This window comes from Xiphophorus couchianus, chromosome 16, assembly GCF_001444195.1.
Source record: "Xiphophorus couchianus chromosome 16, X_couchianus-1.0, whole genome shotgun sequence".
Classification (NCBI taxonomy): Eukaryota; Metazoa; Chordata; class Actinopteri; order Cyprinodontiformes; family Poeciliidae; genus Xiphophorus; species Xiphophorus couchianus.
This window is the reverse complement of record NC_040243.1, coordinates 20,268,286-20,512,240: the sequence shown is the minus strand read 5'-3', so window position 1 is coordinate 20,512,240 and position 243,955 is coordinate 20,268,286. Positions and strand designations below refer to the sequence as shown.

Below are 243,955 nucleotides of genomic sequence, written 5' to 3'. Positions count from 1 at the left end.
ATCCCCTTTGATCATTAATCTTGTGAAATATTGAAGTTTGTGAGAACAGAATTATTTTATTTTATTTTTTTTGCTGAACGCCATGATGAGCAAGATGAACAGAAATGAACGCTTAAAATACTGAACTTTATAAGTAGAGAACTCACTTATTGAATCAAATTACTATTATTATTATTAAACGTTTTGATGATATTCAGATGTTTTCCGAACTGCATACTGGTCAGTTTGGGACTCATCCGAACTTCCAGAACTTGACAAGTATGCATTGTATTTCTCTTATATGACACCTGTTAGCATGTTGGCTACTATTGAGTTGGAAGCTAACTGAGCACCTTTTTATTACAGCATGACTGATATAAGTATTGGAGCAGCATGTCAAGTTGTCGGTACCTGGCAGTAAGCTACTTTCGCCGCTGTACGGTTAATATTTGACCGGCTAAACTTATCGGAATCACACACAGACCGTAAGGCTGAACTTCCTCTAACTGTCCGTTTCTCCCTTGCTCGTGCTTTTCTTTCACGTTTTCTTTGTAAGTATAATCGCTACACGGCGGCTCCAAAAAATGCCGAGCAGAAACCCTTCATTACGAGGGAGCTCTGTGAATGCGGTCGGGGCCCGTGTAAGGGGGGAACCATCGCAGAGGCCAAACCGGGGACGTTTCAGTGATCCCACACTAAACCAAAAACCAAAAGTATTGTTATTCCCTCTTCACTTTAAAGATCTTTAAAGAAAAAAAATTTAAAAAAATAAAGAGATGAAGAAACCACCAGGAGGCCCTCTGAGTGGATTTAGAATAAATTTTAAGGTTTGTATGTATCAAAGATGTTGAGATAAAAAAAAAGGATTGATTAATATGATTATCATTCATAATCATTCTTTATGTTTCCTAGGAAATTTGAGAGCACAGACAACCAGCCTAACAGGTCCGCCATCCGGATCGTTGATATCCTCCTCATTAATGCAGCAACAGAATTGCTCAACATTTTGCTGGCTGTCTTGTTTTTATTGGCTGACACATGCCCAACCTCTGGAAGCTATTAAACCAGCTCAGCCGGGCTCCCACACACCCGCCCACACAGTGTGTGCGCGTGTGTGTGCGCGCGTGTACACACGGTTACACACGTATCAAAACACCCCACGTTTCACAGGGTGAGAGGCTGAGTTGCAGAAATGCTTCTTCGCAGAATTCACATTTCAGAAACTTCAACTTCACTTTAATCCTTCGACTTAAATCACACGTCTTAAAAACCTTCAGCCCTGCGCTCCAAAATAGACGACCTGGCTTCTCACACAAGACTTCTGAACTTTGCCAAAAAGCACACGGGTTCACGCGGCTTGTGCAGATGATTTATTGTAAACAAGCGATAGAAATGTATCGGTTTTGTCCTTAGACATCGCTGTACTTCTATTGGCGATTAAACCATCCTAACATGGTAATCCAGAGTCTCCTTTTTGCATTCGCGTCGTTTAAGGTCAGGCATCCGTACAGATCTTATCAGATGATTCACATCATTTTCACACCCAACAAAGCAAAATTATAAAGACAATTGTTGCGTAAATCAAAGTTTCTACGAGGTGTATTTTCTCCATTTTAGAGGGTTCTGGTGTGAGATCAGCATGATATGATAATCTTCAGTTTTGCGGTTCTCTGGAAGTTTGTTCCAGATTTGTGGTGCATAGAAGCTGAATGCTGCTTCTCCATGTTTGTTTCTGGTTCAGGATATGGTCTGGAAGGTTGATACAACATGTTTTCAATGTATTGTGGTGCTAAGCTGTTCAGTGATTTATAAACTAAGAGAAGTACTTTAAAGTTTATCCTATAGGCCCCAGGGAGCCAGTGTAAGGACTTTAGAACTGGGTGATGTGCTCTATCTTCCTGGTTTTAGTGAGAACACCAGCAGCAGCGTTCTGGATCAGCTGCAGCTGTCTGATTTTTTTAGGCAGACATGTGAAGACGCTGTTGCAATAATCAATGTGACTAAAGATAAATGAATGGATGAGTTTCTCTAGATCTTGCTGAGACGTAAGTCCTCAAATCCTGGAAATGTTCTTCAGGTGATAGAAGGCCGACTTTGTGATTGTCTTCATGCGGCTTTGAAGGTTCAGGTCAGAGTCCATCACTACACCTAAATTTTGAGCCCGATTTCAAGTTGCTAGCTGTAATAACTGAAGATGTGCATTGACTCTATTTCGTTCCTCTTTAGGTCCAAAGACAATAACCTAAGTTTTGCTTTTGTTTATCTTTCGGCACCTCCACGCACTGATTTGTTCAGTGCTTGTATGGGTTCGAAGTCACTTGATATCCTAATGTAGAGTGATGTATCATCTGCGTAGCTATGGTAACTAATCTTTTCACTTGTTTTTTTTTTTTTTTAACAATTATTTCTATTTCTATTAACTGCTTCTAAAATAACCTTAATGATGAGAAATAAAAATATTTGTTTACTCCCATTGGGTTTTATTAAAGACTAAATAGACCCATGTAATTTCGAGGTAATTTTCTTGTAAACATCCTTTCGGTACTTTTCATGAATCACAGGCTTGAGTCAAGTTAGCTGGAAAAAATGTTTATTTTAAATGCTCTGTGGGACTCAACTCCCACTTTCTGAGGGAGAAACATTATTTTAGCTCTTTAGGAAACCTGAAGAACCAAAAGCCAAACTCATCAGCAATGCACAGTGTAGCGTGGGCATGCACATATAATGCCCTCCAAAAACAAAGTGACATAATTCCATCACTGCAGGGCTTAAGCGTCCAGATTTTCCCTTTGATTCGCCATGCAGCTGTATAAATAACCGTACAAGTGGTTTTTGTGTGACTTTAAGTGGCTTCACTGTAGGAGATGGATGTTAGTAGCTGAACACATAAAAAAGGAGAAATGCTTTCCTGGACTTTTGCTAGGAATAAGATGTCACATCCATTTTCACTTAAAGTAAGATATCCTATCAAACAGTGCTGCTTGTCAGACTTCTGGCCTGCCACTCTGGGTTAAGCCAATGACTGAAACACTTGTTAGTATCCTGTTGCTCTCGGTGATGTTTGCTCTGTGAGTCTGGGCAGCGTAACGCTGACAGGGCTCTCCACATGGCAACCAGGAGACCCACAGGACCCATCAGGTTATTGTGACAAGAAAGATACGAACTGCATTACAGACCAGGACGCAAGGAGGTCCTCAAGTGGGACACTTGGGGCAAAGGAATGTCACTGACTTAAAAAAATACAAATAGTCCTTTAACTTGTTCATGTTTTATAATATACAGCAATAAACTACAAAGTATTTTAGGGCGCATTCATTCACACCAGCCCTGTTTAGTCCGCTTTAATTGAACTCTTATTTTGTTTGCCGAGAAAGTCCGGTTCATTTGGGTAGGTATGAATGCGCAATCACATAAAAAAAGAAATCTATCTGGTCTGCCTAAAAACCCTAGGTCTCAGTTGAGCTGAAGCGCAGTTCGAATCCTCAAAAAGCAGGAAGTGGACAAAAGCGCAGGGCATTTTAGGTAAATACAACCAAAAACTAACACACGAGTCTAGCGGGAGAAGCGGCTCGTGGTCTTTTACCGACAACAAAAGAGAAATCCTATAACAACTAAAATCTGACACTACTCCTTTTTTGTTTACATTTTGCATAGAAGAAAGTTGTGCTTATGTCTTGTGAGGTTCTCATGTCATTTCCTTCAGTGGTTCTTGGTGCAGCGCCACCACATGCGAGGAGGGGAACAGTTTTCTCAATTAGTTTGGATCGTTTGACGCAGTGCAGTATGAAAGCGAACCACGGCAGCTGAAAATGTAATAAATGCTGCAATTTTGATTCCCGATCGAATCAAGTCTACCGGACTATAAGGGGCTTAAACACCCTTAAAGATTAGAACGCTCATTTTTCCAGTAGTCTTTGTTTCCCAGAGATGTGAAAATATCCAAAAATTACGTCATGTAAACCTTCTGTCCTTGAGGAGCCATAGCCCTAACTATCTGGTGATGCATATTTCTCTTCATATCCTGTGGAGAACTGATTAGTCTCCATGTGCTCTTTATTATGATGAGTTGTCATACATGAACGGAGAACTGTGTCAGTGTTGGCGAAGGTTTTTATTTGAACATGTGGTTTCTGTTACAGTTATCATGCTAGGCCTTTGACATTCAGCAGGCTTGAAACAGATCCCTGGGATCGGCTCCAGCATCTTCGTTTTGTCTCAATTCGGGACGATCACCTCTCACTCTCATTCCCATCCACGCACAAATGTCTTTCAGGCAGATCCCCATAAACAGATCCTCACTGAGTCCATGCTGAATGACTCTCATATGGGATGATTTGCAAGATCCTACTGGAGAAACCTCAGTGGGAGATGAGCGAGCGCAGCAGGAAGGACTGGAAACTGTTTGGATATCAGCGGTTTTAAGCCTCCAGGCTGCTCAGTCAGTGTGTATTGAAAGTTTGTATTTTTTTTCCTCCTCCGGACGAGAGAGAGAGAAAAAATTAGCGACGTCTGGACTGCAGATGTCTTTTTTTTTTTTTTTTTTACTGCAGAGAACCAGCCGGCCTGTATTGAGGCCTGACAGGAAATCGGAATATGCAGGTCATTTGTCAGGATTCTCCCAGGACTCTATCCCACACACACTTTGTGCCCCGGCCAGCTATTAAACTTTTTATCCACTCACTTTACTCGCTTCACAGACTCTATATCCTTCGCTCATTCTTGGTATGTGTGGTAGGAAATGAGCGGTTTTGTAATTAATGTAGCACTCTGTGGTCTGCCAAAGAAGTCATTTAATCCATAAATCAGTGTGACAGGAAGACAGAGGACACCGCACTTCGGACATTTTTAATGTTCTTTTACCACCGACCCTTTGGATAAGTCCAGTCTCAATATATTAGCTGATAATACCTGGGCTTGTCCAGAAAAAAATGTGTCTAAAATAGTTTTTGGTTAATAGACTTTTGTAATGCTATACATCCTGCATTGCTTCTGGTTTAAGGAGAAATAATTCATCTTCAAACCCACTACCTAATTCTGCTAAAAGCAGAAACACATGAGAAGTAAACAGGCTACCTTAACATATATAGCAAAAACAAGCTAGCTAGCGTAGCAAGAAAAACTAGATATTGTTGTTAAACGTAGACGTTAACGCTAACAGCTTGTTAAACAACTAGCTAAACAACTAGTTGGCAAGTTTAGATAATTTGTTCTTAGTCTAGTTAGCTTAACTAGCTTGTTGACTGCCCAGTTAATAAGCTAGTTCTTGTTAACTTGGTTAACTTAGTCTTGTTAAGCTTGCTAGCTTGACAACTAACTTGCTTAACAAGAATAATACAGCATAAAAATTATACATTACAGTTAGTAAATAGCATAATTAGATTAAAAGAGGTGCAACTGAGTATGGTCATTTAAAACAATGTATGGGCCTGTATATTTGTGCATAAACAGAATATTTACAAGAATAGAAAACTGCAAATAACACTGGTACAGTGACACAGTTGAAGGTTATAAAGCCTAACAGTTGCTGAAAGGAAGGATCTGCGATAATGCTTCTTTGTGCACCTCTGATGCAGCAGTCTATCACTGAATGAGCTCTCCAGTTCTGTCCCAGCTTCATGTATGGAGTGGGAGACTTGCCAGAGTTTTTCCTGTCTTCTGAATGCTAGGAACACTTAAAAAGAAGGGCAACAAATGGAAAAATCTGTTCTGCTTAAAAGAAGTAATGAAATGCTTACGGGATGCTGCTTACCTAAAACAAACAATTAGAAAACAGACATAAATCTACGGAATCGTTTAGATGCCAGAGCTAGGAAATAAACACAGGAGAAGGACCTCGTTAAACCTTTCTTGTTATAACGAGATATAAATAAAACAAGTTTTACGTCTCAGTAAAACCAAAAATATGTTCTTGTTTAATGAGATTAATCATAGCAGTAAAACGGCAACACCTTCCTGGGTGTTTGAGTGTTGTCTAGAAGAAGCAGTGAGAAGACGGAGAGTCAGGCTGATCCCCTTTATGTCTTTTTAACAAGTCGCAATCTGTCAAAACTATTAATTTTTATATGGTGGTAAAGCGAGAAACTTTCTTGTTTTAACGAGATACTACTCCCGCAATTACTTCCTGACTCTGGCAGTTAAACGTTTGGTATTAATCAGACCAAAAACTCACTAAGTGTTGTTGTTGTTGTTGTTGTTATCAGACAGACTACTTCCTGGAGTTTCAGAGAGGATATTGAAACCAGATAAACCAGATCACAATGTCCATCCTAAATCCGTGAGTGTTTTTTCTAGTTGGCTTTTCCATATTCTATATTTTTTCATCAGGTTACGCAGACATTTTGAATGTTTGATTACAAAATGCTGAAGCTCCTTCTGATTTAGTAGCGTTATGAATTGCTTAGTTACACATTTGTGGCAGCAGAATAAACTTGGATGTGTAGATGTTAGAAAAACGCTAAACTTAACAAAAATGCAGAAAACAAAAATGCTTTAAACAAAGCGGAAATAAAGCAGAAAATTGTCACAAATTGCCAGTTGCAAAAACCTTGAAACCCCAATCAAAATCAAAAAAGAAATTAAGCATAAATCAGAAGAATAAGTCTTTTGGTTGCGGTTTCACTTTAGGTTATCAGACTGACTACTTCCTGGAGTCTAATGTTGCAGAGAGATTACTGGCACCAACCACACTCTAATCAGATCATACACCATAAATCCGGGAGTTATTTCTGTACAGCTGCTTTTTTCTTTTTCTATATGTTAATCTACCAAACCAAAGTGGGAACCAGATATTTACAGCAAAAAAAAAAAACCCAGACATGACCGTTTTTATTTTTAAACAGTGTGTTTTAAATTACTTAGGATTGCATAAATAATATGTGTGAAGCACCAGAATAGCACGAAATAAATGTTAGTCTATTTATAGATAGCTAGCAGATTGCGGCTTGATAGCTAGCTAGCTCACTAGCTATATAGCTAGTCTATATTTTGCTAGATAGCTAAAAGAAGCTAATTGGCTGAATTTACCTAAAGAAAACAACTTGTCATCCCAAGAAGATATTGTATTGTCAACAGAAAAAAATAAAACATAAATCAAACTGCCACTGTGATGTTTCTCCTTAGGTAATCTGACAAACTACTTCCTGTTGTCTATTGTCACAGAGAGGTCGCTGACACCAGCTGAACGTGATTAGAACGTGAAAATGGAGATTCCTCCATTTTCATGAGTTGTTTGTATAGAACCTGTTCTATTCTCTTTAAGTTTATATGAACGACCTTCAAATTCAGAAAAGATCAATAATTTTGCTCATAGTGGAAATGTAGGAAAATTGCGTCCAGCATTAGCTTGTAGCATACTGGAAGTCCAATGTAGCCTATTACCGAAGGATTTAGTCAGGAAATGAATAAAGCCGCATCAAATTATTTTCCAGCTAACATCACAGAAAACAACCTAATTTGCTGAGCTATCAGGATTTTTGAAAATCCATGTAGACCAAAATCATGTCATATTTCCAATAACTGCCTCTGCTGAAGAACTCCCCCACAGCTCTCCTGACTCCCACTCTTCCTCCTCCTCAACTTTCAAACTCTTGCCAAGGACCAAATGTTGCGTGGAGACAGTAAATTAGCCGTCTGATACCAGACATGCTAACATGTTGGGAGGTTGTTTTTTTTTAGGGTATCTGTGGCACAAAGAGCGTCTGGGGGTGGCAAGTGGCACTTATTTGTGGTTTGTCAGCGTGTGTAGTTCTGTAAATGTAATTTAACGCAGTAAAATCAATCCCTCACTGCAGGTTTCTGACACGGCTTTTAAGCTAGAAGAATTACATGTTTTGGAACTTGTTTTTATGGGGTTTTTCACCCTTTCATCCTTTAAACCATCGAGTGAATCATCTTAGACTTTAAGGTGCTTTCAAAAAAATTGCAGCTTGAGCATTTTTATCATAGTCACAAAATTCGACCTGTTTTACTTGGATTTTATGCAACAGACTGACGCAAAGTAATCCAGAATCTTAAAGTGAGAGAAAAATGGAACCTAGTCTTCTCTTCTTGTTTTTTAACCAATAAAAGTCAGTATAGATTTGCAAGTCAATACTTTATAGAACCACACTGACTGCAGTTGCAGCTGCAAGTTCTTTTGGCTGTCTCAGACATTTTTTATTAGATTTACTTTACATCTGATAATTTCCCCATTCTTATGTGCATGTGTGAATATCAACGTTCAAGACTTTATTTAGGCCTGAACTTTGACTGGGCCATGCCAACCCATGTCTCTGCTTTGATCCAAGGCTTTTCATTGTAGCTCTGTGCTGAACGGTGAATTTCTCATTCTCAAACCATTTCCAGATTCAGGTCTGTATCCAGCTTCCTTGCGCCTCGCTGAAGAAAATGATAAATACCGGGCAGAGTGCGTTGTCACCTGTTAACGGGTTAGTCATGAAGAGAGCAATCTGAACCAGGCCATCGGCAGAAAACAAAGGCAAGGACTTTAATCTAATCTCTGCTGTAGTTCAAAAGAGAAAAACACTCTCTGGTGAAACATTTCCATTGAAAGCAGCTGCGGCTGCAACATGAAGACCAGACAGATGTAACTTCTGCTGTACCCCGACCTTCTATTATCGCCTCATCTTTTTGAGATGTAGGACACCTAGTTGTCGCAGCTGTTGTGCTGTTAGATAAATCTAATGTTTCACTTTCACACGCTTGGACCGGCAGCCACACAGCAGACAAACGGGTAGAGAACTTGGGGCTGAGCAACAGGCCAGACGAGTTCTGGGCCGATGAGTCAAAGCCATCGAACACATCAAGAAGTGGTTCTGCAAACCGTAATGTTTTTCGACTCAGCAGTGGTGATGTAGCTTGACAGAATCCTCCAAAGGGTTTCTGGGTGGAGCAGGTGTTTGGTTTTACGAAATATATAGCATCACACTTGGAGCCTGATTCATGTTCTCACTTGTGCTTTGCTAAAAAAAAAAAAAAAGTGTGAAAACATTTTGCCTCAAGCTATTAAATACTCTACAAGGTGATGCTGGGTTACAGTTTCCAGTTCTAGTTGTCCAAATTCTTATGTACTATTTTATTATATTAATGTTAATCATGATATATTTAGAAAAATTAGACATTCCGACTGGCCAAAATAGACTAAAATAGTCTCTTTTCAGCTTAAAGCTTCCTCTGTTTTCTTTTGTTTTTTTTTACTTGTCCAGTTTCCTCATATGTTTAAGGAACAAACAGTTTGTTGAGAATCTGACTGATAATAAGAATAGCTCATTATCAATCAATCAGTCAAGTCTATTTCTGTAGCACATATCAGCAAGAAGGCAGTTCAAAGTGCTTTACATCCGAAAAACACAAAAATAAAAAGTCTTAAAAACAACTTACCGTCACCAATTGAGAAACAAAAAACAAACATTACATTTTGTCGATTTGTGGTGCACAGAAGCTGAATGCTGCTTCTCCATGTTTGGTCTCCACATGAAAAGTCTTGCTCATAAGTATAGCAACCCAGTAGCACGTGGACATGAAGGCTCAACTAGTCCAAAGTAGGTGCTTCTATCTTCTAATTGTGTCTTCATGCTGCCTCATGTTCACCACTTTGATTGGACCAGATCATATGAAACCCCCAGCCTCCCACTCCTGCAGTCTCCATAACCTCAATGACGGAAAACCCCCAAATCCCGGGATTTTTCGATTTCTCATTGCCGGTCAATGATGAGCTAAACAACAACAGAACTGTTTTTCTGTTGTTTGTTTTTTTTTGGTGGGGGGAGGGGGAGTTCAAATGTAAACAACAGATTGTTGACAGAGTAAATCCCAAATCAGCTCAGTTATTAAAACCATGGACAGTCTGAATAAACTGTACGCAATTTTATGTTTTTTTTGTCAGTCTGTCACAACAAAACTATTTAAAGCCGTTGCACAGTCCAGGCCGTCTTTGGCCAACTCCACCACAACATTCCTCGCTTATACTTTCTTTCTTTTCTTTCAGCTGTTCCCTGAAAAATGTGTGCCTTAGGCCTCCTGCTTAACTGAAAATAAGCAGATGTAAGCTTCTTTCTTTAAATGCTGGAATGTAAGTGAAACACCAGTTTGCACCTTGAAAGCCTTCTCAACCCCAAAGTGTCTTTTCGGTGACAGGAAGACTTGTGGAGGCGCTGCGGGAGCTTTTCCTGCCTCGGCTCGCCTTCCTCCCAAAGAACTGAAGATGTCGATAGAGTCGGCTTGGCAGTGGGTGTTTCTTTATTCTTTTTTTGTTTTTTTTTCGCTTTCCCATTACATCACTGGTTGTTTTTAGTATTGTTCTGTTTCAACCCTATTACATCACAAAAGGAAATGTTACCCATTCTCCTACTCTACATGTTGCCTGATCCAAATGCAAGTTTGCGTCTAGAATAATGGATGTTTAACATAGAGAGGCACATTGTGTGACTACATGCGGCCTGTTTGGTGCAGTTTCGTTTGTTGCTATAGTTTTGACTGCCACCCCTCCCCCCACACACTTATTCTTGTAACCGAAAAACCTCTCTAACTTACTTTGGTTTGCTTATATGTGAAATTATTTGCATACATAAACCCAAACACTTGCAGCTGCTGGTGTTTAAGTACTTGATCCGGTCATATCAGCGATCGCGCTGTATCTAGAATATTACAGTAAAACACTGATCTGCTCCCGCCCATTTGGAGCCAGTCTCCAAAAGACCACATTCAGGGTCTTTGAACGTCATCCCCAGAGGGCTTATCAAACCCTGATAAAAGATTGGAGGGGTAACTGGAAGGAAGTGACACATTTTGTGGTGCGTTTCTACAGGAAGTGGTTACTTACTAGGTTCTTGCTGCCCATAAGAGGCTGGGATGATGTGGATGTCGCATGACCTGGTAGATTTTGCTGCTGATACATTAAATCCTAAAAGTCCCCTCTTACTAACCCCCCCTCACCCTTCACCTAGTGGATTATTCTCGTTTAAAGTAAGGATGCACTGATCCACTTTTTTCACTTCCGATACTGATACCGATATCTGAGGTTTGATATCGGCCGATACCAGAATGACAATCAATGTAGTTTTTTCTTTAGGCCTTTAGAACATACTTTAGTTAGTTTGGATCCAAAATCTGAAATACATTTTTTAATTTTGAATTGTTAAGATTACTTTGGTAACTTTTAGACCCTCTGATTAATTTAAGAGATTAAGAATACACCGGGAGGGCGTGATGCAGATGTCTTTTGTTTGTGAAATGTCGGGCGTGACGACCAGAGTTTTTTTCTAATAATGTTTAGACTTAAATGTCACGTCCTCCTAAGATCCAAAATCAAAATGATACCAATTAAGGCAAACCACCTGTTGCCACCTACAATTGTTTGGAACTTGTAAGGTCAGATCAAGTTAACTTTCGTTTTCATCTGAGTTGTAACAAATTTTTTTTCTTTAGCTATTGTTCTGTCTATGTTTTTGCTAGCAATAAACTACAAATATTATTTTTTAAACAGTCAAGTCGGAAGTGCGTTCAAGAAACGAGCCACCTGTTGCCACCCACGGCCCGCATTGGAATAATTTTGGTTTTGGATCTTAGAAGGCTGCAATATTACAGCCAATGTAAAAGAAATAATAGAACAGAAACTGACAAAAACAAACTACCTTGGTCAAACATGTAAAAAAAGAAACTGCAACAAATCTTTCAAATGGTTCAGAAAATGCAACTTGGAATTCTTAATATAATGTTAAATAAATAATAAAGCATGATCTCCATCAGAGTACAAAGCATACAATTAGACTGACTAGACCTGCCCTTATAGTTTGTCACCGATACCCGATCTAGAATTCTTTTCAATATCGGCACAGACATCAACATCAACATCAGATCGGTGCGTCTCTAGTTTAAAGGTTTTTCTTAGATGACCGCAGGTAGACGTCAGGCAGAACACATCTAGCCAACTCCTCTTACAACAGTGTAAAAATTCCACCCCAGAGTTGAAGGTTTATCACTTCAACAGCAAATAACGCTGCATTGTTTCAAGGGACACCTCCGAGGTACCTGGCGTGTCTAGACGGTGAGATACAGCTATCTAAATGACTGGCTGATTTGTCGTCCAGGAGAGAGAGGAGGATTCCCCAGGCTATTGTTCAGGGGACAGTCCAAGGTCTTTATGCGGGCTACGGGAGCAGACAAAACGCCTCCAGGAGGATGTGCGTTCGCTCATTATTGAAAGCGGTTCAGGAAACACATGGACTCTTTGAGCGCTGATGAGGAGTCCACGTTTCCTCCCATCCCCGCAGGAAACCGGGCCAGGTACATACCGTAACACACGTCCAAAACTCATCACATCCAGTCAGCGCCTCGTCTCACGAGGCCTGGGCGCACACGAAGGAGCCGCATGGCGTAAACAGTTTGGATCCAGGTCAGAGAAACCACCGTGTTATGCTTTGTTTTTAGACTGTGCAACTGGAAATGGCTGAGAGGGAAACCGTTAGATGGGCTTGATCATCGTCAAGCTTATCGAGGCTTAAACCGATTTGAAAATGAAAGAAAAGGCAACACAATGCGAAACTCAGCAACACTTTGGGAAAGTATTCAGACATCTTTTTGTGACGTTGCCATCATGACCTCCAGTGTAGGTTATTGGGGTTTTTGTGAGAGACGAACAAAAAGCAGAGCATAATCATGAAGTGGATGGAAAAGCGTACTTTTTTTGTAGGAAAAACAAAATCAGAGGCCTAGATTTGGATTAATCTCCCTTTTCTCACATAATTAGTACATTTTATAACGCTAACTCCAAATCCAGATGTTTTGTGGAGATCTCAGAGGTTTGGTAGAGAACATAAGTGAATAAACAGGATCACAAAGACAAATGAACATGTCTCTGGGCAAAATGGTGAAGCTGTTGCATGATTGGAGCTCAAAAGAACTGCATGTTTCTTCCAAATGTTTCTTAAAGGGTAGTAAGCAGAAAGACTTTTAGTTTTGTGCATATTTTGTTGTAATGCATTTTTTTTTACCTCCTTTAATTTTTTAAAATCAATTTTGGTCATTGCCTTCTCCACCTGATTAAAAACATGTCTCTCGTTTAAACACAGCCGACAGTTCAGGGAGAAACGTAAAGAAATTAATTAGGTTGTAAAATAATATTTGAGTTTTGAACGTTTCACAGAGCTCTGTTTAATTCCCTATATGAAAAAGAAGAGTATGGTACAACTGCAAGTCTACTGACATGACAACCCACCTAAACTGCCAAACTCATTGTGACGAACAAAAGGCCAAGACACACTGGATCCGTTTTGGCATCCGGTTCAACAGAAAGTCAGATTAAACATTGTACGCAACAATTAGAACACGTTAAAGTTAACAGGGCCTACAGCAGACCACAAGTGACTCCATGCGTCTACGTCTGACTGTGTGACCAAGATATGCCCGGGGTCTATTTTGTTCTAAACCATGTAGCAATTTGACGGTATTGTCATGAGTAAGACAGCTATGCACCACTTTCTGTTCATCTTTCAGGTGAAATCTCACCAAAATGCGTTGGAAGTTTGTGGTTTTGAAGTGACAAAAGAAAAGATTCATGATGTACAAATGCTTCTGCGAAGGACTTTCGGTGCTTTTACTTTAGGCCTAGCTCAAGAGAAAAGGTAGAGGGCTCTCAGCTGTATCATCGCTCTATCACCTGATAGATGTGCAGAAGGAAGGAATATCCTTCACACTTTCACACAAGACATGTGGCTGCACTCCCCAGAAAAACAGGGGGGAAGACGAAAAAGAGCGACTGCCCTTGTACTGGTTCCCTCTTCACTTCCCACAGTCGCGTACACACATTCAGCCCCTTATCATTGCTTGTCATCAAACACTCATATCCTCGCATTGTCCCAAAGGAAAGCTGACCTCCCAGCTGCAGATATAAACTCAATGCAACCCTCGTGGTCCCCTCCTCCCTCTAATGAAGCGGGGCCAATGGGGGGCAAACATTGCTGCTCTCCGAGTCGAAAAGAGTCACGCTTTGGCCACTGGACTTTCTGAATACCCAAAAGGGGAGTTGGGTTTCCCACCTCAAACACCCTTTTCCTCAAGATTTGAGTTGCAGCTGTGACTTTATGTGATGTCTTGGAGTTCAGAGGAGAGGGTTACAGGGTCAGGGACAGCGACAGGGAGGGAGTGTTTGAATAGACACAGACCCAACTTTGATAAGACCCTCTTCAGCACCAGGAAGATAAAATAGAAACTTAACTTCTGTGTTGTCGTTGCTTGGTTTCTTTCTCTCCTGTTTCTTCCAAAAGTGCCCCCAAAACATGTTTTAGTCATCTGTAATCACTGCTACCACTGGTGGTCCAGATTCTTCACCCAGCATGGCGCACACGTACCCCTTAGTTTTGTGGTTTACCCTTCCTGTGTCTATATACAAGAGTAGAGATGCGCTCGCAGACCGTGCCCTGCAAACTGTGATCAGGCCTGTGGTAAGCTACTGAGGTCAACGCAGCTGAAATCAGAACCACTTTCTGCTTAAAGCTCCACTGAGCCATTTCGTGTAAACAGCTGATATATCTGTCACAGATGTGCCACGCGTCAAAGAAAGAAAAAACAAACATGAAAGTCTCATCAGCACTTCTCATTAACCCGACTCTCGCTCAGAATTGGCTGACACTGCTTGCAAATGTGTGTTCTGTGGATACACAACCACCATGCCGTGTTAAGACTTGATTCCGATGAAATGCGTCGCTTTTTATTTTCAGAGAGCAGTATATGTTTTTCAAAGAAGAGAATTGCACACAGTTGACAAATAAGCTTTGCATCCTCTGTCCTAAATTACACCATTAGGATTACCACCATTTTTTGTTTTCAACTTTCTTCAGCGTCAGAAGTTCACATCCATTTCCATAACATTTACTACAGCTGCCTTCAAATTGTATGATTTGGGTCAAATGTTTCGTTTATAATCCACAAAGCCCTCACAATAGTTAGCTGAAATTTTGCCCCGCTTGTCCTGACAAAGGAACTGAATCAGGTTTGTAGGCTGCCTTGCACGCACAAGACTTTTCAACTAGCCACAAAGTTTTCTGCACTTCCAAAGCATCAAATTGTGTTGTCTTTAAACAACTCTTTAACTAATTTCATATATACTAGATGATCCATTTGTGCCCTAGCTTTAACTTCCTGGTTGATGTCTTTTGATGCTGCTTTAATGTTTCTGCATTAAAATATTTCCTCTTGATGCCATTTAGTTTGTGAACTGCACCAGTTTATTGTGTAGCAAAGCAACCCCATAACATGATGGTGCCATTGCTGTGCGTCACTATGAGACCTGCAAGCCTCTCCAATTTTCCTCCAATTGTCCCTCAGTGTATTTGCAAACCATAATCTGGCTTTTAATTTGTTTTTTAAGGTTTGACTTATTTGTCCCTGAGGGGCCTTTGAGTCTATCTTGACACAGGGCATCTTTCACTGTGGATGAAACTCCCTAACCATCATCAGCCAGCATCTTCCTATGACATTTCAGTTTTGTTCTGGGGTTGCTACACAGTTTTTACAACTGCCTGCCCCCTTCCAGAATGATGTAAAGGTTGAACTTTACCATGGTGAATATTTGACTATATTTTTGACTAGTTATCTGCCTGACCTCCTGTGCTAATTTTCTTCAATTTCTCCATTATCTGACATAAAGAAGCAGATTGTTTGCAGTGTTGCATTAAAATCCTTCCACATGACTCCATTTAGCTAAAATGTTTTCTAGTAACCTATCAGAAGCCTGATAGGTTTCTGATACATGATTTTCTAGATTTTCATCTACAAAATCATGAAATGATTATGTGGGATTTCCCAAACTGTTCCCACGGTCTTAAGAGACAGGGTCATTAAAACCCCATAAGCTTTTTACTCTGTGCGCTGTCCAGCGGTGTCACACTGAACCCATGTGAGCTTTTGTTTTCTTTTTTGGTGTGGTTTTGGGAACTGACGGTCTGACCGACCGTGACATCTGCTGCCGTCCTCCTGAGCATTGCACCAATTCCGGATTACGAACAATTTTGGTAATTCTAACTGACCTAAATAGGAAAAGCTTAGACTGATTTAATGTCAGACCAAGGGGAAAAAATTATTTCTGTATTTTTACACAGGATATGTAGATAACTCATATCAAGTGTGCGTAGAGCTTTTCAATTGATTACATTTGTTGAAAAGAGAAAAAAAAAATCCTCCCTAAAAAAATAAAGGCTTTTGATGATGACAATGTAAAAATTGGTTTAAGTACCAAAAGATGCAGGGTTGAATTGTCCTGAGGTATCAAAACTGCCAGGCAAACATAATAAAATACAATTAAATTAAAAATTCAAATTCTTTCACACTTATTTTTAAACAAAAAAGTGATTTTTGTAGGGCAAGAAATCAGAAAGAAAGAATAAAAATAACAAAACTGAAAGCAACACAATCAACATGTTAACATCTATTTTAGAGTGGTGAATATGGCAACAGGTTATCACACTGGGATCACATTTCATTGATCACATTTCAGAGGTTGAGCCTCTTTAAAGTTTAATACTGCAGATACCTGCAGATTCTTCACAGAGCTCGTGATTTCTGATAAGATAAGCCGGGCGACTGCAAACACGTCCCGTTTCTCTGCAAACGCGGCCAAAGGCTCTCCACTATCACTTCTTCTGTTTTCTGTCACAGTCACCCGAGGCTCGTGTGACACAACGGGGGTTCTCGGCTTGCTAAGTGTGATTACACTGTTAAGGAAGCTGCCCTTGATTAATTCTCTGTCAAATCTGAGGAGACTATTCATTTCTCCGTCCAGTGGGAAAACAGACATCAGCAGGAAGAGAAGAAGCAGGCCGCAACGTCGAATAAAGAAAAAATATTGTATAACGCCACACCGAACCCTGATTGGATTCCTGCCATCACACTCCACACACGTTTTCTCATAAACAACTTCTTTTTTTTTTTTCCTTTCTTTCTTATGTTATTGCAGCCGACTATGGGAAACCTGGCAGTGTAAGTGTAATACCATTAGAAACCCAGAGTTTACTAATAGCTGGCGTTGGCGAGGTGACGCACCGGGCCTCGGTTGTGCTGTGTCCTCATGAGAACCACTCAAATGTCAGGCTGCTTGGTGAAACTGAGAGGAAAAACAACTGAGCCGGCTTGCAGAAAAGTGTGGGGGCACGAGCAGATCTGTGGGGTCTGACCCAGATTTCTGCTTCAGTCAGACACTGACTTTCAGCCACAATTCTCACTGACAGAATACAGACGGCGTGCCACTTGTGCGTCTGTGGTTTGCAACTGAAGGTGTTAAGAATATTGCCCAATGATTTTTTTTGTTGTTGTTGTTTCATATGTTTTTTTTTTCCCCTCTCTCTGAAGTGCCAACCTTCTCGGGTTGTTTTTTTCCCCTCTCTTTGAGCTGTCTGGTAGTTAACGTGTGAGAGTTAAAAACAGCACGGCTTTACGGTCAGAATTTCCGCAAGACGAACACGCCTAAGAATGAACATAGAGGCTAAATTGCTGAAAAAGTAGTGTGGATCCCTTAATGAACGACCCATTCTCACCCCGCTCTGTCATTGTGTTTGCTTAACGGCTTTCTCAGACACTTTGTTGGTGTTCCTCAGAGGGTTTTTATTGTTTCCTAATCTGTTTTATATCTCTGCAGATATTATTTCACTGTGCTAGGATTGTCGGAGCTCCACGTGACTTGAAGTAACGGCAGTATTTACGTTTTTTGCACCTAAAAGGAGGCAATTGACAATAAAATTACCACCAAGAGGCTGTCAATGGGCTTCATCTCCCTCAGCTTAAGTATTAATATTTTAACCTTGTTTTAAGGTATTTATGAGGTGTTTTTCTGTGCCTGAAGATGCTTTCAAGCATTACCTGGCAAGATATTGTTTTTCAGAACTATTAGCACTGTTTTTTTGGAGGGGAGGGTTTAGCATCAGAAGAACTGAAGACATTTCTAAACATTTTTGAAGGCTTGTGCAGTTGTTTTATTTTGGGTCATAGTGAGAATTTCTACTGGTGTTTTGGTTGTGCCCTAATTTGCATTTGTGATTTGTATTTTCCCTTCCACTAATAAGGTTGTGCTCTGTATGTCCTCTGGTAGGACGCATGGAATAATAATAATAATCGTTATTATAACATCGCTCAAAAGTACATGGTACAAGTAAAGACAAGATGTATGTAGTGGCAACATTATCTGTAAAACACCTGAATCTTAAACCTGTGAATACGTGTGAGCACGCTTGTGTGTGCCAACGTGCCATAGTGACCAAAGATGAATCCATATCCTGAATATTCAGGAAGATATGTTGAATATCTTCGCTATTTCAGGATCATAGACTGTGTTCTTAGTAAGTCTTTAACAGCAAATTTAATTGCTTTTATTTTTTTATTTTAGCTGGTTAGCTACAAAGCTATTTGATTTATTACTATGCCCAGCCTTTTCTATTCAAAATCTACTAAGAATTGGGTTTTTTCTTAATTACTTAATTTAATTCTAGTTGTGCTTTACGTGTTTTGCCCAGCATGTCATCTTCTTTTTTTGGAAATTTTTCCAACTTTTGATCCCAGACACAAAGAGTGTTGGGTGATTCCTTCAGCTGTCCCTCCCCCACACGTTTCTACGCAATACCAGAATTGAGGCTGTTTCAAAAAAAATCTTTCTAAATTTATTTGTTTAAACAATTTCCAAGCAATTTATTTTAGTAGATAAGGCTTCTCAGTAAAAAATCTGTAAACAGAAAAAGATATTGGAATATATAATTTTTTTTAAGTACTTAGGCAACTTAATTATTGACATTTTTAAGTAGTTAAAAAGTTGTTCTATGCTTAAGACATAAAATAATAAACTTTTTAACTATTCTGACAAAATAGCATGCAGCTAAACCTTTTCCTTGACATCTACTGCTGCCTCAGTGCTAAGAAGCTAAGCTTACTAGCACATTTGATGTTAGCATTGGCTAATTTAAGCTGGAAACAAATTTAAATTCTGCTCTAAAACAGAAATTTTCAAAAACACAAGTTTTATAGCATTCTGTACCTTTAAGTAAATGGCATATTTTAAAAACCTATAAGAAACTTCATAAACATATCAGTCATATAATATTCTGCTGGACACCAAACTGTAAAAGCTAATTATGACCAGCACATAGTTAGCTCCTTGCACATAGCTAGAAGCTAACTCCATAGATAGCTATGGAATTAGCTAGGAGCTAACTCCATTAACTAGGAGCACATAGTTAGCTTCTAACTATATGCTAGGAGCTAACTATGTGCTGGACATAGTTAGCTGTTACCATCTGGTGTCCCACAGAAAATTATATGACTGATGACTGAACTGATCTGTTAAGCAAGAAGATCAGATGTCCTGACTAATTATCAACTATCAGCTTTTAAGATTTCAGGTATTAGCCTAGTGTTTAAAAAACTAAATTGGACAACAAGCTCTTGAAAACTAGCACTAAATTTAGACATTATTTGTTATTTGCTTGTTGAATTAAAATCAAAATAGCAATAAAAAATTAACTAGATAAAATTATGTACTTTTCTTAACAGAGGTAGGAACAGTTACTTAAACACTTAAAATAAAAGCAATTCGATTAGGTTTTTGATTCACCTTATAATAAACTGAAAATAGTTCACAGTGAAAGTTTTACAATGAAAGTAGCACATCAGCCCATGCATTGTGTAGTATATTACTAGTGAGGAGAGCACAACCCTCCTCTTCAGTGAGTTTATGAACTTACACCTACAGTACCGAATATGAAACCATCCATTAGTAAAAGCAGGTTTTTACAGTGTAGATGTAAATCTACCTAGCTTTGGTTGAGCTTTCCAAGAAGTAAAAACAGGCTGAACCAAATTAATTATATCAGGGGAAAAAACTTTCAAATATTCAATATGTTCTTTTTTGCTGTGTTTGATGTAAAATCTCACACGACAGCACTGAAAAATGACATTTTGTCTTCTGTCTATCTGTTATCTGTTTTCACACAACTTTCAGTGGCCTTGCAAATGCACACTTTGCAATGACTGAGCGTGAAATGCGAGACGAGGGGGGAAATGAAGTTCGGTTCCGCTTAAGGATGGGTGATGCACACTACAGGAAATAACAGATAACACTGTCACCTCCAAAAAATTTCATATTCTAAATGGCATAGAATAGATTTCAACAGGCCGGAAGGTCTTTAAGACCCAAGTGTGATTATATTCAGGATCATTTCTTTCTTCTTCTTCAGTTTGTTTGGTGGCTTGCTGGTGTAACTTTAATTCTCAGCAATGTTTCTGATGCAAACCATACATTCACCCTCAACAGTTTGTGCTTTTTCACCTACTGCCGCGGTTAGGGCTTTAAAGCTGGTAAATCAACAGCTGAGTTCGCAATGGTCTTTTTTTTGTTTTTTTTCTTCTGGCTGGCACAGAGTCGACGAGCTGGGTTAAAACTGTCGTGTCCTGCGAAATGAAAAACAGACCCTGTAGAGGCCTGAGTGTGGCTCCAATTTGGTAATTAGTCATTTTCTGCAGCTGAACACAGTCAGTAATTATGTGTTTTGCACAACAACAGAACGCTGCTTTTTAAAGAAAAACTTGATACGCATATCCAGATGGTCTCCGTTAAGAGTTTAGACATGTAGGCTTGTGGTGATGCCAACCGGCCTGAAGGTGAAAACCCTTGTATTTTTGATGGTAATGTAATCTGGCTGCAGGGGCTGAATCACTAGCTCTGAGCTAAACAGAAACCCACCGACCCTGGTGCGCATTTGATGTGTAGGCTGGTTCTCACGGTTGGAAACAGTGCTTCACATGAAGCACCATATGTCCTTTAAAGTGAGCATTTAATCTAGTCACTGATAAGGACATGCATCAGCCCCTGGCTTTTGTTAAACTGTCTTTAAAACAGCAATAAAGTCTCTTTAATTTACCTGTAATTGACCAGCTAGTCTTGACGTGTCTCAGGTATTACTTTGATCCTCCTGGAGTCATTTAGAGAAACTGCCTTTGAAAGTATTTATCCCTGTTGAACCTTTTCATGTTTGTCAAGTTATTAGCACAGCGCTAACTTATTAGACCGGGATTTGGAATACAAACAAGCGAAAGTCTTGATACAAATTCTCGACTGGATTTAGGTCTAGATCATCCTAACGCATTGCTTTATATTTAAGGTTGTGGTCCTTATGTCCTGCTAATAACGTAAGGCAGAGCAGTAATATATTCATAGCACGTTTTCAGCAACAAGGCAATTCAACATGCTCTGTATAATAATAAGAAAGATAAATAAGACAACAAACAAGCAAAAAAAAAAAAAAGCTACATTGCAATGGCAAAGTGAAAGATGTTTCAGTTGTTATTAGCCAACTCGGTATTTCAGCATTTTAGTGGAGCTTAGAGCAACTACATGCTGCTTCTCCATGTTTGGTTCTGACTGGCGATGCAGAGCAGGCCAGAACCAGGAGACCTGAGAGGCCTGGAAGGTTGACAGCAGATCTTTAATGTACTTTGGTGCTAAGCAGTTCAGTGATTTTTTTGATTTGAGTTTGTGATTTAATGCGAGGGTGAAAGACTGGATCTGTAGTAACTCAAGCTGTGTGTTGACTCTAAATTGGACAACTTTAGGCCCAAATTAATTACTTCAGTTTTCTTCCAGGACTGTCTAGTATTTATTGCCTGTCCGTCTATTGATTTCCTGCTCCTTTTTTTTGCCTCATTCATGAACAATAACCTGAGATACTCCAGGACCTCATTCCCGACCCAGAGAAGGTACTCTACCCTTTTCAGCTCAAGGCCATGGTGTTGGATTTGGACGGCCTGGCTGCTTCACACTTGGCTACAAACTGTTCCAGTGCAAGCAGGAGATCAGGGTCCACAGAACCACAGCATCTACAAAAACAAAACAAACAGAGAACATATCCTAAAGGAACCAAACTGGAGTCTCAACATTTTGGCTGCTCTGATAAATTCTGTCCTTAAAGATTCGGAACAAAATCGATGTCAAAGGGCAACCATGGCGGAGTCCAACTCTCACCAGAAATGGGTCTGGCTTACCACTGGCAATGTGGACCAAGCTCTGGCACGGGTCAAGTTTGGTTTATTCTCCAAATTTCAACCTGACAAAATTATTTATGTGTCACTTCATAGTTGCTTTTAAAGTTGTTTCTCTATTCACTCCTGTAAAGAATTGTCTGCCTTCACAGGGCGTCCCAACCCAGAGGCCACAATCAGTCTGTTTTCACTGAATACAGACGGGTGGGAAACAAGCAGGGGGAGTTTTAGGAGGATAAGAGTCAGAGGAAGAGGGGGGGAAAGTTTTGAAAAAGTGGGAGTAGGAAAACATAAATTCCAAAGAAAGTTTGTACGACATGTTGTTCGTATCACCAGTTGTGCTCAGTTTGTTTTTTGGGCTGTCAGCTCAGAAAGTTACAACGAGCTACACTTTCATCCTCGAAAAGCTTACGTCGAAACCTTCTCTGCCCGGCTTATCGCTTACGATGCCTCACGTGATTCCAGATGGAAAACAGTGACAAGATCAGTGTGTTCTGTCACTGTGAGGAGAGCCAGCCCAGGCGCTCCCGTCAGCTCTGTCGTCTCTACTTCAGGAGAAATGCAGGCCTTCTGTCGGGGGTTGCAGAGACTCCAGCGCCGTGCGCTCGAGAACATCTCTAACTGGACCTGAAGGCAGCTGGGTGGGTGGGTGGGTTGTGAGTAACTGGCGCCTCCTTCACTCGTGGTTGCGCTTGGGAAGGAGGTCACAGACCCACCCACCCTGTGGGGAGCCCAGCCTGACACGGACGAGGGGGAAATAACAGGGTGAGCCAGTCTGAGGGAGTCCTATACCGCCAGCCTCTAATCAAAGTTACCTCACACACATATGGGCAAAATAGGAGGGTACTGTAAAAGATTCATACAATGAAGACGTAGTGCGTTTTCAAACCTGGCAGCCAGTTTTTCTGTGACATTTTAACCCCCATGTATTCATACTTTGTCTACAATCATAAATTTCAATGTATTTCACTGGGATTTTATACTTTGATGCCCCGAAAGCAGTAAACTTTCCAGGCGATCTGTGAAGTGCCTCAGAGGACATTAGAGAACAAACAGCATCATGGAGACTAAAGGCCCCCACATAGTTCATCCAAAGTGTCAAAATCGCTTCTCATTGCCGTAGACGTGTGGTAAAAATTGCGTCGTTTTGTCCGCAGCGTGATTCTGCCTGTCGAACTCGATTCCAGACTCGGGTTGAGCTTTCTGTGAAGTGTTGTGTGATTGGTCAGAAGTTTGTGGCTGTGTTCTATGCAGAAATCTGCTCAAACATCAGTGTTGATATTTCTCTTTAACTATCAGGTTTTGTATCTGCAGAAGACGTGGAAACTTTTGCTATTTTGGGAGATTATCGGCGAACGCCCGATTATTACATGTGAAGCCGACCTTGTCGATAAAGGTCTAAAAATCAGCCTCTGTCCTCTTTCGCTGTGTCATGAGAGAGGTTTGACTGACAGACCGGCCCACCAGGTCATGTCTGGATGTTTGCAGTTAACAATATTCACCTCACTGTTACCATCTCAGCAACTTTCTTTCTAGGTTTAGCAACATTTCAGTCAAAATAATTGTGTTTGGTCAAAATCTGAATTGACAGGTTGGGTTTTTTTAAAGATCGGTAATTGCCAGATTGGCAGAAAACTGCAATCAGTGCACCCCTACTTCTGAGGAGTGTTTATGTGATGCGGTAAGAAATTATGTGCATTTGTACGGTTCTTCACTAAATAACTACTACAATCATAAGACTGGAAAATGGTTAAGAGCTCCTGGATGGAAATTGTAGCATCGTCGTTCATGGAGAAGTGTGGCGTAGCTCCGTGACCGTTTCCTAAAAACAAAATGGAGGACGCAGGGAGGGAGAGCGACCTCACGTAGGCAGTGGCGTGACGTACACTGAAGCAGAAGTGGCGTCCCACAGGTGGTCTGTGCCGCTGTGTGACAGCTGTGTGCGAATACGAACGGTTTTCAACCATGTGACTGCGCCTCAGCTTAAGGCGCACATCAGACGGTCAGGGAGAAAGTTCACGAAATGTTTAAACCAGAGTTAGGTTAAAGTAATAACACAAGCTTTGAATGTCGCACGTAGATCTTTTCAAAATGAAGAGAGTTTGACACGACTGCCAAGTTGCCCAGACGTGGCAACAATTAGCCGTATTCGCCTGAGATCTTGCCTTCATGGAATTTCTTGACAAAAACAATTTCTGTTCACTGATATTTTTTACTGTTTTATTGAGCTTAAGCTATGTTGTCATGACAAAATTAAAAGCAACATAGCCTGAAATACCTAGTCGACGCATTGTCAAACGCTGCTGACAATTGTAATTGTCCACAATTACAATTGTCAGCAGCGTTTGACAATGCGTCGACTTTAGGAGGTGGATCTAAAAATGTCACTTTTTTTTTTTTCTTTGAAATACCACAAAGGTTTCTTTCCACTTGACATTTCTGCGCTACTCTCTGGTGGTCTGTCACCTAATGTCACAATTAAATGTAGTAAGGTTTGTGGCTGGAACTTGAGAAAATCTGAAAATGTTCAAGGGATGTGAGTATTTTCTTTGCAAGGGTGTGTACACAAACGCAGACACAGGATAATGTTAAAATACTACATGTTCATCTACACCTTAGGTTATAGAAAACCATGCAAAGTTTCAGAGGACAGAATATAAGAAGTAGTTCATCAAAGGAAACAAATTGAGTAAGAAAACGTAGCATAGAAAGTCCCTGTGACCGATTCAAAGTGGATTTGATCAACTGAAATAATCGTCAATAATTTAGCAACGTTAACAAGAAAGTATTTCCTGAATTTATTTCTTTTTTTCTTTTTTTTCCTGTGCTTTAGCATGGCTTGATGCTTAACACGAATGTAAACACACAATGTTGGAAACCTCCTGAACTAAATCTGGATTATTTCACCTTGCTCAGAGAAAATGTTTTACTGTTTCACTGATGACAAGTGTGATTTATGGCCACTCAGACATCAAGTACATTTGTTTTATTTGAACTTAGAGTCTGTTTTACGTCCGATACATGTGACTCCTTTCATCAAGTCACGCAGTGAGAAAGATGGAGGGTAAAGACAAAAAAACACAAAAGAAAGAATTCAGTTGAAAGGATGTCGATCTCACAAAGCTGGTGCAACATGTGAGGGATTTTGGCGTCGTGTGATTGAGGCTTTGCTGCCAAGCGCAGAAAAAGGGCAGGAGGCTGAACGCTCACATTGTGCCGACCCTTTGTGTGAGTGCTGCTGCGGTGCGCACGTTTTAAAAAAAGAAAGTCTTAGCGCTGTCAAGTTAGCTTTGTTTGAGCCACAGCGGCGTAAACCTGGTTTCCACATGGCCCGGCTTAGAACTGCGTGGCTTTAAAAATAAACAAAAAACATCACCATTCTCTTACATGCAGAGTTACAGCAGCTCAGGTTCTGTCTGGCAACTTTATGGTCACCATTTGGTCTGATGTCGGCAATAAAAACACAGCCACATTAGGATGATGACAGCTTTTAAGCCTGATATGATCAGAGCACAGCAGAGCGAGGCCCCAGACTGGCAGCATGAATTCTCCAATAAATCAAAGGAAATATTTATGGGTGACAGGGATCCAGATCTGTCCACTTAATGTCTTCATTGTCCAGAAGTATGCGGGGCAGTACCCAGTCCTCTTTTTAAAGCTGATGAAGGGTCAACCAAGGAGCAAAAATATCACATAAAACTGCTGGTCATGCTAAAGTACACTCATACTTATAAAAGCTTCTTGTTGGAGCATTAATTTGTTGTTGTTTGAATCCATGTAATTCCTGCTGGTGCCGCTGCAGGACTGCAGCTTCTGGTAGGATAGTAGAAGCTTCAGTGAAGTGGTTTATTTTGACGAGTAACTGCGTGTAGCTGAGCTCAGTTAAGCTGTACTTTACAACCAAGTGGTTAGCAGTTTAACTAAATTCCTTTCTTTTTGAAAATCTTTTTCCGTAATTTCATACACCATCACTGCATTTGGTCTTTAAATGGCCAAGATGCCTGTCGATGCATATTTGATACATACCAGGAATATCAATGTAAGCACTTTGCTGCTTTCTTGAGGTGACAGTGTTAATGATATGCAGTTGTGACTCTCACAGTTACAGTAGATACTGTAATGATTGCCCTGAATGGCTTGCACAGAAGGTAATGTTGTAAATCAATATCAAAGTCTTGCTGAGCATGACACATTCTACACATCTGACATTGAAGAATATATCTAGTTTAGGCAGTTTTGCCTAAATGTATCCAATTTAGGCAGTTATGTGACAAATTTGTGACTTTAGGCAAATTTGTGCCTAAAGTCATTTGCATCATACCTAAACTTATTTCTATGTATCTATCCATCCATGTGTTGTGTACTACGGAGCCCTCTAGGGGACATGGGGAATTTTTTTTCTTTTGCGTTCCCTCGCAAAACCTTTTGCGTTCCCTCGCAAAAGTTTTGCGTTCCCTCGCAATACTGTACTGGTCAGTTATGTAGCATAATTGAACACTGCAAGCATTTCCTACGGTGGGCGCCGTACTTTATGCTTTAATATAAGGTTATGTGAGGTTTTTCCATGAATGTTAGTATCTTTTTGTGAAATATCTGAAGTTTTATATCTTTCTTTAGGATAGAAAGGCACCACAAACCTACGATATAAACAGAAACCTTCCGTAAGTAGGAAAGAAATAAAAATACGTCCTAATTTGGACTATTTCTGAGTTATTATCGCGGGTAATAAATCATCTGACAGTTTTGATTGTGTCTCTGTTGTGTTCGTAGTCTGAATGGTTTAAAGAGCTGCTTTCAGTGCCGCTCCATCTTCGCCTTAACAGACATAAACATGCAGTAATAAATCGATTTTCAATCAGTGTTTTGCACCAAACAGTTTTTACTGTTAACAAGTTTTTATTATTAAAAACACGACAAACTAATGATGGTAAAGGGCTGCACTGGGTTAACTCGGGGAATCTCATCTGTCCGTTTATCAATCAAGTCCAGATCATTTCTTTGTTCTGTCACAATTATCGATTTATTCCATTTTGATGATCAGGTTCCAAACTTTGCAAGGACTGACCGCCCCGCTCATCTGCTTCCTAATACACACAAAGCCAGTATCCTTCCCATTCATACCTGGTGACGTCACGCCCACATCGACACACCTAAGTATCAAAGCCGCTGCTCCTGTCATATCAATAATTACTTATTTCATTCATATGGCTCTTACAGAGCCTCAGTGAAAACTTGTTTATTATTATTAACTGTTTGGTGCAAAACACTGATTGAAAATCGATTTATTACTGCATGTTTATGTCTGTTAAGGCGAAGATGGAGCGGCACTGAAAGCAGCTCTTTAAACCATTCAGACTAGAACACAACAGAGACACAATCAAAACTGTCAGATGATTTATTACCCGCGATAATAACTCAGAAATAGTCAAAATTATAATGTATTTTTATTTCTTTCCTACTTACGGAAAGTTTCTGTTTATATCGTAGGTTTGTGGTGCCTTTCTATCCTAAAGAAAGATATAAAACTTCAGATATTTCACAAAAAGATACTAACATTCATGGAAAAACCTCACATAACCTTATATTAAAGCAGAAAGTACGGCGCCCACCGTAAGAAAGGCTTGCAGTGTTCAATTATGCTGCATAACTGACCAGTACAGTATTGCGAGGGAACGCAAAAGTTTTGCGAGGTAACGCAAAAGGTTTTGCGAGGGAACGCAAAAGTTTTGCGAGGGAACGCAAAAGTATTGCGAGGGAACGCAAAAGTTTTGCGAGGGAACGCAAAAGAAAAAAAATTCCCCATGTCCCCTAGAGGGCTCCGTAGTATTCAGACCAACAAGCATTACTTGATTTTTTTAATATATACATTCCTGTAGTAGGGGTCGACTTTGATGGCTCCACAGGTGTGTGTTGAACATGCACCCAAAGTGAAAAAGGATTATTGTGACCCAGTTTATATCGGCCCCTAAAGCCATTTGACTACTTTGCCTGCTGCAGGACAAAACGTATGTGATGCATTTGAAATGTGGCTTGAATGAGCTGCTCAATCAAAGTCTGGAGACTCTTGATCAGCTCTAGAGTGTCCCAAAGAATCATCATCATGCAGAATAAAATCCTTACCATATGTGGTGGTTGAAGAAACTAGAATCCAAGAGAGACAGAGAAAGTTCTCCGTCTGTGATGTCTGCGACATAAAGAAGTTGCTTTTGTCCAACAAGAAAGTTAAATCATTCCAGGATGCTTTATTCTGGAATGATAAAGCATTCCAGGATAAAGGAATGCTTTATCCAGGAATGCTATTCCAAGCTATTCCAAGAGAATAGTTTGGAATGCGAGGTGTACATCGCTTTTTAGAGATTAGTTTTATAGTTTGAGACATATTTTTGCTGAAGAGTTTACTTGGGCTAACTAATCAAATTGAGCAACTGGACAGGAAATCAGAGAAACTATGGAGGTAAAATGTCCACCTCTAATTTTCAGTTGATGTGGTTCTGAATTTCTGTCAGCCTGTGCTGCAAGTGTTTCACAATGAACATGGCACGACTCTATTGGGCAAATGGCAAAGAGCAAACAGTTGTTGAAAGAAAGGTGTAGGTGTAGCTAAAGTTCACAAAAGGTCTTAAAACATGACATGCAATCGCTGTGGGAAAAAAAAACACCCAAAGATTTCCGAGACTGTTCAAAGCCAACAAAATAAAAGTCACAAGTATACAACATCTTTACTTCAGTCAAGCCAATCCCAGCAACAACCTTATCGCAAAAGCAACAAATTCCTTTCACTTCATCACAACTTAAGAAACAAAAGTGTAAAAAAAACTCAGGGGACAAACGTTTTCCCCTTCCAGTCCTGTTTTTCTTGGCCCTCAGCTCGCTGGAGAAGCTTGGAAACCGAAGATGCTCAGTGATCCCCTCTCCATAACTGGCATATCTTTGAGCCTTATGAGAGCCCTGTTCACCATTTTCCCACACACACACACACGCACACACACAGAAAACGAAACGCATTCCATTTGTGACACATCCAGCCGCTTAGTCATAAATTATTTACTGTTGTAAACATGAATGAGTCAACGTGTCCACTTGCCTGGGCCTGTTCGGTTTTTGTCTGAATTGTCTTTTTGCGGTCGCTGTGAGCTATGATGATGTTGAGCCCCAACCACCTGAAATACTAAGTGCATATTGTTTTTTTTTTGTTTGTTCTTTTGTTTTATAGGTGTGACTGTGGCTCAGTGGGAAGAGTCCTCATCTTATGGCAGGGGTTAGAACGCATTATGTAAGGGCTTGCGCACGTGGAGGTGGTGAACATGGATCTAGAGTTAAAGTACTTGGACGGATCAGTTTGATTGAAAAAGCTCTTTATACATGCAGTTCACTGCCAGTCAGGTTGTGATTGCGCTTTGCGTTAATGCTTACAGGCTTGCAAACTCATTTGCATCCCTTTAAACTTTTTTGGATTTTGCTACGTTGCATCCACAAAGTTCAATGTAGTCAGGCCAAATTTCACGTAATAGACAAGTGGAAAGGAAATGAAATTTTTCACTTGATCCTTGTTGTACGTTCTTGTCTGCTTGTGCAGCACCTTATGACTGTTTTCATAGTGAAATGAACTAAATAAAAGCGATATTAGGCGACCAACTGTGTTTTACGACATCCGTCATGGCGGAGTGGACCGCTTTCTGAATTGCGTGATGCCACATGCGAGTCAATATAAATAAACCAAATTGAATTGGTTCGTTCGGGCAGCTGTTCCAAACACACACAACGTCCAAAGAAGAATTTGTAAAATGTTCTTTTCCAATTATGCGCTACTTTGTGTTGGTCCCTCACATGAAATCCCAGCGTATAAAAAAAAAAAATCTAGTTTGTGTTTGCAAAGTGTCAAAAGGTGAAAAAAAATGTTGACCTGGTCTTTCTGTCACCGGTCGGTCGTGGCAAGGAAGCAGCTGTCAACGTACTGTACTTGTCCTCGACTGATGATCTGCTGTAACATACACACAAAAAAAACACGCACACACACTTCAAGTGATTTATTAGCGGAAACCGCCAGGGAGGGCTGAGGTGTAAGTTCACATTTTACAGGCGATCACAGTCTCCCACTGAATCAGCAGAATCTGTCGTGGCGGTGCATGTTTACAGGCATTGCATAAACTGATCTACATGTTGTGATTTCTTGAAACTTTAGCGAGCTTGACCACGTGGTGAAGATTCTTCCACGAAAGACACTTCGTTGGTGTGCGTAACTTTGGGAAATTATTCAAACCCACCATGGAGATGCATGAAACACATCAACCAATGACAATCTGTTGTTATTTTACCTTCTGTGTTTCCACTGATTCCACCAGAATCGTGTGTGTTTGGGACGCTGGCAGAGAAAAAAAAAAGAAAACCCACACAAGAGAAGTCCAAACTATTACATGTTTCATTCCAACCCATCCACACCTGTGCTCCTGCTGTCCAGGGATGTCAGAAAGGTCACAGGCGTGGAAAACATGTGAAGGCTAAAAAAAAATAAAAAAGAGGAACAGCAGGTGGGTTTGCAGTAAAGGAATGCAAGCGTCAGCACCGAACCTGCCGGGTGGGAATCAGTCCTGGAATGTCCCGGCTTTACAACTATAGCTGATTAGCTCAAGTTTGTTTTTGGTTGATGTTTTTTTTTTTTTTAGCTATTATTACAACTAAAGGCTTGTCAGCGTCCAAACAAACAAACAAGGAAATTCAGTCAGTTAGAAACTGTGTCATTTGTTTTTGGAATGACGGGAAGAAATTCTGGTTCATTTAAACGATAGCGCAATGTTTTGAAAGGAAATTAAAAGCTAGAACACTATTATTTTCTGTCCCAAATAAAATATTTCACATTAATAATATACATGATTAAATCAGGTGATGACAAAATTTTTCTCTGAGATTTGTTGAGAGCGTAAACTATGAAAACTAATCATTTCTATTAAATTAAATAAAATTGAATAAAATTAAATAAAATTAAATGAAATTAAATTCATGTACAAGTGTACACACCCCGTGTCTCTTTGTTGGAGGGATCGTGGCCCCGATCCTGAAGCACACCGGGACATTAAATGTAGCATTCTAACCTCTAAATACACACCTCAGCCCTCCCAGGGGGCCTGACCCCGGGGCGTTTGAGTACCAGTTGCTTTGTAGGGCCCCTCTTCTTCTAAAGACCAGCAGGATAAGTGCTTCTGATCCAACCACTTGCTTCAGATGTCAGGGAGTAATTTACTGCGGTCCTTTAATGCCACACCAGCAGCTCTGACAAATGTTAAACTTCTCTATTTAAAGGGGGAATCACACATACATTCCTCGCTTAAAGGGGCGGCTCCAGATGTATGAAATGAGGCTCCTTTGAAAGGTTAAAAGCAGTTAATATGGAGCTCTGTTGGTGTCTCTATTTAGGCACTGTGCTGGACAATTTTAAGATGGTTTCTTTTACCCTCTATTTTTGATTAGAATAAACAAAAACTGTCCATCTTCACCGATTCCAATTAAAAACTCAGTAATACAAAAGTCTATGCTCCGCTGTTGAACCCTTGAACCTTCATCATGTTTGCATTTGAAGGTTACTTACTTACACAGGAGCCGGTGATTATTTACGCAGGAAACGGAGGTTGGAGGTTGTGCACCACCAGTGATCTTCCTGTGTCAAACATGTGCTGAGAGCTAAAAAAGGGAAGCTAGAGAAATTCATAGAAAACTAAAGCGCAAAAGAATATTTTATAGATTTTTACACTGATAGTTTTCTCTTCAAAACATTTCACTTAGAATGTTATGACTGATGGTAAAATCACAGACTCGTGTTTTTCTGCGACTTTTTGTTGACTCGAAAGTGGACCATGATTTTCAAATAGCTAAAACTCAAGACTTACAAAAATGACATAAAAAAAATAAAACAAATTATTCAAAAGATAAATAAATAAAACAAAAAAGTAGCCACCGGAGTCTTCTGGGGGGTCACAGTAGTAAGGATATGATAAATTTTTATATTTGTAAAAAAAAAAAACGGACAAAGAAAACTTATTTTGTAGTTCCAAACATTTTAAGATGTTTTTGTTCATAGTTTTTGACTCTCCCGTGACATCCTCTCAATACAATCATATTCACTTTCAACTGATCCAAAGTGCTGCACCAAATGTCCCATTCAAATATATATATATATATATATCCTATTTCAGGTTCCCTTCATTGCCTCCTTATTAAGGCCTTAATAATCAGGCTCCATCATGCATCAGAAATCTGATTGGTTCATATGTTGCTTTGCTCTCAGACTGCAGGTTTACTGCTGGTTCCTAGATTTACTTTAAGCTCCCAGTTTTAGTCCGAAGCCAGACACCCCGTCTACTTTTAAGTCTGGGCTTAGAACGTTCTTGTTTGATCAAGCTTATAGTAGATTATCTCTGTAGTAATCCTGTTTTTAGGCTTAGACTGCTGGAATCAGCTACTTTCTCCTACTACTCTCCATTATCCATTTGTACAATTTACTCCTCTGCTCTGTTTCTCTTTTTTTTGTCTTCATAGATGTTAGATCTGAGCCCGTGTTTTCTTCCACTGAACATCAGCTGCCTTCTGTAGATTATCACTTAAAGACGCAGTATGTAACTTTTATCAAAAAATATATATTTTACATATCTGTTGAAACTGTCATTATGTTGTGACAGTATGGAATAAGACGGATAATCTGGGAAAAGATTGAGGTCATTTGACTCCTTCCATGCTATTTAGAAACAACCAATCAGAGCCAGGAGGCGGAGCTTACCTCTGTCAATCATGCCCATTTGCATGGCGTGTCGGGAATGCTAAGGCTAGTTAGCTTGACCACCGATGGTGCAGATGAATAACTTTCCTGTAACGGTGAGTTGTTTCTCCATCAGTAACATGTTTAGCAGCACGTTAATGAGTTTGATTGACAGCGCTAAGACCCTCTTCCAGGCTCTGATTGGTTGATTTTGGTTGTTTCTTCAGATGGCAATAGCATCACTGAGAGGAGGTAAAGGGGGTTAAATTTTTCACAGATTATCTATCTCATAACATACTGTCACGACATGGTTATAGTTTTTACAAATATGTAAGAAAAGTGTTCTTTTCTTCTTTTTAAGAAAAATTACATATCGCAGTTTTACCTCTTGATTGCTGTTTCATTTTGTCTCTCTCCTAAACAAAGCAAAACAACCCTAATGAATTTAGAAAATCTTTGATTTTGAAACTAACTCAAATCTTATTTGTTTAGTTGTGTTTCTCTTCTAGATGAAACCACTAAGGGAGCTACTGCTGTCTTTAATAGCTGCTGAACCTTTTTCCAACATTTTCCCGACATTTTCTCAGTACGAGGAATTGCTGCAAAGTTAATAAATGAAATCTGATGGGTTTCCTTTTACGTAAAACTTTCTTAACAATTTGTACAACAAACCGAACTTGGTTGAATTGTTCAGTAGCTCGGGTCAAACTGGAACATATGCACCATTCAGTGTGAGTGAATGTTATCTCAAGGCACTTTGGGTGATGACATGATTTAGGAATTTCTAGTGACTGTCTCCTCCTCATATCTTCATCACCTGTGTAAGTAAATAACCATCCAACGCAAATATTGATAATTGGTTTACAGGAGAGAGTAAAACAGCATTCCCACAAATCAGTCAGAGGTTTTTGAGACTGGAGTCATTGAAAGATGGGAGAAGTCGAGAGCTGTCTGACAGTTTATTAAATTTTAAGCGCACTGAACCTTAAAAAAAAATCTTGAACTATCTCCTTAATGTGTGCCTTTTAGAAAATCGCCCACATTGGCGAACTGCACAAGCTCAACCTCTCCAATTTATTATTATCTACGTAAATCATGATGCGGTTTCTGGAGTTACCAAAACTGCATGACCCGGCTCGGGTGACCTCTAAGACCTCTCTCACTTCTAGACTTTGGAAGGCCTTGCAAAAATATAACCAGGAGTGTAACATGTCAACACACTCTTCTGCAGGTAAAGAAAGCCTTTGAGATTTTTCTGTGACATGCTTTCTGACACAAGCTGCAACCTGCCATCAAAGCAATCTCAGTCGCAACGATAACGGTATAGATTACCAAGACGATGGGGGGAGAGAGAAAACAGGAAGTGAAAAACGTTTGACTGCAGCTTTTATGTGTCAATGTGCGCGTGTTTATTGTTTTTCCATCTTCCTAAAGGGGTCGTGCAGCCGTGCTCGAAGCAGCGGGGGTTTGGGGGGGGGGGGGGCAAACACGCAAATTTACCCCTGTGAGATTCTGCTCTGCGTTACCTCCGTCCTCAGGTCGTCTATCACAACACTGCAGGAACTAACCGCTGCTGTCAGGGCCAATCAGAAAAAAATAAATAAAAAATTGGAAATATTGGCGCTGTTGCTCCACAGGCATTTGGCTCCAAGTGGGGACTTTTGGAGTCAATGCATAAAAATGTTAACTGAGGTCAGAGTGCGGCTGGTGAAGTCTGGAGCTATGAACGTAATTTAATAATGTGTTTTTGTGTTTTAGTTAAAAAGCACTGTGATGGAATGGAAAGAGGTGTGTAAGTGATTAATTTGTGTAATAGTTGATCTGGAGTCTGTGTGAAACTGTTGCAGAGCGTTTGGAAGTGCATGGAAAAGCCAAAAGGGGCTCTGCAGAGAAAATATATATTTTTTTTTGTTCAATACTGCCCTCTGCTGTACAACGAGAAGATGTTCATTGATTCATTTTTAGGAAATCAGACCAGTGTTTCTCAACAACACTGTTTCTACCTTTTTTTCTACACGGTAGAAAGAAAAAAGTAAACAAAACACAACGTGGTATAAAAAAAAGAAACTTATCTGTGCCTCTTTGAACTTTAAATCTTTGCTAATAATCGTTTTACATCTGTTAAAATCCATCATACGCCCAGACAAACAGGCACACACTCACACTTAAGAAGAATTCAGAGATAAATCAACCCGACAGGCATGTTTTTGGACTATGGGAGGAAGTCAGAGTACCTGGAGAGAACCTACTCATGCACAGGGAGAATCAAACCCCAGACCTTCTTGCTGTAGGCAATAGTGCTACAACTGTGCAGCCGTGGCTAGCCGTAGCTATCAAAAGAATCTCACAATTAGTGACCAGCTTCTTTTTTTTTTACGCCTCCACTGGCATTTTGATAAATGATCTTTCATAATGAGCTCCAAGTCTTTGAGATTGACACGCCCCCTTTCCATCACCCTAATCTCTGTCAGATTCCAGTTGCCATACTATTTTAAATCTGCTAAGAGGATGAATAGATCTAGCCTTAGCGTTGCTGTACTTAACTTTTTTTTTTTTATAAAGATTTTTTCTTTTACTTATTTGTCAAAATCATCAATCATTATCAATAATCAATCTCCTCTGCCTGAACCCCAGTGCTCGCATGCAAGGGGGAGAGGTAAACACACAACCTTGCCCCGGTGAGATTCTGCTCTGCGTTACGTCCGTCCTCAGGTCGTCTATCACAACACTGCAGCAACTAACTGCTGCTGTCAGGGCCAATCAGAAAAATAAAATGTTGGACTTTTTTTCCCCCAACAAATATTTCCAACTGAGACAGGACACCCAAGAAGTCAATTTGTGACTGAATTATGAACTACTCAGTCAGAAACAAACAATCATAGCCAAGCAGGGGGATTTAGGTCTGCCAATCACTCGTGTACACCCAGGGTACACCTTGGACAGGTCTACAGAAGAACATATTTTTTTGTAAAGCATATGTTTTGTCCATATTTGTTAAAACGGTCACCATGTCGTGACAGCATGGTATGAGACTAGCCTGGTAAAAACCAGCCCCTTGTCGACGCAATTTGCTTCCTCCAGATGGTCTCGGCTCCTGGCTAGTGAGAAACGATTACTTCCTGGAGGCGTGGACTCTGTTGAGGTTTTAAATTGCACCCAGTCGCTAACGTTTGGTCATGATGTACGCAATGCAATAGTTCGACTTTATGAGGCTTACCGGAAGTTGCCTGCATTGTAAACAGCCGTCCTCCACTGCTTAGAGAGAAGTGCAGAGCCGAATGAGGTGACTGTGAATGTTAATTCAATAGTTGGAATCGAGACCAACACAAGTGAAGGGCTTTGTTCACTTCCTCCTGACATTGCTAAAACAAACAGAGCAGAATATCAACGTCATTGTTCACAACTCCTCCTTCTGTTCTCTGATTGGCCCAGTTGAAATTCCACCGGAGGAATCAAAGTAAACAGAGAAATCTCGGACTGTCTGTGAAGGAGTTTTGAATCAAGCGGTATTGAAAAAAGACAATGTCCATTCTAGTATTAGACATATAATCTGTGAATAAACAAAATCAAGCTCCTCCTCCTCCCTGATCTACTACTGCCGTCTGAAGAAATGCACCGCTTCCAGTCAAAAAAATAAAAAACTTAGCTAGCTTACATGGCCATGCTAACTAGCTAGGAGCTAAGCTTTAAGAAGATGCTCATTTCGTTTTCCAGCAGGACTTAGTACGTGCTCACTCTACCAAAAAAACTGATTTCATGACCATGATATATCCGTGCTTGAGCGACCTAAATCTGCTACAACAGCAACAAACTGATCACCTCCATGCCACTCTGTATTGATGAAGCAATTCATGCAAAAGTAGCTCTATAGAATTCATTTTACAGCGCAGGATATCCCTCTTTTCATATTCTAAAACTGAGTCCTAATCACAGAAATAATAGGTGTACCTTTTGATCTGAAATGCCTAAAAAAGAACTTCTATTCGGACTGTAGACGCACATTTACGCCACCAGATGGCGCCACATATAAGTAAATAAAAGCACCACTGGCCCATGATTGATTACGCGTCAGTTTTTCCTCCTCCCTGTTTGGTTTGTGTGTTTTGTTTTTTTTAACTGACCCACACAACAACAAGACGAGCGAAGAAACCCCGTTGTTTCTGGGCTTTTACGGCGGCGTCGAGATGTAGAGGAGACGGGCAGCACCGCTTTGTTTGTCAGCCTATAAAGACACCGTGTTAACAAGAACCCTCGGCTCGTGAAATTCACACGTGTCCTTCCCCTCCAAACTCCGTGTTTGTTGCAGACGTGGGTTTGGCTCAGCTCCGTTCCGTGCAGCTGTGATTCACGGCGCCACAAATTGGGTTTAATTTTTAATTTTTTTTAAAAAATTCTGCCAATGTTTCAACTAGAAATTTTCAAAAGAACACCGACGTTGACGGAGCGGGCATCTTCATCCATCTGATAATGGATGATAATAATCATATTATCTCTCTCTATATTTTTGGTTCTATCTTTCAATCGGTGTGATGTGGCTTCAGGTTTTCATTGAGACAGGAACACATTTCACTGGAGTAGCCCGCAAAAGCTCAATCCGGAGTGATCTGAGATCCCCGAGGCCGGATCCATTCCAGCCAAACGATATTATATATTTTTTTATTACCACAGAAAACAAAACAAACAAGAAAAACCCTCCTGTGACTGATGACTCTCCATGCGACTCAGAGCAATAATCTCTAATAATACTCGCTTTTGTAATTTAGGTCATTTGTTTTAGTACAAAACCATGCGCGCGAGCTTGTTTGGGTGTGTGTGTGTGTGTGTGTGTGTGTGTGTGTGTGTGTGTGTGTGTGTGTGTGTGTGTGCGGCCCCGCGTTGGTTGGTTTGAGCGTTTCCATATTTTGGCCGATTCATAAAAAGAGAAGAAAAGAACTATAGACCTCGTTCCAAACTGTAATGTTGCGTATCTTTTATGGCTTACAGGAATAACTTAATTTAAGAAAAAAGAAGAAAAGAAAAAAAAAACTGGAGGCCGTTTTTCTTCAGTGTGTCACATCGGGAAACACTCAGCAACCAACTTGGATGCGCAAGACGGGTCGGTTCGTCTGGGAGGGAACGTCTTGTCCCCAGAACCTCGGGATCATCATACCTTTTTTTTTTTTTTTAAGTGTGGGTACTTGACGCTCCTTATTGAATCCATCCAGCGCACGCGGGCCTGTTTCCAATCTCAGGACATGCGTGATGAATTTGGGAAATCATCTGCAGCTCTGCCGGTACCGCACAGCCCACCCAGTCCGGACCCAAGAGCCCTCCGGAGCTTCCCCGCCCCTCCTCCGGCGTATCAATACGATTATAGAGGCAAGAAATGTGGGGATCCCCAACAAAATCAGCTCCGTCACGAAACACAAACATAAAGAGGGCCTCGTAAAAAAAAGAAAAAATCTTATTTATCCTAATATCACGATCCGGCTTCCAATCAGCCGCTTATTTATAGAGGTAATCTGTCGGGGTTTGCGCAAAAATTGAGAACAAAGGCTGTTTCTGCCGCAAAATAAAGAGAAAAGATCAAATATGATCTGTTCCTCTTTTCATACACTCATAAAACAAACTGTTGTAATGTAATTTAAAACACTTTGTTTTATTGGGATACATTTTGATTATTTGCGGAACTTTTAGCTTAACAGCTAAATAAAAACTTAAATTAAATTTCAACCAGCTTGAACAATGTGCACACCCAATCGATCTAATTAAGATCCCAGTTTTGATCGGCACTGAGCACATAATCCTAAAAAGTTATCGTAGCTTTTTTTTTTTTTTTTTTTAGTGCATTGCATTGTGATTTACTAGATATTAGGAAAGTTTCAAAGCTAACAAATGGGCTACGTTTCAACAGATTTTTAAATGAATTTATTCAGCTAAAGTAGATGGACAAGATCATTTTACTGATCAGCTTTTAAAAGCAAACAACAAACAAACATTAATCAAGCTTATCACAGTTTAGTAATGAAATGTAACACACTGATGTACTTCTTTAGAAATAAAAATCTTAAATGTCATGTCGTTACCAGGTAACTGGCAGGTGAGCATGGCAGTAATAGTTTAACAACTGGTTATATTTTGTACTAAACTACAACATTTTGTACACCGGGGAATTTTCCTACAGGAAAATAACTATTAGCTAATTACAGGTAATTAGATGATATTATCACATTACCACAATCAATTGTCAAAAAATAAATAAATAAATAAAAATACAGCATCCCTCTTATATTTTACATCTCCGTACTAAATGGCAATAATCTTGGCAACTACGGGATAGAAAATATAACATTTTAATTGAAATCTTACTACTGAGCTGCATTAGAAATTGCTACCAGAATTGGGTTGGTATTAACTGATGTAATATGAATGAAATAGACATAAAACTCTCAAATCTCCATGGCAACCATCATTCGTTGGCCTCAAGTGGCTCAGAGTTAAGAAACGCCACAGCAACCTTCTCAACCTGCATTTGAACTTTTACTGAGACGACGCATTTATTCATAATACATATCAGCTTCAACTGATGTTTTTTTTAATTTATTTTTATTATTATTATTATACGACATAAAGGAAGTTTTGAGGAATCCCACCTCAACAGCAGGTTTATCTGCTGTTTGAATGACACATGAGGGAAGTCTTTGTTTAAGACAAAACCACAATAGTAAACGAAACGCTCCGCCCTGCTGGAAACTCGCAATTACAGAAAATATATATACAGGCTTTTTAAAGGTTGCCTCGCTTACTTTTGAGCGCCGTTGCGAAATGAGAGGTTTTGAGGAGAAATCCCCAAACACCTCGCCAACGTGAGGCTGGGTCTTAACTCCTAATCCCTCCTCGGACGAGCAGGGCTCCTGCATGCAGCCGCACTTCATTCACACACTTCACTCACAATTACATGTTTTCAGATGCTCAACAGCGGATAGGAGTGGAAGGAGTGATTTTGTGCTGCTGTGTGAAAACAACAATTGGTTACCCTGCAGGCTGGAATCGCAGGATAAAAACACCTTTCACTAGATTTACACAAGACACATCCTCACATATGAAAGGTAGAAAAACAATATATATATATTATGCTCTCTTTATTACCTGACTGCACTATAATTTATAAAAAAATTAATAAATTGCACATTTACCAAGCATGTTAAAATCTAAATGCTATGTTTAGTAATTACTTCTTTTTGTTAATGAAATAAACATTTTAGTTAAAAATGTGGCTAAAGAAGTGGGTTTTAGTTAGCCGCTAGCTATTCTCATTTATTGTGTCCAGCAAAGATCCAGATGGCTGACGTTTTTATAGGTGGTACCAAGAATAATTTTATCAACTTGGTAAAAGTTAAGGACCTCATATACTGTAGGTCCTTCACTCTCTCTCAAACTTGTGGTTGAGAGAGAGTGTGTGCTGAAGCGAGAATTAAAGTTTGTTTCTAGCTTTAGCAAAAAGCGCTAATGTGTCTTGCTGAAGTGAAGCTTGCTACACTATTGAAACAAATTTTGTAAGATATTAAAAGTAAGCAACTCAAATTTTATTCCAGTGTAGTCATTTGTAAACCGAGTTGCCAATAATTGTTACATTTTAACGACATTAACTGCTTTTTGCAGCAAATATACATTTGATTAGAATTTAGCTGAAGGTGTTGGTTTAGCTAGCCGTTAGCTATTGTCATTTATCAAGTGTGGCGTCCAGCGGTGAACCATGAGCCCTGTATGTTTACATGGGTTGAATTAAGGATAATTTTATCAACCCAGTAAAAGTTTTGGAACTTTTATAAGACTTTTGGTTGATTAAGTCCCTGCGCTGAAGTAAGGGTTGAAGTTTGTTTCTAGCTTTAGCAAAAAGCGCTAACACTGAAGTGCTAACACTGAAGTGAACTTGCTTCACTATAAAAAGGAATTTAGCAACAAAAAAAATCACAAGTCATTAAATTTTACATGAAGCATTGTCTTTTGTGAACCTATAGTTTTTATCAATTGTTCAATTTATATATTTGGTTAGCCGTTAGCTACTCGCCTTCATTGTATGTTTTGTCCAGCAGAGAGCAGTAAAGCTAATATATTTATATGGGTCATATAATGAATGAATGAATATACAGTACAGACCAAACGTTTGGACACACCTTTTAATTCAATGAGTTTCCTTTATTTTCATGACTATTGACATTGTAGATTCACACTGAAGGCATCAAAACTATGAATAACACATGTGGAAATATGCACTAAACAAAAAAGTGTAAAACAACTGAAAATACCCCTTATATTCTAGTTTCTTCAAAGTAGCAACCTTTTGCTGTGATTACTGCTTTGCACACACTCTGCATTTTCTTGATGAGCTTCAAGAGGTCGTCACCTGAAATGGTTTTCACTTCATAGGTCAACCTGCCCTGTCAGGTTAATAAGTGGGATTTCTTGCCTTATAAATAGTCATGAAAAGAAAGAAAACCCATTGAATTAGAAAGGTGTGTCCAAACTTTTGGTCTGTACTGTACATTCCCTGTAAAAGCTTAGATATGTAATAATTAAATCTATATTTGAGATATTGTCTATGTTTAAGCAGAAATTTAGCTTGTTAGCATTTAATTCCGTCATTAGACACACTCTTACTCGTGGTTGTCAAGGAAAACTGCTGACAGCCCCTTTGTTGGAATAGATTATTTTAATGTTACCATTTCAATGACACTGTATAGTCATTAAAATGACTGGTGGTTTAACTTGAAAATGGAAATTCACCTGCTGCCTTGAAAATGCAAGTGAAGCAGGAACATTGTCTTTGCTTAAACTCAGAAATGAAAGAAATGAACTAACACAGCTCACTAGAGTGAGTTTATCTTTCACAAACTAACCTTTTATTTCAAGATCTGAAGCTTTAACTTAAATATGATCAGTTAGTTAACATAAATGGAGCTGGAATATTACATAACAGTTCGAATGGACAAAAATAATTTGTCAGAATTAACTAATTGTCAATAAATATTAAAATTTTGAAACCTGATTTGCCTATCTTCGAGCTACTGAATGTAGATCATTTCCAGGAAAAATTCTCAATTAAACTTTACAAAAATGAAAGCATGGAAATTCTTGCACGGATTTAATTGCTTCAATTCAGTCGGAGGGTTTTATGAGTGTAGAGTTTCCTAATTTCCACGCGTCTCTCCTTTCCGCGTCCGTTTGGCACCGACGCGCTGGTGATGAGACGGGTGAGAGCGCACGGCTGGTACAGACCCGTCTCCTTCTGCGCTTCTTTTCATTGGTCAGAATCCTCTCGCTCGTGACATCACATCCAGCCGACCCGCTGCAAAGCGAGCAGATGATGCTGGACACCTCCAAGGACGCACAGGCGTTTTGCGCTTTACGCACGACCGCTCGCGGAGAGCCTCCCCGCACATAAAGGTAAAAAAATAAATAAATAAAATAAATCAGACTTGGATCCCGATGCCTCGGGGTCGGCAGAGTGTGCGTGTTGAGAAGCGGCACTGCGGCCGAGTTCGGATTTGTTCGACACTGGGACTGGAAATGGACCGTGCGTAAGGCTGCGTGCGTTTCGGGAGCGGAGCTGTCACTCAACCCCCCCACCACCACCACCTGTTGCCAGGTGGGTCCTGGCCTTTTTTCACTCCTGAACATCTACTATGACATTAGGTCTGGAAGGTCTTGTGGATATGGAGGATATCGTTATCGACGTGGTGGGGGAAGGACTGAAGGACGGCGGAGAGGAGCAGCTCTCGCTTTCAGAGGAGTCTCGGAGCGAGCCGGAGCGCAGCGCGGAGACTTCCAGCAGCCAGACGGAAGACCCGGCGTGTCCTCCTCCTGCTAAAACCAAGTCCCCCGCGTCCGTCAAGCCTCCATACTCGTACATCGCGCTGATAACCATGGCCATACTGCAGAGCCCGAAGAAACGCCTCACGCTCAGCGAGATATGCGACTTCATCAGCCACCGCTTCGTCTACTACCGGGAGAAATTCCCGGCCTGGCAGAACTCTATCCGACACAACCTGTCGCTGAACGATTGCTTCGTCAAGATGCCCAGAGAGCCCGGGAACCCGGGCAAAGGGAACTACTGGACGCTGGACCCCAACTCCTCCGACATGTTTGAGAACGGGAGCTTCCTGCGGCGGAGGAAGCGCTTCAAGCGGCAGCATTTTCGCTTCGACCCGCTGAAGGAGCAGCACCTGGAGCCGAGCGGGCTGCACTGCTTTACGCACGGCGCGTATGGCCTCGGCGCGGCGGCGCTGCAGCTGCCCGGTCTGGAGATCTACCCCTTCCTGCACCACCATCACACTCCGTCTCCGTGCGGCCCCGCCGCCATCCCACCTGTCAGCAGCATCCTGCCGGCTCTGTCCACCTTCTTCTCTCGCAGCGCCCTCACGGCCAAGGCCTTCCTGCAGTCGCAGCCGGGACTGGACGCCTTCTCCCCGGCGCAGTGCGCCGCGTATTCCCCTCCTCTGACCTCCGGCGCTCACTACGCGGCCCCCGGCCTCTTCCGCCCGGCAGCCTCCCCGCAGCTCCTCGGTTTGCACCAGGAGTACCAGAAACTACAGACTCAGCGGAGCGGCGCAGATCTAGCCAAACACATCAACGCTAATAACGAATAACCGCACCAAAACCAGACTTTGACCATGTGTTTTCTCAGGTAACAGAGACTTAAAAAACAAAACAAAACAACAACAAAAAAATCAACATCACAATTGTTGCCGCGCGAAATGGATGAAACTCCTCCTGCTTTACGGCAAATCTCTCAGCAGGCGCTCTCTTTTTGTATTTTTGATCATGACTTATCATCGTTTGTTTTAATATTTAAATGGCAAATTTCCTCAACTTTTTTCTCTGGAAAAATAAAAGCTGGAGATTTAAACCTCGACTTAACTCGTATTTATGTTCATATATATATATATATATATATTTTAATCTGAGGTTCTTTTTGAAACAAAATATTTCCTTCTACTATTTTTTACTTGTAGTAACATCTTTTGTAATTGTTATTTTTTATAAAATCGAAGTAATCTAATAATAATAAAAATGATGATGATAATGAAAATAATAGTCAAACACTTTGGTGAGGTGCTGAAGAGGTTTTGAAACTGTAAAAATAAAATAAAAATAATAATAGAAGGAAAATATAATAATAGGACTGGTCATGTCAGGCCTTAAAAGTGTTTTAAAGAAATGTTTTTAAAAAAAAGTAAAGAAATGCTGTCAAAGCAGTATATGCATTAGAAAAAGAAATATGTTTAGTCAGGTGTTCATAACATGACAGTAAACAATTTAAAAATATACAGATGAAATAATATGTTAGCAATTTTTGCAGGAAGACCCGTCGCTCCTTCCTGTAGCCGATTCAGGCCATGAGCTCAATCAGGCTCTGAATAAAAGACAAGATAACTTTTATTAATTCAATGTAGAAAAGTCTCTGAAAATTTGTAGCTAGGTCAGTTCTGCAAAATTTTCAGTTCGAAAAACTAAGTCTGTCCAAAACTGTCTTCATATACAACACTGATAACAGAGACAGTAAAATACAAACAAAATGCTTACAAAACAACGATGCGAAATTTTCTTTTTGTGTTCAACGTGATTTATTTTCCACCGCCGTGGACAAAGACACCTGCAAATTGTTGTGTCTCATGTTATGGACACACACACACACACACACACACACACACACACACTTACACACCTACACACACACACACACACACACACACACACACACATATAGTTGTGCTGGAAAATCTCTGCTTTTTGCTCCTTTCTTGCCAAAATTCTAATTAAAAAGGGTCACTTTTAAAGGAATATTTCACAAATGCATATAAATGTGAATGACAATAATGTTAGACATGTTGTGGAAAGATTAGTTTTTGTTTTGAAGCAAGAATAAATTCTAAATATATAAACAATACATTTAGATTGTGTATATATTGGGTTTGGTTGTATTGGAAAACTTTCATTATTATTATTATTATTATATTTGTTGTTAGAATTATCATTATACGTCCTGTTACAAGCTTCTTGTTTTTCTTTCATTTGTGAAACAATCCAAAGAGGATGAATAGAAAACTCAAATCCCGACCCGTTAAACCTCCTGAGTTTTCAGACTGAGTTAATCAGAGGATACACGACTCAGTCTTCCGTTCATTTCTCCACCCGGCTCGTTTCGGGCGTCTGATTGATTTATTATTCTTTTCAGTTTCACTTAATTCCACGGCTTACAGTGAGGCGGAAAGCAGGGACATGATTTAGAGCAGAGCTGTATTTGCTGTCATTTCATCCGTGAGATGAAATGACCTGTTTCATCAGCCTGTTGAATCTTCAGGATGGATCTCAATTGAGTCTTTGCACATTTTGTTTGTTTTTTTGCATTGTTCCTGCAAGTGATTTTGTGATATTTATGTTCGTTGTCTTAAGCGGCCCGCGTTTTACCAGCAGATTCACCTTTCGGATTTTACCTTTCCTCTCCACTCTCCAATGTGGGATTCATGCAGGGCGGGAACGACATTAAGTCAGTTTGACTCCCAAACGTCAGGATGTTTGAAGTGCATCGACGTGAACATCAGGGCACAGATGAGGGAGCAATCTGCCAAGAGCAGAAAAAAAAATAAATCATAGAAAGAAAAAGAAATCAATCCGTTCTAAGGAACTGGCACGATGCTTTACTGACTTTTTAAAACAGCTACGGTTTCAGAACCCGTCGAAGTTTCCCCTCATATCACCCACTTTAGAGCTCTTTTGAGAAGAGGTCAGAGAAAGATGGCTGGCTGACCTGAGTTTTATCCAATACAGTGGTATTGTCCCCCCGCCCCCACTTGTTGCCGTGCACTATCATCCTGCTGGCTGTTGTTGGACTTTTCCGCTGCTTGAAAGAAAGACAAAACTCATTTGTGTGGAAATATTTCCAGAGACACTTATGGTGTAGAAACTAAAGGAGTCACTCTTATTAAGCTAACATTTTTATTTAAAAAAACAAAAAACAAAAGCAGAATGGTAAAAGTAAAGAAAAGTCATAATACTCTGCACTATAATGATTATAAACTACTAAATTCAGCAGGTGCTTAAGTCTATATCTCAAAATCAAAATAGCAAAAAATAATGACCATAGAAAACAACTACGATCATTAATTAATTGTCATGTTTTAGCAGCAATTTGTGATAACTCTATGTGGAACGTACAGTAGCATCCCCACCCTCCCCCACGTGTTGCTTTGCACTCCTGACCGGCAGTGTGCAGCAATGCCTACACCAGCAGACTGGTTAGCTTAATTAGCTAGCTTACATCAGGCAAAAAGGGGGGGGAAACCTTTATAATTAGCTTTTAATTGTTGTGTAAATTGTGTTGCCAGTAAATTAAAGTGTTGTTAAGGGAGAATTTTTGCACCAGCTTGTGATTATGAGGCTTTTCTGCTGTAGAGGAAAAAGAAAACAAAAGATACATTTTGTGTAGAGCAGCTGATTGGCAGCCCAGAACGGGAGATGGGGTCATTTTTTACTGGAGGGGCGGGGAGGGGTTAGTCGGTGCACCTGATAAAATAAGCAATTCTTTAGGCTTGTGTGTGTGTGTGTGTGTGTGTGTGTGTGTGTGTGGTGGGGGGGAGGTGTGTAGCTATGACCGCACATCAGTTTTCCATCCCTGCTCTTTTCACTCCCCCGACCCCTCTCTCTTTTCCTTCTGTACATCATTAAGTGTTTAAAGGCTTTATTGAGTCTTTTCCTCTAGTAGAAGTCAAATGAAATCTCCGTTTTAATAATCAGCGACATATTTTTTTCCCCCCTCTTTGGTCTCCTGTGAGGTCTTTGCCCTCAAGAGTCAAATTTAACGCTGTCTGCAAAACCGCTCAGATTGGCAACAAAGCGCTGAAGTTTCACACTCAATATTCCGCCTCGGAGAGCCCGGATCTCGGTCACGTAGGCGCGAGAGATGATTCATGGGAACGAACGCACACGGTGTGACGGCGTCTCCAGTCGTGTTCGCAACACACACACCCCTCCCCCCTCCTCCCGATCCCCACGCAGCGTTTTCAGCTCGCGGCTTCTTGCCTGTGGAGGTCGGCGCGCGCTGGCAGGAAAGCGAGTGGATTCAGTCAGAAGTCCATTCATGCCTGACAGCAAGGCTGTACCAGTGCTGAGAACCGCGGCCAAGCCAAACAGGCAAGATTAACGTTTTGGTGGAGCTCCCCGCCTCGCTTGCCTTCAGTCCTTCTGCCTCCACCAAGGCGCGAGCCCAGGAGAGAAAGGTCCATTCTGGGACGAACACTGAGAGTTCAGAGCACGTGTTGCTGGAAACGCTTCTGAAGTTAATTCGTCTAATGTAATAATTTGGTGTGATTTTTTCTTTTTCATAAGAGGTTCAGTGTGTTGAGAGGGTTTTTTTCTCTTCTTTCCACGTAGCCTAGTTGAGCTTCTGGACCGAAAGGATACCTTGTCTCGTGGGGTTTGTTACTTGTGGCTGTCGATGCCTTTTCATTCATGTAATACTCCAGAATAGACACTGTGTGGGTCCGTCTATGCATAGCACTCTGTCCAAAACTTCCTGAGAAGAATTTGGTTTAAAAATATATGTAATCGTCTTACAGTACATTTTTACTGTATTAACAAAAACGTTTTCCTTTAAAAATGGAAAATATGTCATTTGTTCAACATAATTTTAAAGTACAGACTTAATTAAAAACTATATATAAGAAACTCACTATGTGAATTATAGCCTATTTATCATTTTTGCAGCGCTGCTCTTTATAGAGTAACATTCGCATAGCAAGCTAATACTGACTGGCTAATAAGTTTGACTAATAGCTACGGTGGACCCTGCAGCCGGCTGCTCAGCAAATATCATGTAGCTTTAAAACAGCTTTACTTTAACTAAAATGAAAATATTTATAAATTAAACTTATAAGCATTTCTCGTAGTCTTCCTTCCGCTAGCTGTCTGGCTGTGTGTAGCAACAGGTGCGGGATACCTTGGTTTACTTTGACATTGGAAATCGTCTTATTATTTAGTTCAAACTAAATAATGAGACGTTGATGGCATGATGATGACCTTGAGTAAAAGTAACATTGGTTTCACTGTATTAATGTTTTTTTAATTGGGAGGGGACAGGGGGGGTAAACAAAATACAATGACAAGCTAATATTAGCTGGTTAGGCTATCTGCTGTAACTAGCCTGTTGTCCGATGCTTGTAGCTCACCAACTGTAGTTTTAAAACAGTGATGTTCCTACACTGGGATTGTGCACACCTTTAGTGACCAGAATTACTGAACTCTTGAACTGAACTGAGTTAAACTGATTTGAACTATTGGAGTAGGTGGGAGGGCTTATTTATCTCTTCCGTGATTTCGTACAAAAGAACAGAAAATTCTGATGCTTTTTGAAAACGTTACCTCTTTTAATATTTGGACTACCATGATACCGGTAACCAGCCAAAGACACTGCAAAGTCAAGTTAAGTTTATTTGTTTTGCACAATTCAGCAACAAGGCAGTTCAAAGTACTTTACAACATAAAAACATCATGCAGTCACCAAATGTGAAACAATTAAAAGTCTTACATTGTGTCAAGTGCCGTCATCTAAATCATCAATTCACATAAAATATAGTGATTATTGTTCCAATTACTAATCAAAGGCAGCTCTAAACAGGTGGGTTATAGCCTTGATTTAAAAGACCTCAGTGCTTCGGCAGCTTTGCAGTTTTCTGGAAGTTTGTTCCAGATTTGTGGTGCATAGAATGCTGCTTCTCCATGTTTGGTTCTGGTTGTGGGGATGCAGAGCAGAACCAGAGCATTCATCCATCCATTGTTTATACCCAGTCATCCTCACAGGGTTCAGTGTGTGTGTGTGTGTGTGTGTGTGTGTGTGTGTGTGTGTGTGTGTGTGTGTGTGGTGCCTATCTCTGAGACCAATTGAACTAACAGTCATGCTTTAGGACTGTGGGAGGAAGGTGGAGTAAAAGCCCCAGACAGGGATTCGAACCCAGGACGTTCTTCTTGTTGAACAGTTAACATGTGCTACCAACTGCCCCACTGTGCAGAACTACATTTAAGGACATTATTAATGAACGTCAGCTGCTCCATTAGTCTCCACATCGTCATTAAAAATTGTTGGCCACTCGAAGGTGGTAGAAACCATACACCGTGCTAACGATAACAATACTCTGGCTTCCGTTGATCTCGATGTTGTTCAGCTCCCGTTAGCAAACCTCACACCTTCCTCCGCAAACGTATCAAAGCTGACGTTTTCTCCCCTCTCACTTTAATGGCTGACTTCCACGGGCCCCACTTGCTTGTTGGCGTTTGCTTTTCCTGGCAGAACCAGGTCCACGCTGCCCTGCTTTGGGGAGTTATTCAATTATAAATCTTCCACCCTCCTCTTGCAGCCTCCCCGACCCACTCCTCCTTCCTTCTTTCTTCTCACAGGTCTACGCGTTCCCCTGCCAAACGCAGTAAAACCCGCTGCTCCGCTGGTACGCCTCTCTTCGGTCTCGTGCCCAGCGTTTTATTATGCTCAGGGTGGCGAGGCACAGCGCGGCGTGTTTTTTTGGAAAAGGGACCCCCTCTCGAGACTCTGTGCCAACAGATGACAGTGACATATAGCAGGAAAGCCACCCAGAAGGAGAATGATCTCACACCTCAGCCACGCGCTGGCTGGGAGTGGGAGAAAGTAGAAGGGTAGGGGGGTGTGGGGACGGGAGTACAGCTGGGGGTAGAGGGAACAATAAAACAGATTAGGAGAAGTAATCATTACTGGAGTAAATTATTATTATTTTTAAAAAGCCTCAAAAGTACAAAAACAAATCTTCAGACTTGATTGTTTCTCTTTATTATTTCTGAATATACTAAACAGTTTCTGAAATGAGCTAAAAGATTTTGAACAACTTTAAAATATTCAGTGATTTGTACAGTCATCTTAAAAACAACACACAGGCTTTCATATTGTAACTACTGGCAATATCTGGTCAATTTTAAATTACTCCTGAAGCATTTTGAAGCAATAAAATAGGATTTCGTTAAAAGAAATTTGACTTTGTAATTTAGCGACTTGAAATTGGGCCTGTGTCTCTTTAAGAAGCTCCTGCTCTTTCTGAAACTCCGCCTTCAGGAAGTCATGACAACATGGCTCCTCTATTAACCCTTTAACAATATTTTTTACAAGCGTTGCACTGAGAAATAGCTCCGACAATGAGCTCAGCAGACACACAGTTCCACCAGGTGTTTGCTAGTTAATGCTGGCTAGTCTGAAGGAGACTCTGAGGCGGAAGCTAGAAATCCCAGAAGCTGCAGCTCTGAGGAGGAGCTTCGTCTTTGAAGGCGGAGCTAGGCCCACCCACGTGTTTTGCACAGCTGAATGGTTGCCATGGAGACTAAAGGATTCCCCAAAGATGCATGACAGAATCAAAGCAACACTCCGTGTATGTTTTTGATGAGGAAATAACATTAAAACATGATGTAAAACAACAACAACAACAAAAGTCTACTCCCTTTAAAACTACTTTATAGCAAACAGCATGAAAACTTCTATCAAATTATCAGTTTTTAAAAAATTACTTACACATCTGGAGTAAAATAAAACATGTTGGAGGTATCACACTGTGGGACTTCTTTGGTGTGTCTTGTTGTGGAGTAGTTGAATAAATCAAAGAAACATTGAAATCAGAATACCGCTGAGGCGTGACTAACTGTGAGAAAGCCAGATTAAAACTGCCGTTGCGCTCATGTTAGTGAACTAATGAGTTTATCAACATAATTATAGTGAAATTGTAAAAACTAACGTACAGCTGGCTAAAAACATCGGAGTGTTGGCTCTTGCATGCTGCTGTGACATGAGGCCCACCTATCGCCTGTCTGACGTTTATGAACACCCATCATGAGCAGAAAGGGTTTTTTTGGATGCATGTGAAACAATCCTTTTCCAGGGTGGAATGACATGCACATGTTCTCACAAGGGCCAAGTTCAGGCTCAAATACATACACATACAGTACACTCATAAAGCAGATTATAGCTCCTCATAGAGGTGACACATTGTATTACCATTTAAACATTTACTTGCATTAAAATGTAGTTTATTGTCCTTTACTGAGTTGCACCTTAACTATACAGTTTTGCTGCCATCTAAGGATACGTTCAGACACTGCAGCCTGAATCTTTGCGTTTTTTTTGGGTTTTTTCTGTGTCAGATCTAGTCATGACAATCCGAACATCACAGATCAAATTTTTACAAATGCAACCCAGACCACTTGGACATATCGTCCTAAATCTGATACGTATCTGACCTTTTCAAATGTGACCTGAGTCCATACAGCCAGGTCGTATTCATCCGACCTGTACGTCATTGATACTTTTTTGGGCTAGAAATCAGCTTTTCAGCAGAGCAGTGCTTTCTAAATTTGATTGCTTCCCGCTTTAGGGTGCGTTCACAGCAGCCCTGTTTAGTCCGTTTTAATCAAACAGTTTGTCTCCCTAGAAAGATTGGTTCTTTTGAGAAATAAATGTGTAAGCAAACTCTGGTTCTCTTAAAAACCTAGATCTTGGTTTGGTTGAATTGAACTCTGGTGCTGTTCGAATGCAAATGTTTACCAGAGACCGCTCCAAAAGCACGAAGCATGAACTATAGTGCAGGTCACTCTGGGTAAATACAACCAAACGTGAGAGTGTAGCGTTAGCTTGAGAAATTGAGATCTTTTCCCAACAACAAAAGGGAAATCCTACAACCACTGAAATCTAATCGTACTCCATTTTTGTTTTAAATTTTTTTTTTGAAGATGGAAGTTGAACTTGTGTCTTCTACAGAAGTTTTTGTGTTGCTTCCTTCGGTGGTTCTTGGTGCAGCGCCACCACAGGTGAGGAGGTGAACTGGTTTTTCAAAGGCTTTGTTTGGTTTGAAAGCAAACTGCACCAGTTGAAAATATAACAAATATTATAATTTTGTACCCCAATTAAACCGATTCTACCAGACTATCAGGTGTGAAAACACAGTTAGTCCATCCAGAAAACACCTTCTGAGTGTATTTGGGACTCTGGTCTTGTTAAAACACCCCTTTGTGTCCAAGTTGAATCTTTCTGAACTAAACTGTTCCCTTCAGATGCTGGAGCTCCAGAGTCTCTGTCCACAGTTATACATCACCAGCGACTGACTCAAAACAATGCAGAAACCAATATTTTCATTGTTTTCTGGAACGCCATAAGTACCAGTACGCCATTGTGTACGGAGCCCCATGCAGAAAGAAAAACGGTGAGTGACTGAGGGTCATTGCGTGTAACGGAAACCCTGTAAATTCTAGACACTAACGTGTACCATAGAATTGCACAAAAATCCGTGAGGGATGACGGAGTCCCTGCTCGAAATTCCGTGAAAGAGATGATCGGAGCCTGGTGCCAGAAGCCCATTAAAATGCTGTCTACATAGTTTTAAACTGTGTGATTGTGAGAGTGAGTGGGAATAAAAATAGCAACAGGTATTTTGTTCCATATAACACAGTAGGAGTGTAACAGGTAAACCTTTTATGGATGCAAACTCCACTAAAAACCCACCTGTTTAGGATTGTATTTGAAACGTAATCAATTACAAATTTATTGATGGAACCTGACTTAATGTCGTGTTTTGATTGTTGATTCTATATTGCATTGTGTTTCTGTGTTTGATATGATGTAAAGCACTTTGAAATGCCTGGCTGCTGAAATGTGCTATACAAATAAAATTTGATTGATTGATTGATTGATTGATTGATTGATTGATTGATTGATACAATGGAGGCAGGTTTTCTGATGGTGGCATTGGTACAACACAGAGTGGAAGACTCAAGGAAGAAGGACAACCCTCTCCAAAATGGTGGTCTACCAGCTGAATGGCTAAAACTTTAATTCACATCCAAGCTGCATTTAAAATAAAGTTTAAATCAAAGTCGATTCAATTCTCCCATGAAGAGCGGCTAAATATCCGTCCATAGTTATGCCAGACTTATGTTGATGGCTAAGCAGCTGCCACCTGCTACGAGACATTAAGCCAAATATTAGTGGGGGCGTGTGTGTATATATTCCAGTTTGTATGTATAATTTGGACCCTCTGTGGATTAGAGCAAATCCGCCATAATTTCAAACCTGGGCACCTAATTCTTGTTTTTTAAACAGCATTGAGGAAATGTTTCTGCATCACCATTTAACTCTAGGAAAATGGAAACTTCTGATTTGAAAATTGGGCTGTTTCCCTTTAAGAAGTGAGATATTTAAAATGCAGTGGATTTTGCCCAGAAGTGAGGCAGCCTGATCCCTCATAGCAGGTTTAAAAGTCTGTTTTGATGAGGGAACTGTATGTTGTTTTTTTTTACTTTTAAAAGCCCAAAGCAATGCTGAAATCACTGAAAATGTTGATAGTGCAGGGCCAAAACGGTGAGCATGGTGGTTTTATTCATAGAAAATGAATAAAGCCAATGAAAATGAATGAGAAAAACACGGGTGCGTCTGGAATATGGCAGCTGCAGGATTACGTGTCGATAGTAGAGACACGGGTTGCTGGGTTCTACAGCCAAATTAGCACCAAATACAACGAAAAATTGTGAAACCCTCTCTCAAAAAAAAAAAGATCAGTTTTTCAGCTTTCCGACTTGCCAGCTGTGCATTTGAAGGATGGCTCTCCTCCAAACATCCCTCCTCAATGAGTTTTTGAGTGGAAGCGCAGACTTGCATAAATGTCAGTGTGCGGTATGCACTGCAGGTAGAAGTTCTCCAACCACCAGGATACGAAAAAAACACCAAAAAAAACTAGATCAAACACAGCAAGTGTGTGACATCACCCAGAGCAGCCCCCGAACCGCTTATTGCTCTAAATGAGAGCCATTAGCCGCACAAACAAAGGCTTCAAATTCGATGGTGCTTAATGAAAAAAGCTCGAGCAGGAAACACAATTAACTCCTGGGCCAAACTGTGTCAGAAGTCGTCAGACTTCAGTTGAGAGCGGGCTCTGGTTACAGTTGCACAAACCCAAAGGCCTTGGCGATTGGCACAGGAGCCTGATGAGAGTCGGTAACCTCAACCCGGCTCTGGCCCGAACGCCTCGTCTGATCTCCGAGGAAGACAAAGTGGTCTGCCTTTCCCTGCACCTCTCCCGCCTCTGTCTGCACTTTCTCCCCTTACGTCTTCTTCTTCTTCTTCCCTCCCTCGCTCCTTCCACCACCACCACCACCACCACAGCAACGTCTGCAGTGGCATATTACTACTTGGAAACGGATTTTAAAAGGGAGTAGAGACGAGGGGTGCCAGAATGGGAAAAACATGGATTGGCTAAAGGGAAGCAGATTAAGCGTGCGTGCCAAACCTCACGCTTTGCAAGAAACTAGAAAATGACCCCTTCTCTCTCTCTCTCCTTTCTTTTTCTTCTTTAAATTTTTTATTATTATACTAATGCTCTGAGTTAAAGACCAACCGCATCGTGAAAGGGATGTAAAAAAAGAAAAGAAAGTATGAAAATTCCAGGATTGCCACCTCATCTTCCAAGTTTAGAGTGACTTAATGGCGCAAGGTGCTGGAGATCTGTCAGCTTCCTGGCTGCAGGTCCTGCGTTCGCTCAACATCCTGCGACAGCAACACAAATCCGCTAATTCAGGCTTTTGTGTCTGCTAATGGATGTTATGCCGCTTCATGTAGATGTGATATGATAGGATTGATTGCTCCGAAGAAGTTTTTTTTTTCTTTTTTGACTTTTTAGCACCGCCCTGCCACCCAAACCGTAGACCGTCGAGCCCCGCTCATCATCCCATGCCGCCTCTGTTGGTGGTCCCTGGTGTTGTAAGCTATATTCCCCCCCCCTCCCTCTCTCCTTTTTCTTTTTGCTTCTCTCCCTTGCTTTTTTTTCTTCTTCTTTTTTTTTTTTATAGAGCTAACACAAAATTGTTCCTAATTCGCTGCTGCTAGAGGGGGGTAATTTGCGGCTTTTGGCTGAGTGTTGCAAGCCCCAAATTTGAAAAAGCTGCCGAGCTTGAAGGCGCTCTGTGAGGCGTAGTAGGAGCAGCATGCATGCATGCAGGGAGAGGGGCCTGAATTCATTCATCTGACTGCGGAGGAAAAAACACAAAAACATGATAAGCCTCTAGAGGCTGAGGACTGCGATGCAATAATAACCGGTGGTGGGCAGACTGAGCCAAAGCCACCAATAATTATGGCTCTTTTAATGAAATGATGGAGATAATGCGCCGCTCTCTTGAAGTCAGTTCGATCCCAGTTTAGCCTATAAAGACGCCGCGTTTGGATCCGACTACATGTCGGATCAAATGAGTTCGTTTTTACTCATGTTTCTGAGTCGGTCTGGGAATTTGCTTGGAGGAAAAGCAGCGATGCACCGATCCGATGACATCTGTACGTCCCGATATTTCAAAATAAATAAATAAAAATCTGGATCCGGTTTCAGTGACACTTTTCCCAGTCCGTAAGAGCAGTTTCATGAGTTTATTATTATTATCATTATTATTATTATTTTACATTATATTTATAACTCCTAATTGAACTTTGTCAACCATTTGAGAGAAAGTTTGTTGCAGTTTATTTTTACACTTTTGACCAAAGTTGTCAACCTATTGTTTTTGTCAGTTTGTTTCTTTATTGTTAATTTTATATTGGCTGTCGTGCAGCTCATTCCACTGACAGAACAAATGAGAGTGGTGTTGTTTTTATATATTTGACCCAGACGGTGAAAATATTGGTCTGATGCTAAACATCAGATATCGGTCCTGGAAGTGAAGAAAGTGGATCGGTGCGTCCCTAGAGAAAACCGCAACTGGATTCACTGCTGAACACATATCAAAGCCAGAACAGATGAATTTGCCACTATAAGTTAATTCTTTGTGGAACCATCTTTTGCTGCAATTATGTGTTCAAGATAAAAATATCCTCACGCCATGATACTGCCACCACTTTGTTTCACACTGTACATGGTGCATTCAGGTTCGGTGTTGTGTCGGACTCATGAAAAGTTGTGCATAATTGTAAAATGGAAGGAAAACTATGACATCAGCTTTGCACATAGAGACTTTTTAAAGTAAAAATTTTTCTTCAAGCTTTCAAGTTTTGCCACAGTTGGACTGATGTCCATCCATCTTCCCGTCAACTCTGACAGGCGTTCCTCGTCTTGATGGGTGGGGGAAGCAATTCCCCATATCATGATGCGGCCGCCACCATAAATCAAAGCAACCATTAATGATGGTTTAATTTACAAGTGGCGCTCTTTAATCCTTATATTTATGAAATAATCTGTAAAATTTGCTTAGAGAACATTTCCACCAGGGTCTCATATTTCAAATGTTGTCATATTTTAAAGATGAAACAACTCCTAAAAGTAATTGGACAGCAAAAGAGAGTGAGTTGGTATGGAAATATTACAGTGGATCCCTGTGAGAACATTGATAACTTCATATTTTAATAATTCAAACGCCAGAAACACTTTAATAAATATTAATACACACAGTGGAAACGGTCTTGGCTCTGCTGCGGAAGTTAAAAAGCAAGCTGGTGAGTTAGGATCACCTCCTTTGGTTAGAATCGTAAAGAGTTCCAAAATCTTGAACTATTATTATTATTATTATTATTATTATTATTATTAATATCTGTAGTAGCCGTAGTAGATGTAGCAGCAGTGCCCCAGATTGGTCCTAGGTGCTTTGGGAAAAGTTTTGTTTTCACAAACACATTATCTGCGTTTCCATTGACCGTAGAATTGCTCAATTTGACATTTTGAAAATAAATTTGTTTATTGGAAATGCACCAATTTTGAAAAAAAAAAGAGAAAATTATAGAATATCTTTTGGCGCTATAGGATGTTAGCGCCAAATAAAAATCGCTTTATTTCGCCAAACTGCAATAAAAACACTTTTTATTCCCCACATCTCACGAGTCACGTGATTGACAACCGGATGTCGTCGCTGGCGCAAACCATGAAGGTGACAGGAAGTGGTAGGACGGTAATGGCGCAGCATGTTTTTTTTTTTTATCACTCTTTCAGTGAAGAAACTTCATTCAGGTACGATATTAACTGTGTTTCTTATGTAACAGAAGTATAAAATGAACCTGTCACTTTAATAAATACCGAAACAACAATTTTCTACTGAGAAAAAAAAGAACTTCACTTTCTGACCTCTTGTTAGTCACATAAAGAAGAACAAAGAGAAGGTGAGTTTTTTCTTCTTCTTCTCTTTACTCAGACCAAGCGTGCTCCGTGTTGTGTATGACACACTCGGTCAAATAAAATACTGTTCAAGCAGATAACTGGAAGTAGCACATGGCAACGTTTATTTACGAGCCGGGAACATCTCTTCTTCTGCACAGGTTCCACTCACCTCTCTTGTGCACAGCAAGAGCGCCACCAACGGCGAATTGTTATATTTCGTTTACCTTCAGATTATACAACCAAACAGCCTCCAACACATAGGAGCATAATCAGAGCAAAAGTGTCTAACAATCTTAATCCTGGAGGTTCCATTATTTCTTTGTCTGGAACACCACACTCCGTTATTTCGACAAACAGGCCCGTCTTCGCTCCCGTCCCTCCTTGGTGGCCCTCGCTCTCCTTGGTGGTGGAAACCCACATGGATGTTTCCCCCCATTTTTTCTTTTTTTTCTTCTTATCCCACACGCTCTTTCATTTCCACAACAGCGCGTCATTACCCGAGTGTTTAAACACTTAGGAACAGTTTAAAAAGGAGGAGCGAGAAAACACTCACGAGCAATGAACAGCCCCACATTAACTGCGCATCACTCGGGGGAGCAGTAAAAAAGCTGCCCTGAGAGTGAAATGAAGTCAATAAATAAATGTGGCTGCTTGTCAGACGTCTGGAGCAGCTTGAGAGGCTTTCAGCGACGAGGGCAGCCGTAGCGTTGAGGCGAGAGGGAGCGGCGGGAGGGCCTGGAAGAATTAGCAGCTACAACTCGCCGAGAAGGCTTTGACTAATGAGGGTGGGTTTGCACCGTGATAAATTCAAAAACAAGAGGAATGTTTGGTCTGTGCAGTTTGTTGAAAGTCACAACGCTCGCTTGGCTCCCCTCACTACAGATTAAGTTTATTATTTTTACGCTGATCCCACATGAGCTATGTCTGACAAAGATGCTACTCCCGCTTGGGTCTCCTTTTACAGCAGTCCGTCAGGCTGACAACAAACTGTGCAAAGGAATGTCAGAGGGTATTAATTATGGGCTATTAAAATTACCCACGTTTAAATAAGAGCACTGTAGTTTTGTAAATCTAATGTTCAACAATGGCTACACTTTAGATTTAGCCACTTTATTCTGAACACAAAAGATGGTCAGCTTAGTTAGCAATTAGCTTACAGAGAGCAGCAAGGCTAATAAGTTTATATGGGTTCAGAAAAACTGTCATCACACAATGTTAGCGTCAAAGTAGCTAACAAGGAAAACCTTGTTAGCTACTTTGACGTTAACATTAATGCGTTTACATTCAGTGGTTTACATTCCACTGTTCATAGAGTTTAACAAGTTTATAACGAATTAAATAATTCAACATAGACGTTAAATCCTAACCACATGCCCAGCCGTGTTATGCCAACAAATACACATTTTGGGCTGGAATGAAACTGAAATGTTGGTTCAGTTAGCCGTTGACTCATTCATCCTGTGTAGCGCGGAGCAGGGAAACGGAGGCGGACATGTTTATGTGAATCTGTCAACTCAGTGAAAATTATGAAATAGCATAAGATTTGTTGATGGGAAAATTTCTTTGTTTGAGCAACAATATAAGTTGGTATCCACCTTGAGCTAGCTTAGTGACAGCGCTAATGCTAAGTGAAGCTTATGATTGTTGTCTGAAAATGTAAGAATCAATGCAAAATCCAGTTTATAAGCTGGAGATTATGTACGTATTTTGCACTTTAACCGTTATGAAGCACAACAATTAGAACTTGACTAATGTATCATATTAAATGAATAATAATAACAGTTGAGTTGGGTAACTACATTTTAAAAAATGGTTTCTGATTACACTGGGGGGAAAAAAGGTGATCCAACTTAAAAAATTGTAATTAAATTAAGTTTGTCAAATTTAATTTATTTATGCTTGCTTAACATGACAGCTTCATAATATATTAAATATTTACTTGGACAAACCTAATTTGATTACATGTAACAACTCAATTTTTAAAAACAGTTGGATCACCTGTTTGTCATCGTTTTTCAGTGTGGAAACACTGAGATAACGTTTTGCTGGTTGACGTTTTACACTGTGAACTTCCTTAATCATTGTACGACTGCTCAGGATTCAAATAGTTTGAGAACCAGCATCTGCTGGGAGGGAGAAATATATCGAACAAAAGGACGGAGTAGCTGCTGGACGGCTGTTTTTCCAAGTGAAAGCGATTGATCAGAGAGAGTCCGAAGGAGTGGGTGGGCGGGAGAACACGGGTCAGAGGAAGCTGCAGGTGTGAGGAAGAGAAAACATAATCACATCTCAAGTCAAACAAATGCGTATCCCCTGATGGAGATGGATGGTCAGGAGGGGGGGAAGAGAAGCATTCCGATCCAGGCTGGAGATTCCCATCGGTATCGCTGGACGAAGGTTCACGCTCAGCGCTTTGTCTTCATTAGAGATGGGTGGAGCAGCCAAACATCATACTCAAGTAAGAGTAGCTCTACCACGACGTATTTTTACTCGAGTAAAAGTAAAAAGTAGCCCTCAAAGAAATTAGTTGGACTAAAAATGTGGTTGAAAAAAAAAAAGTACTGAGGAACTGATCAAAGCATCAATCATTTGATAGTTTAAAAACTACATCATCAGACGGACCAAAATATAGTTATGTGGAAAATTTGGTATCTTAAAGACCAAAAGGAAAATTATTAACAATTGCCAATTAACAAAATCAGGCCTTTTTTTTTTATAGCTCAATTACTTTCAATATAAAACATGAAACTGTGACAAAAACTCCAGGTATGTGTGGGTTGTGTTGTGAGCTGGCTGTCCTTTCCAAAATAATAAACTGGTTTTTTGGGGGTTATTTTTTTGCTAAATGTGATTTCTTTTGTTTTTTTATTATAAATCTTTTTTTTTTTGAGAAGAAAGAGGTGGTGCCATTTTTTTTTTTTTTTTGCCTAAATCTTTTGGTAAAATTTAGGCCATTATTTTAGGAAGGCGACGTTGTTCTTCCTTTGGTGAAGTTTCTCACGATATCCATCCAGAAACTTTACTTGTTTAACAGGAGCAATGCTTCATAATAAATCATATTACTCATGTAAAAGTTAAAGATTCTCCTAAAAGTGCAATTTTTTTTCAAATCGTTACTCAAGTAACTATAATTAGTTACTACTCAACTCGCAGTCGTCACCTCGTTCCAATATGTTATTTTTTCTTCCTAATCCTTCAGATAACAATTAAACCTCCCAACCCCCACCCACCTCCACCAGAGACCAGAGCCCCCCTCCCACCGCCAGCTGACAGCTACGATTTATTTTTGCTCTCTTGTTTTCCTCACTCTTGTTGTTTCCCCCAGGAGTCCCGTAAAAACCCGGCCAACTCCTGTTTGCTCTGCAATTCATGGGATAAGCTGGAGCTCATAAAAAAAAGAAAAGCTCAGAGGGCACACGGAGGTCCTGCGCTCTGTAAAAAAGACTTGGTAGCGGCAGAGAGGTTGGAGTACACACACACACGTATACGTCCTACACCTTAGAAGCATTTGATCGCTGTGAACGCTGCGCATCCCGTAGAGAACACACTCAGTGTGTTTCCCTCCCTCCAGTGTTTTCTGTGACGGGAGTGTGAGCTTGTAAAAAAAAAAAAAAGGAGAGAGGAGAATAAAACCCACACATGACAGGTGCCCAAAATCAGAGAAAAGTTAATGATGTGATATTTTTATGCTGCTCGCTTTTATTTTATTTTATTTTATTTTTTCTGCTTGGTGTTGTAACCCTTCCTGCGAAAGCGTCTGTGTTTAAGTCTGAAAGCACAATTGCAGATGAAGAACACCACATTTTATCACGTCGCGGTGTCACAAAAAAAACCCCACATTGATGTGGCGTATTAAACCGTTTTACACATTATAGCGCAAATTATGTTAACTCTAAAACTTTTGATCCATCAATTAAAAAAGAAACTGGAGTCGTTTCGTCTTGTCTGGTTTAATCCTGGAGCAGGACTACACTGCAAAAACACAAAAATCTTACTAAGTAATTTTGGTGTAGCTTCTGGTGAAAAGTACTAGATCCACTGGCAGATTACTTCACTTATGGCAAGACATTGTTCCCGTTTCAAAAGTTAAATAATCTGCCAGTGGATTTAGTAGTTTTTCACCAATATTAAGGAATTGTTGACTTAAAACAAACTCCCATATCTTGATGAAAAGTAACTTGTAAGTTAGTAAGTCGTAAGTGTACACGATGTGAAAAGTCCTCTATGTCTAGTAGCTGGTTGGTGAAAATAATTGCCATCAATTATTTAACGTAACCTGTGACATACAGTAAATCCAGATACTCTGAATAAAAAGAGGCCTGCACATTTTTTTCTCACTGTCTGAAGTTAAGTCACACCAAAATTCTCGTTTTAGATTAGCAAGAATTATTGAAATTATTTTTATTTGTTAAAAGACAGAAAACTTAGCAATAAGGGATAATTGTTTTTAAGCTATATGACTTTGGTCAAACATTTTGAACAACTGCATTGTTTCACTTTTTTTTATTTTTAGTGTTTTCCTTCTAACAAATTTGTTTGTGTTCTGTTGTACGGGTTAAATGCCATAAAATATGTGGCAGAGAATAATCTACATCACAAAATCTGTTTACATCTTCTGTTTATGCAAAGTTGCTCTAAAGCATTATTTTTCATTTTCTAAATGTCCCTTGTGAAGGAATTTTAGGAAACATTTGGGATATTTCCCCTGGATATACAAAGTCAAAGTAAACACACCGCCTTACATTCCGTCAGCGCGTGGATTCCTTGTGAACAGTACGTGTGTGTGTTTTTACTGCTGATGGCACAGCGGAGAATTTATTTGAACAGATGTGAACCCTCTGTGCCACGTTGACCTCAGGTCCTGCTCGCAGCTGATCTCTCCGCCCTGGAAAAAACAACACTGGCTTTAACAGACTGACCTGTGGAGGAGAAGAAGGCTCGCAAAAAATGGGCCGTAAGTCGAGGAATACGGCCGTGTCTTCTCACCTCTGGTGTAATTGAAACTCCGTGTGACCTTATCAGAGCGCACGTTCCGGGTTGTGTCCTTGTCTGCTATGAAATATCACGGCTAACCAGACCGTACTGTAAAAACCAGAAGTTATTTTCCCTTCACGTTTTGATATATGAAGCAGGATTTATGCTCTCATTGACTGGAAAATGGAGGCTCTTTACACCGAACGCACTGCACATCAACGGCGACACAGCGTGAGTTAGTGGGGTGCAAGAGGTTGAAGACAAGAGCCATAAAGGAGGAGGAAATTTATGTCACGAGCGAAAACAAGCGGGAGGTCAGAGGCAGAGCGAAGTGTGCGGGGGTCGACAGGGATGAAGAGACGGCAATGTTTGGATAGAGGACAAGGCAGAGCGATGCTAATTTATACCCGGCTAATTGGAAACAGCAGAGTCCCTGCACCTGAAGCACCACTGCCGGGACGTAGCGACGTGGGAGGGTGAAGAGACGCGACGGAGGTAGGGGTCGGCGTCAATGGCGGCCTTGTTGGCTCTGTTCCCACTTATGTTGGACCCGCAGGACGTCTCAGCAGAATTAGTGTGGATGTTAAGAAATTTTCCCCAGGTCATGCTGTTGTGACACCCTCACAAACAAGCCAAACACACATTTTGCACAGGCGGAGCCAAGACCACCCTGCTCCTGATGCGGGAGGAGAATCGGCTCACTGTGTCGTGGCTTTAATCCGACACCGTCTAACACACGACCTGGCTGGACTTCAGCCGTCTTAGCTTCCTGGTTAAATAAATATGACAACCTCCTTGGATAATTACAGCGCCGTGACCGAGTTGAGTCATGGCATCCGTTAATTATTAGGTGGGCCACGTGAACGATGCAGGCTATAGTTTTTCATTCGAGGGCCCCGGCTGCTGGGTGCGTGCCGTCGGTCGGCCGCGCTGCAGTGAGTGATGGTGTATTCAGATGTTGGCTGTGACTGGGGTCTGGCGTTGTGCTGAAACATGAAGTAATCTTGGAATTTAGATTGGAAAAACATTGATGTTGCTCCATATCTGCATGATCTGTTTGCACTAAGAGAGCTGTGAGTTTTTGCACCCATTCAAGCCAGAGGTGACGCAGTTCATATTAATGGATGAATGGCTGGACCGTCCATCCGTGGCTTGATGGACAGATGGACGGACGAACATATTAATGCATGAATGAAATTATTAGTGGATGGATGTGTGGATGGTTTAGTGGATGATCAGATAGACAGACGGATGAATTACAGGACAAACGGGATGGACAGAGAGATGATGGGTGGACAAATGGATGGATAAACAGATTGGTGCATGGATAGAAGGATGATAACAGGACAAAAGCATGGATGGACGGATGGATGAATGGAGGATGGATGGACAAAGAGATTGGTACAGATTGGATGAATGGCACGACAAACGGATGGACTGACGGACAGATCAACATTGAGCAACATTAGCTCAATGTTGCTCAATTAGTTCAATGTCTGCAACATTGAATTAATGTTGCAGACATTGAACTTAGAAATTCAACAAAGGTCATGAATTGGGTGTCAAACACCAACAGACTGAGTAATCACTGAATAATGACGTCTACCTAAATAAAGACGTTTCCAACATGACAGGTGGTGATGCGCCAGGGTGTGAGGGTGAATCAGGGAACACGGGTTGCGAATTACTGATTTATGCCTATTTTCCTAACGCAGCTGTGCAAGCTTTTGATGGAGCAAGTCATCATTACAGCGCTAAGTGACGGGCTGTCAGCACTCACCCGGGGACAGCCCTCTCCTAATATCCAGGACACGCACACAGCCAAACTCCCCCAACAACCGTAAGCAGGAAGTCAGACATGTGGGGAGCACATTGGTGTTGGAGAACGGGAGAACACAGCAAGGTTCAGATGTGGTGTGAGCTGGTTTGTCTCCTTTTAAAGGCGTTTCAGTTGTCTCCTTCACTCCAGGATTATTTGAAAGAGAGAAGAGTAGGGGGGTGAAAAAAAATTCTTTCTGCTTCATCACTCCTCTTGATTGACATCCTGATAGTCCGCACACAGGCATGGATGTATGTGAGCCTCTTTCCTGCGATGCAACGCTCCGACACATTCCCACACACTCTTTCACTGTAGTGGTTTGTGCCGGGATTCAGCTTTCCCCTCTTCCTTGTATCTTTTCTGAGGATGGAGCTGTGAGTGCACATCAAAGCCACCGCAATCTGTCTGTTTCTCTCAGAATTTGTCTCTCACACACTCCCCTTGCTTTGGCCCATGCCTGAACACAAACTTAAGCACAATAATGTGAAAGTGTGCTGTGGAAAAGCCTTCAGCACATTCTTTGATCAGGGAAAACAAATCCCTCTCAAGAGAGGACAACAGATGAATTTTTTGACATAGATGCCTTTACATACTATACCTTGTTAAAGTATTCGTACCTTTTGAAGGTTTTAACATTTTGTCAAGGTACAGCCACAGACTTCACTGCATTTCATTTGTACATTATGAGATAGTCCAACAGCAAGAGGAAGGAAAAGAATGCATAAATTTCAAACGTTGAAATTCAGCCATCCATTCATGGATGATTGGACGGGCTCTCATCCATCCATCCGTCCACCCGCCCGTCCTTCCAACACCAGGCTTACAGATAATTTCCTGAAGCATAATCCATACCACCATGCTAGCAAGCCCTCTCAGTTCTGATCCAACAAATTCTGCTAACAACATGACACTTCATGCCTCGCTAGTGGACACATGTTACACATATTCACATGTATATATTCTTGGGTCATGTGTAAGTAGAAGTACTCCCCAAACAGCTGTTTGCTATAGGTCAGTAACTGCAGAGTTCAGTAACACATAGCCACAAGTATGTAAAGGTGGACCTGCAGCTGTAATTACAGTGAAAGGTAGTTAAAAAGACACATGACACACTTTTCATATTTGGTGAACAGATTTATAAAAGGTACAGTGTTTTCCCTCCATTTCACAATCATGCACTTGTCACGTAAAATCCCAACCTCTAGTTGTAAAGTGACACAACGTGGCTAAGCTCAAGAGATATCAACAGTTTTGCATGGCACTGCAAAAATTGCAGCAGGTCTTCTGTGGCAAAGAGAGCTAGCACCCAAACTAGCCACATGTAAAGTGTTGTTTTCTTTACCACACCATCTTATGATCTGTAAACTGAGGCCACTGCCATCTCTGGAAAGAATTTAAGCCACATCACCGCTGCACATCTTAGGCCTAAATTGTTTTTTTGCCTTCATCCTGCAAGTCATGGTTAGTGCATGTTTTTCTCCGCCTTTCTGCAGGATGCATGTTTTCAAAGAAACCAGAGGCCCATCCCTGCTCAGTGAAGGCCTTTATTCCGGTTTTAGTTGGAGACTGAGCTGGGTGTCCACTCGAGGGGGGCGCCAGAGAAGGATCAACAGGCCTGGTAGGCACCCCAGAATTCTTACAGTGGGAGCTGGACCTTGAGGCGAACCCAGTGAGAGTTCCTCTCGCCTGCATGGTGGGCGCAGTCTTTGGAAAGAATCGCCCGCACCCCCTGTTTGCTCAAGGTTTTGTGCGAGTGGAGAGTGTTTTGGGTTTGGCACCGCTTAAAAAAGATACTACAATAACAGGCTCTTGAGCAGGAGTTATTATGTGCTTGGGTGAGAGTGGGAGCTCGTGTTGCAGGGATGGAGTTTTGGCTGCTTCCCAGCATTGTTTGGGGCTTGTTAGTCACCGCTTACCGTAAAGGGTTCCCTAAGTCTAGCTCCTATTTAGAAACTGCTTTTGTGCGGCGTCACTCTTAGAAGTGGTGTCACGGGTCAGCTCCACCAGCTCTCCTGGCAGACGATGTGTCGGCACTGTGGATCCGTGAAAACAAGCGAGCGTAGTAGAAGATCAGTTCCAGGTTGACTGCATGCGCGCAAGTTTGCTGTATTCTTGTGCAAGATGTTTCTCTAATCTTCCCGCGTGTCTGTCTCCGCCTCTGGTCTGGTATGGGCCTCTATTAGAAGCACGCCGATCCGCATCAGAAGCTGCGTGACGGCGTATGGACCTGAGTGACGTCTGATGTATGTGGAACTCCTCTTTGCATCTCTCATTCATGTGGCGAGGGCGGGATTAAGACTTGATCCAGCTGAGGAGCAGGACCCGGGTCAGGTCTGTCTTCAGTTAAGCCCCGTGTTGCAGCAGGAATAATACGGCCACCTCCCCCTCCCCAAAAAAACCTCTATAAAACTACCGAGGGCAGTGTGTCTGCATGTGTGTGTTTGTTTGCGAAACCAAACCGCCAGTCTGGTGTCCTTTACAGAGATGCAGGGGTCTCTGTTGATGGTTCAAACACAGCTCAGGGCCCCCAGCTTCAAAAGGCGCCCCCAATCATCGCACCCACTTACAGCCAACGGCGCATGTCACTTAATGTGGACCACGCTATTCATCAATTATGGTGAGCTCAGGGGGCCGTCCAGCGCCCGCACCGCAGCTCCACAAGGAGAGTTGTCTCCTGCTCTGACTGAAGCCCCCCCTCCGTCCCCTCTCCTGGAGACCTCAAAGCCCATCTGTCGCAGGAGGTGCACCATGAGGCAGCTAACTCCTCTGAGCTGACACAGTAATAGAGCTCCAGCTTTCCCTGCTTCTTTCATGCTGCTTTATCGCACCGCAACTCAGAAAAGATTGGGCCTCTTTTTAAATATAGCCTCCTGCAGAGAGCAGCATGATAGTGCACTTTATCCCCTCTTAATGTGATTGTCATCCCTTATGCGCATCATGCACATCCCTCTATGTTTTCATGCCACTGCTTTGAAGTAGCCTGGTAAAAAGCAACTTCTTGATCTACGCTATTTGCATCTTCCAGAGTGTCTGGACTCTTGACTATTAAGAAATGATTGCTTCCTGAAGGCGTGCAGTCTGCTGAAGTTTTAAATTTTACCAAGTCGCTAACGTTTGGCCATGACATATGTGTGACAGAATAGACATTAGACATAATTACAACTCCCTCTCTGAATTTATTTAATTTCATTTGAAGACTATCCTGTGTTATATGAAAATTATTCATCAAGCTGCATTTCTCCTATTGAGACCGAGGGTGGCAGTAAGCATGTAGTTGCAGCAGATTGCCTCCGGAGGGCATATCAAACAAAGTGAGTAGTCCCGACTCAGCAAGCCAATGGTTGTTGATTAATGGAGATGCTCATTGTTGCTCTCATAACTGTCTGCAGACAGTTGTCTTCAATAAAGAAACCCGCAAATTGACACTGGTCCATTATTTACTGTGCAACATACGTAATGCACCAATTCGATGCTATGTAGCTCACCGGAAATTGCCTGCACTGTGAAGAGCGAAGTGTTGAGCTGAACCAGGAGACTGCTAATGTTAGTTCAATATTTGGAAGCGTGGCCATCAAGGTCAGAATGATTTTGTTAACGTCCTCCGCTGCCATTGCTAAAAAGCCCACAGAAAACCGCACAGAAAACCGGAGAGACGACAAGCTCAATTCGTGGCAGCTAGTAATGGACTTCCATTGGCAGCTGCTGCTGTTTGGGGAATGCCAATGCTGGTTAAACACGTCAGTGATATTACCTGCTAGTAAATAATTATTTTTGAAATTATGATATTGATTATTAAATCCATTTGAGACCTGTGATATTTTGACTGCATTTACTTGATGGAAAGTGGACGTTTCCAGTGGCCGCCATGGCTTCGGTGGCAGCTGACGGCAGTACATTTGGTGTTAATGGCAATGAAGTGATTCTGGTACTGTAGCTCAATGTAAAAAAAAAAATAAGGTGTTACAAGCGGCCTATAGAAAAATAAGATTAAGACGCTGTAATAAAAATATCATTTGAACCTCTCTTTATATCTAGTCCGGTTAATATTAAAATGTGTTTGAAACATTTAGATGTGAGAAAAACGAAAAAGTAGACGAAATCTAGAACGTGGGCAAGTACCTTTTCACGGCATCATATAATTTAGTGACCTAATCCTCGTCCTCCTCCTTGTTTATCAGAGTTGGAATCTATTTGCTGTCATCCAATTCATGCTTGTTGCTATGATGTGTGTGTTACTGGAGCCCAATTATCCAAGTGACAGGACGTTCGTTCAAGGGAAGATTAATGACAAAGATGTGGCGGCCATCCTTTCTTTTGAGACAAACATATGATGGCGGCGAGTACAAACATCAACAAGCAGACTACTCGACATCGTCCAAGTCTATTCTCTCTGTTCAGAAGATGTGCTCACTAACATCTGGATCTGCCTCAGGCGCAAGTCACGGAGGTTTGTGGTCAGCGCTCGAGTCGAGCCTCTCCCATTTCTTAAGGCTCCTCAGCTGCAGTTACAGAAGACACTGTGTTTATGACGAGTGTGTCCGAGGCAGCAACAACCTCAGCAGCTCTGTGGGATTTCACATCCATATTGTCTGGAGGGATTTTCAACTCTTTCCTGTTTATGCTTACACCTTGTCAGTGGATATAAGACTCTAATCCTGCCAATACCAAGTCCCAGCCTGAAACTTCATTAATATCTATTTACGTATGGAAGGAGTTTGAAAAGTCAGTCCAGTAAAATAACAGATAACAGTCTTTACTGAAAAGCTCATTGTGTTCAACCTTAACTTGTCAATTTTAGGAAGCCATTACTCAAAAGACAAAAGATTGCAATCTGTAGATGTTAGAAAACGATTCAAACTAATTTGAATTATAAATTGAGCTTAATGTACTGTTGCAGTACATTTCCTGGAAATGGGATTGAATTGAAATGACTTATACAAAGATGGATATATGTCCTGGAGTCTGACGAAACTAAAACTAAAGTATTCAAAATGATTGTCGTTATATTTGAAAGCGTAAACTCAGCTGCGCAACACCATCCTGACTGAGAAGTACGGGGGTGGGAACATCATCCTGTGGGAGTTTTACTGGAGGAGGGACTGGTGCACTTCACAAAGCAGGTGTCATTAAGAGGAATCAAACATAATGTTGAAATATTAAAGCTACATTTTAAGACATGATGTTGGGCATAAAGTTCTGGGACAAACTAGTGAAAGGAGGCACAAAACATTTGACCAAAGTCGGATCATTTAAATCAATGCTACCAAAATGTATTTTAGGAAAAAAGAAAATTTCTCTCGATATTCTCACACTTAGGAACAATTTAGGAAATCCTGTCTAGTCTAAAACACAAAAAACTTAATTGAGAACTAGTGTTGGCCTTCAAGAAATTCTTCATGTTCAACAGCCCTGTTAGCTGAGGTGCTAAGCTAACGTAAGATGTTCATTCTGTTTTGATACGATCTGCTGATAATTCAGCAGATAGCAGAAATCAATGCAAACGGTCATGTTCGGCCAATAAAACTCACAAAGCTGCTCTCTCGCTTTATAAACAAAGAAACAGCTTTGAGCGTTGTAGAATATGATGAGCAGTGTTTCAGCCGCTCTCTGTGGGCAGGTCACATGAAGAGACAGACAGGAATTAGATTTTTTTTTTTTTTTTTAAATAACGTCAATGACGTTATCTTGAAAAAAGGATGCGTTTTGGAAAATAACTGGAGTCACAAATTGCATATTTTGCTATTGAAGCAGCTCAGAAAAACCAGAGGTTGGTATTTTATTCTTTGACTCCTGATACTGATTATTTAAAAACACTAAGATGTAGATCTCAATCCAATACTTCGGATCTTATCATGACACCCTCTCCTTCTCCTTTGCATTTTATTAGCCATCTTAGTTTTGTGGAGCTATTTTTAAATGTTTTTTGCGGCTTGTTTTTCTTCAGAAAAAACTTACTGTACACATGCGCAGTGAACAGTTTCTGTCCAGAGAAGGTACTCCATTTAAAAAGTATGGAAACAAGCATAAATGAGTGACATTATTCATCTGTAGACGTCGGGCACATGCTGCATTTATGAAGCCATCAGCATCACCATGCGAGATAAATACGGTTCGCAGCTGGACCCAGTTTCTGAACATAATATTTAGATCCTTTCGCACACACGTTGCACTCCTTCTCGTGCTAGAAATGTTCACATGGACGCAGAATTAAAGGAAACTCTCAGATGTCGGACTTTATCTTATGTCACATCCTGTGTGAATCTGTTGCAAAGTATGCGCTGGATACACAGGATGGGGGAATAAGCTGCTTCATAAACAACTGTGTTCAGACACACACACACACACACACACACACACACACACACCGCCGCTCACACTGGGAGGGCGCTTAAAAACAGCACTAATAGGAAAAAGATGAGAGGGATTGCAGCGAGCGCTCCAGGAGAGGAGGAAGAGGAGGAGGAGGAGGAGAGCGAAGTCGGCTCACACCAACAGCTCCGGGATTAGATAAACAATTTCCCAAAAGCTGTTATCAATGCTGGGTTTCACTTTTGTCCTCTTTCACGTGTGTGATTTTTAAAACGCTCTGACTAAATTTACCCTTGCAGATGTGATCACTCCTTACAGTTCTTTGAAAGAGTTGTTTTAATGGAGTTTCGTGCAATAAATGCAGTTCAGAATGTTTAAGTGGAGGAGAAAAGGACACATGGTTTTATAAATGGCTTACAGATCATCTGAAATGTGACTTGAATTTGTGTTCAGGACTTGGAGACTATAGTTTTTTTTATCCGCAGCAAATTGTTCTCGTTATTAGCAACGTCCATACAGAAATGGAGGCACAGGCATGTGGCCAGATATCTGGGAAAACACAAAAACTTTATTATCGCTAAAAACGATTCCACCCAAAGTGGAGGCTTGAGAAAACTCTGTGTGAGTGTTTGCATGTGTAGATGGGAAAATTGAGATTTATGAGCCCCCGCATTACAATCTGCGACAAAAACATGCAACTATCTATCCACATACTTGCTTTGATTGTCAATCAAAATGGTTGTCTTGTGTTGTATTAACTATATTCTAATTTGCTATTTAAAAGTAGTTCAACCTGCATATCCATCAGTAAATCTTGTACCCATTATCACCCTAATAATATATTTTTGCTCATTCAGATTTGTGTCTGTTAATATCCATTTTTAAATCTTACCACAAATTCTTAGTTGCATTTAGGTCTTGATTTTGATTTTATCTAAAGTTTAAATGTGCGATATATTAACATCATTCTTTGGCCGACATTTTAAAAAAAATTTTAATTCAATCCTCCAAATTAGCACTTAATAATTTGGGCCCAAACTGTTATAGAACTGTTGCTTTTTGATTTAAGTTATTAAATAGGCAAATTTCAGCAGCTTTTCTGTGTATTAAAGAAACATTGTTCAGTTATTTTTTTCTTGTCATTCAGTCACAAACTATATGCTTTTTTCCATAATAATATTGCATTAATTTAATGTTCCGTGCAAGAAAATCCACACCTCTCTTTGTAAAAGTGTGTTGTTTTTTTTGCCCTAAAACCAAATCTTAGCTACAAATGTTGCTTCTTTAACAATAATGAAATGTTATTAAATAGATGATTTCAGAGTGTAAGTGTGTACTGGATTTTTATCTTGGGGCATCAAAGTAAAGAGGGCCGAGCCCAGATACATGCTCACTGAATTTAAAGGCACTATTTTCTGTTCCCTTTAAATTTCTCTACAGCTGCTCATATTTTCAACACATTTTTTTGTGGCTCTATTTTTTTTTTTTAAAAATCTCTTATTTAGTTTTTATGTTTTTAGTTGCTTCTCTATCCAAACTCAACCTTTCAGTCAAATACAAGGAGAAGCATCAGAAAATGCTCCAGCCGCCCTCGTCCCCGTCGCAGTGATGCAGTAACATTTCTGTGGAAACCCTGGCGCGCCTCAGGAAAACGTGTGTCATCCTGTTTGTGTTTCCTACGCTCTGCTGTCTACGCAGTAATACAATTAAATAAAAAATAATAAATACCGCGGTGTCCGACGTATCCCCGCTTGATGAGCCCAAAAACACCGAGCAAAAAGCGGGGAGCCGTGGCGCGAGTGAGAGGAAGAGGAGGAGGAGGAGGAAGTTATATGGTGTGAGTTAATGCCTCGCTCCCTCGAGTGTTTGTGCAGATTTCGGCTCCGATTATGTACACAAACACAAATTAAGTCTCAGCCCTCATCCCTGGTGGGTTCCTGTGTCCCAGCGGTGCCACCGGCAGCCGGCCTTCATTTCTGCTACTTTCCCCTTTAAAAACAAAAACCTCCAATGATCCCGACTGCGTCTCTCTCTCTCTCTCTCTCTCTCTCTCTCTTTCTCTCCATCTTCTCCCTGATGTGCATCTGCTAAGACTGAATAATATTTGGACAGGTGTTCTCTCAGACACGTTCAACTTCAAGAGGTTCTGGTTTGGTTCTGGTTAGGGAAAACAACGCAGTGGATCCTGACGGGCATGGACTCTGCTGCACGTGTAATCCCCGACAATAAAAAACTGTTTAGCACCAATTTTCCTTTACTTTTAAGACATTCTCTCTTCTCCCTCCCGCCACCCAGCCCCGCTGCAGACAAGAGGAGGCCACATCTGGAAGACAGATGTATTCCCATTCACTCACTCACTCTTTCTTTCTCCCCTCCCTCTGCCTCCACTCTCTTTTCTGGGGGGGGGGGGGGGGGGGACATGAGAGCTGAGCTAATTCTCTCCCTCCCTCCCGCCCGGACTGGACCGGACCACCCACATTCGGAAACGCCTAGCTGTACTTGAGGCGGAGGCCGCCCGGCAGCTCGCAGAGGCCCCGAGCGAACGAGAGAGATGTAAAGGACGGCTTGTGACGGAGGGTTTTTAGCAGAGTATCAATTACGTCAGTGTCAAGGCTGTAAGTCATCGCGGTGGAAGAGGGAGAGTCTGGGAGGCAGCAGGGAGACTTTTAGTTAGCTGTGTCTGTTCATATATGATGGGTTTTTCTTAAAAAGTACAACCTGATAAAAAAATTTTTAAAAAGATATCAAAGGTAACCACAGAGTCATAGTCAAGAGTTGTTAAAACAGCAGCTTTTTATTTGCTTGGTAAGCAGTAAACAATCACAGTGAACTCGCACGTAAAGATCAACGCCGCCATCTTGTGGGTAATTCTTGGTATCACCTAATGAAGGCGTCAGTTTCAATGTGCCCTAAACAGCAAGACGGCGTATTGGACCCACTGTAGATACAAGAATGGAGTCAATTTACACCAGAAAATTCAGAAATTTGGAGAATAATCTGAGAACTTTCTTAAAAAAAAAAACGTGGACATTTCTGAGCTCCAAATGTCAGACATTTTCAAAATGTCGACTCTTGGAGCTCAGCGGTGTCAATTTTTCTATATAATTTCTGAGGCCAATTTGGAAAATCTTTTGCCGAAGATTTACTACTTTCACCCTCTTTCTAGAATAGCGCCAATGTGCCGTCGTATTACGAAGCATTCATTTACTTTGAACTTTTTTCATGCTTCAACCACTGTCTAACCATTGCAGAGTGATGCACCATTGCCACTTTCTCGCTATAATTAGTGACTTTTTCCCGACTATAAAGAGGAAAAATAATGGTATCTGCCAGAGCTAGAGTGGAATGGTTTTCTTGTGTTAGACTGGTCTAGTTAAAGTTCAACTAGGGAGCAACCTAGGGGAGCTTAACACAAAAGCATGTAAAACATTTTCTATATTTTTTCCACTTTGAATAAGTTAAAGGAATATTGAAACCTACTCAAAGTTGAGGCAGGAATGTCAGAATAATAACACAGGGGCGTGAATACTTTTCTCAAGTAAACAAAGCAGTTTAAGGCACAGCAGTTGAGGAAAATTAGTGATATTTGTGAAAATTATAGCCAAAAATAACTTCAAGTATGTGATCTTTTTGTCCAGCAAAGTTTTACTGTATGTATTTATTATTCCTAAATTAACGGCAAAACAGCAAATATTATCCCGTCTGCGCTTAGCTGCAAAGATGAAATGACATCTTTAATAAATGCTCAACATCCTGAGCAGAAACGAACTGCTGCATGCTTCAAAAACACGTTTCAGTAGCTGGGAATGTACCAGGAGAAGACATTCTCTTTCTAGATATCTTCTGTTTACATTTGATTTATGATAGTCAGTATTTACAGAAATAAATTTAGGATGCGTGTTTCGGAGGGGTTTGGGTCATAGTGACAAAACCCCTAAGAGAAATGTAGCTCTACAGATGGAAATGAGGATTTTTCCAGGTTTAATACGGAGTAAGTTGATCAAACAATCGAAACAAAGACGTTATTTTAAACAATAAACTGCAGTACGATTTGTTTAAAGCTAAATTGTTCGGTAGGTTAACAGTGATCGGGGTTAAAACATGCTAAAATATTTCTTAAATATGAACCAATATCTTATCACATCTCCACAAAAGTAGCTGAGTTATAAATACCCCAGAGTGATGATACTTGGTTCACTTATTTCTGAAGATATTGATGCACATGGCGCCTCATAGAAAGTATTCAGGCCTCCAGAACTTTTCCACATCGTCACGTTGTGGTAAAGGTCGGTGATAAGTCAGAAAACTGCGATCAGTGCACCGCTACCGATCACCCACAATTAAGGATATTCTGGCTGGTCGATGCTCCCCACTTCCTACTGATCTGTCATCAAGATGGAAAATTGGCTGTTCTAGTGAGTCGAGTCTCCAGATTTAGAGACTTTTTATGATTTGCAGCTACAACCCTTAACACAGTTGTGTTAAGGATTCCCAGTCCCAAGCTACTCGTTTGTCCAGGTACTAATTAATAAAGGCCACCAAACCCAAACCATGACACCTCCAACCATAATCTGATGTGAAACTAGATTTTAGATCCTATTTATGCAGAAACCCCTTTTCGAGCGTCCCTGTGAAGCTGAGTCTTTTAACACGTGTTGCCCAGTAAGCGCATAGTTGAGTAACACAGAGCTGCAAATAACTGAACAGCAAAAACACTCAATCTAACCAAGTATTTCTGGTTTAGTTTCTAGTCCAAATATCTTAATACGCTTGAAATAAGACAAGACTAAATTACATTTTTGGCAAGATGCGGTTTGTTTGAAGCCAATAGTTTTTTTTATATTGTTGAAAAGGACTAGTTCCACTGGCAGATTATTTCACTAATGAGACAATTTTCCCGTGTTATAAGTGACATAATGTGCGAGTGGAACTAGAACTGTTCATCACCTTTAAGAAATTACTGACTTAAAACAAACGTTTATATCTTGATACAAAGTTACTTGTAAGTTAGTTTTGTTTTATTTCAAGTCAGATTTTGTGTTTTTGCAGTTCAGCTATTTGAAGCTCTGTTAGCAGTGAATTTGCATATTTGATTTAATATTGGCCCCTCATTTAGTTTTTTCCGTTTTCCTTCTGCTCACTTCGGTAGCCACAGACCCCACAGTGGCGCCCACCGTGCCGCCCATGGCCCCCCCAACGAACAGGCCCACCAGGGATCCGAACAGAGCCTCCACCCTCACCAGACTGGACAGCCACCTGACCCAGTCCACCAGCTTCTCCCTTAAGCCCCGCAGAAGCGACGGAGGGGCAGAGGAGGAGGGCGAGACGCTCTTATCATCAGAGGGGAAAATATCCTCCAGATTCAAATCGAAGTCACCGGTGCTCCTCTCCGCCTCGTCTCTGACCGCTTCCATTTCTTCCTCCGTCACTTCCTGCTGCGAGTTTGAAGCCGAAGAGTTGGTGCTCCGCTGCCGGACGATCTCCGTCTGCCGCTGCCTCACCCGCTCCTCGGCCTCCCGGTACAGAGGGCAGCTCAGGTGTTTGCCTCCGCTCTCCTTCACCGCCTCCTCCACCTTCTCCAGCAGCTCCTCCACGGCCCGGCCCTCCTCCGCCGCTCCGCCGCCGCTCTCCAGCGTGTGGTAGCGGTCGCCGCACCTCTCCACCAGCTGCCGGAGGTCTTTGCGCCACGTGACGACGTACTGCTCCAGGGTCTCGTCCTCTCCCAGCTCCTCCGTGTGCGTGAAGAGGACGACGGTGCGTCCGCTGACGGCGGCGGGGCCGAACAGCTTCGCCAGGGCGTCCAGCGCCATCGACTCATCGCGAGCGGGCTCGTTCACCGGGACGCAGAGCAGGAAGGCGTGGGGCCCGGGGCTGGATGAGGCGATGAGGGAGGAAATGTGGGTCCTGCGCTCGTCTGGGCTGCAGGCGGAGTCGTACCAGGCTGGACTGGAGACCACGACGACCTAGAGGGAGGCAGAGAGAGAGAGTGGCGGCACGGTGGTTCTGGAGCTCAACACCAGGCAGTTATATGAAGATACAGGAGCTTGTTTTAAGTCAATAGTTCCTGAATATAGATTTTAAAAAGTTACAGTACAGAGGTCTACAAAAAGGAGACTATATTGCACTAAAAGTGAAAGAGCTGACTATGCCAAAAATCGATACCAAGTCTGTATCAGTATTGGATCAATACTTTAGCTTCAGATTCTCTCATGAAATTTAATGTTATTTCTGTAAGAGTTTCTCGACTCTCCTATAAATAAACATTTACTTTGATTTGACCTCAGAATGTATTTTTGCACTTTACTTAGAAAACAAAGCACATAAATGTGCTTCTTCTTTCTCCATCGTTTCTGTTTATAATGCAAATATGTTATTGAAGTATTTTGTGGACATCCATCAGCTTCATCTAAATTCTGTTCTAGGTTTAAACAAAATTATTCAAGTAAAAAAAAAAAAAAAAAAACGAGGTCAAAGGTTTGACAATATATAATAAATAATGGCGAAAACGGCCATATTGGTACCGGTACTGGCCCCGCATCTACTCGGTGCCGGATTGATTTGTGCAATATTGCACACCTCCACTAAAAATATCTACATATTAGTCTTTAAAATATGAGATGCACTTTTGCTTTCAGTGATGTGATCAGATCTGTCTAGATTCAGTCCTACCTGCCTGCCAGCAGCTTCTCCTCTGTGTTTGGTACATTCCCGAGCCTCGGCGTCCCGCCGGCTCTCTTCCAGGCCCAGGATGGAGCAGACTGCGGTTCTGTTGCCCGGCTTGATCGGGCCCAGAACCACCAGCCTCAGCTCTGCAAAGAAATGGCCGACACCCACGTTTTAATATACCGCTGTTTATGTCTTCAACTGACCGTGAGCTCTTATCAAGCTCCTCTGGACTCACTTTAACCCAATTCCCACATGCAGGCAGACAATAACACAAGACAATCTGTTGTTTATCTTTGCGCTCGGTGTGTTTCTATAGAGTGTGTGTGTGTGTGTGTGTGTGTGTTTGCGTGTCAACAACTCGTCTGTTCAGAATCACGCTGAATTTTCCAAGAAGTGGCAGCGCCCTTTGCAAGCTGCCGTCTTGCCTCGTCAAGTATCGCAAAAATACCGAAAACGCGCAGCGGAGCTGCCGCAAACCGCGCCCACTCCCCCCTCACTCTTCCGCTGCTATTATTATTCCTAAATCTCGCTGCTGCAGCACCGTCTGAAACAGCAGGGCGCTCTGCCTTACCGGACCGTGTTCCGGATGCTGCCATCTCTGCTCCTGTGCCAGCGTTAGATCACACTTCCTGATTCCTGCCTGCTGACTCAGGCTGGACTCCAGAGATGAGCAGCAGCTCCATCCAGAGGAGACGCCAGAGCTCTGCTCAAAATAAACCTGGATGTGACTGCAAAGTTCGGTTGTTTTAGTGATTCGGTTCAAAATGTGAAACTATACGTATATTTGTATTATATTCCAGGCATAGAAAAAGCTAGCATGGAGCCTTGAGCAGAATTTGATCTGGGTGGGTCCTCCTTGTTTTTCCCTGCAACACCACTGACGGGGTTTTATCTAATATTTACTCAAGATTTAATTGGCGATTAATTATCTGTGGTAGATTGGGAAAAACATCACTTAAACATAAGAAATGTATGACGGCCTGTTAGGGCCATAAAACATCAGGGGAAAATGTAAATTCTGCAAAAAATAAAATCAAATTTTGAAATTACTTTCAGAAATGTTCAAGACTTTTTTTGTTGTTGACATTTCTGAGTTAGAAAAGTAAAAACAATGAAAAATACAATTTTGAGATTAATTTCAGAAAATGTCTAGAAAATACTTGGAAATTGGTGAGATTCAAAACGCCAGGATTTGCAACTTTTGAGTTTCGAAAGTCCAACATTTTTTCCCTTTTGAAACTCAGCAATTTCCCAGCTCTTACTAAGAGATCTCAGATTAATCTCAAAATCTTAGTTTTCTTCTCACAAATTTTGGACTTTTTAACTCAGAAATATCCTTGGCTTTTTATAGAAAATATCTGGGATTAGTCTTTTGAGTTTTTTTTCTCGCCTCTATCGACAATGGCCCTAATATGTCGTCATAGAAATGTGAGACCATATATATTTTTCATGAATAAAAGTTTCTTTTTATTTAAATGCTTGTAATAATTTAGTCAAATCATATGTTTGAGTAAGTTATATATTTAAATGGCTGTTAGATGAGAATATATTGGATATCAGTCGCGGAACTGAGATATGAAATCGAATCGTATCATGACAGACTTGTGATTTTGAGAAACATCGTATCGTCTAAACGAATGACTGTATGATATATGGACATATTTTTAAATAGACAAATCTGTATTAAAAGCTAAAGTTGTCATTAGTCTTATTTAATATCAATAATTTTCAAAGAAATCAAAGTTTGGGTTTATATCAGCTTTAGGCCATAATCATCAAAAATGAACAGCAATAAACAATACGCATTGCTCTGCACAATAAATATGAATATCCTGGAAAATATATATTTTTTTTATGTTTTGCGTATTTTGATCTCTGGAAAGTATTTCAAAAGTAGGCGACTCAAAAACTCTCCCATGTCACTGAAGCAGTTTAATGTTGCCTTGTTGCTCAGTTGTAAACTGAATACACTGGAAGAGCTCTTCGGTTGGATGAAGTTGCACCAAGAGTTGCGTTTTTTTGTCCAACATTTCCTCAAAACACAGTGAAAACCTAAAAGCTGCACACTTTTAAAATGACATCAGTATAAAAACAAGTACTTTAAACACAGTCACTATTCACAGGTGGGAAATATTTCCTAGCGATGAGCGGACAGCACACATTACATTTTTACATGAATAAGAAAGAAATAAAACCACATTCATACAATTGGAATCCTATTATGGTGAGGAAAGGCTCCCTTTCATTTGACACAGCACGTTTCGTTCAAGCTCTCGTGAAACAGACGGTAAAACATGTACAATAAAATGGTCTCATTTAAAAAACAGCCTTTACAAAATTAGGAGACATCGTCTAAAAAAATACTCTTTTAAAAACACGTCGAAACTAGAAATATCTAGATTTCCCGATGCCAAGCGGTGGCTTAAGTTAAACGTTGAGGGTTTCTAAAGGATCGGAGTCCGGTTGGTTGCTCCGGTTCTGGATCCTCACAGTCCGGGCATGATGTAGGCGATGTTGTCCAAGGTGTTTGACTGACGGGGGAGGAGGAGAAAAGATTTCAGGAAGCAGAACATTTATTTTTAAAAAAAAGGAAACGTGTGCATTTATATTTCTCAATCTTAAATCTGACAGCCCTAAATAAAATCTTGTCCTACCAAAGTGCCTTAAGGAATCATCTAATTATTTAACGGAAAATCTGCGGTGTGTGATCTCAGAATGTGAACTTAATAACAGAGTCCAGGTTCAACTCCAGACACGAAGGTCTGTCACAATATCTAATTTTGAAATTATTGTGATAAATGATAAGGTTGTCGATTTGAGACCCATTTTCAACAAACATAATGATATAACGGCACAGGGTTCCCACTGGGATTCAGAAAAAAAGAAATTCCATGACTCTCCATGACCTCCGATATAATTTTCCATGACCCATGTACGACAGGTTGAGAAAGAAAAGTGTACGACTGACAAACTAAACCCCACCAAGTTGGACTACAGTAAACATGTAACAGTGTAGTGCTGGCAGATATTGAGGAAACATAAATGACAAAAATGGCAGGTATGAATTGAAAAATTGTCAATATATTGACTGAGGAATCATATGATGATAATGTCGATACATAAACAAAAGCACATTAAAGTAATGTGATGTGGAAAAATTACAGTTAGGTTACACCTGTTAGCTGTATTGCTATATGTTTATTCTAAGTTCTGTATATTCCCACCAAGTTAAAGCTGTTTGGGCTACATGCACAAGGTTGGACGTTGTTTTTCCCCAGCTGGATGGGAACCAGTCTGATTCCCATGCTTTGGATCCCTTATCCCTTTGTACAAAACTCATGTGTTGTCTCTGCCTGGGAGAGCTTTTCATCCAGACCTGCTTCATTACTGATTGTCCTACAAGCTCTCTGTATTGTGCACAATATATGAATAAACCTGACTGAGTGATTTCACCTGAACAGTACTTGGAAATAGTTTTTTTCCACGACATAATGCAAACACAAGATGGTACATGTATGTAGACGTTTGCTTTTACAAAAGTTTAGAACAGACAGGTGTGGCACGTCTGCTTTTTTCATTTACATAGTTTATGTAAATTAATATTGTTTTCTGTGTTCGGTTCTTGGGGTTAAATCACAAAGATTTGATCACTTTGGTTATAAAAATAGAGAGTAAATTATTCACCACCAGTCACAGTTTGACATAGTTGCCATTGCCAATAGGGGGCAGTATCGCTCCACCAATAATAAAGATGACCGTTGCTAAGACGGATGTTTGTAACCGCTGTGTAGCGATGCTTCTAGTTGAGTTATTTTGTGTTGCACAATAAAAGACACCAAACAACGTCTGTGCATGTCCGATTCAAAATGCTGGCGACGCTCCGTGAAGCTCAGAGGCTTTCTCTGTCTGAGAGCATCCGGTTTTATTTTTTAAAGGTTCGCAACACGCAGCGCAACAACTGCACCGGCACACACACCGCAACACCACTAGTCTTCAACCAGAGGTTTATTTGACGATTAAATATATATAGATATGGATATATATCTATGTCTATCTAAAAAATTTTTTTTAAATCCTTACCAGGACGTTTCGAGGGCATCCGTTTAGCTGCGGTATCTGCGCTGTGAGGCACGTCAACGGGCCGAGCGCACACAAGATGGAGTCCAGCAGAACGGACAAACTCCCAGACACTGCCACCATCCCCTAAAAACAACACACCGTCACTCACAGGCTCTTTTGGTTTCCAATTGTGCGTTCAGCTTTTTCGTCCATGTTTAATCATTTGCGACCCGGAAGCTCGCCTCCGTTTCTTGCAGCCGATGGCCGATGAGCGACAGGGACTCCCCCAGCAGCTGCAGGTGAGCCGCCGCGTCGATGGGGTCGACGTCCGGCACCCGGGCCGGGGACAGCGACACGGTGCCGGGCGTTCTGGTCGGCGACACCAGCCCCGCCGCCGTTCCTACGACTGATGGCAAAAACCGCAACTTAGACACAAAAGCAACTAGATCACACAGCGAGGAAGAAAAACAAAAAGAAATGCATTTCCTGCATAAATGTAGCGGGAATGCTACAGGCTGGATGTCTCTGCTGGAAATGCTAAAGAGCTGTTGAGCGAAAATAAGAAGAAACACTAGAAAAGCAAACATCTGCTTGAGAAACAGCACGAGCAGATTGGTTTCGCAGGTTTAAATGTCAACAAAGTACCGCAAACCTTTTAATCAAACTGACTAAGAAGCGTGTCCACAAGATGTTTGTACGCTCAAAGAGGAAACTTCTTGTTTTCATCATTCTTGTTCTAAAGCACCAATCATTTGTTCCAGGTCTTTGGACCCGTTTCATTTAGAGTCTAAATTTTAGACTTTAAAGCCAAAATTACAAATGTCTCCTTATTGTTTCATTGACAAAACTAATGTAATGTCTTACAGCCAGGCGTCTTATGTTGGAAACACTCTGAATGGCGATTCCAACTGAAACAAAAACAGGAAAAAAAATAATAAATGTAAAAAGAACAAATGGATAAATATTCCAAAATTAGAAAAGCTGTAAATAGCAGAAATGGAAGCTGGAAGAAAGAGCAGAGTCTTTTACAGAATTTCTGCAGGTTTCACCAACACAAGTTAAGACTTTTTAAGACCATCAAGAATGAAATTTAAGCCAGAAATGTATAAACGATAATTGCATATTTTATATAGCAGTCAACAGCGAAGACGAACGCTGTCCAGCCAGCCAGTGATAAATTTACACTTTACCCATGATAGACGCACTAAAGCTAGCTAGTAAGGGTATACTAGCAGCTAGTTAGCGGTAGCCACAGCTACCTCGAGTCACAGAAAGGAATGATCATCTTTACGCAAGATCATTACAGACAGAAAAGTCCCATGAGACAAAGAATAACATGAGATTAAATAGTTCAACTACGACTAAATTTAAGACCTGCAATTACGTATTTAAGGCCAACTTGCACAAATTTAAGACATTTTAAGGCCTTAACTTTAGATGAGTGAATTTAAGTGTTTTTAAGGATGCGCTGACACTTTGTTTTACTATTTGAATAGTTAAAACAGCCCCAAAAATGGCAGAAGCTACAGAATATTTAGTAGCATCCCCATCCTGTTAGCTACAAGGCAAAGCTCCCAGGTACCTTTGGTTTTGCCCTCGCTGAAGGACTTCTGCTTCACAGTGGTGGCCTCGGCTTTGTTCTGTTTGTGTTGCAGATACTGGGCCTTCTGCCTCCACACCTGAGATTAAAGCAGAACCGGTAAACAGTCCGTCAGAATTCAGAACCTTCCCACAGTCAGAGATTTCACTCCTCCCTAACCCGTTTTTAAAAACAGACATCATTGATCTATGGCATCTAAATGAAACTTTGAAACTAAATATTTAAACCGAATAGTTAATTAATACTTATCCAGACCTGAAAAATACTTCAGTTTACCTCATAATACGTTCAAAAACTCACCAGTTTGTCTTTCTCAGGCATTGCCTTCCACACCTCTGCCAGCTTCTTGCTTAGTTCTCCAAAATCTGCAGATTACACACACAGCGTTGCTACGAGAGCTTTAGGTCAACATGAGGGAATAATGTCCGTTTACCCACCTAAACCTGGATGCTCTGCATTTATGTTCACCCTGTACTCTTTACAAAACACCTGATACGCTGTTGTTGTCTTCTTCTTGGTCTACAAGAAAAAAAAAAGAAGGGCCCAATAAGAGGACAGGAAGTTGAAAAAAACCTAAGAAATAAAACCTGAAATGAAACCTTTTCTTTCTCCTTCTCGTGTTTGTCTCTGTCTTTATCCTCTTTCTTCTTCTTCTTTTCCGTGGTTCCGTCATGGCCTTGGTGGTGGGGAGTGATGGGTTTGCTCATGGCGTACATCGGCCCGACCGCACTATGGCTGACAGTGGGATGGGAGTGACTGTGGCTTCTTGACGATTCTGGGGAAAATGGCACAAAGAGGAAGACATTGCAGAGTTTTAGACGGACCACATCTCACTTTTTTTTTCTTTTTTTTTGCTTTTGGTCAGCCATGAAGTATGAATGGTTATCAAGCGTTTCCATAGCAAACGGTAACCAGGGCAGCTGCAGTCAGATAGGAAAGTGTTGCGGTTTGCTGCTCTGCTCCATTCATTTACATCAGAACTGAGAAGATATTCCAGGACAGGAAGTGCCGTCACAGTCTTGAGTGTTTTTGAGCGTTTGCTCACCTGTCAATGTCTTTCCTTATCATAGCATAGCGGGTTAATGTTTAACACAGGAATGCTGTACATGACGTCATTTATGGCTGTTTTTATTGGTGGAATGGAGGCATTCCAGCATGAGAAAATCACAAAATCAGAAACAGAGCGAGTGAACAGAGAACTCACCTCCAAAACTTTTGCTGTGCTTCTTGTCCTTTCCACTTTTGTCCTTGTCTCTGTCCTTCTCCTTGTCTTTCTTCTTCTTGCTTTTCTTGCTCTTCTTCTTCTTTTTGGCCATGTGCGTATATGAATCGTCTATGATCAGTTCCCCAGCCTCCAGTTCTCCACCAGATGAAGAGCTGTCGTCTCCCACGCCTCCTCCGTAATGACCTGGTGAGGAGGGGAACCAGCATTTAGAAGAAAACTAAATATGGCAATGACTGCATACCGCAGACTAGACAGAGCAGATTTAATATCATATCTGGGACACGCCGATCTGCTTTTTTCATTTCCGATACCTGATATCTGAGGTTTGGTATCAGCCAATTCCGATACAATACAGAAGTCGGTGCTGAATTGACGTAAAACGTTTCTTTTTATAAACACTGACATAAATGTACTGAATGACACATTTATTTGATGACTCTGCACCAGTACAGTTAGGAGTATATTAGCTAATGTAAAAAAAAAAAAAACAATAAACAAACCGATGAAAACCATGTTGACTATTCTGGTGAAACATCAAAAATAAAACTACCACAAACCTTCTGCAAACTGTGCAGAAAGTATGATTAGGAATTCTAAATGTGATGTAAAATAAATAATAAAGCGTAGAATTAGCCTGAATAGCAAAGATGCAAATCTTTCAGTGTCTAGAGATTCAATTCTGATTTTTAGGGTCATGATTTCATAGTGAAACAATTTTTCTATAGAAACGGTTTTGCCTGAAAAGAGGAAACTACAGTGTAAACAAAACATTTAAACCAATTCTATAAAGTTCTGTACTGTGATACAAGCAGCAAATACATTCAACTTAAACATATTTTTAAATTGATCCTGGAGGATTTTGAATCAAATCAGAATTTCCAAGATTAGGAATTACGATTCTTTATAGAATTAATTTTTTGCACCTGGACTCCATGGAGCTACCCATGGATCAGGCTCATTGCTGTGGACTTTGTTCCCAACATGTAGACCGATGCAGGTATTACTCTGAGATCGGTGAGTCTCGAATCTGGAAACATTTACGTTTGTTTTTTTGTTGTTGTTTTTTTACCTTCCACCTCCACCTCCTTCCCCACTACGGGCAGCGGCTCTCTGCTCTGCGCCGCCTTCTTCTTGGGCGACTTGGACGACTGCATCCTGTCCCTGTCCTTCTCCTTCTTCACGCTGACCTTGGACGGGTGCGGCGTCACCGGGAAGCTCTCGGGCTCCTCCTTCTCCGGCGACATGATGAGCTTCATCTTCAGCCCGTCGGCCTCGCGCAGCGTCAGCGGCTCCTCTTTGGAAGCGCCGCCGTGGAACAGGGACGACTTGGAGGAGGAAGAGGAGTGCTTCTTGAACGACGACGACAGAGACATGGGGCGGGAGTGCGATGAAGAGTGGCTCCCTTTGCTTCCACCGCCGCTGCCCTCGCGTTTGCGGTCCTTGGAGGAATGCGAGGAGAATGTCGGGTAGGAGGGCTTCTTGTGCAGGTGAGGGCTGGGGTCGGAGCCCGTCGCCAAGGGGGAGGTGATGGCCTGCAGGAGGCCCATCGCCGTGTCCGCCGGGGATGGGGAGGAAAGAGGCGGAGAGCGCTCTGCTGACTTGTGCTTCTTCTTATGAGGTGGCGGGCCTAAACCGTCGTGATCTGACAGAGACGATGAAATGACAGTTATTCAAGCTACTTGCAAAAGTAAAACATGATTATGTGTTTTCCTGCCACATAATGTCATTTCCCTGCACAATCAAGTAACTATGGTAACTTCAGTTGTTAAAAAAAATGCTATTTCTTATCAAATATGACCTAAAGGAAATTTGACATTGTAATTTAAACGCCTTGAAATTGGGCCTCTGTCTCTTTAAGAAGCTCCTGCTCTTTCTGAAACTCCGCTTTCAGGAAGTCGTCACAACATGACTCCTCTTTTAACCCGTTAAAGTTTTAACCAGCGCTGCACCAAGAAGTAGCCATTATAAGAAGGTCGGAAACGGCAGGAGGAACTTCGTCCTGGAAGGCGAAGCTAGAACCACCCAGGTGTTTTGCACAGCTGAATGGTTGCCATGGCAAATTAAAGGATTTCTCAATCAAGGCAGCCCCCATTTTGCGTGTTTTTGTGAGGGAATAACATCCTAACATAACATAAAGCTCAAAAAAGTTGGTTTTACACAATACTGCCCCTTTAAGGCACATTATCACACTATACACTGCAGAAGTATTCACACCGATGAATTTATTTCAGTTTGTTTCCTTACAAAATCAAAGTTTAATGTTGCTTTGGAGAGAAATTTATATATAGATATATTAACACAAAATAGTGCATAATTGTGGGGATTGATAAAAATCATACACAGCTTTCTTTCTTTTTCTAACCAATAAAAATCTAAAAAGTGCTGCACCCTTCAGAAGTTACTACGGTGATGGCAGTAGCATGCTGTGGGGACGCTTTTGGATGCTGACAGAAGAAAAACTAAACAAACTGTATTTTCCAGTCTATAAGTCACATTTTGTTTTCACAGTTTGGCTGATCTTGTGACTTATTTGATTTTATTTTTCTCTTCATGAGACTTTTTTTGACTGATGTGACTTATAGTCTGGAAAATACTGTGATTTTAATTAGAATTAAGATAACATAGCAGAAATTCTCAACCACCCTAAACACACAGCCAAAGCTACAATCAGAGGATTTAGATGGTAATGAACATGTGTTGGAATGGCCCAGTCAAAGTCCTAAATCCCTAAATCCAATTAAAATCTACAGTAAGACATAAAAACCGAGGTTCAAAGAGGCCTTCAATTCATTTTGCATGAGCTTGTATCATTTTGCAAACCAGAATGCAAAAAAAAAATAAATAAATAAATAAAATCCTTATTCACCAAAGTTTTAACCTCTCACCTCGGTAATGGTGGTCGTCACTGTGCTTCTTCTTCTTCTTGTGCAGGTCTCCTCCCAGCATGAAAAGCTCTGAATCCTAATTTGAACAAATGCAACACATTTTACACCACTGTAATCAGCATTAGCATCAACTTACAGTGTGTGAAGACAAATCCCATACTTTTGGACGTTTCTTGGAGGACTTTCGTACTTCTGCAGCGATCTCTTCTTCTTCTCGTAACAGATCCTTGTAGGATCTCCTCTTCTCCCTCTGACTACGTCCAGCAACGAGGCCCCCGTCTGCCCCCATCTCTAAAATATGACATTTGTCCAAAAATGCTTTAGAAAAGGCAGAATTCCCATCATTGCTTAAGACATTCTCCTGCAGCATGATGCTGCTGCTGCCATTACATCAGAAACACAATGGGGAGTGACATAATCAATCATTTCTTTACCCTTTAACTCCTCATATGCCATGGCTTCCTCTTGGTCAGCTCGTTTTCTTGTTTTGGGATGTAGGCAGCCCTGAAATTAGCATAAGGTCCTGTCAAACAAACAAAAAAGATGGAGCCTACAGTCAACTTAAACAACAAGTGAGACCAGTTCAGAGTGGAAAAGGTTCTGTCATTACCTTGCGTGAATTCTAGACAGACTCCAACCAGGAAGATCAAGGAAACGGACTCAAAGTGCGACTAACTCGGGAAAAATATTAGCATTGGGATTGTAAATGAAACGTCCGTCATTCATTAAGCCGGTGACGAACAGTGAGCTAAACTAATTCCCGCCTCCTTTCGTTAAGATACACAAACACACCCCCTTCCTTTTCACTTAGTCCCTCCACAGCCAGCACATTCCAGTCTTGCGTCTCTCTGCGCCAGTTTGCAGCCAACTGACCGGTAAATGCGACTCAGGAAACACTGAGGCTTTGCCTGAAAGCTAGGCCGTACCCGCTGGAAAGTGGACTACAAAACGCGGCGGACGTGCATTCACCCCTTTTATGCTTTTATAATCTATTGCTCGGTAACATGCGTACATTACAAGCACTGAAACGTGAAAAAACCCGCGTTTGTTGAATTTTACTACCTCAACGGAGACCTCCAATTTACGCGGGTCCATTCGCCATCTTTATTGTTGGCAAAACAATTCGTCTGAAAGAGGCGTGGCTTTCGCTGACGCAGCCAATAAGCGTGGGAGAAAAGTGAAACTTTTACATTTACTTCCGCTAATGTTCCGTCGCTACTTTTTTGACAGTAGTGAATGACACCGTGGTGTTTTCGTTTATTACCCCGGTAACAAAAGATTCTCAGATGAATATCAGCTTGAATAAAGCTGTCAAAGATAGAAACAAACAATCATAGCCAACGTACAGATTTATTGGTTCATACTGAATTTCAAACATTCTTTACAACACGGTTCACAGAGTCATTATGTAGAGTTAAAAAAAAAGAAATAAGGCAATAAAACAAAGACACTTTGACAAAAAAATAAAAGTTACACACTGTCAAACCATTGTGTACTGTAATTATTAATGAATTAGGCAAAAAGAGAACATGTAAATCAGTCCACACAGTAAAGTCATAGTTCCTCCAGACTTTAGAGTTTTTTTGCCCGTTGTTTAAAAGATGAACGACATTTCCTCAAAGATGCACCAAAAACTGGTGACCAGAACTGACAAGACGTCTCCAGCCAAGCATTACGACCAAACTTAAAATCTAACCTTTTTTCCGATCAATTAGCCGACCATGCCAACAGGTCATGCTATCGACCCTCTTCGGTGTAGTAGCCGTTATTGAGAGAAGATTCAGAGTTGCTCTTTTGAATTGTCTAGCGCTGAAATTTAGAAATGTTAGTTGTCTTCAGAAAGTCTGACTTAAGATTACAGCAAGCATCATCCAATAAATACATACAGAGATTGATCATGTTAGAAATGCTAACCGCACTAACTACTAGCGTAGGATGTGAAAACGTCGTCTTTTTTAAACAATAATGGCTTCCTGTTTTACTGCAGAGCTGCGTGACACCACTGCTCTCTCCATCTCGCTCACACACAGATCCGATGCGATGTTGGTCTGGTTCCAACAGAACTGCGTAATGACTGACTTCTTGAGAGTCCTGTACATAGTTACAGTAAATGTATGAATAATTTAATAATTTGACATATCTGGCATTCAATGAAAGTTTTTTTCCCCTCATTCAAGCACTACGTTGGAAACAGTTGCTATTTATACCGAATGCAGATTCCTTGCGGGAAACAATCCTATCTTTCATGGCAAACTTCGACATACATTTTGAAGTGTGCTTAAAAATAAGTGAGTTATCACATATGCAGAAGAATTTGGCTGTATTCAGAGTGTTTCTTTACTTTACAATAAACATTTTATGCGGACAGATATAGTTTTAATTTATTCAAACCTCGTAATAAATATAGTACTAGACAGTAATACATATTGTAATGGTAGGTCAGAGCTTTGAAAGAAATCTGATGTGTGTATCTCTGATACTTATCAATACTTTTTTTCTAGAATTTAAAGGTCAGAATATTTTACCCATAATATCAGTGGTTTTGTATCAAGTGAGCAACTTAACAAAACCCATTTAGAAAACTTCATATGATACATTGTTGTTGAAGCTTTTTTTTTGTCTTGGGGAAAATAAAAAGCTGATGTCCGCAGCAGTCCCTTCAAGAAATACTGACAGCCAATCCCAGTGCGGCGTTTGGACCTGTGGCCTCGTGGCCTAATACAGACAATTTGAGGTTCTGCCTATTTAAAAAGGAGCTGCATGGCGGCTCTGTGTGCAGTCAATCTTCTACCTAGCATCCAGGTTCTGCTTCTGTAGACTAAGCGATGTAAAACCGGCCAGTAAATCAGTCACTTCGTCCACCTGAGAGAGAAAACAGAAAGGTAAACCTTTTTAAAAGTTTCATTTTGAACAGGGTTAAATGAAAAACACCTGGATACTGTCTAGCTCACCTGCTCTCTGGTGCGTGTGTGCTGCAGCTGCGTTGAAATGTGCTCCAGTCTTTCTTTCGCCTCACTTTGGCCCATTAGGTTCAGGTACTCTCTGAGCATCTGGATAATCTGCAGGGGGGAAAACGGCAGGTGAAACCACATCCGTCGCCATCGGCGACGCGTTGGGAGCGACGCGAGCAAGCCGAGGCCCCGAACTGATTTTGTACCTGGGTGACTTCCCCTCGGAGGGTCTCCAAGCTGCGCGATTCTCCTTCCTGCAAAATGTTGAGCTTGGAGCGCGCCAGGTGCAGCGGGGTCCGGCCTGCGCGGTCGAGGGCGTCCACGCGAGCTCCTGAAGAGAAACGACAAAGAAAGAAAGTCCCTCTAATGTCAGGCATAAAAAGAATTGGATCAACTTACTTTGAAAATCCACCTAGATTCTGACAAACATTTTACAGTCTTTATATTATCTAAAATGTTATTTTAGCTGGATGAGTTTACATGTTTGAAGAAAAACACTTAAAAAGTTTAGAACAAGCTTTAGCAAAACTTAACAGTATTATGTGTTTTCCAGGCATATAGTGTTATTTTATAGCACAATCAACCAACTGTGGTAACCTCAGTTGTTATAAAAATGCTATATATTATGAAATAAAGTAAAGTAAAAGAAATTTGACTTCATAACTTAACATCTTGAAATTGGGCCTCTGTCTCTTTAAGAAATTCCTGCTCTTTCTGTAACTCCGCCTTCAGGAAGTCATCACAACATGGCTCCTCTATTAACCCTCTACAATGTTTAACTAGCTTGTATAATGAGCTCAACAGTTCCACCAGGTGTTTGCTAATTCCTGCGGACTAGTCTGAAGGAGCGGAGCAGAGGAGGGCTGCTCGGTGAGGCAGAAGCTTGGAAACTGGAGGAGGAGCTTCGTCCGGGAAGGCGGGGCTAGATCCATCAAGGCGTTAAAAGTTTTTCTCAAGCAGACATGGAAAAAAAATTATAAAAACACGGCAACATTCCAGGAATGGTTTTGATGAGGGAATAACATGATGTAAAGCTAAAAAAAAAGTTGATTTTACATAACACTGGCCTTTTAAATAGTGTTTTCCAGGTTTGTGAAAATGATTATTGATTATTGCTTACTCTTGTTTGTTCGTTTTTGCTGTTTTAGTGTTTGGCAGTTTATTAGTTTTCATTTTAGCTAGTAGTTCGGTTGAATGCTGCTAGTCTAGTGAGTATTTATTAATCTACTTTAACTGGAAGGTTAAAACATTTTTGAAAATAAGTTCTCATGTACAACTCGCTGTTCAAAAAAAAAAAATCATCGGTGCTGAACTTGAATCCTTCATCTATTGTATTTAATACCTAAGCCTCATCAGGCAGGTATTCATTCTTTAGTAATACTCATCCAAGTTACTAACTTTGTTAATAATTGCCTACGGCGTTTAAAAATAGTTATTGATAACCAAACGTGTTGTTGCACAACAGTGAGCAGTGAAAATAATAGAGTCAAAACTCAAGCATGCAAGTTTTCTACAGAAGGTCTCACCTGATCTCAGCAGGGTGGTGATCACAGGCACGTGGTTGGTGCAGGCCGCTGCAGGGACACACAACGAAATGAGCAGAAGTTGCAAATTTCAGAACATGCTACGAAATACGTAAGGTTTACAAGAATCTAACTGAAGTATTGCTTTGGGCTTTTCTGTGCAGGTTGACCTTTAAGAAAAGCAGCTCAGTAAAAACCAGAGTCAGGCATTTTCAGCAGCTCCAGTTTTCACAGGTCAGGAGGTCTTACCCAGGTGCAGAGGGGTATTTCCCAGGCTGTCTCTCTGGTTGGGGTCGGCACCATAACTCAACAACAGCTGCACTAAAGCAAGACAAGAACATCTGGCATTAAACGTCATGTTCACAACGAGGACGGCATATAAGGATTGATGTAGATACGAAAAAAAGGAGAGAACATTTCCACCAAAAAACTTGAGATTAATCTCAGGAATGTGAGAGAAAAAAAAGGAAATGTCTGAGCTTAAAAAGTCAGAATTTTATTTTACTTTTCAAACTCAGTATTTTACACTTCTTTTTTTGTTAATTTCTAAGATTAATTTCAACTTTTTTTTCATTCTTATAGCAAGTTTTTAATTTTGTAAACTCAGAAATTTCCAGGTTTTTTTCTAGAAAATTTCTAAGATTGATCTCAAAAAAAGTTTGTTTTTTTAGCAAGTTTTTGACTTTTCAAAAATCATGTATCTCCACTTTTTTTCCCCAAGAAAATTCTTGAGATTAATCTTAAATTTTTAAAGATTTTTCTAGCAAATCTTTGACTTGTCAAACTAAAAAATGTCAATTTTTGGGGGGGTAAATTCCTGAGATTAATATCAAAACTTTCTGTTTTTTTCTTCCCAGTAAATTTTTGACTTTTTTTTTTCTATCTACAATAGCCCTAACATGTCGTCATGGTTACCAGGTGCCAGTAACATACCGATGCTGTCGTTGCCATTGCAGGATGAGAAGTGAAGAGCCGTTCGGCCCTTGTCGTCTGCAGCACACGGGTCGATGTCATCCTGCAGGAGCTTTCGCACTTTAAAAAAAATTTAAAATACACAGGGGGAAAAAAACACAATTATTTCTTTTAATTCCAAACCTTTGAACTGTGTCACCTAGTCACTCGTACCTGTGTCTATGTCGTTGCTGTTGGCAGCTTCCCTCAGTCTTTTAGCAGCTGTGGAAAAAGATGGACAGAATTATGATTTCACCAACAGCCTATGTTACAATACATAGTGTTATTTAGGTAGATATAAATGTAAATTAATGCAATAATAAACACATTTAAATGTTTTGGTTTTTTTAAAATTATTTCCAAGCAACATTTTTACTTTTTAAAAATGTATTCGGTATAGATACAGTGCTAATTACTTTTATCTCCAATGTAATATTTTTCAGCTTTAATACTAATATGTAGTGTAAATGTTTGGCATGGGTAATATGGCTCTCTGCCCTGGGTGGCAACGTATGAGGGGTCAATTATAAAAAATTAATAAGATGTTTTCTGTCATTTTACACCGTGGCAAAGGTTTCTGTTACTGACTTTCACACTCAGCCACTATTTCTACTGCAAACCACATGTGGCTGAAGTTAGTGTCTGATTCACACCATTAAAGGGCTATTTTAATGTTTTTGAATGTATTTAAACATAAATCTTACATATATTCGCTGGTTAAACTTAAACTAAGTAGCTCAACACTAAACCCAGACAATTTAAGCTTAAGGAAATTTTTATTCTTAATGGAGCAACACAAAACATTGGTTCTTAAACCTTTAAGTACCAACTTTGGTACTTAAATTGTATATTGTACCTTCTTAATGCCAGTATTATTTATTATTCTGTTACTTCCTTCTTTTGGATTATATAAGATGATTATTTTCTGATTTTTGTTTTAGCTCTCAAACGAACAAAGATAATTATTTTTTGTCCCTGTATACTAATATTACAAAGTGACAGCTGAGGAAATGATTGGATTTGTTCAGTCTGAATGTGTCGACTGGCATTTATTGCATGATTTATAGATTTTTGTTATGTGGATCCTAAGAATTTTGAATATAAGTTTTTAACACGACGGTCCGTTTCGGACTAGACGGTCCCTCTTACCGTAAATGTCTTTCCCAAGGGGGCCCAGGTTCCGCACGGCTCGCTGGTGTCTCCTGGCCCTGCTCCCCGCTATCTTCCCCAGCCTGCTCGATTCGGCGACCGGGTCGAACTCACCTCGCCCCGGCTCCCACAAAAGGTGCAGGTACCTGAGCTCTTTGTCGTCTCTCGATCCGACTCGACCCAACACCATTTTGCCTTCCCCTATCCCACTGATCCCGAACCCCACCGATGCTGCTGCCGCTTCTGCGCCCACGTCCTCCATCCTTTCTGCGGAGCTCCGCGGCTCCGCGCCCGCCGCTTCCCGGGTCTCACCTCCGGCTACGTATGCTAGCATGCATTCCCCGTCGGAGATGGCTCGGTCATTTTCCGAAACAACGACAGAGCTCCATCCGTCCATGTTTTGTTTTTTTATTGTTACATAGGTAGCTCAGTTTATAATAGTGTATCCTTACAAGTTCTACCAGCCAGCCATGGAGGCAGCCATTAACGTACCGTCACTAATACGTCTGGGTGACATTGCATGAATAGTCATGAACTCTCTTACAAACGCAGTCCCGTCATATCTTAAGTTCAACTATTAAAACAAAACCTTCAACCAAAATGTCAGCTATTTTACAATTTACATGTCGTTGCGTCAAAGTAGTTACAGAGACAGCTATTGGACAGTGATTAGCTTCGAAGAACTAACAACCAATCAGAGTTCATGATATTTATACGTTACTCTCCACTAGCGTCAACCCAACAAAGCAGCCAATCAAAAGGTACCAGTGGGGGACCAATCAGCGTCCAACAGCCGCTGAAAATACGGTAGCGAGATAAAAGTCTGTACGTCAACGTCACCGCCATATTGTGGGTGATGATTTAGTTGAAACGTGCAAAAAAACAAACAAAAATAAATTCTTACTATTCAGGGAAAAGGAAATGATAGGAAAGATTTTGTGTTCGAAATTCAACACAGTTTATTTAAGTTACACCAGGGTGGCACTGATATTTGGTTCTGTAGGGTACGGTCAGGTGAAGGTGGAAAAGACAATAAAAACACAGACAAATTTAGTTAAAAAGGTTTTAGAGCGGGCAATAACAGCTACAATTCCTTTTGGGAAAGGGGAAGGAAAATTAAGAGTAAAGACACACAAATATGGCAACAACAAGGTGAATTGAAGATAAGAAAGAAAGGAGTTTATATAAAATACAAAACTCAATGTTAGTCAAAAGTAGAAGGAAAGAAATAATGATGAGCTTAAGAGTAGGTCATATCTTTTTAAATGACATTTTATGTCTGATTGGGAGAAAAACTCATGATTAATGTGAAGGATGTGAGGAGAAAGAAAATGTAGAACATGATGAATTGTAAAACATGTGAACCTGAAAGGGAGAGCTAGAGAAAAAGAGTAAGAAGGACAGGAATTGAGTCTTAAATGAATGTTGGGAACTGAAGGAAACATGGTGGATATTTAGAGATTAAGCAAAGCATTATTTATTTAAAAAATAGAATTTGATGAAAAAATAGAATTTAGTCGTGTTGCTACACATTCATGTACAGTAGGTGGCGGTATGCACCTGAAAGTTGCTTGTGAACCGCAATAAAAGAAAAGAAGAAAACAAGCATGCACCTGTGTATGTACAGCCCTTAATATTATAAAACAAACAAAAAACATTGTAACTGGTTTTTGTAAAGGTGATCCTGCCGCTCACTGACTGGTTGTCAATTCTGAAAAAGCATTATATACCGTATTATGTATGTTAAATCCAGGTAAAATATGAATAAAACAACACTTGTGAAACTCAATTATATAAAAGAAATATTTTAACATAATAATTGATCTTTCAAGTAACAAGTAACATCTTCCAGTGACCAGCAATAACTTTGCAACCAGCAGGTTATGACAGAAATAAAAAAAACTTGCAAAAGCAAGGATTCAATGGAAAACCACTTTTGTTTTAGTCTAACATTGCCTAAAAATTAAGAAAAAAAAAGAGAAAGTTTTGAGTTGAAAAAAATTGCCCATCATGGTAGTAAAGATAAATTTCTCTAGCATAAGGATAAAATATTTGATGTTCCTGAGAAAATGACAAGAGTGGCATTTTCCGGTCGTTGTAGACAGGGGGAGAAAAGGGAAGAGTACATTTCCTCCAAGAAACTTAGAAATTTTTAGATTAAGAAAATTGTAAATTTCAGAATTTTTTCTCGCAAGTTTTTAACTTTTCAAACACATCAATTTCCAAATATTTTATTTATAGAAAATTTCTGCGATTACTCACAATATTTCAGAGCTTTTATGGCGGAAATGTACCCTTTGCTTTATTTTTTATGTTCCATCTACAACGGCTATAACACGCCGTCGTACAAAACATTATTTTGTGGGTAATACAATCAGAGGTCAAGCGTCCAGAGAACACGGACGCTCCAGCTGATCCCGGGTGGCTTGGAAAAGTGGGGGTTTGCTCCCGTTCCGGCGGTGACTTGCCCGACTGGCACCTGGCGGACGCTGCGCTGCGCGACGCCCTACCGAGTCAAATATCCCTGCTGACAAAACAGCGGCGGCTTACGGTGCGTGAGAGCTGAGCGGAAACAGTTTTCTGGAACGCAGGAAGAGACACAAACAACGGTGAGGAACTTATGAAGAGGATCAAAGAGAAACTGAGCGGGGGAATTTGCCTTTGGAAGGTGTGGTTCAGAAATCTGAACTGAATGTTTACACAAGACCAGGAAGATGATTATGGCGGCAGCATCAACGAATCCATGCGATCAGCTGAGCTTCCTTAGAGGGAAAAAGTCTTTACTGGTTGACATCCAAAACTGTCACTATGTTGTTCTGTTACAACTACTGCAAAACTGGATCCGTACGATGGCCAGTGTAGATAGAAGAAAAGGACTAAATATCTGCCAAAAAATATCTCAGGAATGTTTTAGAAAAAAAAAAAAAGTGGAATTTTTTTACTTTTGAAACTCAGAAATTTCCTTGTGTTTTTGTAGGACATTTCGGTGTTCTCTAGAAAAGTTCTGAAATTAATCTCCAATTTTCTGAGTTTTTTGGTAGAAATTTACTCCTCACCCCCCCATCAGCCCTGCTACGCCGTTGTAGTCTTCTTAAGTTCACTATTTTTTTGTTAATCCACTCTTACATGAAACTGTATTAAACTGAATGCACACGAGCACATAAAGAAACAATACCTGCTCTGCCTTTTTATCCTTTGAGCCTTGAAATATGTGCTTTTTTAAAAAATTGTTACCGCTTTTCTTGTCTTCCAGATAAACACTTAGAAATTTTTAATAACTCTGCATATTAAGGACATTTCTGTTCTAAGTTAAAAGAAAAGATCTTGGTTTCCACTCAAGTGATTCTACCACAAGTTGTGATTTTTCTACGGCAGAGGAGTTCTGGGTAGAACATTTTTACAGACAAGTTTCTTTTCCATCTTAAATGTAAAATTTCTATACATTTTTTTTTACAAATATTTGGCTTAATTACTTCTGAGTGTCTTGTTCTTTCAGTAAATGGCCTTTTTTTTGAGTCCACTTAACGATTAATCGGTTATTAAATTAGTTGACGATTAATTCAAAAATTGATTAATCACCATTAATTCGATTAATCGTTTCAGCCCTAGGAGGACAAAAACCAAAATAGCTTAAATATCAGCCGATTGTAAAAGATTTCCTTAATTTTTGGTGCTTGGTGATCAGCCAGTGCTTAGACGTAGAACCTATCTCATGTAGCGATATTGTCTACTGATATATATGCACATCTGCGATAAACAATAGTCACCCCACGGTTGCTAACTTAGCAACTTTGTCGCTACATTCAGCAACTTTTTACACTGAAAAAATCTCTATCGGCTCTTTCAAGATCGGCGATCGGCCAGAATACTACAATCGGTGTGCCCCTAATATTTTCATTCAACTAAATAGTGGGAATGGTGATTTTGATCACACCAGGAAAGGTTCGGGGTAAATCATACGCTCTGTTTAAAGAACAGATCTACCTGTGCTGAAGGCCCTCAGGTCAGAGTGGACACAGTGCTCCAGGAAGCGCCGCAGAGGCTGGATGTGAGACAGCGGAGTGTCCCACTCTGTGAGGAAGTCCTCAACCATGTGATGAATCGCCTTCGGCCTCGGCAAAGGCCAGCCGTGGGGACGCGTCTTCATGTCCTGCTCTGTAGTAGAGACAAAAAATAAATACAAATAAACCCAAATTCCTGAACCACGATGTCTTATCACAACGGCAGCATCCATACCCGTAGGGAGCAAGTCGTAATAGTATAAAACAGGGTGGAGGAAGTTGGATTTCCAAGCCTTGGTCCAGTCGGTTTGTGACCTGCCGAGCCCCAGGTAGTCTATCTTCCTCTTCCCGTACTGCATGACCAGAACTATCAGTCCCTGACTGGACACGTCATGGCCAGAGAGAGAGGAGAACCGGGGCAAGGCCTGGAGCAGAAACTCTTCCACGTACTCACAGTGGGAGCTAGAAGGCGAGGAAACCAGGCAACACATGCAAACAGTGCAGAAAGGAGTCACGTTAAATACATGCAATACGTTTTAGTCTGAAAAATAAAGAGTATGAACATTTGAAACAGCACATTTGTAGGAAGCAGTGCTGTAACTAATAATTATTTTAGTTATTGCTTATCGTCACCTTAATAAAATAATGGCCTAAGGCGTTGTTTTTTTACCAAAAGATTATTTAGGCAAAAGAACAAAAAAAAAACTTGGGCTATTATGTTAGGAAGGTGACCTTATTCTGACGATTTTTCTGAAGATTAATCGATTAGTCGGATAAAAAATTGTCACATTTGGCAGATTTTTCATTGAACCTTTTTTAATGTGAGAAATACATTAAAATATGGAAACAACTCATTTTGTTTTTTAAATAAGCAAATAAACATAATTACTTTCCTGAGTATGGTTCTTCTTTCAGAAAATTGCCTTTTTTAGAGTCTTTATACTCCAGTTAGCGATAGATCGGTTATTAAATTAGTTGGCAATTATTTCAGTAATTGACTAATCAGATTAATCGTTTCAACCCCAGTTGCACGAATAGCAAAATACAAGTAGAAGTTTCCATAAACTCGTGAACTGTTTTCAAGTCATTGGTCTATTCTGACCAATTCTGACCTCTTCTTCCCTCTTTGTCGTGTCCGCTCCATGGCTAACCTGCAAAATGGCCGCCGAGTAAATAATTGATTCCAAAGTTTAAGATATCAGAGAATCGTCTCCTCACCCTCGGAGAAGAATAACATCCCCAAGCGTCTCAAACATCTGGTACGGTCCGGAGGCCTCCCCGACCCGCTTCAGGATCCAGGACATCAGCTGCGTTGTCATAAGTCTGGTCGATGGCCACGTGTTGCCATGGTGACGGTATTCCAGCACACGGTGAACGGCTCGGGCTGAGGCAGAGAGGTCAAGCGGCATATTTGAACATTTAAATAACGTGAAGGGACAGAACTGTGGCAGCTGGGTGCTACCAACCACCGTCGCTCGCTTCTACAAATTGGAATAAACATTCCGAACTGGGCTTTTATCGCATCGTTTATCCTTTATTCCAAAAAATTTCTTATCCTGATAAGGTTTTGATTTATCGCTGTCACAATAAACTCCAATCAATTAATGATTTTTGTCATTATCACAATAGTACCACAAATTGTTGTGATAAAATGTTTCTGAACCTTTTTCTGACCTGTGTAACGGAATCCGTGGACGAAGCCCCCAGCGGAGGATCGGTAGTCTCTGGAGTGAGAGGCGGTTCCCAACAGGAACAAACCGGGCGTGTTCTTCCCCTCGTACCACGCCGTCACGCCCGGCAGTCTCCCTTTCGCGTTTTCGCTGGGCGGCGGCCGTGCAGAGCTGAGGAGATTGACGTGAAGAAGCAGAAGAAGAAGAAGAAGAAAAGACGCTCTTTAGGAATAAATCGACAAGTACTCCAGGAAGCCCAGTTCTCCTGATCCGTACCTGTCGAAAATGCTGAAGTTGAACCTGAAGCCAAGGCAGCGGATCACCCGGTCGTAGGGTTTGCGCAGGGAGAAGTTGTCGATGTGGTCCAGAAGCTCGTCCCGGGGATCATCTGATCCTTTCCCCTCGTCGCCGTTCTGCTTGAACTGCCTTAAGTTTAGAAAGAGCTTGTCCCTCGTCTCTGGATTCTTTATTCCTGACCTCTTCCTGCCCCTTTCCTCCTGTTTGGTGATGACTATGTCCTCCAAGCGAGCCTCTGCCAGACCGTCAAGAGATTTCAACTGGTATGTGTCTAATACCTCGTTATTAACAGCCCTGGAAAGAATAAACAAAGCAAAAGTATGTTTTTTACCAGTCGTGTAAAAAACACAATAGTAAATAGTCCTTTTTGTCACTTTTATCGTTGTCACCACAGTACCACATCGCCCCCGCCTTAACTCTGACCCGATTTATTGGTGCAGCCCTACTTTCCTGTGTTTACACCTTTCTTTACCTGAGATCTCCAACGTAATGCGTCTGCCAGGCCAGCCGGACGGTGCTGGAGCTGAGCATGTGCACCCGGCTCGCTCTCCCTAAGATGCTCTGGGCGGTTTCGAAGGCGGAGTTTCCTTTCCCCAGGATCAGCACGGCCTGGTCCTTGTAGTCGTCAGGGTTGGTGGAGATGGACTCGTAGCCCTCGGCCAGGTGCGACCCGGCAAACTCTACCTCCTGAGGAACCCACAGGCCCGTGGCGACCAGGAGGATGCTGGAGCAGAAATGAACAGCTTTAAGATTTGCATTTGAAAAGAGAATTGAGTTCCAGCATCACTATTTTTTAGAAAACACATTTCCTACATGTTGGCTTTAGAGTGACAACATCTGAGAAAGTTCAATTTCTCTTTTTCTTATAAGTTACCTGCATGAGTAATCTGCTGCGTGTTGATCGGTGAGGACGTAGCTCCTTCCTGTGGCTGACCGCACCGACCTGATCCGTCCGACGTCCACGCCGTATTTCACCTTCAACCCCAACTCCCTCTCAAACGCCGACAGGTAGAGAGGGAAGGCGTCGGCCGGCGGGTAGAACTCCCCGCTCGCCCTTTTGAACAGCAGGTCCGGCTTATCGCTCAGCAGAGAGTTCCAGTCGTGCCGCAGGTTGAACTCTGCGTTGTGTCTTCCTGTGTGGATTTTGTTAATGCTAATCAGCTTCCTGTGCCTGGGATATCTTTAAACACAGAAAACAAAAGAGAGAAAGAGAAAAAAAACAATGACTCGCTTTAGAATATGACACGTTCTCATGGATTAAGGGTTCTCGTAAGGTTTCCCACTTGTTGAAGAAGCTGCCCGGACCGGAGTTCCTCTCCAGGATGACGTAGTCCCGTTTTGCCTTGGAGAGGAAGAACCCCATCTGCAGGCCAGCAGGTCCGGCTCCGAGCACACAGTAGTGGTAGTGGCTGGTGCCATTGTGGAGATAATCGTTGAAGGACGTTAGGACAAGGCCAACCAGGGTGAAAAGGATGAAACACAGAAGGTTTGCCTCCATAACCTGATGGGATAGGAAGAAAAGTGGCAATGAGAAAATGTGTGATGCGGGGTGGGGTGTGATAAAGGATAAGGCTTGAATGGAAAATTTCAATTTAACTGCAGGAAATACAAAAAACTGATTTGTGTACTAATGCAATATTAACAGTGTTAATAGAATTCACTAGACACCATATACAGTCATATTCAATAAATTAGAATATCCTGTTCTGATAATGCTGCTTTGACCTGGGCTCCGCTAACTAAAAAGTTAGCTGTGCTGCTAATTTTAAAGCAATAATCATCAACATTAGTTCTGCTAGCACCAAAGTGATACACCAACACGGTATTAAGCGGGAGCTAATGCTAAGGCGCTAACTTCAATTCAAATTATATCTGCCCTTGAAAGACTATAACCCTTCAGCATCCATTTAACTTTGATATTATAATTTATATGTTCTACTCTGCCCTTATATACTGTATTTATGTATTTCTCTTTTTCACTACTGTCAGGTGTTTATTTTGTTCCTGTATGCTTCTTGTTTTGAACTAATGGGAAAAGAAAAGAGAGCGAACATAAGGCTAGGAAACGGAAATACTGTGTAAATGCTCTTCACTTCAAAATAAGAGCATGGATATAAACATGTAACTACTTGAAGAAATCAGTCGATAAAACTTCAAAAGACACGTTTGACTTTATTCAACTGAGAGTTAACAAGAACAGACAGATAAATAAAAATAAAAATCTATGCATGAACATTAATTTTGGAGAAGCTAAAGGTTTTCAAAGTTAGCAAAAGTGCTAACCGGAAAATGAGCAGAAATGCTAAATCTGGTCAGATTAATAGCACAGTTTAAAAAAATAACAACCTTTAAGCAGATATTAAGCACATTTTTCATGAAGCTCATTTTTTCAGAACGTTTTTTATTAGTCTGATGTCACATTCCAATCTTAAATCACACGTTTTCCTACATTTAATGAAATAATCAATAATAAACCGGAATAATACTATTCCTGTCTTTATTTTCTTTCCTTGTTTGTTTGCTGACATTTGTCGTTTGCATGTTTGAAATAAAGATTGTACCATCTTTATTAGCTGTATGCGCAAAAATAATGAAACTTGAAAACATGAGTGATGTGGACAATTGATCTATAAAGTATGCACTTACAGGGAACTAAGTTACTAAACTAAATTTAACCTTTCAATAATATTCAAATTCAATATGACTCTACATGCTGATACTTAACATCTTTGAAAAATGTTGACATATTTTGTGTGTTTTTTATTTTAAAAAAATCTCTTTTTTTTTAGAAAATGGCTGAACAGCCAGACAATAGAAAGCCCCTTTCATACAGGTGGGGTTGGTTTGGTTTTGTGTGATATTTTTAGCGCTCAATAACCGGCAGCTGTCTGTGGACAGGTATCCATGAACTCCTTAGCCTTGTTCCCCCCAACCCTGGTCCTCAAGGCACACTTTTATTTGTTTCCCTGCTTTCAACACGCCCCATTCAGATGTTTGCAATTCAACAAAACCCCGTTCATCAGCCAACAACTTAATTAATGTGTGCTGAAGCAAGGGGAAGCCTAAAAACAAGCAGGGCAGCGAGCCTCGAAGACCAGGGTTGGGGAAACACTGCCGTAGCCGATGCCATGTCTCCCTGCCGGGGATGCGGAGCCATGCTGCCGTCGCGGCAGCCAGATGCGACGCCGCTGTTTAGTCAAATCAAAGATGGAGGATTAACGAAAAGAGCGTCACCTTCTAACATGAGCTGGCGGCCTCTCCCGCCACATCAGATATGTTGAAACGGCAGCATGTTTGCTATCATAAGGCCTTGACAGGCGCGCTGAGAGTGCAGGCCTCGGTAAATTTCCACCAGCAGCCGTCTTCCACCCCGGGCCATGAAAACCGGTGAGAGCCAATGAGAGCCGCCTGCTGAAAGGGGGCGGAGTCAGAGGAATGACGTAGAAAACAGTGGAGCGCGAGTCATGTTTCAAATTCGCTTAAAGAGACATTTTATACAAAATATCTGACATGTAACAAGCAAGTTGGAGTTATCTAAAAAAAACAAATACTGTCGATCCGGATTTTATTCCATCAACACTCCAGATACGCTGTATGAATATTTTACATTTTGATGGAGGCTGTTAGGCCACGTATTGTGAAGTTAATTGTTGTGATAAGTGAAGGTAATAAAACCACCACTAGAGAGCAGTAGCGATAGTTAAACTGTGATTAGTGACTAACAGAGAGAAGAAGAGTGAGAAGCACCGCCATTGTGGATATTAGTGCTGAGCAGCAATAAAGTAAAAGAGTTTTGTTAAAAGTTTAGCTATGAAGCTTCTGTAAGCAATAACAACACCATACTTTTCAAAATTCCCATGACGGCTAAGTTAGACTATGTGGTCATCAGGACAACATTGGAGAACTACGGCAGACTAAAACTGAAATAATGTTACATCTTATGTGTGGTTAGGAACTTCCATAGAAAATGTAGTTTTATCACTTCACAAACTTACATACATATGTTAATTCATTGGACATGTTCAGTATATGTTCAATATATACAGTATATATACATTTAAATACGACATCTTTTATGGGGTTCCATATGTGTCAAAAGTATATTCGTGTGCTTTTGTAATGGAAGCTGCCTTTGTATGGGGTTCCATTTGTGCTAAAAATATGGAACCCTGAATACTTTTGGCTGTCATTCAGCAATGTATTTCTTCCTCAGACTTTTTTTTTTTTTTTTTGATGTATCAGAGTAAAAAGATTGAGTACAAACGCAAGTCATACCTTTTTACAATTCTTGCTCGTGAAAAATGTTTAAAACAAAGTATACTCTGACTTCCTAACTGTGCTCCGTGTTACTCTGTCTCATAAAATCTCCCCAAAAAACGAATGACTCCAAACATCCCTCCTTTGAGTTTTGCCTCATCATGTTTCACAATTTTTGCCGGCTTGTATTTAAGTTTGCCTTGTCACGTTAAGCTGCTGCTGGTTCAGAAACATGACACAGCGTTCACACTTCCCATTTGACTCAGCAGCTACGACACCAGGATGGTATAAAAGAGGCGTCAGGGAACCGAGAGGCCAGACTGGAGCCTTCGCAAAGAAGAGACAACTTCTGCTTATACAGGCAGGACTACGGATTACCAAACGTAAGTACAATCTGGTGAACCGATTGCCGTTGCTTTAATGGGGCTTTGAACAAGCACCATAAAGAGTTTAATGTCATCTGCGTAGATGGAGACGCTGAAGAGCGCAAGGAAAGGCGACTCGGGTGAAGCCGACAGGTTGATTGCTTGACGAGATTTTAAAAAATGTCATTTTTTTCCAGCGTGTAGTGAAAAAGATTTTTTTTTAAATTACATTTTGTTTGGCGGCTTTCTTCAGCGACTTATCCGACCAAATCAAAGCCGCCACTAAGGAAAACCACTTCAGAGCTGAAAACACACAGCTGATGCTCAGCTACCAGAAGGGACAGATTACCCTGCAACAATACAAGGTATGGTGATTATACTCACCGGACCTTCTTTTATTCATTTTTGTCCCCCCACACATCATCTTTAAAGGTGCGTATCCCTCTAATGTACCACGCTAGGTCCTGTTGTTTTCCCTCTATGAGATCTACAAAGCCCTAGAAGAAGAGCTGGACAGGAATTCCTCCCATCCCGCCGTGGCTCCCATTTACTTCCCTCAGGAGCTGGCTCGCTTGGAATCGCTGGAAAGCGATCTGGAGTATTTTTTTGGCCAGGACTGGGAGAAGAGAGTGATTGTCCCCGCAGCCACGCAAAGATACAAACAGAGACTGAGAAAGGTGGGTGAAAATGTTCTCTGGTCAGTGGCGCTTCGAGTTTGAACGGTGCCTCCCTTCAGCCCCCCTGTCCGTATTTATTTTGACAAACACGATAAAGGTGTTTTTTTTGTAATCTGAGTATGGTAGTGCTGAGGTGAGCAGTCTATAAATTGTTGTCTTCATGTTTAAATAATGTTTAGGAGGCGCCAGAGTTTCACTAATACCATGAATGTTTTGTAAATGTTAAAGCTCATAAAACTTAAAAATTAGCATCATTAGCATTATTAACAAAATATCAAAAAAAGTTTTGGACACATTTGTAATGGAAAGGCAGTTACAGTCCACAACCTTGCGTATTCACGGAGTGAATGATGAAACTTTTTTCTTCTCTTTGACTGGTGGCCAAGTCAACAAACTGGTTTTCCAAAATCAAAACATGCTACTAAGCTAACTAAAACAAGAAACATAAGCGCCATGTCTCATCCATCAAGGATGAGACATGGCGCTTTGTTGTCTACTTTACAAATAGACAACAAAAAAAGTTTAAGAAATCTTTTATTTTTTGATTTTACAATGTGACGCCCCCAAATCTGTGCTGCCCCTTGCAGAGAACCACATCAACCAATATTAAGGAAAAAAAAAAACACACTATTATCTGCATTCTCACCAAACTGACTTTAGAAGCACTTCCTTGGGTCATCTTTCAGATCGGCCAGGAGAACCCTGAGCTGCTCGTCGCCCACGCCTACACCCGCTACCTCGGCGACCTGTCGGGGGGTCAGGTGTTGGGGAAAATCACCCAGAAATCTCTGGGGCTGAGCAGCAAAGAGGGACTGTCGTTCTTCTCCTTCCCCGGCGTGAGCAGCCCCAACCGCTTCAAGCAGCTGTACAGGAGCCGCATGAACAGCGTGGAGCTGACCGAGGAGGAGAAGGCGGCCGTGCTGGAGGAGGCGGTGGAAGCTTTCGAGCTGAACATCCAGGTGAGGGAACAAGATTCCGGGTTAGAGGTCAGTGACCGCCCGGTGAGAGCGCATTAAACCCCCTCCATGTCAGCCGAAACAGGAACTGAAACTGTAGGTTTGCAGAGCAAGCATGTTGAAACTTGGCGATTTGACCAAAACATGTTTGTTTTTTCTTCTTCTCCTCCCTATCAGGTTTTTGATGACTTGCAAAAAATGCTGAGCATCGCCACAGAAACGCACCAATCAAGAAGCGACGTGGGAGCTGCCAGGTTCACGGCGTCTCCCGTCCTGCAGTTCGCGGTGGGACTGTGTGTTGCCCTGGCAACAGTTGGGGCTGCAATGTATGGGATGTAGAAATGTGGATTTTATAGTCAGTATGCACATAGAGCACTTTACACACTAAATCAAGGGTGTCCAAAGTGTGGCTCGGGGGCCACTTTTAGCCCTTAAATGATTTTGTTTGGGCCCTGACCACAAGTCAGATGATTTGACCCCCACACATTTTTTTTCTCTTTTATTAAGCCCCTTTTTATGTTTTTGATCTATAAAGATATACTGATTTCATACAAATTTTGTTTATTGTTAAGCAGGTAAAAAATATAAAAATAAAAAAATACAAGAACATTTTTTCCAATTTTAATTTAATGTATTTTGTTGCCCCTCTGATAGTTTAGCCATTTTTTTATTTTTTTGCCTCTTGGCAAAAAGTTTGGAGACAACTGCACTAAATAATTTATTAAGATGGAAGTCTGTGCTTCAACAGAAACTTCTTTCCATGTACAATATACTTTACAAAGGTTCTGGTTGTCTTTCAAACTTTAAATTTGTCTTCTTGTAAACAAACTGTAGTGTTTTTTTAGGGGGATTTAATGTAGTTAATCAACAAAGTAGTGTATAATTGTGAAATGTAATAATGATTTATGGCTTTGAAATCAGTTTAAAATAAAAATCTTTAAAAAAAACCATATTTTTTACTGCATTCATTGACCGAGACTACCAGCACTAATTGGCCGGACCTCTATTGAATTAACTCAGTTTTATTAGAAATTAATATTTTTGCACTTATTTTACGCTATGTCTTTTTTATTCATCATGTTGCACAAATCTGTAAAAACAAACCAACATTTTGTCAAAAATTTTGTTTGTTTTGTAAAAGCAATAAAAAAATCCCAATGGGTTGAATGCTATTGAAAGACACTAAAGTCCAATTAAATTCAGTGACGTTTCTGGTTCAATGTGAAATTCTCAATGACAGATGTTTCTATGGAAATCCGTGTAGCAATTTGATCATTTCCCCAAAAAACAACAAATCGGTGCCGTTGGATCGTGTGCTTACGACTTTTTATTTATTTAAACAGAATCTTCATCTCAACAGCGACACCTTTAATCCATTATCTCGGCTCTAAATTGTGAGAAATGTTATTGTCAGAATCCATCCTCAGTTACCCCAAAGCAACGCAGACCAGAAACTATTTACAAAAACGAACAGAGCAGAGGCTCCTCTACTTGACCCGGTAGAGGACCTTCCTCTGCATGCGGTGCTGCAGCTCGCCCCTCCTCAGCATCAGGTGGAGGACCTTGTAGATGGCGTGCTCCGGATACTTCTGCAAAAGCGAGAGAAAAGAATGAGCGGCTAATGATGTTAGAGCAGATATATCGTGCATCGGTAATCTGTATTTAACTTTAACTATAAACTAAAATGGATAAAAATAAAATGAAACAAAAATATACACAAAACCGCAATATTCAAATGCATTTAACAGTTTGTTGTACAAAAATGACTAATGTCAGTCGATGACGATGTAAGAGCCGACCGATTGTGAATCTCAACTTTTCCATAACTTTGCTGGTGGCGAGTTGGAAATCTCGTTAATGCGTGCGCTTTGGACTCCGGCTGACCTGCTTGGTGAAGTCCTGGACGATGCTGTGCTCGGACACCTGGGAGCCGATGGCGAAGCGTCTCTTGAGCTGCTTCTCGACGCGGGACAGCATTTCCTGGTCTTCCTGCGAGGTGAATCCCTCCACTCCTGGTTCAACAGCGAGAAAACGTTTCAAACAATCGATCTTGGCGAAGAACAACGGCCGAACGCCGTGAACGTCCGGCTCCGTAGGCCTCACCGGAGAGGCTGCCGGACAGCGCCGCGTCCAGCGTGGACACCTGGAAGAGCCGCAGGGCCTCGTCCACTTCTTCTTCTCCTGCCACGGCCTGCAGCTTCATCTTAGCCAGAGACTCGGCGATGCGGACGATGGCCTCCAGCTGCCTGTTGGGTAAAACAATCGGGAGAATGTTACCAAAAGATATTTTAAAAAAACTAAAAACAGAATGCGCAACACTATAAAGGTCACGCACCTGACGGTGATGGGGATGGAGGGCCGCTTGTTGGACTCCCTCTCGTGGTCCCTCGCGCCGCTCCTCATCACCACGTACCGGTTTTTCAGCTTCTCAGCAGCCGCCGCCGACAGCCGAGGGCCGCATTTACTGCCAAACACACGCAGACACCAACTCATTACTGTGGCCGGGAGCGGGAGGCGTAATTTACTCAGACAGCAGGGTTGCAGGGAGCGCTCACGTTCTGGCGTAGGCGATGTACTTCTTGAAGGTGGCCAGAGGGATCTCGCCCTCCACGCCCTCCGTCTGCGTCTGGGCGCTCAGGTGGACGTTCATGACGTGGCGAGCCAGAGTCTGCAGTCAAAGTCAGAGCGAGACTGATGGTGATGGCCTGGTCAGAGGTTCACATTCACTTTAGCATGAATGAGAATCATCCAAGTGTCTACGATGAGGCGTTGAAACGGGCCTCTTTTCAGGGTCTAATACCTCAACTGTTAGCAAATATGACTGCATCTCCGTTGACCGTAGAATTGAATAAATTGAAATTACAAAAATTAATTTGCTTAACAGAATCATGCCAATTTCGTTTTTGGACTATGACAAGGTGTTTTTTTTGGCCATATCAAAATATATTAACTTCGCAAATCTTTTTTCGCATCACTTAAGTCTGGAACCGGATGTTACTACTGGAGGAAATGACGAAGAAGACAACAGGAAGATGATGGATTTTTAATGACTTATTGCGTGAACAAACAGTTTGTTAGTTTATAATTGCGTTTCTTATTTAACGGAAACAACACAATTGCAAAATTGTGGTGTTTTTTCCACATTAGCGGGATATCGGACATTTGTAACGGAAACGCAGCTCCTGACAATCATTTATGGGTCAAGCTGCTCTCTTTTCTTTGACTTGCAGCACAAAATGGCTGCCTTTCCATTGACCGTAGGACTCCGCGAATGCGAAATCTGAAACTAAATTTGCTTAATGGAAACAAAGAATTTTCAAAAATTGGAATCGGAACATTGGATCTATGATCTTTAAAAAAGATCTAGAAAACAATCGTTGAGCCCCAACAGAGAACTGAACCAAATTCCTGAATTTTCACCAAACTTGTTGAATCATCAACATCAAACCCTGCATTAAAAAAAAAAAAAGAAAAAAAATGTTGAATAAAAGCCTAAAACGACACGGTGCTGACGGCGCTCACCATGTCCCTCTGCTGGTCGTGGTGGTCCTTGATGATGAAGATCATGTCGAAGCGGGACAGGATGGTGGGCATGAAGTCGATGTTGTCCTCGCCCTTCGTGTCGTCCCAGCGACCGAACACGGAGTTGGCGGCGGCGAGCACCGAGCAGCGCGAGTTCAGGGTGGTGGTGATGCCGGCCTGGGAGGAGCACAGATGTTAGGGTTACCACGGCAACCCTCTCAACGGTGGTTCTGCATTTTAACCCGTGGCCTCCGATAAACACCTTAGCGATGGAGATGGTCTGCTGCTCCATGGCCTCGTGGATCGCCACTCGGTCGTCTTCTCTCATCTGGGAGACAAAAACACAACTTTCACTTTTCCTGGACGTCATAAAATGACTTCATGGAAATATTTAACGGTTGCTGTCGTGGAATAAGGCAGCGTACGATGTGGCGTGAGGGATGATTTGCTGGCTGATCCTCAACGTGACGTGAGACTTTTTCACAAACACTTTAGCTCAAAATAAAACGGGTATAGATAAAAAAGTAAAAAAATACAAAAAGAAAAACCCACAGCTTATTTAAATTAAGCACCAATAATATTTACTTATCAAAAAAACATTCTAAATCTAAGGAAGAGGATTAGGGTCACTAGAAGAAGGGGAAAAAAAAGAGTTCTGACTTTGATCTGAGATCAAGTCAAAACTCTGAGTCAAAAAAAAAAGAGGTCAGAATTTCAAGATCCGTCAGAATTTTGACAATCGAAGTCAAAAAACGTCAGAATCTGAGATCAAAGTCATTTTCTCTCAGTGGCTCTAATCTTCTTCTGTATGAGTCCACTTACTTTATTCTATTAAACTTAAAATTGCTGCGCTACACTCAAACGTCCACTAGACTTCATTTTATTGCGCGCTAGCGAAACCTTCACCATGTCAGCTCACCGTCAATCACCTATCTCAATTAAAAGAAAAAAGTTTGAGAAAAGTGATGAAAGTAAGTTTCCCGTTTTGCCCCATTCTGGCTCAAACATAAGGACCGCACCAGAACTCGGTTCCCGCCTTACCTTGTCGAACTCGTCGATGCAGACGACTCCTCCGTCGGCCAGCACCATGGCGCCGCCCTCCATGATGAATCCTCGGGTGGTGGGGTCCCTCAGCACGGAGGCCGTCAGCCCGGCGGCGCTGCTGCCTTTCCCGGACGTGTAAACCTGCGGGGGCCACAGAGATGTAGAGGCTCAGTCTCGCATCGCTCCGCCTTCCCGGTGCTGTCGCGGCGCCGCGGAGACGACGGCTACCCCGATCGGCGCGCATCTCTCCACGAACTTCAGCAGCTGTGACTTGGCCGTGCCGGGGTCTCCCAGCATCAGCAGGTTGATGTCGCCCCTGCGAGTCAGGCCGTCAGGCAGCCTGGAGGAGACGACACCGAGACGGTCAAACGCGGAGAGAAGCCGGACCCTGAGGCAAAGCGGGGAGGACGGGGTCGGGCTTCCCACCTCTTCCTGGAGCCGCCGAACAGCAGGCAGGTGATGGCCTTCTTCAGGTTGTCGCTGCCGTAGATGGACGGAGCCACGGAGCTCGCCAGGGAGCCGTAGATGCCGGGAGAGGCGGCGAGCGACCGGAGCTGCTCCTCCTCCTGTGGAGACACCGAGCCGGTGGCGCCACGGCCTGGAGCGGGCAGAGAGGGGGACGAAAATAAAATAAGACCCGATTACAGAGGGAACCAAAAAAAAAAGATGACGTGTACGCAGAAATTTGTCCGAAGCATTTCAACCGTTTTGTAAATAAGAGGGTGCACCTAAATTAATCAAACACTTTATCGCAAAACTGAGCAGTTTGAATTTTCAAGCACTTTCAAGGACTTTATAAAGAAATCCAAACTCTGACAAACACTAAATTGAAACTTGAGCATTTCTGAGGATATCAAGCACCAATGGGAACCCAGTAGGTAGGCCTGAAAGGGACAAAATAATAAAAAAAAGCAAATATTCCAAAATTAATGAATAAACCATTGAATTTCTCATTAAATAAACTATAGTAATATACCTTCTAATCATTTTAACAAGATAAATTCATTTAAAAATACATGCAATTTTAAATAGAGAGAGAATATGTATCTTTCTGGGGTCGCCTGTTGATTCAAGAGTTTGGTAGCTGCAGGCGGAAACGTTTGGGAATAAAACGCATGTAGCTGGTTGGCGTGGCGATGTACTCGCCTGCTCCCTCCGTGTCCATCTGAATGCCGACCACTCGCAGGTAGGACGAGCGAATCCCCACGCCGACGCCCTTCTCTCTGCCTGCTTTCTTGGCAGCGGCCACCTTTTTGATGGAGTAGATCCCCATGATGGTCACCCGGTTGCCGGGCACCACGCGGTCGCACAGATACCTGGGAGGAAACGAGGAAGGAAAAAAGGACAAAAAACACTGAATCTGCGTCTGCAGAACACGTCGCCTCGGATGTAACCGCAGCGGAAAGCCGCCGGCGCCCCCTACCGGTCGCAGAACAGCTGCATGTGACGGGGCATCTCCCTGTGTGGCACGGCGTCCGGCGACTCCTGCAGGCGCAGCGTCTGGAAGTCCACGCAGACGCAGCGGTCCGGGATGATGAAGTACGGGTCCACGGGGCAGTTCACCCTGCCGGCGTTCCCGCTGAGCAGAGACAGAGAGAGAGCGCTTAGCGATGTTTAGCGCGAGGCGCAGCTGGAAGGCGTCTCTCTCGCCCCCAACCCTGAACTCACCTGTTGCACTTGCGCGGCAGAGCGTAGCCCTGCAGGCCCGGTGGCAGCGGGATGTTGGGCAGGACGCCACGGCAACCGCGGCACTGCAGGCACACCTTGGTGGCCTTCGCCTTGACTGCCGTGGCTGAGATGACGATGCCGTGCACCTTCACCAGGCGGGACACCTGCTCCGACTGACACGGGAGGATTTCATAATTAAAGGGGCGGCACTCTGCGTTTTCCAGGCATTTTTTGTACGATCTTACTGAGCTGATGCGATTGCACTAAGAAGAATGTTAGTTTCAACAAACGGTGTCTCTATGAAGTCTTAAGGGGACAGTATGTTGTGTTTTCCATCGTATTAGTTTACAGCACAATCCAGTAACTATGTTACATTCAGCAGTTATAAAAATGCTGTGTATGTCAAACATGACTTAAAAGAAATTTGAACTTGTAATTTAACACCTTGAATCTGGGCCTCTGTCTCTTTAAGAACTCCTACTCTTTCTGAAACTCCGCCTTCAGGAAGTCATCGCAACATGGCTCCTCTGTTAACCCTGTAACAATGTTTCACTGAGAAGTAACTCGTATAATTAGCTCGGCAGACGCATTTGCTAATTGCTACTGGCTAGTCTGAAGGAGCAGGGTGGAGTCGTTGCAGTGGACGGCTGCTCTGAGAGACAGAAGCTTGGAAACTGCAACTCTGAGGAGGAGCTTTGACTCGAGGGCGGGGCTAGGTCCTTGCAGGCGTTTTGCACAGCTGAATGGTTGCCACCGAGATTAAAGGATTTCTCAGAAACACATGAAAGAATCAAGGCAACACTCCAGGTATGTTTTTAGTGAGGGAAAAACATTTTAACATGACATACAGCTCAAAAAAGTAGATTTTACATAATACTGACACTTTAAAGTCACCGTTAGGATTTTTTTTAAATATCAAGCTAAATAATCGTTGATAAAAACCTTCAGGCTGCGAATGGAAGCGTGATGGGCGTCGCTCTTCAGCATGACCTGGATGTCCTGCACCGTCTCCTCGCCAACGGGCCGGGGACGGGTCACCTCGTCCGCTACCTCTTTGGCAGCTTCCTCCAGCTGCAATTTAAAAAAAAAAAAAAATGTATCAATGTGAGGAAAACGAAATCACTGTGATGTAAAAAAAAAAAAAAAGAAATGGAAAAGAGAAAGGTGAAGTGACCAGGGGCAGGTTCTCAGTGGGCAGCTTGTAGAGGCAGTCGGACAAATCTTCGTCGAAGCTGGCGAGGTCCTCCATCTCCACCTCCACCCAGAACTCCCCCAGGGTGTAGTGCCGCTTCAGCTCATCCCTGGTTTATGAAGTCCATTAAAAACACTCAGGATTATTTCTGTTGTGAAGCAGTGTTTCTATAGCAACCACTCCACGTATTCTGACCGACACTACCACGTTTCCACAAATGCTTTCTGCCTTTAAAGAAGTCCAGATTTAATGACTTCACAATCAATAGCGATTCTGAAAGTGGCTTTAGGTATTTGGAAAAACTACCCCCTGCTAAAAATAAAGCTGAAGTTGGCTTCTGATTGCAACTAAAGGGCCATTCCACCTAGTTTTCCCAACACCTCGAGCGTATTCAATGTGTTCTAGTTGAAAAACTGAAAGATCAGACACAACAATCCTAGACTAAATTAATTCTAAACTGATAGAGGAATATTTAAAACAAAGTTTGTGATTTTTGACACCTTTGTTTGATTTGTGAAACGTCAATAAAGGGCGATTTCAGCTATTTTTATGCATTTGGACCACTTTACAATTGCTCCAACTCCAAAACTGCAACATCTTGAAATCAGATTATAAAGGTTTCACAAATCGCACACCACGTATTAGACACTCTACTATTATTACATAACAATTGAGTCCAGGTTTGTAGTATCTAGGTGTTGTAGTTTTGGAGCGTTTCTAACGTGGGCCGGATGCATAAAAAGTGCTGAAATTGCCCTCTTGTTGAGGTTTTACAAGCCACAAACTTTGTTTTACATATTCCCCTGTGATTGTAGAATAACCTAGACCAGGTTTGAAGTGTCTAAGTATTTCAGTTGTTAAACTAGAACAGATTAAAGACATTAAAAAATAGCTATTTAGTTGCAATCGGAAGCCAACTTCGGCTTCGTCTGCTGAAGTGGATCAAAAACAGATTAATTTTTTTATTTTTTTTGTCCTGATGTGAAACAAAGAACGCCTCCTAATACCTCCTTAAATCATATTTCTTCACCTAAACATCCAACAACGCCTAACTTTGTAAGTTTACAATAAATATTCTCAGAAAAGTCCATTTAATAAGAGCTCGCGATTGGATTGCCGCCATCTTTTTCTTCTGCTTTGCTTGGCTACACTAAATTCCGTTATTCACCTGTATTTGTACGTAAAGCCGGTCCGGTCGGTTCCCACTCGGAACTGGCGCAGGAACTCGCGGAACCTCTTCTTGATCTGGACGCGCTTCTGTCCGCCTTCGTCCCCGCCGGGAGCCTCTCCTCCTCCTCCTCCTCCGAAGCTGTCGCTGTAGTAAACCCCGGGGTCGTCGAAGCCGGACATCCTGAGCTCGGTGGGCGCTGCAGCGACAGTAAAACAGAGCTAAGAAGAAATAATCCGAAGAGAAGGAACCGAAGCCGGCGACCAAAGCTGGACAGATCTGGGAGTTTCGCGGGAAACAAATGAGTGACTTCCTGTCTTACTTTCCCGCGAACTGCTTTCCCCGCAACGCGCCTCCGCTGCCCGCTGATTGGTGGGAACGAACGGCGCCTTTTTCTATTGGTTAAGAGAAAGGCGTAAAGGAAGGCGCGTCACGAGACGGGAGGAGGGGTTTAACAAGGATGGCGCGAAATAGACAACGAAAGGGGGCGGAGCTACAGACCAGAACGTGCTCAAGATGAACGTGGAGAAAAAGAACAGTTAACTTTTAGTTCATGCATTTATTTCCGGTCTCGCCCCTTCTCTTCATAATTTTGGAAATGTTTTTTTTTTTTTTTTGCTTTTTGACTTCTACTTGTATTGAACCACATCCCTCCAGATTATTTGCTTTCACTGACAACAGAAAAACTCACTTCAATTATTTAAACTTAGCCAAATTAAAGAATCACAAATACCCGCTCCACTAATCAAAAATCACTTCACTTTTTTAAAATTTTTTTAAATGAAGTCAAAAAATATATCAAAACTATTAGATATTCCACCAAATACTTAAGCCATTAAGTATTGTAACCCCCTGGTGGATCCCATTATACCGCATTTCGTTGTACTGTTCTGCACTTTTTCCTCAATCTTCTTTAAGGTTAATTTTATTTCAGCCGATTTAGGTCATACTTTTTACATTTGAGTGATATTACTGCTACTCTTGAGTAATGCCTCTGGATACTCTGTTTCTTCACTAAATGAAAAACCGACGTTTTAACCAAAAATGAAGAAGATCCAGATCTATAGTTTATGTTGCAACGTGGTTATTCAATTATGCTATTTGTTCTTTATTTTTGTATTTAAAAAACTGATTTTGCACAAAATTTTATACGTTTTCCTGACTTAATACATGTTTTTTTTTTACGAATTAAATCAGATGTTCTGATCAGCTAGTACTCTGTTAGCCGTTCTGCCACATTTTTCAGTCTGATTTGTAGCTTCCACCTGCTGCTAAAGGGTCATTTCGCAGAATTTTCCAAGCTGTGCAGAACGTTTGGAAACAAAGAAACAGCTAAAAGTCCAGAAGTTTGTGACATAAACGTACGTAATAAAAAGTTTGTTATTGTCACTGATCTTTGACATATCAGTGATGATACTGATACTGATATAAAGTATTTGGTACTTGATATCAGACAAATACAAAAGTAGGCAGAATCACAAACCTCTGCTTGATAATTCAATGATACGTTTTCCCCTACTTAAGCAGCTAACAAAAAACATTTTTAAAATTCAAAGGACAAGTTTATTGTTTTGGCATAAAACAACCTATTAAGTCATTATTATATTAGTTGTCAAACATCACTAACGATCGCTCAAAAATCACATTCATGGATCCCAGAGAAACATCCTCTCTCTTATAAGACATAATGCAGCAGAAGTTGGATTTTCAGCCCTTACAGTTATAAATATAAACACCTACGCTCCTGGCAGAAACACAAAAAGGTTAACATTCGTTCTCATCGACCTACAGGCGTAACTAATGTTTCCGTCTCTGCTCTTCATCAGTAAAAGGCAGCACGAGCGGTTAGCTCCTCTTCCTCCTTCAGGAGACGACGCCGTGTTTCCTTCCCGTCTGGATGAAAGCGTCCACGCAGTGGTCGATGTCGTCGTCTGTGTGGGCCGCCGAAATCTGAACCCGGATTCTGGCTTTGCCCTTCGGCACCACCGGGTAGGAGAAGCCGATCACATAGATACCTGTGGGAGGAGGAGGAAGAGGAGGAGGAAGACGGGTCGTCAGCCGAGGTGCTGCGTCAGCACACACCCGCCGTGGGTTTCGCCTCGGGCGATTCCGCTCACCGTGCTTCAGCATGTCGTCGGCCATCAGAGAGGCCAGGCGGGCGTCGCCCAGCATCACGGGGCAGATGGGGTGGGAGGAGCCTGCGATGGTGAAGCCCGCCTGCGTCATCTTGTTCCGGAACCTGGACGATGTTCAGAGGAGATAAAAAATTTAAAAAAACACAGATAAATGTGTTGGGTAGATCGATCGATTTTCTTAATTGGGCTGACACTAACACGTCTACCTTCAGACATGAAAATCAGCCAATGTCCCCTTTTTGTTGACAATACTCACCCCAACGTTGCCATTGAGCAACTTTTCAGCAAAGAAAATATAGTAAAAAATTGGTAATGCCAAAATTGGAATCATATGCGTAGGGCTGGGCGATAAAACGATTTTAGCGATTAATCCAATTTTTGGGTTTCAATCTTTTAAAATTTTTTTGGGGAAAATTTATATATATATTTTTTCCATTAATGCTCTCCTTGTGTTTCCATAGTTCAGAGTGATGTCAGTAGGCCTGTCACAATAAAGTTTTTGGACAATAAACTGTCCCAGACGTTACTGCGATAAACGATAACATTGTTGTTTTGAGACAATTTACAAGTATTATTATGCTAGTGTCATAATGCAAAAACACATTCTCAAAGATCAATAAACTTTAAATTATTCTGAACATTTAACATCACAATAAAGTCGAAATAAAACAAGAATGAAGTCACGATAATATTAACGGAGAACTCAAACAAGAAAAAGATTTTCTTATTGAATGGAATCATCAAAGATTTGTCGACATTAGCGGAATTTTGACAAAGTTTTCTCACATTTGCGATGGAAACGCAGCTAAAAATGGAGGAAGAGTTGGCATAACGTCTGCAGGGCAAAACGCACCTCATGGTTTTGGCCGTCATGCTCTGCGCGATCTCGTTGGAGGCGAGCAGCAGCTCCACGGCGCGGGTGGCGCAGCCCACCACGGGAGGCGGGAGGGCGTTGGAGAACAGGTAGGGCCGGGACCGCTGCCGGAGCAGGTCAATGAGGAGCTTGGGGCCAACTGTGTAGCCACCTGAGGGAGAAGACATGGCAAAAGAGTTTTATTTAAAATTTCTATTCACGAAAATTCACGCAAAAAAAAGCAACCGGTCCACGTGCTATTTAAGCTAATGGGTTCAAGTGATGCCAACTCCCACCAGCAGGAGGCAGCGGTTCTTATTTTGACAACACCACCGAGTCAGCCTCCCTTGATGTTTGAGCTTAGATTTCATTGTGGTCCCAGCCTCCAGGGTTCCCATTTTTCAACATATTTAAACAAAATCCGTTAGAATTTTCATGCAATTGAGTCATTTAAATGTGCACAGTCGGCGGTTCTTGTGTGGAAGCAGACGTACCTGCTGCTCCTCCCAAAGCTTTCCCCAAAGTGGAGTTCACAATCTGAACTCTGTCCGTCACTCCCAGGAGCTCGTCTGTCCCTCTGCACACCAAAACACGGATGTTTAGTCGCCTTTCAGCGACAACAATCCCCCCAAAAAATGACTAAAATTCTCAATATTTCCTCCTTTTTTTTGCTTCCAAACAGAGCAAAGAATGATTCCAAGTGGTCAAATCTTCAGCAGCTGCACATCTCAGTTGTTATTTGCCTGTATTTGTGCCTCACCTGCCCCGAGGCCCCAGGAAGCCGGTGGCGTGACATTCGTCTATGAACACCATGGCCCCGTACCGCTCGGCGAGGTCGCAGATTCCTCGCAGCGGAGCCACGTCTCCGTCCATGGAGAAGACGCCGTCTGTCACCACCAGGCGCATCCGAGAAGACTGAGGAGGGAAAACACACGAGGGCCACCGGATCACGTGTCAAAGTCGAGGCTGGAGGGCCAGAAACAGCCTGCGACATCGGTCGCTTTGGTTTTTCACAATTCTGCGACCGTGGAAATTCACGCAAAATCTCCACATTTTTTCACGTTAATGCATAACTGACTTTTTGTTTTGTTTTGTTTCAATGTTTTTTAGTTTTTATGCATCTCCAGCACACTTGAGTTAACAAGCTGCAATATCAGTGGGAAAAAAACACACACAAAAAAAGTGAAATTAGATAATTACACAAGATCAGGTCTGACATAATTCAGCCATTTTGATCAATAGTTTTCAAAAACTGCCACTTGTGACTTCAGTCTTTTATGAAAATATATCCAATCAATCTTGAACCGTTTTTGAGTTATGGCCTTTTTTTGCCACCATCAATTCTACACTAAGTAGATATTTATCTTTTTGTTTCAAGATCAAGTTTATCAAAGTTACCAAGGTAACATAACTAAGTTTGTTGCACTTTTGTTTGTTGCAAAAATGGTAAAAACATTGGGCTTAAGTAATTCCAACTCCCGCCTACAGCTGGCAGTGTTTCTTTTACGAAACTGCTGCTTCCACCTCACTTGATGTCAAGTTATCGTCATGGTGTTTGACAAAAAGTCACATCTAATGCCATAAAATAAGTGCAAATATCTCAAAATTCTTTGCGAATATTTCTAAATTAGCATAAAATTTGTGATTTTTTTTTTTTTTTTACCCCTCCAGGGGGTCTTTTTTTGTGGGCTCTAGTGTCCCTTATGTGACAGTAGGCTGACAGGAAACAGGGAAGGAGAGGGGGGAAGACATGCGGCAAATGTCGTCGGGTCCGGGAGTCGAACCCGCGACGGCCGCGTCAAGGACTCAAGGCCTCCAAATACGGGTCGCACTAACCACTACACCACCACGGCACGCCCCAAAATTTGTGATTTTGATTGAAAAAAAAAAACAATCGTGAAATCCTGGAAGGACTGATCAGTGTGAAAGATGTTCAATATCATTTTCAGAAGTACTTATCAAATTTGGAGACAGCCATTTATTCATATTTGAACCGTTCATTAAAGGGCTTTATCAATATATTTGGGCACCTTAAGAGGATATTTAAAGGGCAAGTACGCAAAAAAAAAAAAAAAACACACACACACACACACCTGAGCCTCTTTGAGCTTGACCTCCAGGTCACTGAGGTCCATGTGTTTGTAGCGCAGCCTCTTGGCCCGGCACAGGCGGATCCCGTCGATGATGGAGGCGTGGTTGAGCTCATCCGACAGCACGGCGTCGTCCGGGCCCAGCAGGACCTGCGAGAGGTTAGCTAACGCTTTACTGACCACAGCGGGCGATGCTTCTTTTTGTCGTCGCCCCCCCCATTTCTGGCGGCGCCAAGTATCGCTAGACGTACTTCAAACAGTCCGGCGTTGGCGTCAAAACAGCTGGCGTACAGGATGCAGTCCTCCCGCTCATGAAACTCGGCCAGCTTCTGCTCCAGATTCTTATGCAGATTCTTTAAAATAGGGAGACCAAAAAAAGCTGTTTTACATTTATGAAACCAAACGGCGACCTGGCAAAATATTAACCACAAACTTAAACACATCATAGGGATTTGCCAAGTTTGCTGTAAAAATATAAATCAACAAATAATAATTTTTTTGCTTGATGACGTAATGAATGTGCCAAATATTGATTGTGTAAAGAAAGATTTTACATAAAATCAAGAAAATTATGGACAGCTTAACGAGGCTTTTATAGAAAAAACAGAGTGTGTTCAGTCAGAGGCTTCTTCAGATTCGTTGTAATACAGACTGCTATATTCCTTTCCAAAGATTATTGCATCACCATCTGCAATAACTAAGAATCTGGAATTAAAATTAGCTACAAAATGTAATTTCTATGTCAAATCTATAACATATTTTATCATTTGCATCCAAAAACTAAAAACTTTGATTATACAGCGCAACATGAATCAATGTTTATAATTTCTTTTTCAACAGTAGTAATAAACATAAGTTTCCATTTTATTTCCAATCTTGTTTTATTACTTTATTGTTTTGTTTTTTTCCTCATTTGCATCTTGGCAGAATTAGTCCTCCATACTGAATTTCGTTTTCAGCTGGATACCAAGATAAATGGAGCAAAGTGCACTTTTCACATCACTCAAAATGATGCATCAATACCCTCCCACTTCGCAATCATGCATGTTTTTATGTTGCTCTATAAATCCCAGAAACCATATAAGAATTTATCTCTTTTCTGGCTCTGAACGCATTAAGCACCGCCTTACCTGCGTCCCACAGATGAACCTCACAGAGCTCAGTCCTGCGCCGTGCGTCTTCAGTGCGTCTATTCCCGCCTGCACCACTTCCGGGTGACTGGACAGGCCCAGGTAGTTGTTGGCGCAGAAGTTCAACATGCCTAAAACACGACGTTTTTCAAAGTAAAAAATGAAAGAGGAATAAATAATTTCACAATAAAGGACGTGAACAAGTCCTCAGATTGAGACAGAGCGAAGAGTGAGGGGCGAAAAAGACTCTGGACGTTTCTCACGTGTGACAGTTTTGCGCATGTCGGGTCATGACCTGAAACAAGTGGGGTCAGTGTCTGGGAAGGGGGTCAACGCAGAAATGTCAACGCCACAGAGGATCTGCTTCGCTAGCAGGACGGCAACAAGGCAGAAATTAGAGCTGCTGCCATGGAAACTGAGCATTTTATAAACGGTTCCATGTCAAACAAACCAAGAAGGAAAAATCTGCGAGAGTGGTGTCAATTAATAAGTCAAGGAAATTGTATTATTTAAAGCTACACTCTAGACATTTTCATAAAAATCCATTAAACTCATAATCAGCAGAACATCATAGCTGTCAGTTTTTCCTATTCATTTTGCTTTGTTTCAAAATGTTTGTCCAAAATCAAATTATATCGTCTTAAAAAAGCGTTTTCACGCACATGCCGCTGATGACATCACAGAAGGCAATTGATCAGTTTTTTTATGGACATAAATTGTCATAAAAATGTTAAAACCGGACATGCAATTTCATTCAGTAGTTGCACAGTTTTTATCTAGTGTAAACGTATTCCGGTTCTGATCATCTTCTGGTCTACTCCTAGAAAATATGGCGTAAAATAACCTCTTATCAAAAATAAAATAACTCCTACTGGTAGACTAGTCATTAGCAACATATATCCATATTATAAAACATCAAATATACAAAAATTACTTTAAACCAGGAAAACTCAGGAACAGAGATCAAAAGGTGCAAAATGGTAAAATGGCCACCCCATGAATTGTAGTGCCTCTTGTGATGTCATCAACTCATAATACAAGCAAAGCACTCAGCATTTTTTTCCTGAAGTTCCTTCTTAAAAAGACATTTATTTTTTGTTAATATATACAGTATTTCATAATCTAATTGTTTTATTAGATTTGTATACCTGTTATTGAAAAGAAAATACACCATTACAAAAAAAGCTTAATTTTCCCCCAAAGAAAAAATAAATAAATCGGTGGAGCTTACACAAAAAACGTAACAACAAAACTATTTTAAAAATGTGTGCACTGCTTTCAATGCAGTCGGTTGCAGATTTTAGAAGCTTCTTGCATACGGAAATACAAAACGTTCAATTAAAACTAATAGGATCTTCTTTGTTTTTTTTAGATACTTTACATATATTTTTATTAGCTCTTTGTCATGTTTGGCTAAATTATAATTCCATTTTTATCTTTGAACAGTTTGTGAAGCCCCCTGGGGAAGGTGCTATAAAACTAAACTCTACTAAAACAGAAGCAGTGCTGGTGTTGCTGTGCAATCCTGAGTGCTTTGCTCAAGTAAATCTACTTTTCCCAGAAGGCTCATATGACGGAAGCAGGATTTTAAATGGCTGCTGTGTAGAATTTGACTTGTGAACTTACTAAAGCCGAGCACAGCCCCCTTCCTTTGGGCCGGGCTTTTCAGGTTACTACTTTATATAACTTGTGGACACAGTAACCAGAAAGCACTCACTGCCACGGCTGCCCTCCACGCTGATTTGTGGACCCTGCTTGGAGGTAATGATCCTCTCCGCTTTCCACGTGCCTGCGGCTCGGATGGAGTCCAGCTCGTGCTCCAGCACCGCTTTGGCCTCCGCGACAGCCGCGTAGTTCCGTGTCAGAGCCGGTTCCGAGGACGCCAGGAGCCCCCGGGCCGGTTTAATCAAACGCCGAACCGCTTTGCCGAGAGACATGTCGCTTCTTTGATGTCACGCTGCACTACCGTTGAGATTCTAGGCCTGCGCGATTGCGTCACCTATTGCTGATGGGTGTATCTGCTCTGGACCAATCATATGTCGCAGATTTTCGTCCAATCAGATTCAGAGCTTTTTGACTAAGTTATGCTACGGTAGCCGGGCGTTTGTGAGATAAACTACAGCAGTAATAATTCATTTGTTATCATGAAAATAATTCGGAGTTTTTTTGTTTTTTGTTACTATAAAACCGCATTAACAGTAATAACTTTTAGCGCGAGGTGTAGGTAATAACAATGCTCGGTACACCTTCCTTATTAGCCTAACACGCAAACATAAACATGACCTCACGGTGACCCTTAAGAGTAAAAATATTAGGCTTATAGCATTTGCTTTCCCACGTCACATTTATGGTTCCTAAAATATAATTATATAATATAATATAATATTGTGTAATGCTTTTATTTTTAAAAGGCCGATGGAAGGTAAAATTAGTTTTTATTGTATCAGAAAATGGCAGTTTCTAATTACTTGTTCATTTTTGGGGGGGAAAAAATGGCAAAATAACACAAAACCGTTTCATATTTTTAGGGGAAAAAACACAGTGCGAAATAAATAAAAGGAACCTCTGCATTCTTGAATTAAGCTACTTATGGCGGCAGCATGATGACGCTCAGTTTTTTCTTTGGGAAAAGAAAATTGAATTGGACTGAAGTTCTTCTTTCTTTCTTGACCCAACTTTTACCTTTTTGAAGCGTGCTCAGAGTGCAAGATTTCACAGCCACCGTTTCATAGTAAACAACGTGAACCGCAGAATAATAAATCGTAAGATGAAAATAACAGTGACAGTTTGGATTTGGAGAAAAAGAAAGAAGACAAGACAGCTCTGACGTCCAGTTAACAGTTTTAGTTTAATATCTGGCAGCAATTTGTCATGAATGTCCGTCATTTTGCGGAAAAGCTGGAAGTACAAAACCTGGAATTTTTCCACATCCAACAAGAAAAAAAGTGAAGCATTAAACAATAACAGTATGTTACATCAGAGCTTCACTTATAAGTTTACAGTGTTTTATTTTAATTATTTTTTAAAGTGTATTTTTTACCTTTCATGTTACCAATATATATATATATGCCTATATATATATTTATATATACATTTCACAGCAGTATAATACATAATATATCCTGCAAAGTGTTTCTTTGTAACATTACCTTTTATTCCCCTCTGAATGCCAGGAATGTAACCATATAGAAAATGTGCAAAAGTTTGCTCGCATACAAACCCTCCAGCAAAAACATTCCTTCACCAGCATGGTTTTCATCCAGTTCCCAGCTCATTTTCTCGTCCAGCGTTGTTCCTCGAGTGTCACTTCCACGTAACGACCCTCCACTCACTCACAAGTCGGGACGCTCCGGCCGGTGGCGCCGGGGGGTTGGAGGTGGCCCACCGAATGGCTTTAGGACTCTGAGTAGCTGGCGTCCTGTGAGGAGCCTCGCAGGGACGGCAGGCGCTCCGCCGCTTTTGCTCTTTCTGCCAGAAACCTGTCGAACTCTGCCGAGAGCCAAAAACAACATGATTCAGAGTTTGAGTCGTGGCTGACAGCTCCAGGTTAACCGGAGAGGAACATAAAAAAAGAACACATAGAATGTAGAGAAGGTACGTCCTGATTAGTTATTAATAAATCTAAATCCTGCTGGAAAGCGCCATCTGCTGGTGAAATGCATGAGCCAGGCCTGTCGAAAGAAATTAATAGTATGATGAATTAAAACAATATAAATAATTACCACTTGCATGATTTTTTGTTTTTCTCTTTTCTCTCTCTCTTTCTACCAAAACCTGAATGACAAAGGTCTTTAGTCTAGTGCTTTGGTCTCAACTAGACTTTTTTCTGAAAGACAATTGTGTTTACAGAAACGTCATCATTTATTTTATTAATTGTTTCTGTTGTTTTGTTTATTTATTTTCCAGTTCCTGTGTTAAATGTTCAGTAGAGTTTAAAATTTATCAATCTTTGAGAATGTGTTAAGCCATTACCATTACATTACCGGAAAATGGTCCAAAACAACAATATTATCGTTTATCGCGATAACTTCTGGGAGAGTTTATCGTCCAGCAACGTCTGTTATCGTGACCAGGCACATTCAATATTTCCATAAAACAGAAAACAAACCAGACTGTGCCCACTGCTTTAAAAATAACAGTTTCATACATTAGTTTCAGAGAACGGTTTCTATCTAATGGATCCACTGGTAACCATGGCAGCCGAATAAAATGCTAGCTAAAATCAGTGAGTCATTCAGCAGGACTTAATGTTTTAATCCTCACCTTCACTGGTCACACCCTCTGAGTCTTCATAGTCGTCGTACTGCATTGCAGAAAACAAAACACACAAAGAAAACATTTTCATTCACCTCCCTTGTTGTAGTGTTTTGTCAAAGTGCTGGCAAAATGATTTCAAATAAGTCCTTTTTTTTTTTTTAATTGCAGCATCAATACTATACAGTGAAAGTGAAAGAAAATTCCAACCTTTGTTTTGTTTGTTTTTCCTTCACCCTGAAGAAATGCGCTCAAACTAAAACCAATAAAGACCAGCAAATACAATATCCTGCTGTTTTCTAATTGCACATGTTATTGTACAGAACTGAGCAAAACGAAATAGATTTCCAACATAGCCGAAAAATCCTTCTCAGAAAAACCAAATAAAAGTTTCTCAAAAAAAGTTTGCTGGTTTCAACGGTTTATAATTTTTAGAAGTTTTATGAATGTAGAATTTTTAGAGAAGACTGTGTGCCTTTAATATTTAAACTACAGTAAAATAGGTGTAACACGTCAGTTGGAACATAAACAAATCAGCTTCATAAGATCTGGTCGCTGACCTCGTCTTCCAGCTCTAGCCATTTCTCGACATCGTCCATGACATTGGACTGGTTGATGGGAATCTGAGGAGGAAAAGTAGAGCAAAGGGTCAGCGGAGCCGGAAGTGAAACAGCGAAATCGTCATGCCACCAAACCACCGAACACAAATCGAAAGCGAAAAGGACAGAAGACTCAAACTGCATCGCCAACCAAAACGAGGAACGGAGAAAACTCAAGAAGTGAGGAAAAATGTCAACACGTCCCAAACAATGAGGTGGTGCTCTCGGAATCAAACACCAACATGCAGAACATTGGAACTGACCTCAAAAAATAAAAATAAAAAATTTTAATAAGTAAAAAAATTGTCATAAACAGAAATAAAAGTCACCCACAACACGTGCGAATGGCAATACAGGCACAAAATGCAAGCGTTGGCACGCTAGCTGAGCATTCAGACCCACCATTCCCCTTTTAATCATCCATTCTAACTTTGGTGAAGAGCTGTGGGTCGAGGCTGGACTCTCATCCTTCGTGCACACACACACACACATACACACACACACAAAGAGTTCATTGAAAAGGAAACACTTCGAGAGACATAACTATTCCCCCAAAACTCACCACTGTGTTCATAGCACAGACGCTATAAACACCCTGTTTAAAACCTAACTCTAAGCCCAACTTGACTTTTAAAATTTTTTTTTTACCATTTTAAGCTGCTTCACGTGTGCGCAAATGTCCCATGACAGACAACAAGTTCAGTCTTGTGACTCTCAAATCTGTAGGAATCCCAAATGCCACTGTGTTTTTTTTTTTTGTTTTTTCTTCTTACCAATCTGGAGTTTTGTAAACTGCTGCCCTGAGCTCGAGCCAGATCGTCCGCTGTCACTTCATTTGTATCACTGAAAACAAAAGGTTTTGTACATTAATTAACTGCCGTTAGAGTAATTTACATAAGAACAAGGCAAACCGGGTGAAACGTTTTCAGCAGAAAATGCAACTTGCCACAAACATGCAGAATTACAGAATTTGCGTCGCTTTTGTCTGCAACTAAAGGGTCTTGCATCGTGTGCTTACAACATTTTTCTCACATGGTTGGAGTGATATGGTCATGCTGGATGTGCATTAAGACAAGTTTGGATCCTTTGGATTCTTCTGGCCGAACAAATCGAGAAACTTTCCACCTCTCAGCTGCCGCAGGATGACAAGATGACTTACATGATCGATATCTGATATTTGATATTAATATTGCTCCTCTAACTGATATCTACATGTGTCATATACATTTCCCTACACTTCCAATGTTTTGCAGAAGCCTCTCTGCTTCATCTAACCCCATCCCTCCAGAAACACAAAGCTACTAAAGCGGCAACAAGATTAATATAACAAATTAATATTGTTTATGAATATGGACCGAATTTTATTTGCCTGATATGCTAAAAAATGAACACCATTGGCAAATACAGATGTTTGATGCAGATATATCATGTATCCCTAGTTTTAACATTTGGATTTATTTCTATGCAGTGGGGGGTGCTGATAACTAAAGCAGTGGGCTAATTAAACATTTTCAAAGTTAGCAAAAATATTAAAGCACAAAACCTTAAAAATAATTGCTCTGCTTTTAATGGATAAACTCACCACCGTTGGCATGCTAAGATGAAAGTTACTTGTCCTAATCTTATAGCACTAATAATAAATTAGTTCTGCTTCTGCTAACACAAAAGCGCTACAACCAGCATGGTCTGGAAAAAATAATTTAGGGTTCAAGGCTAGCAAAAGTGCTAAAGCGTTAAGGAATTTTATTTCCCCCCACCGTTAGCCCACCGCTGTTGCTTGGCATTGCAACTTGTCAACTATATCTTCAATCTTGTTAAGATGCGCAGCAAAGCAGTTGGCATGTTCACTGCTGGATTTGGGAATGTCTTGAAAATCCTAGAGTGAAGATGAACGACTGCTTTATGCTCACAAACTCTGCTGTTTTGGTGCTGCTAGCCGTGCTAACATTACCCATTTTGCTAATATAAAATGCTAAACACAATAAAAACTTGTCAATTCTAAGGTCATTTTGCCTTTGTTTTAAAACGATGTCACGTCTTATAAAATATAAATAAGAGAAATTCAAATCAGCTAAAATCAGTAACAAGCAGATAAAAAATAACGAGGAACTGGAAACAAAATACTGTTCAGCGCGTTGCTGGTTTTAGCCTTTTAGAATTGATTTGTAATTTCTTTTGTTTACCTTGTTAGTTGCCGACTTGAGATGTTTATTTTCTGCGACAACATGTCGTCTGATTCGCTTGTACCTCAATATGAAAAAAGAACAGGAAGCGTTGTAAAAAGGGTAGAACAACAACGTAAAAAGAATTCATGGTAAAATCTTTAAATAAGATATTCAATTGAAAATGGTACAAGAACAACATGCTTCATATTTATACAGAAAAACGCCACATTAAAAATGTAAAAACAAATACATCGCTCTCCACATTTATTATCTATGTAAACAGGAAAAGAATAAATCTATGTCTTTATTAAAGCAACATATTACACTTAAAAAGGTACATAAATTCAATGAGAAACAATATTTCCAAATTAAGAAATAATTGTACTGACTTGACTTAATTGATTTGTGTAATTAAAAAAAACCAAACACAAACTTAAACAACCAGATGATTCTCTACATCAAACACCAGGCAACATTTCTAGCAGGCGCTACAGGCAAAATATAAATGTCACTCCATAATATATGTGTAAAAAACCCCACAATATTTCAGTTTCATCACTTTATGACACATCTTGGTACCATTTATAGCTATGAGCGAGTTACAGAAAGCGAGCTGCGTTTCAGACACAGTGAGAAATGCGGCACTTACTCAGCTTGGCCATCAGACTGTACAAACTGTCTGGCTTGGACAGACTGAGGGAGCTGTCACTTTTAACTGAGGCGATCCCTGATTGGCTGACGGGTGAATAAAGGTCCGACAGGTTCATATAGTTGTCGCTCTGCAAGAAATTAAAAGAAAAGTGTAAAATCCAACTGATACACGACACTAATAAGAGGATATTGCTGCTCTTTACCTTCTGCTCTGTGCTTTGACCGATTGTTAATCTTCTTTCAAACCTGTAAATAGCAAAACAACCAATGGGGATTAAAAAGCCTCATTGAAGAGTTTATTATTATTATTAATAATAATAATAATAATAATGTAGTCACCTGTGGTAGCGAGTGAAGGCAGTGTTCATTTCATCGTTGGTGGCCAGTAATTCCTCGATCAGCTTCTCCTCGCTGAGTCTGGGGATGATCTTCACGATCCTATCTTGCATTTCCTTACATACAGTGTACAACTGCTAATGACACAACCAGACAAAGCATGTGTGGGTGGGTGGGGGGATTGAAGGGCCAGATGTAGCACGGAGCGCATGAAGCACTAGATCAGTTAAGGGTACTGCAGCGTCATCAAGCCACAGGAGAGGAAGGAAATCCACAGTGACACGGCGAGGAGCGCATTCAGCTCCGAGACGGATCCATTTTTACCTCCAGCAGCTCCATGTCTGCCTGCTTCGCCGTGACCGGGTCCAGCTGGCTCATCATGTCCGACATGGTGGACAGGTTGCTGCGCACCACGCCCAGCTCCGTCTTCAGCATCTTCACCTGCAACGACACGGCGAGTGAGTTGAAGAGCGCAGCGACAATCCGAGATGCGCTGAGAAATCGGCCGGCGACGGTCAAACTAGGGACGCACCGATCCACTTTTTTTCACTACCGATACCAATATCTGAGGTTTGATATCGGCCGATTCCGATCCGATGCAGGAAAACAATGCCGTGTTGACTTAAAATATTTAAATTTTTGAAACGCAGACATAAATGTGCTGAATACAACAATAGCTTCACAAGCATGGTCAAACTGCACATAACACAACTTTGATTTGTTCAGTCGGTGAAATTAGGAGTAGAACAACTAATGTAAAATTAATAAGATAGAAACTGAAATTGAGAAAAACAATAGATTGGTAAAACATATTTAAAAAATAAACTGCGGCAAACTGTCATGAAGTGCGGGTGTGAGGTGGTGAGGCAGAGGCAGCGGACCCAGGTATGATGAATGATGAAGATTTAATGAAGAAAACCAGGCAAAACTACGAACAGCAGGCACAAGGAAACACTGACGACAAAGAAGCTAACATTGACGTAGACAACTAGACTCGACATTGACGAGGACCCGACGAGGAACAAAGAACACAGGTGGAGTTAAATACACGGGACGGTAATCACAGACGAGACACACCTGGGAACAATCAAGGGGAGGACAGGACAACGAAGAGACTTACGGACACAGAAACTCTAAATAAACACAGAAAAACACAGATCCTGACAGTACCCCCCCCTCAAGGGCGGCTACCAGACGCCCACAAAACAAAAACACAACAAGGGTGGGTGGAGGGGCGCTGGACGGGGGCCAGAGTCCAGAAGAAACAAAAAACAACCCACCATTGTGGGCGGAAACACAGGAAGGGCCAAGAGTCCAAAAAACAACAAAAAACTACCCACAGGGTGGGCGGAGGCAAAGGAGGCGGGAACCACGGAGGTGGTCCGGCGGTCGTCCGCGGCGCTGGAGGCGGGAACCACAGAGACGGTCCGGCGGCCGTCCGCGGCGCTGGAGGCGGGAACCACGGAGGCGGTCCGGCGGCCGTTCGCGGCGCAGGAGGCGGGAACCACGGAGGCGGGACCCCCGGAGGCGGTCCAGCGGCCGTCCGCGGCGCTGGAGGTGGCAATGGGGAGTCCCGGGGGCCGCCCACAGACGGCGATGACGAGCCCCCCGAGGTAGGGTCTCTGGTGGAGCACAGGGGGTCTCGGTCGGAGCACAAGGAGTCTGAGTCTCGGGTGGAACACTGGGGGTCTGAGTCTCGGGTGGAACGCAGGGGGTCTCGGTCGGAGCACAGGGGGTCTCGGTCGGAGCGCAGGGGGTCTCGGTCGGAGCGCAGGGGGTCTCGGTCGGAGCGCAGGGGGTCTCGGGAGTCTCGGAGGGAACGCAGAGGGTCTCGGGAGTCTCGGAGGGAACGTAGAGGGTCTCGGTAGGAACACAGGGAGTCTCTGGAGGAACACAGGGAGTCTCTGGAGGAACACAGGGAGTCTCTGGAGGAACACAGGGAGTCTGAGTCGGAACACAGGGAGTCTCGGTAAGAACACAGGGGGTCTCGGTCGGAGCGCTGGGGGTCTCGGTCGGAACGCTGGGGGTCTCGGTCTCGGAAGGAACACTGGGAGTCTCGGAAGGAACGCTGGCTGGAACGCCGGCTGACTCGGCCTCGGGTGCGCCGCAGCGAAGCCTTGGAACCGGCTGCGGCTCCGGAAGGCGACGAGGGGCCGGGTGCACCGGCGGCTCACGTCGCTGTCTCCGACCAGGCAGCGGAGGTGGCGACTCCGGAAAGCGACGAGGGGCCGGGTCTGCCGGCGGCTCACGTCGCTGTCTCCGGGCAGACAGCGGAGGAGGTGTTTCCGGAAAGCGACGAGGGGCCGGGTGCACCGGCGGCTCACGTCGCTGTCTCCGACAAGGCAGCGGAGGTGGCGCCTCCGGAAAGCGACGAGGGGCCGGATCTGCCGGCGGCTCACGTCGCCGTCTGTGAGCTGGTCGCGGAGGTGGCGGTTCAGGAAAGCGACGAGGGGCCGGATCTGCCGGCGGCTCACGTCGCTGACCTCCCGGACGGTGGAATCGACGGGGGCCGTATCCGGGGGGTGCCAACACCAGTCTCGTCCCCCGGAAAAGCTCCCGCTGCAAGTTGGCGAGAGCCTCCGCCAGCTCCCTGTCCTCCCTGCCGGACCTCCGCCACGGGCCGCTCTGCCCTTTAGGCGGTAACCTCACTCCAACTGGGTCCATTGTAGCAGCCTCACCTTTCGGTCTGGTCGGGTCCTACTGTCATGAAGTGCGGGTGTGAGGTGGTGAGGCAGAGGCAGCGGACCCAGGTATGATGAATGATGAAGATTTAATGAAGAAAACCAGGCAAAACTACGAACAGCAGGCACAAGGAAACACTGACGACAAAGAAGCTAACATTGACGTAGACAACTAGACTCGACATTGACGAGGACCCGACGAGGAACAAAGAACACAGGTGGAGTTAAATACACGGGACGGTAATCACAGACGAGACACACCTGGGAACAATCAAGGGGAGGACAGGACAACGAAGAGACTTACGGACACAGAAACTCTAAATAAACACAGAAAAACACAGATCCTGACACAAACTTTGTTTCCAATGGGTCAGAAGGCGTAATTATGAATTCTGAATATAATGTAACATAAATAATAAAGCTTGACGTGGTTCAGAGCACAAAGCATAGATTTAGACTGAATTGATCGGGCACTTTGCCACAATCCCCAATCTAGAAATGTTTGTTTTGATAACAGGACGATACAGATGTTACTATCGGATCGGTGCATCTCTATGCAGGTTGAAACTATAAGGTTGAAAACAACTAATTTCTTTTCCAAGCAGCGACTCTACCGTAGCTAAGCACTACATTACTTTGCAGCCACACTTTTCAGTGTGGAAGTAGGAACTGAAGGAAGAAGACTCAAAGTTAGTTGTTTTGCTAGCAGTGTTAGTGAGGTGCCTAAACAGGAAGTGAGGCTGCTGCTTTTAACTCGGGGTGAGATTTCAGGAGTGAACAGGAAGCTGAACGTTTTAAAGTTTTCCTTTTCAACAACTTTATCCAGATTACGCTGGATTAGGAAGTCTTGGAAGTTTTGGAAATCTCTGATCTTAATATGAAAGTAAAGTAAATCCACAGATATTAGTGCTAATTGTGCTAATCATGCTAATTTGCTAATATAGAGCAGATTAAAATTTCACATCTGTGATCAGTTGTCTTTGTTTTGAAATAGCAGTGGAATGGTGCTTATCTGCAGAGCTGTGTAACACAGACTGCTCACTCACACGCACAGTGTGACGTCGCCTCTCCTCCTAGTGTGATTCAACAATCATCTGTCAGTGCAGAGTTTCAGAAGGAGCAGGAGTTTTTAAAGAGACAGAAGCCCAATTTCAAGACGTTAAATTAGGAAGGCAAATGACTTTTAAGTCATATTTAACACATATAGCATTTTAAGAACAACTGAAGTTAACATAGCTACTTTGTTACGCTAGAAGATGGCAGAAAAATACTGTCCCTTTAGAAAGATACATTTTCTATGTTTTTGTTTAAACCCCTAAATAGAAATTAGCCAGTTAGCTAAAACTTGTTGGAAGGTCAGAGCTTCACAAAACTAGTGATCCGATATCAGCCACAAACACTTCTGCTGGTTGAGTGACTCAATTCGTAGTGAAAGGAAGGATGAAGGTTAAAGGCCAAAGTAAGAAATAGAAATAATAAGCAATTGTTAAACCACCATAGCATCACCTTCCTGAAATAATGCCACCCCCTCGCCCCCCAAATTTTTGCACAAAAGAAAAATTGGCAAACTTTTTCTGTCAAATTTTAGAAAAAAAATGACTTGGGCTATTATTTTAGGAAGGTGACAATAGAGAAACTGAAATTGTCAGAGCGCGGTGACAGTCAGCTGTTGTCTTCCGGCTGCATCACCTGGCTGGGAGTGAAGGCACCAGCTCCCTCCAGGGCCAGTCTGAGCTCAGAGGTGTGAGCGGGGATGAGAGGAGGTTTAGAGGACAGGCGCACAGCAGATAGAGCAGTGACAGCGGGCCCGTTCGCAGGTAAAGTCTGCATGCGCAGAGGCAGCGAGAAGACAAGAGAAAAGGAATGAGCAACAGACAAGAGGAGGCAGATCGGAAGCACAGCAACGGCGCCTGCACCTTCTTCGGAGCCTGAGCCGACGGGTAGCCGTCGAGCTGAGCCGCCGGGAACTCCAGTCCCTTCCGCCGCAGGTCTTCGTACACCGACACCACGCCCGTCAGGTCGGGCGAGCTGCGGAATGCGTCGGCCCACGCCTTTGTTGAGGGAAGAGACCGCAAGTTACTCACAGGCAATGACGCGAATGAGACCGGGTCCAGCCCGGGCTCTTTGTTTCACCTCAGCTCCACCTGCAGAGCCTGGTGCTACACTCACAGTGGCACTAGCTCAACATATTTTACTTAAGTGAAAAGTAACAAGTAGTTGTCCAAGAAATTACTCAAGTGAGAGTGAAAAATGATTTGTTAATAAGGCGTCTCGAGTAGTAACTGATAATAAAAAAATAAATCGTCAATCATTTAATGTTTAAAAATGACATCATCAAACTGAAGCTATGTGGAAATGTTCATATTTTAAGGACCTAAATGTCCTAAATAACATATTTACAAAATAGCAAAATCAGGCGAAAGAAAAAGAATCCAAATCAGTTTCTATCAACATAAAACTTTAGGTGTGTATCTGTGTCTGGTGAATTTTTGGTAAAAAATAAAAATATATATTATGATTTTGTTATTTTGTAATAATTTTCATATTAGTCATTAAAACAAACACAATTTCCACATACTGTAAGTTTATATTTATTATTTTGTAATTCTCTTTTTTAGATAAATAACTTTCATTTTTTATTCCTTAAATGCCAAAATTTGCTCATAACTTCATATTCTGACAAACTGAATGACATCAGCCATCAAAACATAAAGTTATGTGGAAAAGTTGGTATTTTAAGGACTGAAATTAAAATAATTTAATCTAAATAACATGATTACAACAAAATCATCTCCCTTTTTTTTTTGTTTTACCACAAATTCACCAAACAAAGATACCCACCTAAAATGTTTTAATCAACGTTTTATATTGAAAGAAATTGATTTGGAATTTTTCCCCCCTGATATTTGCTTTTTTGCAATTCTCTTATTAAGATGAAATATTTTCTTTTTGATTCCTTAAAACACTAACAGTTACACATAACGTTACATTTTGACAAACCAAATGACGTCACGCACCAAAACATAAAGTCACGTGGAAATTTCGGTATTTTAAGGGTATGACAATAATTCATCTAAACAACATGATTACACAAGAAAACAAATTCAGGCAAAAGAAACCCTAATAAAACTTCCAGAAGTTAGCGACACTTCACAATAAAGTCCCTCCTGTAAAAGCAAAGCAAAGTAAAAATTCTCCCTAAAAGAACCTATTTCCCAAAAAGTTACCCAAGCAAATGTAACCAGTTACCACCGAACTCGCCCCACCTGTATGATGCCGAGGACTCGGTCGTGTACGACCTGCGGCGGGTTGTTCCTGGGGATGATGGAGCGCACCAGAACGCCCTCGATGAAGTCGCGCGTCGTCACCGAGGTGTGAAACCTGTAGCCGCAGTTCTTCACACACGTCTCGAGGACCTGCGCTGGGAAAGAGGATGAGGTGGGAATCCAACAAGCCACGAGAAACCAAGCTGCTTCAATTCCAAGATTTCACACGACGACAAAAAGCGGAACCGGCGCTCACGGTAAGAGCCAACATGATCTCCTTGAAGTTCTTGTTGGCCACAATCCGTTTCTTTATGGCTCTGACTGCGTCTCTGGGCCTGGAAGTCAAGAGAGGTGGCAACAGTTACGACGCATGGAGGCTCGAGGGAAGGGCATGTTTCTGATGAAGACGGATAACACACACACGCGGATACACACCCTTCCTCTGAGCTGTTGATTATGTCACAGATTTCCATGTTGAGTTCCCAGTCTTCAGATGGTAAACTGGAGTTAGTGGCACGCTCTGTAAGAAACCCCCCCAAAAAGTCAAGAAAGGTAAAACGGCGCGCTAATGCTAATGCTAATAACAAAAAAATATGACATTTATCCATATTTATGCATCACATTTTTAATTGTACCATTAGCAGCTGGTAAATCTTTTTATTCTTTAGCTTAAACATTTAGCTACAGTTCTGTACATTTTGAAATTAGAAACTATACATTAGCAATGCACCAACAGGAAAATTACTTTAATTTTATAATTCTATCACAAAATGTATTCTCTTCAAAGGGAATGCACTCAAACCTACTGAAATGAAAAGAAACAGCAACGTAGCATAAAGCTAGCTACTACAGTTTATTCAGTAGTACTTTGTGTATAAGCTGCATGGTGGGCGTGGTTTACTTCAGGAGGCGAGCGCCATTGTGGAGACGCACATCTTCATTATGTGGGGATATTTTTAGCTCCTGGCTGCCTGGATGAAGGACAAACGATTTCCTGTTTGACCCAAAAAACCTGGAAGAATCATCTACAGCTCCGAAGAGACGGCCTGGATCAGATAAGACTGATGAACACCAATCAGTGATGACCACAGGAAACCTAAATGTGCGCAGCTATGTGAACGCATACTTTCCACTTTGGTACTTTAAGAGCAGCACACTCCTAGATACCTAACAAAAACAAACAAACAAACAGTAAAAACTACCACAAATAATGTGGAAAAATGAGTGTGTCAATATCCTTTTTTTTGGAGCGACAATAGAATAGAACAGTCCTTTGTTTATCACTAAGATGGGAAATTCCCAGTATAGTAGCTTGATTGATAGATAAATTGAGAGTGGAGGGTTTCTAGACCAGTTTTGCCAGGAGGGGGCTTCAGGGCGGGTGGCCAGTGTTTCTCCACTGGGACACAGAACAAAAGAATAAAAAATACATAAATTAAAAAAAGGTCAGTATTTCATTGGTTAATATTTTAAATCAGCCACATTTCGCAGGTTGCAGACACCTGATATAGCAGATGACAACTGTGATCCTATCTCAATTATAGATGCAACGATCCGATATTAATATCTGTATCGGCCGATATTGAAAAAAAAAAATTCTACATTGGGTATTGGTGACGATGTGCCAGATCCATGAGGGCAGATCTATAAGGTCTAATTCTACGCCTTGTGCTCTGAGCAACGTCATTGTTTGTTGTTTATTTTACATTATATTTAGAATGACTAATTTTGCTTTCTGATCCAATTGAAAGATTTGTTGCAGTTTATTTTTATTTGCTTCACCAAGATAGACAACCTATTGCTTTTTATGTATCAGTTTCAGTTTCTTTGCTATTTATCTTACATTGGCTATTATACTCCTGATTGAACTGACGGAACAAATTAAACTTGTGTTGTTTTTACACGTTTGACCGAGCTTGTGACGTTACTGGTGTATTTAAGTTTGCTGTGCTGGTGCAGAGTTATCAAATAAATGTGTCATTCAGCACATTTATGTCTGTGTTTGAAAAAACAGAAAAGCTTTACGTGAATTCAGCAGATGGATCGGTATCTAAACCTCAAATATCGGTACTGGTATCGGAAGTGCAAAAAGTGGATCGGTGCATCGCTAATCCCAATGCAGCTGAAGGTAAGAGTGATTTTTAAAAAATGTTATTTAATGTTAAAAAAAAGCTACAAGGCTAACAGTTGAAATTGGTCAAAAGTAGCAATCAGTGACGCAAACAGAAGCACACTGGTACACCCGTTAAGAACAACAACAATAATAACATTTTCATAAACAGTTGAAAGAAATCCACGCTGTATAAGAAACTTCAAACCCCCAAGTTGGCACGTTTCACAGAAAGATGAAAACAGGCCCACGAATGATGCGTTAGCGCGTTGTTTAGACGGAAGAACCCAACTGTTTGCCCTTAGCATTGTTTACAGGCGTTACATTAGAAAATGTCAATATAGGTGTACGCGCTTCCTGGTTCCCAAGGTTACCACTGTCTCTTTAATAAATGAAAACGAGCTCCTTAACCGTTGATATTAGAGCAATAATAATAATAATAGTGATGATGTCTGAAGCCGTCAGTTTACGTATACTAGTGAGTGAGTGGCACAGAAAAGCCAGTGTGATGTAAATGTGCTGCAGCCTGCTCTCATTTGGGTCAGATGGGGTGGTGGTGGGTGGGGGTGGGATGTCCGGCTCAGCTCGGTGCAGGTTAAAAACGGAGCCAACGGGGACCGATCGGTCTCCCAACACCTCCCCCGCCTAATCATTGTCTTCTCAGGGCGTCAATCACGCCGTAAGCCGCTGCGCCTCCATCTGTTTTCACGCGTCTAAGTTGTTGTTTCCCTCTCCATGGAGAAACGCGCCATGTCTCGGAATACAATAAAATAAAATAAAATAAAATAAAATAAATAAATAGAAAACAGAACGGAGTAAACGGCAGCTCGGTGGAGCCTGGGCGGATCGCTCGAGCAAAGCCAGTGATCGCGTTAAGGCGCTTTCTTTTTTTAATTTTCTCTCTCTTTTTTTTTTTTTTTTTTGCGTTGAGAGCTCACCGATTAACTGGCCCACCGGCGAGCTGAACGGATTCCCCAGCAGAAACTCCATGACGGTGGACGGTGAGACGGTCCAGCGAAGCCCCGACGTCTCCGGGCCCCCGCCGCTGCTGCTGCTGCTGCTGCCGCTGCTGCTTTCTCCAAAGTGGAGCACCGAGTGCATCAGGCTTTAAAGGGAAAGCAGCCTGCTACTTATCAGATGCTCGCTGTTACAAGGTCAGTACGCTGTAACTGCGCCCCGCGGTGGCTGCTTGGATGTCTGCTCCATTAAACTAATAAATAATTAAATAACAGAAGAAAATATTTGCATGCAATAACTGTCCGAGCTTGCAGTCACTGTATGCTAACAGTATGCAGTTACATAACTGTATGCTGTATACAGTATGTATACCGTGTGCTAACAGTATACATAGTATGCTAACAGTATGCAGTTATGTATACTGTTAGCATACAGTGTACTGTTGCAGTGTACTGTGTACTGTATGCTAACAGTATACATAACTGTATGCTGTATACAGTTATGTATGTATACTGTATGCTAACAGTATGCTAGCATGCAGTATACATACTGTTAGCATACAGTATGTATACTGTATGCTAACAGTATACATACAGTATGCATATACTATGCAGTATATGTATACTGTATGCTAACAGTATACTAGCATACAGTATACGTATATAACTATATACAGCATACAGTTATATATGTATACTGTATGCTAACAGTATACATATATAACTGTATGCTGTATATAGTTATATACGTATACTGTATGCTAGTATACTGTTAGCATACAGTGTACTGTATGCTAACAGTATACATAACTGTATGCTGTATACAGTTATGTACGTATACTGTATGCTAACAGTATGCAGTTATGTATACTGTTAGCATACAGTGTACTGTTGCAGTGTACTGTATGCTAACAGTATACATAACTGTATGCTGTATACAGTTATGTATACTGTATGCTAACAGTATGCTAGCATGCAGTATACATACTGTTAGCATACAGTATGTATACTGTATGCATACTGTATTTATACAGTATGCATACATATACTGTGTGTATACTCTATACCAGTGTTGTATAAAGTACTGAAATCTCAGAGTCAAGTAAAAGTATAAGTACCTCTCCAAAATATGACTTTGGTAAAAGTCGAAGTCACTGACTGAAATGTTACTTGAGTTAAAGTCTTAAAGTATCTGAAACTTCTTGTACTTAAGTATGGAAATTACTGTAAAAATGGATGTACTCAAGTAATGTAATAAAAAGTACAAGTAAAAAGTAAAACAAGGCAAATGCAGTTTGAATGACATTTTTTATATTTTGGTAAACTTGTCAAATACACTTAAAATAATGTACACAACCAAGTGCAGGCAAAATTAAACCTGCTAATAGATATACCTGCAGGCATCATTTAGTTAAGAAAATTAGGTGCTTTACCTATAGCACAAGGTTAACTTAACCTGCTTTACAACTGAACCAGCTTCTTAGTAAACCCTCCAGGACAGAAAATACAAAGTTTTTGTAAGCCTCAAGTTTTCCCTTCAAGTAAGGTCAGTGCTGAAAATGAGAAAAATAAATAGTACAGAAAATGCGGCCAACATGAAGAAAAAGAGCTGTTACGATTACTCTACTTCACAAATCAGTGAATCAGTCAATGCTACAGTCAGTAGGTGGTGCACACAACTGGTCATTATGCAAAAGAAAAAAAGAATTGGGAGGGAAATGCAGCTTATTGGCATCTGTAAACCTGGTTTTGAACTTGCATGCCTTTCCTATATTCGTTAAATTTAGTCTAAATTGCTATCGCTATGGCTTCTGTCCCCCTTGAACAGAGGAGTCTAGGTAGCCTGCTACAGTCAACATTAGGCCTAAGCTAAATACACCACGTATGGAACTGAAACAATGCCAAACAAAGTCCATTCCTTCACTACTCACAGTGACGTGCGGTGAGGTTCATAGCTGGTGAGGCACTGACGTCATCAGAATCAGATTTGCAAATAGATGCATAGATTGACAGCAGTTTACAGGTTATGTTTCACTTCTGCATTCTTACACATACAAACTGTAGCTCACAAAACACACATTTCCTTAAAAAACAAAACAAAATAAATGTTATTACTGTCTTACCTGCTTCGATTGAAAGTCCACTTGAGAAAACTTTTTTAGTGTTGTAATGTAGTCATCCATGTCGAAAGTCGGGATGAGCGAGAGGAAAAAAATCACTATCTCTATTATAATCTATCGCTGCACTTGACTTGCTTCCCGAATCGTTTAGCCTAGCTCGCTGTCACTTACTCGGCAGTTGAGGAGTGAACAAGACGAACGTCTGGGATCTTGAGCGCCCCCTGCCATGAGGCAAGAGAACTGCCTGCCTCACCTCGAACCTGTTCTCTGCCGTTTATAATCGCTCATTACACGAAACACGTTACACAAACACAGTTGGTGACAAAAAGCACTGTACATTATATACATAAGCTAAATTATTGGAAATAAGTTCACATATTAAATTTGTTTAAACCATTTTATTGACGCCGTACAGCAACATGCTCTCTCCGCTTAGCAGCCAGCGCAGAGCCAGGGGTTGCGCAATCCAAGGTGAGGCAGAGCTCGCTGCTGCCTCACCGGCATCGCTTCCAAGCATTTGAATGGGAAAATAAGAAAATTCAGCGATTTTGAACAAATAAAAATCGAAATTGGTGAAGCTACATGAAAAATAAATATTTTTTAGTGCAAACCACCGGATGAATATAACAATTTAAATTACTTTATGATTATATATTTTCTTTCTTTCCATGATGGCTGGTGAGGCACTGCCTCACCTGCCTCCCCTGACCGCACGTCACTGACTACTCATATTTTTTTGATTTGATTTTTGTTTTCTGTCATACTTCATCCTATAACTCAGTCAGTTTTTGTGAGTGTTTAATTAAGTAATATTTTTCTATCAATTTATTTAAATTCTTTACTGAGTTAGGGTTTTGTCTTTCCATAAACTTCCAGTCCTTACACTGGAGTTTATCTTTCGGTGTTAATTTGCTATTCCCTTTTCCCATTTTGAGCAAATTAGTCAATTTCGTTCCAGTCTTAAAAACACATAGGGTGGACTCTAAAAGACTGGATAAATTCTTAGCAGGACGGTGATCAATCCCCTGTTGTGGTAATTCCCTCTTCAACCTTTTCAGGTGGGAAATTCTTGCCTACATGCATCCACCAGAGGTTCACCGTTTGCACTCCTGCTGTTTGGTATGAGGACAAATACCTAGTGGTATTTAAATTCCTCCAAGTGCTCTCACACTCACACACACACTTGGTATTACGGGTTTTTCAGTTTACGCGGACTCCGCCGTCCTTCTGTTACGGATTTTTCAGTCCTTCTGTTACCTATCAGTGCCTAGGATTCATGGGGTTTTATTCAAAGACCCTCAATCGTTCGCTCACTTTTTAATTTAAACGCTACTCACTTGTCCCCCCTTTATGGACGTCCCGTCAGCCGTTGGTTTCCAGCAGGCGGGTCGGAGACACAGTCCTGGAAAAGATGTGAGACTCCTAGGGGCTTGCTGTGGCCACGGTCTTCTGATGTCCGTCTCTCCCGCTGGAAACCGCAGGCGTATCGGACTCCGGCTTCGAAGGAGCAATTTATCCATCCATCCATCTTCTTCCGCTTACCCGGGGTCGGGTCGCGGGGGTAGCAGCTTCAGAAGGGAGGCCCAGACTTCCCTCTCCCCGGCCACTTCTTCTAGCTCCTCCGGGGGAATCCCGAGGCGTTCCCAGGCCAGCTGAGAGACATAGTCCCTCCAGCGTGTCCTGGGTCTTCCCCGGGGCCTCCTCCCAGTGGGACGTGCCGGGAACACCTCACCAGGGAGGCGTCCAGGAGGCATCCTGACCAGATGCCCGAGCCTCAACTGGCTCCTCTGGATGTGAAGGAGCAGCGGCTCTACTCTGAGTCCCTCCCGGATGACTGAGCTTCTCACCCTGTCTCTAAGGGAGAGCCCAGACACCCTACGGAGAAAACCCATTTCTGCCGCTTGTATCCGCGATCTCGTTCTTTCGGTCACGACCCAAAGCTCATGACCATAGATGAGGGTGGGAACGTAGATCGACCGGTAAATCGAGAGCTTCACTTTTTGGCTCAGCTCTCTCTTCACCACGACGGACCGGTACAGCGCCCGCTTGACAGCAGACGCTGCGCCAATCCGCCTGTCGATCTCCCGCTCCCTTCTTCCCCCATTCGTGAACAAGATCCCGAGATACTTGAACTCCTCCACTTGGGGCAGGACAAACCCCCTGACCCGGAGAAGGCGCTCTACCCTTTTCCGGCTCAAAAAAATGGCCTCGGATTTGGAGGCACTGATCCTCATCCCGGCCGCTTCACACTCGGCTGCGAACCGCTCCAGCGAGAGCTGCACATCACGGCCTGATGAAGCCAAAAGGACCACATCGTCTGCGAAAAGCAGAGATGAGATCCTAAGGCCACCAAATCGGATCCCCTCAACACCTTGGCTGCGCCTAGAAATTCTGTCCATGAAAGTGATGAACAGAATCGGTGACAAAGCTCAGCCCTGGCGGAGTCCAACTCTCACCGGAAACGAGCCCGACTTACTGCCGGCAATGCGGACCAGACTCTGACACCGGTCATACAGGGACCTGACAGCCCGTATCAAAGGGACAGGTACCCCATACTCCCGGAGAACCCCCCACAGGGCTCCCCGAGGGACACGGTCGAACGCCTTCTCCAAGTCCACAAAACACATGTAGACTAGTTGGGCGAACTCCCGTGCACCCTCCAGGACCCTGCAGGGTGTAGAGCTGGTCCAGTGTTCCACGACCAGGACGAAAACCACACTGCTCTTCCTGAATCCGAGGTTCGATTGTCCGACGGATAGTTTCCAGCAGGCGGGTCGGAGACACAGTCCTGGAAAAGATGTGAGACTCCTAGGAGCCTGCGGTGGTCACGGTCTTCTGATGTCCCTCCCGCTGGAAGCCGCAGATTTCTGCCTCTGCTCTCAAGCTTCATCTGGGTCTAGCCCTGCTTTTGTGGTCGTTATTTAATCTTATTTCGAAATTAAAATATCCAGGGTGGCACCCAATACCTCAAAGTCCCTGATTGATACATTTTGATGAAAGTTCTTCCAATTGTCTGAAATATATTTGATTTCTCTTCTTTACTTTCTTCTTCCGGGGTCTGAGTCTCTGTTTTGTCCATCTTTTCTTTGTCAGCCTTTGAATTTTCTTCCCTGGCTTTAAGTCTGTCCATCTTTAATTTAAGTCCAGCAATTTCTTGATTTAGCTCTTCGTTCACCTTGCCAATCCAGTACAACTGTTGTGATTTCTCTTTCATTGAATTGTTAAAATTTTTTTTATCTACCATTGTTCCCCATTTTATCTTCCTATTATGGGTTGACAAGGCTTTGCTTTCTGATTGTAATTGTTCGACTGTCGTTTTAGCCTCGTCCAATTCACTAGTCAACGTGCTGAATTGTTGCTTCAAATAATCATTTTTGTTGATCAGCCTTTCATTCTCTACCTGCCAGGTATCTTTTTTCCTGGCATTCAGTCGCTCAATCTTCAGCCTCAGATCTTCAACAGTTTTCTGAAGCTTCTTGTTCTCTTTTGTAAGCTTCCAGCAGCTCTTCTCCAAACTTTCCACGTTCTCCAGCAATACATTTCGTCCGGCCATCGTTCAGTTTTGTTTGAGATTGAAGACTGCAAATGAATTTCTCTGTGGAACCTGGGAATATAAAGACAGGCGGCTGTGATGTCACAGACAGGATGAGTGACATCACAGCTTCACTCAAAGCCACAAGAAGTCTGTTGGGTGAGGAGGAGGGAGAGGGGGCCGGATGTTGTTTTTTATTAAACTTTATTCGCAGACACACTGTATAACGACAGAGTTATGCCTCATTTGTTCTGCCTCAAGAAAAAAACAAATACAGATAAACATATTCAAGGTAAAGAAAAAGCTAAGGGTTCATTTAAAGCAATACAGATTTCAATTGTTTTATTTTCTGTAGCTCTTTTTCTGTCATCTTCATGTCGAATCTTCACATTCAAAGACAAACTCCCAGGATTTTCTGGTTTTTATTCATTTTTATTTTTCACAGATTGTGAGAACATCCCACCTTTAAATGGCTTGTTTTCCGGTAGAGAAGAGACATTAAAAAAAAATTAAAGAGAGGCAACAAGATTCTATGAAACAGTGTCATTGTTTTTATTGTTTTATACTTATGCATATGTATTAATTGTTTTTATCTTGTAACCAGGTTGCTATGTATTGCAAATTTTTTGCTCAGGTCCCTCTTGAAAATGAGATCTAGATCTCAACAGGGTTTACCTGATTAAATAAAGGAATATGAATTACACCCATTGAGTAAATATGAATGCAGCAGCGCCCTCTGCTGTTTGACAAAGGTAAAAAAAACCCAAAAAACTACTTGCCGCATGTTTACGTTTATTAAGTGTTATGTCACCGAATATCTTACAAAACTCAAACTCTTATGCATCACTTTTACACAAAGTGATGCATTTCAAACAGTTATTTCCATGATCCAATCAACTTCTATTCAGACACAAGAAAGTTCCTAACAAAGTCGATAAAATGTCAAATAAAAATGATTTTACAAATCCTTTAAACTCACTTTACTTTGAGCCATGATGGATTTGTATTAGATTTTTTTTTTTCTAAAACAAGTAATTACAAAAGTTATTTCCTCTATACAAATATACACGAAACTGCTGTTAATCTTTAGTTTGGGCAAGAATAGCCACCAAAAATCTGTGAACTAGCTCATGTCATGTATTTTCTTTTAATACATTAATATCAAATCGGCACAAGCAAGACATTGTGATTTTAAACACAAATCAGTAATAATGAATAAAAACCACAGGGGCCTATTATACAGTAATGGCACATTTTTAGAGCTGAGGTTTAATTTAGAAGCATATTAAATTGTTTTTCTTAATTAGTAACTTTTTCTGTTACAAACTGACCCCGGCCCCCCATCAGAGAAGGGAAAAGTTATGTGGCCCTACATACAGTATGCATATACTATGCAGTATATGCATACTGTATGCTAACAGTATACTAGCATACAGTATACGTATATAACTATATACAGCATACAGTTATATATGTATACTGTATGCTAACAGTATACATAGTATGCTAACAGTATGCAGTTATGTATACTGTTAGCATACAGTGTACTGTTAGCATACAGTGTACTGTATGCTAAAAAATTCTCTGAGGATCATTTTCAGATCCTCACCACCGAAATAAAGAAAAAAATAGAAAAGAAACTATTTATTAAAAAATGTAATTTTGTAATGCATAACCGAACGACGGAGTATTGGACCATACTAGGAAAGGTTTTGTTAAAAATGCAGTCCATACTTTCTGAAAACTGCCTCCCATTTTACAATCATGCGACGGAGTTTTAGGGCCACGCGAAACAATTTAAAAAACAAATACAATTACGAGATTAAATTAATAAAATTACGACAATAAAATCGAAATAATACAAGAAAACAAAAACAATCACATTTCGAGAATAAAGCCATATTTCGAGTACAAAGTCATAATATGAAAATAAAGTTGTAATATTATTACTTTTCTCTCGTAATACTACTTCATTGTTGTATATAGGACTCTGTGCAAAATAAGTTGCCACATAGTGTGACTCTCTGATCTTGTCACGTGTCTTAGACAACTTTGACTTAATCGTGATTTAATCACGGTAAGTGTACACTCATGGAGGGAGTTGCTGGAAAAGCCGTTCTACTTTGAGTCATCCGATCGGACAGAATTGATTTTTTAATCACAAGAGTTGTGATTTTCCGGAATGTTTCACATTGTGGGGCGTGTTTGGTAAAATATGCCCCAAATAAAGAACGTTCCAAATGAAAAAGTGAAAACTTACCTGAGGCAAATTTTTCCACTATCACTCACTCAAATCAGTGGGGGGGAACAAACAAGAAATGAGTGAGCAGAATATTCCAGATTGAAATGCTTTTGAAGGTTAACGCCACAAATCAGTTCAGTCTGTAAAACCCAAACATGGACGGCGTGGGTGTCAGAGAAGAATTGATGGGTTTGTTGTGTTTCATCATAATGACTCAGAAACGGTGGTTCACTCTTACTGCCGATACACTTCACCGCCATCACCAGCAGGTGACGCAGTTGTCCACGTTTAGAAGACCTGTTCAGCTGCTTCCGCTTTCTACTGTATATCTTCAAATGATCATTTATGGAACGTGCATCATTTCTTACTAATTATTGCCATTTTAGTGTGACAAAAAGAATACTCTGGGATCTTTAGTTCGATTATTGTGGAAAAATGACAGATAAAAATTTCTGTGTGGCGGACTAGGGGCGCACTGGCCTTTATTGAAGATGTTGTATGTAACAAAAATGTTTTTTTTTTTTTTTTTACAGATTTATTGAAAAGGTTGTGACAGTATGGCATGAGACAGAAAATCTCCGAAAAAAATCGAGCTCCTTTGCCTTCTCCCAGTGCTAACTAGAAATAACCAATCAGGGTCAGAAGGCGGGTCTTAGCGCTGTCAGTCATGCTTATGTACAGCTTCCCCCTTGCTCTCTGCTATGCTGCAATTTCTTCCTCATAGCAGTTTTGAATGCTAAAGCTAGTTAGCATGTCCACCACTGATGGTGGATGAACGGTTTTCCTGTAATGGTAAGTTGTTTCTCCGCCATTAGCACTTTTAGCAGCGAGTACATGAGGTTGATTGACAGAGCTAAGACACTCCTCCTGGTTCTGATTGGTTGTTTTTGGTCAGGTTGAATCAGTAGCTATGCTAATCATTCGGAGAGACATAGTAGCTCAGGGAATAGATAGAGTATATTAGACTATTCTATTCTAATATATACAGCATATAGGGTAATATATCGCCCAGAACTGGAAATTATTCTTAGGTTGCAGCAGAACTTTGATACTAAATCCTATTGCACAACAACAAAAGAAGAAATTGCAAAGTTGGAACTGTTAAGCCAGGGCTGTGTTCAGGAACAAACCGTGTCCTTACTCGCTTCCAATTAGCATGGTCTGACCGTATAACTGTCTGTGTAGCACCTGTCACGATGAAAGAACAACAAAACACACTTATGGAGTGGGGGGGAAATAAAAGAGGAACTTTAGAAGCCGAAAGAAGGAGAGTCTTTTAGAAAGAATTTTCCTGATGGCGTCCCGGCTCGTGGCGCAATTAAGCCGTTACTCGTCAGCGTGAGTCACCAGTAGGTCGGAGGGGCGAGAGAGCCGGAGTCGGAGCTGAAACCATCTGCTTTCATCCTCAGTACAGAGAGCAGCTAACACTTCCCGATCCTGTCGTCATGGTAGCGAAGATGTAGGACCACAGAGGACGTTTTTACTTGTTTCTTTTTATCTTTCTACAAACACATTCGATATATTTTAATTGGATTTTTGGCGATACACCACCAGCTGTGGCACATTTGTCAAATAGTCAGGAGGGATAATTTAAAATTTTTTAAGATAAAAATCTCAAAGGTTTTAGTCCTAGTGTTATTTAATCTCCTTTAAAGGCACAGTGTTACATAAAATCAACTTTTGAGCTTCACATCATGTTGTAATCATGTTAATCCCTCATCAGAAACATACCTGGAGTGTTGCTTTGATTCTTTCATGCATGTTTGAGAAATCCTGGAATCTCCATGGCAACCCACTCAGCTCCTTCAGACTTGCCAGCAGCAATTAGCAAACACCTGGTGGAACTCAGCTTATTATAGGAGCTACTTCTCAATGCAATGCTGGTAAAACCATTGTTAAAGGGTTAATAGAGTAGACATTTTGTGATTCCAATTTTTCCATCCAGGCATTTTTGTTGTTTGTGTTATTGGCAACAAGAACAGGATCCGGGTCCACACTAAATCAATCGTAGGGCAACAAATGGGCTCTGCGCCGCATTCTGGAAACCCCCCTGTGTTGTAAAAACGATGCACAGATGTTAATTTTGGGTTCATCACTGCGCTTGGATTTCATTTAAACCATCACTTGATCTTTGTAAAAACAAAGACTAGGGTGCAAATACACAAATAAGTGAAATTATAACCAGTTACAGAATTGGTTCTTATAATTTAATAGTCACTCAACAGAAATTAAGATTGGCAAGAGAGTTTTCCTCCCTCAAGGGATCTACACTTACTCCGTCCGATACATCACAGATGGGCTAATTAAACCACCAGAGCAGCCATAATCAAATCCAGTCACTTTAACTGGAAAGAGAGATGATTAGTAATGAAGCCAATTAGCATCACTTATGCTAAAAGAGATTGTGTGAAGGAAGCAATTTATAGAAACCAACTGCAGACCAAATATACAGTGATTTTCAAAGGTATTAAAAAACAAACCCTTCAACTTTTTCACATTGTGTGAGGTTACAAGCACTGAATTTATTGAATTTCATGCTGTGGACAAGTTGTTCTGAGTTATTTAGGTGATTAGAGGCCAACGCTCTGGTCAGATGAGAGCAACATGTAGATTGGCAAGTGTACCCACAGTTGCCTTAGATTCATAACAACACATTTTGTGTGTATTTACTTGTTGGTTTTGATGATGGCATTTGACAAAATGTAACATTAATTGCTACATTTTGTCAACGTATTGCGTGTTTCACAACTGGTTGCTGAAATGTGCCGCACAATTAAACTTGACTTTCAATAAACATAAAATTGTTTATTTTCCTAAAAAGAAAAAATTTTTAGGAAAATTGTTTATTTTCCTAAAAATGCCCAAAATATTAATACAACTCACCTGATGTGGGTCTAAGAGTTTTATATAAAGTAAAACGTTTGCAAAATACACATTGATTAAAAAAAAAAAAAAAGAAAACGTTTTTGACGCCCCTGAATTACCCACAAAAATGGCGCCCCGGGCTACTGCCCCCTGTGAGCACTTTCTGAAATCTGGTGCAATTTCCACCCAATTTGACTGAACTTGTGTTAGTTGGTCAACTCCAACTGCAGGAAAAAGTTGCTGAAAACAAACGCACACCACACTCTTCACATTTTATGTGTACAAACATTCAAACATATCGCAACCATGCTCGACGTTTTGTTTTTCTGTCCATGAAACCCCGGTGTGGCAGTGATGCGGGAAACGCTCAAGAGGATTGAACACTTAAAGAATCATTTGTCATTAAAGGAAACCCACAGGACGGATACGTAAAAACACTGAGGAGTCCCGTTTGTGTTTCCACACACACACACCCATGCAGTGTTTTACTCCTTCACATGACGGAGCAGGTGAAGCCGCAGCAGTCTTTCAGCAGCGTCAGTCCGGCTTTAGTGAGAAACGGACTGGATGTCTGCTGGGATTGTGATGCAACCCTTTGATCTCGCAGAGCACCTGAACGAGGCGAAAGAACGGGAAATAGTTATTACCCACGAGATCTGAATATCTATATTCGTAGAATGTAACTTCCCGTAGAGCTGCGTGATATCAGAGAACGACACAATGAGTGGGAAAACAATGTATTAAAAGTTTTTATGTCATGTTTATTTTCTTGTGATCAAATGCAACTTCTTCAGTGTATTGACAGAATCCCCGTTAAGTCACTTTGTAAAATTCACATAGCAGTTTTATTCAGTGACTTGTTTAACTCACCTTTTTTGGCCAAAGAACTGGGAAATTTGGACTCCAGAAAAGCTGCCATCTCCTTGTCTTCCTCTCTTTCCCTGAAGAAGACAATATTTTCTGGGCCTCACTTCTTCTACGACACGGTTTTAATGCTTCATTTCATGCATCGGTAAACTACCGCAGACCGGACGGGCAAATCAATCCTGTGAATGCTGAATCAGGACAGCTCTGTTCTCATTTTGCATTTTTATTTCTGCTGCAAATACTCACCACACGCAGCCTATGAAGCATCCCAGCGAAAATTTAAATGTCACTCAAAGTCATTTATTTACACCAAGTGCCGTCTTCTCGGGGCTGAGGGCTGATTTAACCCAACAAAATAAAACAAATGTCAAACAAAAGATCAAAACTTACACAACACAAAATTGCGCGTATTTGACATTTGTATTTTGAAATGTTAGATTTTATAAAAAAATTTCAACTTTTTCTGCAGGAACATTTTGCAGTATTCTACTTAATACAGAAAATTTAGCCTTTTTACGTGAAATTCGCCCTCAAGAACAATTAATATAAAACTAAGTTAGCGATAAAATGGCCCATTCTTAAAAAAATGGATCATTTGAACAGCTCTTCCCCGTCAAAGACCCTTAAGTCCCACCATTATTGTCTTGTTAGACATATAAGATTGTATCATCACCATAGTACAAGAAATTTGAGCTGGGGAAAACATGTTGACGTTGAATAAAAAAGGGACGAGAATGAAACCCTGAGGAACCCCACATGTGAATTTCAAATACAATTTCAAAGTCATTTTCAGATACACTTTTGCTTGTTTGTTTGTTTTCAAGTATATTTGAATTTGAATCTCACCTGTGGAGTTCCTCAAGGTCTCATTCTCGGGCCACTTTTATTTGACGTCAACATGTTTTCCCCAGCTCAGATTTGTCCTCTCTTTGAGCCGTTTTGTTTGTTGAATTTTGTTTGCTCAGATACCACGTTTATTTAATGCAAAGTGATACAAAACAGATCAATTCTGCAAAATATCAATTTATCACAGCACCAAGTAACAATAACAATAGTAATAAATCTCACGTTCTTTTGCAAAATTGACGATTTCGACCCATCATTTTTACGATGTAGATCATAAAATACTTTAGCAAGAGCAGTTAGAGGATCCGACTAATAAGGAATGAAGTGCATGAACATAATACAAAGAATAGCTTTGAAGAGAGGAGACAAAAAAAAGAGTCCAAGTAAATAGCTGACTCTAAAATAGGTATTTTACACAGGGAAAAAGTCATTTATATCAAACATTTCACTACATTTTCTGATAGATTCTGTCACCACGAGAGTCATCCAAAATGAGCCAAGATACTAAAAACTTGAAATTAGTGAAATCGCCTATCTAAACTAAACATCTTCCTCTGTCAACTATGATCTTCTGCTTTCATAATGAAGCTTTTCCTGTTCTGCAAACTCAAAGTGCTGTTGGTTCGTTAGCCTCACCTGAGCCGTTCAAACTCCACGTCGTCCACCAGGAAGTCTCTGGTCTCCACCAGCTTGTTTATCCGCTTCAGCAGTTCCTCTTCCTTCTCTCCGTCTTCTGTGGACTTGTCATTGTCTGTTTAACGGTCACAAGACGGGCTTCATCGTCCCAAACAGCTCCAGGTATTCAAATGAAAACTACAGATGATTTGGGATTAGCTTGTAAATAAAAAGAGTTTTTTTTAATTTAGATATTTTCCACTACCGTTTGAAATAGTTTATTGTTCCCGTTTCAAAATCTAACTAATATCATTTGGTTAGACTGAAAACGGATCACAAAAGGCTCCATTGATTAGTGATGTAGATCTGAAATGTTGAAATAGCAGAGATTTTTTCATAAAAAAAAAAAAAAAACTTTTACTGAACTATCAAAAAAGGCATAAGTCAAAACTTAAGGAATTTCTTTACTGGTCTGAAATGTTTGAGGCACAAAATGTAAGAAAATCAGAAATCAAGTGAAATGAAAAAATAGAAGAAATCTGGCTTGAATTCAAAAACAATCACGTTTGTGGAAAGCGCTTAAGGACTCGCACGCTTTCCAAATGTAATCTCTGCTTACAGTGACACAGAAATTCGTACGAGATTAGAAAGTCAAAAACTCTATTAGCTGGAAGCCTTTCGTGAAAAAGACGTGAGTGGGTCGGCAAGAATGTGTGAAATTACTGCACAAAGAAAGAGATTTAAAACAGGACAACATATTTTTCAATTTACCTGGAGTTGTGACAAGTTTCTGCAGCTCCTGTTTCAGCCTTGTGATTTCTTTACAGAGCTGAACGTCGTCCATCCTGAGCCAAAAACAAAAAAATTAAAAGATAACCATGTTAGACATGAGCAGAAAAATGTTTATGACTATTATATTCTCAAAGATTTTCATCTAATGCAAACAACATTGTTTGAGAAAAATCAGGAAATGGAAATATCCATGTGTCTTGGTAATGTAACATGCAAATATATTTTAAAAATTATGTTTTGAATAATTTTATGGGCTGTTGAAGCGTAGAGGTCAGCCAAATGAGCATATCCCCGCTGACCAATGTTAAGTTTTCACTGAATATAAAACCAATAAAAATAGCCAGTAACTGCAAGTTGTTTCCGCTGACATAAACATTTTTATAGGTATACTTTAACCTAAATAAAAAAATATGAGAAAAATGCATGAATTATTTATAAAATAGCATTTTCTAATCATGTCCCTCCAGTTTTGTTCAACCCCGTAACAGGATACCAATCCCTCCTTTTTTTATAAATAATGGTTCAGTCCAATTTCCTCAGCAACCTGGAAGTGACATCACTTAAGTCTTTTCTCGCTCACACTGCAAAGAGATTTAAGTGTTAGGAAAGTTTCTTGCCTATATTTGATTATTTTTATCCATAAATCGTCGTCGTCAAGCTCAACCTTCCAACACTGTTACACAAGTAAATGATATTTATTGTTGTTTGGGGAAAAATTAAAGAATTGTCTTTGAAAAATATTCTAATTTCTTGTTTTCATCATCATATGTTGCTCCACACCCTGGCTGATGTGAACTTATGGCAACTTTTAGTGAAAATCTTCAACCCCGTTACAAAAACAGGTTTTGTTACGGGGTTAAAGGTTGGACTGTTGTTAAGCCAGCCAGAGTGTTCAACCGCGTTACAGTCTGGTCAGGGTTTACACAGGGTTCAAACCTCGTTAGGTGATACATTGTTATGATTTTTTTTTTTTAAATAATAACAGCAAATATTAAACTAATATTTGTTGGACTGTATGCAAAGTTTAAAGAATGAGACAAAAAATGTGAAGAAGCCTGATTTTATATTTATATTAAAGTGTATTTTCATGATTTATTGAAAAGCATTTTTACATCATGTTGCCATATTCCACCTCTCACTTTAATTATTATGATTCACAATCAAGTAAAAATATACTTACAAGTCTTTTTAATCAAGGGACAGGTGATCTCAAAGGAACTGGAAGAATTAGTTTAATTATGTTATTGAGTTATACTGATAGACAGGGGCGCCGCCAGGAAACTTGGGCCCCATGACAAAAAATTAAATTGGGCCCCCCTGCTGTTACAATTTCTTGAGTCTATTTGACCCATAAAAAGCAAAAACAATTTTAAAGGCATGCAACAGCCTTGCTTTCTTGTCATGACAGTTTGTTACGAGACAGGTAATCTGCGAAAAGCTGAATCTCCTCCAGCTCCTCCCTGACCTTCAACTGACGGCTAAAGATTGTGATTGCGCTAAACCCCACCTCATGCCTCTGACTGGTTGTTTCTAGAGAGCACTTGGAGAAGGCAGAGGAATTAAATTATTATCAGATAATCTCTCAACATATTGACAGTCTTAAACAAATATGTACTTTTTGTTAATAAAGGTTGCATACTGCAGCTTTGATTTCTCTGAGGAGGGGACGGGTCAGGAGGGACGTGGCAACAGATATCTGTAATTTAAATGCAAGCTAAGGCAGGACTATCTGGACTGACAAGAGGCTGTTTTTATTATCCATCCATCCATCCATTTTCTGTTCACCCTGTTTCCCTAATGGGGTCGGGAGGGTTGCTGGTGCCTATCTCCAGCTACGTTCCAGGCGAGAGGCGGGGTTCACCCTGGACAGGTCGCCAGTCTGTCGCAGAGCAACACAGAGACATACAGGACAAACAACCATGCACACACACACACACACACACACACACACACACCTAGGGAGAATTTAGAGAGATCAATTAACCTAACAGTCATGTTTTTGGACTGTGGGAGGAAGCCGGAGAACCCGGAGAGAACCCACGCATGCACAGGGAGAACATGCAAACTCCATGCAGAAAGACCCCGGCCGGGAATCGAACCCAGGACCTTCTTGCTGCAAGGCAACAGTGCTACCAACTGCGCCACTGTGCAGTTTTTATTATAATTTTATAAATATTGTTTAAATTGCTGTCACTAATAAATATATTGTTTTGATGTGTAATTGTAAGAAGATCAGTGAGACAGGAAAAATCTACATAGACTCCCTGGAATGATGCTAACTAGCTTGTCACTGAACACAGTGTAGCTCACCGTTTTCACTGGGACAGGGAGGAGAGATTATTTAAATTCTGGGATCAGGGTTAGACCCGCTGCTGACTGAATCATCTAATAAGCGTGGTAAAAGGTACAGGGGCAACTTAAATATATGAATATGTTGATAGATTTTTTTTCCCTTTGTTCTTTAAATGCTAATGAAATGGAGGCAAACGCTCTGTAGCTAAGCTAACTATGCTAAATGGTTGATAATCTCACACAGTCAACCCCGCTTTCTTTGAGAAAATCTGGGCTACAAATTGACACTCTTGTCTTTTTTTTTCTCTCTCTCTCCTTTTGAAAACCTGACTTTATTATTTTTCTTGGTGGTATAGAAAAACACAGTCGTTCTTGTCTTCTACTGACTGCTGCTAAACACCGTTACCGCTAAGCAGTGTAAATTTGAATGTGTGCCTTTTGGTCTGGGAGTGGTCATTTATTTTTTACTGATAGAAATTGACAAGGCCCCAATTGTTTTTCTATTTTCATGAAGAATAAAAACAAATACAAAACCATTATGTGGAGGGCCCCCTGTCAGTCAAGGGTCCTTGGAATTGTCCTAACTTTCCCCCCCTTTACGGCGCTGTTGCTGATACAGGAATGAAATTGTCCTATTATGAGGTTGAATTTAAAGCAACCTAAGTAACAAAGAAATTCATATTAATGTTTGGGATTTCATGCATAAGGTGGGGAGAGATATTTTCTTGGAGGTTCAAAGAGTCTTTCAATAGATGCAGTGTTCAAAACCAACATTTTTTGTGGTATATTTTTTAGTAACCTGGGACCCCAAAATGCACCGGATTCAGAGAATCACCCACATAGCTTAGCATTACAGCTAAGCTACAGAAGCTAACTGCTTTAGTGAAGTGCTTCTTTTATTAATCTGTTCCTTTTATTTTTAGACCACCTTTTGTTTTTGTAAGACACCGACTTAGTTAAAATGAAAATGAATGCTGCCCTGGCCAAACATCGTCTATGTAAAGCTAAACGTTACGTAGCGTCAAAGCAAGATTGCTAACAGCTCAGAAGACGTCACAGGCTAACCTCTGCTTCAAGACACATGAGCTGAGTTTGATTAATGGTGTTTACATGAAATAACGCCACGTCTGACTTTATTCCGAGATTGTTTTAGTGTCAAAACAGCTGCCGTATTTTTAAATACTTTTTGCTCACTTTTGTCAAGCTAGCAGCGTTGCGGTTTGGAGTGGGTGATATGGACTTTTACCATGATATTTTGTAGTGCAATTGAGATAATAATGACAAAAAACTTGTATTACTTTTTTTTTATGTGAATGCATGGCACTGCATTCACACATAAATTCTGCTCTTGAAAAACACTAGTATGTTGATGTAAGCTCCTTCAGGATGTCACATACTTAAAGAAGTGTGATTTATATCCCTAAGCTACACATACAAATTTAATCCTATTTTCAAATTTACTGATATTTATGGATGCACTTGTGGAATACAGAGGAGAACATAGTAAAAATAAAATTTTAGTAATTTTTTTTTTACATTAGTTGAAATTTATTGTGACAATTATAAATCAAAATTCTTATTGTGACAAGAAATGTTTGAGGATAAACGATACCCTCCCCTAGTTGCAACAAATACAACTAAATATTGCGGTAAGATTTTTAAGCAGGAATAAACTGTAGTAACCCTCCTCCTATCAACATCGGTATCAATTTCACCGTAGGAAACAAAATGAAGGAAGTTTTTAACAAATTTTGAGACAGCTACTTGACATCGGCAAGCGGAGTAAAAAGATTTTTGTCTGACAACCAACTGTTTTACACAAACACGTGTCACCACGTGAGTTACATGGCACAGAAATGTTCCTGCAAAAACCAAAATCATAGAGAAAGCAAAAAAAAAAAGAAAGAAAAAAGCGGTGCATTGTCAGACTGTCTCAATCACGTTGTGTCTCCATTACACCGACTCCAACATGCTTCCTAATCACTAACCGCCTCCAACCCCCTCTCCCTGTTGCAAAGTGTCAAAAATAATGAGGTCTCTGCAGAAAACAAGCAAAAATAATTAAAAACAACGAGAGGGTTCTGGCAGCTTGCTACAGTTTTAATAATGCCCACGGTCTATTTCGCTGTTGTGCACATGGCTGCTTGTGGCGCTTCACGACTTCTTCCCAAAGGACAGCGAAGGCCGTCTTGGGGTAATCAGAGGATTTTAGCACAATGTTTTGCTGTGCTTGAGGCAGCAAAGGAATAATAAGTAGATGATGAAATGATACCAAAGACATATTTTGTAAGTCAAGCCGATAACTTTAACAGGGGTCAAGTTAAAGCAGATTTTGGCTCCATTTTTCTCAATTTGAGCTTGAACAGCTCAGTGTATTGTTTCAGATTAATATTGAGAGCGAGGACGATTTTTACTTAAATTATTTGTCTGTAGCCGAGTTTCCACTACGAATGTGCACAAAACTTTGTCGATATTTTGTTAATGTTGAAAAACCTAAAATTTCACAATTGGTGGCAAATTGTGAACAAACTTAGTCGCACGTAAATACGTTTGTTCACGCAGTGTCATTAAAAAAAAACATGCCGAATGAAAAATAAAGTCATTTTGTGTTTATTGATGAGGGACATGAATGCAAAAACATTTTCATATTTTGTCATGTTGGAACAAATTTCACCGCTTTTTTGGGAGGGGATTTACATAAAGACAATTCAGGGCGGAAGTAAACTGTGTAAAACATATTAAAAGGTTTAGTCATTTATGACTGCTGATCCAAAGATAACACCAATAAAGATTCAAAATGCAATCTCGGAGGAAAAGTGAAACAATTGTAAATATGTTTGCTAATCTACTTAGCATAAACGAAAACATTTTACATGTATCTTAGCTCCGATTCTCTTCGTACGAGGATCTCTCGTATCCGCTCAATCTTGAACAACTCCCCTTCGATGTCCTCCACCGTGACCTTAGAGTCGGCCATCGAGATGACACTTTCTGCTGAAAGGCAGGGGGGGGGGGGGGAAACACAACACGAAAGGAATCGACAAGAAGGAAAATCAAAAAGGTGAGGAGTTTTAAACCGTGAGAAATGTGTTAGTGTCTCGAGGGCAAGAAATAATCGGGTCGGACTGCATTTCTCTCAGATTACATCATTTTATGCTAGTGCTGTTCTGCGTGTTGGTTGCTCAAACCCCTCAACTGGAACAAGAGAATGAATAAAACGTACAGTTTCTTTTTCCATAAAAAAACGTGCCTTTTTAGATACAAAACTATAAACATAACCATGACAGTGCCTGGATATGATCTCATCAGTAGTGGAATGATTAGCGTAAGTGGGTGTGGCTTACAAAAAAAAAAAAATGAGGAGAAAAACTTTAAACCAACTTTTGAAAGTTGAAAAACAATCTCTAAATGTCATCTTGTTCCAATAATGAGTATAAATGTTCAGGAAATATTTCTCACAAGTGAACAGTTCCTATTATTGATGCTGTGCTGAGTCCAAACGTCTATTGATGCTAAGGGTACGTTCACCGGTTCAAAATCGTAAAATGTTACATTTTCAGCTGGTGCGTTTCACTTTCGCACTGTCAAACGAACTAAACCCTTCGAGAAACCTGTTCACCTCCTCGCCTGTGGGGGGCGCTGCACCAAGAACCACCGAAGGAAACGACACAAAAACCTCCGAAGAAGAAGACGATGAGCGCAACGTCCTTCTTCAAAAGATCTAAACAATGACGGAGTGGCGTCAAATTTTAGTGGCTGAAAGATTAAAATTTTTGTTTTTGGCAAAAACACCACCCAGAATTTTACCCAGAATGCCCTGCGCTCTAATCCGTTTCTCTCAACTTTTTTGGTGGGCTTTTGTTTTTGTGTACTTTTCTTGTATAAAAAAATAAGTATTTTTCAGTAAAAAAAAACAAAAACAAAGATAAAGTAAATTTTCCTCCATCATTTTTCAAAATATCACTGAAGAACAGCACCGCCCCTTCCTGCGGCCTCCTACTCCTCACCGGCAGCGATGAGTCATCCATCTTTGACTCCGATTGGCCTCTAATTACATGACCTTGTGTGAAAAGGCATAACCATTACACTGACAAGCTGGGAATAACACGCACACGCCGAGCAAATCATTAGATGCCATATTGCTTAATTTGACTTGTGTGCTTTCCCTCCGTTTACTCAAAAACTTTACCTTCAACATTGTCACCAATGTTCATTTCACAATGGGGAACTTCTTTATATTTTCTTTAGAAATCCTAACTTTTGGCATGACAAAACAAAACAGAAACAAACAACCAAACAAAAGATATTAGTGGCACATGTAACGTGTAATATAATAGTTAATTTCTCATATTTGCTACTTCATTTTGGTAAGAAAGACTTACCTAAACATTTTAGTTAGTATTCATAGAAAGTAAAGACACCACTTCAGAGCCAAAACATCTCAGGTCTCCCCATTTGTTCCTTTTCTCCCACTGCTCCCATTTTCTTCAAGAAATTCAAATGATATAAAACCACCAAACATGTTTTTATATGCTGTAGCCTACTGCAGGTTAAAAGAAGCAATTATTCTAAGCCGTAAAAGAGTAAAGTATTGATCCAATCCTGATCAGCACAGAACTGAATTGGAGAAAACAAAAATAAAAACTCAAATATGTTTAGAATTCAAGCTGCCAGTTAAATGTAATTATTATATGATGGATAATATTGGCCATGGTAAATTTTTAGCAATTTTCAAAAATAATAAAAATAGGCCCTTAGATTTTCTCTGCAATAAGGGTCAAATTATTTTCTAGTATTTACTTTAATAATAATAATAATAATAATAATAATAATAATAATAATAATAATAATAATAATAATCAATAAGCCAATAAAGTTTTTCAGACAGTGTAGTACATTAAGTGACTCAAAATTCTTGGTCCCTTAATTTAAGTATGTAAATAATAAACAAATAAAAAATATATATAAATAAAAATAAAAATTCCAGTCAGATAAACTCACTTGGTTTCTCCGTCGCTCCGATCTGTTGAGAGGATCTTCTTTCTTTTTCCATGTTTGTAAAATAAATGGCGTCTTTTCCTGAGGCTGCAGGGCAGATTCAGACGTCAAGCCTGTGTAGTCTTATAAAATACAAATCAACAGACTCCATGCAGTGTTGGAGGAAAATGAGAGCGGAGCGGACAGCAGATGATGAATCCAGTCAGCGCTCAGCCTCTCGGGGGTAATTATCTGTTCTCAGAGGCGCCACCTACTGGTACAATGTCGGAAGCTTTCCCACAATCCAAAATGCTTCACAACTCACCTTTACAGGCTTTCCAGGGACTATAAACCACCAGCCATCTGCTTCTTGTACCACTCTGTGTTTTACACTATCACCTGACTGAATATAGCTTTCAACAGCATGCTGGAAATGGCAGCACCTGTCCTCCAGGGGGAGCAAAGCAAAAATGAATCTGCATGCAGCGGTTATATACAGGTTATATACACTGTACAGGTAGAGGCCCAACTGCTTATCAGGACTTTTCCAGCTACATAGTGCCATTTTATTGCATAATTAAGTAAGTATGTTGACTTCAGTTGTTATAAAAATGGTGTATATATCAAATATGACTTAGTAATTTAATGCCTCAAAATTGGACCTATGTCGCTTTAAGAAACTCTTGCTCTTTCTGAAACTCCACCTTCAGGAAGTTATAACATGGCTCCTCTGTTAACCCTTTAATGATTTTCCCAGCGTTGCTCTGAGAAGCAGCTTCTATAATGAGCTAAGCGGACCACCAGGTGGTTGCTAATTGCTGCTGGCTAGTCTTAAGGAGCTGCGTGGGGGAGTCACGGGTCAGGGGTGCTCTGTGAGGCAGAGGTTTCCAAAACGTGGAAACTGCAGCTCCAAGGAGGCGGAGCTAGGTCCAACCAGACGTCTTGCACAGCTGAATGGTTGCCATGGGAGATTCAAGGATTTCTCAAACATAGATTAAAGAATCAAAGCAACACTCCTGGTACTTAATTTTTGATGAATTTGCATCATGGATTACTTTCCTTTCTCTTAATAATTTGCACTATGTTGTATTGACTCAATTAAAAATACATCACAATCTTAATCTGTATGAAGCTCGTTATTGAAATGAACACAATGCGAAAACATTTAAGGTCTATGAAGAATTTTAAGGGCTTTTGGCCTCAAGAATCTCTCGTCACAATGCGTTTATGTTCAAATATATTTATTAGACTGTCAATACAGTATAAGACATATTCATTTGACATCAATGCATAAACAGAAATGTCAATTTCCACTGCGCAACAGCTGCCTTTGCACATTGATCAGCATTGAAAGAGGTGGAACGCTAGACTTCACAGAGATCCCAACACTTGCTGACAGGCTTCAAGTTCGCGCCTGTTAACATTAACAGATCAAAATAAAGCCTCCAGCTCTCGCACAAACTCATGTTGAAAAACAGCTTTGACAGCATTGTCCTCCACAGAGACCCAGAAGCAATCATTCAAATAGTGCTTAAGTTAAAGTTAAATACATACAGTCAAAGAACGAGCCCATCTCCGTCCGTTTAATCCTACATTTTCAGTTTAGTGTCAAGTGTGAGGGACAGAAAAGATGGCTGCAGCAGTCAGAGGTGGAGGAGGATGAAGAGCTCAGGGTGGGGTTGTAACAGGATGCCAGTCCAGTTTGGCCTGGCCCTCTGCACACGCTTTGAGTTTACTCTGCACTAGGAGGCTGCCGTGTTTCTGCTCTCATGAGGTCTAAGCTGTTGAGCTTGCATACTGAGGTTGAACCTTTGGTCCTTGCTTTGTTTTCAAAACACAACTAAGCCTATGCAACCCTTACCGTTGCAAATATGTACATGTAAACTCTTACGAGGCTCGGAGAAGAATAGCAGAATCGTTCGGTACAGCTTGAAGTGCTGCAGGATGCTGGAATGTTTTGCTAAAATTAAATTGCAATGCAATTCTGGATGGTGATGGAACCTGTCAGGGGAGAAAATCAAGTATCGTCACCTGGCGTGTGGTAATAAGGGCTGACAAGTCAGGCAATGTTGCAAATCTGATGGGGAAATATATCAATTCCAATGCCGACGTAAACTGTCTTCTAATAATATATTTTGGACAAGTTTGATTATAGTCGCACCAACTGGGCTTTTCTAGGCTGTTGCTCACTAACATTTGATCTCTGATTCTAAATTTGAACCATTTTATTTTTTGTAACGATAATAAAAACAGTCAAGAAAATATGTGTCGCACATATTTCAAAAAGGAAGTAGTTGCTGCCTTATAAGCACATGCCCCTAATTATTAAAGTTAAAATATGCCTTACTGGACACAATGAACCTGAACACATCATTACCACCACAAAACTTAGTGTTAGCCGCGTATGGGGATGATTTTCTACCGCAGGGATGGAGCAGTACCAAGAATTTTTTTTTTTGCAAAAGATCCTCAACTTTTAGCAGTAACAACCCTACAACTAATGCATGTTCATGTGTCGGATTGGCCCAGTCAATGTGAAGACCTTAATCCAATTGAGAATCTGTAAATTCAACTTAAAATATGATTTTCACAGATGCTCTCCTTCCAATCTGACAGACTTTGAGGCTTTATTCAAAGAAGAATGAGCAAAAGTCTCAGTCTGCAGATGTAGAAAGATGGTACAGACATATCCCGAACGACTTGAAGAAACTCAAAAAGGCAATTAAAGGAAGTGTTGTTGTTGGTGCAACATCGAAAATGATGGACATTTTTAGCTCAGGTGTGTTTTACCAGCTCATTACTGATCAGAGCCAATTCTGATCTCTTACCACCTGACCTCTGTCAGTTTTAGTGTCTGATTCGCCTTTCGTAGTTGTTATTGCCTCGGTCGTCCTCCATGGCCTTATCCAGCCAGTCTCTCTCTGGCTCAGATTCGGAGTCACTGGCCTCGCTTGCGTCGGCTGCCAAAAGGCGCGAGTAGTTAATCCTGCGCTGGCGTGGGGCTTTCCACTGCAGAAGAGGAAGACACGCACACCACGCCATAATTCCTATGGAAACCCCTCTGAACAACCATGTCACCCCAAGTCTCTGTGCCACAAACCCGCCGGCAAAACTCCCGAGTCCACTCCCAAGGTGCAGACACAGGGAACCGTAGACCCTCCTGACGCTTCTTTCGGCCCCTGGTGTTGCGACGTCCTCGCATTGGATCCTCACAGCCCACCAGACGCCGCCGCTGCTCAAGGTACCCAGCACCTGTGCAGGAAAGGCCGCCCAGGGTCCCCAGAGGAAGGAGTAGTAGAAGCACTGCAACCCGAGACTGGCGGCCCCAACGACGAGAACCCTCCCTGGGCTTAGGAGTTTGGATACTCTGCCAGCCAGGAGGGGGAAGACTGCCTGTGAGAGCAAAGAAAGAGCGAGGCATAGTCCCATGTGCAGCTCAGTGCTCCCGTGATCCTCCATCTGCCAAAGCAGGAAGTTCTCCACAGCCGAATTCACCACCCCGACCAGGACGATGGTGAAGGCGCAGAGTAGAGCGTGGGGGGAGCCGTGAACCAGCTGCACACCCTTAAGGAGCCCATTGGCCCTGTCTCGCTTTCTGTTCAGGTACAGAGGGAGGTAGATGCCTACGGGCAGGGCTAGAACCGCCAGGCCCGCGTAGGAATAAAAATGCACTGCGCTTCTGGAAGCGTGAGTGGCTGCTACATGACAACTGAGCTGGGCGACCACAAGCCCGGCTCCCCCGACCCCGCATACCGCCCCGAACAGACCCCATACATCGGCGCTGCTATGGCGGTCTGAGGCGTCCGCATAGTCCAGATACTCGTAAAGCCCGTCGTCAGCTGTCCACTCGAGAGGAGCCGACGCAAACTCCCACACCAACACGATGATGAGCGTCAAGTAGAAGAGCTGGTTCTGAATGTCCATCTCCTTAAGGCTCGCGAGAAATCCCAAACTGCCCTTCTGTTGGTCCTCAATGCGGTCCGATGTGATCACAGACCTCTTATTCCTTGCTGCATTCACTAAGGTGGTGGAATGCTCAACGCTCGCTACTGTCTGACTGATGATTGGCACCTCAGATGAGTTTCCTTGTGAAACAGAAACTTCAGAGTGTTCTGTATGATTGTAATTAGGCGGAGTTGTTACAGGACCAAGTTTCCACTCACTGATAGAGCTATTAGGCGACGTCGCAATGACTAAATTTGTATGTGTTGACAACGTCTGACTCCTAGTACTAGGGGTAACATTCAACTGACTTTGGCCTGAACCAGAACTCAGGTCAGAGGTGTTACAGGTGCTGCTCTGTGCGCCAGGCGTCCCTAGAGACGGGAGAAGCAGCAGCATCACAACGGCCGCAGCAGAAAACACGAGCGAGCAGTTTATCACCACCCGTCTCTTGTTGTAGCGTTTGGAGAGGAGTCCGGCTGCTGGACTCCATACCAGGGTTATGGAGTGCTTGGTGGCCATGACGATGCCAGTCATGGATGGAGACAGGCCCAGTTGGCGGAAGTACAGGGTGAGGAAGGGGAGCAGACAGGCTTTAGAGCAGCAGCAGAGGAACCTGAAGGTGGCCGTCAGAACGAGGGCGCGCTTGACGTCGATCTGTGTGTTCCGTCTCATGGTTGTCCTCCAGCAGCGCAGTGTCTCTTATATGATGTCACATGGAGCAACTGGTGGGGTTCAGAAAAGCAGACACAAACAGGAAATAACTTAGTGAGGTATTTCTTTTTATACAGAGTCTTTGAGAAATCCTTTAATCTCCCGTGGCAACCATTGAGCTGTGCGAAACGCCTGGGTGGACCTAAATTCGCCTTTGAGTACAAAGCTCCTCCTCAGAGCTGCAGTTTCCAAGCTTCTGCCTCGCAGAACAGCCCTCCCCGCGACTCCTCCACTCAGCTCCTGCAGACTAGCCAGCAGCAATTAGCAAACACCTGGTAGAACTGTGCATCTGCTGAGCTCATTATAGGAGCTGCTTCTCAGTGCAACGCTGGTAAAAACCTTGTTAAAGGGTTAATAGAGAAGCGATGTGACGACTTCCTCAAAGCAGAGCTTCAGAAAGATCAGGAGTTTTTAAAGAGACAGAGGCCCAATTTCAAGGCGTTAATAACAATGGGCATTTGGGCAATATTATGTATTTTCCAGTGCCATCTAACAGCACAATCAAGTGACTATGTCCAAAGATGGCAAAATGGCTCTTAATAATTTTGGCTAAAATTGAAGAGAACCAGACAATGTTTTTGAAATTTAGACATAGTAACAAACACAGGTTGTTTTTTTGTTTATCTCTACAATATTTTGACTGAATTCCCACAAAGAATGACACTAAAAGTAGTATCAATATGCTTTTAGATCTGATTTTCTTATTAGATCTAAAATAAGATCTAATTATTAGATAAGATGAATCTGCACATTAAAATCCTCACCTGCAATAATCTATTATCAAAAAAACATCTGTCCTTTTTTATCTTCATTTTAAATTCTCAAAATATAGATAAAATGGTGGTTCTTTAAAAAATCACAACAAATTTCCTATCATAGATATTTAGAATTATGTTTGTTGTTTTTATTTTTAAGTCGTGGCAATTGCAGCTCGAACTGAGTTTTATTTTGCTGACCGGAAAGTAAAAAATGCCAAACCATTTTGACATGTTGGAATGGCCTAGTTAAAGTGCAGACCTGAATCAAAGTGAGAATTTGTGAAAAGAAAGTGAAAAACTTGTAGGAAATGAAAAACCTCATAGGGTATGTAGACTTTTGAAGTGGCAACGTGTCAGTGGTTTCCCTGTGTAGATTCATCACCACATTACCATCCTCATATTCAACGAGGAAGTCCAAAACACTGACTTGTTTAATGTCATAATGTTAATATCACCTGCAATAATCTATTATTTGAAATATAAACGATAAAAAAAAAAACATAAAAAAACCCCTCAAATAGACAATTCAAATGTTAAAAGATTTTATAATGTCTTATTTGTTGCTGTTAGTTTGTATGTAACAGGAAACAACGCATCTTGTTGATCAGGTTTACCATAGTATAGATAAAAGAACAAGCCGACTTAAAGGCGCAGCGTATAAAATGTCTCTCCGTGCTTAACATTATAACAAAAACATCCCCAAAGTTTTTATTTACATTTACATACATGAGCATCGCACCTCGAAGCGCAAATATGTTAGTTCAGAAACAAGGGAGAGAACGGAGAGGAACACCTGTCAGGCTGGATACACCTGTCCCAGCAGGACGTCAAGACGTACTGTACATTTGTCCACGTCACGCCAAGCCCGCAAGATAAGAAGAGAAAGAGTGACACAAAGTTAGAAATGTATGCCGTACCCGGTGTTTTTCCCTTTTCCTTCCTCAAACTCTTTTACTTTTCATTTCCCGCTTTTGGTGCCGACACGACATCCAGAGGGTTCTTTCTTCTCCTCCGTGTTTAGTTCAAAACACACCTGCTGCAGTCAGGGGGGCCGGTCCATGCGGCCAGTAACTGCAACTACAAGTAGACGCCTGACGAGACATTTTTCATGGCTACAGCGCCTCCTAGTGGTCCGGATGCTGCAGTGCGCCAGAGAAGCCGCCAACGTTTTAGTGTGACAATTAAAGTCCACAACGAATACGAGAGTAAAAACAAAACAGCACTGGTTAGAAAGGCTTAGTAACTGATCGTGACATAAAATTTAATATTTAAAAATGATGTTATCAAATGGACTAAATATAAAGTTACGTGAAAAATCAGGTATTTTACAAATTGAAATAAAAATTTGAACATAATTACAAAACAAATCTAAATCCAAATCAACATTTTGAACATAAAACGTATGAAAGCAACATACATCAGGTAATGTAAATATATTAGGCCAGGGTAAGAAACTTTATGTGATAATACCAGCATAAAGAGTAAAACTACTAAAAAAAAGTTCTTTTTCTCCCAATGCTTAAGAATTTTGTGTGATAAACCAAAACAAAGTAGTGAGTGATTGTAAAGTTGAGGTAAAGTGATACACATTTTTCAAACACGTAATTCTGTTTTGATGTAAAGGCTCTGGCTGTGGACTTATGTTCATGTGTTTCACCGAATTTATGTTGATTTAAAGACATTTGTAAATAATTCAAATGTCTATTTTTTTTGTCCTCATAAGGCTAAAAAAATATTGTTTTTCCGATGGAAAAGAATATGATTTTATTTGAGTTGAGAATCAATTAGGAATTAATCAAATATAAATTATATGATTACGACCACATGGAAATAAATAGCTTACATGATCATACACATAAATTGGTTATTGACTTTAAAACAAAATTCAAAAATATCACCAAGTCAGTTTTCTATGGATGTTGGCAAATTAGTGACACATAGTAGCAAGTTTTAATTTATTCTTTATATGCATAAATACTATATTAAAGTTGGGCTTTTAATGAAGCGTTTCTTTTATAACAATCAGCTTCAGTGATTTGTAAAAGCAAGAACCGGATGGACAAATATTTGCAAATTACTTTTTTTTTCCATTAGTCTGACGTCAAATCAAATGTAACTTTTCTGTTTTAGGTCACTTCAGAATGATTATTTTCTAAATGCCAGAATAATGTGTGAGAGAATTTAATCTCAGACATTTACTTTACCAAAAAGAGAAAATATATTCTCCTGGGATCAGAATTTCCCGGGAGAATATATCTCAATCTCGTTGTAATCTGTTGATGACAATGACAAATAAATCTTATCTTATCTCTTATCTTATCTTCTCACCTATGAGAACAGTGTCAACGAGCAAGTATGGTGGTGGCACCACATTTCATTTCCGTCAACGTAGCTTTGAACTGAATTGAACTGCACAAAGTGGATAGATTGATAAATAAAGAAGAACTACTTCTAAACTCTTCAACTTGACCAAAACTACCACAAAATCACAATAAATATAAACTTGTGTAACCTGATTTGTGTTATTAAACGTAATTAAAGTCGTATGTTGTCATTTTAGAAAAAAACAAAACATTACTACGGCGATTATAGCCATGAGGAGCGTCTACTTCTGGCTGGAACTGAGGAAACATTAGTGACGTTTTCATCTGACTTGTTGAGTAGACTTAAACTACCACACATAAAAAAAACTTTGGAAATATTACGTGTACCTTTACCAGTTTTTGGCATCAACCATTAGAGCACCGAATTTATTATTTTTTTTAAAACTACTGATGTAAGACAGTGAAAAATACAGCTTTCAACACCAAAGTGTTAAGAAAAAACAGTCTTTTCTAAATAACGATATGGACATATGAACAGCACAAAATGTATTTTTAATGTTAAATTGTTAATAAATAGACATCGGCTTCTTGAAATGAAATGTTAAACCCTGTTCTTTGTCCCTATTCTTTGATTTTCCCCACTCGGTGTGTTCTTTGGGTCCTGGATGGTCAGACGGAGCTGGGGTCAGGGGTCAGCAGCGGAGAAGGCAGTGACGGGAAGGCAGAGCAGGGAGCAGAACGTCGGGTGGAGGGGCTGGATTTGGCCCGGTAGTGTTTTGTAGGACCTCCAGTCCGAACTGCTGCCTGGTTTGCTGCACAGCGACACCTCGCACCTAGAGACCGGACAAACAACCTTTAAAAACGCATTTATTTTTAAGAAAGTTTGCTTTGGATGGGGGAAAAAACCCCCCAAAATAACACGTTCCGCTTCTCTCAACCCAACGGTGGACTTCGTTACCTCTTCACACTTTGGATGAACGTCTTTTTGTCTTGATCCAGGCAAACAGCAAACGTGCTCCCATCCCCTTGGGCAGTCACTTGCATCTTGTCCACCTTCACTTCTGATATCAAGATCTGCCCCGAACACAAGAGTCAGTCCATTTTTATTTTTAAAGAAACTATCCACAAGTTTTACTGACGAATGAACGAGAATAAAAATGGAGCTGGGTACAGAAGTATGGATTTTCTCCGCAGGATTAAACAAAATAAAGGGATATTAAACAGAAGCAAATAAGAAAACCTACTGAAAACTCAGTTTGTATTTTTGTTGATGACATCACAAGAGGTACAAGAATTGAACTGCACAGCTGAAACCAGTTTTTTTTGGCAGAGTAGTGACTTTCGTACTCGCTGCTGTTTTTACTAATTTGTGGCCTTTGCAGCTTCTGGTTTGCTGCATTTCCCCTTTTGCTTCTATTTTCTGCGATTGCAGCACTTTTTAAAAATTATTTGCAACATTTTTCTGTTGCATTTTGCTTTTTGTATTTGCCTGTTTTGGAGTTGGCAGCCCGTTTCGCTGTTTGCGCCTCTCGGTCACCGTCACTTGAGTTATGGTTTTGCTGCAGCTGCACAGACCGCAAGTAAACGCTTTTTAATGCGGAATTGGTTTAAAAACATACAAATGCGGAGGAAAAAGCAAAAACTATGCACATGAAATTATTCAAACCAACTGACTTGTTGCCTTGTGCCTTCTGTGACGTCACCAGAGGAAAGTGTGCATGCAGGTTTGTTTTCAGGAGGGTGGATTTTACCCTGATTAAATAATGATCTACATTAAATAGAGAAAAGCTGACCATGACACGATGTTGTGGAGGTGGTTCACTGTTCCTGATGTGAGATTGATTGGTTTTACTGGGTTGTGGCTTTAAAACGGGATTGCAAAGTAGACTTTGTAACTATAAAACCACCCTTCACCTGGTTGTAACCCCTTTTAGATTTGGAGCTCTGCTTCTTCACAACCTCTGTCATTGTCAGCTGCAGGCCCTCTTTAGAATCTGGATACAGGAGAAAAAAAAACACAAACAAACAAAGAAAGAAAAATTGGAAAATGAACTTAAAGCACTTCATGTAGAAGGTGAAGCAGCAGAGTTGGGGTGTGGCTGGAGCTAAAATGGGGCCATAAAGGTCGTTTATAAGAAAGCTTTTTTCCCCCCAATTTTAAATTATTTTTCTTTTATGGCCCCAATTTAGCTCCGTAGGTGTGTAGACTGACCCAGCTGTTTGGACTCTCTGCATGTCTTCTGAAGGTTGATGGAGGTGCAGACCGCCTCTTTGTGCATCCAGTGGCTCCTCCCGCTGATGGACCCCTGTAAACAGGATGCAGTTGGGATTAGTTTGGGGCCGGCGGAAATAGAAACTTTTGTTTGCAAAGCAGGAAGGGTGCGTAAAGGAACAATACCTTGTTGTAGGCCACATTGAGGGTGAGAGGAACAGCCTCCCGCTCTTCATCTATTCCCAACCTTTTGCTCACAGCGCCTTCAGAAACAATGCAACACATATGAATCAGCACAAGCACGTGTGTTTTCGTTGCTTTTGTTTATGTGTGTCGCAGAGTGTGACCAACCCATGGCTTTAACAGCTCTGGCTCCAGCTGTGTGTCCGAGCTCCAAGGAATGAATGAACACTTCCTTTCTCTTCTCTCCCCCTTCCAGGGTCAGCTGTGCAAAGGAAGGACCCAGAACATTTAAGACAGGGAGCGAGGCCGATGTGTTCGATACGTGCTGCTGCGTGAGGTTGACCTCTGACCTCAGCCTGGTAGAGCTGCACCAGAACGGGTTGATCGGCGTGTCTGCAGTAATAGAGCACCAAGTCGGCCAGCAGGGGGAGGCGGTGCTCTGTGGCGCCGGTGCCGCCGGAGACATCGTCCTCCTTGGGAGCTCCCTGAGTCGTGGGAAATAAGGGGAAAAAGAAACAACAGCAGGGGTTATCTAAGGTTTGCTTTTTAAAACAAATACCATAACTAAGGAGCACCAGTTTGCTACCAGAATTGGCAATAAATATTGAAATAAATAGATGACTTGATAAAGTAATTAATGTGCCAAATATTGCGTCCAATAAAGACAGTTCCCCAACAGTGGACAGTTTACATCCTTACATCCTTCACCATCGTCCTCACTGGTGAGATAAATGAGGGACCCCAATTAGCTCTTCACACTAAACTTCAAGCTTACATCTTCAGTCTGCGTTCAAACTAAAAAAAAAGTACCACGATTTGCTTCTGGTGGTTCTACAAAAATAAATGTTATTTATTCCAAGTAAAAAACTCCTAGCCTATATTGCCTTCTGCAAAAGAATGATCATTCTGGAGTTATTTACCTCACAGAGAACTTCGGAGGACAAGCTCAGCAGACTGAAGACATTGCGCTCATACCAGGGGTCCATCATACCCAACATCTGGGCTATATCTGTTGTACTGTCCTCCACTTCTTGGCAATTTGACTCCTGTCACAATAAAGAAAAATTAAGTTAGACGTCTTAAAGATTTCTCTGAAGAAAAAGCATCAAATCTCTTGCGGAGAGTTTGCAGTACCTGCCCTTCTGCAGGCATGTGTCCTGCTCCTGGGCTTACACTTTTCCTCTTGGTGGGAACAAAGTAAAACTGCAGTTTGCATGTCCTTGTGAGCTGGGGACACTTTCTCTCTTTCTGCTGCAGGTCGCTGTACGCCCGAGCGAGCCTCCCAGCCTCTCTGTCACCCCCGAACGCGACCACCTTGACGACGGTCAGCACTTCCGCCTCATTCGCCTCGCTGCAGCTCAGAATCGGCCTCCTGCGGACGCAGATGTGCCTCTGGGGAGCGGAAGGATCTACGGGGGCCGTGGACACATTGAGATGACGAATATGTCTCATAGGGGTCCCGGAGTGTTTGAGCTGTGCCCCCATCATCAGGTAGTCTTTTGTGATGTCTCCGTTGTAGCCCATGCTCCGGACGCGGCGAGATGTGCTCGGACTGTGCGGAGTCTTGAAGAGCAAGGAGAATCGCTCCAATCCCAAGAGGGATTTGGACTTTTTCTTGGGTTTCTTTCTGACTTTCAGTTGCCTGCCTTGCCCTTCCTTGGTGTCCTCGTGCGCTGTGTCCTCGCTGAAGTCGCTTTCCACTCCTGATGAAGCAGATGGCACGGACCAGCTAGAAGAGAGAGAGTATCCCGAGAAGGTAGAGTCCCTCGAGGAAGACGAGGCGGTGGAGATCCGATGGCTTTGAAACGGATCGTCCGGTTTGCTCGAGGAGTCCTGCTCGTCTTCCTCGTCGATACTAGTGTCAAAAGTGTCATCCTCGTCGATTTTGGGGAAACATTCTGGAGGGGAGTCCAGGTCAGAATCGACTAAAAGCAGGTCTTTTAGAACATCTGGATGAACGAGAAGACAGGAACGAGAGTTGGGGAAACAATACTGACGCACAGAAGCTAAGGGAAGATGGAATATGTTGAATTACCGAAGTTGTCCTCATCCCATAAGCATGTGTGGCATTTGGGGTAGGGCAGCGTTAGGCTCTCTAAAGACCCTAAAATGAGAAAGAGATCCTTGGCTCAAACAAAAAGTGAGAATATATACGTCACAACTTAGTTTCAGAGAACTTTGTATAATTCACAGGCCTTGCAAAGGTATTCAAAGAACCACAAACCTGAAATACATTCAGGTTCGTCTGAATGTATTTCAGGTTTGTGGCAGGGATTTTTCATCTACCCCCCTACCAATGAAGGGTAAAACATAACTTTCTAGAAGAATCTAGAAAATAATTTGTAAAAATTTGAAATTCAATTTGCACATGGGAATTTCCCCCCTTTACTCTGATACCCCTAAATAAACTCACGTGCCTACAAAGTCACCTAATTAGTAAATAATTTAAGCTTGGTATAAATCAAACTGTTCTGTGAAGGTTTTATTTGAGAACATTAGATAACAAAGAACACCATGAAGACCAAGGAACACATCAGAAAGGTGGAGACGTCTAAAGCAGGGTGAGGTTATAAAACAATATCCTGAGCTTTGATGAATGGTTCAACTGCAAGCTTACTATAATGCGGCCATCCACCGTTTAGGTGGCTTTGGATTCAAAGCAGCCAATCGTGTAGAAGAAGGTGCTCTGGTCAAATGTGTCACAAATTTAACTTTTTGGGATCAATACAAAACACTACATGTGGCAGAAAACTGCTAATGCACATTGTTCCATAGACACCATTTTCTTCAGCAAGAGCAGGAACGCTGGTCAGAGTTGATGGGGAAATGGAAAGAGCTAAATTCAAGGCAATACAGGAAAACAGCTTTCAACAGACTACAGAAGACCTGAGAGGGGTTGGAGGTTCATCTTCCAGTTGGATGACAACTCTAAACTTACAGCCAGAGAAATGATGGAATGCTTTAGATCCAAAACTTGGTCATGTTTAGAAAAACCCAGTCAGTCCTATTGAGCAACTGTGGCAAGACATCACAACCACAGGTACTTTCCAAGCAATCTGGAGTTTGAGCTATTTCTCAACAAACAATTGAAATCCCAGAAGTATTAGTCTCTAAAGGTGTAAAGGTGGTACAGAGAAACCACAGAAGACTTACTGCCCTGTCTCAAAGAGCTTGAATGCATGTACATATGGAGAAAACATTTCACAAACCTATGCACTACTTTGTGTTGGGCCACTATACACAACCCCAATAAAATACTTTGAAACTTGAGGATGCATCACAACTAAATTTGGAAAAGGAGAATAGTTTTGGAAGGCACTGTATACGGGGCTTGTCTTTGTGCCTCACCGGTCTCTGAGCAACCAGAAGGGACAGAGAGACTTTCTCTGAGCTTCTCCAAGCTGCCGAGTAGTCCCTCCCTGGCAGCCGTGTGATCCGCCCCAGAGGTTGCCGTCTCCATGCTGCCAGTTATCGTCTCATAAAGCTGCTCCAGCTCATACAGCTCTTTCTCCTGAGGTTAAATCAACAAGGACGCTCTTTGACAAAAGACAAGAACAAAGTGGCACAACAACCAAAATGTCATCTGTGTTTTCGGGTGTTTACCTGCAGGGCTGCGTGGAGAACCCGCAGGTCCAGTTTGGTACCGAAAGCAGCCTGAAAGCTGTGCAGGATAAGAGTTGTTATGGTGTTCCTGCTGGAGTAATGCATGGTACTGAGCTGCTCAGAGGTCAGCTGGACCTCCTGGGGGGTGTCAGCATCTGGACTCACCAACAGGACCACTCTGATACAGACATTTACAGATATTTAAGATGTATCCAATCTGTAATTTCGTTTTTGTTACTGTGAAGCTGAACTGTGTACTTACAAAGTTTTAGAGCAGTTAAGGTCAGGGGAAATAGCCTGCTCTGTCCTTACCAGTCGCTGAAATGAAATACCTGCAATAAAAAGGCAATAATGTGTGAACAGGATCCAATAGCTCTGTAAGTGTTTTAATAGTTCAGACTCCACAACTAAAAACTTCTCAAAGCAAATTGATGGAAACATACACAAGACAGCAGTGGGGTTCATCAATGATTCTCTTTGTTTCATGGTGCAAGCAATATTTCGCACCAATATTTTGGTTGTTTTTGTCAAAATTTCCACAAATTATTTGGAGTTAAATGCCACCGAAAAAAATATATATAAACATTTGCATGTAGACGGGGGATCAACTGTACTTTAAAATGAATGAGTTTTGTCCACATGGTCAAAAGATTTGGATACTACCGTATTAGGATCTCAGGAACAATTTATTTTGTTTTGTTTATATTATTCTGAAAAATGGTGGAAATGGTCAACTGTGAGGCCACATCGGAAATTTTTTTTGTAGAGTTTTTGGCGGATAGAGTCATTAATTTGTTGCGTACATAATACAAAGCCAAACTTTAAAGAAAACTCTTTTTGAAGCGCATGTTTACAAATATTACATTTCAACTTTTTTTCTTGCGACCAACATGACTGAAAAGAGAAAGCTTCCTGAATGAATGAGATCGTCATCAGTATTGCATAAGAGAATAATTGTAATCGTTTTTTCTCACTTTCTGAATCGGACATTGAAAAGATTTTACCAGTCTTCTGGCCGTATTTTTCATTTGCCTGTCACTTTGCTGCTGATTCACATTGTGAATGTGAACCAAAACAAATGTGGCTAACACGTTTAACATTGGCCAGGACAGCTTTTGTCCTTTCATAAATTACTGAAACCATCATTTGAAAACTGAATTTTGTTACACACACAAAAAAAAAGAGCTTATTTTGGCTACCTGGGACACACTTACATTACTGTTGATTAAAAGCTGCAGTATGTAACTTTTACTAAATATATGTTTGCACATATGAGTTGAAACTGGCAGTATGTCGTGACAGTATAGTATGAGACAGACAATCTGTGAAAACGTCAAGCTCCTCTGCATTCTCCGAGTGCTAACTGGAAGCAACCAATCAGAGCCCAGAGGCTCTCTGCATTGTCAAGACTAAAATAAAGACTCTCTGCTACTATACAGCTTCTCTCAGGCAACAAAGCGTATCGTGAATGCTATTGCTAGTTAGTGTAGCCAATGATGACGGTGGATAAACAGTTTTCCTGTAATGATGAGCTGTTTCCCCGCCACTAGTACATTTAGCAGCGTGTTCACAAGTGTATTTGACAGCACCAAAACCCTCCTCCTGGCTCTGGTTGGTTGTTTTTAGGCAGAAGCTGTATATTTCTTCAGAAGGCAAAAGTAGGCCAGGGAGAAGGTGGAGTAACTCGATCTTTTCACAGATTTTCTGTCTCACGTTATACTGTCATGACATGGTGATAGTTTTGACAATTATGTAAAAAAAACAAACATATAGGTATATTCTTGTAAAAGTTACATTCTGCAGTTTTAATATGAACTGTCCTGGCCTTTGCAAATAAAAAAATGCGAAAACGTAAAACGAAACTACATTTTTTGAATGCTCAAATACGTTTTCTAAGCATTTTTATGAAAACGTTTGTTCCACCTGGCGCTCGAATCTCCTGCTCGATGACCACGAGTAAACGCTTGCTGGCGGAGCTGCAAGGCTCGGGCCAGGCCAGGAACTGGTGGAACAACAGGTAGGCCTCCTGGAGAACACAGCATCCTGCGCCTAAATGTGGGCTCTATAAAAGAGAAATGGAGAAAAAAAAAAAAAAAAAAGCTGACTGAATGCATAACCAAAATTGAAAAAAGGGAACAGTGCGCACTTGTTCCTTTTCCTCAACGCAAACAATCAAAACTCACTTTGAGAAGAGCAGCAGAGAACAGGAGAGTCAGGGGAACCACCAGTTCATACTGGCACTCCTCCAGAACCTGCGGAACAATTCAAAATCTGAACTGAAACAGATTTCAGACGTGGATGCGGGTTGCGTGCGTGTGGTTTTTTTTTTTTTTTTTTTCAAACTCACCTCCTTTGTTTTTTGCAGTATTTTCTGCAGAAGGATGAGGAAGTTGTGGGGATGCCGCTTCACAAGTTCCTCCAAACACCAGCGGCTTATGCACAGTCCAGCTTATTCGAAAGACGAAAACAGACACAACCTGTGAGCCGAGGCGCGGTTCTCTCTCTCTATCCGTCTCTTTTAAAAAAAAAAAATTTTTGTTCGTGGGGGTTCATTTTGATGTAAATCCGCTAACAGGTTGTTCCGACGATTCATACCCACAAAGAAGTGGCGAATGCCCCCCCCCCCCATATGATCCACACTCCAGTTTCTCTTCTCTATGACTTTATGAATGAAACTAGATATTTCAAAACCGGTGTGGGATGACGACGCGCGCGCGCGCGAGTCACCACTTTCATTTCCCACTTTCTCTAACCGAGCTAGAAAAGTTGTCACGCAGCTAGCTTTTGTCTAGCTAGTTGTCTCATAATTTACATGTGCATATTTTTCATCCTACAGACGTCGGTAACACTGAAAGCAAACATGTTCCTGTCTTACCATTCCAGAGCTTCTTGTCGGGAGAGTCAACTCCCAGGTGGCAGAGGCAGCGCTCGAGACTGTGCTGGATGCGATCCTCCGTGCACGAGCTCTGCTCCATCGTCTGCAAGACCATCCCAGCATCCACAGATGTAAGAAGAAAAAAAAGACAAACAAAAGAGGAAGTCCTTTCCGTTTGCCTCTGTTCCTGGTGAACCGAAAAGGTCCCGTCAGTCGACCCAACTTCCTGCTGCGGACGGCGTCAGTAAATAATGATCATTGTTTGCTCTGTCCCAGCGACAAAAACGGACCGAGCTCGACATGAAAGGCTCGCTCGCGCAGAAAGCAAGTGCTCGGACGCAGATGTCAGCACTGAAACCAGCCCGACACTTCCCATTAGTGAGTCACAAGCCATCGGAGTGGACCGGAGATGAGCTGGTGGAAAACAGATGCCACAGCTTCTACTTTTTCGGCTTCAAATTAGTCGTCCACATCTGATTTTTTTTTTTTTTTTTTTAATGACTCAGGCCTGGGATGGAAATGTTGCAGGTCTACTTCCTATCAGATCCTCCTCGAAAAGTTTTCCGTCGAGCTACACTTAAAAGCTCAAAAATCCACAACAAGAAAAAAGAAGTAACCAAGCTGTAAATCTTCAGGGACATGTTGGACTCAGAGACTCGAAGGTTGTGGTTCATGTGTACCAGTTCGGCACTGACAAAGTTATGACTGCTTTAAATAGCCAGGGCTGGGCCCACTGTACTCAAGAAGAGCTGACCAGATGTCAACAAGAAAGAATATTCGGCCTGCAGGACTATAACTCTGTGGATGACTTAGAGAAGACATTTTACATGATTGGGGATAAAAATGCATAGTCAAGTAGAGTTTGGGGTGAAATCCAGCCTTTTCTGGTTATGGTGTTTCTTAAAACTTAAACGTTTTCTGTCTAAAAGATAACTATGACGTTCTGCTTTTAGGGATTAGCTTCCCTAACTAGCCTTAGCGTGGTTGACAGCGCTAAGACCCTCCTCCTGACTCTGATCGGTTGTTTCTGGTTAGTACTGGAAGCACTAGTAAAAAGAAGAGGAGCTAGATTTTTTTTTCACATATTATCTCATACCATCACAACATTGTCACAGTTTTAACAAATATGCAAAAAAACATATTTTTTCAAATAAAAGGCTTTAAGACAGCACTCTTTAAAACTATACTCAGTAAGCTGGTTTTTTTTGTTTGTTTGTTCATTACACTGGATCATATTTTATTTAGATCGTTGTGTAAATTCCCTTCCAGTTCCAGTCATAAAGCACTTTAAGCTCAACGACAAGGCTGATTAAAGTCCTGCAGAAGAACACTCACTGTAACGTACAAACAGGTCAAGGAATGAATGATAAAAATTAAGAAAAAAAGTCTATAAATAGGAATAAATAATTAGCATAAGACAAGTCCATCCATAGTGAAGGGGAAGCAACAATAAAAACTACATCATGTTCCAAATTTGTCAGTAGAACCATTGAAAGCGTCTGGTCTGACGATCCGAGGGAAGAAATTGGACTGGAATCATTTTACACTGAATTCATAGACACAACCTGAAATGTTGGAGAAATGTTTATCTTTTTTAACTGGACCAGTCATAAAAATCAAGTGGTGGCACCAGTAGAGTTAGCATAGCCACCGATAACGGTGGATAGACAGTTGTCCTGGAACTGTAAGTCGTTTCTCCGCCATTAGCACATTTAGCAACACATTCACAAGATTGATTGACAGCGCTGAGACACTATCCCAGGCGCTGACTGGCAGTTTTTGGTGCATTTCTTCAGAAGGCAATAGTGGATCAGGGAGAAGGTGGAGATTGATCTTTTCACAGATTATCTGTCTCAACAAAGACAGTCTTCACAAATAACATTTTTTTTTTGTAAAAGCTGCATTCTGTAGCTCTAATAAAATCTTTTTTGCACCTTGGGGTACACTTTACCTTCCCCTTGACCGCAAATTATCCTACTCAGTCATTTCTTGAATAAAAGTTTGTATTTTTTTCCTTAGGCTATTTATTTCGCCGTGCTTATTTTCTGTTGTCATATTTTTACCTCGTGTGAATCTACACGCTCCGACTTGCTTGTTGTTACTTTCACACCTGAATTTCCCCGCCGAGAGACGATAAAGGGTTTTCATATTCTATTTTACCCTTCTCACTCACCTGCTTTCTTCTCCTACTACTCTCCAATTTTGCATTACTCGCTCCCGTTTCAACAGTCGACTTAGTGTCGTCTCTCGTGCGTTTTCTCTCCACAGAAGCTGCATCTGGCCTGGCGATCTGTTTGACGGTTCTGCCTTCCTGGAAGAGGGCTGACATTATGCTGCCAGCCACTAAGCGTTGTCCTTCCACTGCTTTAAACTTTTTACTTCTCTACAATAGAGAAAGTACTCTTACATCAGTTTCTTGTGCCTCTCTCCTCTGTCTTCTCAAACCACCAGTTAGTTGTGGCAGATGGCCGCAAGCCTTCAGCAGTTTGACATCAACGTTAAGAGTGACTTTTAAATATATTTTCCACTCTCAACTTCTCCTTCCTCAAAAGTGCCTGAAGTGTCCCACTTCGACAAAAGCCAGATGGTGAATTGTCCACGGAAGAAGCAGGTGGTGAACTGTTTGTAAGTAAGTTAGGGAGCGTTGTCCGGCACTACTGTGTAAAACCTGACCTGTCACGAAGCGAAAATGCCGACTGAGGCCTCACATCGTCCGGTTTGAAGACTCACTAAGTCTTTAGGTCTGCTTAATTGAGCCTAAAAAGATCAAAATTCATGCGAGCACAAATGTGATCAAACTGACACATACTTTAATAGGAAGGGGAACAGGAAACATGTAGAGCTTGAAAAAACAGTATGCAGTTGTTGTGAGAGCTTTATGAAAGAGGTTCGCTTCTCCTGTAGAGAGGCTGCGTAATAAAACTAAAAAATATATATATATCAGAAATGTAACTTCAAACACCTAAATCAGACAGAGTATAACATAAATAACATCACTTTCTCCCCTCCCCAGAGGAACTTAAATTATTTGAGAAAAACAAAACTCTTACCACTAACTCTGGCCGTCCTGGATCATCCTTTATCAACTACAGTTGAGAGGCGCCGGTAGAGGGAAATACCAGCGCCACATCCTCCTGTTGTGCTTTTTTTTTTTTAAACGGACCCTTTAACTGCACACTCAAGATGGCAAGTGCAGCAAAACAGGAACTGTCTGAGTCTTTTTGCTGAAGTGGTTTTACATTATGCACAGCTGCTGCTGGAGGCGGGGCCTTCTGTCTGACAGTGGTCATCTAAGCCAATCGGGATCAGGTGTAGCCCTGGCCCCCTGCTGGCTCCTGCTCATGTTCAGACAAAGGGGAAGGAAGGTTCACCTCATTTCTGGTCTTAGGTTTTAGCGTAGACCTCACAATAGACCCACACAACAAATTGCACAGCGTCGAGGTTCATCAATAGAAAAATCAGATGACAATGGAAAAGCGGCGTGTGACAAAATGAGCCAACCTTTGCCTGTTCGACTGGATTTCAGAAGAATCCTGTAGATTTCTACTGACAACAAGACACTGTTGTCTTGTTGTCATCAAGGCAACAAGACGGTGCCAACATTGTCTTGGCACCACAAGGCTCTGTTTTGGGCCCACCTTTGTAGCCTCACGGACAGATTTTTTTTTTTTTTTTTACCCCTCCAGGTGGTCTTTTGTGGGCTCTAGTGTCCCTTATATGACAGTAGGCTGACAGGAAACAGGGAAGGAGAGGGGGGAAGACATGCGGCAAATGTCGTCGGGTCCGGGAGTCAAACCCGCGACGGCCGCGTCGATGACTCAAGGCCTCCAAATATGGGTCGCGCTAACCACTACACCACCACGGCACGCCCCGGACAGATTTTTAATAGATTTCATAATGTCATCACTTCTATGCAGATGACACTCAGCTTTTTTTTTATCCTTCTATAATTGGGACCTCTTCAAAATATCTGAATTGCTTAAGCAACAACAACAAAACTGCTACCGTCTGAATGACTCTTCAGAAATGTTTACGGCTGTTGCCATGAAGTGTCATTCGGTAAATAATGACGCTTTTAACGCAGAGGTGCACTGAAAGTTGCCTTAAAAGCTCCTTAAAAGTGCCAACTTTGCATTATTCAGTCAATAATGAAACTTTTAATGCAAAGTTCCATTAAAAGTCAATCAAAAGTGTCAACTTTGTATTAAGAGTGTCATTATTTACCGAATGACACTTCATGACAACAGTCATAAACACTCATAAAGTCTCCTTCATGTTCATGTCAGGTGTTATGTCATGTCAGTCTCCCCTTCAAATAAAGTGTTACCAATGCTACAAACTGGTTAACAATTGTTCCTCCAACTGACCTTTGAGAAGATTGAGATAAGGACAGGCAACAGACTGGACATTTGAACTTGAGCGTTCAGCCAAACACCCGAAATTTAGATTTTATTTTTGAATAACCAGTGTCCTATAGGAAGACGCCCTCAGCAGTTTTCCAAGCTAAAAAGACGTTTTATCAAAACAGGAACCTATTATTTTTTTCTCATCTAGACCATTATAGAGCACTTTCTATGGAAAGACATTACAAATAACCTTTGAAACAATAGTTCCTTTTTGTTTTCTAGAATAAGTAGTTATAATCAGGAATCTTGGGCCCCATGACAAAAAATTAAATTGCCCCCCCCCCTTGCAGCTGCTGTTACAATTTTTTGAGTCTACCTGACCCATCAAAAGCGTCACAATTTTAAAGGCTTGCAACTGTCTTGTTTCTTTGGTCCAATACTGATAACTAGCACAATATTTACTGCTCGTGAATTTTACATGCAACATGCATGCAAGTAGGTAGCTTAAATTCTTTCTATTAGTTTTAGATTACTGCAATATCTTTCCCGACAAGCATCAGTCATAGGCAATGTGCAAAATATACATGAAGCAATCCAGACTTCTTCAAGCTGCAGTATACAACTTTAATAAAAAGTATTTTTTTCTCCAAATTTGTTAAAGTTGTCACCATGTCGTGACGGTTTGTTATGAGACAGATAATCTCAATCTCCTCCACCGGTTAATGCAATGCAATGTTCCGACCAACACAACCAATCAGAACCAGGAGGAGGGTCTTAGCGCTGTCAATCAACCTCATTCACTCACTGCTAAATGTGCTAATGGTGGAAAAACAACTTATCATTACGAGGAACATGTTTATCTGCTGTCATTGGTAGCGATGCTAACTAGACTGAGCATTCACAACAAGCTGCGCTAGCATGTTGCTGCTCATAGGGATGAGCAGCAACATGAGACTGTGATTGACAGCACTAAAACTCTCCTGTCTCTGAGTAGATGTTTCTGGATAGTACTGGGAGAAGACAGAGTAAATAGATTTTTCACAGATTATCTCTCATGCCATACTGTCACAACAAAATGACAGTTTTGACAAATATGTAAAAAAATAAAGTTTAATAAAAGTTGCATACTGCAGCTTTAATTTCACACAGGAGAGAACAGGTGAGAAGGGATCCGGGTTAGAGCTGCTGCTGACTGACTCATCTGTTAAGTGTGGTAAAAGGTACAGGTACAAGTTCAATATATTAATCTGTTGGTAATTTCTTTTCTTAATTCGCTAAATGTTAGTGAAATGGAGGCAAACAGTCTGTAGCTAAGCTAACTATGCTGAATGGTTGATAATCTCACACAGTCTACCCACCTCTCGGAGAAAAACTGGGCTACAAATTGACACTTTTACCTTTTTCTCTCTCTGTCTCTCTATTTTTTTTAAAACTTGACTTTACTATTTTTCTTAGCAGCATAGTAACAGCCACAGTCGTTCTTGTCTACCAGTCTGCTGCTGAACACCGTCACCGTCAAGCGATCCAAGCAGGAACGAATCATTTCATGCAAATCCAGGGGGGTGTTTAGTACAACTATGGATGTGTGGTTTTTGGTCTGGGAGGGGTAACATTTAAGTTTTACTGCTAAAAACAATTTTAGAAAACACAATATAATTAATTTTGTAATTGACAGGGCCCCATTTTTTTTTATTTCTATGAACAAAATAAATAAATAAATAAAATTGTGGAGGGCCCCCTGTTGGTCAGGGGCCCTTGAAATTGTCATAACGTTTCCCCCTATACGGCCCCTGGTTATAACACATTTTTAAAATCTTGAATTCAATCATTCTACAACAGGAAATAATTGTGCATAAGTGGAAGTTACCCATCTTCCCCGGAGTGGCCGTAACAGGAAAGACGGTGCGTTGCTAAGAGGTTCATGACATCAAAATTAGAAAAAGACTGTGTAATCAAGAAGGAAGAACTATTCCCTTTAGTGAGATCAGGACTTACGTTTGCAGAAGTTGCGACTGAGTGAACCAGAAAACTGGAACAAAAACAGGATATCAGTCAGAGCACCTTTTATCAACTGACCAAGCCTGCTATAATTATTGCTGATGAAGGTTGTTCCACTGGCTGCGCTTTGGTTTCCACACACAGCAACCGGGAAATACCAAATCATTTTGTTAAAAAGAGCCTTGAGCTGAAAGTACTTTCTTTCACCATCACTCAGTTCCTTTTGTTTTTTAAATGACATATTTCAGTTTTTAAGGTTTTCAGTGAAACTTCAGGTATAGTTTTTTTTTTTTTTTTTCCAGTGCTCATTTATGCACTCCTGCTTTGTTTCCCTGCTTGCTTAAATATCATGTTTGAATTAAAAGAAGTTTAGAAATGTCATCATTATTTCAAGAAAGCATTATGCTGCTGGTTGTTGTTTTATGATGACAAAATATTAATATCCTTCTCACGAGTAGTTTCAGCTCAATGAGTCCTTGTGACTGGGCCCTGGATAACGTCTTGAAGTGCTTTTTGTACCAACATAAAAACTAGATTTCATACTTAGACTATAGGGAGATAGTCGCAAGGACGCCACCTACCTGTGATCTATAGTTAGTATCCTAAAGGACTAGTTTCTTAAATATCAAGGGGTCTCAAACTCCAGTCCTCGAGGGCTGCAGTCCTGCAACTTTTAGATGTGCCTCTGCTGCATCACACCTGAATAGAATAATTAGGTCATTAAGGCTCTGCAGAACTGATCTACACAAGGAGGAGGTAATTAAGCCATTTCATTCCAGCGTTTTGTACCTGTGGCACATCTAAAAACTGCAGGACAGCGGCCCTCGAGGACTGGAGTTTGACACCTCTGAGTCACGATCAACCCAAAATTTGATTTGAAAATAATGTCGTCCCAGAAGCATACAATTATAGTTAAATATATTTTATAATAATATTGTTAACTACCATTCTGGAGGACATAAAAAGGGAAACACAAGTTCCTGATTATATGTGTGAGCGCTGGATCAATACAAAAAATAATTAAGTCAATTACAGCTTTTTTTTCCCTGAATATGTTGTTGGGTTGGTTTTTAGATGAAATAGTGATGTAGTTGAGCGCATCTAAAATGAGCAGTACGTTTATTTTAATCTTAGCGGCTGTCAGTTGCTATTTTTCTCCTGCTATGACAACTGCAACATGCTAAAAATTGCTCCAGGCTTTTTGATTATTTACAAAAATTCTCACATGTTGCTAAAGTACTGTGAGACCTAAAATGATTTTAGAGTCTTAGAAAAATTGTATTTGTTACATTTTGAAGTGTTTAAGTAACGTTCAACGCGTTCGTTTTCTAAATCTCGCCACAAAAACAACGAGTTTCAGTGAGAATAATAAGCTTTGGTTAAATTCAGTACATCTATAGCACCAACTAAGAACAAATATAGTCTTATCCTTTGTTTACAAAAACAAATGAGAATTTTTTTTCATTTAATTCAATAATAATAGAGACATACTGAAAGTTACTTACATAGATTCCAATTGTATGTTATGAGACAAATGATCTGTGGAAAAGAAAATCAAATTCCTTCGTCTTGTCTAGTTAGCTAAAGCTAACTAGCTTTAGCTAAATGCCTCCGTTTATCCGATGGCGGCGGATAAACGGAGGCATTTAGCTAAAGCTAAAGCTAGCATTTAGCTAAAGCTAACTAGCTTTAGCTAAATGCCTCCGTTTATCCGATGGCGGCGGATAAACGGTTTTCTGTAATGGTAAGTTGTTTCTCCACTATTAGTACATTTAGCTGGAAGTACAGGAGATTGGTTGACAGATGTAAGACCCTCCTCCTCCTGGCTCTGATTGGTTGACTTTGGTCCGGAGTGAGTTATTTTTGGAGGAGATCGATACTTTCGCAGACTAACCGTCTCATCATTTTTTTTCTCCATAAAAGTCATATATTGCCATTTTAAAGGCAAAAGCTTGTATTAACTGCACAAGGTCATATCATAAGACTTCCAGTTATGAAACTTTTTACATTGGACAAATATTTGTTTTTTTTAGCAGTTTAACAGCTTGAGCTAGCTTAAAACAATGTTAATGCTAACACCCTCTGCTAGAAAAACTGGGCATGTTGATGATGAGGCTGTGGTTGGAAAAGTCCTCGCATGTGGTTGTCTTTTTTTTTCAGCTGTGGTTTCAAAGTAAACTGTTGCATGCCACTTCGTTAGATATGACATGTAGTTTATTATTTCATTAATGTTTTCTGATGAACCGATGAGCAATGTTATCTTCACGATTAGTAAGAATTCAACTAAGTAAGCGGACAACATAAATTCAGCACAGAAACATTGATTAAAATCGACTTGAATAAAATGTGTCACAGCCATTGTGCTGATTGAGATCTAACAGTTTGTGTTAGCAGCAGTGCAGCGAAAGTAAGTTAGACTTAACCACACAGAATTGAGAACACAGAAGACATGTATAGATTACGGAGGAGCAGGAAATTCATCTCACATCAGTGTGGCCAAAGAAACGTTACATTTAAACATTTCACGCAAGCGTGGAAACCACCTGACACAATATTTTAAGCGTTCGCTTTCTATTCTACTCGTACATCTAAATAAAATAAATAAAAAAATAAATACAAACTAGAAAATTGAGTGAAAGGGCAATATTTCTTACCAGTCATCTTATTAAGTAAAACTCATCACACACAGAGTGACATATTTTGAGCCTTTGTTTCTTGTGATTTTGATGGTTATGGCTTACAGATAGTGAAAAGCAAAAATCTCAGTGTCTCAGCGAATTAGACTGTTGTTCAAAAAGTCATGAATATAATGTCTCATGTCGCATAATGTCTCAACCTAATCAGCTGATTAACTCAAAACACCTGCAAAGGTTTTCTGAGCCTTTAAGCTACCTACCTCTCACTCTGGGTCAGTCGACTACACAACCAGAACAGTAAGACACAAAAAGATCATTGCTAAAGAAGCTTGGATACAGAGTTTTGTATCCGAGCATATTAAAGAGACAATTTTATTATGTGAAATTGTCTTTTTTGAGCTTTAAATCGTCTTCAATGCTTCAATGACCATAGTGTTCCTGTTCTAGATTGGCCAGCAAACTCCCCTGACCTTTAACGCCATAGAGAATCTATGGAGTATCGTCAAGACGTAACTATGAACGATGAAAGACACCAGACCCAACAAGGCAGATGACCTGAAGGCAGCTGTTAAAGCAACTTGGTCTTCCATTGCACCTACACAATGCCACAGGTTGATCGCCTCAAGGCCACAGCATAATTCATGCAAAAGGAGCCCCAACCAAGCACTGAGTGCATAGAAATGCATGTACTTTTCACAATCCTGACATTTTTGCTTAAAACATTATTTTTAATTTGGTCTGATGTGATATTCTAATTTTCTGAGACGTTGAATTCTGGGGTTTCTTGACGCGCACGCCATGAAAATTAAATTTGAACAAAATAAAAGTTTGAAATATTTTATTCCACATGTCACAGAGCTCTATAAAATGACTATTATATATATATATATATATATATATATATATATATATATATATATATATATATAATATTGTTGTGAATACTGTCACTGTCCTAAAAATAATGACATAAATCTCTTTTTTATTTTTTGCACAAAAAAAAAACATTCTGGGAAAAAAAAAGACATAATATCCAGGTAGTTCCGATATTTAACCAGAAGATGTCACCATTTCCTTTTACACGGAGAAATCCGTTTCGAGCTTTCAGACCCTGGTGGACTCCTCTTTTCTCCCCCTCCCATTAGAATAGAGAGGGAATGGGACAGACAGTGGTAGAGGTGGGCAGAGGTGTGACAGAGGGGACCGACTGAGGCAGAGGCAGAGGCAGACAGCCAGTTGGGCATTTGCCATTTATTTTCTCTCTTCTTCTGTTTTTTTCTCTCTCTTATTTTCAGAAAGGAGGGAGAGTCTACTGCACCTTTTTGTTTCGTGCGTAAACTGGATAAAGGGTGTTTTTGTCTCCCCCCTCCAAATTCTGCGGGGAACCTCAAACTCTTTCAGCCTGAGCTGTCCATGTGAGAGGTGGTGATCTGGGTGGAGTTTTTCCTTTTCCCTTGTAAGGTTATTTCTCAAAAAAACATCCAGTAACCATTCCATCCAATCGTCCTGATTCATTTTCTCTCAGTGTTTGGCCGCAGGTGCTGTTGGGGTGATAACCGTGCCTTCCCGTGTGTTTTCAGCGCATCGGCCCCCCGCGGCGCTCGGATTAAGTCCTACCATGAGACGGCTTTTGGAGACGTGGGTCGCCGTGCTGACAGCTTGCGCGCTGGCCGGACGCGCCTCCGCGGGATACGGGCTGAGCATGTTCGCCGCGCAGTCCTCCCCGCCGGACCCGTGCTACGACGAGAACGGGAACCCGCGGAGGTGCATCCCCGACTTCGTCAACTCCGCTTTCGGGAAGGACGTGCGCGTGTCCAGCACCTGCGGCGCGCCAGCGGCCCGCTACTGCGTGGTGACCGAGAAGGGCGAGGAGCGCACGCGGGACTGCCACATGTGCGACGCCGCGGACCCCAAGAAGTCCCACCCGCCAGCCTACCTGACGGACCTCAACAACCCGCACAACCTGACCTGCTGGCAGTCGGAGAACTACGCGCAGTACCCGCAGAACGTCACCCTCACGCTGTCGCTTGGGAAGAAGTTCGAGGTCACCTACGTGAGCCTGCAGTTCTGCTCGCCCAGACCCGAGTCCATGGCAATCTACAAGTCCATGGACTACGGCAAGTCGTGGGTTCCGTTCCAGTACTACTCCACGCAGTGCAAGAAGATGTACAACCGGCAGAACAAGGCGACGATCACCAAGCAGAACGAGCAAGAGGCGATCTGCACGGACTCCCACACCGACATGCACCCGCTGACCGGCGGCCTGATCGCCTTCAGCACCCTGGACGGACGGCCGTCGGCGCACGACTTCGACAACTCGCCGGTGCTGCAGGACTGGGTGACGGCCACCGACATCAAGGTGATCTTCAGCCGGCTGCACACGTTCGGCGACGAGAACGAGGACGACTCGGAGCTGGCGCGCGACTCCTACTTCTACGCCGTGTCGGACCTGCAGGTCGGCGGACGGTGCAAGTGCAACGGGCACGCGTCGAAGTGCGTCAAAGACCGCGAGGGGAACCTGGTGTGCGAGTGCAAGCACAACACGGCGGGGCCAGAGTGCGACAGGTGCAAGCCGTTCCACTACGACCGACCGTGGCAGCGCGCCACGGCCCGGGAGGCCAACGAGTGCGTCGGTAAGTCAAAGCCTCTCTTTTTCTTAATTCTGACTGAAATTTACACCGATAAAAAACAACAACAAAAACTATTTGAATTTAAGCAATTAAACAATTGGACACAAATAAATTTGGTTGATAAGAATCACTGTTTCTGAGTAGAAACTGTGTCCGTATCCAGAGAAAAGGTTTCTTTAAAAATCGTTTCCGTGAAAAAATGTGTTTAAATTCGAGTTTTTTGGGGGTTTTTTTTACGACAGTTTTCCTCAAATTAAATAATTCAATTGTGAATATATATGGACGCAAATATTGGGGAATATATGCGGACTTATATTTAACTTAAGTACAAAAAACAGTTCATTTACCCTCGTATGAGAGTATTTAACGGGAAATCTCCGAATTTTTAATCACCTTAGATAATCTATTACATGCTGATATCAGTTTATATGTATATTTTTCCACTGCTGCTGTCATGGTTACGCACAAGTTTAATGGATGCAGAGAATCCCCTATGTCAACGACATCAAATCTGTGCTGGAAAATCACGATTAACCATCTTTACTGTTCCTTTCATTAAGTCATCTGGTTTCGGCGACCGTTGTTAAAAAAAGAAAAGCTTTTTCTTTATTGTTATTGATACTTTCTTGCTGATAAATCCGAGCGATGTCTGAGCCAGGTGTGCTGCTAGACCTGAAGCCATTCAGGGGCAGAAAATCTGAATACCAATGAAATTGAAAGGCCAAGTTTTCTTTTATTTTTTTCAGTATTTATATGTGCATGTTTTTCGCCATCTTACCTGAGCTAAGATGAACAAAAGCGAACAAAAAACCTGCTTTCCTGCTGAATTAGTGACTTCAATTCTTTTCCAGTCACATATACGTTATTTTTTATATATATATATAAAAGAAATGTGTTGCTAACCTATATCTTCTTAACTTGAAAGTCTATATTCAGCATTTCTCAAATTATCTGAAGTTTTATTGTACCTTTTAATGGCGCTTTATTTCCAGCACAGTGCATAAAACAGGAAAGGCTGTGCATGGAAACAAATTTCCATAGGGGTCATCCAAATCTAACACCCTGCACTTAAAATATGGTGTACGATTCTTTGTTTTTTTTACCATGACTGTGATTGTTTGAAACCTTTTTTCATTAGCACAAACTCAACTTTAAAATAGCACCAACTAATATTTATTCATGCTGAATAATTCCAAACATTTAAGACAGGAAAAGTGGAGGAGTTTCCAGAGAAAACGTCCCACATGTTATTTCAATAAATGATAATATTGTTGCTTTTGAGACCATTTTCAAGTAATATAAGTTTAATGGCATAATAGTGCAATAGTGCCAGGACACATTGTCAACCATAAGCTTTAAATTCTAATGAACATTTGACCCTGAAACTGGAAGACATTTTAAATATCAAAAATAAATAAACTAAACAACAGAAACAAGAAATAAAATAAATTATGAAGTGTCCCGAAATCAAAATTGCTTTTCAGAAAAAGGGACTAGTTGAGTCCAAAGCACCAGACTAAAGAAATTTATCATCCGGTTTTTGGTGATAAAAAAACCGGATGATTAACCGGATGAAAAGAGAAAAATGATAAATTGGACAAATGGAAATTATGTAGCTCGTTTTAATTTATCATGCAGTAAATTGATTTATTACGTATTGTGACAGGCGTAGATATCAATTAAATTTCAACAAAATATTGAGATCAGACGCTATCGGCGAAGACGGCTCCAGTGTTTGGAAGCTTTGCTTGCTAGCAAGTTTAACTTTAGCACTAATGCTAATGTTATTGGTTAGCTTAAAGGCAAACATTTCCCCACTAAAAGCCAGTTTTCATTGTGTACACTGGAATATTTAAGTGTTGCCATTATGTTAATATGCTGTGGTCTTTCAGTGGTAGTGATACAAATAAAAAATAAAATCCTCTTTACTGAGACAAGCAATGAAAATAGGCGAGTTCTGTTCATCAAAAGCTAAAGAACCTTATATCCAGTGAATCAATGTTTTAAAGATAAACTCCTGCTTGTTGAAAAGAGCTGTGTAAAGCCACTTCCTCCTTAAAGAGTGCATATTTCCATCAGTGAAAACCCAATCGCCAACAATCGAGCTGAACGATTCAACCGGAAGAAAGGGCTGGAAGCCTTTTCAGCTAAGCGGGCTTGTCCAAACGCGCACCAGCCGACATTTCCTACTTTAATGGGAAGGAAACGTCACAGCTGCAGAAATGAACTGCTGGGGCGGGATGTGTTTCCATAAGCAGGTGCTGTTATAGATCGCAGGGCCGATTAGGGCGGTTTTATTGACATTTCTGGCACGTAGAGTACAAACTGCCACTTTAGAGGCGGCAAACTATTCACAGAGGGGAAACAAAGCGTGAGGTAATCTGAATCCGAGTGTTATTTTGCTGTGATGCCCGTTTCCAGCAAAGCAGCAGGGGCTTACATCGGCAGCCCGGGCCTCTGTGAGCCACTGTTGGGCGAACCGGGGGAGAAGCAACCAGCCCCTGCCACTGCCATGGTTTGCTCAACCAAACGGAACAAGTGAACAAGTTGTTCCCTTTTTGGCCTCCGACTTTCGCCCACATGCGAGCGTATTTCAGGAAAACAAAAGCTTGTCACTTGCGGCATCCATCTCACTGTCGGTGGGAGGCGTCCGCGTTCCCTCCCCTTCGCCGTCTCGCTGTGTGTGCAAGTGGTGTCGTCAGATAAAAACTGCAAAGGAGGCAGACAGGGAAAAATAATAGGAAGGGCGTTCCGATACTAGAGGCGGTGCAAGGTTGTGTGGGGCCCTGAGCAACAAAAATGAATAAAAAAAATTTAACGAACATTTAAAGCCAACAATGACATTCACCAACTTTTTCCGTATATCTTCCATCCATCCATACGTCGTTTATACCTGCTTATACTCGCAGAAACTGCGTTTCCATGACAAATGTGCACAAATCTTTGTCTATATTCTGATAATGTAGAAAAAAACGCAATTTTGCATTTGCGGTGTTTCTATTAAAGAGGAAATGGAATCAAAATTACATGAGAATGCGTTTCTTCACGTGATAAGTCATTAAAAATCATGGCAGCGATGTAAGTAAACAGTTACATGAGATTATATCCATGGGAGGGGCGACATATGTGGCGTTTTGGGGAAATTGTAGTCGGCCATTTTACAGAAGAGCTGTGGATTCAACACGTTTGAATAACAAGCAGAACTTTTTATGAGCTGTGCGATGCTGTGAGAGCTGTGGTGGAGCCAGCTGCACATTGTCTAAAGAAACCAAACAAAAAAACCATCATCTTCCTACTACTTCCTGTCGACTTCTTTGTCGTGTCCTCCAGTAGTAACATCCGGCTGTTGATCACGTGACTAGTTGTGAGCAAGTGCTTCCATTGCAGTTTTGCGAAATACATCTATTTCAGAAAAAAAACAAAACACTTCATCCTAGCACAAAAACCTTTTATAGAAAAATGTGAGTTTTGTGCAAGTCATACGCTTAGAAGCCAGCTTGGCAATGTCCACAAACTGACTATGATAGAAAATGGCTGCTGAAGAAATACAGCCAACTTCCTGAAAATACAGAACATGTCTGATAATGTCATCCAAAACTCAAGAAATACTGGATAGAGTATAACCCTGGTGTAATTTCACATTATATGTACATGAGTTGCTATCAGGTGCACATTTTTTTGTCCCTCTGGTGGCTCCGTACAATACGTAACAACTGAGCCATCAACTACTAAATTAACTGTTTTGACAGAATGTGATCAGTCACTTCACATTATTAATAAAATAAAGGACAAATAGGTTCATATTTTGATTGGTCATTCATTTTGAATACGTGCAGCACTTCAATAAAACCTTACAGATTTGACAAGAAGAGTCCAACTTTGATTGGTTGTCAGTTAATTGTATATAGTTTAAAACAAACTGTTAGAAACTAACACTTGTAAGCATTTCATCTGAATAAATTTCAGTCAGTGTTTCTACATAAACATTTGAGTTTTATTACATTTTGTCTGCAGGCTACTTTCTGAGGAAAATTAAATAAATTCAAACTAATTACCCAGATATTTTATGTCATGAAAGCATGAAACATTAGTAAGCTTTTTTTCCCCTTCTGGCACCCACAGCTACATTGCCAACGAAGCTAGCAAGTTTAACCTTAGCATTAACAGCTAAGCAAGTTACAGCTATAAAAACGTAAATTTTTGCCCAAAAGCATAAACTTTCTCAACCGCAAGTCTCACAACAGTCCTAACCTTTTATTGAGATGATAGGTTAATTCATAATACGTCGCATATAAACATATCAGCTGCACACAACCAATGAGAGCAACTCTTAAATGAACCAACATCTGATCAAATTGTTTAGCTTGGATTTTCTCCCAGAGTAATGTAGCTAATTCTGCTGGAATGCAACCATCACTGAACATTATGCCTACTAATGCCAAACAATTTTAATGACCAATACTTAACACCGTCCAAAACTAAAATTTTATAGTGTAGATTTATTTGCAAACAGTTACATTGTGCATGAAATGTGGGCCTACATTAGACACAAGCAGCAAAAACCAGCTTTAATGAATATCATTAAAGCTGTAGTACGTAGCTTTTTTAAATAATTTTTTTATTTACCTTTTGTTCAAACTGTCAGTATGTTTTGACAGTATGGAATGAGACAAATAATTTGTGAAAAAAAAATCCAGCTTTTCTCCCAATGCTAACTGGAAACAACCAGTCAGAGTCAAGAGGCGGGTCTTAGCGCTGTCAATCATGCCCATGTGCGCACCGCTCCCCGCCTACTCCTCCTCTCCTTTTTGCATAGCCTGCTGCAAATGTTAACGCTAGTTAACATAGCACCCATGAAGGCGGATAAACCGTAGTCCTGTAACGTTAAGTTGTTTCTCCTCCATTAGCACATTTAGCAGCAAGTACAGGAGACTGATTGACTGCGCCAAGACCCTCCTCTTGCGTCTGATTGGTTGTTTTTGGTCAGGTAATACCAGCACAGGAAGGAAGTAGAGGGGATCCGTTTGGTTCGCAGATTATCTGTCTCATACTGTCAAGACATGGTGATAGTTTAACAAATATGTAAAAAACGTTTCTTTTTCTAAAATAGAAGTTACATACTTGACTGTAGCTGTATAAATTATGACTGTTCTTGGAAAATCTAAGGATTTCGAGCTATGTAGTTTGTACTTTTATTAATTATTTAAAATCTTAAATAGTTTCACAAAGTAAAATCAGTATTCAGAAACTATTGAACAAATGTAAAAGTAGGCTCATTCTTGGTTAAGTACAAATGCAACATCTAGGTCAATTTTCTGTGTAAAATATACAGAATCCTTTGGTTCCCCCTGCTAGCTTAGCTTACTTATGCCTTGGGCCGTTTCTACAGACTTCCTCAGCAGTAATAATTGGTCTCCTTTTGCTTTGGACCGTTGTCATATTGGAACAAGAGAAAGAAAAAGATTTTGGTTATGGGAGAGTTGGTTTCACTTCTTGGTGGCAGGCATCAAGGAAGTTAGTCAAAGTCAGGTTCCCATGACTCTGTGCATGGCTGGCATTATTTCGTCCAAAAAAAAAAAAAAAGAAAGAAAGAAAGAAATTTATGTTGGCAGCAGGAATATTTGAATTCCTATCAGGTGGAGGCACATGACTATAAAGACAAATGGCAGCACAGGACTCCCCACCGCCGATGTGTCTGAATAACATTGCTATAATCAGAAAGTAAAATGGGGAAGCTATTTGGTTTTGGACAGATTTTTGAAGTGCCTGAAGGGGCAGCAGGCTGCAAAGCATCTGGAGAGAGTTATGACATCTATAAAAAAGTGCAGAGAGACAAGAAAGGGAGACAAAAAGAGACATAAAACACCAACACGGCCACGATTCTGTGTCACAATCCAATAAATAGGTCAGTAAAAAAAAAATTATGGAGAGTGAAGAGTGCCGAATTAAACACACATATGTATGGAGAGTGACTAGTGCCACTTTACAATAAATAACTTTTGAAATAATTATGTAAGTGTAATTGATCAAAACTAGAAATAAATATAGAAATAATTAGCTAAATATAGATTTAATTATTCGTTCCTAAACTAAATGTCTTGATTTCAATTTAAAAATTAGACATATTTATTTCATGATTTAATAAATTAATTTATGTTCCTGTACTGAAGCATGTGATGAATCAATTCAAAATGTCACCTTCATCCAGTGAATGGGCGGGACTAGAACTGCTTCTATAGAGATCCTGATGTCTAATTGGCTGCTTCAAGCAGCAACTCAAGAGAACCTCTATAACAGAGTTAGTCCCACCCACTCCCTGACGCTCTGTATCTTTATGCCCTAAAGTGCTATATTTCAATAGATAAATAAATAAATCTCTAATAATGTACATTAACATCTATCTAATACATATTTATTTCTTTATATGACAAAAAAACCCATATAATTAAAATTGTACTATTTCTTAGTAGTTCAGTTCTGCAGTATCTGTGAGCCAAAGTCAGCAGGTGTGGCTAACCTTACTGTTAGAAGTGATTGGTGGAGTATAATCAATAAGATTCATGTTTGGTGGCACAAAGAGTAAATAAAATATTTCATTGAAAGACGTCACTGAAATTAAGTAACAATGAAGTAAAAAATACAGAAAGTTTTAATTTTAGCATTTTACATCAATTATATAAAAATATATTTAATTTGCTCATTTATTGATTCATTACATCTATTTCCAATTTTAATTAAAATTAAAACATATACGAATATTTATTTATTTGAGCACGTCTGGCCCTCCGTAGATCTTGACATAAAATCTTCCAATGTAATGTTCTCTGTTATTTTAAGGTTCTCCCTTTTCAAAACTGTACGTGTTTTGCAAACTCGCGCGCCCCATTGCACTTTGCCAACAAATGAACAAGTTCATATCTGCACATATGTAAATGAATGAGCTCATATCAAATCCAGCCAGAGATTCATAATAATTTGTAGTCATGAGCGCGGTTAGAACATCCACATGGTGACGGACCAGGCCCTCGTGTCCCTGGCAGCTGCTTCATATTCTCTTCATGCTTGCTGTAGCGCTGACCCCTGAGAGTAAACCCCCAACACACACACGCACACGCCCACGCCCACGCCTGCACACGCCCACACACGCCTTCACACCCACGCACACACCCTGCATGACTGCTGATCGGCTGTGAGGCAAACTGTGGGAAACCTTTTTCTGCCAAGTGGGTTTTGAGTCGAGATGAAAATGGTCGTCTCAGTCACTCACACGTGGAATTTTGCACTTGTTCGGTTTCCAGCTGGTTTGGTTTCCGAGGACGCTTTCCTTCCACCTTGACAAGTGTCTCCTCTTTGCTGTTGGGTGCGGTATTAGGTGAGTTTTGATTCTTCGGAGTCCTGTAGTTTCATTAAGACGTTGGCAGATGAAGCATAAAGATCTGTTGCTCGGGCAAAATACGCACAGAAATGTTTTTTCATCTATTAAGATAACTCCGTTTCCATCCCACCTGCGAGGCCGCTGCAGTAGGATGAGATTGTATCAGATGCAGTTTGGGGCTCGGCTACAGGTCTGGGTTCTTGTTATAATACTGTTGCTTGCATAATATAAATACAGACCATGAAATTTAAATAGTAAATGATCTGGAATGCTTTTTCAAAACAGAAGACGTTGACATTAACTTAATTGTAAACTAGTCGTTACGGACATTTCCGACTGTCAAATGTTGGAGGAAATGCAGGTCTGCTGTGCTTCCATTAACTGTAGAATTGTGCAATTGAAGTTAAGAAAATAAATTTGCTTAAGGGAAGCATGGTGGTTTAGAAAAGAAAACATGTTTTTCCATTAAAAGTTGTTGGGCTGTGATGAGGTGGTTTTTCCCTCTGTATTGATTTGAATTTACACAGCAAAATGATATCAAATGTACCAGTAGTATTTCTTTAAGTCTATTTCTCTTGTCATTAGGTTGGGAACTGTGCTTTTAAAAAATAAAATACACAATTTCCCACAATTATCATAATCCCAACAGAAGCAGAAAACATTTCATTCTTATTTTAAAACCTAAAAATAGACATAAAATGCTGATTCTTTAACAATACGAACACATTTCCTGCAGGAGATATTTCTGATAAAATCATAAGGTGTGTTTTCTCAAAAGGTCAGGTAGCATAAGCAGCCGTTCAGATGCGCAAAACGCTGAACAGCATCGCCTTCGAGATGCAGCTTCTCCTCAGGACTGCATTTTCCAAGCTTCCGACCTCTCCTCCGCAGCTCCCTCACTCAGCTCCTTCAGACTAGCCATTGGCAATTAGCAAACACCTTGTGGAACAGCACACCTACTCAGCTTGTTATAGGAGCTACAGTACTTCTCAGTGAAACGCTGGTAAAAACATTTGCTAAAGGGTTAATAGAGGAGCCATGTTGTGATGACTTCCTGAAGGTGGCGTTTCAGAAAGAGCAGGAGTTTCTTAAAGAGACAGAAGCCCAATTTCAAGGCGTAAAATTACAAAGTTAGATTTCTTTAAAGCCCTATTTTATCTAGATAGCATTTCTATAACAAACTAAGTTAACATAGTGACATGCTGGTGTTATAAAAGGGCACTACATGCCTGGAAGACGCATAATAGTACCCATTTAATGTTTCCGATATGTTATATAACACAGATGTACAGTTTTCTATTGTTTTGTTTTTTTTGGGGTGTGTTTGGTGTAGTGTGTACTGCAGGGTGTAGAAGAACCGTCACTGCCGACAGCACCAGTAACGCAAAACTCTGTTATGAAAGTGTTTTAAAAACAATGTCATATCCGTAAATGCTGTTACTACATAAACTCAGCTTTCATTTGATTCACAATAGTGCGTCCACATATACAGTCAAAGCTTGATTACGTTGGGCAGGAGGAAGCCACAGTAGCTTACGAACTTGTTCTTGCCTCTGACAGCCATGCGACAACGCTACCACACGGCAGCCATTTTCGTCCCGCCACGTTGGGCCGTGCTAGACCCGCTCCACATCTGGGTTTCGTTTCAGGGTTCAGCGGAACCGGCCCGTGTGATGGAAGAGAGGGATCGTTGTATAGTGTCATTACATGGATGTTCGTGAAATAGAAGCCGTGTTTCGGTTCGGTTCCTCTTCTTGTGTCTTCTTCTTTGCCGTCAGAGCCATACTTTGCTGTAGCTCAGTTTAGAAAGCAGCAAATGGATGTGGATTTGGGGTAAGGGTAGTCAGAATCTAGCTTTTTCCAGGTAGGTTTTGATTTTTTGATGTTGTTAATTCATTAAAAAATTTATATGAAATGGAAATAGAATTGCAAGCGATTTGTCTGACTTACAGTGATTTGCGCAGTAAATCAGTCACCAGTGTTTCCATTGACTGAAGAATTGCGCAATTTGACATTTTGAAAATGAATTTGCTTAATAGATATGCACCAATTTAAAACATACAAACATAACTTGTCAATAAAAAGTTTGCATGAACATTTTCACATGTTACCACCTCACTGTCACAAACTAAACATATTTTATTAAACTTTTATGTGACAAACACAATTCGAGTCTCCCTAAACAAAATTACCCTTCAAAAAATTTGTCTATTTTAGACCAAAGCATCGGACTGAAGACTTTTCTCTTACCTTTCGTAGAAAACGAGAGAGACACAAGAAAGACAAACAGGCGTACAAACGGAAATTATGGAGCATATTTTAATTTATCATGTGATTAACTGACTTATCGCTCATTGCGACAGACTTAGCTGTACTAAATTTTATTAAGAATACCACACTGAATAAAAATGCACCACACTTTCTAGATTTTTATTGCCGCAAAAAAAACACCTCCAAAAATCCTGGATTACTTCTCCTTCCACTTGACACTTTAGTGCAACTAAATCCCAACAAAACCACTGAAGTTTAGGAGCGCGGTGAGACAGAACGCGGGACAAGGTCAAAGGTTACAAATGACTCCGCAAGGCGCTGAATACCAACGTGGAAAGTAAAAGTTTTCGGGAGTTGTTTTTTGGTTCTCTGATGGGCTTTTGCAGTCGAAACGCAGCGCAAAGCAGACGTTAGTTTCACCGCCTCACATTTCAGCTCGTCTCTCTCCGCATTCCGTCTCTTGTGTTATCAGTTCAAGCAACAAAGCCTCCATAATTTCGATAGCATGTCAGTGACGCATGCCGTTCGCATGTGAAACCAGGACCTGTTGCACTTTTGATACCGACGTTCTCCCCCGTGACTCCAAGCAGAGAACAATGCTCCTGAATCTGGCTCTCGGTGCGTTCCCTTCCAACAGTTCTTGCAACATAAGGCCGGGTGACTTTGGTAAGAGGTTTTCCTGTGTACGGCCCAGACCATAAAACAAAGAAATGCATTTGGGGCATCTAAAAGTGAGGAGAAAGAAAGCAGGGGTTGGGGGGGGAGTCCATGTTCTGCTATAGTTCAGTGTCCTCTGGGTAAATGCTGCATGTTTGGAGGATTTTGTTTTCTTGAGCTCATAATTCAAGACAGACGTGATGTTTGGAGCCAAAAAAAAAAAAGAAAAAAAGAAGGTTTTGTTCAGGCTTTATGGAGCAAACTGAACATTTTTGTTCAACTGAGTGGAGGATGGCAATTTTGAGGGCTGTTGGAGTGTTATGAGAAGATCCTTTTTGCAACTATTTCATTGATTATTTTGTTATTTATGCCTGCATAAAGTATGCACTTGTAGGATGACGGCCTTTTTTCAAGATGGCTGCCATCTGCAAGCCTTTTAAACCAATTATTAGTTTTTAAAGATTTTATTGGCTCTAGTGGCCTTTATTTTATAGTGAATTGACAGGAAGGTAGGTAATGAGAGAAGGGAGAAGACGTGCGGCAAAGGTCGCCAGGCCAGGAATCGAACCTGCGACAGCCGCGACGAGGACCTTATGTGGGTTGTGCTTAACCCCTGTGCCACATAGCACCCCTTCCCCTTTAAACCAATTATTGCCATAATATGTTACCCATTTCTATGGCTTGAATGTCACATTGTATGTTTTTGACTTTGGTTATTCTATTCATACAACTGTAATGATATGTAGCAAAGTCAGGCGCTACATACTTTGTAGTTTGTGAGTCTCAAACCAGTCGTCACCTGGAAGAAGGTGATGTGCGACAGACTGAGACTCAGTTGTCTTAATGGTGAGCATTAGCTTCCGTTAATTATGTGTTTAGCAGTTTAGCTTTAGCTTCAACTACTTTTTTAAATGTGTTTCTCGGCTTAGCATTAGCTTCTGCATTTTTTTTTAAACGCGTTAAGTGGTATAATGTTAGCATCTGGATTATTTTTTATATGTTTAGTGGTGTAGCGTTAGCTACTGCTCATATTTTTTCTGTTTAGAGATTTAGCATTAGTTTTCACAATTTTAAAATATTTTTTATGTTTAATGGTTTTGCGTTCAGTTACGCCAAATTTTTAAAACGTCTTTAGCCGTTTTAGCGTTTACTTCCACAGTTTTGTTTTATGTGTTTAGCGGTTTAGCGTTAGCTCGGTATTCACCTGTGATAAATATTGACAACTTTCAGTGCAAAAATAAATATTCCTTGATGACCATGGTGGCAATTCAGAATTTTTCAGTGGCTACCTTTTTCTTTTCCAAGCTCCAAGGAACATCTGTGCCCAGTTAGGATTTTGTGTCTGCATGCGAAAGATTTTCCAGAAAAAATTCAATTATCTGCTCCACTAATGGGAAGAATTGCTCACTCTTGTAACAAATGCATGTCGGCGTGAACGGGTGAGTGTTCGACTCTTTGTGTCCACCGTCTGTCTACATGGGGCTGACTCGACTGGGGCCACGAGGGGTGGCACGGGGACCACCTAGTGCGTGCACTTTTCGGGGCCTCTTTGAGCCACTGAGGCAGGGCAGTCTGGGAATGATTAATGGATCAGGGGAGTGACACGCTCCGCAGCTCAGCTTCAGACCCCCGGCTAGCTCCCCTGCTGCGCTGCCACCCGACACAGCCGGCTCGGTGACAACACCGCTTTCACGCCCACACACACAACACGCTTCATCAGTGTCACTTACCCGACTCACCCGCAGCGCAGCGCCACGTCCCCCTTCCCCTCCGCAGCCCTCTGTAAAAAGTGTTTCAGTGGAAGCAAAGCTAAGCTGCTTTTGGCAGGGGCCATCTTTTCCTGCTGAGTTGTCGACACAATCACCTTGGGTTTTTTTTTGTTTTGTTTTGTTATTTTTATCAAGAAAACAAAGGCAACAACTGCTTTGAAAGGTGCTGAAATCAATTCAATTACAGTGACTCGGAAAGCTATTCACGTCCCTTTCCGTTATTTCGCACGGTCTCGCATTACAAACAGAAACTGTGATGTGTTTTGGTTGGAAATCTATGGAACAACACAAACCGTCACATAACTGGGAGACAAATTATCTGGTGTTTTCAGAAGTTCAGATGAATACATTCAGAAAATTGTGGCATGCAGTAGTGTTCGACCCTGCTTACTCTGAAAACTTTTAATAAACCGCTTTTTCACGTCACCTACTATATATATAAACTAGCCAACTGCTTAAACTGACAGGCATCAGACATATGAAGGTCAAAAACATTTTTGTTTATTTTTCTAACACTTTGATTAAAAAAAGTAACTTAAATTCAATCGCACATACATTCTATTATATCCTAGTTTCTAAACTGTGCATTGAGTTCAGTTTATTATTCAAATTAGCTTAAAAAGTTTTAAAGAAACCCAGCAGATTGTATTGAGGCTTTGACTTGCAGATACACTCCTCCTGAACAAGCATGTGGCGACAGGAGAAAATAGCTGACTTTATAGCAATCCCTCATACAGAGCATGCATGTAGCGACAGTGGAGAGGAAAAACTCCCTTTCAACAGGAAGAAACCTCCAGCAGAACCAAAACCTATTGGGTGTTTGAGAAGACGGAAGAGATGCACGGTGGTCCTGCTGATGTAGGTAAAAATAAAAAGTTCAAAAGAGGGATATTGTTTAGTTGTTAGCAGGATTGTCTGTTTTGTCCAACAGAACAGCAGATCAGCTTCAATGGAGAGAAAAAATATGAAGAGGAAACATCAAGTTGACAGTTGAAAGAACAGCAAATAATTGGAAAGTAGTAGAAGAAAAAATTAGTCGAGAGACTAGAAGGAGTTAATTTCTCCTCAAGTAGCTTAACTACAGGTGAAAGTCCAGAAATTCAGTCGAGTATCACTGGCAAGACTTCACACTTTTAGGGTGTTTTCACACCTGATGGTCTGGTAGACTAGGTTTAATTGGGGACCAGAATTGCAACATTTGTTACATTTTCACACAAAAAAATTGGCCCCCACCCCCTCCTGTTCCACTCCTCGCCTGTGGTGGCGCCATACCAAGAAACACTGAAGGAAACAACACATAAAGAAGACGTGAGTGCAACTTCCTTCTTCACGGAAATTTAGACAAAAATGGAGTGCCGTCAGCTTTTAGCGGTTGTAGAATTATTCTGGTAAAAAAAAAAGCAATCTATTTTTCCTGCTAACGCCAGATTCTTGTGTTTGTTTCAGTTGTATTTACGCAGAATGCCTTGTGCCATCATCCGCTTCCTATCTCCGATCTCCGCTTTGCTTCCCGTTCACATATGAATTCGAATCGTGCCAGAGTTCAGCTCAACCGAACAGAGCCCTTGGCTTTTAGGCGGACCAGAGTTTGATTAAAGTGGACTAATCACGGCTTTTGTGACCGCACCCTTAAATTTTGTCTTGTGAAAATGTTAAAAATTATTTTATTTTTTTTTTTATCAATGCTTTTCCTTTTTCTTCACAGCACATAACATCCCACTCAAGCCCATGAAATATGGTGCTTGCACAGTAACAAAACATGAAAAATCTCACTGGTTATGAGTATTATTGCAAATAACTTAATAAGTTTGCAGGGAGATTTACTTTTCTTTTCCAGAAGCATTCCAACATTATCTCACAAAAAACCCCCAAACATATGTTAATTAAATGTGACTGCCGCTTCACTTTCCAGCAAATATCAATATTGTCAAAGTCCAGTTGCCAAACTTTGCCCTTTTATTAGAAGCAACGTTTCCACAGCACTTTTACTTAAACCAAAGACAATAGTCTTAAGTAGGAAATGGAGTTGTTGGATCCAGTTTCATATTTATTTCTCCACATAACGTCTGCGTGGGTGTCTCCAAGTGGATCTGTTTCCCCGTAATGGATTTCTACATCCTCCTGTTCTCTGTCTCCATCGCTCACACACCCCAGTGTGCAATTTTTCTCGGAGAGAGAGCGAGCGAGCAACAAACCACTTATTGGATTTGAGGGGATATCCAGCAGGATAGATACAGCAGTGGGGAAAACTCACTGGCTACCACATATTGCTCCCAAACCGACAATAAATATCCTAGGGGTTCCACATCTGCTCAAAATCGGGAAGAGTTGGGAATTCACCACCTTCCTGACTCTCTCTCTCTGTGTGTGTGTGTGTGTGTGTGTGGACGTCTACGTCTGACCGGGAGGACAGACTCATCCTCAGACGAGGTATCGAGACGTCATCCGGTCTGCTGTAACTCTTCTCATTCCTGCTCTCCGCGTAGACAGTTTCCATCCTCCTCTCGCTGCTTGCCCGGGTCGCCGCGGCTAAGGTGGGGCGGACGGCTCGCGGTCCCTTCACGCGAACCCTTTCCGAATCAGCGGGACGCAGTTTCCTTCTTCCTCTTGCTGATCGGGACAGGTTTGAGACGGCTTCCTCCCAGGAAAAAGTCCAGGGCGACGCATAAATGTGTCGTAAAAGTCGGGCAACGTCAAGCTGTCCTCGGCGTCCAGGCATCTGCACGCGTGTGTGGGGGTGTTTTGTGGAGTGTGTTTACACAGAGAGGGAAGGTCAATTTCACCGGAAAATGAGCCTGTGATAACATGTAGTATCTGCTTCCCGTTTAGGCTGCCAGCCAGGGAAATGAATGACCTTTCAGCACGGAGACCATGTTAGCTTACCCTGAGAGCAGCAACCCTCTTAGCTTACCCCTCTACAGGCAGCATAATGAAAACGCAGGTGGCACATTAGCGTACGTAGGCTTTAGTGAATCCACGCAAATAAATTTGAATCTGTGAAATTTGATGATAGAACAAATCTAAAGTCAGTATCTCAAACCCTTCTGGCTCTTCTCCAATCTGTTAGCACTGGTGCACAGATCAGGCCTCCGCGACACTACTCGGGGAAATGTCTTTAAACAATTTTAGTTCTTCCATTAAAATAATGCATCTAAGCTAAGTCTATCACCATAACAGATTTTGCTGGATGATCATTTGCCCCTGAAGTTATTGCGACAAACTATAATATTGTTGTTTTGAGACCATTTTCAAGTGATATGATGGTAATGCCATAATGATGCAAGAACACATTGTGAGATACGAATGAACATTTAACCCTGGAACTGGAAGACATTTTAAATGTCCAAAATAAATAAACAAAACAACAGAATAAAATAATAAAACGAATTCTGAATCAAGCGAAACTGTCTTTCAAAAAACGGCTAGCTGAGACCAAAGCATCAGACTGAAGACGTTTGTCATCCAGTTTTTGGTTGGAAGAGAGAGAAACATGATTTAACTAATTTATTGCTTATTGCCTAATCTAAAACCAGTGTTTCACACTGCCTTACACATTTTAGTCGTTTTTCTGTTCCAGAACATCGAATTTCAAATGACTGCATGACCTCCTCTGCAAGTCATCAAGTGCTGCACAAGCCATTGAATCTCCCACTTATTCAAGTCAGGTGTGTAGCAGAAGGGAAACACCTCCAACATGCAGCGCAGTGTTGTCTAAGTGTGTGAATACCAATTAAAACCATCCATGTTGACATAACCTAAACATTAATGTTTTGTCAGATTTTTCTCCAATGTTAGAGGTTAAATTTGGGGGCGTGTCCAAATTCAGGGGTTGCATTCTTCGAAGGCCGCATGTGAAGTGCAAAGTGACGAAGGCTGTCCAATTTCGAAGGCTCCTAAAAATACGACCCACAAATATTTCCTCCTTTTTCCAGTCTTGAAGGATTTGTCTGGTGTTTCTTCCGCAGCCCACCGTATCCCAAGATTCATTGCGGGACGAATAGGAAGTCTTTGTTCTTGTATCAACGGTGAAAACAAGCGTGAGAGGATATTCAAATCTGTGTGGCACAAAAGTGAAAAGTTTTTATTTATTTATTTTGGTTAGGCTGTTAGGATTAGCATTAGCATAGACATGTTTTATGTCATTTTTATTGAGGAAAAAAAAGGTTTTTAGCCCTTTAAAGCATGATAATATAAACAGGTAGTGGAAAATTCTAATATTTTTTAAAAATGAAGTACTGGATTTGTTTCATTCAAAAGAAACCATTTTTGACTCATTGACTCGTTTTCTACATTTGTTTTTAGCATAATTAATACATCAGGCTTTTGAATGCACTTAACAGTTATAACTAAAAACATATGTTTTTTAAGCACTATAAAAATAACTTTTTCTGACATTCAGAAAGCATTTGCTGCTTTTACTAATTTAAGAAGTGTATTACATATTTATGCAACACTTTTACTGGATGCAGCAGATTTTTTTTTTTTAAGGAAAGTACTTTGTTAGAGAAACAATTGTATCAAAAATGACACATTTAGCTATTAAAGTGTTAATTATTTTCATATTGCATTTAAAACGGATAAATAAGGAATGAAAATTCAAGCTCCATTTTTAAAGCAAAATTAATGACGAGCGTTTCAGCTGCTCTCTACACAGTTCACCCCTAAGCCGAAAGCTGTTTGAAGATATCCTAGGGTTGTGCAAGTTACACGACAGATTGTTTGCTGCAGCATCCAATAAAGTCTCTCTTTCACTTTTAGTATCTTTATGAAGGGTGAAAAACTCTTAGACTTTTCTTTTTTGACAGATTTTAATAGTTAAGCAAGTTGAGAGCTGTTATAGAGGCTGCCATAAGATTAGTTAATCTTTGGCTCTTTGCATTATTTATTTCACTCATAAGTACTTGGCCTTAACATTCTTATAGTTCCTGTCTGCAACTCTGAGTGCTCCAGGAAGAACCCAGCCTTTTCCTCTTCAACTCAGCGCTGCGTCCTGGAAGCCATCTAGCAACCAGAGGAAGCTTGGTGTGGAGGACATGATGATTGCTTTAGTAATAAGCTGTAAAAAGTAGTTTCTTTTGCTTAAAGAAAGCAAAAATTATCCACCTGTGCTGCCTGTCTGCAAAAAATGCTGCGATTACAAGTGCTGAAGTGAGGCCCTGCACAGACTTCCTTCATATGACGATCTGACCTGATGAAAACACCAGTTATTAAATCAAAAACGGCGCAACTCCAATGCCTTCTGTGAAGACCTGGGGTAAAAGGTTAAAAGCGTTGTTGCAGTTCAAAGCACAGGGGAGAGATGATTTTTGAGCTGGGAATGTGGACAGTTCCAAATAGGCCTTTGGAGAAAAAGGGAGAAAACCACAATAAACATGCCGTAGCTAAGACGGAGCGTCACCTTTGCTTCGGGATTTACAGCCTGGTGGCTTCCTGCCTCACCTTCCCTTACTCCCTTTGCTGGGGAGAACACCGGGGGAGCTGCCGCGTGCCAAAGTGTTAAAACAACCTTCTTTCTGCTGGAGGGGGATTTGGACTTCTACCCGCTGCCTCGACCTGGATGTGTTTGGAAGTTTTGAGACAGGTTTCAATCCCAGAATAAAAGCTAAAATACCTTGATGCTAGCTGAAGGAAGTAAAACAGTGTCATTATCCACAATGCCTCTCAACATGGGCTGAAAGGCCACTCAGGGAAGAGGAATTTATTACTCCAAAAAGTAAAAGTACAAACAATGACATGACAGGGACAAAGACCTTCATTTTGGATACATGTTCTGTGGTCTGATGAAACTAAGGTGGAATTGTTTGGGCAAGTTACGTTTGAAGGAGAAAGAGGGACACTTGTAAGCCTGGGAACACCATTCCATCTGTGAACTATGGGTTTAGTAGCATCAGGTTGTGGGGCTGTTTTGCTGCAGGAGGGACTGGTACACTTCATACTGTGAGGAAAGAGCATCATGTGGAAATACTGAAGTGACATCTAAAGACGTCAACCAAGAAGATACAGCTCGTGAATTAGTAAAAACCGCTGTTTGTTCAGACCTTAAATGTTAGCAAAAATATAGCAACTTTGTTAAGATTCATATCCCTAGAATGTTTTGGCCATTTTTGGACATGTTTAAAATTCTTGGCTTTTTCTTATTGAGTCTTCCAAAAAAGAGACCCAACAAGAATGGCTCTTCCAAATGGACAGTGAGTGACTTAAGGTCAACAAAGTTAATATTTTGGCGTCACCATCACAATGTCCTGATCTCAGTCCTATAGAGAATTTGTGGGCAGCTCTGAAAAGATATGTGCAAGTGAGGCGACATACAAACCCGACACAGTTCCACTGGTTCAGTCACAAGGGATGTACCAGAACTCCAGCAAACTATGGAAGGAAACGTATTAAAGGAAACCCAAAAATGATTGACCCTAGTGATAAAGACCAAAGGCAATTGTACCATCTACAGAGGAAATGAATGTAAGCTTTTTATTTTGAAGATATTGATGATTAAATCACTAACATATTCCTACTCTCATTTATTAAACAAAGAGAAGATAGAAATACCCTTTTCAGATCAGTTTTAGAAAAAACACTGGGCAATTACCGTTTTATCAATGAATGGGTAAATGATGTGGACACACACAAAGTTTGGACAAATTGCTTGTATTGGGAAAAAGCTTCCTTTCAGCAGGGAACACCAGAATGTGCCTGCTAACAATCCCTTTTCATAGACTCTCGCTTACACACTTGATTAAACTTTAGGGGAGGAAGGAAACCTGGTTCCACACCTTTAATATTTCTTCACCTTAAGCATTTCAGTTCTAAATGCTAGAAGTCGAGAGAAAACGCACAAGTCATCAAACAAAAAGTGGAAACATAGAAAAAAGTACTAGTTTTTACTACTAAAATAGTATCAACAGCCTTGTTTTGCGCACCTTGAACTTTTTGGGCACTTTTTTAGACTTTTAGAAGAAGGATCTTCTATGTATTTTAGTCAGGATTTTGGGTCACGATAAAAACTGGTGCTCTGAGCTCTGAGCGGTATTGATGGGCTTTTCTGGCCAGGAAATGCTGGGTGGCATTTCTCCATAAGTCAACAACAATCTTTTTCGTCTTCGTTACATGGAGAGAGTGATTGTGGTCTCTGCACCGCATGGCCAGTTGGCTCACCACAAACCTGTAGTTAGACTCGTTATTGCATCTGATGTCAGAGGTTGCTGTTGTATGTTGGTGTGCAAGTAAAAGTAGGGGGCTCAGAAGGCATCTTTGAGGTACCTCCGTGTTCAGAATGCCTCGGACCTCTTGACCGTGGTCTCCTGGCCAAGAAGTCGAGCAGCAAGTTGCACCGAGAAGTTTTCATTCCTCAGTTTAGTGTTAAAAGTTGAACTAAAGTCCAAGAAATACATCTTCAAATAGGAGTGTTTAGAGTCGAGGTGAGTGAGGGCTGAATGGAGGCCAGTGGGAATCCCATCTTGACTAGACCTATTTGCCTGGTATGCAAACTGGTATGGGTCTGTCGAACAAGGGAGGGCAGATTTGATGTACTGGACGACCGTACAAAGCACTTCATGATAATGGGGATCAATGCCACAAGGTGGTAGTCGTCAAAGCAAGATGGAGAGGCCTTCTTTATTGGTACTCTTGAAGCAGTTGGGCACGAAAGCCTGACTAAGAGAGATGTTAAAGACGTCTGTGAGGACATCCCTGAGTTCTTCTGCACAGTCCTTAGGCACACAATCAGTGATGTTGCCAGGTCCTGCTTTCTTGTGAGGGATAGACCTTCGAAAAGCTAGCTGGAGACAGGGACAAAACCTCGTCATCTGGGAAAGATGGCAAGAAAGAAGAAGTTAGCAGAGAGATGTCACAGTTGATGGTCTGTGATGGGAGTTCATGATTGGTTTTCAGCCTCCTGAGTCAACACTTTATAGAGATGATGTCTCGCGGGAGTTGCAGCTAGAAATTTTTTGGGGGTATGTCTCTAACATTTTCACCCAGAGAACAACCTTTTCATCCTTCTTCTTTCAATCATCAAGATTGGACAGTGAGCGTTTGATAAACCCAGTTTTCAGGTCATGCCAGAGATGATCCCTACTGAGTGTTATGTGTTTTACAGACTCTTAAAAAGTCCTCGGAGTGCTTTGTTTCTAACTTATCAAGCTTGACTTCTAGAGTGACCATTGGCCTCTTGGCTGCTGCTCTGATTAATAGTCTGCTTTCCCAGACAGCTTACTAACGACAGAGCAGCTTTATTAAAAACACAACTAAGTTAAACATACTCTCATACTCACTCTGTTTGTGAATCAGGTCATTTCTTACAGATTCCAGTTGCTTGGACTTTATTTAGTGGTGTCAGAGAATGGCCCAGTCAGAATTAAGACCTTAATCCATCTGAGAATTTTTGTCAGAATTTGAAAAAGATGCTCTTCAGTTATTCTGTTGGGTTGTTTTAGGTTTCAATTTCTAGATATGTAGAGCTGGTAGAGACAGTTTTTTGCACATACATTAAAATCACAATACAAATACATCCAAGTTTGTAGTTTGACTTAAAAAAAAGTAACATTTCGAGGATTGTGTACACTTCTTCAAGATACTGTAAATCCTGAACTTTGAGTCTCTTTCTGCTATAGCACTGCAGCTTTAATGAATTACTGTATTGTATCAAAGTAAGACCAAAGTGTGGTAGAACAGGGCTGACATGCAGCAAAGATCTCAGGGGAGCTTGTTGCGTCCTTTCCAGCAAACTGGACGAGGAGTATACGCCCACTCCCCTGGACGTCTCCCAGCCCTTAAACAAGAGGATAAATGGGCTGATATGCTGGCCACTATGCATTATTATTCATAAAAGAAGGCGTGTTATCTCTGGCAGCGTCTATCAGTGGCTGCTTAGAGAAGAAAGTGAATAACTCCAGCCATTACAGGTTGCACAATTACAAGCTCTAGCCTCTAGAAATTGTCAGGGCTTTCGTTTCTGCAAGTAGAACAAGTCATAATTCAGAGCAGATTGGAGTCACAGACAGTGTAGATTTTATTTATTTATTTTTTTTGACGGAACCTATCACATATAAAGTATAATCGTCAGAGCCAACAAGATTTATTAGCCTGGATAACCGGTGGAGTGATCGGAGATCTACTTTAAAGCCTGGTGATGAAAACTCCTGTTCCTGTCAGAAATCCCTCTAACAACTTAACCCACACCAATGATTGCAAAGCTAATCTTTTGCTAATTGCCCCGCGCATGGGCTGATGTCACTTCACATTACCTAATGACATCCATGGGGCTGAGAAGGAGCCCAGAGAGCTACCTCAGCCAATCCTGACTTGGGTGGCTGTTTATGTTCAGCCAGTGCAATCCCTGTTCTCCAGGCAACCAAACTGTTTACAAGCAGTTGCTCACACAAAAGCTCAGGGCGGGCTGATTGCTCAACTAATTGATCCCCATCAGAGATCACAGAGCAGTGCTCATAAAGAAAGGGAACTCCAACCCCCCCACCACCACCACCATGACATTAGCCCCCTCTGCACGGCGGGACTCAGCCTGCAAGTCCGTGACGAGACTAATTCGCACACAGTGGGGAGGCTGTTTGCAGACAGACCAAAGGCAAACTGTCATGACTGAGAGGCATGGCACACATTTTATATCTAATAATCAACATGTGAGCAGCGTGCAATTAGACTAGGAGGGTTGCCGGCTTGCAGACGTCTTTATTAGACCTCACAGCAGGACAATTGTACTAACATCAACTCGTAAATGGCAATTGTAGCAAAGGTTTGACTATTCCACCACAAGAAGGTCCTGGAAAGTCTGAAGTCAGAGGTTGTTTTTGGAGCCTTTGTCAACAGGAAATAGTGATGACATCACCATGACACTTTACACCCGGATTGTTTACCTGTGAAATGTCTCTTCTTAATGGATCTTAGGGTAAAAAACAAAACAAAAGCCTTTTCTTTTAGGTAAGCTGCTGATAATCCAAATGTTCAGCATGATACAAACCAGGTTCAGGGTTACCTTCTGGCTTTTAGCACCACAAATGGCTAAATCTTATTGGATCAGTTTATACCAGAGGTATAATAATGCATTCAGCTCATAAAAAGTGGCAATATACAGTATCGCACTCATATGATTTTAGTAATATTTTCAATTATATATCGGCTATATATATATATATATATATACACTGCTCAAAAAAATAAAGGGAACACTTAAACAGGTGTTTAACACTTTAGGGGTTCCCTTTATTTTTTTGAGCAGTATATATACAGTATATATATGTATTTTAATTAAATAAAACAATAATAGCTACTACAGTGTACGCAGAGCATCAGAAAAACAAAGAACGGCTCTCAGTGAGGCTCCACTCCTATCGTTCTTAGTAAAGAGCCGTTAAGAAGAATCGGATCATTTGTGAATGCCTCATCACCATATAGGAGACTTTTGGTCACAGCTTGGTCTATATGTGCAACACGTCAGTCAACACCTCCGCACAATAATTCAACACAGTAAGTGTCAACTTTTTTTCATATCAAACACAATTTTCCTCTGCACAGCTAGCTTTGCTAACATGGCGTCCACAGAGCTTACCTTTCTTTGAGCTTCTTCTCTAAGTGACGATAAAAGTTGGACGTAGTCCCTAACGTCTGTGAAAGCGAAGCGCTGCTGAATTTACATGTCGCCATATCCTATGATTTATGTAGCGGATTTCTATTACTGACGTAATAAGAGCATCTTCTGCCGCCCAGAGGAAACCACTGCGCATGTCTTGGAGCGCGAGTGAAAGGGGGAGGCAATATGTGACAGCGGTAACAGAAACACGTAATTAGTAAGTAGCGTTAATGCTCGGATTTGAATTGGTGTGTTTTGCATCCAGTGAAAACAAGGATGGTAACAAATAAACAAATAAATCTGAGATGTCTCTTTAAGAACTACAATAAGACAATATTTTAACAATGTCCCCTATGAAAATGTAGATACCTGCTTTAAATCAGAGCTTTCCAAAAAGTTGTCAACATTTCTAATTCCAGTATGTTCTAGTAGAGAGGTCAAACCATTAAAACAGCAATTTCGCTGTGCTCCATTTAACCTTTCTGGTATCTACTAAAAGTCCTGCTCCCTCTTACTTTGGTAGTGCAATTTGCAAAGTTACACAGTCCAAAATGAGCTGTCATTTTTTTGGTGTCACTTAGCCTGTCATAAGAGGAAAAAATGGGGGTTTCATTTTTCAAAGTCATAATTTCAGTTTTCTTCAAATATTTAGCTAGTTAGCTAGCTAACTAAATATTCACTTTGAAACTGTGTAATTTATAAATGAACAACCTGGTGAAAATTTTACTTTGAAAAATGAATCCTCATTATTTTCTCTTATTTCAACGCTTCTCTAACTTTTCGAACGGCACCCCACATCTCAATCTGAATGAAACACTGACATATCTCAATAGTCCTATTAAATAGCTTCTTAAACCACTGACTTCTTAAACACATTGCTGACACTTGATTGTTTTCATATTGGCTCTGAAGGAGCCAATACATAAACGATCTCTCTGACACCAAACATGTGGAAAAATGTACATGATAACAGCCAGTCAAACACGCTTCCTGAGGGAATTAAAATAGACATTCCTGCTTCTAGTTTTGCTATAAATTTGTTCTCCTGACATGCATTTACAACAGAGCACTAAATTATTAAGAATGCTCCTTTAATCCCAAGGCCCACACAGACTGAAGCTGCAGATTACTGTGATTATTGATGTTGCCTTAGGCTCCTGCAGAAATATTAAGGAGGTACTTCCTCATAATACCACATCACAGGAGGAAAGCATATCCTCTCTCAAAAAAGTGTTCAGCAGAATGCTGCAATCTTTATTTCCAGCTAAGAGAGTCTTATCGTACAACTTTGGTGACAACAGCAGCACTTTGAACTACAGGGTTATTGATTTTAACCTTTAGAAAGGATTTTGTTTGACATAGTTTCAATTACGCCAGGTTCTTAATTCAGAGGTCTCCCAGAAAGTGTGTGTAAATGTAGATTGCCGTGCACTGTACACTAAAAAAAACCAGAAGAAATGGTTGGAGTGGACATAATTTGGAACACATGCACAGCCATTATAAGCATGTAGAGAGTCGCCGCAGGGCAGAAGTGGTGGCGTCACAAAACTTGTTGTAGGCTATTGCCCAAGCGTCCTGCAATCAGACAAAACAATGAGAAAGAGTCCTCAAACACTGAAGTCACCATGTAAACCTGTTAGTCAGACTTATATGTGTGGTTTGGGTTTGCATGAGGCTGAGGTGTTGTGTTGACAAGCTGCTCCACATGTAGGAAGGGGTGGGTCATATGGACTTAAAGTTTGATCTACTGTTGAGATAATGATTAAAAATGAGGAAAAGTTCTATTTATTACATCTTTTTTTAGGTCACTGCACGACGGCGACTGTGGGTCAAAGCAGTCATAGCCCCACAAACACAAACAGTGCTTTGGAAAAACATTCTCATTTGTAATCGGCTTCTTTACGACACCAATGTCTCAATGTCAATGTCAAATTTATTTATAAAGCACTTTCAAAAACAGGCTAAGACTGCACCAAAGAGCTGTACAACACGATAGCACAATAGAATAAATTGATGCAAAGAGAAAAAAAAAAATAAATTATGGTAATAATAATGAAAAGAAGTAAATAAAACAGAAAATAAAACATCAAAACAGAAGAAGCTTGATTTGCTAAAGCTAAACTTCGCACGGTAACTGTGTTTTCACATTTATTCATATTCACTGATGTTTTTGTTGAACAAACAGTGGAGAAAATAATAAGACTATCAAGCCTGACAATAGTTTCAGGGAGTTGTAAACATCGTTAATTGGAATGTATTGTGACAACGATAAATCAAAATTTTTATCATGATAAGAAATTTATCACGACAAATGATAAATGTTAAATACAGCCATACTACACAATGCTGTTTGTAAATAATTTTCATATATAATATAGCAAACATGCACTGGTTCTACTACCAAAAACAGTCTCAAGAAGAGATTAACCAATTGTATGACTGAAGTCATAAATATACTTGACGATGAATGACGTCCACTTTATGCAACGTGAAATGACTACTTATTCACAATAGACTTTGTTTGAAACTAGACTAATGAAAGTATTAATTACAAGTTGGCGCATTCCATCATATTTAGCTCTAGGGTTCTTGAAAAATAGAAGGACTGACAGGATCTTCCTCGAGTGTTCAACAAGCGTGGCTGTTTGTCAGCTATTTTGGATTCAGAGGAAATGTACCTGAGGTTACAATGACCAGATATTTAGAACAAACTGCCTTTTGAATAGCTGTCCACTACGGCTAATATGAAGACTAATACGAAACAGGACGAGAAAGTGACATACCCTCTCACGACGCAGCAGGATACTATAAACTCCGTCCTATTGATCTCAAAACAAATTAGCTTTTGATAGTGAGATCGGCTCATTAGTGCCGCAGTTTAAAGACAGGAGAGAACTTTATGTTCAGCAACATCTCACTGACTTCCTCTTTACGAAATTCCTTCATTGACGTCGCCAGGGATTCCAGCTTACGAAAATCTCCAGCACAGTTATTGTTGCCACCACATTTTATGGCCAGACTAAAGAGAAACACGGAGCGTGCATTGGCTCGATGTTTTCATAGTTTACATATTTATGTGACGCCGCAGTTGGAGGGCAGGAGGCCCTCGCACAAACACTATCTGTTATGTGAGAGATAGAAATCTCTCTGTTCAGCTACAGTTGCTTTCCCTTCACTGTTTACATTTTCTTCTGGAATCAGTCCGCAAACCTGTAAAGTGAGTCATCATCATCTGGAGCACTTGTTACCCGGACCCCTTTCGTTGCCTTTGTCCTCATGAAAATCACAGCTGCCGCAGTGCTGTGCGGTTGAAATGTTTACTGTGGGGGGATTCGAGCGTCAGGCGGCAGCCGATCCTCTGGCCGAAGAATCAGAGAACTTGTTGTTAACGTTAAGCCCTAAAATGATAAAAATTAAAAGAAACGCACTGCTTTGCGACAGTACTGCCTGTTTTTGTGAAAGCCATAACAATTAGTGACTCTAATTTGAGAGACACGACAAAACAAGAATGTACATTTAGAGTTATTTAGCATTCTTACGTAATTTGCATGCAGAGGTTAAGATACGGGTTTATAGTGAAATACAACACGGAAAATGAAGACAACTGTTAATAATGCTGCGAGTTTATCAGCTGATGATTATTACATCCAGCTTTGATTCCCAAGCAGGGGGTTTCTGCGCCACACAGCAATCTCCTGGGTGGGCCGTTATGGCAAAGTGTCTGGTTAGCATATGTGCAAAAATATTCACACCCTTTGAACTTTTTCACATTTTGGCTAGTTACTGAAAAACATAGCAGGGAATAATTGGAGAAAAGGCTTTTTTTTTTCCTACTACAAAAAAAAAGATAACATTAGAGGTGCCTCTACTTTCAGTAAGGTAAAACATTGTAGAAGCAGCTTTCATTGCAATTAGAGCTGTAAGTCTTTTGGAGTTTAACTGTGACAGGTTTCCGTAGCGACTGAAATTGTTACCCAATCCTTTTTGGAAAGTAGCAGAATCTCAGTCCGATTGGACAGAGATGGAGTTTGACAAAAGTGCGACTGGATTTAAATCTGGACTTTGAATAGGACATTGCAACACGATAATGTACTTTTAGCAATGGCAGCGGAGGATGTGCTCTTTTATTTATACAGCTTTTATTTTGATCTCCCTGTACAAAAGCAAAACTCCTAAACTGGAGTTTGTGAAAAATGCGATAGAATAAGAACTTCTTCATATTTTTCTCAAGGTGTTGGATTTAATTGCACTACTTGCTGCTGTTACACACAGAACTGCATCAAGCATGTTTGTGAAATGACAAGTCTTTAACTCAGTTTTTGTATTTTTCGTCACAGGCGCCGAAGAAAATCCCCACTTACAAACTCACCTTGTTTGAAGCTGAATCATAGCGACTAAATATTGCCAAAGCAAATAGAAATGTTTTGGTACGACTCAAATAAAAAAAATCAATTAGAGGGTTATTGTCCTAACCTTTGTTCATAAGTGTGTGAGCCGTGGCCTTGCAGACAGCTCGGGGGGTGGAAGAGAAGGCCGTTCAGGAAAAAGGTTAAGAGCCACTGATATAAAATTCGTACAGAAACCGTAAGTTCTCAAAATTAATATATTTTTTTAATGAGGAATACAGTTTTATATTTTCTTTTAGATTTTTATGGTTGTTCAAGAACAAAATGTTAAGCCAAGCTTGTAAAGAAGGGTGTAACTTTATAGCTACACAAGCTAAGCTTATGTTTTCATGATAAATTCTTGGACGTTAGAGCATTTTGGGAATCCTGGGATATGTCTGATTATGGAAAGTGATTTTAGATCACCGACTTTCGGTAGATTTTACATTTGACAACAGGATTTATAGTTATGCAGTGAAGTGGCCGGTTGTTGAACGACAGATTGAGGGAAAAGTTACCCTATCGTGGAAGTCTGGGTTGTTCAACCTCGCAAAAGTCTTTATTCCTCTGAGACATTTTAAGCTACAAACACAAACAAAATGTATTTTATGTATGCATTAGTTTTTGCAGCTGTAATTGCACATATGGAGGGAGTCTTTGCTTTGAACATCTAGAGACTGAAGCTTTTGCCAATTCTTTTAAAATGAGTTCAAGCTTGTTCAAGATGGATGAAGAACCTTGCTAATTCTTGCAAATAACTTGCAATTAGATGTACATTTTGACTTTGTCTGGGTCACATAACACGAATATTTTATCTAACCTATGTCAGCCAGGGCCAGAGACAGTCTGAAGTCTTTTACTGCCTTCAGATGGTTTTATTCCTCGCTGTTTTTATCTCCATCCATCATCACTTTAACTGTGACCTGGCATCATGAAAGCCGTCCCTTGTTCTACACTTCACTTCGTACAGAGGTTCTGGACTCTCTGCTATTGATAAACAATTATTTCCTGGAGGCGTGGACTCTGTTGAAGTTTTACATTTTACCCAGTTGCTAACATTTACCCATGACATGCGTAATTAGCTTACCGGAAGTTGACTATGATGTAAACAACCACCCTCTACTGCAAAGAGAGAAGCGCCAAGTACAACGACGCGGCTGTTAGCATTAACTCAATATTTGGAGGCGTGGTCAACGCGGACTGAGTGGCTTCCTTTGCTCCCTCCCTGTCATCGCTAAAACTACAGAAGAACTATACTTCCAAAAGTGCAGAAAATCCACATCATCGTTCAAAACGTCTCCTTCTCTTCGCTGATTGGCCCGGTTGAAACGTTGTGGGAGAGAATCCAAGTCAATGGAAGGAATCCCAGACTGCACACTGAAGGGAGATGAGAATTGAGCGGAATTGCGTTCGACAGCAACAGCCAGGCTACACTACGTTCGTTTATCTCAATAAAGTTATAATGAAAAAAATAACAGCTATTAGTTGTGACTCAAATGCTGTGAATATATTTGAACCTTGTCTAAGCTGTAAAATCATTGCAATATATACAAAATTTGTGCTTCAACAAGGTGCTAAAGAAACCTCTGAATAGCAAGTGCAAAAGGCACTTAATGGTTTTTGATCAACTCTCATAACACAGTAACACCCACATACAGTGTTATGCAAGCACTTTAACAGTGTTATAGTTTGTTCAGAGCGCTCTCCCAGTGAATGCAGTTTCTGCATGTGTTCCTCTGTTTGTCCTGATCACTAAAACCAACTAAAATATGTCACTCCTATCTCACCGAGACGAGACACGAACCCTGTTTGATTTGGCAAACGTCATTTGATCCCGATCTGAGTGACTGAATGCGATCAGATGCTGTTAGGGAGTAAATGGATAAAAACCAACCAGGCTGCTATTGAGTCTTTCTCATTCTCTGGAAGAAGTGTTGTTTTCCTTCCAGATCACTACTAATTCAAGACTCCTTCGAAGGCGCCCAAAAAAAACAATCTTCATCAGAGTTTATCATCTCCAAACGTTCCCAAACCGCGTTCTCTCGTACAGACCCAGTGAACACTCGAATCCAGCAGGCGGTGGGGTGACTGTGTCTCCCCGTTCGATGCCTGATAAAATGGCACTTGAACATAAATAGATTGGAGCGGCGTAGCTCTAAGTAGGCTCTTGAAAGCAAATAGACTCACATCCAGAAAAGGCACGTTGTGTGTGTGGATGTCCAATCCCAGCACACAGCTGTTCCGCGGCGACATTTCACTACAGGCTCAAAAAACTCAACGAAACCTTATATCATATATCATCATCCAAATGAAGTGTATGCTCCGTGATACCATTGTACTCAAACAGTTTATTGTAATTTTTTGTCACGGGCCACTACAACGTAGAGCAGATGGCAAATCGTACACAATTTTCCAAATCCTTTACAAATAAAAATCTGAAAAGTGTTGCATGGACGTGTATTGGGCTCCTTTTACTCATAAACTCCTTAATAAAATCCAGTGTAACCAACTGGCTTCAGAAAAAGCACCTCATTAGCAACGAGAGTCGACCTCGGCCAGGGAATAAATTGAGACAAAATGATCAACAGTAGCTGCATTTCCATTAAAAAATATGCGCAGTATTCTGCTGATGTTGAAAACCGCCCCGCAGTTTTGCAATTATGGCGTTCCCATTAAATAAGAAACACAATTAAAATCATCTGTGAATAAGTTTGTTGTCGCGCCACGATCCTCCTTCCACTTCCTGTCGTCTTCTTTGTCGTTTCTGCCAGTAGTAACATCCTTAATCGTGTGACTAGTGGGATGCAAAAAAAGTATTTTAAAATTGCGAAGTATGCTACTTTTGATTACTTAGTAGGTGGTGAGAAAGTGCGGATTTGAAACACAAGATTAATCTCTTAAGTTTTTCTGCTTGTTAAAAACTCCACATCCATTATCAGTGCTAAGAGATACTGGCATCTGCTGCAGGCAAATTACTCCTCTGAATTTTGAAGCATCGTTCCAGTAGATATCTCTTTGTTGAGACGTCCCTGCCGTGGATTCATTCAGCATTCCACTCACAAAAAGCACTAAAAGATCCCTGTTGCGTTTTTCCTCACACTTCCCTTAAGTGGAGATAACATCTGGGATAAGAAGCCAGCAAAACTCTGAGAGGGGGCAGGGGGGAGTTCTTCAAAGCTGGTAAAGAGCATGTTGGATCAGCTTTGGGGAGGGAAGTGAGAGAGATAAGCCCATGGCAGCTGCCAAACACCTCTGTGGACGGTGTGCGTGTTCACGTGTGTGTGTGTGTGTCCGGGCCCCCAATGCAGAGAAAGGGTTTCTGAATCCCAACCACCTGCCAGCCCTGGTCTCCAATGGCAGATGTTAGCCCATTTTTACGTGATTCAGAGCGCTGATAAATCCGCAGCATATGTGACGTCCCTATCGCCCGCATCTCTTTGTAATGCCAGTAAGGCCGGCGCACCGATGGAGAGATTATGTGAGGTATTATGAGGGAGGGAGGAGGGCTTCTCTTAAGAATGTTTTTGTGATGAAGTCAAATGAAAAAAAATTGTCAACTTACACGTAAAACTAAACCGAGACGTATAAGGATTTCAGAAGGGGATGTAGCTTGAAAACATCAAAATGCAGCTCTTCTTTACTTTGTAAATCGACACAGTGTGATGGCATCAAGTATAGCAAACGTCTAATGCGAAGGTGAGCACAACAATAGCCGCGTTTCCCAAAACGAATTGAAATTCAAAAACTAAATTTGCTTAATTAGAACACATCAATTTTGAAAAAAACTCGCTTTCCGATTAAGAGTTTTAGGCGCTAGGATGACGTGGTGCATCGAAATAGATGCATTTCACAAAAATGCAACTTTTTTCTGCTTCACATGAGTCACATGATCAACAGGCGGATGTTACTACTGGCGGAAACTACAAAGAACACGACAGGAAGTAGCAGGAGGATGATGTTTTGTTTTGGTTTTTTTTAGAACAGTGTGCAGCTGGTTTCACCTGAGCTCTCACAGCATCACAGAGTTTATAAAAAGCAATATGGCTAACATTGATACCTGGGTCTGTTCTGCTAACATTTGCTATTTGGCTAGTTTTGAATTATACTTTGAAAACTTTTTAGATTAAGGTGGATTGAGAAATTTTGACAGTTTTTGTACCAAAAAAACCAGTCAGGTGTGAATATTCTGAGATTTTTTTGTGGACGCATTAGGAATTTTTAACAAATTTGTCAGCATCAGTAATATTGCTACCATGAAGGTAATTTTTTTTTGTACAAAATCAATTGAGTGTAGAGATTTCATGAAGCAATTGTGTGTTATTCCACATACAGACATGGTGATGTGAGAATATTTTTGGGAGTTTAAGGATTAAATTTGAATTTTCAATGGTTTTGGTAGGTTTTAGTTTGGGTGGTCAAGTCACTGCTGACAGTGACTAGTGGGAGGCGAAAAAAGTATTTTTTGCCTCCCACTAGTGTTACGCAAAATTGACTTTTTTGAGCTTCACATCATCTTATAATGTTATTCCCTCATCAAAACATATCTGGAGTGTTGCCTTGATTCTTTCATGAATGTTTGAGAGATCATTAAATTCCCATGGCAACCATTCAGCTGTGAAAACTTTTATTTAGAGTTTCAAAGCTCAAAATAAAACATTCATCTAGAATATGTCATCTGTAGGTCATAGACACTTAAAAAAAAAAGTAAAAAATCAACAGTTTTTACGTCACATTGTGTCAGAGGGATGTCATGTTTTTTTTTTTTTGTGCTCATGGCAGAGGATGGAGAGTCTGTGTTCCACAAATGCCAGGGATTTGAGTTTTTTTGCCATCTCCTTTGTTTTTGCCCAGCGTGCCACTGCAACCTGCACGCCCGCCGCTGCCGCTTCAACATGGAGCTGTACAAGCTGTCCGGCCGCAGGAGCGGTGGCGTCTGCCTCAACTGTCGTCACAACACAGCGGGGCGCCACTGTCACTACTGCAAGGAGGGCTACTACAGGGACATGACCAAGTCCATCTCTCACCGCAGAGCCTGCAAAGGTAACAGATGCTTTGCATGACACTGCTGAAGGGAAGACACGGAGTTGAATGATAGGATCAGAAAAAGACGCAGACACAAATAGTAAGACAGATGGTCATCAGCGCAGCAGTGGAAGCCTGTTTCCAGACCATACGGCCCAGAAAAGATGCATGTTGAAGCTGAGTGTAAGATGATGTTTTACCCTTGTTATTTTTTTCACAAATCATTTATGATCAACAAAATTTGACACAAAAAGCTTAAAAAAAACCCTTTGATGTTAAAATGAAAACCAATTTCTACAAAATAATGACAATTAGATTAAAATATGTCAAATAAAATAAGGAATTGCATAAATATTCACCACCTTTAAAGGGCAAGTGTTATGTAAAATTGACTTTTTTGAGCTCCACATCATGTTATAATGTTATTCTCTCAGCAAAACATACCTGGAGTGTTGCTTTGATTCTTTCATGAATGTTTGAGAAATCATTTAATTTCCATGGCAACCATTCAGCTGTGAAAAATGCTCCTTCTCTGAGCTGGAGTGAGTTTCCACAAAGAACGCCACGTCTTCTCCACTCTGCTCCTTCAGACTAGCTAGCACCAATTAGCAAGCACCCCATGGAACTCCTCACTATAGAATCTACTTCTCAGAGCAACGCTGGTAAAAACATTTGCTAAAGGGTAAATAGAGGAGCCATGCTGTGATGACGTCCTGAAGGTGGAGCTTCAGAAAGAGCAGGAGTTTCTTAAAAAGATAGAGTCCCCATTTCAAGGCGTAAGTTATAAAGTAAAAGTTTCTTTTAAGCCATATTTGATATATGCAGCATTTTTATAACAACTGAAGGTACCGTAGTAATTTGATTGTGCTATAAAATGACACTCTGTGACTGGAAAACACATAATGGTGCTCATTCAAAGTAACAAACCTAATTCATCAAATCGATACAAAACGATCTCTAAGGTACTGAACATCCCGTGCAGTTCAGTTCAATCCGTCATCAAGAAAGGAATATGGCCTTGTGTTTAAATCTACCTGGATCAGGCCGTCCTCACAACCCGAGAGAGTGTACAAGATGGAGAGGTCACCAGGTTGCCACGACTACGCTGAAGAGACAGCCAGACATCCAGCCACAGCTGGTTCTCAATTCCTCAGGGTCCTCAGGGACCACTGCCCTGCATGTTTTAGGTGTTTCCCCTTTGTCCACACACCTGACTTGAATAAGTGGATGATTAACAGGCTTCTGCAGCACTTGATGGCATGCAGAAGAGGTCATCCAGCTATTTGAATCAGCTGCATGCAACCAAAACAAATCTAAAACACGCAGGCCAGCGTTTTAGATGCCCTGCAAGGGAAAAGAAAAACCCTGAGTTGTACCAGTTGGAAGTGGACAAGGTGGATGTTCTGGGGTGGACCAGTAGCAGCACAGACCTCAACCCAACAGAGAGTTTGTGGCAAGACTTGGAAAGAGCTGTTCACAGCTAATCGCTAAATTTAACAGAAATTTCTGGCATCTAGATGTGGGACCACGACTGCTGAATATTTATGCAATCATCTGTGTTAAATTTTTTTTTTAATTTGTCATTATTTTGTTTAATTCAGTTTTCACATTGACATTACATGACTTCTTTAATCTTTTCCTTTTTTTTTTGTCAAATTATGTTGATCATGATTGATTTGTAAAAGCAGTGAAAGGGTAAAATATCCAATTTAGTGAATACTTTTTATATGGGCTAATATATATTTGTGGAAAATATTAAGTTTGACGGGAAAGCTGATACTTTATAAAAAAAAAGAGAAAAAGAGAAAGAAGAAGTAACTGCTGACATGGTTCAGGTAATAATCAAATTCCTTTGGAAAAAGCGGACTAAGCAGGCGATCTACAGCGAACTGACCCGGGCAATTTCAAAATTTACTGCTTGAGGTTCTCCATGAACGCCTCACAAGACAAGCATAGCAAACAGGTAATCGGCATTCTCCTCTGTTCACTCCGCGAGTACACATACGCGTGTACAAGGAAAGAAAAGAAAAAAGACACACACACACACAGAGACGCACAGATGTGAGCGCACTCGCTCGGTTTGAGGCCAGGCTGGCAGGAATTAAAATGGGGGAGACAAAAGCTGAGCTCCTTCTGTGTGGAAGGACCTCTGGGAGTAAAGACGGACCCCGTGCAAACGCACTGCTGCCACTCTGGCTGGAATCTTACCGGTAAAATATCTTAGCAGTGCGCTAACTGCTTGTGCATGTGTCTGTATAGCTGAAAACAAAGATAAAATACAGTTTTGTCATGGATTAGCGACCATAGCTAAAATCTGCTAATGCTTCAGACACCCTCTAAAAACACTTATAGTTTATTTCAAACAAAAAATATACCTTAATATGCAGTATGATGCACAGTGGAAGCCATCTTGGCCCTACCACATAAGCTAATAGCTACACTCTTTATTACTATCGCGCTTGGGAGTACAGCCAATCAGCATCAAGGAAAATAAATGGAACTTCTTGATTGGACGTTTTGCAAACGGCAATGCTAATTGGCATGCTATAGCTATGTTAGCTTCCCATGTTGCATTTTCTTTCAAATATTTTAGATATGCGCGATGAAAAAATTTGCAACTTGCCGGATTTTCCACAAAATAATTCAGTACACGTTTTGAATTACAGAAATCACAGACAAATTTGCGAACATTGAACCATGAATAGTCGGAGTGTGCAATAGCTGCTTTATTCACATCCATGTTTGCCACATTAAGTTGTGCTGACAAGCTGCGCTGTCAAGCTGCGCTAACTGTCAAACTGTGCTAACCGTCTAACTGCGCTGTCAAGCTAAATTAGACTGTTGATGTCTGCTCTCTGGCGCCCCTATCTTCTGTTGGGTGGAACAGCAGCATTGATTTCCAGCTGCACGCCTCCACAGTTGGCCTTTTTTTCGGCCCACTAAGCAGTGTTCATAGCTTTTTACGTCACTTAAGAGTTCATAGAAGAACTTGGTCTTCAGTTGAGGTGCAGTTATAGTGAACACAAGCCTGACAGATAGTCTGCACTTAGCGTAACACATGACAGCCTGACTTCCAGCCTAAACATTTCCCTAAGTTATCCTTGGGAGTGGTTCCATTTGGAGGGGTTGGAGCTAAAAGCAGGTTAGCTTAACACAAGGTTCCCCCTTTTGCTTGATGATACAGTGATACCCATACATCTCTGCGAAACCTTTTCCCAGACAGTAACCCGAACACCTCTTACCCCCCACCCGCCCGCCCGGACTCATTGCTCTGGGATCTAATCCAAACAGTCTGATTGCTGCCTTTCTTCTCAGGTGACAAAAACGAGCCGTCGCGACATCAGTTTAAAAACCGCCATATTTATTGTTCAAATCAGCTGCCCGTCTCGCTCTGCTGTTGTTGGACAGGAGATAGAGCGCGGTGCCAACGAAGCCAGGAGGAAACCTGCTTTCCTTCCTCGCCCAACTACCTACTTCCCCACTCAACACCTCACATCTCAGCAGTCTTAACCTTTGAGTCAAAAAAGAAAAGTGGATCGCGTTGAACGGCTCCATGCAGATTAACAGCTTCGCTCCTCATCAAGAGCAGTGTAAACATGGCTCTTGGAGAATCACATTGCTTACCTCCCACCACTTTAGTTCCTCCCTTTTTTTTTCCCAGCGTTTTCCGTCCATAAATTTGGCAGTTAAGCCTCGAGTGAGTCCACAGAGACGAGGGTGGTGCACGGTTCATTGCACTGCAGCCCCCAAAGCCCTCGGCAACCATTCGGTTCTCCAAGCCGTCCGCCGGAGCTTCAAAATCAAGACGTTTGACATTTTTTTAAAAGGGTTTTAATAAGCAAAAAAAGGAAAGAATTGCTCAAAATATTTAAAAGAAATTGTTTTGCATCAAGAATTTTGAAATACTTGGGCGACTTCTAGTAAAAAGTGTTTGGAAAAGGGGTCAAACCAATGTTTTTTGACATATATAAGCTTTGTTAGTGTTGTGATTTTTGCTGGTGTACTTTTACATGCCATGATACAGTAAGGGAGTCTAACAAAACTAAACTAAGCAGCTGCTTCTAAGTGGGGTCCAAATGTTGCAGAAGTTTTAGCACTCTTTGTTTCTGGGCACTAATTGTACTAATTCAACCAACAATTTATCCTTCTTTTTCTTCCAGACAACAGATCACCATTGCTGCTACTATCATTTGAAAGCGTTTTGTTTGAAGGGAAATATTTTATTATTTTTACTATTTTATATCGTCATCTTCCTAAAATAATGCCAAAAGTAATTTTTTGGGGGGGGAATCACAAACTTTTCTTTTCCAAAAGATGTTTTAGGCAAAAAGGGGGGGGGGGGGGGGGGGGGGGGGGAAGACGTTTGGCAAAAATGTGCTAAAAATATTACAGCAATTTGGTCATGTGGGTGTTTAAAGTGCTTCTTACATAAATTTGGTATAGTATGGTAAAAGATGGCTGCACTCTAAAAATGTCCATTATGCATATATCCTGTCATAATTCAGGCTATATATATGAATTATTGTTATTATATGTGTATTTAATTAGAAGCTGTGAATAATGGAGAATGAGGATCTTATGTACCAGGCGTCTTGATTAGTAGATAAAAAGACAAGTGACTGTTTGGAAACAGGGCGCAGCTGAAGGGGAGACCAGGCAGGCGGGCTGAGGGAGAAGGAGAGGAAGAGAGAGAAAGAGGGAGAGATATGGCACGAGAAGAGCAAGGGAGGAGTAAACACACTGGGGAACATAAATCTGGATACAGAGAATAAGCTAACACAGTAAAATCTAAACACAAGTAAATAAGCAGCTGAGTTTAGACTGATCTAAATATAAACACCAGTGACAGACACAGAAAACAAAGAAGAAATAAGATTGAGGTGAAATAAGCAAGAAAATGTTTAAAAACGCCAACAATGGAGAAACTCCAACATTTAATAAACATAGACTTTTCACATCCATTTAATGCATTTTGGGTTTTTTTTAGATTTTTTTATAATAAACTAACAAAACATAGTTGATGATTATGAAAGAAAATGATAAATGGTTGTCGGTTTGTTTTTCAAAGGAAAATCTGAAAAGTACGGCGTCCATTTGTGTCCGGCCCCCTTTACTCTGTTTACCCCTGAACAATTTATGTAATTTTCCTTTGGGATCAGTAAGTTATTTTTGAATTTTAATTTGAACAACTCCCAGTATGCAGGTTGATGTCAGTGTAAATAGTCAAATAGGTCCATAATTGAACTTTTTGGGCTGGATGCTAAGTTGAAACGAAGTATGAAATGAAACATGGCGATGACAGCATCATGCTTCGGCAGAGACAGGAATGCTGGGCAGGGTTGATGGGAAGACGAATAAACAGCAGAAGACTTGAGAGTGAGACTGAGGTGGAGCGCATTCAAAATGTTCGTACGTTATAATGGTCCAGTCAAAGTCCAGGATCAAATCCACTTGAGTGTCTGTGGCAAGACTTGAAACCAATTTTCATCAATACTCTCCGTCCAATCGCGTAAATGTTCAGTGTTTAGCAAACAGAAAAGCGGGAGGAAATGTGAAAATCAACATTTTTTTGTTTTCACTTCATAGCGTTTATATATATGTGTATATATACATATATTTTAGCTCTTGAAAAAAGTAGATCATACTCAGTTTGTATTTAGTCCATCGTAAAAAAAAAAAAAAAGAAAGGCGAGACTTTCAGTAAAAACAGATCATTAAAATGATTGCCTGCTTGTAAAAGCCTAAGCCACACCTAATTGCTTTATATTTTACTTCCAAGCAGCCAGAAACTTTTGCATTCTGCTAAAAACGATTCTCATCTATAGTCCTGCGAGGCTGTTTCTGAATCTCCGTGTTGACGTTGGCGCCTTTTTCACTCGCTTGCTGCCGAACTGCTGCAAACGGGACACGCAGGGTGGGAAACACACAGCATGTAATGGTGGTGTGTGTAAGGATTAGAACAAAAGCCCAGTAAACACGGGACAGAGACGCATCAACTACTGCTAACATCTCTGTACGAGTCGCCTTTAAGACGTGAACGTACAACGACTGAAAATGGCTGAACCAGTAGAAAAACATAAAAAAGAGAAAAAAAGCAGAGGTGAGTGACAACTTTAGAAATAGCAATATGATATTAAAATAATGTACTAGTTAAAAAAAGATCAGAATAACATCTCTTCATTCAAATCTTTGAATGAAAGATTCAAAGATTTGATTTAAAGATTCAAATGATGCAACAGTTTAATCTGTTGCATCATTTAATTTAATTTACCTGATTAGTTTTATAATTAAGTCAATACTTTTTTTCTTTCTTTTTTTTTTTTTGTATCGCCATTAGTGTTCAATACAAATGCCAATGCCACTTATGAATTTTTCCTCATAAGTCAACAAACATGACGAAATATTAGGGCAAGGCCAAGGGAAAAAATGAAGTTACAAGATTAAAGTCATAATATTACGAGAAGGAAAGTCGTATGAGAAGTCATAACATTATGTGACTGGTAATGACAAAAGGACAGAGTCATAATACTATCTGAATAAAGTTGTAATATTAGTAGACTGCAAAAGCAATTTTATAACTCCTAAACAACAAATAATAAAAAATGACTGTTTTTAAAAAAAACAAAAAAAACAACCTGAAACCCCTTACTTTTATATGTAATTGTACAACTATTTTTTGGCAGTATAGTGTCTTTATTCCACCAATATTATGATTTTCTCCTCATAAGATTGTGACTTTATTCTCACAATGTTATCATTTTAGTCTCATAATCTTATGAATTTATTCTCATAATATTGTGAATTGCGACAGACTGGCGGCCTGTCCAGGGTGACCCCGCCTCTCGCCCGGAACAGGCACCAGCACCTCCTGACCCCACTAGGGAGAAGGGTGTTAGAAAATGGATGGATGGATGGATGAATATTGTGAATTTTTTCTCATACATGAAAAAGAAATGTCTGAATAATCCCCCCCCCCCCCACCCCCCCGCCCTCTCCTCCCCTCTGATGAAACAAAACTAAACCCGGCATCTAAAACACGTCAACCTCTGGGCCGGATTCTGTCAGACGTATTTTGCCAGAAACTCCTAGAATTCAAGTCCCGACAGACCAGCCGAGCGGTGTGACGTTCCCACAGACAGATTTCAACAGAACCTTATGACGCTGATGGAGACGTTCCAGCTCCAAGCACCTCCAGCATCAGCCGGACCACTTCAAGGCCCGTTCTTCAGGATGACTCGGCTGGTACTTATAATACATGCGGGACTAATAGCGAGGCTGGGCTTTGACTTCAAACACGGGCTTTATGGTAAAACTTTGGCATGCAATCCTGCACACACACACGCACACACACACACACACACACACACACACACACACACACACACAGACAACAAATTTCTCACATTTAATGTGCAGCCCAAACAGACTTTGAAGTACGTTTCACTCGTCTATTAATGGGAAACATTATTCAGCCGGCGTGTTTGCCGCCAACAAAAACAAAAAAAACAACGCTTCACATCGGAAAGTCAATCCGAGAAGGCAGACAGCCTGTCTGATCACGGCGGACTGCTCACGCTGGCGATCGGACACGCACCCAGACGCAGTTAGCGGTGAAAGAGGAAGCCCTATAATTTATCGAGTCATTTACTCCTCTGCGCGGCTTCAGGAGGCGGGGCTTATGAAGAATCCTACGGTCGTGACGGGTGGAGGAGAGCCGGCTAATTGGACTGAGGTTTTACGCTGGTGGAAGGCCCATTTCCACATCTAGAGTCAACGCGATTTCTTACAAGCCATTAATTGCTCTGATTGTTTCTGTTTATTCACAGATCAATGTTTGTATTTCTGTTCTTGTTTTCTCCTCTCCACCGTAGCGTGCGACTGTCATCCGGTCGGAGCGGCGGGGAAAACGTGCAACCAGACAACAGGCCAGTGTCCCTGCAAGGACGGCGTGACGGGGATCACCTGCAACCGCTGCGCCAAGGGTTACCAGCAGAGCCGCTCCCCCATCGCACCGTGCATAAGTAAGCAGTCACATGTTGACCAGGAATGTGCCGATAAATCGGCAGATTCTCTTCATTTCCGGGAAATCTGTGATCGACCGATGCTTGCATGTGAATCCGATCTTATCCACCGATCCCATCGACCTAAAGGTCTAAAAATCAGCCGCTGTCCTCTCTCGCTCTGCCATGACAGAGATTCGACTGACAGACTGGCCCACCAGGTCATGTCTGCATGTTTGCAGTTCAAAATAGTCACCGAACTGTTGCCAACTCAGCAACTTTCTTGCTATATGTAGCAACATTTCAGGAAAAAAAAATGTTAGTCTGCAGGCCAGGCTTCTTAAAGATCATTGAGCAGTCAGAAAACTCCAGTCGATGCAGCCCTAATTTTTTACACAGGAAAAAAAAATACATAATTGCTTTCAACATCGACATCCTAAACTTTGATCCCACTTAAATTATCTTAACACTAATCTAAACCACAAACTTTAATGTGTTTTTTAAAAATGTATGTAACAGGCCAACAAAACGCAGCATGACTGTGAAGTATAAAAGATAAATAAGAATAAAATAGTCCCAAACAAGGCACACGTTTGTATTGTGCCTCCTTTACTTGCTGTGAAATCAAATGACTTCAGAAATCCCGAAATTTTCAAATAGAGTAATGGCATAAAATTGTAATTTAATCTCAGTATAAATCCTACAAATGCCTCTGAGAATTTTTTTCCAAAAGTCTTAGCGAACAAACAGCGTCCTGGACCTCGAGACACAGAGGAGAGTTCATGGAGAAACTTAAACCACTTTGAGGTAATATCTCAAGTTTTGAGCATCTTCCTCAGATGTCTAAAAGTGGAAAAGAGGATGATAAACATGGTGGTGGCAGCATAATGCTGTTCTTTGTCCACCTTCCGAGTTTACATGAAATTGTTTACATTGAAAAAAACATTCATTCGTCAGAATGGCCTAATCAAAGACCAGGCCTAGGTTGCAATTGAGAATCTGTGAAATGTGAAAATGGCTTTCCTTTCTTTTTTTCTTTTTCTTAGAAGAAAAAAAAAACAACTAAGCTGTAACACTCCGCTTGTGAAAGTAAATCTGTTTGGCTTCTGATTGCTGTGCAGCCAGAGAGGACACTTTCAAAATAAATAGATTAAAATAAATAAATAAATAAATAAGAAGAAATCAAATGGGAAAAATAGAAAAGAAAATTGGTTTTCACAGCTTCTCCCCATCCAGTCTGGTCATGGTTGAGTTATTTTGCAAAGAAGAATGGACAAAATTTCCAGTTTTTTAATGTGAAGCATTTGTAGAGACAATTTAAAATTGGTTAAAGGTGATACTACAAAGTGTTCCATTTGAGGGGAAGGTAGTGAGCTGTGATTTCTAATGCAAAAATACAAAGAAATTAGATTTTTTATTTATTTATTGCTTCCTTTCCCTTCCGCTTCACATTTCTGCATTGTTTTGTGTTGGTCTGTCACATGAAATCCCAATAAAACCCACCGTGGCAAAATGGAGGGGGGAAAAAAACGGTCCATGTGTATAAAAGCTATAAATTGTGAAGCCAAAGCCTAAAGATTAGAAAATTCTCACCCGCTTATCGTCTACCAAACCACGACTAAGCATTGTTGTCGTATCCTAGCGCCATTATTATTATTATTATTATGATTATTATTATTATCCTTTTCTTCCCAAGAGCTATTCAGCCTTTTAAACCACCAGCCTGGACAAACAGATCGTTAGGGCTCGAGCGACGCGGCCGTGTTTGTCTTCAGCGCCCGCTAACGGTCCCCCCTCGCAATAAATCTCCTCAGCCGCTCCGAGGGAAGGAGCGGCGGCCGATGTGTTCTTTTGGCCATATCTGCAGCCTGCAGATTCCAGACCTTCTGCAATAAACGCCACGCAGAGCAGAGATAGGCCGCTAGTACCTGCTGTAGCCGGCTGCCACCAACGGATAAGATAACAGGGATGTCAAGGAGGACGCGCCGGCTATTGTCCCCCCGTGTCGCCGAGGCGAACATGACTGGACGTAGCGTGGTAACCAAGGTTCTAACATGGTAGAAAACCAGAGGGGGGTCAAAGGGTTCCCAAAGACTGTGAATGTATTTGGTTTCTCGTGGATATGTATTTTTCTTTTACAGATAATGTCTTTTCCTTTTTAATGGTATGTTGTAAAAGTTTTTAGCGATATCAAACTTTCTGCCAGCTACGAATTTAACAAGACCAGCACAATCAGTGCAGAGAGAGGGGAACATTTATGGAAAACCCTACAGCAGCGATGCAATATAAAAAAAACAGAGAGAGAGAGAGAGAGAGAAACTCGCAAATGGGTTCATGCTTCTTTTCTTCACTTTTTAACATTTTATCTTATAACCATAAACCTTTAAGACATATTTTATCGGAATTTTGTTTGACAGAGCAACACATAGTTGAGTACATGCACTTATTCAAATATCTAACATTGTAGCAGACGCTTAAAAAGCTCAGAGCTTCCCCAGCGTATTTATAGATATAGTGATTTTAACATGTGTATATTTCTGAGTTTGATTTAAAGGAAATAATATAAAATTATGCAGAAAAATTTGCACAGCTGATTCAAGTAATACTGACTGTTCTTTAGCAGAATACGTTTCGTCAGATTTCATCTCAGACAGCGCGCAAAGTCATACGAGTAATTTCACGCGGTGTAAGGAAACATTTGGCACGATCCGTATTTAAGAAAATTATATAAGTTGTTCCTTTTTTAAAAAAAAAAAAAATCAGAAAAGTGTGGCGTGCATTTGCGGTCAACCCTCCTTACGTTTCTACTGAACAGACAGAACATGCTGCCTTCAGAAGCCACCTAAAAATGAAAAAGTGTGATTTAATTCTGTTATGTTCAACTGAATCCCTGAGGGGCAGCATGGTGGTGGCAGCATAATGCTAGGTTCAATGTTTGTTTTGTTTTTTGGAAGGTAGACCACAATTTGGATTTCTGAATCTTTAGACTTTACGACCCCCAAAGGAATTCATTAAAATCTGTAGTAATTATGAGATAATGTGTTATAATGTCTGAGGGGTGTGAATACTTTTGCAAAAAAAAAAAAAAAAAAAATGAAAAGGAATTTCTTTAAGTTCTTTTTTTAAGTGCTCTTTGGTGAAATTCTGCAAAGAATCATTTTCAAAAATTAAAATCTTTTTAAAAAACCTAATCATATTTTTTAAATTATTGTTACAAAAATGTGTAACTTTCATCTCTGTCTTCCAGAAATCCCTGTTGCATCTCCAACATCGACCTACAGCAGCTACGAGGAGCCATCAGGTGAGCGACCAGAAGATTTTTGACTTCTGCAGCACTCCAACTGATCTTTCATTTTTATACTTGCCACACCAAATGTACTTTCTTTGGGAGCGATTTGATGAAATAACAACTCAGCCGAGCCGTTTCTTTGGGGCGTGTAATGATACGTTAGCGTATTTCAAGCGCAGGCGCCGACATGAGCCGAACTCGGTGAGATCAGACCGCCGCTGATGTAAACTCCAGATATTTTGCCAGCTCTCCCTGCGGCCTTGTCGCCTGTATTCCCAGCCTGCCCAGCAGCCTCCCCAGAGCTTCAGCTCTAATCTGATTACATGCTTCATTTGCACCAGTTTGTATTTCTATCAAGGCTTGCCGTGCCAGAAGAGAAGCCCTGCTGGACCTCATTGTTCATGTTCCCCCCCCCTCCAACAAGAGTCTCCGTGTCGGACCGCCAGCATAATATGATTCGTTTCCACCTTTTAAAAGTTTCTTTCTTTCTTTTTTTTTAAAGAGCAGGAGAGCGTGTTCTGGTTTTTTTTTTTTGAACAACCCGAGTCACCTCTGGTCATCGATCAGCTCCCCCCCCCCCAACCCTCCTGACTTCACCGAGCTTTGTTGTGATCCTTCGCTTCCCCCGGCTTTAGCGACCCGCCGAGAGAGTTTGGATTTCTTGTCAGGCGTCTCCAAAGACGGACACCACCCTCCAAATTAGGAGGAGCGCCGGTCTCCGGGGGGACCCCCGCTGGAATGAACGTGGGCGCACAAAGGGGGCATTTGTCCTCGCGGCGGGAGATCGGACCTTAATGAGAGCCGCAGGCGCAATGGGACGGGCCGGCTAGCACGCCGTGGGGCTAATGGGTAGCGTCAGCTATCAAAGGGGGAAGCAGGATGAAGGCCCCCCCTTAGACAAAGAGCATCCCTCCTTTTGCCCTCGTTGCTTCATTTGCATGGAAATCAAGCGTGCTCGATATGGACTCGTCAATTTTCATTTACTTTGGGATTTCCTCTTTTCTCATTTTCTGCCCAGAAAGGAGCCGGGCATTCTCCGACTTCACTCCTCATACATGAATTCGATCCTCATCTCGCCACTTTTTTCTCTCCCCTCGTTTTTTTTTTTTTGTGAGAGGGAGGAGAGGGCGTTTTTTTCTTGCTCTATCATTACCTAGGCAACCTCATTCACACAGAGCATAATGGGGAAGAAAGGGAAAGACTGGACAGAGGGCTGGAAGAAATAATGAAGTTTGTCCATATTCAGGCGAGCTGAAAGGTCCCCCCCCATCTCTCTCTCTCTGTTAACTGCCCCCCCCCCACCAACTCTTTCTTTCTCTCTTCAAACTGCCCTGCCCAGCTTTCCCACCCGCACCCCCAAAAAATGCCCAAGACTTATTGCTTACCCGCCCTATCACTGGGCTTTACTTCTCTGCTAGCTTTTGGCTTTAAAGGGTTCTAATTTCTGTCGGGGTTCACTACCCCCACCCCACTTCCCTCCGCCCCGCCCCGCCCTGAGTGACCTTCTTTTACGAGGGGCTGATCTTGGGGTAACCCGCACAATAAACAGCAGGACACTGACGAGAGCGCGGGGCCGGAATGGGAAACATGGAGGCATAGAGCAGGAGCGTGCTGACAGACACGGGAGGATGTGTGTAAGCTTTAATCTGTTTCACACTCTTTCTTCAAAGGCATCCTCGAGTGTCTGGGAACAAAAGTAGTGTGACACTCAGCGCTAAGGGTGTAACCAGATCGTTGCACGAGATGATGTAAAAACTCTGCGATTTGTTGTCTTGAGAAAAGTTTTCCTTGCTGAGCTCTACGCATTTGCTGCCAGCTTTACTTCATCTAGTCAAGTTGGTGATGAGGTGATGTTTTGAGCTTTATGGGTTTTAAGTTTGACACCTTTGTTGTACCAACATTTGAAGCTCTTATTTTGTTTCTTTGACTGTCGTTTCCAAGCATTTCAACGCGGCTCCATAACTTTTCCCCATCCACAGTGGAGCTTGTCCTCCCTGAAGCCTGTTCACCGTATCTTTTATCTCTGCATCTTTTAGCTTCTTTAGTAGCCACAGTGTCCGCTGCCACGCCCATCAAATCCCCAATCATTTTAGTAAATTCTGCAAAGACCTGCTCGAACCAGCGCATCTTCCTTTCAGACCATTTGTCTCCTTGTTAGACTTAGGAATAGCAATTACGTATTATTAGTGGCCATGCGATTAGCATCTTTAAAATATTTCAACTTTGCTGCCATAAGAGGAAAAAACAAAAAACACTAAACCCAAGTCACGACTGCAGTGTAGACAAAACAAGATAAAGTCCTAATCGAAAATGGTTTATTAATGTCAGATAAACTTCCAATAATATCAGACAAACTTTCAAATTAGCAGCTCTTGTGTTAGCGGTTAGCTAAGTGAGCATGCAATTAGCATGTACAGTATATATTTTGATAATATTTGTTGCCATGATTGTGCAAGGAGAAAAAAAAAACACGTCTCCCACAATTGTTTTGTTGACAAAACAGTAAAGCCCCTCTGCAGTGCTGCCATGCTGCGTCACGTGCAACTCTTATTTTGAGGTAAAAGAAGAAGTAGCTTTTGAGTTGTGCTTTTGTGCTAACAGTCAGCTAGCAAAGACTTTAAAGAAAACGTTAAAGAAGCCTCTATTGTTTTAAAAGCATTTATGTGCCAGCATTTTATTTACTTGGTCAAAAATAGAAACTTTTAACAGAGATGGGAATGACCTGTAAGCATTTTGAGCGTACCACAACTGGCTGACTGTTGTTAGCAGCTAACAATGCTAAATGTACAGCTAACAATGCTGATTTAGCATCTGAAAATCACCCCAAAAATTGACATTAGCATGTAAAAAATGTTTTTATTTCAACATTTTTAGAAGTACCTTTACATTAATCAAAACATAATTTAGGAATAAGTCAAATCACACCTATAACACATTTTTAAAACACGTTTTGTGATTTGTGAAAAACGTATGGCGCTGAATGGCGTCACATTCCTGCCTAAAACCTTGGGAAAATATTAAGCAATCCCACTGACTACATTAAACAAGGAAGCGCATAGCTCTGCCCCCTTCCATTTATTCCCAGGCTCATGAATGCAGCATGGTGAACATTAAAACATTCTGCTTACCATGTTTTGCTGGTAAGCAGAAATAAAAGACACAATTACATAAGAGGAAGGTAAGGAAAAGGAAAGACAAACTAATTATAAACGCACTAAAAACAACAAAATAGATGTTCCTTTTCCTTACCTTACTGTCTTATTCTTCTTCGTCCTCCTCCACCGCCTCCTCCTCTTCCTCTATGCTCTGAACCCACATCATGTTCTTCTCGTTTTGGGCTAAGTCCCGTGCTGGCTGTCTCCGGATTTCATCTGATAATCCGGCCAATCAAATCAATCAGAAGAGCTTGTTCCCCCAACTGACAACTACATCCGCTAGCCGGAGAGCAAGCGTAACGTCCTGGCGACATGCTGCGTTCAGGGGCGGTGGATAAATGGAAATACACTGTTGTGATTTCTGTTTTTTTCTTTTTGGCAGGAATGCCAAGCATCGTCTCACTACTATAATAAACTGATCTTATATGTTTCCACCATATATGGTGGTAGAAGACTGAAGATGAAATTGTCCAAAACCCTAGTCATTTTTTTCCCCATTAAAAGTATCTTGAAGCATTAGTGTTTAATTTTATAGGGACAAGTATTAGGTACAAACAAAACAGAACGCTTTAACATTTATAGCCCTGGCTAATTTGCAATGAACATCCCCAGATGGCCCTTTAACAACATAAAACAGTTTAAAAGACAATAAAACAACACAGCGGGACAAATGCTGTACATAACATAAATCCTAAAATTAACTTAATGCAGACCGTAATGAAACCATCTGGTGCCGTGATGGGATGGGCTGTTGACCACGACTACAACCTGGTCTTCCTTAAGTCCAGTCTTCAGTCTAAAAATCTTCCAGCTCTGGAATCGGTATCAAGACTCTAGGGAGGGATTTCCACATATTATCAGCTCTCAGAGGAAAAATCCTGTTTACCTGAAGAGGTTTTGTGAAAAGGTTCCTTGCAGTTATTGCTGGACACACCCTCTGGATCGAAGAGGAACCACAAGGTCACTAAGCACCTCAAGACCCTGAACCTCCCATGGGGTCATTTGGACTCCATGAGATGTTAACTCTGTGCGCAGTCCAGCGGGATGGCATTGTGCGCTTTCCCAAGTTTTGTGTGTGTGTGTGTGTGTTTGTATGTGGTTTTGGGAACTGATGGTCTGATAGGACAATCCCATCGCTTCCCAGCTGTCTGATTGTGACATTCGGCGCACGCGAGGGTTAAAAATTTATGACACGTTGCAATATTGAACAAAGTTCTCAAAGTTCATTGTATTCAGTTTTTAGAGAATGTCCCCCCCCCCCCCCCCTTGTTTTTTTTTTTTACATGTTTGTCAAATTATAGGTGAGAATCCAGAACAACACCTGAAATCTGCTCAATGTGTTGTCCATTAATTTTAAAATTTAAATCAGAGCTACTGGTTGCAGACCCTTGAAGAAAAGCAAACTGCTTTTTTTATATTTCACTTAAGACAAGCCTCATCTTACCTCGTTGACAAGCTCCGAAAGGTAACTTCTGACCAGAAAATTTGTCCAATTATAGCTTTTCATCTGGCTTGCCAACAATGTTCCTTTTCTAAAGCACCATAGAAGCCTCAGCCCCTTAGAAATATATATATATATATATATATATATATATATATATATATATATATATATATATTGGCAGTAATTTGAGTGTGCAGCAGAAGAAAAGAGACAATTACAAAGACAATGGATGCAAACGATTTTTGCATCCATTGTCACTGTTGCTAAACCAAAGGTTCCTATTGATCCGCTGTTGCTCGACACTGAGCATAGACTTTGCAAAACACAGTTTCAGTTTTAAGAATAATTGAAAACTGGAAGGATTAAATGTTAGGAAATAATTATTTTTCTGGAACTTCACGTCCCGCCACATCATTTAAGTATGCATGCTGTTTTTCTGTTCCGTTCCCATTCCGAATAGTTTGTGCATGCTGGGATTAATAGGGTGGAATTCACAGTGTTCCACCGCAACACAGCCGGACACTTTACTTTTCCACTAGGTCATGTCATTTTAGTTTATATTTTACTTTCAAATTGAAGGACAAAATTAACATCTGGGAGTGAAATGCCGCCACTCTGTTGGTGTCGCCACGTGGTCAGATAATGATCAGCCAATTGGAATCATGCAATAACGTGACTGGTTTATTCTGCCAAGATATTGCTTAAATCGTTTCTTATTCTTGCTAACCCAGTATTGCGTCTGGATGGATTTCATTGGGACAAAGTTTTAAATATCATCCAAAGCATTTGGATAAACATCGCTAACATGTACCCCCTCTTTTTTTTCTCTTTTTCTAATTGGCAGATTGCGAGTCCTACTGTAAAGCCTCCAAGGGAAAAATGAAGATCACTATGAAGAAGTACTGCAAGAAAGACTTTGGTGAGTGAGTCCCGCAGACAGGAATGCGGGCTTCGCATACGAAAGGCCGCACTCATGAGGTCAAACGCCTCAATTATTCCCACCAAAATAACGTTCAATCCGCGCCCCGAACCTTCGTCTTCGTGTCTCCATTGATGATTTACTGAAGACATAACTGGGCCATGTCGGCTTTTGCTGATTAGTCCGACATATGTTTGAAGTCTCTGATGTGGGCTGTTGAGAGGTCTGCCCTTGAGCATGGTTGTGTTTTCAGAAATCCTATCTTAAGTGGAAGACATGGACAGCGAAAACCGAGCTCTTCAAGATACACAAACGCTAGCCAAGGCTCCGACACTGGTAATTGCTCATTTTTCTGTGCCGATTCGCTGAATCTGATTGCATCTCAGAGATGTTTTCCTTGACGTATTTCCAGGCCTTATCTCTTGCGATAATACTCCGGGGGCATCTGGGAAGGTTTGAATGGAAATATTCAAGGACTGACTTGAATTTTTTGAAAGACCCACAGCACACTGAAGTCTGTCCAGTTGTGTCCAATCAATATAAAAACATTTAGTACGTTCAGCAATGCACTTCCAGAATTTTAAACAATCAGTGATGTTTCTAATTAATGTGGTTTTCAACAAAAATTGTTTTTTCTACATCACAAGAAGCAAAAGGAGAAAGGGAAAAAAAAAATATTTATATGGTTGATTCCCCCTTAACTTTATACAAGCCAATTAATATTAGTCAAGTTAGCTTTAATGCTTATCAACTAACGCTTATGTGCAAATAAAAGGGCAGTTTAATGCTCATGCCCAATAATTTCTTGGTCGATAGTGACTGAATATGCATTTTAGGCCTGCAAAGAGATTATAATTTATTGCTTCTTATGACTGCAGAGAGCCAATGTTTAAATTGGGTTAATCTTGTGGCAGATCCTCCAAAAGACTGAAGAAATGAGTGATAGGTTTGCCAGGATGCATTAGAGAACTTGGTCTGCTTGGGCAATTTGGGAAAACTTTCAGGAGTTTTATAGTACATCAAATCTCAGTCAATCAAATGTATTTATGTAGCAGATTTCAGCATGTATGTAAAACGTAACTGAAGCATCATACAGTCACCAATAACAAACATTACATTTTGTCGAGTGCCGTCATCAAAACCATCAAGGCACATCAAATATGTTGGTTGATGTTCCGGTGATCATAGGTCGAAAGCAACTGTAAACTGGTGGTGTTTTAGTCGTGGTTCAAAGGAACTCGGTGTTTCAGCTGCTTTGCAGTTTTCAGATTCAGTTCCAGATTTGTGGTTCACAGAGAACACAGCAGTGACGTAACGCTGTCTGTGAATGAAGGCAACATAAGAGTAAACTGAAATCCCTCAAATAGCGTTGATGGCTATCGCGAAACAGGCAGACCAATCAGGGTTGGTAAAGTCTAATCCTCAACAGGTCACGTCCTGCATGCTTTTGATGTTTTTCTGCTCCCACATTGCTGAGCTAATTGCTGAATTGCCGCCTCATTAAGTCATCTGGTTGTACAGACGCGTCATAACGAGCCATTCATGTGATTCGGGTGTGTTGAGTCCAGAGAAAATCTAAAACGTGCCGGTTACTGGTGCCCATCTACAGGAGCTGGTCAACCCTCTAGATCAAAATAGCTTTGTAAGAATGGCCCAATCCAAGTCCAAATTGTAGTGAGAGAATTTTAAACTGATGTCTGTCAGTTGCATTGTTCAGCAGCAGCGTTAGGGGAAGACGTACAGTTTAGTAATCGCCCAATTCCCGCTTGTGTAGATCTTTCTGAACTTCGAAATCATTATCAGCAAAACTGCGTCGGTTCAGCAGGGAGGCAGATTTGGTTTCTTTTTATATCATCCAGATGAACGCCGGCCAAATGTATTTCAGTCCCCCCCTCGCAGCTGAGTCCACGCTAATTCAGTCCATTTGCAGCGTTTGGAGACGAAGCCATATGCAGTCATTCTTCATATTTCCATCGACTTGAATCTCAGTCGTCAGCGCTGGGAGCAGAGGCGCGCCTATAAATCAGTCAAGCCCGTTTCAAGCAAGGCGTGTGTGTTGCCGTTGGACTCCTCTCAAGGTTCTGGAAGCAGATGATTCTATCCCGAGTCGGGTCGAGGTGGCGAGGCCGACGTCGGCGCTCAGCGTGCGTTCCCTTTGCCACGGTCTAATTCATTTCTCAGGCTTGTCGCCTCGCTTTTGAGGGGCTTCAGAGTCTCCTCTCTATTCTTGCTCGGGGAGAGAAGCAAGGGGGTGCAACCCCCCGCGTGTGAGTGCTGATGCAGGCCCCCCAGGGGTCACGGGAAGGGGCCCTCTGTTTAAACACAGTTGTGCGCTTTGCCGGCGCAGAGCATTCCTCGGGGCGCAAACAGGTGGTAAATTAAGCAGATGGTGACGGATTGCCACCCTTGGAGAAAGAGAAATATGTTTTGTTTGTTTAATTTTTGTTTTTCATCAGCGCCGTAGCTACGGAGACGGCAGACACAAAGGGATTATATTCTTGCCCGACGACCCTTCCTCTACACACACATACGTATACCCTTCCCTTTATCTCCCTACTGCCGGATGGAGGACAATAAATCAAAAGATCCACCCGGCCATCTCTCCGCAGTCACCCAAGGGTGGAGGGTCCCTGATCATTCACTCAGCTGATAACCAGCAGGGGACAAGGGCTTCCGCGCGCTAATTAGGCGAGCTCTAATTTCATTAGCCTCTCCTCCTCACCACCCGTGTCAAAAGCAGCAACAGCAGCAACAGCACACCCAAAGAAGATCAACTCTGTGGGAAGTCTGGCTGGAAGGGAGACTCGGTCAGCGGCCATTGTTGGAACTCGAGATCATCCCGCACTTCCTCTCCTCGACAACGCCACTTCCATTTTCTAACTGGTGTCTATTTAAGTTAAACCAAGTGGCACAAGGTGTGTGTGCGTGCGTGCGTGCGTGTGCTTGAGGAGGGGGGTTTGTGTGCGATTCAATAAAACCTGAGGTCTGAAAACACACTTGAGAGTGAAAGCCAGAGAGGCAAGACACTGACAGGGAGCCTGGGCCCCCTGCGCCGCAGCCGGGTCTCCTCCAACCGAGTCCATCGGCGATCCCCGTCCCCCCGCCGGATTCTCACGCTGCGGAGTTGGATGGAGTTCTGGGAGCAAAACCCCAGACAGCTCATGAGGTCGGAAACACATCCCGATTCTCCCCCGGACCTTTTTTTTCCCCCTGAGGCTGCGAAGACAAATAGTGGCCCCCAGGCTGCTACCCCATCAACCACCCCCTCCACCCTCCACCCTCACTCACACCCTTTATGTGTCAGGATGAAGGAGAGGGCTGCAGTGAATGGCAGGGCTGTGAGAGTTCGCTCTCCTCGGCCCAACAGGCCTTCTTTCTCCTGAATTTGTGTGCAATTTGCTCCCACCGCGCATTGAGGAACGCACACTTGAACACCTCAATTCATTTTCTGGTATTGACAGGGGTTGACTGATGAAGACTGACAATGAAAAGGAAAACTTTCTTTTGAAAAAAAAAAAAGTGTAACTTTAGTTTTGCATTGCCTTCATCGCCCTTGAACCTTTTTTTCCCATTTGGTTACATTACAGTCGCAAACCCGATGAATTTGTTTTGGGGTGGTTTGTGACGGTCTCTTAGGGTGTTAACATGCCAAAATGCATTGAAGTGTACTGTAAAAAACCAAAAAAAAAAACAAAATCAGAAATACTCTGGACTCATTTGGTCATTTGGTGTTGAATAAAATCAGTTTGCTGCTTCGTGAGCTCTGTGCAATTTGGCTCAGATGAAATCATTCCCACAGTTTTAGGTAAAAAAAAAAAAACAAACAAAAAAAACCCACCATCCACTCACGGCATAATTGGACATTCCTGGCTAAACTCTTAGAACAAAGCCCTTCACTTCAAGCACACATTAGCTGCAACGCTGCTGAGCTGTTTATCCCCCTTGTTGCATTCACTGTGACATGGTAATCGCTAGCTCTGCTTTGGGTTCCCTGGTATGAAAATATCTACCACAAGCAGAGTCCCAGATAGGCACCAGGTTTTGGGGGGGGGGGGGGGGGGGGGGGGGTCTGGAACTTTGTCCAACTTCACACCTGACGGATCAAATGGGGGAAATAAATTGACTCAGAAGTTCCATTACTTGCAGATGTGGAGTCAAAATCAAATGCGTTCAAAAGAACTTAAAAACCCAGCTCCTCCACCACTGACCCGAGCGCTTTTAGTTTGAAAGTTGTTGTTGGGGTTTCCTGTGGAAACTGGTGCATATTGGCGAGTGTGTTCGCATTGTGGGGAAGGTCAGAGTTCAAGGGAGGAGCCGGTGACATGCTGCGCGTCTCCGAGTCATTTTTACACAATGTTCTCTAAATGCTTGTGGACAAAAAGGTGGAGTGGCAACTTGAAAAAAAGCTTTTATAATGTTTTTTTTTTTTTTTTTTTTTTGCACCTGCATATTTTCACCCTGAATATGTTTGAAAAATCAAACTTTTAAAAAATTACTTTTAATTCACATTTAAATTGGTGTGGAAAAGAGCCCCATTGTTACAAATGTTCATATTTAATCAGTCGGACAGTATTGGTGTACCTGTTCCGTAGGGCTGAAACGATTAATTGAATTAATCGTGAGGAATTGATTACTGAAGTAATCGTCAACTAATTTAGCAATCGATTAACAGTTAACTGGCCTTCTGTAGACTCGAAAAAAGCCATTTGCTGGAAGAACAACATTCTCAGAGGAGTAGTTAAGCCAAATATGTACAAAAAATACATAAATTTTGCATTTAAGATAAAAAAAACTTCTTTGTCTGTAAATATGTTAACTCAAGGGGTGTAGTTTTAGCTTCACCTGGTCCAAGTTCTATTAAAAAACAAATAAAAAATAATAATTACCAGATTAGATAGCCAATCGAATGGTTATTTTTCTTGTTTAATAAAGGACTCTAATTGTTTAGAGCAGGGGTCCCCAAACTTTCTCCTGTGAGGGCCACATAACTTGTCCCTTCTCTGATGGGGGGCCGGGGTCAGTTTGTAACAGAAAAAGTGTGACGATTGTAAGAGTGCTAAACATAAAAATGTATTGTTTTTCAGAAAGCACAATCAAATAACCTTTTCTGGATTTTTCAGAGAACAAAAGTCAGGAAATAACACTATTTTTGAAATAAATAATAACCAAATAACACTGGGTTCTCCACATAAAAAAAATGGTTAGGGTCAATTATATGCATGTATAAAATAGTTACTAACTAATAGTTAATAATAAATAAAGTTCATTACTAAGGAACATTTTATTGCAAAAGTCCAACTTATCAAATAAAAATGCACATATATGAAAATACTCTGGTATTGTTCAGGGGGCCGGACCAAATGTGGAGGCGGGCCGCATCTGGCCCGCGGGCCGTAGTTTGGGGACCACTGGTTTAGAGGGTTTGGTTGGGGGGTTTTTTTGTGCATCTTTTTAATGTATTTCAAATATTGTATAATAAACGCCTAAATGAATAATCTGCACGATGTACCAATATCTTTATCGATTAATCGTCAGTGACTGATTAATCGGAAGCTAAAACAATTCTTAGCAAACTCTGAATGTCTGCGTGTGTGGACAGTAGGACAGAAAAGTCTTTTTCTGCCGTCACTCCAAAACAACCAGCTGACGCATAAGAGAGCAACTTACGGTTGCTCTGCCGTTTCGTCCCTCTCAGTAAGCATACTCTAATAAAAGCTTGGAGTTTTCTGAAATATTCAGTGCCAGATTTTTTTGTTCTGCAATAAAATGTGACTCTTTTTATAAGGCTTTTTATTCATTCTCAAATCGGGGTGCCAAACGTGTCTGACGTATTTAAGATTGATTCAAAGATTCCTAAGTGGGAAGATAAATCAGGGAATTGATTCAAGTTGCGCAGAAAGCTGCAAGTCCTAACTCGCTTATGTTTTCATTGTTGCAGCGAGACGTGTCTCTAATCTACACTGCAAAAACACAAAATCTTACCAAGTATTTTTCATGTGCTTCATATCGCAAATGTCTTAGCCAGCTTACAAAAAAACTTTTCAGCAAAATATAGAAGCTTGTTGTAAATCTATAACTCAAAATGTGTATTTTGCTTATAACCAGACACTTTTACAATAAATGAAGTAGTCTGCCTTTGGAACCAATACTTTTTCATCAATATCAAGGAATTATCGACTGGACTTTTTTTTTTTTCTTAGCGGGGCCAATCAGGGGCACAAACTAGAAGTGACACGAAAATTGCAGTTCAATAAATGCACTGCAGTTTCAGAATACAATGAACAAAATGTTTGATTTATTTAATCAAACACAACACACAGAGCATATAAAACCTGTGCAGATGTCACACAATTGGCCTGTTTAGCTTAGCATAGCTTAACTCTATTTTAAGTGCAGTTATGTATCTTCTATTCATGTAATCAAAGTGACAATTATTGAACCGTTAGAGATTACAAATTGCAAATAACTGTTCAGTAGCCTCTTTTTCTCCTTTTGTGTGCTGTAGTCTGAGGCTATTTCTTCTTATTTTTATTAAACGTCATATTCGTGAAACTGCCAGTGGGACTTCGGGATGGAAATCACTACTGGGCTACAATCTCATGTAAATGTTACTTAATGTGTAATGTCCTACTTTGCAAATAAAAACAAATAAACTTGAAACAATCGACAACAAAAAAAAATATTGGCAGTTTGTAAAACACAAGTAACATTTCTGTTCCGACTCTGCAGCGTTAATGTTTACGTCCGAAAAGTTTTTTTGAACCGAACCAAAACACGCCACATCTACATGTTAAGATTGTCAAAGTGAAGCTAGCATAACTGACCTACTTCCCTTAACCTCACTATTTTTTTTTTTAATGAAAACTTTTTCCTAACCTGTTAAGAAACGTGAAGCCGTTGGACCTTGTTTTTCTTTTTAGCTGTCATTGTGTTGACAATTAAAAGCAAAGCACTGCGTCCCTTTTTTTACCCTTTTGTATATCGGGCTGAATTTAAGATTTAGTGTGTTAAATTGACACCTTTACAGCTAAAGCCTATGGTAATCAATGTCTGCTCATATGAACAAACTGACATATCTGGTGGGCGTGGCCAGGCAGGGTGACCAATCAGATTTCAAGGTTAGCCTACATCTTGCTGAAAAGTTACTTCTAAATTAGACCAAGAATACTTGGAACGACTTTGTGTTTTCACAGTGCAGTAAAAAATGTCTCCTTCTTGCTACCATTAACTCATCGTTCACAAAGGTAGCTGACCCTCCTCTTTTCTTCTTCTTCTTCTTCTTCTTTTCCCCCCCAGCCGTCCAGGTTCACGTCCTCAAAGGCGACAAGGCAGGCGAGTGGTGGAAGTTCACCGTCAACATCATTTCCGTCTACAAGCAAGGCGGCCACCGCATCCGCCGCGGGGACCAGCTGCTGTGGGTGCGCGCCAAGGACGTGGCCTGCAAGTGTCCCAAGATCAAGCCCGGGAGGAAGTACCTGCTCCTGGGCTCGGACGACGACGCCCCCGGACAGAGCGGCGTGGTCGCCGACAAAGGCAGCCTGCTCATCCCGTGGAAGGACCTGTGGGGCCGTCGGCTGAGGAAGTTCCAACAGCGCGGCAAGCGGGGGAAGTGCTAAAATCAAAATAAGAAAACGGCTCGTGGGTGAGAGAGGAGGAGAGAGATCGGTGTGACGCCTCCCGCCGGGATCAAAAGGAGAAGAGATGGATGATGGATTAACTGAAATAGTCATAAATAAAAGGGACAACAAAAAAGGTGAAGAGTAGGAGAATTGGTGGAGACTGAGTGCTGCTGCTCTGAGCTGGAGGAAAAGAGAAAAATGTTTTTAGGAACTTTTTGTGTGTGTGTGTGTGTGTGTGTGTGAAGGAGCTCGCTCTACGGTTGTTCCGTTTCTTCGTCTTTGAGGTGTGTTATATCGTGTAATTGCAGAGTTTGCACCTAATTCCACAGACACGACTCATACGAAACCCCTTTCTTAGGCCATGATGTCGCTGCACAACAACGTACTTCCTCGCCAAGCTGCAAGGCTCTTTGGGGGGGGAAGAAAAAAAAAAACTGCTCCGGAGCATCACGGGACCGCACGCACGCCCACGTATGAAAGGTCGTTCCTGCACATCTGCCAAACTGTCGTCTACTTTTGCGAAACGTTTAAACCCGTTCTAAGCTGCCATGTTTCCCAGGAGCTTCCTGACCACGTAGGCGCGTTACCTCACTGGGTTCTGGGAACTAAGAGATACTTTCTTCTTCCAGTGCAACTCTCTGCTCAGCTCTTACCTGCAGCTCAGGTGCATCTGAATATATTAAAGCATCGTTGGAAAGTGAAATTGTTTTGGTCGTCGGTTCCAAAGTGGAACCCTTGTTAAGTAAGTTTAATGGCTAATATGTCAAGTGTTCATTTTGATTATCATAAATTACAGCTAATCAAAAGCTAAGCTTAAGTGCTTCAGAAAAATGTTAATATCACATAAGATAAGAGTAATAAAACTAGGTTTTTAATACATAAATGTTGACCTACTGAAAGTTATGTCCATGGAATGTGAGATACATTCACTCAGTACTTGAGCTATAATGATTTTACGGCTATACTAAGGTGTTTAAGGAGTACTATTGTGCAAAATAAACTTTTTATTTTTATTTTAACATCATGTTAAAATGTTGCTCCCTG

The 243,955-nt window shown here is 41.1% G+C and overlaps 13 protein-coding genes and 3 long non-coding RNA genes across 28 annotated transcripts; 5 read left to right on the top strand and 11 right to left on the bottom strand.

The window, feature by feature from the left end:
* The first annotated feature begins 41,925 nt into the window (after positions 1-41,925).
* foxd7 (forkhead box D7) lies at positions 41,926-43,631 on the top strand. Its single transcript, XM_028041353.1, has one exon. The coding sequence runs from the start codon at positions 42,403-42,405 to the stop codon at positions 43,363-43,365; it is 963 nt and encodes a 320-aa protein (XP_027897154.1). The 5' UTR covers positions 41,926-42,402; the 3' UTR covers positions 43,366-43,631.
* Positions 43,632-72,765: 29,134 nt separating this feature from the next.
* LOC114159715 (GTPase IMAP family member 7) lies at positions 72,766-77,387 on the bottom strand. The gene is made up of 3 exons (XM_028041794.1): positions 77,241-77,387; positions 76,673-76,812; positions 72,766-75,966 (listed from the first exon to the last, which is right to left on the bottom strand). Exons 1-3 carry the CDS (start codon positions 77,263-77,265, stop codon positions 75,112-75,114), a joined length of 1,020 nt encoding a protein of 339 aa, XP_027897595.1. The 5' UTR covers positions 77,266-77,387; the 3' UTR covers positions 72,766-75,111.
* Positions 77,388-78,581: 1,194 nt separating this feature from the next.
* hmgxb4a (HMG box domain containing 4a) lies at positions 78,582-87,577 on the bottom strand. 4 transcript variants are annotated; one of them, XM_028041793.1, is made up of 13 exons: positions 87,501-87,577; positions 86,873-86,961; positions 86,599-86,729; positions 86,439-86,514; positions 84,623-85,195; positions 83,533-83,736; positions 82,928-83,103; positions 82,766-82,847; positions 82,629-82,693; positions 82,311-82,407; positions 80,971-81,134; positions 80,750-80,872; positions 78,582-79,200 (listed from the first exon to the last, which is right to left on the bottom strand). In XM_028041793.1, exons 2-13 carry the CDS (start codon positions 86,892-86,894, stop codon positions 79,156-79,158), a joined length of 1,758 nt encoding a protein of 585 aa, XP_027897594.1. In that variant the 5' UTR covers positions 86,895-86,961; positions 87,501-87,577; the 3' UTR covers positions 78,582-79,155. The 4 variants fall into 4 exon arrangements, with proteins under 4 accessions (XP_027897594.1, XP_027897592.1, XP_027897593.1 ...); XM_028041791.1 differs by having other exon boundaries at positions 87,049-87,574; XM_028041792.1 differs by having other exon boundaries at positions 86,873-86,942; positions 87,049-87,574.
* Positions 87,578-87,769: 192 nt separating this feature from the next.
* On the bottom strand, positions 87,770-93,829 carry ankrd54 (ankyrin repeat domain 54). Its single transcript, XM_028041795.1, has 8 exons — positions 93,013-93,829; positions 92,038-92,085; positions 91,846-91,944; positions 91,162-91,233; positions 90,916-90,963; positions 89,596-89,720; positions 89,390-89,497; positions 87,770-89,300 (listed from the first exon to the last, which is right to left on the bottom strand). Exons 1-8 carry the CDS (start codon positions 93,407-93,409, stop codon positions 89,226-89,228), a joined length of 972 nt encoding a protein of 323 aa, XP_027897596.1. The 5' UTR covers positions 93,410-93,829; the 3' UTR covers positions 87,770-89,225.
* A 633-nt stretch (positions 93,830-94,462) lies between these two features.
* Positions 94,463-102,401, bottom strand: foxred2 (FAD-dependent oxidoreductase domain containing 2). 3 transcript variants are annotated; one of them, XM_028041789.1, is made up of 10 exons: positions 102,221-102,401; positions 100,264-100,486; positions 99,855-100,160; positions 99,453-99,704; positions 98,960-99,274; positions 98,688-98,854; positions 98,232-98,397; positions 97,249-97,475; positions 96,997-97,167; positions 94,463-95,774 (listed from the first exon to the last, which is right to left on the bottom strand). In XM_028041789.1, exons 1-10 carry the CDS (start codon positions 102,222-102,224, stop codon positions 95,731-95,733), a joined length of 1,875 nt encoding a protein of 624 aa, XP_027897590.1. In that variant the 5' UTR covers positions 102,225-102,401; the 3' UTR covers positions 94,463-95,730. The 3 variants fall into 3 exon arrangements, with proteins under 3 accessions (XP_027897590.1, XP_027897589.1, XP_027897587.1); XM_028041788.1 differs by having other exon boundaries at positions 94,463-95,592; positions 100,264-100,481; positions 102,215-102,399; XM_028041786.1 differs by having other exon boundaries at positions 94,463-95,592; positions 102,221-102,399.
* A 1,085-nt stretch (positions 102,402-103,486) lies between these two features.
* On the top strand, positions 103,487-106,182 carry hmox1a (heme oxygenase 1a). The gene is made up of 6 exons (XM_028041783.1): positions 103,487-103,620; positions 103,706-103,755; positions 103,856-103,967; positions 104,064-104,279; positions 104,966-105,238; positions 105,413-106,182. The coding sequence occupies exons 2-6, from the start codon at positions 103,706-103,708 to the stop codon at positions 105,572-105,574; spliced, it is 813 nt and encodes a 270-aa protein (XP_027897584.1). The 5' UTR covers positions 103,487-103,620; the 3' UTR covers positions 105,575-106,182.
* A 362-nt stretch (positions 106,183-106,544) lies between these two features.
* On the bottom strand, positions 106,545-114,162 carry mcm5 (minichromosome maintenance complex component 5). Its single transcript, XM_028041774.1, has 16 exons — positions 113,830-114,162; positions 112,644-112,770; positions 112,412-112,540; positions 111,470-111,642; positions 111,225-111,380; positions 110,948-111,117; positions 110,228-110,399; positions 110,030-110,141; positions 109,799-109,942; positions 109,020-109,085; positions 108,758-108,934; positions 107,791-107,903; positions 107,571-107,699; positions 107,339-107,481; positions 107,120-107,247; positions 106,545-106,824 (listed from the first exon to the last, which is right to left on the bottom strand). The coding sequence occupies exons 1-16, from the start codon at positions 114,009-114,011 to the stop codon at positions 106,723-106,725; spliced, it is 2,223 nt and encodes a 740-aa protein (XP_027897575.1). The 5' UTR covers positions 114,012-114,162; the 3' UTR covers positions 106,545-106,722.
* On the top strand, positions 108,347-116,811 carry LOC114159712 (uncharacterized). The gene is made up of 3 exons (XR_003598651.1): positions 108,347-108,361; positions 113,342-113,345; positions 116,711-116,811. It is a non-coding gene; the product is annotated as an uncharacterized LOC114159712 (long non-coding RNA).
* On the bottom strand, positions 115,003-122,043 carry gcat (glycine C-acetyltransferase). The gene is made up of 9 exons (XM_028041782.1): positions 121,755-122,043; positions 120,038-120,168; positions 119,159-119,260; positions 118,911-119,057; positions 117,578-117,732; positions 117,312-117,394; positions 116,818-116,989; positions 115,947-116,068; positions 115,003-115,844 (listed from the first exon to the last, which is right to left on the bottom strand). The coding sequence occupies exons 1-9, from the start codon at positions 121,972-121,974 to the stop codon at positions 115,693-115,695; spliced, it is 1,284 nt and encodes a 427-aa protein (XP_027897583.1). The 5' UTR covers positions 121,975-122,043; the 3' UTR covers positions 115,003-115,692.
* An 823-nt stretch (positions 122,044-122,866) lies between these two features.
* On the bottom strand, positions 122,867-137,226 carry tom1 (target of myb1 membrane trafficking protein). Of its 5 annotated transcripts, none has more exons than XM_028041778.1 (16): positions 137,038-137,226; positions 134,425-134,509; positions 134,246-134,324; positions 133,990-134,139; positions 132,640-132,774; positions 132,413-132,547; positions 128,367-128,483; positions 128,046-128,176; positions 127,910-127,952; positions 127,705-127,834; positions 127,074-127,137; positions 125,664-125,733; positions 125,293-125,358; positions 124,852-124,914; positions 124,301-124,340; positions 122,867-123,526 (listed from the first exon to the last, which is right to left on the bottom strand). In XM_028041778.1, exons 1-16 carry the CDS (start codon positions 137,198-137,200, stop codon positions 123,432-123,434), a joined length of 1,566 nt encoding a protein of 521 aa, XP_027897579.1. In that variant the 5' UTR covers positions 137,201-137,226; the 3' UTR covers positions 122,867-123,431. The 5 variants fall into 5 exon arrangements, with proteins under 5 accessions (XP_027897579.1, XP_027897578.1, XP_027897580.1 ...); XM_028041777.1 differs by having other exon boundaries at positions 128,046-128,179; positions 137,038-137,222; XM_028041779.1 differs by lacking the exon at positions 125,293-125,358 and having other exon boundaries at positions 128,046-128,179; positions 137,038-137,218.
* An 8,331-nt stretch (positions 137,227-145,557) lies between these two features.
* Positions 145,558-176,973, top strand: LOC114159711 (uncharacterized). Its single transcript, XR_003598650.1, has 3 exons — positions 145,558-145,624; positions 152,679-152,681; positions 176,451-176,973. It is a non-coding gene; the product is annotated as an uncharacterized LOC114159711 (long non-coding RNA).
* Positions 147,143-158,789, bottom strand: LOC114159708 (uncharacterized protein C16orf45 homolog). 2 transcript variants are annotated; one of them, XM_028041784.1, is made up of 6 exons: positions 158,228-158,789; positions 156,100-156,220; positions 150,914-150,987; positions 150,164-150,278; positions 148,685-148,755; positions 147,143-148,426 (listed from the first exon to the last, which is right to left on the bottom strand). In XM_028041784.1, exons 1-6 carry the CDS (start codon positions 158,277-158,279, stop codon positions 148,308-148,310), a joined length of 552 nt encoding a protein of 183 aa, XP_027897585.1. In that variant the 5' UTR covers positions 158,280-158,789; the 3' UTR covers positions 147,143-148,307. The 2 variants fall into 2 exon arrangements, with proteins under 2 accessions (XP_027897585.1, XP_027897586.1); XM_028041785.1 differs by having other exon boundaries at positions 156,100-156,217.
* Positions 159,428-165,763, bottom strand: mfsd6l (major facilitator superfamily domain containing 6-like). The gene is made up of 2 exons (XM_028041775.1): positions 164,535-165,763; positions 159,428-162,870 (listed from the first exon to the last, which is right to left on the bottom strand). Exon 2 carries the CDS (start codon positions 162,818-162,820, stop codon positions 161,051-161,053), a length of 1,770 nt encoding a protein of 589 aa, XP_027897576.1. The 5' UTR covers positions 162,821-162,870; positions 164,535-165,763; the 3' UTR covers positions 159,428-161,050.
* Positions 159,428-181,488, bottom strand: LOC114159710 (uncharacterized). The gene is made up of 3 exons (XR_003598649.1): positions 181,476-181,488; positions 181,128-181,133; positions 159,428-160,024 (listed from the first exon to the last, which is right to left on the bottom strand). It is a non-coding gene; the product is annotated as an uncharacterized LOC114159710 (long non-coding RNA).
* Positions 166,178-178,028, bottom strand: LOC114159701 (phosphoinositide 3-kinase regulatory subunit 5-like). 2 transcript variants are annotated; one of them, XM_028041772.1, is made up of 18 exons: positions 177,865-178,028; positions 174,815-175,001; positions 174,287-174,387; positions 174,123-174,191; positions 173,863-174,001; positions 172,202-172,271; positions 171,940-172,117; positions 171,685-171,847; positions 170,372-170,440; positions 169,471-170,285; positions 169,257-169,382; positions 168,687-168,821; positions 168,505-168,598; positions 168,340-168,416; positions 168,154-168,247; positions 167,856-167,935; positions 166,900-167,015; positions 166,178-166,774 (listed from the first exon to the last, which is right to left on the bottom strand). In XM_028041772.1, the coding sequence occupies exons 2-18, from the start codon at positions 174,927-174,929 to the stop codon at positions 166,627-166,629; spliced, it is 2,589 nt and encodes an 862-aa protein (XP_027897573.1). In that variant the 5' UTR covers positions 174,930-175,001; positions 177,865-178,028; the 3' UTR covers positions 166,178-166,626. The 2 variants fall into 2 exon arrangements, with proteins under 2 accessions (XP_027897573.1, XP_027897574.1); XM_028041773.1 differs by having other exon boundaries at positions 174,815-174,917.
* Positions 181,489-184,857: 3,369 nt separating the features above from the next.
* On the top strand, positions 184,858-243,044 carry ntn1b (netrin 1b). Of its 2 annotated transcripts, none has more exons than XM_028043017.1 (7): positions 184,858-185,250; positions 185,375-186,427; positions 218,315-218,503; positions 226,357-226,506; positions 229,733-229,786; positions 235,218-235,292; positions 242,589-243,044. In XM_028043017.1, exons 2-7 carry the CDS (start codon positions 185,413-185,415, stop codon positions 242,906-242,908), a joined length of 1,803 nt encoding a protein of 600 aa, XP_027898818.1. In that variant the 5' UTR covers positions 184,858-185,250; positions 185,375-185,412; the 3' UTR covers positions 242,909-243,044. The 2 variants fall into 2 exon arrangements, with proteins under 2 accessions (XP_027898818.1, XP_027898817.1); XM_028043016.1 differs by having other exon boundaries at positions 185,320-186,427.
* The last annotated feature ends 911 nt before the right edge of the window (positions 243,045-243,955 follow it).

What these genes read in the sequence shown, in the direction of transcription:
- foxd7 (XM_028041353.1), top strand. Translation starts at nt 42,403, where the DNA reads ATGACATTAGGTCTGGAAGGTCTTGTGGATATGGAGGATATCGTTATC.
- LOC114159715 (XM_028041794.1), bottom strand. Translation starts at nt 77,265, where the DNA reads ATGGCAGCATCCGGAACACGGTCCG. An exon ending in AGCATCCGGAACACGGTCCG is followed by an intron (nt 76,813 to 77,240) that starts GTAAGGCAGAGC and finishes ATTTCTTTGCAG; the next exon opens with AGCTGAGGCTGGTGGTTCTG. An exon ending in GAGAAGCTGCTGGCAGGCAG is followed by an intron (nt 75,967 to 76,672) that starts GTAGGACTGAAT and finishes GCCTCCCTCTAG; the next exon opens with GTCGTCGTGGTCTCCAGTCC.
- hmgxb4a (XM_028041790.1), bottom strand. Translation starts at nt 87,533, where the DNA reads ATGGACCCGCGTAAATTGGAGGTCTCCGTTGAG. An exon ending in GGCATATGAGGAGTTAAAGG is followed by an intron (nt 86,730 to 86,872) that starts GTAAAGAAATGA and finishes GTCATATTTTAG; the next exon opens with AGATGGGGGCAGACGGGGGC. An exon ending in TGCAGAGCATCCAGGTTTAG is followed by an intron (nt 82,694 to 82,765) that starts GTGGGTAAACGG and finishes TGTAATCTGCAG; the next exon opens with ATTTTGGAGAACTAAGCAAG.
- ankrd54 (XM_028041795.1), bottom strand. Translation starts at nt 93,409, where the DNA reads ATGGACGGATGGAGCTCTGTCGTTGTTTCGGAAAATGACCGAGCCATC. An exon ending in CAGCAACGACATAGACACAG is followed by an intron (nt 91,945 to 92,037) that starts GTACGAGTGACT and finishes TTTTTTTTAAAG; the next exon opens with TGCGAAAGCTCCTGCAGGAT. An exon ending in ACACACGCACCAGAGAGCAG is followed by an intron (nt 89,301 to 89,389) that starts GTGAGCTAGACA and finishes TTTCTCTCTCAG; the next exon opens with GTGGACGAAGTGACTGATTT.
- foxred2 (XM_028041786.1), bottom strand. An exon ending in GATGTTATTCTTCTCCGAGG is followed by an intron (nt 97,476 to 98,231) that starts GTGAGGAGACGA and finishes CTCGCCTTCTAG; the next exon opens with CTCCCACTGTGAGTACGTGG. An exon ending in CCTGAGGGCCTTCAGCACAG is followed by an intron (nt 95,593 to 96,996) that starts GTAGATCTGTTC and finishes CCTGCGTTCCAG; the next exon opens with AAAACTGTTTCCGCTCAGCT.
- hmox1a (XM_028041783.1), top strand. Translation starts at nt 103,706, where the DNA reads ATGGAGACGCTGAAGAGCGCAAGGAAAGGCGACTCGGGTGAAGCCGAC. An exon ending in GACTCGGGTGAAGCCGACAG is followed by an intron (nt 103,756 to 103,855) that starts GTTGATTGCTTG and finishes GGCTTTCTTCAG; the next exon opens with CGACTTATCCGACCAAATCA. An exon ending in TTACCCTGCAACAATACAAG is followed by an intron (nt 103,968 to 104,063) that starts GTATGGTGATTA and finishes GTACCACGCTAG; the next exon opens with GTCCTGTTGTTTTCCCTCTA.
- mcm5 (XM_028041774.1), bottom strand. Translation starts at nt 114,011, where the DNA reads ATGTCCGGCTTCGACGACCCCGGGGTTTACTACAGCGACAGCTTCGGA. An exon ending in CTGCCGCGCAAGTGCAACAG is followed by an intron (nt 111,381 to 111,469) that starts GTGAGTTCAGGG and finishes GTCTCTGCTCAG; the next exon opens with CGGGAACGCCGGCAGGGTGA. An exon ending in AGACCATCTCCATCGCTAAG is followed by an intron (nt 108,935 to 109,019) that starts GTGTTTATCGGA and finishes TGCTCCTCCCAG; the next exon opens with GCCGGCATCACCACCACCCT.
- gcat (XM_028041782.1), bottom strand. Translation starts at nt 121,974, where the DNA reads ATGTCTCTCGGCAAAGCGGTTCGGCGTTTGATTAAACCGGCCCGGGGG. An exon ending in GGTTCATCTGTGGGACGCAG is followed by an intron (nt 119,261 to 120,037) that starts GTAAGGCGGTGC and finishes CCTATTTTAAAG; the next exon opens with AATCTGCATAAGAATCTGGA. An exon ending in TCAAGCTCAAAGAGGCTCAG is followed by an intron (nt 117,733 to 118,910) that starts GTGTGTGTGTGT and finishes TTCCCTCCTCAG; the next exon opens with TCTTCTCGGATGCGCCTGGT.
- tom1 (XM_028041777.1), bottom strand. Translation starts at nt 137,200, where the DNA reads ATGCACTCGGTGCTCCACTTTGGAGAAAGCAGCAGCGGCAGCAGCAGC. An exon ending in GCCTTCACTCGCTACCACAG is followed by an intron (nt 127,953 to 128,045) that starts GTGACTACATTA and finishes TGCTATTTACAG; the next exon opens with GTTTGAAAGAAGATTAACAA. An exon ending in GTTTACAAAACTCCAGATTG is followed by an intron (nt 125,359 to 125,663) that starts GTAAGAAGAAAA and finishes GTGTGCACGAAG; the next exon opens with GATGAGAGTCCAGCCTCGAC.
- LOC114159708 (XM_028041784.1), bottom strand. Translation starts at nt 158,279, where the DNA reads ATGGAAAAAGAAAGAAGATCCTCTCAACAGATCGGAGCGACGGAGAAA. An exon ending in CGGAGCGACGGAGAAACCAA is followed by an intron (nt 156,221 to 158,227) that starts GTGAGTTTATCT and finishes CCTGCCTTTCAG; the next exon opens with CAGAAAGTGTCATCTCGATG. An exon ending in GAAACTTGTCACAACTCCAG is followed by an intron (nt 150,279 to 150,913) that starts GTAAATTGAAAA and finishes ACCGTTAAACAG; the next exon opens with ACAATGACAAGTCCACAGAA.
- mfsd6l (XM_028041775.1), bottom strand. Translation starts at nt 162,820, where the DNA reads ATGAGACGGAACACACAGATCGACGTCAAGCGCGCCCTCGTTCTGACG.
- LOC114159701 (XM_028041772.1), bottom strand. Translation starts at nt 174,929, where the DNA reads ATGGTCTTGCAGACGATGGAGCAGAGCTCGTGCACGGAGGATCGCATC. An exon ending in GCAGGAGATTCGAGCGCCAG is followed by an intron (nt 172,272 to 173,862) that starts GTGGAACAAACG and finishes TTTTTATTGCAG; the next exon opens with GTATTTCATTTCAGCGACTG. An exon ending in CTAAAAGGGGTTACAACCAG is followed by an intron (nt 167,016 to 167,855) that starts GTGAAGGGTGGT and finishes TGTTCGGGGCAG; the next exon opens with ATCTTGATATCAGAAGTGAA.
- ntn1b (XM_028043017.1), top strand. Translation starts at nt 185,413, where the DNA reads ATGAGACGGCTTTTGGAGACGTGGGTCGCCGTGCTGACAGCTTGCGCG. An exon ending in CCCCATCGCACCGTGCATAA is followed by an intron (nt 226,507 to 229,732) that starts GTAAGCAGTCAC and finishes TCTGTCTTCCAG; the next exon opens with AAATCCCTGTTGCATCTCCA. An exon ending in GTACTGCAAGAAAGACTTTG is followed by an intron (nt 235,293 to 242,588) that starts GTGAGTGAGTCC and finishes TTTCCCCCCCAG; the next exon opens with CCGTCCAGGTTCACGTCCTC.